Here is a 288,358-nt window from a genome sequence, read left to right on the forward strand (position 1 = left end):
GCTCACTTTCTAAAAGTGGCATTTCTAAAATAGTAATATTAAATCCAACTTCACCAGTCAGCAGGATTTTGTATCACCATTCTGGCCATATAAAATATGACCTTCCTACTCCTTTCAGATCAGCAGCTACCACTCAAAACAATGTATGAGGGCAGCCCCAATGTTAGCCTATGAAGTGAGCAGGCCTCACAGTAGTGTAAAAATGAATTGTAGGAGTTTTACACTACCAGGACATGTAAACTACACGGGTACATGTCCTGCCTTTTACCCACACAGCACCCTGCCCTAGGGGTTACCTAGGGCACACCTTAGGGGTGACTTACATGTAGAAAAAGGGGAGTTTTGGGCTTGGCAAGTACTTTTAAATGCCAAGTCGAATTGGCAGTGAAACTGCACACACAGGCCTTGCAATGGCAGGCCTGAGACAAGGTTAAGGGGCTACTTAAGTGGGTGGTACAACCAGTGCTGCAGGCCCACTTGAAGCATTTAATCAACAGGCCCTGGGTACATATAGTGCACACTACTAGGGACTTATAAGTAAATTAAATAGTCCAATTGGGTATGATCCAATGTTACCATGTTTAAAGGGAGAGAGCATATGCACTTTAGCACTGGTTAGCAGTGGTAAAGTGCGCAGAGTCTAAAAACCAGCAAAAACAGTGTCCAAAAAGTGGAGGGAGGCAGGCAAAATGTTAGGGGTGACCACCCTAAGGCTGTCAGATCTAACACAATTATATCTGCAAGCACTAATTCAATGGAATTTCCAGATACTGTGCCAGGCTTAAAATCAGCTTTCTCATTTGGCTTAATAACATTTAAGTTCAGTAAATAAACATAATTTCTGTATTCGCCCCACAAGAAGTGAAAATGGGAAGAAACTAACAATATGCACTTCATGCAAGCCCAGGCTTTTAAGTCGCACAATTGGGCAAGCAGTGGCGGCTTGTAACCTTTGAAAGTGGTGGGGCGAGTTAAATGCCCCACCACTTTGCAAAAATAAAAAAACAAATAAAACACCCCCTCCCTCCAAAAACCCAAAGTAAACCACCCCTCCCTCTAAAAGTCCAAATAACACCATAAAACCAATTATAAAACAAACACAACCACTACACTTACCTGCATTACACACTTACCTGTATTACACATACATGCATTAAATATTTAAAATTTAGAAAAAACGCATTTTACCACTGGCTGCTAGTCCTCCTCTGTGTTTTTCTGCTCATAAATACAGGAAGAGCTCCCCTACCCAATCCAGATGCTGCTCTCATGCTTTTAACCAGCTTGAGAGAAGTGCCTGGACTGGATGGAGAAGCTGCTTGGATGCTCCTTCAGTCCTTAGAGGCCTGTGCTTGGTCTCCGCCCATCTGTCTTAAGACAGCTGAGTGGAGAGCTTCAAAGTGTGCAAGTCACTTTGGCCAGCGCTAACAGCCAGCCTAGGAGACATTGGGCATTTTGGAGCATCCAGTCAAGGCACTGCTCCAGTTCTCTGCTGCAGGTGGCCGAGGACACGGCGAGCATTTTTTTGCACAGGTAAAAAAAAAAAAATGGCAACAAAATCTTTTCATTGCCATTTGGTATTTTCCTGTGCAGCTCACAGCAGGAGGGGGCATGACTCTCCCCTGCCATCCAGAAGAAATTGCCCCTGAGGGCCAGACACTGTAGGGGTTCCACAGAGGTACCCTTGAGAGGAGCAAGAGGTAAGAAAATGTAAAATTGCCTTAATATGTATATTTTTCCCCTGCATACATATTGTGCAATGAGAATGTTAAATACAGGGTCCACTGCACTTTCAGTGTGCTTACGCAATGGTATGGACACTTAGCAGAAATGTGCCAATATACCTAAAGCTACATAGAGTGTGTGTTGTGCAGGTTGCATTTCATATGTAAATAGAGGCCCATAGTTATGGCTTTTTGGTGCAGGGCAGCGCAGCAAGTCACCTTATCCAATATGGTGCATTCCTGTCCTTCCCACCTGCACTGGCACCGTTTTAGCAGCCTAGTGCCAACTCATGCACCCTTGCACGATGGTGCAAAGGTGCCTGTGTTGCATGTAGGATTGTTTTTTTGCAGGAAGGGACATCTTCCTGCACAAAACAATCCTCTGAAACGTTTTCCTATTTTCATGTGAGCTGCAGAATGCCACACACATAATTAGAGTCTAATGTGATAGAGAGACTGGGCTTTTACATCTACAATAAATGTGATGCTTGCAGCAAGAATGTGTTTGAATATTATACCCTACTTAATTCTGTGAGAACCATTTGAAATACCTTTCATGCAATACAGTTCATGTTCTATACATCCTCAATTGTCTATGCAACAAAGAATACATTGGTAGTGCTATTCATCCTTTGAAAAAAATGTGTGCTTGAATAAATTTAGAGCACAATATATCAATTGGTAATAGTAGGACTGTTTAATGAAATTGTGATACTCTTGTGACATGCATTAAACTTAACTCACATGGGCTTAGTATCTTATTCAGATTCAACCAGTAGATTAATGTGGGTGGACGTGTTCATATCTTTATCGATTGTGCATTACCCATTTACCTTATTAGTATCATTATATTATCTTTCAGTGATCCGAGTCCTGATGTCATACTGTTATGGGTCATGCACTGTCTTAATTTGCTAATAATATATAAGTAACGTGCTTCCTTGGAGATATGTACTTTACAACTTTGTCTGATGTATTAGTTTTTGCACTATTGGGGTTCTAATTACGTATTTTTTTATTTCAGATGTATTCCATTTTATTTGTAAAAAAAGATTGCATATAATAATTTACTATATATGAATGTGCTGGACATATATTAATTTTGCGTGCACAGTAGTAATTGTTCACTGTATGAATGTGGGACATTGAACAAACAATTTTAACATGAGTGCCACAAGCCTGTGCATACTAACTATTATTATTTAACATGTGAATAGTTTTAAATGTTTCAGTTTTTGCTGGACAATATTTCAAGATGGTGCTTACTTCTTGTAGAACGCAATGTACCACTCTGGGGTCTGTCTTTTATGTTGTTTGCATCACTATCCGAAGTGTATTTCTACGGCCTACTCTTAAGTTTGTCAGGACTGGAGAGCCTGATTATGCTTTTCTTTCTTTACTGTGAAAAATATAGCAGCCAATCAAAACACATTTTCACCACTAAACTTAATTTTCCAGGGGTTTTAATAGCCTGTTACGTCACACCAAACCACAATCACATAGTAGTCTGCCTTATAAATACAGTGATCGCCATTTTGTTTTCCTCTTTCTTCGCTGCTGTGCATGAGATAAGTACTACTATTTCCTTTCCTTACATGTTAGGAATTACATTAGAATTTGCACTATTAGCGAGTATTGTGATTTGTTCATTCTCCTGGGTTAGTGGCTGAGGTGCACCATCCTTGGAGATCTTGGGAGGCAGAGTGAGGAGATTCTCTGCGTCCAGCAGTGCTCAGCAGAAGCTGCAGGTGCATTCAACATCTCGGGCCACAAGCCCATGTAGCGTGTGGGTGCGGCTGGTGGGGCTGTCTTCATGTAGTTTATGCTTTGCTGTGTGGAGCAGAAGATTGGATTTGGGTTAGGGAGTTTTTCATTGCCCGCTTGTCCATGCAGTAGTACTACAAGCAGGAGAATGCACATGCGTGAGTCTCAGCTCCGTGCATCTCGGGGTTGTAGTTTGAGAGCGCAGACAGAGGAGGCAAACCTCTGCTTCTGAAAGTGTTCCCTGGTACAGGGAGCCTGTATTCTCTAGTCCATCTTATGTCTATACTTTCGGAAGAATAAGGGTTGGCTAATTTAATTAGAGTCTATGGCCCTCATTACAACATTGGCGGTAAAAGCCGCTTACCGCCGTGCAGAAGACAGCCAACACGCGGCCGTGGAATTCCGCCACAGCTATTATGACCCACATTTCGGAATCTGCCAAAATTCAGACACCCACACAAATCCGCCACACCAAAGGTCAGTGATAAACTGGCGATAACAAAACCTCCACCGTCACGCCAACAGAAAAAGGCCCACACTATCACGACACATGAATCCACACAGCGGTCTTTCAACCGCGGTATTCCTTTGGCCTTACACACCGCCGTGCTCAAATTACACACACTTTTACAAAACACAGCCACATTGGACAATTCGAAATACACACACCTGATACACATACACACACCACTCCCACACACCCATTACAATATAAAACACACACCCACATCACCCACAAACCCCTACGACCAAAAATTCCGAAAGAAGGCCAGAGAGAGACAGCACCAGCAAGAACAACAGCATCCACAGGCACACAACACCATCACCCACAGAACTTCCACGCACCTCACACAACCCCCCACTACATATCAGCACACTTATCACCACACACTCCACCCCACACATCACCTACACCACCCCATGGCATGGCAAAGACACCCCAGGTTCTCGGAGGAGGAGCTCGGGGTCATGGTGGAGGAAATCGTCCGGGTAGAGCCACAGCTATTCGGATCACAGGTGCAGCACACCTCAATTGCAAGGAAGATGGAGCTATGGCGAAGAATAGTGGACAGGGTCAACGCAGTGGGACAGCACCCAAGAAATCGGAGGACATCAGGAAGAGGTGGAACGACCTACGGGGGAAGGTGCGTTCAGTGGTCTCAATACACCACCTGGCGGTTCAGCTGACTGGCGGCAGACCCCCACCTCCTCACCCACAACTAACAACATGGGAGGAGCAGGTCTTGGCGATTCTGCACCCTGAGGGCCTTGCAGGAGTAGGTGGAGGAATGGACTCTGGTAAGACAAATCTTAACTATTACATCCCCCACCCTACCTGCATGCCATCACATACCCCCACCCTCACCCCCAGCACTTCAACTACTCACATATGTCCCAACATCACAAACCACCCATCCCAACACCAAGCCCTGCATGCAACAACAAAGCATGGACACCCATCACTAAAGCATGCCCACTGCACATACCCATACAACCCCCTAAACCATCATCACACAAGGTCCCACACAGGAATGCAAGCACTGGGGTACATGGTCACCTACCCATTGCACACCATGCCACACACAGATGCAATAACCATACTTTCATACCCCTGCAGGACCCCTACCCAACATCACCGGACAGGAGGGTCCACACATGTCCACACCACCAACAGAAGAGGCCCACAGTGATGACAGCACCTTTGTCCAACTGGATCTAGATGACCAGCCCGGCCCATCAGGGACCTCAGGACAGTTGGTTCCCCTCACCCAGTCACAGGCCACCACAGACCTTCCCCCTCTGGAAACACCAGCACAGCACACACCCAGCGGGCCCATACCTCCGTCCCCAGGACACGTCAATCAGCTGTGTGTCCACCAATACAGGGAACCCAGGCTAACCCACCACCCCAACAACAACAGGGACCTGGGGGCAGTGGGCACACGGAACACAGGGGAACTGGGAGGGCTGCTGTGTGACAGGGGGCGGACAGGCCAAGGGAACCCACTCTCCACGAGGCCCTCTCCTCCATCATGGGAGCCTACCACCACTTCCAGGAGACACTGGCAATGGTACTGGCCAAGTTTCAGGAGACCCAGCGCCTGCAGGAGGAACAGTATATGGGCTTCAGGGAGGAACTCAGAACCATCAGCTCCACTCCGGGCACCATCGTAGGGGTGCTGAAGGAACTTGTGAACACCAGGAGGGACACTGTGGCACTACAAGGGGCCCCTGACACTAGCATGAACGATGAACTGCCCACCACCTCCGCCGGCGCTAGTGGACAGGACGCCCCGCAGCAGGACCACCACACCAGCATCCCACCCCCTGCAGAGGGAGAAACACCCCGCAAACGGTCCCTGAGATCCAGGAACAAGACAGAGCATGATGCCAAGACCCCTGCCAAGAAATTAGACCACCCTGATTGTCATCCTACTGTCCCACTTTGTCACCCTGTCCATACTTAAACTGCCCCAGCTCCACTTCCTATGCCCAGATGGGCAATGCACCTGTGAGACTAATAGACTGGACTCTGCCATGGACATTCCTCCGCCATCACCCCTCACCATTTCACTACCCCCTCCAATATTGAGCACTTAAATAAACACACTGAAAGCACAAAATAATCTGGAGTCTGTCTGTGATTTCGAAATAGTGTATTAGCAATTACAGTGACAAAATGCTCTTTCAATTGTAATGTCAACGTACCTATGTCACACAGCTCTAGTCCATGAGGAATGTAAGCAGATGTCACACAGTGGGACCCACATCTGTGAAATCGTAAGGGAAAGTGACAACTCAGTGACCATACACTGGGTGAAAACGACAGACAGTAGAGAGGGAGTAGTGTTAAAGTACGTGTAGTAGGCAGGTCTGTACTCTCACCTGTGTCTCACTGGAAATATTGCTGGATCACTGAGTCACTGTTGTTCATGTCTTCTTCCTCTTCTTCCTCGTCTTCCCTGTCCTCAGGCTCCACAGCTGCCACAACACCACCATCTGGACCATCCTCCTGCAGAAAAGGCACCTGTCGTCGCAAAGCCAAGTTGTGAAGCATACAGTAGGCCACGATGATCTGGCACACCTTCTTTGGTGAGTAGAATAGGGATCCACCTGTCATTGGGAGGCACCGGAACCTGGCCTTCAGGAGGCCGAAGGTCCGCTCGATCACCCTCCTAGTGCGCCCATGGGCCTCATTGTAGCATTCCTCTGCCCTTGTCCTTTGATTTCTCACTGGGGTCAGTAGCCATGACAGGTTGGGGTAACCAAAGTCACCTGCAAATGGCGAGGGACAACTGTTAGACATGCACTAACCTGGAGGGATATCCCCAGACCCAGACAACCATTCCCACTGTCTTGCTTCCAGGTGCTCACCTAATAGCCACACACGGTGCCTCTGGAGTTGCCCCATCACATAAGGGATGCTGCTATTCCGCAGGATGTAGGCGTCATGCACTGAGCCAGGGAACATGGCATTCACATGGGAGATGTACTGGTCTGCCAAACATACCATCTGTATATTCATCGAATGATAACTCTTCTGGTTTCTGTACACCTGTTCACTCCTGTGGGGGGGGGGGTACCAAAGCCACATGTGCCCCATCAATGGCACCTATGATGTTGGGGATGTGTCCCAGGGCATAGAAATCACCTTTCACTGTAGGCAAATCCTCCACCTGAGGAAAAACGATGTAGCTCCGCATGTGTTTCAGAAGGGCAGACAACACTCTGGACAATACGTTGGAAAACATAGGCTGGGACATCCCTAATGCTATGGCCACTGTTGTTTGAAAAGACTCACTTGGAAGGAAATGGAGCACTGACAGCACCTGCACTTGAGGGGGGATTCCTGTGGGATGGCGGATTGCTGACATCAGGTCTGGCTCCAACTGGGTACACAGTTCCTGGATTGTGGCACGGTCAAGCTTGTATGTGATAATCACATGTCGCTCCTCCATTGTCGACAGGTCCACCAACGGTCGGTACACTGGAGGATGCCGCCATCTCCTCACATGTCCCAGCGGACGGTGCCTATGAAGGACAACAGCGAGCACAGAGTCAAACAACTCAGAGGTATGTGCCCACAGTTTACACAGAACACCCTTCATACACAAAAGGTGGCCTGTACGTGTGTTGACTCTAGGCCTAGGTATGTGTGACTCATTTGAAAATGAAGCCATGTAGGCCCCTGAAATGGCGGCTGCCTGACCTCTAAAGTGGGACAATGGGATGTGAGGTAACTGCGATGTGTTGTACATTGTCGCGGTAGGCGGTCGAAGACCGCAGCGCAATGCTGCAACGGTTAACATTGGACCATATGGGTCCCAGGAGCCAATGACGATGTACGCCGGCGGTGACGGTCCGCACCACCGCGGACGTGACTGCCATTTTCTATATGTTCAATCACTCGATACCTGATCTTCGACAGGAGAGGACCTACCCTGCAAGTGCTGCTGTGACCTCGGTCTGGAAGAGACAATGGCTCGAGTGTCTGGGGAAAGGGCCCCTGCCTTCACATCGGAGGAGTTGGAGAAACTCGGGGATGGGGTCCTCCCCCAGTACACGCTACTCTACGGTCCTCCAGACAAACAGGTAAGTACATAGGGAGCATGTTGTATGGGCTATGCCTGTGTGGAGAGGGCTGGATGTAAGAAGGAAGGGGGGAGAGTGCTGCGTGCATGAAAGACGGTGGATGCATCTGCCACATGGCAAGGGTAGGGATTGGGGGCAATCAGTTTGACGGTGCAGTTGGTAATTACTTACTCTTCCCCCAGTACATTTCATCTAGGTCAGCGCCCACCAGAAAAAACTTATTTGGCGTGCCATCACCAAGGACGTCCAGACCCTGGGGGTCTACCACAGACGGAGCACCCACTGCCGGAAAAGATGGGAGGACATTCGCCGCTGGAGCAAGAAGATGGCAGAGGCTCAGCTGGGGATGGCCTCCCAATGTGGGAGGGGTGCCCGTCGCACCATGACCCCCCTGATGTTCAGGATCCTGGCGGTGGCCTACCCGGAGTTGGATGGGCCCTTGAGGGCATCACAGCAGCCACAAGGGGGTGAGTACACTCTCATTCTGCTGACTTTGCGCGCAGTGGAGGTGTCTGGGTGGGGGAGGTGGGCTGTGGGTTTCCCTAGGCCAGGGCGAGTTCCGTAGGCAAGGCCCCTCCATAAGGCAGGCCATGTGGCACCCCACCCCACCTCTGTAGAGTGCCACGTACACCTAGTCATGCCCCTGTGTAATCTATGTGTGCAGATTTCGTCCATAGCCTTGTAGGCCATTTCCCAGGAATTGAACAGTGCAGGGGGCTTCTGTGTCTGTCGTGTCCGCCAACGGTAGAGGTAATACATGCGCTCAACATGTCGTTCTTCTGTCATCCCCCCACTTTTTGTGGTCTCCCTGTTCTTGTGTGCATTAGTATCATCAGGCGGAGGAGCAGTGGCACCGGAGCACCAGGGGGCTGCATCCCACATGGCCATGGAGGGCCACACTACGGACTCGGACTTCACCAGTGGGACAGAGGGCGAGGGGAGCTCCACGGCGGGGACAGGTGCTGACACCAGTGACACAGACTCGTGCTCTGATGGGAGCTCCCTTGTGGTGGCGGCAACATCTGTGCCACCCCCATCTACAGGTGCAGCCGCCACCCCCCCTCCAGCACCGCCCTCCCAGCAGCCCCTCAGGCTTCGCCCTGTGCCCGCTCACCCGGGAGGGTGGGCATCACCTTCGCCCCAGGCACCTCAGGCCCTGCCCCAGTCACCCCTGCTGCCCTCAGTGAGGAGGCCATTGACCTCCTCAGGTCCCTCACTGGTGGGCAGTCTACAATTTTGAATGCCAACCAGGGTGTAGAAAGGCAGTTGCAACAAACCAATGCATTCCTGGAGGGCATTCATTCTGATCAGGCTGCCCTTCAGCGAGCTTTTCAGACTCTGGCCTCAGCACTGATGGCAGCCATTGTCCCTGTCTCTAGCCTCCCCCCTCCAACTTCCTCCACCCCGACCCAATCCCCTGTACCTCAGCCTATCCCAAGCACACCTACAGACCAGCATGCACACACGTCAACACACAAGGGAAGCTCAGGCAAAAATAAGCACCACACATCCCACAGGCACTAACACAAGCATCAGACACATGCAGACACACCAACATCCACTGCCTCCTCATCTCCCTCCTCCCTCCCAGTCTTGTCTACACTCACACCTGCATGCACTACCTCTACAGCCACTACGTCCCTCTCCAGCACACCCACCACCACACCCTGCTCACGTGCAGTCACCACCCCCACTACCATTCACACATCCCCTGTGTCCTCTCCCAGAGTGACACAAACGCAGGCACACACCCACCCAACAGCCATCCACCTCACGACAGCCTCCAGCGCATGCACCTTCACCCAAAGTCAGCAAATGTACACCTCCTACAACCACCAGCTCTTCCTCATCTCCCAAACCCCCTCCAGCTACCCGTCCCAGTGTGTCCAAATAACTTTTCCTGTCCAACCTTGACCTCTTTCCCACACCTCCCCCACCCCGTCCATCTCCTAGGTCCCGAACTAGCACCTCAGCCACAACATCTCCGGGACCAATGGTGCCTCTAGTCACCGGAATCTGGAGTGCACCGGCCACCAGGGCAGCCAGTGTGGCACTGAGCCACAGCACAGACAGTCCCCCACCTGTGAAGCATCAGAAGTTGGCCAGTGCCTGGCGGGAGAGGGGGAAGACTCCAGCCACCAAAGCCGCTCCCAGGGGTCCCGGTGGGAGTGTGGAGTCAGCTGTGACACCCTCCAAAGTGGGGAAGGGCCACAAGAAACCCAGCAAGCCTGGGAAGAGCAGCACGGCGGAGAAGACCGCCATCATCCCTGCTGCCCAGGAGGCCACCGCCAGCACAAGCCCAGCTGCCCAGGACAGGACCGCCAGCACAAGCCCCGCTGGGCCATGAAGGACCGCCAGCAAAAGCCCTGCTGGGCCATGAAGGACCGCCAGCAAAAGCCCCGCTGGGCCATGAAGGACTGTCAGCAGCTGAGTCCCTGCAATGGAGACCGCCGCCTCAAGCACCGCTGAACAGGGCACCGCCATCTCAAGCACTGCTGAACAGGGCACTGCCGTCTCAAGCACCGCTGAACAGGGCACCGCCGTCTCAAGCACCGCTGCACAGGGCACCGCCATCTCAAGTACCGCTGAACAGGGCACCGCCATCTCAAGCACCGCTGAACAGGGCACCGCCATCTCAAACACCGCTAAACAGGGCATCGCCCTCTCAAACACCGCTAAACAGGGCACCGCTGTCTCAAGCACCGCTGGCCCATGAACGGCAAGGGCACTGACGCAACTGAGTCCGTCACGGGGTGAATGATGCACTCTGGGCACAAAGCCCCCTCCAGAACCAGTGGTGACTGTCATCCACTACCTCTGTCCTTAGCAGGATGAAGCACTCTGGGCACCATGCCCCATCCAGAACCAGTGGAGACTGTCATCCACTACCTCTGTCCTTAGCAGGATGAAGCACTCTGGGCACCATGCCCCCTCCAGAACCAGTGGAGACTGTCATCCACTACCTCTATCCTTAGCAGGATGAAGCACTCTGGGCACCATGACCCCTCCAGAACCAGTGGAGACTGTTATCCACTTGAGAGACTGTGGCTTTGCACTCCCCAGGATATGGCAGTGGGCAAACCACCCACTGTAGAGACTTGAGCGACTGTGGCTTTGCACTCCCCAGGATTGAACAGTGGGCAACCCACCCACTGTAGAGACTTGTGAGACTGTTGCTTTGCACTCCCCAGGATTGAACAGTGGGCAAACCACCAACTGTAGAGACTTGAGAGACTGTGGCTTTGCACTCCCCAGGATTGAACAGTGGGCAACCCACCACTGTAGAGACTTGTGAGACTGTGGCTTTGCAAACCCCAGGATTGAAGATTGGGCAAACCACCCACTGTAGAGACTTGAGAGACTGTGGCTTTGCACTCCCCAGGATGGAACAGTGAGCATATGGCCCCCTCGTGGATTTGGTGTCGTGCACTCAAACGGCTGAGGTCCCCCCCCTTTCCCTCCCCCTGAGGTGCCTGTTTAGTTGTTCTCTGATGCCCCTGCAGTGTTCTCTCTGTCATGGTCGGGGATGTTGTGTGGGCCTCGCCCATACCGTGTGGTCCCAGTGTTCCACTGACTTTCTTAGAGCACTACCTGGACTACTATGCTTGGTATATATTTTGTACATGGTGTATATATATATTTCTGCCTACTTGCTTTTAATCTATTACAATGGTTACACTCATTTTCTATTGTCTTTGCATTCTTCCTGGGGTTTGGGGGGTGTAACTGTGATGTATTGATATTCATTAGTGTATGTGTTGTAGTGGGTGAGGGTGGGGGTGTTGCGTGTGTATGTCTCTGTTTTTTCCCTCCCCCCTCCCCTGTGTCGTAGGTGCAGTACTCACCGTGGTCTTCGCCGCCAGTGTTCGTGCTCCTGGTAGAGGAACAGGAAGACTATTGCAGCTAGAATTTGGAGTTCCGGATCCATGACATCCTCGTTCTTCGTGGGGTGTGTAGAGATGAGCTTTTTTCCTTCGGGGTTCCTGTTTCCGCCGTGTTTTTATCTGCAGTGAATCTGCCCCGGAAAAGGCGGCGGATTGGCCTGTCATAATAGTGTGGGCGGTACATTGTCTCCCGCCTGTCTGTTGGCGGTGACCGCCGCGCTGTTTGTTTGTACCGCCATGGCGGTCGGAGTGTTAAAGTGGCTGTCGGCGGCTGTCGGCGGCGAAGACCACGGTGAGTACTGCACCTACGACACAGGGGAGGGGGGAGGGAAAAAATAGGGACACACACACGCAACACCCCCACCCCCACCCTCACCCACTACAACACACACACTAATACATATCTATACATTATAGTTACACCCCACAACCCCCCCCCGGAAGAATGCAAAGAGAAAAGGAAATGAGTGTAACCATTGTAATATATCAAAATGCAGTACGCAAAAATATACATATATACACTATCAACAATATATACACCAAGAATAGTCCAGGTATTGCACCAATCATAGTCCGTGGACCACTGGGCCCAAAATGCATGGGCAAGGCCCACACACGATACCAGATCAAAACAGAAAGAACACTGCAGGGGCATCAGATAGAAATTCAACAGGCATCTCAGGGGGAAGGGAAGGGGGGGCACCTCAGCCGGATGAGTGCACAACGCCAGATCAACGAGGGGGCTCCATGCCCATTCATGTATCCTGGGGAGTGCAACGCCACAGTCTCTCAAGTCTCTACAGTGGGTGGGTTGCCCACTCTTCAATCCTGGGGAGTGCTAAGCCACAGTCTCTCAAGCCTCTACAGTGGGTGGTTTGCCCACTGTTCAATCCTGGGGAGTGCAAAGCCACAGACTCTCAAGTCTCTACAGTGGGTGGGTTGCCCACTCTTCAATCCTGGGGAGTGCTAAGCCACAGTCTCTCAAGACTTTACAGTGGGTGGTTTGCCCACTGTTCAATCCTGGGGAGTGCAAAGCCACAGACTCTCAAGTCTCTACAGTGGGTGGGTTGCCCACTGTTCAATCCTGGGGAGTGCAAAGCCACAGTCTCTCAAGTCTCTACAGTGGGTGGTTTGCCCACTCTTCAATCCTGGGGAGTGCAAAGCCACAGTCTCTCAAGTCTCTACAGTGGGTGGGTTGCCCACTGTTCAATCCTGGGGAGTGCAAAGCCACAGTCTCTCAAGTCTCTACAGTGGGTGGTTTGCCCACTCTCCAATCCTGGGGAGTGCAAAGCCACAGTCTCACAAGTGGATGACAGTCTCCACTGGTTCTAGAGGGGGCATTGTGCCCAGAGTGCATCATCATGTGAAGGCCAGAGGTAGTGGATGCATGTCTCCACTGGTTCTGGAGGGGGACTGGTGCCCAGAGTGCTTCATCCTGTGAAGGACAGACAGAGTGGATGCATGTCTCCACTGGTTCTGGAGGGGGACTGGTGCCCCTGAGTGCTTCATCCTGTGAAGGACAGACGGAGTGGATGCATGTCTCCACTGGTTCTGGAGGGGGACTGGTGCCCAGAGTGCTTCATCCTGTGAAGGACAGACGGAGTGGATGCATCTGTCCACTGGTTCTGGAGGGGGACTGGTGCCCAGAGTGCTTCATCCTGTGAAGGACAGACGGAGTGGATGCATGTCTCCACTGGTTCTGGAGGGGGACTGGTGCCCAGAGTGCATCACGCACCCCATCACGGTCCCAGTAGCATCAGTGCCCCTGTCGCTCATGGGTTAGCGGTGCTTGAGTTGGTGGTGCCTTGTTCAGCTGTGCTTGAGTTGGCGGTGCCCTGATCAGCGGTGCTTGAGTTGGCGGTGCCCTGTTCAACGGTGCTTGAGTTGGCGGTGCCCTGTTCAGCGGTGCTTGATTTGGCGGTGCCCTGTTCAGCGGTGCTCAAGTTGGCGGGGCCTTGTTTAGCGGTGCTTGAGTTGCCGGTGCCCTGTTCAGCAGTGCTTGAGTTGGCGGTGCCCTGTTCAGCAGTGCTTGATTTGGCGGTGCCCTGTACAGCGGTGCATGAGTTGGCGGTGCCCTGTTCAGCGGTGCTTGATTTGGCGGTGCCCTGTACAGCGGTGCTTGAGTTGGCGGTGCCTTGTTCAGCGGTGCTTGATTTGGCGGTGCCCTGTACAGCGGTGCTTGAGTTGGCGGTGCCTTGTTCAGCGGTGCTTAATTTGGCGGTGCCCTGTTCAGCGGTGCTTGATTTGGCGGTGCCCTGTACAGCGGTGCTTGAGTTGGCGGTGCCTTGTTCAGCGGTGCTTGATTTGGCAGTGCCCTGTTCAGCGGTGCTTGATTTGGCGGTGCCCTGTACAGCGGTGCTTGAGTTGTCGGTCCTTCATTGCCCAGCTGGGCTGGGGCTGGCGGTCCTTCATTGGGCAGCTGGGCTGTGGCTGGCGGGGCTCTCCTGGGCAGCTGGGCTGTGGCTGGTGGGGCCCTCCTGGGCAGTGAGGATGGGGCTGGCGGTGGCCTCCTGTGCAGCGAGGATGGGGCTGGCTTGGCCCTCCTGGGCAGCGAGGATGGGTCTGGCTGTGGCCTCCTGTGCAGCGAGGATGGGGCTGGCGGTGGCCTCCTGTGCAGCGAGGATGGGGCTGGCGGGGCCCTCCTGTGCAGCGAGGATGGGGCTGGCGGTGGCCTCCTGAGCAGCGAGGATGGGGCTGGTGGTGGCCTCCTGTGCAGCGAGGATGGGGCTGGCGTGGCCCTCCTGAGCAGCCGGGATGATGGCGGGCCATCCTGTGCAGGGAGGATGGGGCTGGCGGTGGCCTCCTGTGCAGCGAGGATGGGGCTGGCGGTGACCTTCTGTGCATCGAGGATGGGGCTGGCGGTGGCCTCCTATGCAGCGAGGATGGGGCTGGCAGTGGCCTCCTGTGCAGCGAGGATGGGGCTGGCGGTGGCCTCCTGTGCAGCGAGGATGGGGCTGGCGGTGACCTCCTGTGCAGTGAGGATGGGGCTGGTGGTGGCCTCCTGTGCAGCGAGGATGGGGTTGGCGGGGCCCTCCTGTGCAGCGAGGATGGGGCTGGCGGTGGCCTCCTGTGCAGTGAGGATGGGGCTAGCGGTGGCCTCCTGGGCAGCGAGGATGGGGCTGGCGGTGGCCTCCTGTGCAGAGAGGATGGGGCTGGCGGGGCCCTCCTGGGCAGCGGGGATGATGGCGGGCTTCTCCGCCGTGCTGCTCCTCCCAGACTTGCCGGGTTTCTTGTGCCCCTTCCCCACCTTGGGAGGAGTCACAGCTGAGTCCACACTCCCACCGGGACCCCTGGGAGCGGCTTGGGTGGCTGGAGTCTTCCCCCTCTCCTGCCGGGCACTGGCCAACTTCTGGTGCTTCACAGGGGGGGGACTGGCTGTGCTGTGGGTCCGTGCCACACTGGCTATCCTGGTGGCCTGTGCACTCCACATACCTGTGACAACAGGCACCACTGGTCCCGGAGATGTTGTGGCTGAGGTGCTACTTCGGGACCTATGAGTTGGATGGGGGGTGGGAAATAGGTCAAGGCTGGACAGGAAAAGTTTTTTGGACACACTGGGACGGGTAGCTGGAGGGGGTTTGGGAGTGGAGGAAGAGGTGGTGGTTGAAGGAGGTGTATGTTTAGTGGCTTTGGGTGCAGGTGCATGCGCTGAAGGCTGTCGTGAGGTGGATGGCTGTTGGGTGGGTGTGTGCCTGCATTTCTGTATCTTGGGAGGGGCCGTCACAAACACACTGGGAGAGGACACAGGGGACGTGTGTATGGTAGTGAGGGTGGTGACTGCACGTGTGTGGGGTGTGCTGGTGAGGGACGTAGTGGCTGTAGAGGTAGTGCATGCAGGTGTGAGTGTAGACGAGACTGGGAGGGACGAGGGAGACGAGGAGGAGAGGGACACAGTGGAGGCAGTGGATGTTGGTGTGTCTGTATGTGTGTGATGCTTGCGTGAGTGCCTGTGGGATGTGTGGTGCTTAAGTTTGCCTGAGCTTCCCTTATGTGGTGAGGTATGTGCCGGCTGGTCTGATGGTGTGCTTGGGATAGGCAGAGGTAGAGGGGATTGGGTCTGGGTGGAGGAAGTTGGAGGGGGGAGGCTAGACATAGGGACAATGGCTGCCATCAGTGCTGAGGCCAGAGTTTGAAAGGCTCGGTGAAGGGCCGCCTGACCAGAATGAATGCCCTCCAGGAATGCATTGGTGTGTTGCAACTGCCTTTCTACACCCTGGATGGCATTCAAAATGGTAGACTGCTCAACAGTGAGGGACCCGAGGAGGTCAATGGCCTCTTCACTGAGGGCAGCAGGGGTGACTGGGGCAGGGCCTGAGGTGCCTGGGGCGAAGGTGATGCCCACTCTCCTGGGTGAGCGGGCACGGGGCGAAGGCTGAGGGGCTGCTTGGAGGGCGGTGCTGGTAGGGGGGGTGGCGGCTGTACCTGTAGATGCGGGGGGCACAGATGTTGCCGCCACCACAAGGGAGCTCCTATCAGAGGACGAGTCCTGTCCCCGCCGTGGAGCTCCCCTCGCCCTCCGTCCCATTGGTGACTTCTGAGTCCGTAGTGTGGCCCTCCATGGCCATGTGGGAAGCAGCTCCCTCGTGCTCCGGTGCCACTGCTCCTCCGCCTGATGATGCTAATGCACTCAAGAACAGGGAGACCACAAAAAAGGGGGGGAACATAAGAAAGACATGTTGAGTGCATGGATTACCGCTACCGTTGGCGGACAAGACAGACACAGAAGCCACCTGCACTACGTTGCGCTCTTGGGCTCTACAATGCAATTCATGGGAAATGGCCTACAAGGCTATGTACAACATCTGCACACATAGATGACACGTGCATGACTAGGTGTACTTGGCACCCTACAGAGGTGGGGTGGGGGGCCACATGGCATGCCTTACGGAGGGGCCTAGCCTACGGAACTCGCCCTGGCCTAGGAAAATCCAATGCCCTCCTCAGTCAGCAGAATGAGAGTGTACTCACCCCCTTGTGTCTGCTGTGATGCCCTCAAGCGCCCATCCAACTCCAGGTAGGCCACCGGCAAGATCCTGAACATCAGGGGGGTCATGGTTCGACGGGTACCCCTCCCACATTGGGAGGCCATCCCCAGCTGAGCCTCCGCCGTCTTCTTGCTCCAGCGGCGAATGTCCTCCCATCTTTTCTGGCAGTGGGTGCTCCGTCTCTGGTGGACCCCCAGGGTCTGGACGTCCTTGGCGATGGCACGCCAAATATCCTTCTTCTGGTGGGTGCTGACCTACAGGAAATGTACAGGGTAAGAAGAGAAGTAATTACCAACTGCGCCTTTAAAGTGAGTGGCCCCCATCCCTACCATTGCCATGTGGCACATGCACCCACCGTCTTTCATGCACGCAGAACTCTGCACCCTTACTACTTACAACCAGCCCTCTCCACACAGGCATAGCCCATACAACATGCTCCCTGTGTACTTACCTGTTGGTCTGGATGACCGTAGAGTAGCGTGTACTGGGGGAGGACCCCATCGACGAGCTTCTCCAACTCCTCCGATGTGAAGGCAGGGGCCCTTTCCCCAGACGCACGAGCCATTGTCTCTCCCAGACCGAGGTCACAGCAGCACTTGTAGTGTAGGTCCTCTCCTGTCGAAGATCAGGTATCGAGTGATTATACAGATAGAAAATGGCGGTCACGTCCGCGGCGGTCACGTCCGCGGCAGTGTGTACCATCACCACCGGCGTACATCGTCATTGGCTCCTGGGACCCATAGGGTCCAATGTTAACCAATGCAGTATTGCGCCGCGGTCTTCGACCGCCTACCACAACGGTGTACAACGCCAGTGCAGTTACCTCACATCCCATTGTCCTACTTTAGAGGTCAGGCAGCTGCCATGTCAGGGGCCCACATAGCCTAATTTCCAACTGCGTCACACATACCTAGGCCTAATCTCAACACACATACAGGCCACATTTTGTGTATGATTGGTGTTCTGTGTAGACTGTGGGTACATACCTCTGAGTAGTTTGACTCTGTGGTCGCTGTTGTCCTTCATAGGCACCGTACGCTGGGACATGTGAGGAGATGGCGGAATCCTCCGGTGTACCGACCGCTGGTGGACCTGTCGACAATGGAGGAAAGAAATTTGATTATCACCTACAGGTTTGACCGTGCCACAATCCAGGAACTGTGTACACAGTTGGAGCCTGACCTGATGTCAGCAATCCACCATCCCACAGGAATCCCCCCTCAAGTGCAGGTGCTGTCAGTGCTCCATTTCCTTGCAAGTGGGTCTTTTCAAACAATCGTGGCCATGGCATCAGGGATGTCCCAGCCTATGTTTTCCAACGTGTTGTCCAGAGTGTTGTCTGCCCTGCTGAAACACATGCGGAGCTACATTGTTTTCCTTCAGGTGGAGGATTTGCCTACAGTGAAAGGTGACTTCTATGCCCTTGGACATATCCCCAACATCATAGGTGCCATTGATGGGACACATGTGGCTTTGGTCCCCCCCCCCCACAGGAGTGAACAGGTGTACAGAAACCGGAAGAGTTATCATTCGATGAATGTACAGATGGTATGTTTGGCAGACCAGTACATCTCCCATATGAATGCCATGTTCCCTGGCTCAGTGCATGACGCCTACATCCTGTGGAATAGCAGCATCCTTTATGTGATGTGTCAACTCCAGAGGCAGTGTGTGGCTATTAGGTGACTCTGGTTACCCCAACCGGTCATGGCTACTGACCCCAGTGAGGAATCCCAGGACAAGGGCAGAGGAACGCTACAATGAGGCCCATGGGCAAACTAGGAGGGTGATCGAGCGGACCTTCGGCCTCCTGTGGACTTTTATACAAGCATGGATTCAAAGTTCCCACCAAATGCTTTTGGAGCTCGCGCTGGGATCTGACCCATAATGACGCCTTCCTACGCTTACAAAGATGAATGTTTTTGAAGAATTTTGGTGGGTCTTGCTCGCAGGTCAGGTTAATTCTTGTAACCGCTAGCGGGTCTCGCTCGCAGGTCAGGTTAATTCTTGTGACCGCTATAGAGGTACCGCTTCCTATGTCCTGATGAGGTCCATAGATGGAGGGCCAAAACACGTCGACCAACAACCCGAAGAGTGCTATGAATTGATGAACTGAAAGACTAAGATAGAGTATTACACCGCACTTACTCAATACAAATAATTTTCTAATAGTGAAGTTATAGATCATCACTCCCTCCAATAGAGGACTGTCCTTGAAAAGTGTTTGCCAGCCCATTTTTAAGAATAGCGTTGGAAGTTTTTGAGTGCAAATGCACTCAGTACCTTTTGTATGGAAATTGTGATGTATATATTTTTGTGATGTAATGTGTATATATATGTTTTAGTGTCGTGCATTGTGTCAACACTATATATTATATGTGTTTTCTTAGGAGGAGGAGCGAGACAAGTGAAAATTTGTGCACACAAAGTGAGAGTGCTACAATAAAAAAAATGTTTTTCCAGTGATCAATTAATGTCTTCACTGTGAGGTTTAATACATGGGTATCTTTCCCTACTCTATACCACTTTTATATCAGTACCATAGTGCAAGGCTGTCTGCATTGAAGGGATAGATTGTTTATGTGCAGGAAGAGACACCTTCCTGCACATAAACAATCATCCATGGCATTTTGCTTCTTCTATGTGTGCTGCATAATGCAGCACACATAGAAAAAGCAAAAATCAAGGAGGAATAAAAGCATTCCTCCTCGTTTTGCCATGCTAACGCCACCCCTGGAGTGGCGTTAGTTTTTGGCGCTGCCACAGATTTTCAATTTCTTGTAAATCTGTGACAGTGACAAAAGCAATGGGTGTTACAGCGGAACGCCCACAGCAACACCCATTGCACACCCCTCTGACGCAGAAAACTGTGACAGAGGAGCCATATTTGCTAGGAGTTTTAACACCACAAAAAGTGGCATTACGCCTACTTGTAAATATGGAGCAGAGGTTATCGCCACTTGAGCGTCACGTAAAGAGATGCTCCAGTGGCGCTAGGGGCTCTTAAATATATCCCTTGAAAAAGGGCAGCTGTGCTGCTGAAAGGGCTGCCACTCTGCTGGATTGCTGCTCTGAAGGAACTGCCGCCCTGCTGTGCTGATCTGCTGCCCTCATGTCTGGGTGAGAAGGACCTGCCTCTATTGATCCCAGAATCCAGAGTGACTCTAAGCGCTAGTTTGCTGGCCTCCTGACCTGAAGCCTAGGAACACAACAGGTTTCCAACCCTCTTGTACCTGCACCTGGACTCTGCCATCGGTGAGTCTACCCTGCCAAGTGGTACAACCTCACTCTTGGGCCCTTGGAAGTGGGCTTAAGGTAATCTGGCAGCCTTTGTGGATCCAGCAGAGTTGACACTTCTCCTCTGTTGGATGGTGCAACCTCAAGCAGGAACAACTCACTCCCTGCTGCATGAATTGGATCTGTTGCAAAGATCTGCATCACTGCCACAACCAACTGGAACTACCACTGCATGACACATCCCTGGCACAGGCTCTCGCACCCCTCATCGCCAGTAGCCTCAACTACTCCAGATCCCGTATGATGCAGGCCCTCGCATCACAACCTCTCCGCTTCTCAGAACTGACACATCACCTGAGCTTAATGATGCATCTTCTATGCAGATCCTTGCCATGCTCGGCAGACCAGGATTTAAAGTATTTTCTTCAGGAGCCTAACTGGGTCACTGTAGCCAGCCCACACTTCATTGTGGTCAGCCTAAATCTGTGACTTAGTCCCAGTCATGTGCTAACAGATATCCACAGTTGGTGCTGTGTGCGTTCTTCCAATAGTTTTTTACCCACATCTTTAAAATTTAATATCTCTGGTTCTACTGACTGGATTTTTGTTGTTTTGGTCTCGGCCAGAATAACATAAGTAAGCCCCTTGGGCTGCCTTGCATTACTCTAGATTTACCAAGCCATGCATGGCACCCAAGGTGGCCTTGTGTGGTTTGTTAATTCTTATTTTAGATTTTACACCACACTGTGCCCCCTTGCATGAAGCAAGGGCAACACAAACCCCTTGATAAATATGCCCTCAAGTACATGCCTTCAAACAACTTTTGATATCTTTGAAACATCTCTGACCAGCTTCAGACACTCCTCCAGATCTGAGAGATACTCACTATACTCTCAAAGAATTTAAAACTTAGCCAGACTTCAGATACCCTTATCTGGTCATTAGTTACCTTGCCCTGTCCATGGTCCATCTTAAAAAAAAACCAACATGTTAATATATTCCACCAAGTTTTCATTCAGACATTCATGGGCTATCTTCAGACATTACATGCAGGTCTGTGGAGACCCTTATCTAGCCCCTAAGAACTCTGCTGCTCCATTAAGCCACACTAAAACCACTTTAAAAAATCATCTGCCTGCCTTCAGAGACACCATCAGGATACTATTCTATTGCTTAGACATCTCAATTTGGCCCATAGCCAATCATGACTTTCTCTGAGCCTGCCTTCAGACACCAATGGCCAGATTTACAAGGCCCTATCGCCACTTGAGTATCACCTTTAGTGACGCACCGGTGGCGATAGGCACTGCCCATATTTCAAGGTGGCGGCTTAACACCACCTTATAAATACGACCCCTACACATGCAGCACTTTGCATGAAAGTGGCGTGTAATGGGTGTTGCTGGGGCATGCCACAACAACGCCCATTGCATTTTGACACTGCCCCAGATTTACACGTTTTCGTACATCTGTGGCAGTGCCAAAATCTAATGCCACCCCAGGGGGGGCTGGAGCATGGCACAACGAGGAATTTATTTTTCATTTCTCCTTGTTTTTTTGCTGTTTCTCTGTGCTGCATTCCGCAGCACACATAGAAAGAGCAAATCCCCATTGAAGATTGTTTTTGTGCAGGAAGATGTACCTTACTGCACAAAAACAATTTCCCCCTTAACGCAGCCATCCTCATGGGAAACATCCTGAACAACTAGGTCTAAACCACTACTTGCCTGAACCACTACTGCTAAACAACTAAAAAGTCGCTACAACTAAGTACTGAACAACTACTGTCTAAACAACAATTGTGCCTGAATAACAATTGCCTGAACAACTAATTTTAAGGTAAGGATTTATTTTTGGTTTTTATGGTTTGTTAGTTGTTTAGAATACATATATGTATATTAGTTGTTCAGGCAATTGTTATTACAGTGTGATGTTGGGACTGCCTCAGTATTTCCATGTCACCTACATGGGAGTCAACATCATCATGCTATGTGTCTCATGGTGTTTGTCCTGCAGCAACACACACTGCACACCCCTTCCACAGTACTTATTGCTTGGGAGGGTGTGGGATTGGCTATGTGGCCTAATGTAATAGTAAATGTTTCATCTTCCAAATTGTTCTTCCAGTGCAGGCCATGTCATTGTGTGCTTTGACATTGGTCCCTTGTAGCTCTAGAGCGTCATCTATTTTCATTGGCAGCCGTCGTTTATCCATAGGTGTGTATCCCATTGCGTCAGGGTGTACAACATAACTACCTGTGTCACACCTCAGTATCTTCCTGCCCACGTGTCAATGTAGTGGTGTCTGTTTTGTGTGCCCTACATGGTTGCTGTGCCATGTGTATATTGCTAGGTTTATGGATGTACCGACAAGAAGGCCATTGCCATATTGCCCGTCCTGGAAGTGCTTATTGATGGTGCTGTGGCGAAAGATGAAAGAATCATGTACACACATACTTGGCCAAGATGTTGGTAAACAATCCCTGGTGGTAAACTATGGCATGCATATTTATGGAGTGGGTTTGCTTTCTGTTCCGGTATAGATGCTCTGTTGCAGCAGGTGGTACAATCTGGACATAGGTGCAGTCAATTGCACCAAGCACCTGCGGGAAGCCATGTATTTGGTAAAATCCCTGTTTGATCTCCTGCTTCTGCTGCTGTGTGTTGGGGAAGCTGATGTGGCGGGGTGTGAGGGTGATGGCATCTAGGCCCTTGGGAAGGAAGGCGGAGAATGAGGGCTGTGATACCCCAGCAACCAAGGCACCTATTGTTTGGAAGGAGCCACTTGCCAACATGTGGAAGACAGCTAGCAGCTTGGTCACCGGTGGTATATTGTGTGGTATCTGCAGGCTGTCTGTTATTTGTGGCTCAATTTGGCGCAGCAGCTACTGCATGGCTTGCCAGTTGAGTCTGTACCTCTTGATGATATCCTGTTCCCTGAGGCCCTGGAGGGTTGTCCTGGTCCTGAAGACCCTCTCCTGTCTTCGTCGTTGCCTTTGGGAGCCACGTTGGGTTGGTAGTAGCTGCTGCTGTTGTTCCTGTGCTCTGTGTCGTCTGGCATGCTGCATCAGTAGCACCTCCATGTTGTCCTTCTTGAGCAATGATGTTGCTTGTGTGTGCTTCCTTAAGTAGTGGTGTGTTTGCCCAATTTTAACGGCCGCCCTGACCAGGCATTAAAATTTGACGCAAATCGGGCTTTGAGTCATTTTTCAAGTCTGCATCCCAACCGTGCGTCATTTGTGCCCTGTTGGATAAATATGGTGTTAGGGTGTTTGAGTCATTTTTTGGACGGGTACGCCTACCTTGCATCTCAGTGACGCAAGGCGGTTTCACGTATCCTTGAAATGATGCAAACTTAAATATTTTGACGCTAGACGGTCTAGTGTCAAAATATAAATATGGAGATAAGTTTGCGCCGGATGTGCGTAACAAATGATGCAAATCCAGTGCAAACAGAGTATAAATATGCCCCTTATTTATATCTGTCCTCATTGAAAAAGCAGACAGCAAAGTTCCTTTGGCAAGAGCAGTCACTTTCTTCTGACATTCGTTGACAGCAGCATCAGGACAGTTCAGAACATGAGCTGCACATTGGACAAGTCAGCAGTTCAGAATTAGTTGGGTATATTAGTATTGAACAGCATAAACAAATGGGGCAAATAAGTATGCCTTTATTCATTAATAGATAACTGAGGGATAAAGGGATTCAGGAAACAGAAAGCAGCTGGGAATCATCAGCACATTCCAGAATGGCTCTAGCAGAGGGATCGGACTAGAAGCAGGAGTGCCTTACCTCTGATTTTCAAAGTTCTTCACTAATTAAAATATCCATGATCCTCTTGTTTGGTCCTTCAGGGGGACTCAATTCAGGCATCAGATTCAGTGACCAATGGTTGTCAATGGCAGCACCAAGTTTGAAACTAATCCAGATTTTCTCAGCAAAAGTGCATTGTCATTTCAATGATTTCATACAGATCTGCCAAAATATTACATTCTCTAGGTATTTGTAACATCAGGATCCTCTCTCACGATACACCAAATAAATTAATACATTTTACAAGGGAATCATAAGTTTCCCATCTTTTTCAACAATTAGAACAAATAATGCAACATTGTTAGTAACAAACATGTTCCTTGCCTTCAATACAATAGGAAATTCAGCATCACATCAGCAAGCTAGGAAAAATAATTCTGGTAAGAGGGAACAGAATAAACAAGTGATGTTCCACTAATGCTACAAAATGAACCTTTCAGGCCTAGTCAACCTAAGGAAGCCTAAATGCACATGTATACAATTAATGCTTTCTGTTAAATGGACCCCCTGGCCTGCCTATGTGGCTCAAATTAACCACTGTGTGTTTGCCTACATTCATTTGTTGGCATGTAACACTTCTGTGACAGACCACTTCTGCAATCAATTTAAATCTGGAGTTTTACCATGCCTGTTTGAATGTGAGATAAACCTAACCATGATAATACCTCACCAACAAGTTCAACAAACAATCTGGCAACACAAGTTTCCCTTCATTTGAAATCCAGACATCATCTTCCAATCTTTGAACACAACCTGCTTATATCCAACCTCTGTGTTATTCATCTGTTGCCTTTTCTTGCAAACTTTTGATTTCATCCCATCTATCAACCACTGACATCAAGAAATTTAGATTTGTCTCACCGGTGTCACTTCCACTACCTCACTCTTCATGGAAGGTGACACAATGGAGTGCACATTATCTGGTAATTTGGTCAGCATAAGCATTACCAAATGATACATTGTCATTCGATTTCTGGAGGGTGATACATTTTACAACCACAATCTTTTGAGGAAACTGTAAAGCATTTAACAGATTATTAATTCTATCACCATTTCGAATGGGTGACCCTGGTGAGGTTGTAAAACCTCTCTGGTGCGATAACTGCCCGAAGCCATGCACAACACCAAATCCATATTGACTATCTGTGAATATTGTCACTTTGAGCTGCTCTGATATGCAGCATGTTCTTGAAAGAGCAACCACGTTGGTAGATGGCCAGAAATTAATCCTTGAAGCCGTGAAGCTTTGACAATTCCTTAGAGGGTGCAGACTGCATAACTAGCTCTCAGAGTACCTTCACTGTCTCTTAAACAGAAGCCATCAACAAATACAACTTGATTGTTTCACATCACAATCCCATCACATTGACCTATACTCACACCAGTGGTAGCCTCAGCTTTTAAACAGCCAGGCAAAGCAGCAGCTACAGGATCTAAAGTATAGAAAAAATATGCCACAGGACTTTTCATTTCTCCATGTAACTGTGTCAAAACAGAAAGAGCACAACCATCACGTTTGTTGGAAATGGGGTTTGTGGTTGGCTAGGGTAAGCACCTAAGCCAGGCAGAACCCACCCACTCTAGTAAGGGTGAGGGAGTTACAAACCAAAGATAACCCCTGCTCACCCCCTTGGTATCTTGGCACGAGAAGTCAGGCTTATCCCAGAGGCAATGTGTAAAGTGTTTGCACAACACACATGATGCACTATCCCCACCACAAAGGAAACACAACACCAAGTTATATAAAAATAAACTGTATTGTACACAACATAATTAGACCAAACACAACATGTCAGTAATACCCTTCTACCCAAGCAGTTGTCAGTACGTCAGAACGTTACACAGTACTGTTACCCTGCAGAAATCAGAAAAGTCACATATAACACACAGGTTACTCTTTATTCTGCAACATAAGCAGTAGTCAGGAGAACATTACTATAGAAATGCACTTGTTGTGAGATCCTCATAAATGCCCATACCAGGAACACTAGAAAACATATGGCAAGTCATGAAAACATATTAGCATAGCTGTCCATAACAGGAGCATTCAGCAAGCATATGGTACACCATAAAAAGAAACAGACCTCATATTGCCCAAAACAGCATGTTGCCAATAAAATTGTACCTGTCTTTGTATATTGAGGGCACCTCAAGTGCCACGATGGAGAAAAGGGGGCCCCCGCTGCTCCTCTGTGCCAAAATGGGGGCCGGCTTATGGTGAGGGGGGGAGCATGCACCTCCTCCATTTCTTATATCAGGACCCCTCCTGGGGCCCCTGCCCTAACTGGGTGCCCGCAATCTCTGTTGTCCCTCCCAGGCTATGATTGGCAATCCCGGGGTGGGGGCAAAGGGCCGAAAACACTATGGGAGAAATCACGCTCCTAACACAGTGACCGGGTGAGGGGGCTCAACCTAGCCCCTTGTCTTGCTTGTCCGGTTTCAGTCATCCTTGAGGCGGCTGCCCTCATCTAACAGTCTCCGGCCCCTCTCCTTTCCGGAAATGCAGCCATGTGGACACCAGGCACCAGAAGTGGATGCCTGCTTGTGCCCTGGGGGTACCTCTTGATGGCCTTCCATGCCCCTGGGGCACCACGGAGGTGCTACTACTCCCACCTTCCTATCTCTCGTGCCCCAGGGGCACTTCAAGGAGCGAGCATTTGATACGCTCCAATTTCCAAAAAGCCCAGGTCGCAGCAGTGATTCCTTTGCAGTGGCAACTCCTTTAAGCGCTCTCCCGGTGCTAGAGTTAATAAAGCAAAACTCTTCCACAGCGCAGGGGCCCTTCAAAATACTGCACTCTCCTGGCACCCAGGCAGCTAGTACAGTGCTTCCCCTGGTGCTATATTCATAAATGAAAGTGAGTCTCAAGGCTCTATACAATGAAAAGTGGAGCTTCCTCATGCGCTATAGCAGGCGATTGCAAGGGTTTGGGGCCCAGCCCCTGGGGACACACAAGATGGAGCACAGAGCAGCAGGGACCAGCAGCAGGCCAGCACAAAGGGGATGCAGATAGTGGCAGTTCCTTCCAAGTGACCAAGCAGGTCACAGGTCAGCAAAGCCGCAGCAGTCCAAGGCAGTTCCTGGTAAGTCCCTCCAGCAGCATTCTGTGTCCAGTTACAAGCATGTTAAAGTCCAAAGTGTCTCAAGTGTCTCCAAATTGTGGGGAAATATCCCCTGTACTTATACTAAGTTTTGCAAAGGTTTAATAAAGAGGGGGAGAGAAGGATCCAACCAGTTACAACTGGTTTTGGGAGTGTCCCCTCTCTCCTCTAGCACAGGCTTCAAACATCAGTTGATGGTAAACAAGACCTTTATGTGAGGCCAGGGCACAGCCTTTACAGATGGAAGAGTGCCCCGTTTCTCCTTTTCTCTGTCCAGGAAGACCATTCAAAATGCAAATGCACCTCAGTGACACCTCCACCCTCCTTGTGTACAGGCTGCACAAAGCCCAACTGTCACACTGCTCAGACGTGAATTGGCATCCAGCTGCAAAACACCAGAGTCATAAGCACAGAGAAATGCTCACTTTCTAGAAGTGGCATTTCTGTAATGATAGTAAAAAATCCACCTACACCAGTGAGCAGCATTTTTCACCATCATTACAACCATACCAAACATGCCTACGCTGCCCCTCATAAATAGGACAGTACCCCGTAGACATAAGACCGGGCATTTCCAATGCAATCCTATGAGAAGGCAGCACTCACGGCAGTGAGAAACCAAATGGGCTGTTTGTCATTACCAGGACAGGCCACGCAACCAGGCATATATCCTGCCTCCTGCATACATAGCACCCTGCACATAGGGATAGCTAGGGCCTACTGTAGTGGTGACATAAGTGTAGTAGAAGGTTATTTCTGGGCCTGGCAAGTAAATTTAGATGTCTAGTCCCTGTGGCAGGAAACTTTGCATGCAGACCCTGTGCTAGCAGGCCAGAGACAGATTTGAAAGGCTTCTTCAATGAGTGGTGATAGCAGCATTGCAGGCCCACTAGTGGCATTTAATTTACAGGCCCTGGGTATAGAGATACCACTGTACAAGGGACTTACAGGTAAATTAAATATGTCAATTAGGTAAAGCCAATCATACCAACTTTAAAAGGGAGAGCACCTGATCAGCAGTGATAAAGTGCTCAGAGTCATATAGCCAACAGCAGGTCAGAACAAATAGGAGGAAGGAGGCAAAAAGTCTTGAGATGAACCCACAAAAAGAACCAGGTCCATCAACGTTCACTACAACACAATGAAAAACCTTTTGTGTCATCAGGCAAACGAAAGTTCTGCACAAACTCGCTCTCAATTTAGTGAAAGCTTTCATGCACTCTTCTTTGAAGGGACCTGGGTCTGTAACTTCTTTCTCAATGTCTGCAACGGCTTGGAATTTACCGGAAAATTTGAGATCCATTGGCGGCAGTAGCTCACCATGCCTAACATCTCTCTACGTAACTGGGGATTCTTTTGCATAATTGCTGCAACTTTCTCGGGGTGCTTTCCTTGCACCTTTTGCAATTTGATGACCCAAATACTTTACTTCCTTTTGACAATACTGTAACTAGGCAGGGGAAACCTTCTGTCCGTTTTCACCCAAATTATTCAATAACGCTATAATATCATGTCTGCAAGCTTCACATGTATTGGATGCAACCACCAAGTCATCAAAGTACTGCACTAAAGCCGGTAGCTTCAAGTGTATTGGATGCAACCACCAAGTCATCAATGTACTGCACTAAAGCAGACTGAAATGGCATGTTCAAAGACTCTACATTCTTTTTTAGACTCTCTTTGAAAATGGGCACTTTCTATGAAAACCCCTTTGGAGTGCGACACAATGAATACACACGGTTGCCAATTCTGAATGAAAAAAGTAATTGATTATTCTCATGCAAAGGCACTGAGAAATATGCCTGTGACAAACCAGTAACTGAAAACCATTCTGCTTCACATGAAACCTGAAACAAAATCACTGCTGCGTTTGGCACTACTGGACAACAGGATGCCACAATTTCATTCACGTTTTTCAAGTCCTGCACTATGTGATAGTTCACACTTGGCTTTCACAGTCCCATAATTGGAGAATTAAATGGGATGTCCATCACTTTTTTCAGTACTCCCTGCTCAACAAAATCTGAAATTATTGGGGTAATACCTTTAATCTCTTCTGGGGTCATGTTATAATGTGGCGTTCTGGGGAAAACTGCATTTGGCTTTATCAACACTTTTACAGGTTCAACACCTCGAATAAGTCCAATATCCTTTACAGAGAGATCCCAAACTCTCAGCATTACTGTGTCTTGTAACCCATCAGGCAGGGATAGACCATCATAGCAGGAAACCGTGTAATTAGAGGATACATCACATCAGTTTGACCGGAATCAATATTGGACTGAATTGCTATCCCTTCATGTGTACAAGTGATGGAACATTTTAATTTGCACAGTAAGTCTTTTTCTAACAGACTCACAGGACTTGAATCGCAAACTACGCATTGGTGCAAACCCTCAAAGGTTCCTATGTTTACTGGAATGGGCTCTGTAATGGGATTTACCAAATGCTGGTTTGTTACACCTAAAACCTGAACTGTTCTTCCAGAAAGGAGTACATTAGGGACTTCTGCTGATCTGGCAGTGGAACGAGTTGCTTCAGTGTCGACCAGGAATAAAGCATTGTGACCCATGACACTGGCATTTACATAAGGACCACACTGATCTACCTCTAGTGAGGCAGCCAACACACATTCTTCCTCTTTTGAACTCTCACTTATGTATCAATCAAAAAAATAATAATTTATAGAGCGCGTTACTCACCCGTGAGGGTCTCAAGGCACTTGTGGGGGGTGATGAGGGGGGGTTACTGTTCGAACAACCATGTCTTGAGGTTTTTTCTGAAGAGTAGGAGGTCTTTGGTTTTGCGGAGGTTGGTGGGGAGGGAGTTCCAGGTTGTGGGGGCGAGATAAGAGAAGGCCCTGCCTCCTGTGGTGGTTCGTTGGATGCGGGGGACTGTAGCTAGTGCAGGGTCGGCTGATCGGAGGTTGCAGGTGGGAGTGTGGAAGGTCACTCTTTCATTGAGGTAGGTCAGGCTGGTGTTGTAGAGGGATTTGTGTGCGTGGATGAGGATCTTGAAAGTGATTCTGTTGTCTATGGGGAGCCAGTGAAGGGATTTGAGGTGTGGTGAGATTCGTTCATGGCGGGGGAGGCCAAGGACGAATCGTGCAGCTGTGTTCTGGATTCTCTGGAGTTTGCGTTTGAGTTTGAGTGTGGTGCTGGCGTAGAGGGCGTTACCGTAGTCTAGTAGGCTGCTGATGAGTGCATGGGTGACTGTCTTCCTGGTCTCTTGGGGAATCCATTTGAAGGAGTTTTTTATAGTGCGGAGTGTGTGGAAGCAGGAGGAGGTTAGTGCATTGATTTGCTGTGTCATGGAGAGGGAGGGGTCCAGGATGACCGAGGTTGCGTGCGTGGTTTGCGGGGGTGGGTGCGGGGCCTAGGGCGGTGGGCCACCAGGAGTCATCCTGTATGGTTTTGTTGGGGCCGAAGATGATGATCTCGGTTTTGTTGGAGTTAAGCTTGAGGTGGTTAGTTGTCATCCAGTTGGCTGTGCCGAGGACAGAAGCGTGTAGGTTGGTTTTGACGGTGGTGGGGTTGCGGGTGAGGGAGAGGATGAGTTGGGTGTCGTCTGCGTAGGAGAGAATAGTGATTCCGTGTGGTCAGAGGATGTTGGCTAGGGGGATCATGTAAATGTTGAAGAGTGTGGGGCTGAGGGAGGACCCTTGGGGGATGATCTTGGTAGCGGTGGAGTGGACAGGTGGAAGGCGGTCTCTTTGGGTCTGGTCGGTGAGGAAGGAGGTGAGCCAAGGTGGCGAATTCCTGTGTTGTGGAGGCGTGTGCGGAGTGTGTGGTGGCAGACAGTGTCAAAGGCTGCGGAGAGGTCTAGGAGGATGAGTGCGACGGTCTTGCCTTTGTCGACTTTGGTCCTGATGTCGTCAGTGCATGCGATGAGGGCAGTTTCCGTGCTGTGGTTTTTGTGGAACCCAGATTGCGAGGGGTCAAGAGTGTTGTTTTCTTCGAGAAAGTGGGTTAGGCGGGCTTTGACTAGTTTCTCGGCAATCTTGGCGGGGAAAGGGAGGAGGGAGATGGGGCGATAGTTGGAAAGGACGTCCGGGTCGGCCTTGTTTTTTTTAAGGAGAGCAGTGATTTCTGCATGCTTCCAGGGGTCTGGGTAGGTGGCAGAGTCGAAAGAGAAGTTGATTATGTTGCTGAGTATGGGGGCGATGGTTGGGCTGGCTTTGTTGTAGATGAGATGGGGACAGGGGTCGGAGGGCGATCCGGAGAGGATGGAGTTCATGTTTTTTTTGGTTTCTTCGTGTGTGGTGGGGGCCCAGGTGGTGAGTGTGGTGGGGGGGGGGTCATTAGTGGGGGTTGAGTTGGTTGAGTGAGGGGTGTGTGTGTGGTATGAAGCTGTTGTGGATGTCCAGGATTTTGTGGTGGAAGTGGTTGGAGAGAGCGTCACATAGGGGCTGTGTGTGTGTGGGGTCTATGTTGCTGGCTTTGCTTTTGGCTAGCTCTTTAATGATGGTGAAGAGTTCCTTGCTGTTTTGGGGGTTGTTCTCAAGGCGTGTCTTGTAGTGATCTCTTTTGGTGGTGCGTATGAGTTGGTGATGGGTGCGAATGGTAGTTTTGAGGGTGGAGAAGTTTGTTGTAGAGGGTTATTGTCGCCATATTTTCTCCGCTTGGCGGCATTTGCGCTTGGAGTTCAGGGGTGAACCATGGGGTGTTCTTGATGTTGTGGGTGGTGATGTGTTTTTTGAGGGGGGCTAGTGTGTCTGCGCAGGTAGTGATCCATTTAGAGAGGTTGTGTGTTCCTGCGTTGGGGTCGTTGGTGTGGGGGGGAGGTTGTGAGCCAGTTGGGAGTTCAGGCGTTCTGTAGGGATCTTGTCCCAAATGCGGTAGGGTGTGGTGTGTTGATGGTGGTGTGTGGGGGTTTTGGTGAAGGAGAAGTGGACGCAGTGGTGGTCAGTTCAGTGGAGTTCAGTGGTGTGGGTGTAGGCTATGTGTTGGCTTGAGGTGAAAATTGCGTTGAGCATGTGTCCTGCTGAGTGGGTGGGTGCGGTGACCAGTTGTTTGAGTCCGAGGTTGGTGAGGTTCTCTATGAGGGAGGTTGAGTTGTGGTCTTGAAGGTTTTCCAAGTGAAAGTTGAAATCACCGAGGAGGATGTAGTCTGTGGAGGTGAGGGCGTGCGAGCTGATGGTGTCAGCGATGGTGTTGCAGAAGGCGGTGCGTGGTGGTCTGTAGATTAGTGTACCTCTGAGGGTGGAGTTGTTGTTAGTGTGGATTAGGAAGTGCATGTGTTCTGTGTTGTCAATAGTGTCTTGGGAGCTGGTGGTGACTTTGATGGTGTCCCTGTGTAGGATGGCAATGCCACCACCTGGCCTGTTGAGGAGGTCTTTGCGTTGGAGTTTGTATCCCTTGGGGGTGGCGATGGCTATGTCGGGTTCCGAGGAGGGGTTGGTCCAGTTTTCCGAAAGGAAGGCGATGTCAGGTGAGTGTGATGTGATGAGGTCCCAGAGTTCTATGACATGTTTGTGAAGAGAGCGGGTGTTGAGGAGCAGGCAGTTGAGGTGGTTGTGGTGGGTGGTGTTGGTGTGGTACTTGAGGGTGTTGTTGCGGGGTGTGTTTTGGTTGTGGGGTGGTGTGCAGCGGGGCTGGTTGGTGGGGGTGGGGGCAGAGCAGGTGAGTATTGCATTGGGGGTGTTGTGGTTGTTGTTGGGGGGGTTGCTATGGTTGGTGTGTGGTGTGAGGCATGAGGAGAAGGAGAAATGACAGGTGTAGCATGTGAAGGGGCCATGAGTGTGTGTGAGGCTAGAAAGGGTGCAGGTGGGGTGAGGGCCTGGGTTGAGTGAGTGGAGGGTGAGGGGGGAGTAGGTTTGTCTGAGGGAGACTGGCACTGGGCGCGGTCTTGGCGTGGACGGGCGCAGAGGGGCTTGATTTGGCGCGCCAGTGGCGCGTCCGCGCCTGCCATAAATGGGGAGGAGGGAGGGAGTGGCAGCTGGGAGGAGGGAGGGCTGGGTGAATGGGAAGGCTGGGGGGGTGGGGCTGCAGGGATTAGCAGCGGCGGGAAAACCGGATAGAGAGGAGGTGGAGGGAGGGGGAAGGGGCCGCGGGGACGCAGCGGCAGGGGTTTAAAAAAAGAAAACGGATGGGGAGGAGGTGGGGGAGGGGCCGCAGGGCCGCAGCGGCAGGGTTTTTAAAAAACAAAACGGACAGAGAGGGAGTGGGGGGAGGGGCCACGGGGATGCAGCGGCAGGGGGTTTTAGAAAAGAAAAAGATGCAACCAGCAAAGTGTAGGCGGCGCGGGGAGGGGGCGCGAGGAGCGACCTGCCTGCTGGAAGCAGGGTCAAGGGTTGCTCCTGTTACCGCGCCGCGGCTGCCATAAATGGGGAGGAGGGAGGGAGTGGCAGCTGGGAGGAGGGAGGGCTGGGCAAATGGGAAGGCTGGGGGGGTGGGGCTGCAGGGATTAGCAGCTGCGGGAAAACCGGACGGAGAGGAGGTGGGGGAGGGGCCACGGGGATGCAGTGGCAGGGGTTTTAAAAAAGAAAATGGACATAGAGGAGGTGGGGGGAGGGGCTGCGGGGACGCAGCGGCAGGGGTTTTAAAAAAGAAAACGGACGGAGAGGAGGTGGGGGGAGGGGGTGGGACCGCGGGGACGCAGAGGCAGGGGGTTTTAGAACAGAAAAAGATGCAACTGGCAAAGTGGATGCGGCACAGGGCGGCGGCGCGAGGAGCGACCAGCCTGCTGTATTCTTCATTCATTTCATCATCACTGAAATCAATCACTAGATATTGTGTGATTAACTGATTTACATTTGGATTTGTTTTTGGTTTGCATTCTGTTGAGGGAGGAACTAATATCTGTTGCTGTGCCATCGGAGCTTGTGGAATCTGTAAGTACTGTGGGGCTTAAATTTGCTGCTGGAAAAAGTGCACTTGTTTCAGGGGAACTTGCATTTGGACTGCTCCAGTAAGGACATTTATACTTTGGTTTTGGGGCCTTTGAACTCTTATTTTGAAATCGACTGTTGTCAACAATCTGTGCAACACCACCACCTTGCGCAAAATTATTTACATTACTATAGGGACGCTCCCATTTCCAATGTCCGACATTGCCGCTTCATGACAAGGAAGCATTTTTTCACATTTTGAACATCAGCCACATTTACATTTGGATCTACTCGAATTCCATGACCTCTACCTCTGAATTGAGGCACCATACTACCCTGTTGTGTTCCCTGCATTTCTCCTGCGCTCATCATTCTCTGCGATCCCTGCATACCTGCTGCTTGGGCAGACTTGATTTGTATCACCATTGCCTTTTCTCTTAATCTCTTCTGCTTCAATTCAATTTCACAACTACAGTATTTTGCCCAATGTATTACTTCATCAATTGACTTTCCTTGCCAGCAAATCAAATGATTCCGAATCATTACTAAATTCAGGTTTCAATCCTTGAACAAATCTGAACACAAAATGAATCAAATATTTTGGTTCAATAATTTCTGTACCACTGTATTGCTTGAAATCTTGCAATAATCTCTCATAATAGGCATGAACCTTAGTTTCCTGAAATGTCCTGTCAATTCTTTGCCAATTAATATCTTTAGGGTAAACCCTTGTTTTAAAAAATTAAATTACCTTGTAATAGCTTTTCATCACATCTTCAGATGGCGCACCTGTCACTGCATCCCTTGGCTGCTTGCCTGTTGGCCAATCAACCTTTCCGTTTGCTGGTATCATTTCACTGGTTTTTCCCTCAACTTTCGGTAATCATTTGTAAATGACGTATGTCTCTTCTGCTCCAAGGAGATATGAACCAAATTCCCTCAGCCTGCAGTACATAATTTAAAGATGCAGTCAGCTTCTTCTTCTGATCTCTTTTCTTTGCACCTCTGCCTTCCAATTTATCTACTACGCTCCATGTTTGAATACTCTGAATTAACTCCTTAATGTGAATTCTCATTCCAGGTGATCCCATGTTTGCAATGTCTCTTGAAACAAATTCTAACCTGCAACTCCTTTTCAATTGTTTGGATTTATTCATCTCTATTTCAAATTTCTCAGCCAAATTAGTTATTTTCTCATAAACCTGTCCTTCTTGAAGAGTAACGTACTTGCACATGAAACGCAATTCATTTTCATTGTGGGAATCTTATCTGTCTAATTCAAGGGTTCCCTCAATCATTTCATTTTAATCTAGTCATGTTCAATGTCTTTTCTCCCTCTGCCGTGTTCCCTGAAAATTGTGTTTCGCTCAAATTATCTAGCCACTCGGTCAGTTGCTGGGCTGTCAATCCCTGTAAACTAATGTTATTTCCTTTGTCTCGGGGGATGAACTGTGGAATATTGCATGAGCTTGTTCTTGTGTCATCACAGATGATCCCACTGAGCATGTGGGACATGTCACATCAATAAATGGACCCACTATATTATGTGTCTGGTTAGAACTAAAAGAATTTATAGTTGTCATGACTGGCGCCGTAGTGCTCAGTCTCTCCATTTCTGCATTAGTTCTGAAAGGTAAATTTGTTGCTGAAACTGGATTTAGAATCTGGCAACTACTCTTGTTACTACCCTGAACATATAGCGGGACTACGGGACCTATTGTCACAAGAATTGTCAGTAAATCAGGTCCTGACAAATTAGCTTGACTTGACGGGAACATTAATCCTTTACCAGGGCCAGTAAATACTGTACAAAGAGGCTGATTTGAGTGATTTAGGGCAGAATTCTGCAATGTTTATACTGGGAAATACCTGGGCATTATCTTTCTCTTGTTCACAAATTGTGCAGGTGTCTGTGCTTTAGGTGTGGACCCAATTTCGAACAGTATTAACATTTGGAACTGTCGGATAATCCACTGGCACCTGTGTAACATTAGCAGTTGGCTCATTTGGAGGCATATTTAAGAGCCCCTAGTGCCTAGTGACACTCCAGAATCTATGCACTGCACAGCATTTACAAGGTGGTATTAAGCCACTTTTTGTGGCTTAACACCACCTTGTAAATACAGCCTCTTCACACACAGCACTTTGCGTGGAAGGGGTTGGCAATGCGTGTTGCTGTGGGTGTGCCACATCAACACCAATTGCATTTTGATGCTGCCTCAGATTTACTAGTTTTTGTAAACCTGAGGCAGTACCAAAATCTAAGCCACCCCAGGGGTGGCGTTAGCATGACGTAACAAGGAGAAATGCTTTAATTTCTCCTAGTTTTTTCTCTTTCTTTGTGTGCTGTCACCATTTAAGATTGTTTTTGTGCAGGAAGGTGTTCCTTCCTGCACAAAAACAATCTCCCCATCAACTCAGCCATCCTTGCACCATGGTGCAAGGGTGGTTGTATTGGTGCTCCACAGCAAATTCATTGCAGATGCAGGGGAAAACACATGGGTGGAATGACTCTAGCTGAGTGACTGGACTCAAAGCAGGAGTGCACTAACTCTGATTTACAAAGTCCTTCACTAATTTAAATATCCATGAGCTTCTTGATTAGTCCCTCAAGTGGGCTCACGTCAGGTGTCAGATTCAGTGTCCAGTGGTTGTCAAAGGTACCTCCAAGCTTGCAAATATTTCCAATTTTCTCAGCAAAAGTGCACTGTCATTTCAATTATTTCATACATTTCCACCAAAATATTACATTCTCTAGTTATTTGCAACATCAGGATACACTGAATTAACTAATTAATTTTACATGAGAATCATAAGTTTCCTGTCTTGTTCAACAACTAGCAAAAATAATGCAAAATTGTTAGTAACAAACATGTTCTTTGCCTTCAATACAATAGAATATTCAATATCACATCAGCAACCTAGAAAAAAAGAATTCAGGACAGAGGGAACAGAATAAAAAAGTTATTTTCCACTAAGGCTGTAAAATGAACCTTTCAGGCCTAGTCAAGCTAAGAAAGCCTAAAAGCACATTAATGCAATTATTAAATTAATAAACATATTGCTTACCTTACAACTCAATTCAAATAGGCAAAGCACATTCATTATTGCAAACATTAATGACATGCTAGAACAGTTTTTAATGTGCATTTATTTTTGTGCACACATGTAACTCACATTAATAAAATTCATTTAACCAATATAAATATGTGTAATTCTTATTTATGTAATATTTCAATTCTAATATTCACCAGATAAAATACTCTTTGCACTATTTCAAGTCATTAATTCACTCAAATATAAATGCACAATGTCTTTGTGTGAAACATGATGTCAAAATAGGAATGGCAGCCACAATTTCCACTATAATTTAAACCTTCACGTTTTACATTTCCACATTGATTTCTCAGTTAGACTTTTAAATGAAGGTTAATTAGTCACCATATGCTACCTTCCATGCCACTAAGTATGAAAAATCTAGAGCAACAGAAACTACTTTATGTAAAACATGAACAAGAAGTGATCTACGACAGGTAGAGACACTTTATCAAAACTAAATACTAATGTCTAAATGGAAGAAAGGCTGCAGCAAAAGATCCAGCCCAAAGTTGCTTGTTTTTGCATTTTCTTCGCATCTCTGAATCAAAATAGAGAAATTATCCAGATGGATGGTGAAAATGGCACATTTACAAAAATATTTGAAGAGGAGAGAAAAGAAGTGATTTGTTTTTATCTTAACTTGTCTTCGTAATGCAAAAATGTAACACAGTGCGTGAGTAATAGAGAGCAGGATGAAGATCTCGATATAAACCTGAATAATAGCGCGTCAAAATATGCAGGATTGATTTTTGGTGTTATTTCCCAGCGGAGTCTGCACTTACCTAATCCATCATCGCATGGCTCGAAAAACTGCACACTGGCAGGCAAGAAAACATGCAAAGCGAGACATGTAAATTCGAGTTTGTAATACTATTTGGAACTGAGTAATGCTCATTCAATCCTTTCTGTTTGTTTCTACTCTGCCCTGTAAAGGGGCCTCAGATCCATTCGCACCAATGCACTCTCTTTTTCTCCACGCATTGATTTTGCTTGTCCCCGTCTTGTTTCTGTGCAGCTCTTTGTCTTATTTTATTTTCCTTTTTTGCTTTTTCTAATATTCGTGATCTCTGTATTACTTTCGAATTCTCTAATTTAATTTGTCGTTCTCTCTGGTTCCTTTGACAACTATTTCTTATTCCTCTCCAACCCGTTCGGTGGGGACATTTCAAAGGCTAAGGTGCTACAGAAGGCAGTGCAGCTTTACTGTTAGGTTAGGAGTTAGGACAGAGGATCTTCTTAATTTTAAGCTTTTTTACTGAAAGACTACCCCAAAAAATAAAACAGAATACATGAGTAACCAGATTATTCAGGGCATCAATCCCATTACCCAATTCTGAAAAGGGACGGCAGTAAGGGCCTTCAGATGCTCTATGCCACAACGCTAGGACCTATGATTTAAATAAAAAAAAAACGTAAATCATTGTTTTAACCTGTACTTCCTTTCCCCGAAGCTTACTGGTGATTTTAGATTTGTATCTTTGTATTGATTTGCACACACTGCTACCCTATTTTTAATGTTTTCGGCCACGCCGGTCCGTGTTCAGTGACCGACATTGCCGTTTTTTATGCCACCATTTCTCCTTTCTATTTGGAGCCCATTTCAATGCCGCCATCTTGGGAAACCGGCATTCTAGTAGCCGACATCTCAGCTATTTTTGGCGCGCGATGCAGCAGACGCGCGCAGTGAGTGCGCCGTGGGCACGCACTAGGCAAGCCCATCTGTGCCCGTCCATGCCAGACCGGGCCGAGGGGCCAGCATTTATGCCTGATCGGGCCCCACGAGAATAGTGTATGATGGCAAGTTCCTTCATGCATGTAGGCCCGCCGCCTCCGAGACAGGACTGTATTCTCTGGAAGATACCGATACGGTACCCCTGCCCACAGACAGCCACACATCTCCTCGGAAAATCTCTGAGAGTAGGAGTGATATATCCCTAACTCAAGATAAATTTGTAAGCACTCTCTTTTTGGCTAATTGCAGATCTTTGGGGGCGCACAAATTAAATATTAACTTGCTCCTGAGTACACAGAGACCCTTTGCCCCATTCTTAACAGAGACTTGGCTCCATGAGGGGTCAGGGCCTGACTTAGCACTGGCCCTGCCCAGTAACTACTTAATTTCAAGATTGGACAGAGCCTCGGGGAAAGGAGGGGGAATTGCCATTATTTTTAAGGACACAGTGACAGTGTCCACCCACTCTCTTTCGCTCCCCGATTGTGAAAGTCTGCTTTTCTCTATTTATCTTAACCCTCAGTACACCCTGACAGGCGCATTATATATTGCCCCCCTGCTCCAGCACAATGGTTCCTCGACGCCCTTCCTGAGAAGGTCGCAGAGCTGATATGCACCAGACCCAATTTCACAATTCCTGGGGATTTTAATATTCACCGGGAAACCTTGAACAATGCCATTAGAAGCCTCTTGGACGATATTCAAGCTCTAGATCTTTTTCAATTGATTAGAGGTCCCACCCACAATAAAGTGCATACCATCGACTTGGTTTTCAGTAATTCCCCTGAGTTACCTGCCCTCCCCCCTGTTCCCCTTGCACGGTCAGATCATATGTTATTTCCGTTGACTCTTACTAAAAAAAAAACATGTGAAGACTGTTCATACCAGACACCATCCTCATAGACGGTGGCACTCGTTGAATGCCAATGAATGGATGGACTTCCTAAAGAACTCGATGCCTATTTTTAAAGGAAATATGGCGGACTCTTCATCCGCCTTTAACAAGTGGATAACCAACAGCCTTGATGCCACTCTTCCATTGACATCAAGGACAGCTTGCAGGCGAAACAAAAAAGGGGCCCCTTGGTTTACCTCCCAGCTTCAAGTGCTAAAAAGATATTGTAGGTGCCTCGAAAGAAAGTGGAGGAAATCCTATGACAATTCTGTTAAGAAAGAGTATAGGGATGCTATTAGGCGATTTCATGTTGAAATCGAAGCAGATCAGAGTAAATACTATGCGACAAAGATAGAACAAACAGCTAACTACCCCAAAGAAATCTTTCGCATTCTTAAAGAAATAGTATGTCCTCATGTTCAAACTGAGGACATAGAAGCCTCTGTTGAACACAGCAATAAGCTGGGCTCTTTTTTTTCCCCAAAAAAATTGCAGACATAAATTCAGCTTTCCCCAAACAGTCCTATAGCCCCCAGGAAGGGATCAGACAAGGAGCTACAAACAAAACCAGCCTAACCAGGATGCCGGCTCTTTCCATGGAAGCAACTATGAACCTTTTAAGTACTCTCAAATCTGGATCCCCTTTAGACCCTGCCCCCCCTTCAGTCCTAGTTCAGGGTGTGTCAACGATAGTTCCTATCCTGGCAGACATATTAAATCTATCTTTAACCTGCAGTTCCCTGCCTTCTCAGTGGAAGCACGCAATTGTAAAACCGTTGTTAAAAAAATCTCATCTAGATCCCTCAGTGTTAAACAACTACAGACCAATTTCTATGTTACCTACTGCTGCAAACATTTTGGAGAAACATGTGAATACTCATCTTTTGAAGTTTTTGGAGGATAAACAGATCCTTCACCCTTCTCAGATGGGTTTCAGACCCTCCCATAGTACAGAGTCAGCCCTGTTAGCAATGACTGAAGAAGTTAAAAAACGAATGGACCATGGCAAAGCTTCTGCAATTGTGCTCCTTGACCTTAGTGCAGCTTTTGATTCCGTTGATCATGGTATCTTACTACACAGATTGAGGGAAAGTAGAATCACTGGAAATGCTCTTAAATAGTTCACAGAATTTTTAGACGGTAGAACTTTTCAGATTCTAGATCGCTCTCTTCTTTCGGACAGTTTCAAGTGATTTTGGGTAGTGCTGCAGGGCTCTTCATTAAGCCCTACGCTTTTTAATGTCTATATGATCCCCTTGGTGAAAATAGTTGAACCTTTTGGTCTCTCAGTGGTTTCCTATGCTGATGATACTCAGCTTGTAGTTTCATTTTCCTCCCCTCAGGATTCCTTAGAATCTCAGCTTGACCCTTGCCTAAGGGCGGTCTCCAACTGGATGGCGGAGTGTAAGCTCAAGTTGAATGGAGACAAAACAGAGGTATTGATTATGGGCTATCCTTCATCACCCTCTCAATTAATCCCTTTCCTAGACCCTTTAGGCGATCGTCCACCGCCTAAGGACCATATTAAGAGCTTGGGTGTATGGTTAAATCCAGGGCTCACTATGGACTATCAGGCAATGAAAGTATCGTCTACCTGTGTCGGGATACTCAGGCTCACCAAAATATGTTTAAAAAAAGCTGCAGGTGCTCCAGAACACGGCAGCGCGCCTTCTGTTTAACTTGCCAGGACATCACTCGGCCAACCTGCCCTCACGGCCCTGCACTGGCTTCCCATCGAACAACGACTGCAGTTCAAGACTCTCTGCTGTATTCATAGAGTTCTTCACGCTAAGGGCCCCCTGCTCCTACAGGCCTTAGCTACTTTTTATGAACCTAAGAGACATCTTAGGTCTTACTCAGCAGCACTGGCAGTGATACCACCTATAAAAAAAGCCAGATGGGGCGGAAAATCGATTGCTTGTCAGTCTTGGGCAGGGTAAAAATGCAATGGGTGTTGCTGTGGAACGCTGACAGCAAAACCCATTGAACGTCCCTTCCACGCAAAATGCTGCGTGTAAGGGGCCATATTTACAAGGTGGGAACAAGCCACAAAAAGTGGCTTAATGCTGCATTGTAAATACGGTGCAGTGCACATCATCACTAAAGCATCACAAAAAGTGATGCTCTGGTTGTGCTAGAGGCTTATAAATATGCCCTTTAGCATTCAATTTCTGATACCATATGATCCCCCTCTACAGTTATACATGATACCAGTAAAAAAACAAGTCAAGCACATCTGGTGTATCTCTCTAGAGAATGGGGTACAGTACCTGTATGACAATGATGATGTCATCTGTGAGATCATGTGTGAGGTCATAAGTAGTGCATTGGGGTAAAGTTAGTCTTTGCTCAGTGTTGTGTGTAATAAACCATGAAATGCAAGGTCTTCATAAAAACATTTAGGGGCATATTTAAGAGCCCCTAGCGCCTTTTTTGCACAATATTAGCGTATTTATTTTTATGCTGAGGTGGCCCAAAAAGCCCAAAATCACCACACCAAATTTACAAAGTGGGGCAATGCATGCATGTCCCCACTTTGTATCCCTTTGCGCTACATTATGTCTGCGCCGGGCATAATGTATGCAAAAGGGCCGTTTCTCCGAAAAGGGGGGCCAAAAAAAAGACGAAAAAAAACCTAAGAGATTTCTTTGCGTCATTTTTTGGCACTTTTAATGCCTGCTCAGAGCAGGCATTAAAAGAAGGCACACCATCATTTACAATGGGCCTCAATAGGCTTTTCAGGATTAGCATAACATTTTTTGACTCTAATCCTGCAAAGCTCCGAACTGGCCTAAAAAATTATGGCTCTAGTTCCCTAACAAGTGCCATTGTGCGCCGTATCTTAGATTCAGCGCACACATGGTGGCATTACGGGGGTGCTGTGGCGTGCAAGAAAAGTGGTGATGTACTGGGTGAAGCGCCACTTTTCTTAAATCTGGCCCTTATTGTTTTATTAAAGGTGAAGCAGCTCCACACAGCCTCATCTAGCTCTGGCTAAACGGTCAATGTCAGCTGGGACTCCACTCCATCAAACGTGGACGATAATGCTGTCACTCGCTAAACACTATAGCAACATAAGCACACACAAAACATCTCCCTTCTAACAATGTAAAGAATTCTATATAAATAATAGGAAAAGCATAAACAAGAAACGAAAAATACAAATGAATGCAAAGTAAAGAATGGTGGAAGCTAATGTATACAACCATTCTAAGGCATCTCATAATAGAAATAATAATTCTCTATCCAACAATGGGGTCTTCTGTTGCGTTTAGCCTCCTCACATTGTACCGTCCCAGTTGGCAATTGAATGTCGGATGCTGGCACCATTTCATCACTACAATCATTCGGAAAAACTACACAATGTTCAAATGAATGCCAGTTGCAGGTACCACCTCATCACAAAAAAATTAGGAAACAAATTATCAGTTGGATCATTTTCCTCCCCACTAGAATAAGGATGAGCCATTTCCCCTTCTCCAATAAAGATTTTGCCTCACAAACCACTTTTCTCTGATCTGTAGCAAAGTTACAATTCTCTTCAGAACTCCCAGATACATTTATATTCATTGAAATGTGCTTAACAATGTCGTCTAAAGCATCGTCCATACATTTTGTCATTTTTCCAGAAACAGACACTTTCTCCAAAACAGGTGCACAATATATTACAAGCCTTTTTAAGATTCCATACTTTACCATTGGTTAAACGCATAGTATTCTGCAAAACTTCTATTACTTCCGTAAGTTCATAAAACTGACTTGCACCTTTTCAAACACTACGTGCTTCTGGATGCAAACTCAATTACCAAAAGTGACATATGTACTTTTGGTATTGTATTTCTTGTCAAATTGTGATTTGTGTTTTAACTGAGTGCACTAATTTTATTATATACCCTCATCCACAAGCCAGTGGTGGACACAGGGACTAAGCATCCACCAGGGTCATACTTCTTCCTGGGATTTCTACCATGCATCTGCCCAAAATGTGAAACCTCAGGCCCTGATTTATACTTTTTGGGGCAAAACTGCACTAGCGCAGTTGTGCACCAAAAAGTTTAGCACAGGCTTGCACCATTTCTGAGCACCAGTCGGCCACCATATTTATGGACTGATGCAAGCCGGTGCAAAGGGTAGGCTAGCGTAAAAAAAAAAAACGATGTTAGCCAGCTGGGGCTGGCGGTATGGAAGAAGTGGGTTTTGCACCAAAATATTACGTTAGGCAGGTTAGAGTAAAAAAAAAAATGACTCTCACCAGCCTAGTGAATTTTTCTGACACAAAACCATCCATACCACATGACTCCTGTCTTAGAAAAAAAAGGAGTTATGCCCACCACCCCAATGGCCAGCACAGGGGACCAGGTCCCCTGGGCATGGCAATTGCACCCCGTGCCATGTAGGGGGGCCCACTTGAGGGCCCCCAATTGCACTTAAAAAATAAAACTTAACTGTACTTACCTATACTTACCTGGGATGAGGTCCCCCATCCTCCGCTGTCCCTCTGGTGTGGGTGGGGATGTCCCTGGGACCTGGGGTGGGCACCTGTGGGCTTATTCCATGGTGTTCCACCATGGAAATAGCCCCACAGGTCCCATAACGTCTGTCCTGATACAGACATTAAATATTGGTGCAAAGAAAGCTTTGTGCCATTATTTGACCCCTCCTCCCTACCGTGCGAGATTTTAGCATGTGGGATAAATATGGCGCTAAGGACATAGAGTCATTTTTTGCACAGGAACACCTACTTTGCATCTCACTGATGCAAAATAGGTTTCCACGTCCCAAAAATTACTTTGATCCATAAATTTGACGCTATATGGGTCTAGCGCCAAAGTACAAATATGGAGTTAGTTTAGCACCGAATGTGTGTCAAAAATAGACACAAATACGGCGCAAAACAGGTATAACTATGCTCCTCAGTGTCTCATTCATAGAAACATGGTAGGCCCAAACAGATTTTTCTAACTAAAACTCCCTCTTTTGATTGCCATCAATAGCCAACTGGATTGCGTTTTTAAGAACTTTATTGAAGCATTCAATAATTCAGTATTCCCTAGGATTATACAGCAAAGTGGTTCTGCATACAATGCCTATGCTACTAAAGAAATCTTTAGGAGTGTTGGACCAAAACTGTGCACCATTATCACTAAATAAAGTTGCAGGAATACCCTCAATAGCGGACACCTAATCTAGAAAATGTAGAACAGTTTCAGTATCTGCTCTAGCAACAACTTTATTATTCGGCCAACAAGGAAACAAATCAATTAAGGCTATTACATGGTTCTTTGTCTCCAGTGGGACCCGTAATATCAATGGTCACTGACTCCCAAGGATTTTAGGAACTGGGAAAGCATATATTGGAGGCCCTAATTTCTTCAATGATTTATCAGCTGCTAAAGTAAAAAGGCATGTTCATACCTTTAAATTTCAAGATTCATACCCAGCCACTAACATTAAAATGTTTACTTAAGTACATCTTGAAATTACTCTCACTCCTCTCAGTATGGTATCCTCATGCATACTCAATTCAGAGCTTATTTCCCAAAAAGATTTAAATGAAATGTGTAACAAATGAGTTGGCCAACCATTTTTGTACATAGTTCACATAGCTTTGCTGCATTCCTATATCCAGCATCCTTACTAATAGCTGGGGCATGACTATTGTGGACATATGCAATTTGAAATTCATTCCATATTTTATCTTCACACACCTCTATTTGCTTGGACATTCTAGATAGAAATTCTGCAATAACATTGTCCGTTCCAGAAACATAAAATGGCCCTCATCACAACTTCAGTGGTATTTTCTAAAGACCGCCAAAGCTGCGGACGCAGAAATACCGCCTTAATGCAACTGATCTCTGACTTCTGCCTGAAATCGGGTGGAATTCTGAGACCAGTCATGCTGGTGGTCGGTAGGGGCAGAGGAGGTACCAGAACTGGTACTGCCACACCAAAAAGAGACTGCCCACCGTATTGCTGGCAGTGTAAGCTTCAGGACCCGTTCCCTCCTAGACAACCTCCTTGACGGATGAGATAACACACAGGGGTGTGTGTGTGTACGCATGTGAGTGTGTGAGTACGTGTGTGAATGTCGTGTGTGAATGTAGTGAATGCGGGGAGGGGTGTTGTTTGTGAGTGCGTGTCTGCGTGTGTGAGTGTTTGTGGATGGGGTGAGGGGGGTGAGTGATCGTTTGTGGATGTGGTGACGGGGTCAGTGAGTGTTTGTGGATGAGTTAGGGGGTGAGTACATGAGTGCGTGTGTGAGGGTGTAAGCTATTGAGTGTGTGAGTACAATTGAGCAGATGGAAGGGGTTAGTGCAGGTATGCATGCGCATGTGTATGTAAGTGGACAGGGGAGGAGGGTGCATGTTTGTGTGAGTGAATGGGGAGGGGGTGCGTTTGTATGAGTGAACAGGGAGAGCAGGTGCATGTGTGTCAGTGGACGGGGAGAGCGGTGAGTGTGGGTATGTTGTGCGGGGGTGTGAATGTATGTATGCGCTGGTGGGAGGGGGAGTGAATGCGTGCATGAGTATAGTGTTCATCTGTGTGAATGGGTGTGTATGTTGCGTTTGCGTGGGTGAGTGGGGGTGTGATTGTGTATATAAGTGTGTGAGTGCATGTGTGCGGGTATGTGAACGTGTGTGCGAGTTTATCCTTGTGACAAGAATGCTTATTCCTATCACCAGGCTGCAAGGCCGCCAGCTTTTTCTGGCGGTACGACCACTAGAAAAATGCTGGCGGTCTCCCTCCTCGGTGTACTATTAGCGATATCACGCCATCTGCCATGCTGGACGTGCTCCCCTCCAGCCCAGCGAAACAATGTAATGTGATGTGACAGGTGGAGGTTCAGTGGTTTGGCTTTGGCCAAACCGCCAAACTCCTAATTTGGTGATATTCACCACCAGCCCATTGGCGGTGACATGGCCACAGCTATCCACGCGGTCTTCAGACCGCCTGGGTCATTATAAGGGCCAATATCTTGTCAATTTAATCCTGTAACCTAACGCATAATCTTGCAATTCTGGCAGAAGCATTGACAATGCTTCCAGCTGTACGTATTTTAACTAAACATTTATGTTCACCTTTTATGTTGAAAGGTTTACCCAGCAAAAAAAGCTATAAAAGGTCATTTGCCCATGTGCAAGCTAATGTTTAACTTTCATTGATGTAGTATTTCACTTTAGTGGAGGATAACGACACAGGAACATAAGCAATCACACACTGACTGCCATCATCCCTCAATAATGTCAAAACTGCACCTGATCCTTTACTATTAGCCTTGGTAGTAGTGTTGTGTGATTCCTATTCTAGTAATAACACTGCATGTCTCGGGCAGCAGCACTACTGAGTGTGGGTGACTGAGTCGGTCCCACACCATCTGAAAGCTGTCAGTTTAACTGCTGGCTAGCCCAGGGTGCTTCACCCAACCCTAAAAAGGAAAGGTGATTTGTAGCAAACTAAACCTGACACTCATGGAAGTAGTTGTGAACAGATCAAACCCCTTTCACTCAGTTACTCAGATACTCACACATGCCAAGGCGGAAAGAGAGATGCCAAATGGATTTCAATGCATTTTCTGAAGCAATTGCAAACCTATTATAAAAAGAATAAGCTGTGATAATTAGGCAGATGAAACATAATACCATGATCATTGTTACCATCAGTGTGGAGAACATAAACAACCCTGCCATCTTTATACGATCCTAAAAGCCAAAAGATTCCTACCTACAACATATGTCTAAAATCTGAGAGCATAGCAGTGGTAGACCCTCTGCCTGTCCCAGTCTATGGGAAGGACCCCAAACCCATACCTGAAGAGTTTGGCAAGGGTCTGCCTGTTGTCTGGATGGCAATCCTATCAGGCAGCTGATTAGTCAGTGTCAGGATCAGCAAAGCTGTCAATGGAATGAAATGCATCCCAGGATGGACATGACTGGTATGCTCTCTGCCTCCTTTAGTCCTATGTGGTGTTTACATAATAATTTCAGCAGTGTTCTAATAATAGGCCTGGCTTACTAATGTGTCTAGGAATTGGGGACTGATCCCTGAGGTCCTAGACCGGCAATACACATTAGAATATCATGTACCAAACATGACAGCCTTAAGCAGGGCACACAGTGTAATATGTACAAAGTGCTGATAAAATGTGCAGAGCGAACAACTATGCCTTCTCAGAATGAAACTGATGATTAAAATATAAAACAACAAGCCAAAGGCTGGCTGTGCTAAAAATATAAATGGAATAAAAATGTGTCTACATACAAAACACACAGGCTAGGGACCTAAAAGGTGTCCAACCCAGCACCAAGGAGAACCCACAACAGTAGGTGCAAAGAGAATTGGGATCAAATTATTTGAAAGAAGCTGCATTAGTAATAGACTCATTCATACATTTAAAATTGAAATAACACTCTACAGTTACATCAAATTTGTTTTGCCATTTTTACGATTGATGAATATAAAATGTTTTCAAGGCAAAATTATGCTAACCCAGAAAAATATATAACTTCACCTTTTTTATTGGGGGAGAAGCATTCTGAATTGCATCAACTAAGGAAGATTTAGGTTTAACACTTTCAACACTAATTTAATTTACGAAATACATGACATCATATACAGCAAATGAACAATTAAAACATTCAAAAGTCAAACATGTAGTTTCCAAAATGCTCAAGATGTTTTCTAGCCTACTGTCATGTTCATATTTAGTTTTGCCAAAAACCAATATGCCATCTTGAAAAAATGTACCTACATTTTCTTTCCCAAAAAGTTGTAATATTTAATGTTGATAGCTTACTATGGCAGGATGCAGACTAAAAGACATATGTTTGTAATGAAAGCAACCAAATGTAGTTATAAAGGCAGTTAAATCTTTACTCCCTAATGATAATGGAATTTGAGTAGCCAAACAGAAATGTCAAACAGTGTTCAAAAAAACAAAAGACATAGCATGTCTTGTTACAAAATATCTAAGTACCAGGTTATGAACCTAAGCACAGTGAAAGAAGTGCACAGCAATGAGAGAGTGGAAGGGCTCTCTGCAATGAGCTCAAGTGCACAGAGCAATGAAGAAAACAAGTGGTAAGGCAAGGTAAAATAACTGTGTGATAACTTCTTATATATACCCTGTGTATCTTTACAGACAATGTGGCACGCCAACTACTGCTAATCTCCCAGAGCTGATTACTTATTCGATTATCTGACCATTTATGTTGTTGTAACAACTGCCAGTCATGAATTGAATTACATTGATAATCAACTGAAATTCCCTCCTTCAAAGAAGACTAGCTTGTCTCCCATTGTTGTGTATAATTAGTCACAAAACATAGGTTCTTCATGAGGAAGTTTATTTCACAATGAAGGAGCAACAGCTCCAATACCCTCATCTAGCTCTGGTCACTCTGTCAATGTTAGCTAGAGCTCCACTATATCACCTGTGGATCAACATGCTGTCACTGGCCAACTGCCACAGCAACCTAAGCAGACACACAGTCAACTAAGCTAAACTGACCAATTTCAGTGACTCTTATGCTGTTTATGTTCAACGTATATTAAAATGCTTGTGAACAATGGAAACAATAACCTAACCACAACAAAGTTTTTCCAACCTTTTTGTGCTATTATACTACATCTACCTGACATATTTCTATATTTCACTATTTTAACTTGGAAGTCATCTTAACTTTACAAGGCCTTCATCCTTCCTGAGAGCATTACCTTAGGTCCTACCCTGACATACTGGGTGGCCAACCCTTGCTAAGCACGCCCTTTCACTGTATGCAATGAGCTCTGGGGTGGATTTGAAGAGTGTGTCTACAGTTATTACATTTTAAAGGCAAGCCAGGCTATTTGCTGACATTTTCATTATGTAGTGACTTAGAAGATGAGACACGGTCTAGGTTTAACACTAGATTTGACGCAAATGTTTGATTTTCCAGAGAATTCCCAAACAAGTCTAAAAGCTGTATTATCAAACTGCCCTAGGAGTGCAACAGACATATGCACCCACTTCTTCTTCCACTAGGGTGCTTTTCTATTGCAGAAGGGACCGCAGCTACAGGTGTTGACATTTCTGTATTAAAGATTATTCTGCTGCTATATGAGCACCAGATCAACCAAAAGCGAGCTGTCCCCCATTTGTGAAAATTACACAGAAAGTTGCTTACAAAATTATTCTAAATCTAAAAAAATTATGCTCTATATATATCAGAGGCTAAAAATAGAGCATATACAAAACTAAGGCTTCATAGTAGATCTAACATCACTTAAAATCATTGATCCTAAGTGCTGTCTTCTAAGTAACAATAGTGAAGGGCACACAGCTAACATTACTGAGATCTTGGATCCCACTATTACAGACAGACATATGGCGTTCTCTTGACATATTCCATACCACCTTAAAATATTGCACTTCAAAGTTAAACCATACAGTCGTAAATTAAAACAACTGGTCAACAAGCTACTGGTGATCTTCAAGAAATCAAAACAGGACTACATATTGTTAGTTGCCACATTTATACATACAATAGCTTTCCATATCATTTTCTTATAAACATTATACCAGAAAAACTTTATTAATTACTGCCATTTTTAGCATTGCACAAAGGTGGCTGTAGAAAAAGTATTTAATTTCTGTCATGCAAATAATCTAAATTTATAGAATGTGAAGGTCAAGTTCCTCATTGTAATAAAATCCTAATGACATATTAATAGTTGTTTATTAATCTCATAGGTTAAGTATTAGTTTCTGCCTTAAAAATCTCATAAACCATCTGACTATGGCACCATCATTTTCACATTCTAAACAAGTTTGCTCCAATTCATGGAGAATTGTTTGAATTGCAATGTTTTCTCCTGTGCTCAATAAAGACTTTAAGCCTTTAAAACAGAAAAACAAAGAAAGTAGGTTTTCTTTTGAGTGACTGACAACGCTATGGGTCATTAATGACATGCTCATGTTATGAGTGCAGATTGACAATATACAAAATTGATGACATGAAAAACAGATGAGATTTCTTAAACAGCATGTTTCTACTGCAAGAAAAAGGTTTTCATATAAGTACTTGTTGCATTATATATAGTGTTGTGCAATGCTAAAACCCAAAGTATATGTGTTGTAAGTTATCGCTTACATTTACAACAACATCATTTTGTCAGTGATAGGCTGTTAAGGGTAGATATGCCCCTTATTAATTTCCTCATTAATGATTTTCCACACCCTGCCAGTCCTATCATTATGTTGGTGCATTCCACTGAAAAATGACATGTGGTATCCTGAGGTGAGGTGACTTCTGAATGAGAGCGCACTTAAGTGGGTTGTATTCTGTATTGGGAATGGTGAAAAATATATTAATTTAACTCATTGAGAGTCACTTCTTCTTTATAACACTAGTGACAAAGACAGGATGACAGCTGCAGACAACTAGTGACACAGCTGCTCCTGCTACAAACATAACCCATTCTCAATTTCAAGGCTGGTCGGACAATCAGATTGCAGACAAGGACAAGACGCAAAGGGGCTGCATCGAAGATTGCTCCAGTGTGAATGAGAGATTGGGTTGTCCTTATGTGTGATGTGAATCAGATGGACAGAGATCTTTGTGATCAGTCTGGTCATTGTCGGACACATTGACTTCTAGTGGGGGAAACAGTTAGTGGGCATTGAGGAAAGGCTTGAGCTGGAGGCTTGATTGGAGTTCTCTATACACATCTGCCATGTGAAACTGATTGCTTATTTCCACCATGCGCTGCCAAGGCGCTGGTTAATTCTGCTAGTACTTGGTGTGCTGAGGGCACAGTGAGCTTTACTGTCTGAAAGGCACCAGAATGTGTCCCTTTTTGTGACAAGGTTCAGCCATCCTATGTTGTTCGTTGCTCTTCTTTTGTTCTGGCAGCTATGATCTTTCCATTGTAGGCAATGTACACATTGCAGAGAGCCTAATTTGTTGGGATGGAGACACCAAAAAGTGCTACAGGTAAAGTTAGATCCTAGAAATGTTGAACAAGTTCGCCTAGTGGAAAAGTCAGTCACAGGAATAGAAATGTGTGAGGAAATCCCTGAATTATCTGAAGATAGACTGGGTCTACTAGCAGAGTTCCAGCACAAAATAAAACTGAAAAAAAATGTGCAATACCAGTGGTACACTAGATAAGACTTATTCCCCATCTGATGAAAGAGTCATTGAAGGAAGAAAGCAATAAGTTAGAAGCGCAAAGAGTAATCAAACCCCTTGAAAACTCTGAATGACTCACTCCCATAGTGGTGACTAATAAAGCTGGAGTCTGTGGGTGACCTAAGAGATCTTAATGCATTTATATAGGTTGACAGGTTTCTCCTTCCCCGAAATGACTATAATGCTAAGCCTTATGGGGAGTGCCAAATATTTCAGCATTTTCGATCTATCATCTGCCTATCACCAGATGCAACTTCATTCTGGCTCCAGGATCCTTTTGTCCTTTATAACCCTATTTGTTGCTTACCAAAATTGCAGGATGCCTTTCAGCATAGCGTCCACTGCTACTGTGTTGCAGAGAAACATGCAGCAAATGTTGGGCAATCTAAGTAAAGTGTTGTGTCTCCAAGAAACAAATTTAGTTTATGGGATGTCTGAGTATGAGTACAATGACATATTTAGGAAAGTGTTCCCAGTCATTAAACCATTAAATTGGAAAAATGTCAAATTTGGATGTTTCATTGATCACTTTGGCCATACCACACCATTGCCAGGGATGGTGTCAAAACCAAGATTGACTAGATTGAAGCAGTTAGAGAAGCTCCACCACCAACTTCCAAGGAAGAACTCAAATGTTTTCTCAGGATGGCTGAGTACATGTCCAAATTCATAAAGAACTTTGCAGATCCAGTATCTCTGCTGATGAACCTTTTAAAGAAAGGTATTCAGTTTAATTGGAATCCAGAATATCAAAGCACATTTTTTAAAAATCAACCAGTCCATAATAGCAGCCCCTACCTTAGGACATTTTGAAGTCAACCATAAGATCATTTTTACCACAGATGCCATCGCCAGAGGGTTAGGGACCACTCTTACAGAAAAAGTGTAAACTAAAGAGATAATTGTGTCATTTGATTCCTGCTACCTCAAGGACTCTGAATGTAATTATTTCACTGTTGACAGGAGACCCTGGCCTGTTACTGGGCCATACTTCACTTTAGGCCTTTCCTATGGTAAATTTTATTTTAAGTACATACCACAAATCACTCTCTTTCAAATTTTCATCTAAAGGGATGGAATGCACCACACCTTGCAATGCTGAAGAAACAATAATATCAGTTACTTTTCCTGGTACACAAAAGATCAATGGGAGAGACATGCTAGAAATGAAGAGATGTTGACCCTTGTCAAGGAGACAATTGTTTATGGTTGACCAGCTAAATATAATGATGTGCAAGGTGAGATCAGAGACTTTTGAGAAGTGAGACATGAATTGAGTGTAGAAGACAGCATGGTAAGAAACGGGAGCTGAGAGCACTGTTGCATGTCCCGGGCAAGACATCGAACTCCCTCGAAGGTGAGGGGAGGGGCTCAATACCCTATCCTAAACCCTGCAGCAAAGCAAAGTCAGGGGATGCCATTGCGTCTCCCACGAAGATGAAGAGAGGGGCCCTAGAACCCATCCTGGGGAACTGCAGTGAAGCAAAGTCAGAGGACACTGTTGCGCCCCCGTAAAGGTGAAGAGGGGTGACCCGGACCCCATCCCCGGGCCCCCGATGGCCAGAGAAGGAAGGGGAGTGCTGCTGCACTTCCCCATGTGGCCAGCTCGACCGCAGCACCACACGCATTTGCCTGCAGGAGCGGGCAGACTCCAAGTAAAGAGGCAGCTCACGCAGTAGCCCATGAATGTGCAGTCCAGGCAGGGAGCCGGTGAGAGCAGCCAGGGGTGGACTCCCCGAGCTGCTCTCCAACACTGTTGAGGGCCACAGGGTGTCAAATGTCCCCACCCTCAGTTTCAGGGGACTTGGAAATGATAACCTCTCAAGGGTTTCAATGTGTTTTGAATCCCAGCTGGAACTTTTGGTTTAGGTGGTAGAGTTGCGTCCTCTATGGGTGAAGATCATGCTACAGTCCTTGTGGCCTGAATTATGATAACAACAGATTGTTAAAATGGTGAACACTCTCTAGAAGTAAAAGGTTGTATTACAGCCATTCATCCAGAAATTGAGTTCTTTAGGGACTATGGTTAAAATAGTAGCGTTTTAAGCTAAATGTGATTCAAAATGTGTGGCGGCAGGGTTGTGTCATTGATATGACTTGTGTAGGGCCAAAAAAAGGCACCCTCTAGGGGTGAAACATGGTATTACATAAGATTAACAACCAACTGATATCCTTTAGGGACTGTGTCAATTGCACATTATTTTTTTGTGGAATGTTTCAATGGGGAATATAAGAAACCTTGGCTCACAGCCTTTAGGGTTGTGGGTAGACTGTGCAGATCATGCTAAGAGTAATCCTAACAGCACAAACCACTACAACCTCCCCAGACATGTTCCTTGTTGATGTTTATTTGAGTAATGGGACTGACAGCCACTAATGATGAAGTAGATGTACTTTATTGCCAGTATAAGGTGCTCTCACCTCAAGTTACAGTCAAATATTGCATTAGAGTTCAAGTGAATGTTTTGCCATGTTGGTTGTTGGTTTATATTTCCCTTTGAGAGAGACAAGAATGATTACACAATGTCATCCAAAGGAAATTCCATCAGCTTTTGTATATTTGTAAATTGTTTCATAGTACTGAGTAGTGTGTGTGTGTGTGTGTGTGCGTGTGTGTAATAAAACTACTTTTACTCTATTAAAAGAAAAAGCACAGACTGGACAATCATTTATTAAGTGTTATTCTTGTGTGCTTGTGAATGGTGATTACTATCCCACACCACCTCCCTTGAGTAAGCCTTGGACTGCTCTGCAAAACTATGCTATGAGAGTCAAGCGGTTAGAAAGGAGTGTTTGGGTCCCAGTGATAGTCGAGTGCAGACCCATTACTTGTGCAGGGAACACAACTAATGACCCACCCTCCAACAGATACGCAGCACAACAGAGGAGGCAAGCTGCAAATTTGGAATGATTATGCCATTGATTTTCATAGAGAAATGTCACCTGAATAAAGCCCTTGCAGTTCCCCTTAAAGACCTCCGATTTTCCAGCCTAGTGCTTAGTGCTCGGGAACACAGGCTCTGCATGTCAGCGATAGGATTTTTCAGATGTTCCAAGCAGCCTGTTCACAATAACAGCTCCTTCAGAGGAGCCTGTGAGATGAAGGTGCGATACGATCGTTTAATCAGAGCTGCCCTTCAGAAGGCGGCGCGAACATCTAACGCGTGCCTGCGGGGGACAGGAGGCACCTCTTAGTACTCAAAGGGCTGCTTTGAAGAGTTCTTGGTACAGGTGCTATGAAGGTCCACGGGCTGGCATTGTCTAGACAAAAGACTGACTTTAGAGCTGCTTATCAGAAAAAATTCATGAAGAATTTGCAAGAATGCACAGAAAGGTCCCTGGTGTATGCAGATATTATCTAAGGAAGCACCTAGGGCGTCTCTGTCAAATATTATAAAAAGTGACACAAAAGAATATTGCTATGGTTTGGAGGAGAGAGGAGTATTCCACTGACGAGCAGCTATAGTTAACCGTTTTGACATGAAATGTGAAACATCCGCCTTTTGCGTGCCGCAGTCCAGACAACTGACCACCCTACACATGCAGATGTTATGGAGAGAGCTTTATGCTTAGCATTTTCAGGTCTTTCGGCGACTTATAAGAGCTGAGTTGAGACTGTTATTTTGTCAATGTCTGCACCACTTTCTCGTCATTGTTTTGTTGGTTTATATTTTTCTGTGACTGCTGGTAGGTGTTTTTTTTTATTCTTCATTCTCTATTCTTCATTATCTCAAAATTTGTTATCCTTATCTTCTCTAAGCAAGTTTTTCTCACGTTTTTATTTTATTTAGATATTGATTCAAGTAAAAAATACAGAAGCCAGATCAGCTCCATCACCCACTTAACTGAAACACATTCCCTTTCTGATTTCGCTTTACACTGATGGGATTTTTCTTTTCCTTTCTTTGAATGTCGCTGCCTTTGTGAATGCCCTGCTGATCTGTTAAAGAGTAAAGACAATACACTGTCTAAGCAATTGAATGGATGTCGTACAATGGGAAGCCAAATAAGCAATAGTGACTACTTTGCACTTATACAGTAGTACGTATTTGTAGTAATAGAATGCCATTTGTAGAATATTGCTCCACTTGTGGTACACATGAAAATAGGTTTTCATGTAGGGCGGCTGTACGCGGTAGAGATAATCTGACCCTAAATCATGAGTTGAGGATATCTTGTACCTTGAAAAAACTATTGTTAACCAGAGGGTAATCAGTATCTCTGTGTGAACTGTACAGCACACAAGGTAAATTATATGTTACATTTTGTGGCAGAATTATTATCATTCAGTTGAACTGGAAACTACATTTTTGTGAAATACTTAACTATGCATGTTTTATGTCAATTTACATGTGAATGCTGTCAACCGATAATTATGTGTTAAATGGTACAGCCGGAAGACTCTTATAAATGCGCTGTGCCTTACTATTGCCTGTTGCTTTATCATTAATGTGTTCATGAAAGGGGAGCCTAACAATTTACTTCCAATCTGTGCCCATTGTTAGCTGCACTTTGAAGAAAACAGTATTTTTCAAGCTGAGTAACCAAAAATGAACATGTAATATAAAATATACACAACAAGTAGCATGTGTAATGTGTTCCTATATACATTGTCATTTCGGGGTTCTGGTGATATTTACAAATGCTTTAGTCTGCGGTTTCATGGATTATGATGTCATAGGAATCCCAGATAACTGTGCCATATTACACTGTTAGACATTATGTAGGGGTAGGAGTATCTCAGTTATTTCAGTGTAACAAAATCACGTGGCATTGCAGGAAAGGTAAGTCTGCATTTTGTGCTATTTCCTAGCACACAAATGTCCCCCATGCACCTAAAGTAGGTGCTAGGATGCATATTACACTACAAAATAGTGCTAAATGCAACAGAACAAAAAGAGCAAGTGCAAATAGTCCCATGCTGAATGTGCTCTTAGGGTAGGCATTTAGCACTATTTTCTTATTGTGAAATGCATCCTTATGTCCCAAAGGGATGAAAGGGTGAATTTTGTGCTAAGGATTAGGGTTAAGTGCAGCAGAACATGAATAGGGATCATGAGCAGCTGCTTGCCATTGCTAAATGCGCTCTCGCAGTAGGATTTTGTTTCCCTCTTAACTATGCAATCAGGACTTATTATTGGTCATTCTGTATCAAAGAGTTACACAGAATTAGCTAAATTACCCCACCTGCAGTGTGATCAAAATTCAGCCCAAGCCTACAGTTATGTACCCACTTTATATGTATAGTGCAATGTTATGATTCTTGCAATGTAATTATATAAATTTACTCCTGAGTTTTTATTCAGTACTGGATACCAAATGTAGTAACTCCTGTTGAGGTGACTACTATTGTGTTACATCAACAAAAGATATTCTTTGTGCTTGTACTTTTGCAAAGGAATGTCTTTTCTTCCATGTATTTTTGTGTCTCAGTCAGGTCTCCCAAAATGTGAGTCAAGTACTGGGCTAGCTCAATATGGTGCTCCAGCCTCTCACAACTCTCCACAGATCTGAAGAAGGTAGTGAAATAATGTTGGCACTCACTCTTGTGCTGTCAATCTAATTTCTGCTGTTAACTTGGGACTTCACAACCACAGATCCACAGCCTGAAAGTAGGCCTGGGAATACTTCCAATTATGCAGGAGTAATCACAGTAATGGCAGTAATTCTAATTTACTCTTTGATGCTAGAAATACTGACAGTTAGAGGATTACTCCTGCTTGCATAATTTAAGGTGAAAAATCCTATCGCTCGCTATTTGTGTTCTGCTACATTTAGTAGTATTTCTTAGTGCTAAATGCAGCCTATTGTTCATTTTGGATCCAAGGGTACATTTTGTGCTGAGAAAATAGCACTAAATGCCAGAAGTATGTAGGTGGGGGGGCGGGAAATCCTACTGCAAGTATACATTTCGCAAGCATGAGTGGCTGCTCACTAAATATGAGCATTTTTGCTCTAAATTGTGGCACTAAATGCACTAATACTCTTCTGGCATAAAGGTGGGTAGTCTTGTGGATTTCTCGAGTGATTCCGCATGATTATGCTCCACAGGTTTACGCTAGTTACACCCACACATAGTTACAAAATCATGTCATAGCTCAAGTGCACTGATGCTTATTCCACTATCTCTAATCAATAGCAGAGTATGGCAGTCAGATGGGGAGGGCTGGTGCAGAGACTAGAGCATCAGGGAGGGTATCAGAAGTGAGCTGCAATGCATGCCAAGTTTTGGATTTTAAAAAACGTTGAATGGTAAAAAGAGATCACCGAGAGAAGAAACAGGCAACTTTAAAGCCAGATATGATTAGTTTTAAAGTGTTGGACAGGAAGTGAGAAAGAAGGAGAGAATATCTGCATTACTCCTCGGTTACAGCACAGTCTCCTGATTTGATTTGTGAGGTGCACATTTTGCGACTTTTGGAGATACCTTTATTGTGATAATAGTGAAAATGCATGAAGGTAAGGGAGGAGAGACATCATTTGGTGGTATTTGTAGGTCAGGGAATTCTTGTGGGGCTATAGATTGTGACAGCATTGGTTACTGAAAGTATATATTTGTTTGATTGTTAATTTGTACATGTGCTTTAATTGGTAAATACTACTAATCAGTGTCTTCTTTTTCTTTCCCTCTCTCAGGACAACCTAAGAAGAGCAGGGGAAAGGGCAAGACAAAGGCCAGCATTGCCATATCTGCCACGTTCCCAGCTAAAGGCCTGTGTGCTAGTGGTAAGTAATGGTTATTTATGCCTTATTTATCTTGCAATAATCAGTCTCACATCTTTTTCTTCACCTGTCACTTCCTGCATTAGTTGTTTCTTTTCCTTTTCTCACTGGTTTCCTTACAGTATCAAAGACAGGGTGGAGAGTAAGTGACTGCTAGGATGAGTAGTAAAGTCAAGTTCATTCATGAATTACATCTGCTGCATTTCTTAAGCTTAACAACGCATTCCCTCCTTGCCCCTTAGGCAAGTACCCAAACCTTTTAATCACCATGTTATGTTTGTATATTTGTCTCTCAGCTAATTAATGAGAGGAAGAGGGTGCTGCCCACCTATAACTTCCTTCTTTCTTCATGGCTTATCCATGCTATTCCCACACCTTCTTCCCAAATGGTGGAAATGGGGTCTTTGGTTGGCAGTCAGGTTACCCCTGTCGAAGCAAGGACCCTCACTCTAGTCAGGGTAAGTCACAAACAATCCAAAATATCCTGTGCCCACCCTCAGATAGCTTGGCACTGACAAGTCAGGCTTAACTTAGAAGGCAATGTGTAAAGTATTTGTGCAATAAATCATGCAATAACAGTGCAAACACCACAAAAATACACCACACAGGTTTAGAAAAAAAATATAAAATATTTTCCTGAGTAGATTAAGGTCAAAATGATCAAGATTTGATAAATACAATTTGAAATACCACGTTTGTAAAGATAAGATGAGGTTTAAGTTCTTAAAAGCAACAATGGTCTTGTTCAAGCACAAAGTACCTGACTTGCATCTAAATTATCTGCACAGGACCGCAGAGGAGAAGATGCGTGGAAAACGGGTAGGTGTGCGTCGGTTTCTCTGGGTGCACACAGATGATGAGTCAATGCTTTTCCATGCAGAAGGGGCCTTTTGTCGATTTCTGGCACACAGGCTTGGATCCTCCTCGGGTTGCGGGGTATTTAGACACCCCTGAGACGATGCAGAGAAATCCTGGGTGTGCAGGATGAAGTCACAGGAGCTGCGTCGATCCGGTGGGCGATGCAGGGAAATTTCTGTTGGTCAGCAGGAAGTCGGCCTGCGTCGTTCCGGCTCAGCGATGCGTCGATCCGGTGGGGCATGCATTGAAGTTTCGGTCACAACGTGGGCGCTGCGTCGATATCCACTTGGGGAGCCCGGCTGCGTCGTTTCGGTTCAGCAATGCGGTCGGTGATTTCTCAATGCAGGACAGGCTGTGCATCGATTCCGGCAGGCTGTGCACCGTTTTTCCCACACAGGGAGTTCTTTGTAGAGATGAAGTCTTTTTGGTCCGGAGACTTCAGCAAACTGGAGGCAAGCTCAATCCAATCCCCTTGGAGAGCACTTCTCAGCAAAGCCAGAGGGCAAGAGGGCAGCAAGGCAGCAAGGCAGCAGGACAACAGCAAGGCAGCAGTCTTTTTCAGCAAAGCAGTCAGGTGAGTCCTCTGGGCAGCCAGGCAGCTTCTCTTAGCAGGTTGCAGGTTCTGGTGCACAGTTAGTTTTCCCAGGAAGTGACTTGTCAAGAAGTGTCTGAGTTGGTAGGGTCAAAGACCCAGTTTATATACCTAAATGTGCCTTTGAAGTTGGGGTAGACTTCAAAGAGTGGCTTAGAAGTGCACAAGGTCCCTTTTCAGTACAATCCTGTCTTCCAGGGTCCCAGTAGGGGGTTTGGCAGCCCATTGTGTGAGGGCAGGCCACTGTTCTTTGTAATGTAAGTGTCAGGCCCTCCACTTTTCCAGCCCAGGAAGACTCATTCAGTATGCAGATGTGTGCAGGTGTCACTGAGCATCCTGTGTTTGTGGTTGTCTGGGTGAAATGCACAAGGGAGCTGTCAACCAACCCAGCCCAGTCGTGGATTGTAAGACACAGAAGGATTTAAGTGCAGAGAAATGCTCACTTTCTAAAAGTGGCATTTCTGAAACAGTAACATAAAATCTAACTTCACCAGTCAGCAGGATTTTGCATTACCATTCTGGCCATACTAAATAAGGCCTGTTTACCCCTTTCTAATTAGAATCTACCACTCAAACAGCTTATGAGGGTAGCCTTAATGTTAGCCTATGAAAGGAGCAGGCCTCACAGCAGTGGAAAATTAATTTAGGAGTTTTCCACTACCAGGACATATAACACATGCAGGCACGCGTGTGTCCTGCCTTTTACCCACACAGCATCCTGCCCTCTGGGTTACATAGGCACACCTTAGGGGTGACTTATATGTAGAAAAAGGGGAGTTTAAGGCTTGGCAAGTACTTTTAAATGCCATGGTCGAAGTGTTGGTGAAACTGCACACAAAGGCCTTGCAATGTCAGGCCTGAGACATGATTAAGCGGCTACTTGTATGGGTGGCACAAACAGTGCTGCAGGCCCACTAGTAGCATTCAATCTACAGGCCCTGGGCACATGGAGTGCACTTTACTAGGGACTTACCAGTCGATCAAGTCTGCCAATTGGATATAAACCAATGTTACCATGATTTAAGGGAGAGGGCATATGTACTTTAATACTGGTTAGCAGTGGTAAAGTGCGCAGAGTTCCATAAACAGCAAAAACGGTGTCAAAAAGTGGAGGCAGGTAGGCAAAAAGTTGGGGGTGACTACCCTAAGGCTGTCAAGTCTAACAGATTCTAATTGTACCTTACTGTACACTGGCCTATCTTCTACCTTCCACTAACCAAACATGTCCAAAGTAAACCTAAATTGAGCCTAAGCTTCAGAATAAAAGATCATTTGTCATAGTGATAAAGAAGTGAGGTGTTTGTGCTGTGGGACAGTTAGGTAGTGCAAGGGCAGGGCAACTGGAAGTATTATTATGTGCAATATGTGAGTAATAGTCCTAAATTCATGCAGCCAGCTTAGCTCAATTCATATTGATACAAGTAGTCACACTGAGACTCACAATTGAAAGTGCTGAGGCCACCAAAAACATTATGGGTGGATTGGTTGAATAAATCTCCGCCACTGATAATTACTGGGTCTGCAGTCCAGTCCATCTTTTTTTGCCCACCAAGCCCCCTCAAACAGGAACAAACTATATACAAATCATCATTGCTCCTGCTACAATGTGAGCATTGCAGCCCAAACTGCCAGGCACAACCATCATCCTTAGGGAACCACACTGAGGACAAAAAAAGTGATAAGTGGATTGATTGAAAAAATCTTAGCTATTGGTAATTAGTCTGGGCCACAATTTAGTTCATTATGTTTTTGCCCACCATGGCACCTCAGGCAGAAAATGAAGGTAGCAGATTTTTCTAGGGCATTACAACTTTACAGTTTAGTCATTATTTAAACACACATTAATGTTGTCTGGTAAAATTTCCCCATCAATAATCATTTGTTTAAAACGTTCTCATATGTTTTAGCTGAAACTTTTTTTAATTATGCAGGTGTCAGTGAGTTAGTTCACTGCTACGATTAGTAATTGTGGGTAACAAAAAGAAGAACTCACAACACTGTGAGATTAGCTATACAAAAATGTGCTTGCAGTAGATACTAACATTCATATCTTTTTCTTCTCCTCAACAGTCTGCTTTTGATGCTGTAGACCAGAAGTCAGACAGATGGCATAAGGCCCAGGGAACATAGTAGTCCATAAAACTCAAGGCTTGCTGGGGACATTGAGGAGGGAGAGGAGGCAGCAAAATCAATCACCTAGCAGCTTTCTGATGAATACCTCAGCAAAAACATGTAGCCAAGCTACACCACTTCCCCCACAGCAGCCAGCTATATCCCTCTGCGCCTACACCCACCAACGTCTGCCTGCATGAGGTCATGTAGATCAGGAGACACTGAGTAAAGGCCAGAAGAACATTGCAAATAACTTGAGGAATGTCCTGCTGTGCTGCAACCTAACTTTCTGCTCAGCTCTCATCTCAGGAAGATTAGGAATAGCAGACCGTTGTTCCTATTAAGTTCTCAGGAATAATTTAATTTCCTGGGACAATTTGTGAGTCAAAGATCTCTACCTTGACACCACTGACTACAGCACTACTGGAAATCTGCTTTGGTTGTTGTAGAGGAAGTACCATTGTTGATCCATCAGTGATATTGATGTCTTCTTGCACTGATGAGGGTGCATCAGGAACAATGCATTGCTTACCTTGGTGGAAAAAGGAAGATCATTTGATGCTAGTGTTCTTTCCATATGTGGTGCCTGACTTAATCTTCTCACTGGCAGCTTTCATGGCAGGAGATTGCTCCTTGAGTCATTGGTTAGAGGTAGCACCTAATGGAGAAGTCCCTGGACTCCAATGTTAGGTAATTCACAGGTGTGTGTCCATTTCAGTCTGGTCCAACTGCAGCCAGTGGAAGATAATGAAGAAGACACTCAAACTTGTCCATTCTGTTAAATGAAACATAATTCATCGTCCACATGCTCATGCATAAACTAATTATTAGACCAGGTACTAGTTAGAGTCAAATAATGAAAATCTACAGAAATATTTGCAATTATTTTTTCAGTACTAAAATTGCATTTCTTGTGCCCCTCAAAGGCTACTGGGACACCTATATAATGAACTTAGTTAAAAATAAGAAGAAGAAACTAAAGAACACACCGAGCCCACAAACTCAATATCAGGAAATTCAAATGAAAAAAGAAAAATTTACAAAAATATCTGCAGTCTCCTAAATGTCTGCCTATCAGACATCTACTGATGTCACAAAATGGTGTACAAGCAGACTTCTTGGCAAAGAATAATACAAGAAAAACAAAGACATAATGCTAGTCAATCATTAACACAGTGGTTTTATAAAATACTTGATGAGCACATGGCTCAGAAGGAAAAAGAAATGGAAAATAAGAATCATGATCCATGGCTTACCTCAACAATCTAGGTGCATATGAATGAATATTTTAGATCACTCATGACAAAGAAAGAAAAGGCTGGGGCTAAAGAAAGAAAATGGGCACTGTTTGGTGAAAGGCTTTGTGTCTTTAGAGGATGCACTAAACAACAGCACTGAGCACAAACTACATTGCTCATGCTTCATAAACTCGTCTGTCTTTGGTGAATAAAAAGATCCTTTACTTAGTATAAGTTTCCTTGTGGTCCATAATATGCTTGCTATTCAGTCAAGATGTTTATTTGCTTCAGCTTAGACCTTGCTATCAGAAACCCAGGATAAACCTGTGGACTGTTGTTTCCACAGGTACCTTGCACCCTGGAATGTGACAATATGTTAATAATATAACTCTAAGAATGCTACTGTATTAAAGAATTGAATTTAAACAATCCTATCTGGAGACTATTCCTTTTGATAAGTCATGAACTAGAGTTGAAAAACTGGCTACAATTGTATGAACTATTGTTTCTCTGTCCCTTTAGATCCATATTACACAAAGTAAATGGATATGATCCCTAAGACACAGATACTTTATATGATTGCGTTTAACGTATACATAATGTAGGAGTAATTACTGTAATCAGTAAGGTAACAAAATACTGATTTGTAATGCATATATCTCTTCACAGAGGTCTTAACCAGAAATTCATGTTATATTGTTGAAGAGTTATAGGTGTAGCCATAGTCAAAGGTAGCCATTGGTATATTGGAACTGATAAAATACAGACTACAATATTTGAGGAACATCACACTCTTATCTATATTTCCAGTTTTTTTTAAATATCAGAGGTTCCACTTTACAAGAATCACACATTTAAAGGCAATATTTTTGCCTCTATAGATCTAAAAGTAACCATATTTCATGGACAGTAATAGTGTTATGTATTTTAGATAGCCCCCATGAAAGTCCATGCCAGCTGGACAGACTTACCAGAGTTGCAAACTATAGTGTCCCTGTTTTTAGTTTCTTATTGGATCTCCTTACCCTAGGTCTACATCTAAGATATAGAAACTATGTTGGGGTGGTACTGCGTACTGTAAATCAGCCTATATTGCTTTAGTTAGAGCCTGATTACAAGGTTAGTGCTTTCTCACACAAAGACAAAATTGTTTCTTACCATGCAGCCAACCCCCTAATCTCTCTACAACCAACAAACACATGCAGCAGTGTTGGAAAAGGATTGTACAAATACATACCAAAAATATGTCAATGCCCATCCACAGGGTCATACACTACCAGTATAGCAATATACATAATGTAGAAAAATAAATTAAGAAAAAAAATAAACAACAACTTAAAGTCACACATACACACACACAAAATTGTGGGCAAACATCTGTGAAAGAAGGTAGCTACGAATAAAGGGTAATTGCTCACCACCAGGGTCTAGCTCCTCAACCACCAACTGATATATGCAAGCACAAAATCCCCTTAATAGAGATTCAAAAATGCCTGCAGCATAGCACAGTAACAATGAGAAAAAGGAGAAAATGACAATGGGAAAAATCCATTAAGATAATAGAAAAAAATAGAATAACAGAAATATATATCAATCTTCTAACAGACTGGGCAAAAAAACACAGTATAATCAGGAAACTGGACAAAAACGTAGGAACATGGGAACTAGATACCAAGGCCTTTACTACTACAAAACACCCATTGCCCTTACATTCTTATTAATTAATCCCCACATTGGCTCCACATTGGCTTCTCTTCATTCCCTGGTCTACACACAAGCCATCCAGCAAAACCAAAAGAAAAATAACAAGAAAAAGAAGATTAAAGTCGTTGGTGCTTGTTTACTCTTAAACATCATGGGACATATTTATCATGGTTTTGCATTGCCCTTGATCCCCCCCATTGTCACCTTGCAGAGCCCAGCATCACTTGGTATATGTGGGCTAACACAAGGCAGCACAAGTTGCTACCTTGCATTACTCTGCCCCAGAGATTATTCTATTGTTTACTATTAGTGGTAGACCTGAAAATGCATCAAAATGCTACACCTCCCCACTCTTTCTACGTGTGCTACATTTTGCAGCACACATAGAAAGAGGAAAAAGCCTCCGCTGATTGTTTTTGTGCTGGAGGATATCAGTAGGCAACAGTTTTTGCATCAGCTCAGGCAGAGAGCAGGAATGCCACATAATGTTAATTGTGACACGCTCCTTCCCTCTCCCTTTCAGGCAAAGCAGCAAGGTGGCTTTCTTTTAGTGTTGTGCAAATATTTGATAAATATTCCCTCAAATATATTTCTAATTACTCAACTGAACTTACTTGATTTTCCCCAAAACATATTTTAAAATCCAAGAGTATATGATGCAGCAAAGAGTTCAGAAAAATAATGAGATACAGGGCTATATGTACGAACACATTTTCCCATTGACACAGAATGGGAAAAACCCTTTGATACATCTGGCCCATAGTTTTCTAACAGAATTCAGCTTGACCATGGACAGAACAAAACTCCAGGAGGGGTCTTCATGGAGGAAAGAGGAAATTTATTCTGTGTGCCCAGCAGCCTCATTCTCTGAATCACTTCTTTAAAAAACAGATTTTAGGCCAAACGGAATTTCACTCATTAATTGATGCCCCCTGACAAATCTTTGTGCGTACACTACGTTCGCATTTTGGTAAGACCTTCAACTGTTGTTTCTGTCATAAGTATTTTTATCCGAACGAAATATAATTATGAGACATGTTGTTATACATCACATAAATAGAAGGACTTACCTAAAATTAAGTAAGATTATACTAGGGTAAAAAAAATTGCTCAGCATAGTAATATTATGATTTGTGCATTGGAATTTTAGTACTGTTTCAGATAGTAGAGCCTGTATTTTGTAGAGATATTAGTCCCAACAAACAGTACACCAACTCAATGATGAAAATTTGGCATTTTTACAATGGTCATGATAACGCGTCCTTCTATGTTAATTTATACACATTAGGACTCGTTTTAGGCCGATGAATCTTTGGACCCAGTGGTGAGACACCGTAAGACGAGGTAACTGATCAATATATCAAGCAATATATCAATAATATTGTCAACATATATCACCAAAATATATTTCAATTTAGACATTTGTTAAACCTTCGGCGCAACCATGACCTTTCAGTCATGAATAACCACACCTTATTGAAGTTTTGTGAATTTTATTCCCTATTGATTACAATCTAATAGCAGATATATTAATCTCAAACCCAAGAAGCAAAGAGCATAGTCACAAGGCGGCAACTATGTTAAAGTTTCAACAATGCAAAGGTCACGAACATAAGATAGTAATATGAAGGTAGACAATCAAAATACATAGAACCTCATATATGTCTCAGTTCAGCATAGCACCACGTCAATCACGTCAGTTACGTCAGTCAAGGTGAATGCCTCATCTAGCCACTAATTGGCATCAGCATGTTGGGCTTCATGCAAAACAATTTAGAACATCAATTTGGAAAACATCTAACTAAGGTCTCTAATCAAAAATACACAGCAGTTGGTACCTAGAAAGAAAAGGCAAATAGATGAATTTCAATAACAGTAGCATAATTACCCTTCTCGGAATAGGTCAGCATACAGGATCAGTCTTCGTCTTCAGGACATCAGTTAGATCGCCGTCAGTCTATCTAGTCTAAGGGCAGGGACACTTCCCTCATAAGGAGGAAAATGCAATGGGGCAGTCTATGGGTGAGGATGGTTTTGTCTAAGTCTCCAGTCACCAAATAGAGTGACAGAGTTTCTGGATGCAATCAATATCATTCCCTACCTAGTGCTCTCGAGTCTCCTGTGTAATGGGTTTTTATCCCTTTTTCATAATACATTCCCCCAAAATTCTATTGGATAGTCACTACACCCCACTATCTGTAACCTATCAAATTATACATTAAGTAATGCATTTGTCATTTTACGATAAATTATAACATTTTGATTGGTCTTCATAATTGACGCTTTTCGTAGGTGGCACATCTGGGGTTACTTCATTTTCTGGCACGTTCTTCGGGTCAAGAGTTCTCTTTTCCGTGGTTCAATGTCCTTGAAAGTGTCCATATTTTGTTGCAAAGCGTACAACTTTATACTAAAGCAGCTAGCATGCGGATGGGAATATAACTGTCAATGATACAATAAGCGGAGAAAAGAACAAATGCTGGGTCATGGCCTTTTGCAAGTCAGCACACTGAAGAAACAGAAAAATATGCTTTAATATGAAAGTTACACAGCTAGTTTTGACTCACGCTAACTTAAGGCTTATGGATTCTAATAAATGCAATCTTCGTACGTTTTAACATATTCAAATAATCATAATACAAGCAATTATTTCTTACAGTCGACATTAGTTTATGCATGTGATAATTCTCCACGTTTAAAATACGTTTCAATGAATAATATTATTAATGCAGCATTGTTAAACATAAGCATTTCACATCTAGATGTATAATATTTAAACTACGCTCTCTCAGTCCCTCCTCTGATGACGCTCGTCATCACACAATTTTCTCTTTGGTCTAATTTTTCACCCTGCGCATAATACGCATTTCAACATCTTGTCCTTTATGTGAGCTTTCCCATATTTCATTGAACATTTTCTCTCTTTCACTTTCTTCATTTCGTCGGGCTCTTTTAGTCCAATTTCTTTTTACTTTGTCATTGATTTTACATGCCCCCCATAATCCTAATAGACAAACCAAAACAATTAATAGACCCATCATAATTTTTGCAAGTACCCCATTCCAAATGTTGGTAAACCAGCATCCTTCAAGTCTGTACTATCTCTAGTAAGGTTAGTAAGCATGCTTCTAATTTTCTTACTGTTATCTGGTATGAATGAGCAACAATGACGCTCATTAAGCATTTTGCAGACACCTCTACTCTTTGCTAAAAGAATGTCTAAGGCAAGCCGATTTTGAAGAGTCATAGCTCTTTCTGCAGCAAGTTCAGTATCCATCAGGAGTATGGCTCCTGTAAAATTTGTTAACATGTTATCCACTATAGTAGACAACTTTTGAATTTTCATAGAATTCAAGATAACCCCTACTGATGGGATTATAGCTCCAAATATATCACCAATGACAGCCGCCACTGATTCTCATTTTTGTCTAGAATGTTGCAATTCGGACGTTTTAGGTATTTGTTTTAAGTCATCAATCTGGTATATCTTTGGGAATACTATTCCCAAATAACATGTCCCATACCATCCCTTAGGGAGACGGTAATATGCATTTAGTCCACAGATATAATAGATTCCAGGGATCGCTGGATCTTGTCCATTTAACATAAAGGTCCATTTACTCTGAAACAAAATCACATGTCTGCATTCACTCATACCCACAAACAAATTGTCTTGATCAGATTTTGGCCTATATACACAGAGCCTACCTACGTGTAATGCATCTATAGCTAATTTGCCTTGTGTTTTGATTGCAGTGTAAGCATAATCATTTGCATATGTACGTTTTTCTAGTCCTTTTTCTAACCTTTCTTTCAACGCCTTGCGTCTATCATCTGTGTGATCTAAAAAGCTCTTTTCTACCGGTGACAGCAAGCAAGTCAAATTGTTGCGATGTGCATAAGCAGTTCCAAATGTAAGTGTTGGCTCAAAGAATCCTCTAACTATTTTTATATCATGCTCTTTAGCTAATTTATTTAGGAATTCAATCACAGGCACAAAAGAAAACACAACATCCAAGTTTGAATAAAAGTATTGCACATGCTCTTGATTATAGAATCTTGTTAATAGCAAGCTGCAACTAATTCCATAAGTAAGAGGGAGGCTATGATAAGTAACTCCCTCCTGCACAGATGAAGGAATTTTAGTACAAACATAACAATCTTTCGCATCCATAGTTTCCACATACTCATTTAATAAGACATTAGTAGAAGGTTCCCCTTTTGCATTAGTTCCCTCATGCATATGTCTTGCATCTTGCTCAAATTTCTCCCACAGTGATAGTTTAGTAGTGGTAGTTTTAGGTTTAGAAGTTGCATTAATAGTTTCTTTCTCTCTCCATGGCATTCCCACAATCACTCCCACAATCATTACTGCACACACAACACCTATTATAAGACCTAACCAACCACACACCTTACTTCCTTTGCTACTGTAAGCCATGTTTGTATAGAATCAGAATAGTAGATCAACAATCAACCCGAGGAAAAACTTATTTGCGTATATTACAGCATCTTCACTCACTCCAGGACCCTTTTCGTCAATTCAGGTTAGCAGCTTGTCGTAATCAGGTTTCTTTAAAAGTCAAGTCCGGTTTAGTGTCACTTCCAGTAGTTTTCTAGAGTCTTTTTCTCTTTTCAGCTTTCCCGAATTCAATTTTTAGCCGAGTTTCCCTTTGAATATCTTCAGGTACCGTAGTATTGGCCTGGTACTTCTCGATCAAAACAAAATGCTAAGAATTCTTGTTGCCATTCAGAGGTTGTAGCATATGCCCATTCAGGACCTGTATATATTCTGTTCGCTATTCTTTTTAGCCTTTGTTCACCTTGTTGTTCTCCTTCACTCAATCATCAGCTTGTGAAGTATCACTTTCTTCTCTTATTGTGTCATTCGATACCTCTCTTATTTTAGGATGTGACTTGTCTGGCCAATTATCGCCTCTATGTGTCTTGGTTCGATGTTTTCCTTCAGGACGTTGGACAGCACCCTCCTCTTGTGATATGGTGCTTCCTCTTGACGGACCTGCAACTGGTTCGGGAGACTCTGACACATTTCGATTTGTATCTACAGTTTCTCCTTCTCTTTCGTCTTCTGGTTCTATGTTGAGTTCGGACTCTAACCCGTACTCGTCTACTTCTGGGAGAACCTCTCTTTGGCTTAGTTCTCCTGCTGTCTCGACTGAGATAGGCACTCTGCCACCTCTCTCGAACTCATTGACAGTTTGAGGGACAAGGCTGTTCTCAGTGGGCTCTTCAGTAGTCTCAGTTCCTTCTTGACTGATCTCTGACTCTGAGACTTCTCTTCCTGAAGTTGCTGTACCGGAAACTTCAAGTTCCTCTTCAACAGGACACGTTACCCTTTTCGTGTGACTGGCATATTTCCAGTTGGGAACCCCGGCACACTTCACAGCAGTGGTGGTCGTCAATATTACTTGATACGGCCCCTTCCAACGCGGCTCAAGACACGATTTTCTCACGTGCTTCTTGACAACCACCCAATTTCCAGCTTGCAGAGAGTGACCTGGTTCGTCAATTGGTGGCAACGTGTTAGCTTCCACCTGGTGAGAAAAAGAGCGAATCACGTCAGCCAAACCTTTGCAGTAATCCAACACCATATCATCTGTAATATTCACTAGTGCATTTGCAGGTACCGCTGGTAATCTCATTGCTCTGCTCATGAGGATTTCATGGGGGGACAGTCCTGTTTTCTTATCTGGGGTATTTCTCATAGACATCAGTACTAGAGTTAAGGCATCTGGCCTTTTCATGTTTGTAGCTGCACACATTTTTGCCATTCTTGATTTTAAAGTACCACTCATCTGTTCGACTAGTCCTGATGCTTCAGGGCGATAGCTACAATGCAGCTTTTGTTCAATGTTGAGTGCGGCACACAGAAGTTTAATCACCTCATTGTCGAATTGTCTCCCCCTATCTGATTCTATAGAAACCGGAAACCGGAATCTTGGTATCAGCTCCCTCAGTAGTAGTTTTGCAACTGTAAGACTGTCATTTCTACGTGTGGGATATGCCTCAATCCAATGACTGAAAACACACACAATCACCAACACGTACTTCAATCCTCCACAAACAGGCATTTCGATAAAATCCATTTGCATTTTGTTGAATGGACCTCCAGCTCTCCCAATATGGCTCAAAGTTACCACAGTTCCTTTTCCAGCATTCATCTGTTGACAGATGACGCACCTGTGGCAAGTGATTTCTGCGGCATGTCTGAATTTTGGATTGAAACAATCAATCTTAAAGGACCTGATCATGGCATCTCTTCCCAGATGTGCCTGGCCATGATAGAGCCGGGCAAACTGAGACAAAAGACTATTTGGCAGAACCAATTTTCCCTCTTCTGAAACCCATAGATCATCTGATCTTTGTACACATTGCATTCTCTGCCATGAACGTTTTTCTTCTTTGCTAGCACGACTTTGTAATGTTTTCAGTTCGTCTAAGGTATCAACCACTCGTAATGCTAAACTTAAACTTGTGTCATTTTCAGTTTGTGGTAACAATTCCCACTGCTCTTTAAACGATATACAGTTCAATGCAAAAAATCTTGCGACTTGATCTGCATAGCTGTTTCCCATAGAAACAAAATCTTGTGATCTGGTGTGAGCACTGCACTTCACCACGGCAACTTCGAGAGGTAACTGAATCGCATGTAACAAATCTCTTATTTGTTCACCGTTTTTCACAGGAGAACCAGAGGAGGTCATGAAACCCCTCTGTGACCAGAGTTGGCCAAAATCATGCACAAATCCATATCTGCTGTCAGTATAGATAGTGACTTTCAAATTTACAGCTGCGTGGCAGGCCTTAGTAAGAGCTATTAATTCTGCCACTTGTGCAGAAAACACTTTCTCAAGCCAGGAGGCTTCGACAATGCCAGTTATGGTACATACTGCGTAACCGGCTCTCAATGTTCCTGCTGCATCTCTTAGACAGGACCCATCAACAAACATAATGCAATCGTTTTCTTTTAACTGGGTATCCTGTATGTCTGGGCGAGGTTTGGTTCAGAGTTCAGTCACCTCAAGACAATCATGTTCAAATTCTTCCCCATCTTTGATTTCAGTATTTTCATTGGGAAGTAAGGTTGCCGGGTTCAGCACAGTGCATCTCTTTAGTGTGACATTTGGTGACCCCAGCATAATCCTCTCATATCTAGTGAGTCGTGCATTTGTCATGTGTTGTGTCTTAGTTCGTGTCAACAGAATTTCAACTCAATGTGGAACCATTACTGTCAGAGGGTATCCCATGACTATGCCTTCACACTGTGAAAGGCTTTGACCAACTGCTGCAACTGCCCGCAAACAACCCGGTAAGGCTGCTGCGACAGGGTCCAATGTAGCTGAAAAATATGCTACAGGGCGATTTGCATCTCCGTGGACCTGTGTTAAAACAGACAAAGAACAAGCATCACGTTCATGACAAAACAACAGAAAAGGTTTCTCATAGTCAGGCATTCCCAATGCTGGTGCCCTGCACATGCATTCTTTTAATTCTACAAATGATTCAAGCTCCTCTTTTGTCAAGGTTATTGTGTATGGCTCATCCTTGACTTCTTTTCCTGTCAATTTTATTAAAGGCTTTGAGATGATTGAGAAGTTGGGTATCCACTGACGACAGTAGCCCACCATTCCCCAAAACATCCTGACATCTCTTTTTGTTGTTGGTGGATTCATCTGCAAAACAGCGGTTATTCTTTCCTTTGATATTCTTCAAGACCCTTTCTCAATCAAATGTCCCAAGTACTTCACCTCTTTTTGACAGTATTGTAACTTTCTGGGTGACACCTTGTGTCCATTCTTTCCCAAATGATTCAATAATGCAATGGTATCATATTTACAACTGTCTCTGGTTTTGGATGCAATTAGCAAATCATCAATGTACTGCACAAGAGTTGAATTAAAAGGCAGCACAAGAGATTCCAAATCCTTTTTCAATATATGATTGAAGATGGATGGTGACTCTGAGAACCCTTGAGGAATTCTGCACCAACTGTACACCTTATCCAGGAATTTGAAACTGAACAAAAATTGGCTGTCCTCATGAAGAGGTATCGAAAAGAATGCTTGTGATAGGTCTACCACAGTAAACCATTCAGCATCACAAGGAACCTGGAACATTATTACCGCTGGGTTAGGTACCACAGGGCAGCATTTTATCACAATTTTGTTTATTTTTCTCAAATCCTGCACAATTCGAACTTTCCCACAGGGCTTCTTTAAACCCATTATGGGAGAGTTACACGGACTGCTCTAGACTTCTTTCAGGACTCCCTGTCTGAGAAAATCTGCAATTATTTGTGACACTTCAATGAGGACGTCTTGGTCATGTGTTATTGTGACACTTGTGGGAACACTGCATTCGGCTTTATCTGAATCTTGACTGGTTCTACTCCTTTTATCAATCCTACTTCTTTCCCAGTCAAATCCCACACTTTCTCTGTCACGGTCCCTTGTAGTTCAACAGGTAGGTCAATCAAAGTATGCATTGGGAATAAAGTAATCAAAGGGTAGTCTTCATTTGTTCTGCTTCTTCCTCTACAAATTGACTCTCATCTCCCTCATCGTCACTGTTTATCTGCACTTCTATTCCATCGTTGGAATAGGTAATTGAACATTTTGTTTTACACAGTAAGTCCCTTCCTAGTAAGGATACTGGACTTGAATCGCATACAACAAATCTATGCAGGCCTTGAAAGTTGCCAATTTCAACCTGCACCGGGTCAGTGATTGGATTAGTCAGGTACTGACTTGCCACACCAACCACTCGTATAGTATGCCCTGAGAGAGGTAATCTCGGGACTTCTGCACTTCGAACTGTAGAGCGTGTAGCTCCTGTGTCGACCAAAAATGAAACCTTATAGCCCATTACTTTTCCCTCTACGTATGGGCCTCTGTGATCCACCTCTAGAGATGCTGCAAGCCTGCTCTCTTCACTGTCTGAGCTGTCATCAGACCAATCCTCATTCATGCCATTTTCACCTCGTAATGGGAATTGTTGCACAGTGTTATTTTGATTGGTTACCTGGCCTGTGACCTGCTGAGGAAGCATCACCTGTTGCTGTCCGATCGGAGCCATTGGTAATTGCATTTGCTGTCTAGGCACCATAGGAATCTGCTGCTGTACTGGTTGCATTTGTACTGACTGAAAACGCGGCATTTGCATCTGCTACATGGGCTGTACTCCTTGCATTTGTACCAAATTATTCTAAAAATTCGGGTTTTGATGTCTCACTTTTGGACCTCGTGAATTTTGTAATGTACCAACATTAATGCTCTGCTGAACTGCACCATCCTGCACCATATTCGGACACTCCCGTTTCCAATGTCCCACGCCCCTGCACATGTGACATGGTGACATCTTTTTCACTCCTTGACCATCATTTTGAATAACAACATTATTCATGTCCGAACCATGGTTCACAAACCCTCGACCTCTGCCTCTCGGCTGTGCCTGAAACACACCATTCATTTGCGGTTGTTGCTGTATCATTTGCTGAACTCCATTTCCCTGTATTCCTGCCTGTGCAGCCCTTATCTGCATCACCATCACTTTCTCTTTCAACTTTTTCTGCTTCAACTCGATCTCATCAATACAGTATTTCGCATACTGCAACACCTCATCAATCGGTTTAGCTTGCCAACAAATCAAATGATTCTTAATCATCTGGCTGACTTCTGGTCTCAGCCCTTCAACGAATCTAAACACAAGATGATTCATGTCCTTCGGTTCGATAGTCTCAGTACCACTGTAATGTTTGAACGCTTTCAATAATCTCTCATAATAAGCATGTATTGACTCCTTAACCTCTTGAGAGGTCCGGTCGATTTTCTGTCAATCAGTCACCTTCGGCGACACGTTTTGTTTCAAGAACTCAATTACTTTATGATAATATTTCATCACCTCTTCTAAAGGTGCTCCAGTCACCTTATCTCTTGCCGGCTCCTTTGTCGGCCAATCTACCCCTCTCTTGCACTCGAGCCACAAATCCGGCGGAACAATGATCTCAAACAAAGTATTCAGATCTTCCCAGAGACACTTTGCAAGCTTCACAAACCTATCGGTTTGTTGATACCACTCAATCGGCTTCTCTCTTAATCTAGGATAATCGTTCGTAAAGGATAAAATGTCTCCTCTAGTCCATGGCACATGTACCAGAACACCGCCAGCTGTTTCTCTTATAGGTAGTATTTTTACCGACCCCAGGTCAGGTGACGTCCTAACTTCATTGGACCCTGGACTATCTCCCTTTCCCTTATCTCTTTTCTTTGCCCATCGGCCTTCCCATTTCTCCAATGCACCCCAAATTTGTACACTTTGCAGCAGTTCTCTCAGATGTGCCTTCATACCTGCAGATCTCATGTGTTCAAAATCTTTGGAGTCAAAATCTAATCTGTAACTTCTTTTCAAATGCTTAGTTTTTCCGATATCAATATTATATTTATCTGCCAAATTCACTAATCTCTGATGTACTTTGCCTACCTCTTTGGTAATCTTGGGGCATAAGTACCTCAATTCTGCCTCAGTGTATGATTCCAACCTATTTACTCCCATTGTTCTTTCCACTAACTCAGCAGCTTCTGCCCCTAGTCGTACAAAATTCAAGTATTCATCTTGTTTTTCTTTCTCAGGTTCAACTGTGGTCACTGTAGTCTTTTGTGAGGTACAAGTTTTCTCTAACCACTCATTTAAGTGTTGTACTGTAAAATCCTGCAGTGAAATGTTCCCTGCATGTATCATTGGAGAGTGTGAGGTATTTGTACTCATGGTTTGGGGAGTTAAAACTCCCAACCCTGCTTGACGCATCGCTTCAAGAGGTGCCCCTACTGGACTAAGGTCCATTAAGGGTCTCGGTGGCTCATTTACTTGTTCTCCTGGGGCCATTATCTGGGGTGTTCTCATAGGCCCTCCTCTTATCGCTTCCTGAGTCATCACTCCCTGATCACACATCCCTGATTTACCTTGTGCATACAATGGTACGGGGGGACCAACAGTAATGGGTAACGATATGGCGGCATGTGCCTGACCTGGACCCAGACCTCTTGGAGCCTCAACACCATAGGTCTGCTCCAGTGTACCCGGTACAGGTACTAACGGTGGTCCTGCTACAGGGTTATACCCTGGTATCAACTGTGGCGGTTGAGACATTAGCTTCGGAGTCGATTCAATCTGTATTAACTTTGGCTTTGTGTATATCGAGTCTGGCTGCACTATCAAGTTTGTAGTAGTTTAGGAATTTGGGAATGAAAAGTGAAAAAACAAACTGCCAAGACTATTGTCCAAGCTATGAAAATTAAAAAAACTAAAGGTGCTCATCTCATCCCAAAAAAAAAATCTATCCTCCCTTAATGCCACAAAATCTAATATTATTCAGTATTAGTGTGATGAAAATGAATTCAAATTATCTGGAATATGGCCTTCCCTAGTAGCTGAAGTAGGTACAAATTTCTTTTAAATGTATGTTGTGTGCGTGCTTTCAGGTGGGAGTGTGTTCATATGAGAGAGACTGCGTGAATGTGGAAGCACGTGAATGAAAAGGAAGCTCAAAGGGCATGTGATGTCATTTTCTGCTACCCCTGGCATTTTGGTGAGTTTATGTCAAAAGAGCTACCTAAGTCGATCAAAAATCTAAAACCACCAAACCAGTTACGTGACCCAATTTCAGATGAAATAATTTATTAATCTTCAAAGACATGTGATGCAAGCTGATAAACACATATTTTTAACGAGGTATCTTTCCGTCACGACCTCCCATCATAAACTTTTTAATCATGGCCTAACCTTCATTTCGAAAGTCTGACCAGTTTCTAAAATACCATAGCTCACAAAGCAATATAGAAAGCAGCTGCAAATAAACTTAATACTGCTAAGAGACGATGAACTTTTCCTCACTATTACGCACCTTTGCTTACTTAACATTAAAAGAAGCAACAATGAAGGTACTAGATGATGTGCACCTTATACATGAAAATTGTGATGGTTCATACTGAATCATTCAATTAAATGTTTGCGTGGCATTTGATAAACCTAACAAGAAAAGACTTCTTCACATACTTGGATTCTAGAGAACGTCCTCCTTCTCACACCCCAGGCATCCACATTGCTCTTCCCCTCAATCAATATCATAACAGAGATGATTCTCAATCAATCAATCATATTTATACAGCGCGCTACTCACCCGTGAGGGTCTCAAGGCGCTGGGGGGGGTCACTGCTGCTCGAAGAGCCAGGTCTTGAGCTGCCTCCGGAAGGCGAGGTGGTCCTGCGTGGTCCTGAGGTGGGCAGGGAGGGAATTCCACATCTTGGCTGCCAGGTAGGAGAAGGATTTTCCACCTGCAGTGGTTCGGCGGATGCGAGAGACGGCGGCGAGAGCAAGGCTGGTGGATCGAAGTTGACGGGTGGGCGTGTAGAAGGTGAGGCGACGGTTGAGGTATTCGGGGCCCTTGTTGTGGAGGGCTTTGTGTGCCTGGGTGAGGAGCCTGAAGGGGATCCATTTGTTGACGGGTAGCCAGTGTAGGTGTCTGAGGTGGGCGGAGATGTGGCTGTGGCGGGGTACATCGAGGATGAGGCGTGCCGAGGTGTTTTGTATTTGCTGAAGACGTTTCTGAAGTTTTGCGGTGATTCCTGTGTATAGGGTGTTTCCGTAGTCCAGGCGGCTTGTGACGAGGGCGTGGGTCACAGTTTTTCTGGTGTCTGCGGGGATCCAGAGGAAGATCTTTCGGGGCATGCGGAGTGTGAGGAAGCAAGAGGACGAGACGGCGTTGACTTGCTTGGTCATGGTGAGAAGGGGGTCCAGGATGAATCCGAGGTTGCGTGGTCTGAGGGGGTAGGTGCGGTGCCCAGGGCCGTGGGCCACCAGGAGTCGTCCCAGGCAAACAGGGAGTTTCCGAGGATGAGGACTTCCGTCTTGTCTGAGTTCAGCTTCAGGCGGCTGAGTTTCATCCATTCTGCGACATCTTTCATTCCATCCAGCAGGTTGGTTTTGGCAGTGGCTGGGTCTTTGGTGAGGGAGAGTATCAGCTGGGTGTCGTTGGCGTAGGAGATGATGTTGATTTTGTGTTTGCGTGCGATGTCGGCGACAGGGCTCATGTAGACATTGAAGAGAGTAGGGCTGAGCGAGGAGCCTTGAGGGACGCCGCAGATGATCTCGGTGGGATCCGAGCGGAAAGGCGGGAGGTAGACTCTTTGGGAGCGGTCAGAGAGAAAAGAGGCGATCCAGTCCAGGGCCTGTCCTTAGATACCGGTGGAGCAGAGGCGGGTTATTAGGGTGCGGTGGCAGACGGTGTCGAAGGCAGCCGAGAGGTCCAGGAGGATGAGGGCGGCTGTTTCTCCGTTGTCCAGCAGGGTTCGGATGTCGTCGGTGACTGCGATGAGGGCGGTTTCCATGCTCTGGTTGGCCCGAAATCCGGATTGGGAGGGGTCGAGCAGGTTGTTGTCTTCGAGGAAGTTAGTCAGTTGTTTGTTGACGGCCTTCTCGATGACTTTGGCCGGGAAGGGGAGGAGCGAGATGGGGCGGAAGTTCTTCAGGTCGCTGGGGTCCGCCGTGGGTTTCTTCAGGAGAGCGTTGACTTCCGCGTGTTTCCAGCTCTCGGGAAAGGTGGCAGATGCAAACAAGCTGTTGATGATGGTCTGGAGATAGGGGGTGATGCTGGCGTTGGCTTTGTTGAAGATGTAATGTGGGCAAGGGTCCGAGGGGGCACCGGAGTGAATGGTGTTCATGGTAGTTTTGGTCTCTTCGGAGCTGATGGGTGTCCAGGTGTTGAGGGTGACGGCTGGGGCTGTGGGTTCTGTGGTGGTCGGCGGGATCTGTGGTCCGAAGCTGTTGTGTAGGTCAGTGATCTTTCGATGGAAGTAGGTAGCAAGGGAGTTGCAGAGTTCTTGTGAGGGCGTGATGGAATTGGAGCTGGCGTTGGGATTGGAGAGCTCTTTGACGATGTTGAAGAGTTCTTTGCTGTTGTGGGTGTTCTTGTCCAGTCTCTCTTTGAAGGATGCTCTTTTGGTGGCGCGGATCAGCTGGTGGTGTTCGCGGGTGGCGGTTTTGAGGGCTGACATGTTTTCTGCGGTGTGATCTTAGCCCCAGGTTTTCTCAAGGGTACGGCAGGTTTTCTTGGATTCTTTGAGGGCGTCTGTGAACCATTGAGGTTTCCTGGTGTTGGTCTGTCTTGGGAGGCTTCTGGGGGGGGCGAGGTTGCCAGCGCAGTTGGTGATCCACTGTGTGAGGTTGAGGGCTGCGTTGTTGGTGTCGGAGGTGGTGGTAGGTTGGTTGTGGTTGAGAGTGGAGAGTAGCTGTTCTGTGGAGATTTTGTTCCAAGGTCTGCGTGAGATAGGTTGTGTGCGAAGGAGGAGAGTCTTGCGTCTGAAGGTGTAGTGAACACATCTGTGGTCGGTCCAGTGTATTTCGGAGGAGTGGCTGAAGGATACGTGGTTGCTGGCGTAGAAGATGGGGTCGAGCGTGTGTCCAGCGATGTTGGTGGGGGTGTTCACCAGTTGCTTGAGGCCGAGGTTGGCGAGGTTGTCGAGCAGGGTGGTGGTGTTGGTGTCGTTGTTCTGCTCCAGGTGGAAGTTCAGGTCTCCGAGGAGGATGTAGTCTGGCAAGGCTAGGGCGTGGTGGGAGATGAAGTCTGTGATGGATTCGCTGAAAAGGGTGCGTGGTCCAGGGGGCCTGTAGACGAGAGTTCCTCTGAGGGTGGTCCTGGGGTCGGTGTGGATCTGGAAGTGCATGTGTTCGGCGGCGAGGGAAGTGTCTTCGGTGGAGGTAGTGACGTTGATGGAGCTCTTGTATATGATGGCGATTCCTCCTCCGACTTGGTTGGTGTGGTCTTTCCTGGCGATCTTGTAGCCGTCGGCGATGGCTATGGCGATGTCGGGGGCCGATGAGGCGTTCATCCAGGTCTCAGTGAGGAAGGCGACGTCTGGTGCAGAGGTGTCCAGGAGGTCCCATAGTTCAATGGCGTGTTTGTGGACGGAGCGTGCGTTGATGAGGATGCACTTGAGGTGGTTGTTGTTGGCGCGTGGGCTGGTGGACGGGGTGCAGTCGCGGTGGAAGGTATACTTGCAGGTTTGACATGCGAAGGGTCCATGAGTGCATTTTGGGCTGGCTTGGTAGCAGGTTGTGGTATGTCCCGGGTTGAGTGCGTGGAGGGAGGCGGCGTCGTAGCAGTGCTGCAGGTTTTGGGAGCGCTGGGGGCCAGGGGTTCTGGCGCAGGGCGCAGTCCAGGTGCGGACGGGTGCAGACGGGCTTGCCTTTGGCACGCCTTCGGCTCCCCAGCGGCGCGGCCGCGCAGCGGACACCATTAGAGGGAGGTGGGGGGAAGGAGGGGTCAGCTGGGGGCGGAGGCGGGAGGGAGGGCGGCGAATGGGAGCAGGGGGGCGGGCCGCACGGGTGGCAGCGGTGGGAAAGCAGAGGGCGGGGGCGGGAGGCCGAAAAAGAAGAGTAGTAGGAGAAAAAGGGGAAATTCACAGGAGATAGAAGAAAAAACGGGCAGCTAGGACAAAGATAGAGAGTAGAGGAAAAACGAGGGAGTTTGGACACAGAGAGCAGAGCAGAAGAAAAACGAAGGAGTTTGGACACCGAGAGCAGAGCAGAGCAGAATTAAAACGAAGGAGTTTGGACACTGAGAGCAGAGCAGAAGAAAAACGAAGGAGTTTGGACACAGAGAGCAGAGCAGAAAAACGAAGGAGTTTGGACACAGAGAGAGAGCACAGAAGACAGAAGAGAAAAACGAGGGGCTGGACAGGGGGGAGCGCAATGGAGCACTTACGGTCTGCTGGAGGTGGCAGGGGCCTGGGCAGGTGGAGCTGCAGCGGCGGGGGGAGCAACCTACTCTAGGGTCAAGGGTAAACACCTGGACTCTTGAAAGCTGGAAAGATTTGCCGATACCTTAAAATCGTTATCAAAATCCCTTGATTTCGTACTTAAATTCGCTTTCAATTGTGTCCCCCATGTTAAAAAGGTGATTTAAGCTCCTAAATTACATCTCCATAAACCAAAAAAACTATTTGGCACTTTAGTCTCTCTGTTATACTTATGACAGATCTCCGTTTGCTAGTCATTTCAAGACATGATGTTGCATTATTGGCAGGCGTTTAACAATAATCTTTAACCTTCCTGAACCACTACTTCACTTGGTGGCGCGATTGGTTTACTAAAGATGTACATATTACAATATTGTCTCTATTTTTCGTGATCTTCATTAGTTGCCCCTTTCAGCCTGAATCAAACTTCAAATCTGCTGCCTTTCCCACGAAGTAATCAATTTAAAATATTCCACCATATCTTAATGATCCTCTTGCCATTTTGAAACTCCCAAATTCAGCACTGCAAGAGCACAAAGGCATTCTCCGCAGCCTGAAACTCATTATTCCCGAACTCAGAACTCTGACATCACTCGGGACCTTTCGAAAAAAATTAAAAGGCCCATCTCTTTAAGCAACGCCTGAAGTCTTATAGTGATTCTATGACCTGAACCATTAGACATTCAATCATTATTGTTGCTGCACTGTTTCTTGTTCAAATGCTCTACTCTCTTTCCCATCTTAATGTAGTCCTCTTTTCCTTTTGGGAATGTTCCAAAGGAAAGAACCTTCACTCTGATGACGTTCATGTGCACTACATACATTCTAAAATTAATAATAATAATAATAATAATAATAATAATAATAATAATAATAATAACACTCGTTCAACAACTGTTGTGGACAATAGGGATTTTAATCAGTCCATGACAAATGAATTCATGTCAAATTGTTTAATTTATGTAATGTCCTTATTTTCTGTTTAATGTTCTTTCTCAATTTTATTAAAGGGAGGGGTTTAGTTGCTCTCCAACAGTCTATTTTGCCTACAATAGAGAGAAAAACACTTTTGCTCACAAAACCTTGAATATAACTAAAAGTTTGAAGCTCCAAACGAGACAGGTAGCACATGGCCACTTTGAGTTTTAACTACGAATTACTGCGAATCCTTGTACTTGAAGGTGCTGAAAAGCATTCCAACTCTTTTCTAGAAACTGATGAATGATCATAATATTTGTGCTATTCTGGCTCTTCTCAACAGTAAGTACGCAAAGCTCCCCATGACGTTATAAGCCACCAATAATAACTACTCAGAGAACAGTTTTGGACAGCAATTGTTAAACAAATGTGTAACCATTGTCTAGTATTTTACTGATTATGCAGGTTATGTAATGGACTCTTCCCAAGTAATAATAGAAGTGCTGTCTTTATTGAGATGTTAGGCTTTACCATGATACAAAAAAGTCTAAAACCTACCACAGAAAGTCTGATGTATTTCTGACAAATGTCTTCCGGTTAAACAAATGAGTGCGCACTGGAAAGGTAATTATTGTATTCAAGCTTAATATTTGAGGCATAGCAGTGTGGACTAGAAATAAAATCTGCATGTGTAGGCTGCAACCTTCCTAATGTGTAGTTTTGATCTGTTTTTGACAATTGTTGCTGTGATCAAAAGGCCTCGTGGAGCCAGACGGGATTCCCAAGTTCTATGAGGTCTTTGCTTTATTTATTAGAACCTTCTACCCTCTAGTGGCGCTGGTGCGCACCTTTAATGACTGGTATATAGGTCCTTATTTTATACATTTCCTACTGTGCACTTCTGTCAAGAATAAACGGACTATGCTGTTTTGCAAAAGTTGCATCTTCAAGCAGACCCATAACTGTTTGCACATTCTTGTAAGCGCAGTTTATTATACTGCTCTGAATCAATTCTGCTGCCTAATCACCCCCCTGCATTTAGCAGAAATGACATGACCCCCTTCTTTAATATGATGGTATGAAACATTTGAAAACATAAAAATCATGACCTGGTTCAACCTGTTTCTGTCTATTAATTTAAAAAAAAGTTATTTTCACCAATGTCCTCCGGATGTATTGGGCCCAGAAATGTGGCACCATAATTACTTTGAAGTTAGTAGGCACATAAAATTCACAGATAATGATGAGAGGAAGCTTCTTCCAGTTATCATCTTTCTATCACTTTCAATGAAGAGGACGTACTGACAGCTAAACAGGTGTCACATGTTTCCAACTGATAACTGTTTGAAATGGCGCACTAATGGTGCTACTTTCTCAGTTGTAGGACTCTCTTGTTCGCTTAATGATACATAATTCTGAATCAAATATGTGTATTCTGGGAGAAAATGGCCTCCTTATCAGAGCTCTGCAGGGACACTTTTCAGCCATATGAGCAGCTGATCTGCATTCTCCCATGCCACATTTTTTTATACTGTGCACGAAAATCAATTAGTCAGGTAGTGAAATGTGAAGTCCTTGTCTTGCTATGTCCTGTTTCCTTCATGTGTTTGGCAAAAGTAATTGCATGATGGCTTAGGCAACCTTTTGAAATGTTAAAGTTTCTGAAGAGAAACCTGCAAAGCAGATATATTCCATTGGAAAATAACACAGTGTCTATGATGTACTAAGAGCGTTCTATCTGTCCCAGGCCTCAGTGAAATACTAAGCAGAGTGGTCCTTGGGATGAGAAAACCCTGTTCAACTTAGTGTAAAACGGAACTTAAGGTGACATGCCAGTTTACAGACCTGTATCAGTGAGACTCCTTAAAGTAGAGCTTATGCTGTTCCACTGTGAGGAGAACCACAATTTTCCAACTTCTAGCTGAGATTGCCTGAGATGCAGAATATATGGCATTTTCCCATTTTTGGTGGATGTCCTGTTACCACCCACCTGTGAGATACCCCAAAAAGTCCTGTGCATTATACTGTTAATACACATTTTTGTTAGGAAATTCCGTTTTTGGTATCAATCTACCAGTGTTTTTTCACTCTGGTATCCAGCACAGTTCTCGATTCCTGCTGCTCTGCTGTTTCTTCTCCACAGATGCACTTCTTGCCCTTTGCCCTTTATCTCTTTGGGACTCCAAGAGTTCTAGCCAACCCTTAAGTAGCATGTTTTTGGGTTAATGGTATAGAGATTAATGTTTAGTGCCTTGGGTTATAGAGTATGGGTGCAAGGGCTAACTGATTAAGTGCTGGGGATGTAGTATTGAGCGTGTAGAGTATGAGACACATAGGTTAGGTGTATGAGGATAAGGGTTGGAGTTCAGTGAATTAGGTTAAGGGCTTGGGGTATAGAGTTAAGTGTTTTTCTTGATTAAACTCCCCCCCAAATATTTTGATGGGAAAATCTTTAGCAAAACATTTAGACATGACTGCCTTGGTGTAATTTTCCCCAAAGTTGTTGCCTTCTCTCCTCCTGGTTATTGAAATTAGTTTTCTGATGGTGTTCGAACTCTGTGCACTTTACACTGCTAACCAGTGCTAAAGTGCTTGTGATCTCTCCTTTAGAGATGATAAAATTGGCTTACACTCAATTGACTCATATGATATTATCACTTTCTCAGCTCAAATAAGCCTTTTAGAGCGATAGTCGTGCTCCTCTAAGGCAGATAATGCTCATATTTGAATCTGGATTAAAGTGAATGAAAACAGCGTTTAAATGCCGCGGGGAGTGTTTTAAACATCATTTGGCGTACTTTAGCATACAAGCGAGCAAGTGATATTTATGTTGAAAATTAATGGTTAATGAGCTAGGAAATGCTTCAGAACAGTATGAAATGTGCTGTTATCAACTTTTCCATCATTGCCATACTTCATAGTTGTTTATATGCATTATCACTTTCTCAGCTCAAATAAGCCTTTTAGAGCGATAGTCGTGCTCCCCTAAGGCAGATAATGCTCATTTTGAATCTGGATTGAAGTGAATGAAAACAGCGTTTAAATGCCTGCGGGGAGTGTTTTAAACATCATTTGGCGTACTTTAGCATACAAGCGAGCAAGTGATATTTATGTTGAAAATTAATGGTTAATGAGCTAGGAAATGCTTCAGAACAGCAGGAAATGTGCTGTTATCAACTTTTCCATCATTGTCATACTTCATAGTTGTTTATATGCATTATCACTTTCTCAGATCAAATAAGCCTTTTAGAGCCATAGTCGTGCTCTCCTATTTCAGAAAATGCTCATATTTGAATCTGGATTGAACTCAATGAAAACAGCGTTTAAAGGCCGCAATGTTCCTCTGTTTTCTCTAACTGGGGTGTAGGTGGCACTTAACAGGTCATGACCTTGGGGTTTGCAACCAGGTCACAAAACTGCCTTGATGCCCTATTACATGGAGCAATGATATCCCTTTTTTGCTTAAGTGGTATGGAGAGGCTAATGCCAAAGATCTTGGCTAGTTATGCGCTGCGCGCGCGTGAATGGTCAATTTCTTGACGCACGTATCCTTGGCTGCAGCGCACAGGGACCGCACACTGCCGCACACAGTGGAAAAAAATTTGATTGAACATTGCTCATATCATTTACTTATAAGTCCTTAGTAAAGTGGTACTACATGTACACAGGGCCTGTAAACTAACTGCTGCTAGTGGACTTGCAAAACTTACAGTGCCACACACTTTAGTAACATGTCTCATGCCTGTCACTGCGGCCTGCGTGCTGATTTAAACTGCTAATTTGACCTGACAAAATACACCTTTTTCCAGGTCCAAACCTCATTCATTTTTCACTACTGTGAGGCCTACCTCTCCCTTAGGATAACATTGGGCTGCCATATTACTTTTAATAAGTACTAACATTTTATTGGGAACAGGTGGAAATGTCATGTTTGGAATCAAATGAATTGTAATTTAAACTCATCTTTAATAGTAAAGTCAGACTATAGATTACAATTTTGAAAATGCCACTTTAACAAGTTGCTGCTTTCCTGTCCTAAACATCCTGAGGCCTTCTAGAGTTTCTAGCTGCCTATGCGTGTTAATTGCTACCACATCAGGAATGCTAATTGTGGCCTGACAGTAAACAATAGTACCTGAGTGCAGCTGGAAGAGAGCTATCCAACTAGGATGGGAAGGAAGGAGCAGTTCGCTCTCCACAAAGGTCCGCCTCCAGCACACTCACAAATGAACTTGACACCTGCCTTTTTTCGCCCTTTACTAATTGGAGCCTCAGGAGTGGAAGAAAGAGGATGGAAGGAACTTTCCAGATCCAGATGTAGGGATATACTAGAAGTTTTGCCTCACTTTAAAGTCTGGCACCAGCTATAAATATTGGACCTCATGAGCCATTCAACAGTTCACTCTTGAACCTACAGAGGACACTCAGAAGGAATAATGTGTTCTTCAGAGGACTGGCTTGCTGCTTGATGTCTGGTCTGTGCCTCAGAGGATTGCCCCAGTGCTACCAGAGAACTGTCCTGCTGGTTCAAGCCTGCCTTATACACTCAGAGGACTGTCTTGCCACTTGAGGCCTGCGCTGTTACCTGATCAGTGGACTATTAGAGTAATTCCAAGGGTCAGTTGGCTAACCTTCTGTTCCGAGATACAGGGACACAACAAGGTCCAGAGGCCCACTGCAACTGGTCCTACCTGCACCTGCAACTGGAAATGTCTGAACCCTGTTGGTCTGTGCTGGAGTGAGGTCCTGACCTCCAAGAGTTGCCTCTCCATGTCCTGTTCCCTTGGCTGACATCAGTTAGCTCCTCCTGGGAAATTCTAAAGTTTTGAACTCTGCGCACCACCCTTTCAACAGGTAACTTTTTCAGCAGGACTAACCTGGTCCCTGTACCTGGCCAGCATTCCATAGCGGTCAGTTTGAACTTGTGACTAGTTTAACGCTTCCTGATTCTTAGGCCCTATTTTCACGAAACGTTTACAATTAGATATCTCTGGTTATCCTAATGAGATTTTTGTTGCTTTGGTGTAATTTGAGTTATTCACCTTTACTCTATATTCTAAAGTGGTGTGTGATAACTCTTGTTTAGCGTTTATTACTGTTTGTGTGCTGCATAACTACTTAAAACAGTGCCTCTAAGTTAAGGCTGACTGCTTTTGTGCAAAGCTGCCAGTGGATTACCCACTCGTCACTTTGTGCTTCACCTTGACAAGAATTGTGATTGTATGCTTGGGAAGAGTTTTCACTCCCTCATTCAAAAACCCAATCATTTATTTTTATTTTTTTTAAACCACATGTGTATGTAGTACTAGTGGCAAATTTGGCCTACACAGTTTGTTCTGCAGCTTTTGAACTGAAGGTTGAAAACGTTACACTGATGCCAGTCTCCCCTTAAACATGAGGAGCAAATAAAGGAACCTGTGTTATGCATTTGTTTTGTGTACATATTGTGCAGAGAGGCCAGTGAAATTAAAATGGCTCATCAAAAAATTATATCAATGCTTGACACCAATTGTGGCAGCTTAATGTTGCAAATATAAAGTTGAGTACTTCCACATATTTTGATAAGGGTCAGCAGATTGTAGAATATGTATTTAGCGTTCAGAGAGTATTCAGCAAAAACATTTTATTTATAGCTCTTTTGCTAAATGGTTGCCATTGTGGGTTAATGGACCTGCGAATATGGAAAGACTGTCATGTTAGTGTGAAGTAATGGTATTACTATAACCTCTTTTACATTTTGAAAGTCTAAATACATATACTAATCCTCATTTCCAGACAAGAACATGGATGTTGATGAAGAAGAAGAGAAAAACTTTAAGATGTGAAGCCACTTTAGAAACGGAGAGTTGTGCTATATTTAGAGGAATATGGCTCTCTCCCGGCACTGAATTAAGCTGCCTAGCGCCAACGCTGGCATCCTTGCACCATAGTGTAATGGTGTCTGCTTTGAGGGGATAGATTGTTTATGTGCAGGAAGGTGTCCCTTCCTGCACATGACCAATCTATAATGGGGATTTGACACTTCTATGCGTTTTGTAGCACAAATAGAATTGCCAAATCACCATTATACAAGTACCAAAGCGTCACTTTGAATGATTGTTTATGAGCGGGAAGTGACACCTTCTTGCACATAAACAATCATCCATGGCATTTTGTGTCCTCTATGTGTGCTGCCACCACAAAACCCATTGTATGCCCCTCTGAGGCAGAAAACTGTGTTGGAGGGGTTCATGTTTACAAGGAGGTGTAACACCACTAAAAAGTGGCGTTACCCCTCCTTGTAAATATGGAGCAGTGCTTAGCGCCCACAGAGCGTCACAAAATGTGATGCCCCAGTGGTGCCAGGGGCTCTTAAATATGCCCCTTAGGCCCTGATTTGGAATTTGATAGATGGTGTCCAGTCTGCCCTATTACAAGTGCCATTGACATAATGCACTTTTAATAAGGTGGGAAGAACATATGTCACATTTATGACAGAGTAGCCCACCTGCCTAACTCTAAATTAGGCCCCCAGACAGGTAAATTTAGAAGACGCTGTGAAAGCAGATAACATGACTGGATATTTCACGCTGAGGAATATTGATAAAAATACGCTCACCGATTCTGTCATTTCCAAATTAATTCATTATATACATAAACCTAGTGGTGGTCGACAGTAGGTAGTTATAGTTAGCAGACCATGTTTCCATAGAAGAAAAACACTTTTTGACTTGCTTATATCTCTGGCGTCATTTGACGAATCTTCATGGACATTTCCCATAAAAGTGTGCTGGTGATTCTTATTGCGCATGGAAGGTTTCGGAGTGATCTGCCAAGCGAGAGCCAAGAAAAAGTGTGTGGGTCAAAAAACGTGTGTTTCTCATTTAAATTCCTATAGAAGTTTTGAACACGACTATAGCCTGAACCACTGGACGTAATTACACCTAATTTGGCAGAAAGGTAGCTTCGGGGACACAGATTACGCTTTTGAATATTTGGTGTAAATCTGTTCAGTAGTTTATGAAAATTTAAGGAAAATCCAAATTTGTATTCCTCAGCCCGTGAAAAAAATCCAAAATATTTGTGAATTTTTGTGGATGTGCGTGAATAGAAGTGCTGTAATTGGTTGGCCACAGCCTAACTAGAAAGTTGTGGCCACCATTTTATGTTATGGGAGAGGGTTCAAGGAGATGAAAATAGAAGTGGTGTAAGGGATCAGGGTGAAGGTACCTTGACTCCAGGGGTGTGATATACGGGTGTTTGAGGGTCACATTATGGGTTTAAAATGATTTTTCTTCACAATGTGCGTTAATCATATGCAAAGGTATTCGAGGATATGAAACAATTTTTTAAAAAAAACATTTAAACTCATTCATTCACTAATTCATTCACTCATACATGCACATAGAGACTCACGCCCCCACTCAGACACCCACTCCGACACTCACACACCCACTCAGACCCACTTACAGAGACAGGCCCTGTGGCCAGCCGCCGCTGTGTACCGCAAAAGGCTATGCGTGGCATTGGGTTGTTATAAGGACTTGGCTGCAGGGTTTGGCCACAGGTCAGGCCCTGTCAGCAACTCCCACCATGCACGATCTAAGCAGCGGGGCTGAATTAAATTTGTATTGTTGGACTTTTTTGCTTATGCGGGATCATCCCCAATCTTTTTGCCTCCTGTCTCCTATTTTTTCTGACCTGTTGCTGTTGGCTTTTGAACTTTGAGCACTTTACCACTGCTAATCAGTGCTAAGGTGCACATGCTCTCTGTATAAATTGTATGTAATTGATTGTCCATGATTGGCATATTTGATTTACTAGTAAGTCCCTAGTAAAGTGCACTAGCGGTGTCAGGGCCTGTAAATCAAATGCTACTAGTGGGCCTGCAGCAATGGTTGTGCCACAGCTCTGTAATCATGTATCACACCTGTCACTGCACTGTCTGTGTGTGCAGTTGTAGCTGTAAAATCGACTTGGCTAGTGTACCCACTTGCCAGGCCTAAACCTTCCCTTTTCTTACATGTCAGACACCCCTAAGGTAGGCCCTAGGTAGCCCCAAGGGCAGGGTGCAGTGTATGGTTAAGGTAGGACTTATAGTAATGTGTTTTATTTGCCCTCACAGTGAAATATTGCTAAATCTGTTTTTCACTGTTGCAAGGCCTGTCCCTCTCATAGGTTAACATGGCCGCTACCTTTTAATCTGATTAAAGTGTAGGTTCCCTTTGGGAGTGGATGGACATGTGGAGTTTGGGGTCTCTGAGCTCACAATTTAAAACTACATCTTTTAGTAAAGTGTTGTGTGTTTGAAAATGCCACTTTTAGAAAGTGGGAATTTTCTTGCTTATACCATTTCTGTGACTATGCCTGTTTGTGGATTCCCTGTCTGGGTCAGTTTGACAGTTTGGCTGGTTGCACCTCACACTAGTCAGTGACACAAAGGTATCTCGGGTGTAGTCTGCATTTCGTGATGAGCCATCAGTGTTAGGAGGGAGGGGAGGAGTGGTCACTCACACCTGAAAGGGCTGTGCCTGCCCTCACACAATGCAGTCTCCAACCCCCTGATGAGTGTCTGGGGCCTGGCCTGGAGAAGGCAGGATTTCACATTCAAAAGAAACTTTACTTTGAAGGAAGCCTCCTTCAAAGGAGAAATTGGGTTTGAGAAGGGCACCCAAAACCACAGACTTTAGAAACCCTTCTGGAAGCAAGAGGAATCTCTGCCTGCAGAAGAGCTGAAGAGCTGAGGAAGAAGAGATGCCCTGCCTGTGACTGTGCTTTGTGAGCTATCCTGCAGTTGCTGCTTCTGCCAGAGTAAGAGCACAAAAACTGGACTTTGTGTGCCTTCTATCTTGAGAAGAACTCTCCAAGGCCTTGATTTAGAGCTTGCCTCCTGTTGTTTGAAGTCTCAGGGACAGCAAAGATTTCTCTCTGCCAGCACCTGGAGTCTCTGGAGAGGCTCCTACTCTGCCTTGTGATGCCCATCCAGTTCCTGGGACCCTGAAAGGAGAAGCTGGCAGCCTAAAAGGAGGAAATCCATGCACAGAGCACCATTCAGGGAAAAGATCAACGCAACTCCGATCTACAGCTGAAGAAACAACGCACTGCCGGCTCCACGGCTGAAAATCGACGCTCGCCGGAAACACGACCGAAGAATTGACACACAGAGCAGGAGAAACAACGCGCGCAGCATCGCTGATGGAGACTTGGAGATCGAAACCCGCACTGCGTGTTTTTTGAATCATCGTGCAGCTGGATTTCCAACGCAAGTACCGCTGGGCATGTAAAAACAACGCAAGGCCTGCCTGGAGCCGAGAGTGCTGACAGGCTCGATGCATCGCTCTACTGCGGAGAGAAGGAACGGCGCACCCTGACACGACGAAAGGAGAAACAACGCAAGGTCCAGCTCGTGAGTGGAAACGACGCATCGCATGCCCTATTTAACACACACTCGCCCGTGCTGGGTTATTTTTGAAGCACCCAAGGTACATTTTCACGCTAACAGTGTTAGTGTGTGTTTAAAGCTACTTAAAGACTCTTTTTGATTTTTAATTGATAAACTTGACTTGTGGATTGTGGATTTTTGTTGTTTTGTTTAGATAAATATTTCCTATTTTTCTAAACCTGTGTTGTGTCATTTTTTAGTGATTTCATTAAGTTACTGTGTGAGTTGGTACAAATACTTTACACCTAGCACTCTGAAGTTAAGCCTACTGCTCTGCCAAGCTACCAGGGGGGTAAGCAGAGGTTAGCTGAGGGTGATTCTCTTTTACCCTGACTAGAATGAGGGTCCTTGCTTGAACAGGGAGTAACCTGACTGTCAACCAAAGACCCCATTTCTAAAATATAGTAATAAAAATTACTTTACATTAAAAAAATAGAAATTCACTGAAAAACACGGGTTACAGGGACCCAAATGTTACAATGATATTTTCAATGATGTTATAAAAGATGTCATGAGTGCTGTAATATCTGGGGTAATTAGAAGTGCATGCTGAGGACCAGAGTTATAGTTACATAAGGGAATGAATTATAGTTACTTGAAATACCTCTAACTATAACTGGTGAATTTCTACGGTTTCGCACAAGTAAATTCAGAAGCGAACTATAGCATCCCTGTAACCTTTGTTTTTTTAAGTGAATTTATATGGTTTTATTAATTCTATTCCTTAAGTGCAACATCCCTGTAACCTTTTTTTCAGAGAATTGTAATGTTTTTTTTAAACGCAAAGTAATTTTCACTACTATACGTAAATCCAACCACTGCCCACACAGCCTTTGCCCGTGCACAGCGGGTGTTAGTGGCAGGGCCTGGCCTGCTATCTGGTGCTGCAGCAAACCCCCTATAACCACCCAACCATGCGCCTCGCACAGCCTTCAGCCATGCATGGTGAGGTTTGGCTACAGGCCCTGGCCATGCACAGTAGGAGTTGGCCACTGGTCTGTGTGCCCCCCTCACCCAGCTGATTTCCTTCCCAGGGACCCTATTCCCCAAGGCCCGGCCTTTTAAAATGTATTTTTTGAGGGGCAGGGGGCCCACGTAGCCACTCCCCAGACCAGTCGATTTCAGCCCCTGGAACCCAGGGAAATGACCACAGACACACATACATTTGAACCCTCAACCTTCAGTGTACTGGTCTGAGTCATTAACCACTAGCTCTTTGATCGTGCACAGCAGAAGTTTTCTGTGGCCTCTCTGGGTGTCAGAATAGGTGTGAAAGGGTGTATGTAGGGAGAGAGTGGCTGTCACAGTGTCTGCCTGGGTGTGAGAGTCCTTACATCAGTGTTTTAGTGGGTGTGTCAGTGTGTGCACAGGTTTCTAAGTGGGTGCATGAGGCTGTCAGTGGGTCTGTGAGTGAGTGCGTAACTGGCTGAGTGGGTCTGTGAGTAGGCGCATGACGACCTGACTGGGGCTGTATGCAAGAGGGACTCAGTGAGTCTGTGAGTGGGTGTGTGATTGTCTGAGTGGGTCTGTCAGTGGATGCATAAAGGTCTGAGTGTATGTCTGAGTGGGAGAAAAAGATTGAAAGAGAGAGAGAGAAAAAGGGTGAGCGGGAATGAGATAAAGTTTTTTGGGGTTTTGATGTATGATTTACTTAGAATGAGATATTTCTATACAATTTATCAAGTCCACCTGGACTCGAACCCTGACAGCTCAATGTGAATATCAACCTTCACACTGAGTTGTTGCTTTTTATTATTTATTTATTTATTTTTTAGTCCTTTATGGGCTTTTTGGAACTGCAAGGGAGCCTTCAAGGTCTCCTCGCGGTCCCTATAAATTTATTTATATATTTTTCTATTAGTTTTTAAATCAATTTGTTTTTAAATAAAAACCCCTACAGGCTACCTGGAACTGTGGGGAAAGCCGTAGGTCTTCCCTGCCAGTGGTATTGCTTCAGCAAGCAAAGAGTTGCTTTAAGCAGCACCTCAGGTTTGCTGAAGCATTTAATTTCTGTCGCCTGCACACGTGCATGTGACAGAGATAAAAGCTTTGGATTTTGACAGCAGTTCCTGCTGTCAAAACCTGAAGTATTTGCTGTGGCTTGGCTGCAGAGCATCAGCCAAGCCACAGCAAACAGCTATGTCCCAGGGGTGAAAACCCCAGGGCATAGAAGGAGCCAGACCTGCGGTGTGGTGGTCCAACAAGGACATAAACCGAGGGGTGGTCATCCCCTTAGCTTGGGGGCCCCAAATGGACCCCCTTTCATTTTTGAAATATTTGTCCTGGGGGTGGTGGCCCCGCAAATCAATAACATTTCACCCCCGGGGAGGTGGTGGTCCCTGGGGCAGCAGAACGGGGCAAGGAGGGCCCCTTCCGCATATTAAAACACAGCCCTGGAGCGGTGGTGGTTCCCAATGCAGCGGGGGGCATACAGCCCCCTACATACCGATTACTAGCCCCGGGGGGGTGGCACCCCTCGGGGCAGCGGGAAGGGCCAAATAGGAAGAAAAAGTCACAAAAAAGCCTTTTCTATGGCAACATGGTCCTAGCTATAACTACCTACTGACAACCAGCAGTGGGGAATATATATTGATATCATATATATTATAGATAACTTACAAATGTGCACCACTGAAGTGCAAATTATCCAGACCTAAACCCCTCTAAGCCCTGCTTCACTAAAGAGCTTTATGAAGAATCTAAGCTTATCAGAAAATACGAGAAAGGATGGAGAAAAGCACTATCCTTTCTGAGTATGACTAAGCTGCGCATAATGAGAAAACAATACAAAGACCAAAATCTTAGAGCTACATCCTCCCATATCAGAGCCCTCGGAAATTCTGCAAAGAATAGATCTAAGCGCCTGTTTGAAATTATTGCCCAATCCACTAACCCCACTACCAAGCCTTCTTTGTCCTGTTGCAATGACTTTGTGGATTACTTTGATAAAAAAGTTAGAGACATCCATATTTTGCTTCCCATCAATGACTCCCTTGAAATGTTTGAATCTCTACTGTGCAAATCAATACAACCAAGGTCATCTTTTTCTCCAATCTCAGAGCAGGACCTACTATGAACTATCTCCAAAGTAAAGCCCTCTAACAATCATCAGGACACTAAGGGGGTTATTCTAACTTTGGAGGAGTGTTAATCCGTCCCAAAAGTGACGGTAAAGTGACGGATATACCACCAGCCGTATTACGAGTTCCATAGGATATAATGGACTCGTAATACGGCTGGTGGTAAATCCGTCACTTTTCCGTCACTTTTGGGACGGATTAACACCTCCTCCAAAGTTAGAATAACCCCCTAAATCATTCCGCTCTTAAAAAAACAGCCTCTTGATTGATAGAAAATGAACAACTACCGCCCAGACTCCACACTCCCATTTTTATGCAAAGTCATCGAAAGCTGATTAGTGTCCTAACTAGCCTCACACATCCAAACAAACAACAGCCTAGACACTCTCCAATCAGGTTTCTGCCAGGGTCACAGTACAGGAACTGCAATCCTCCAAATAGTTGATGATTCCTGTAGAGTCCTTTATTCAGGCAAATCCTGCCTTCTGGTCCTCCTTGATTTATCTGCTGCAGTCAGCACTGTCAACCATCATGACCTTCTTTCACATTCTTGAACTACGCATGGGATGTGGAGGGACGGTCCTCAACTGGTTTTCTGCTTACCCATCCAACCCTTCTAAAATTGTGAAAATGGGGAGACCGATCAGCGTCTCCGAAAGTTCCATCCTCTCCCCATCCCTCTTCAACCTCCACCTAGAACCACTATGTGCGATTCTCAGAAACTCTGGGATTCTCTTCCACCTTTATGCCCACGATACCCAAAGATGCTTGAAAATCTCATCCTCAGAGGGTGTTGCTTTGCTTTCAAATACACTCTCAACAGTTCAAAAGTGGATGCCTAACCACCATTTAAAACTCAACCCAACTAAAACAGAATTACTTTTGATCTCTCCTCTGAAAGCAAAAACGCATGTACAAGAATGGATGACCAACATTTCTACCTTCGTAAGACGCCCGCCATTGTCACAAGTGGCAGATTACTTATAATGACCCTGGAAAATCAACTTAATCTCCACCGCCACATAGCAACTATGACAAACTGCAGACAGCACCATTTTTGGCAGCTTTGGAGTATCAGACAAATTATTCCAGAACAAGACCTCAAAACAGTGGTTCAGTCTCTCGTTTTCTCTAGACTAGACTGTGGAATTGCCCTTCTCTCAGGCATTAGCAAGAGAAACACTACATGCTGCAGCATGCTTCGTCATAGGTCTCAAGAAATTTGTCCACATTTGCCCTGCTTGGCTAACCCTCTATTGGCTTCCCATTGAACCGCAGGACCAATTCTAATTTGCTTGCATCAAACACAGAACGCTGCACTCCTCCTCACCCTCCTATCTAAATGAGAAACTGAAAATCCCAGGAGCAAAAAGGGGTTCCAGAAATTCCCAGGGGCCAAATCTCCCTTGAAATATCTAATTGAAGTACTGAGTATTTTAGCCTGGGTACTTTCCTGTTCCAAACACAATGTCTAGAAAAGTAAATCCAAATCCCAGAAATAGCTCTTGCTAACTTAAATAGGAACATTAGACAAAACAAAAGTAGAATGCACATTTTAATAAGGTCTACCCAGCAAACTAATGTCAGAGGAAGAAGTCTCCATCTTTCAAGTAACCCTTTAATTTTCTTCAACATTACAAAATAATTCAATTGAAAGAACTGGGAGTAATTATACATCACAAATACTCCCAAATAATATATTGGGCTTTTGGAGCGAACTTGCTGCTGCAGGGAACGGGAAGATTACTAGCTGAAGTATTGAAAAGAAGAAGCTCTGTTGTAACCCCTTCTGTGCCCAGGACGTAATGGTTACGTCCTGAGGCACAGTGCTCGTGTGCCCAGGACGTAACCATTACGTCCGCTCCCTCTGTGGGGTTAGGCACGGATGGAAGGGGAAGCCCTTCCTCTTCCACCCCGACCCCCCCGTGACTTCAGCGTGCGATCGCGCGCTGATTGTCACAAGGCCTCCTCCCATCGCGCTGGAAGCTCAGCTTCCAGCGCGATCGGAAGAGAAATGCAAAAGCATTTCTCTTCTGATCACGTGGAGGAGGCCAAGAGACTTCAAAGGAAAGGAAAGTTATTTCCTTCCCTTTGAAGTCTCTGTCAGCGTTTTAGCAGCCGGATTGCAAGCAATCCCCCCTGCTAAAATGCCCACTAGACAACAGGGATTTTTTTTTTTAATGAAATTGGCATGAGGGAGCAACCCCTTGGGCAAGGGTCGCTCCGGGGGGGGAGGCATTTTTTTAAAAGGCCTTTTCTGCCCCCCTGGGGGCAGATCGGCCTATAATTAGGCCTCTCTGCCCCCGGAGGGGCAGAAACCTCTAGATACCAGGGAGCATTTTTTTTCTTTTTTTTTTCACATTTTTAAGGTGGGGAGCAACCCCTTAGGCAAGGGTCGCTCCCCTAGGGGGCAAATTATATTTAGGCCATTTCTGCCCCCTTTGGGGGCAGATTGGCCTATTTTTATGAGGCCAATCTGCCCCCAAGGGGGACAGAAACCACTAGACACCAGGGAGTTTTTTTTTTTTGTGTGTGAATTTCACACAAGGGGAGCGACCCCCTGGGCAAGGGTCACTCCCAGGGGGGGGGCATTTTTTTTAAAGGCCTTTTCTGCCCCCCCGGGCCTATTTTTAAGAGGCCAATCTGCCCCCAAGGGGGACAGAAACCACTAGACACCAGGGAGTTTTTTTTCTGCGAATTTCACGCAAGGGGAGTGACCCCTTTGGCAAGGGTCGTTCCCCTGGGGGGGGGAATTTATTTTAGGCCATTTCTGCCCCCCTGGGGGGCAGATCAGCCTATTTTAATTAGGCCGATTGGGGACAGAAACCACTAGGCACCGGGGATTTTTTGTTGTTGTTGTTGTTTTACAAATGGGGAGCGACCCATTAGGCAAGGGTCGTGCCCCTGGGGGGCAACTTTTATTTAGACCATTTCTGTCCCCCTTGGGGGCAGATCGGCAGATTTTGGGTCAATCTGCCTCCAAGGGGGACAAAAACCACTAGGGACCAGGGATTTATTTTTTGCATCAACGTCACGCAAGGGGAGCGAACCCGTAGGCAAGGGTCGCTGCCCAGGAGGGTGGCGGGCAAATTTATTTTAGGCCATTTCCTATTGTTATTAGGCCGATCTGCCCCCGGGGGGGGGGCAGAAAACTCTAGGTGGCAGGGCAAAAACAAATGTGTATTTTTTTAGAGATGAGGAGTGACCAATTAGGCAAGGGTTGCTCCCCTTGGGGGCAAATTGTATTTAGACCATTTCTGCCCCTCTTGGGGGAAAATCGGACGATTTTAGGTCAATCTGCCCCGAGGGGGGCAGAAACAACTAGGCACCGGGGATCTTTTTTTTTGCGCCAATGTAACGCAGGGGGAGTGACCCCGTAGGCAAGGGTCGCTCCCCATGGGGGTTGAGGGGGCAAATTTATTTTAGGCCATTTCTGCCCCCCCTGGGGCCGGCTGAGCTAGAGGGGCCATTTCCTTTTGTGGGCGCTAGGCCTACCCACACAAGTGAAGTACCATTTTTATCGGGAGACTTGGGGGAACGCTGGGTGGAAGGAAATTTGTGGCTCCTCTCAGATTCCAGAACTTTCTGTCACCGAAATGAGAGGAAAATGTGTTTTTTGGCAACATTTTTTGAGGTTTGCAAAGGATTCTGGGTAACAGAACCTGGTCAGAGCCCCATAAGTCACCCCATCTTGGATTCCCCTAGGTGACTAGTTTTCAAAAATGCACTGGTTTGCTAGGTTTCCCCTGGTGCCGGCTGAGCTAGAGGCCAAAATCCACAGGTAGGTATTTTGCAAAAAACACCTCTGTTTTCTGTGAAAAAATGTTATGTGTCCACGTTGTGTTTTGAGCCATTTCCTTTCGTGGGCGCTAGGCCTCCCCACACAAGTGAGGTACCATTTTTATCGAGAGACTTTGGGGAACACACAATAGCAAAACAAGTGTTATTGCCCCTTGTCTTTCTCTACATTTTTACCTTCCAAATGTAAGGCAGTGTGTAAAAAAGACGTCTATTTGAGAAATGCCCTGTAATTCACATGCTAGTATGGGCATCCCGGAATTCAGAGATGTGCAAATAAACAATGCTTCTCAACACCTTATCTTGTGGCCATTTTGGAAATACAAAGGTTTTCTTGATACCTATTTTTCACTTTTTTTATTTCAGCAAATGAATTGCTGTATACCCAGTATAGAATAAAAACCCATTGCAAAGTGCAGCTCATTTATTAGCTTTGGGTACCTAGAGTTCTTGATGAACCTACAAGCCCTCTATATCCCCACAACCAGAATAGTCCAGCTGACGTAACGGTATATTGCTTTCAAAAATCTGACATCGCAGGAAAAAGTTACAGAGTAAAACGGGGAGTAAAAAGCTGTTTTTTTCACCTCAATTTCAATATTTTTTTATTTCAGCTGTCATTTTCTATAGGAAACACTTGTAGGATGTACACAAATGACCCCTTGCTCAATTCAGAATTTTGTCTAATTTTCGGAAATGTTTAGCTTTCTGGGATCCAGCATTGGTTTCTCACCCATTTTGGTCACTAACTGGAAGGAGGCTGAAAGCACAAAAAATAGTAAAAATGGGGTATATCCCAGTAAAATGTCAAAATTATATTGAAAAATTGGGTTTTCCTATTCAAGTCTGCCAGTTCCTGAAAGCTGGGAAGATGGTGATCTTTCCACCGCAAACTCTTTGTTGATGCCATTTTCAGGGAAAAAACCACGAGCTGCCTTCTGAAGCCCTTTTTTCCCATTTTTAAAAAACAAAACAAAGTTTTCACTGTATTTTGCCTAATTTCTTGGTCTCCTTCAGTGTAACCCACAAAGTCTGGGTACCTCTAGAATCCCTAGGATGTTTGAAAAAAAGGAGGCAAATTTGGCGTAGGTAGCTTATGTGAACAAAAATGTATGAAGGCCTAAGCGCAAACTGCCCCAAATAGCCAAAAAAAGGCGCGGCACAGGAGGGGGAAAAGGCCTGGCAGCGAAGGGGTTATTTTTATTAATTTTAGAGCCCTCAAAGCTTTTAAACTGCTCACACTCTTCTAGTACCCTCTGGACATTCTCATTATCAGGCTTCACATATAAGATAATGTCATCAGCAAGCATTTTTAATTTGGCCACCAAAAACACAGGAGCCTCAATCTCCTTATTACCCTGAATCCTTACTTCTAGAGGATTTTGGGGACAGAGAACAGCCCTAATGAGTTCCCCTCTTGATAGTCACGATCCCGCGAGATTAGAGTTGACAAATATCTTTCCTTGTGATCCTTGGTATAGATTCCCCATTATTAGGATGAATTGAGCAGGAAACCCAAACTTCTGAAGTCCATAAAACAGATCCAAATGCTTTCTCAGAATCGACCATCATGACTGCTGCTCTGGTCTGGTTAACTGAGAAATAATCCAGTGCATGTATCAGAAAACCGTATTCTTAAAGGACTAGCCATAAAGCCCATCTAATCTACAAGAAATAGAGTTTGGGCAGGCGGAGTGATGTGAATTGCCCATATTTTCATTAAGAGATTTGTAGACTGCATTCAATAAGCTGATGGGTCTATATGAATTGACATCACTAGGATTCTTATCTTGCTTCAAAAAACTGATGATTGTAGATTCCCTAAAGGATGATGGAACTTCCCCACCCTCCCTAACAAGTTAAACAACTCAGTCAAGAAAGGTACATGTTTGGTTGCAATCGTTTTATAAAACTCAGCCGGGAAGCCATCCTTACCATGTGCCTTTCCACTAGGTATTGTGGCAAGACTTTCCTGTACCTATGCCACTGAAATGGGAGAAATATTTTTTTCAGCCCAAGAATGTGATGGTGGGGTAACCTAATAGACTGATAGTATTCAGATATGCTTGACTGCGGGATTGAATAACTGGCTTTGTCGATAGTTCTGTAGTGCTGCCAAAAAGCTTGAGACACTTCAGTATTCTCTGAAAATAATTCTCCTGTAACAGGGCTCTATAACTTCTGTACAAACGTGGCTTCCCACTTGACCTGTGTAAACCAACCCAGGAGTTTCCCAATCTGCTGGCTCTCTTTGTATAGTCGTTGCTAGAATGCCCTACTGCTACAATTTATTTCTGTAGTGAAAAAGAAGTCCATCTAGTTAGCCTTTTCAAAAAAGCTATCTAGGGGTATATGTAATTCTTGACGACTATTCTTGGTCTCAAGGGCTTCATTTGCTACTAATTGCAACTGTGCTATTTGATCTGCAAGGACTGTTTGTTGCTGAGCCTTATAAGCAATTATCTACCCCTGAACTGTAAACTTAAAGGCTTCCCATATTGAAAACAAAGATGTTGTACCCCTACGTAACTGGAAAAAATCCTGAATACATTTCTGCATTTCTGTTAGCCACTCTTGATTATAGAGAAGAGTCTGATTCAGCTGCCACCTAGGCCTATCCCCCAACTGCCGCAAGTTTAATCACAATGGTGGCCAGCGAATGGTTGGAAAAAGAATTAGACCAAATATCTAATTTGAATATACGTGAGGCAGTATGAAATCTCTAAAAAGAGCAAGTGTATTGTGAAATACCTGGCAAAGCCATGGATCAATAAATTGGAAATCCTGCTTGAGCGTATCAATCACTCTTTTAGTTTGGGACTTCAATTGCTTTTTGGCTTTATTCGATGCATCCAGTTCTAACTCTTGGATATACTTAAAATCACCCCCAAAAATTATTGGCCCCACTGGTCCCATAGGAATATTATAAATCTGTGTTAATGATTCAACCTCATCAGAAAATGGGGCATGATAGCTGACCAAATTGAGAGGGGTCCCATTAGAAAGAACTTTAAGTCATAGTCATCTTCTGTGAGGATCTCTATATACATCACTGACCAGCCAGTAAAGTCCCCTACCTAGCCCGGCCAAAGTAAAATAAGCGTACAGGTGCTGCTTCAGAATAAACACATCAGAGCAGTTATTATCAAGATGGGTCTCCTGTAAGAATGACAGTTGTGGGGCAAAAGAAACTAACCATCTAATCAGCCCTCCATATTTCTGCTTGTTTGCCATGCCGTTGATACTAGACAAGATAGATCAAACTTCATGACCTATTACTTTGGTACCCCTTCCTAACTAATAGTGCTCTTATGTCACTAATAATCAGTATTGTAGACACTTTGGCCCGTATTTATACTCCGTTTGCGCCGAATTAGCGTCGTTTTTTTCGACGCAAATTCGGTGCAAAACTAACGCCATATTTATACTTTGGCGTTAGACGCGTCTAGCGCCAAAGTATGGGCAAATAGCGTCATTTTTTTGCGTGAACGCCTTCCTTGCGTTAATGAGATGCAAGGAAGGCGTTCCCGTCTAAAAAAATGACGGCGACGCAAATGCGTCGTATTTATACTCCCGGGCAAAAATCACGCCCGGGAGGTGGCGGGTCAAAAAAACCCGCATTTGCGCCACTATTTAACTCCTGGGTCAGGGTAGGCGTTAAGGGGCCTGTGGGCTCAAAATGAGCCCACAGGTGCCCTCCCCTGCCCCCATGGACCCCCCCTGCCACCCCTGCCCACCCCAGGAGGACACCCAAGGATGGAGGGACCCACCCCAGGGACATTCAGGTAAGTTCAGGTAAGTATAATTTTTTATATTTTTTAATTTTTTTTGGGTGGCATAGGGGGGCCTTATTTGTGCCCCCCTACATGCTACTATGCCCAATGACCATGCCCAGGGGACATAAGTCCCCTGGGCATGGCCATTGGGCAAGGGGGCATGACTCCTGTCTTTACTAAGACAGGAGTCATTTAAATGGCGTCTGGGCGTCGAAAATAATGGCGCAAATCGGGTTGAGGCGATTTTTTTGCCTCAACCTGACTTGCCCCATTTTAAGACGCCCTAACGCCATTTCCCCCCTACGCCGGCGCTGCCTGGTCTACGTGGTTTTTTTCCACGCACACCAGGCAGCGCCGGTCTGCTAGCGCCGGCTAACGCCATTCCATAAATACGGCGCCCGCATGGCGCTTCAGAATGGCGTTAGACGGCGCTAAATTTTTTGACGCTAAACTGCGTTAGCGCAGTTTAGCGTCAAAAAGTATAAATATGGGCCTTTAAATCCTGTTTTGATTCTGTTCCTCACTCCTTTTGTTTATGCATATATTAGCATGCCCCTAGGACCTGGCCCACCTTGGGGCTTTGTAGAAAACAGGCACGATCTATCCTTTTTTTTGCAGTCCTTGATTTATTTTGATAAGAAGACCTAGGCCCTCATTATGAACATGGTGGTAAACACCACACCGCCGGCTGTGGCGGTAACTACCGCCAACAGGCTGGCGAGTCGGACCGTCAAATAATGAAAGACATGAGAAACAGGCAGCGGGCTATCCACCCACTGGCATCTTTGTAGTCCCGATGAGGATGAAGGAGGCTGCCCACAGGCCGGCGGAAAGGCTCTACCAGCCCACCAAATAATGAAACACCTGACTGCCAGCAGTTCTGGGGCAGGAACCACCGCCAGGCAAAGTTTGACGGAAACAAACAATATAAGAGGAAACACTCACAGGAGGCACACAGAAAACGCCGATGCAGACATGGAGCGAGAATTGGAAATAATGCCAGTGCTGTTCCTTACCATATTCCTCCAGGACCGTGACTGACGATGAAAGTGACAATGGTAAGTGCCCCTGCCTAGTACACATGGGAAGGAAGGGCAAAGTTAATCAGCCACCCCCTGCAACGCACTCCCAACCCCTCCCACATCCCAAGACAAACATGCTAAAACAACATGTACTTTCCAGACACACGCCAACAAAGACCTGCACCAAAAAACACACGTGCACTCCACAACCGTACAGTGAAACGCGAACCACATAACTATATTGTGCCAACAGCACTACTGGGCACTGAAATTTATTTCACAATTCAAAACTAATGTCCAAATAAGGCCATTGGCCAGTCCATCGGTAAGTCCCTGATGGGCCAAAATATAGCTCGAACTTGACTCCCACGTGTGCAAAGGGTACTCCACTGGAAAGGTGCATCAATGGGGCAGATAGGCACCTCAGGGAACATGGGCAAGGGTTGGCGGGGGTGGGGACTTACGCCTGGAAGGGGGGGGGGGGCTTGGGCTTAGGTTTTGGAGGTGGAGAGGGTTTGGGCTTCCCCTTGGAAGGAGGGGGAGTAGGCTTGGACTGAGGGTTTGACAGAGGGACCTGGGGCAACATAGGGCTTCTTCCTCCCTGGTGAAGGGGCTTGGGAATGGGCAGATCGAACTGGGGCAGAATTGGATGAGCAAGGAGTGGACTGGGCAAGGACATTGGTATTTAGGGACAAGACGGGGTGGGTCAGGGGGTTCAAACAGGTCAACACGGGAGAGGAAAAGCTTCTTAGGTGCAGTTGGAGTGGATTTGAAGGTAGGTCTGGGAGTGATGGTTGAGGGAGAGCTCGCATCAGGTGTAGGTGTACCGGACGTGGATGCAGGTGCCAGTAAGGTATGCTTATGTGTGGTGGATGTGTGTGTTGTGGATGTCTGCGAATGTCTGAGTGTTTTGGGAGAAGGGGGAGTGGACACAGTGGGACAAGACAGGCTGCCAGTGTACATGGATGTTGTCTTGGTGCCTGCAGGTCTGGTGAATGTGCTGCAAGTGTTTCTCAATGTAGTCACGGCGAGTGCAGGCGTGGTGTCTGGGTTGGATGTCTGGCTGTCAGATGTGGTGACTGCATGAATAGGGCCAGCAGCATTGACTGAGGGTACAGTGCGTATGTGTATGCTTGGTGGGGTGACAGACAGGGTGGTGGGTGGTCGCCACTCTGGGGGAAGTGGATGTTGTGTGTGCATTTGTATGTTGGGTGTGTGCCTGCCTGTGGTGGGAAGTTTGGTGCTTGTGTTTGTCTGTGTACTTCTTGTGTGTTGATCTGTGTGCATGGCTGTCTTTATGTGTGCTTGGGATGGGTGAAAGTAGTGGGGTGCTGGAAGGGGTAGAGGTGGTGGGAGGGGGCACAGAAAGACCAGGGGCACGGGTTGCCATCAAAGAGGAGGCCAGAGCCTGAAAAGATCTCTGTGGCCAGACATGGCACTGTGAATGTACTCCAGGTACACATTGAATTGCTGCATCTGGGATGCTAGCCCCTGGATGGCATTCACAATGGTTGTCTGCCCTATAGAGATGGTCCTAAGGAGGTCAATAGCCTCCTCCATGAGGGCAGCAGGGCTAACTGGGCAAGGGATGAGGTGCCTGGGGCAAAGGAGAAACCCACCCTCCTGGGTGAGCGGCACAGGCAACTCGGTGGGGAGCAACTGAGAGGGCGCTGATGGTGTGGCGGGTGGCGTGAGATGGCAAAGAATGGGTGGGCCAAGTAGTAGGGTCCGCCCCACCAGGGGCCATTGGAGGAGGTATCAGAACCACTACCTCCAGTGGTAGTTGCCTCCCCCATGGTACTCCCTTCGCCCTCCAACCCACTGGTCCCCTTGACGCCGTTTGACTCTGCCTCCTTGGAACTGTGGGCTGCTGCATCCCCACTTGCCGGTGCCTCAGATTGCTCGCCAGATGATGCAAATGTACACAGGGACACAAGAACACAGAGGTGGGGAAACAAAACAAGGGAGAACATTCTCAAATCCTTAATATATGTACATTTTGGCTCACACACACTCCCATTCAGGTCCCGCACGTACACTCAGCACAGACAAAATACGTAATGACTGTGCCTCTCACTAGTGGACATGACCACAAAATACACCAGATAACCCTCATGGAACACAAACCTGATACACTGTGTGGAGTAGACCATGCCCAGCCAATGCACTTACAAGTCCATGAGGCCACAATGAATACCAGATGCCAGTAGAGAACCTCTCATAGGCCTATAGACTGCCCAAACTAGCCCTTATACAAACCAAACGACTTTGAGGGGGCAAGAATGCAGGAACACACTTGTCCAAGTGCCTGGCACTACAATGCATACATACTACAGCACTAACATACATCCATCAAAGCGGTATCACAACAGTATTGGTACTCACTCCATTGTGGCTGCTGTGCTGCCTTCAAGCGCCCATCCAGATCTGGATAGGCCACCGTCAGAATGCAGGCCATTAGGGGGGTCAGGGTCCAAAAGACACCCCTTCCTCGTTGGGAGTCCTTCCCCAGCTGGGCCTCTCCGGTCTTCCTGGCCCAGCACCTCAGGCTCTCCCACCGCTTCAGACAGTGAGTGCTACACCGGTTGTAGACCCTCAGGGTCTTCACCTCCTTGGTGATGGTTTGCCACAGGCCTTTCTTTTGATGGGTGCTGACCTGCATGGGACACACAGAGCAAATAAACTGATGTCAGAAGGTGTGCACCAAATACAATTACCATGTCATTCCATATGGAACAACCATTGTTGACAGGCATGATTTCTACTCACAGGGAGGAAGTGCCAGACAGTCTACGGCAGGCCAGTCACACATCGGTCACACATGAATACAGGCATCTGCCACAATCACACACATCTACGCATGTCAGATGCTAACTCACCTGCTCCTCTGGTCACCCGTACAACTTCGCGTGCACGGGTAGGACCCTGTCCACCAGCTTCTCCAGCTCCTCTGTGGTGAAGGCCAGGACCCATTCCCCAGTAACTCACACCATCTCAGGGACCAGAGTCAGGACACAGCAGCACACACAGTGGAGTACTACCCTTTCATGGGAATCAGGAGTCAAGTGTCAAGGGTCTGACAAAATGGCGTAGGTACCGCAGCGGTGTGCTCTGTCAGTGCCGGCGGCCATCAGGATTAGCCCAGGTTCCCCATTGACAGCCATGTAATCCAATGATTCCTTGCATGGCGGTGAACACCGCCTTCCATCATAACGGCTAACACCAGCGGAATGAAGTTACTTCCACTCTATCATACTTGGATGGCAGGAGGCTGCCACTGTGCTACCACCACGTCACCATAGCCTGGCCAGTGCCCTCATCCAGGGACCCAATCTCCCCCCCCCTTCGTCGCTTGCTGACATCAATCTACAATCCACACATGTACCCATCTTTGGAAGTGTGTCAACACTGTGATGCCATTATGACAGAGTTAACCTAGCTCTCATTTGCCTGACAGTTACCTTGTACTTTCCATTTGAGTGTGTTACCTACGTGTCGCACAATTTAAAATACAGAGACATCTTGGGATGCAAGTGTAAGTTAACACTCAGAATGTGTTTCTTTACTCCCCGGTAGGTACAGACTCATGTGGCGACGGAGGACCCCACCTGTATACAGACCCCTGGCAGATCTGGAAGCTATGGAGGAATGTCACATCATTATTACCTACAGACTCAATAGAGCTACAATCCATGACCTCTGAAGCCAGCCATTTGTAATCAGCATGCAATCACTGTAGGAGGCTGGACTGGCTTGTAGTGAGTACTTAGGGGTACTTGCACCTTGCACCAGGCCCAGTTATCCCTTATCAGTGTATAGGGTGTCTAGCAGCTTAGGCTGATAGACAATGGTAGCTTAGCAGAGCAGCTTAGGCTGAACTAGGAGACGTGTGAAGCTAATACAGTACCACTTAGTGTCATATGCACAATATCATAAGAAAACACAATACACAGTTATACTAAAAATAAAGGTACTTTATTTTTATGACAATATGCCAAAGTATCTCAGAGTGTACCCTCCGTGAGAGGATAGGAAATATACACAAGATATATATACACAATACCAGAAATATGCAGTATAGTCTTAGAAAACAGTGCAAACAATGTATAGTTACAATAGGATGCAATGGGGACACATAGGGATAGGGGCAACACAAACCATATACTCCAAAAGTGGAATGCGAACCACGAATGGACCCCAAACCTATGTGACCTTGTAGAGGGTCGCTGGGACTATTAGAAAATAGTGAGGGTTAGAAAAATAGCCCACCCCAAGACCCTGAAAAGTGAGTGCAAAGTGCACTAAAGTTCCCCTAAGGACAAATAAGTTGTGTTAGAGGAATAATGCAGGAAAGACACAAACCAACAATGCAACAACACTGGATTTCCAATCTGGGGTACTTGTGGAACAAGGGGACCAAGTCCAAAAGTCACAAGCAAGTCGGAGATGGGCAGATGCCCAGGAAATGCCAGCTGCGGGTGCAAAGAAGCTTCTACTGGACAGAAGAAGCTGCGGTTTCTGCAGGAACGCAAAGGGCTAGAGACTTCTCTTTTGGAGAACGGATCCCTCTCGCCTTGTAGAGTCGTGCAGAAGTGTTTTCCCACCGAAAGAACGCCAACAAGCCTTGCTAGCTGCAAATCGTGTGGTTAGCATTTTTGGACGCTGCTGTGGCCCAGGAGGGACCAGGAGGTCGCAAATTGGACCAGGAGGTAGAAGGGACGTCGAGCAAGACAGGAAGCCCTCTTAACAGCAGGTAGCACCCGGAGAAGTGCCAGAAACAGGCACTACAAGGATGCGTGAAATGGTGCTCACCCGAAGTCGCACAAAGGAGTCCCACGTCGCTGGAGACCAACTTAGAAAGTCGTGCAATGCAGGTTAGAGTGCCGTGGACCCAGGCTTGGCTGTGCACGAAGGATTTCTGCCGGAAGTGCACAGGGGCCGGAGTAGCTGCAAAAGTCGCAGTTCCCAGCAATGCAGTCTAGCGAGGTGAAGCAAGGACTTACCTCCACCAAACTTGGACTGAAGAGTCACTGAACTGTGGGAGTCACTTGGACAGAGTTGCTGGATTCGAGGGACCTCGCTCGTCGTGCTGAGAGGAGACCCAAGGGACCGGTAATGCAGCTTTTTGGTGCCTGCGGTTGCAGGGGGAAGATTCCGTCGACCCACGGGAGATTTCTTCAGAGCTTCTAGTGCAGAGAGGAGGCAGACTACCCTCACAGCATGCACCACCAGGAAAACAGTCGAGAAGGCGGCAGGATCAGCGTTACAGAGTTGCAGTTGTCGTCTTAGCTACTATGTTGCAGTTTTGCAGGCTTCCAGCGCGGTCAGCAGTCGATTCCTTGGCAGAAGGTGAAGAGAGAGATGCAGAGGAACTCGGATGAGCTCTTGCATTCGTTATCTAAGGAATCCCAAGAGGCAGAGACCCTAAATAGCCAGAAAAGAGGGTTTGGCTACCTAGGAGAGAGGATAGGCTAGCAACACCTGAAGGAGCCTATCACAAGGAGTCTCTGACGTCACCTGTTGGCACTGGCCACTCAGAGCAGTCCAGTGTGCCAGCAGCACCTCTGTTTCCAAGATGGCAGAGGTCTGGAGCACACTGGAGGAGCTCTGGACACCTCCCAGGGGAGGTGCAGGTCAGGGGAGTGGTCACTCCCCTTTCCTTTGTCCAGTTTCGCGCCAGAGCAGGGCTAAGGGGTCCCCTGAACCGGTGTAGACTGGCTTATGCAGAATTGGGCACATCTGTGCCCAAGAAAGCATTTCCAGAGGCTGGGGGAGGCTACTCCTCCCCTGCCTTCACACCATTTTCCAAAGGGAGAGGGTGTAACACCCTCTCTCAGAGGAAGTCCTTTGTTCTGCCATCCTGGGCCAGGCCTGGCTGGACCCCAGGAGGGCAGATGCCTGTCTGAGGGGTTGGCAGCAGCAGCAGCTGCAGTGAAACCCCGGGAAAGGCAGTTTGGCAGTACCAGGGTCTGTGCTACAGACCACTGGGATCATGGGATTGTGCCAACTATGCCTGGATGTATAGAGGGGGCAATTCCATGATCATAGACATATTACATGGCCATATTCGGAGTTACCATTGTGAAGCTACATATAGGTAGTGACCTATATGTAGTGCACGCGTGCAATGGTGTCCCCTCACTCACAAAGTCCGGGGAATTGGCCCTGAACAATGTGGGGGCACCTTGGCTAGTGCCAGGGTACCCACACACTAAGTAACTTAGCACCCAACCTTTACTAGGTAAAGGTTAGACATATAGGTGACTTATAAGTTACTTAAGTGCAGTGAAAAATGGCTGTGAAATAACGTGGACGTTATTTCACTCAGGCTGCAGTGGCAGGCCTGTGTAAGATTTGTCAGAGCTCCCTATGGGTGGCAAAAGAAATGCTGCAGCCCATAGGGATCTCCTGGAACCCCAATACCCTGGGTACCTCAGTACCATATACTAGGGAATTATAAGGGTGTTCCAGCAAGCCAATGTAAATTGGTAAAATTGGTCACTAGCCTGTCAGTGACAATTTGAAAGAAATGAGAGAGCATAACCACTGAGGTTCTGATTAGCAGAGCCTCAGTGAGACAGTTAGTCACTACACAGGTAACACATTCAGGCCCACTTATGAGCACTGGGGCCCTGGAGAACAGGGTCCCAGTGACACATACAACTAAAACAACATATATAAAGTGAAAAATGGGGGTAACATGCCAGGCAAGATGGTACTTTCCTACAATCACTACAACTGTGCAAGTGCTATCTGTGTTCCATTTTTTGGCTACGGGCTCATTTTGGGTGACAGTGGGCATGGGTGCTGGGATCTCACAGCCAATGTTTAGCCTCATCCTGTCCAAATTCCTGGATGCATTTGTTCAACACTTGCAAATATATGTCCAGTTTAAAGAGGGATGTACTTCCCCCATCAAATCTGTTTTTTTTGCCTTCGCTAATATGCCCCATGTGATAGGTGCCATTGATGAAACCAACATAGCTCTCATAACCCCAAGAGTGAATGAACAGGTATATCGGAATCGTAGGAACTATCACTCCATGAATGTACAATTGGTGTGTACTGCTGATCAGTACGTTTCACATGTGAATGCCAGGTTCCCAGGATCAGTCCATGATTCATTTGTCCTAAGAAACAGCAGTGTGCCACACATGATGGAACAACTACAAGGGGACAAAGGATGGCTCATAGGTGAGTGTGTATGACACTGGATCAGTACATAGCTGACAGCCAGGCTGTATGCAAGTAAAGGCAGTTTGTTCAAGTCCTCTTTCGCCCACTTTTGCAGGTGATTCTGGCTTCCCCAACTTGCAATAGCTCCTGACACCTGTGAGGAATCCCAGGACAGATGCAGAGAGGAATTATAATGAGTCCCATGGATGTACTAGGGGGGTGATTGAGCGCCCTATAGGTCTCCTGAAGGCAAGATTTTGTTGCCTCCGTCTCTATGGGGGATCCCGGTGCTAGGTCCCTGACAAGGTGTGTAAGATAGTGATGGCCTGATGCATGCTGCACAACTTGGCTGTGAGGAAAGCAATACCCCTTCTGAAAGAGGAGGGTGGTGTCCAACCAGCCCTGCAACCTCAGAGAGGGGATGAGAGTGATGGTCCGGGAGAAGATGGGGAAGATCTCAACTCCAGGACCCAGCTAATCTGCCTATACTTCCAGTGACTCTAAGGTACTGTTCAATGATGCTGATGTCTTCACTGCATAGTTTCAGTCTGACTCATGTCATAAGTACTGTGGTATCTATTGTCAGTTACAATGCTAAATCATGACTGAAGTGGCAGTTGCCAAGGGAACGCAATTTTATGTACAGTGTGACATAGTTCAGACACTACAGCGTGTTAGATCCCCTCCTGCAATACATGTGGGATTATGATGGTAACTGGCTAATACATTCACATTCACAATTCATCTCTCATATTGATTCCAGACATATAATTTGAGTGAACAGGTGTTTTATTCAATGGCAATATATACATAGGTGTTGGGACAGTGAACGGGAGTGGGCACATGGTGAACAGCATACTCAGGTACATATGCTCAGCTGTTGGTTGCACTGGGGTGTAGTCCTAGGGGCCATTGGAGGATGGTGTGCTGGTTGTGGCACGTCAACAAGGTAGCTCAGAGGCACACATGGGAGACAGCTCAGGGCAGAGTCACTTCCTGGCGCTGGGTTTGGTCTTGGCTGGTGTTTCACTGGCATATCTAGGTCTGAGGTCACATTTGTGAAGCTGCAGCTGAGATGCATGGGTAGGAGTGCTGATGTCCTGTGAGTCCTCTGGCAGTGCCACTAGTCCAGTGGATGCTGCAGATGTAGATGGTAGGGCAGTGTCCTGGCTAGTGGTAGGGTCCTGCAGGTGGGTGTAAGACTCAGCCTGGCTGTGGTACTGGCGCTGCAGCACCCCTGCAATGGAGGCCATGGTGGCATTGAGCTGTTTCCATTGCTCCATGGCCTCCTGGTGGTGTGATACCTGAAACCTCTGGTTCTGTTCCAAGGTGGCCAGGATCTGGCCCATCTTGTCCTGGGTATGGTGGTATGCTCCCAGGACCTCAGATATCACCTCCTGGGCTGCTGCATCTATCCTTTGGCCACCCCCTGGGCCACTGATGCCTTTCCACTGGGCCTAGCCCCATGTGCCTGTGTCCCCTGCACAGGTCTGGCAGTCCCACTTGTACTGCCTTTCACCTACACCCTGTTGGTGTGTGGGGACTCTGGCCTCTGTACATGTGGGCTGCCAGTCCGTGGTGGGGATACACTGGTGTGGGGTCATTTGGCTAGAACTGATGATGGTGGCTGGGTGGTAGGGGTGTCAGTGGTATCCTGGGTGGGGCTGCTGGAGGGTGACAGTCCAGGACTGTGTGATGGACCAAGGAGTTCTTCTATTTCACAGCATCCCTCTGCACTCTCCTGAGTGGGGTGGTGGCACTCGTTGACGTCTCCATCCGGGTGGCATGGGTGGTGGTGCTTGGGGGAATAGACAGGTGGGTGTCAGGTACTTTATCAGCAATTGCAGCACTGCTCTGCACTATTTGATGGTTATATTCCCCTGTCTTGGCATGCAAGGTCCTTTGTGTAAATTTGGTTGCATTTTATGTGGGGGGTGGAGGTGCATTGTGGGTGCTGTAGTGCCAATGGGAATCTATGTAGGGGTAGGTTACTATGCCCAGGGGGATAGCTGGTGTTCTGTTTGTGGGACTGTGGGCATGCAGGGAAGTTGGATGTGGGTTCTGTGGACTGGGTAGGGGATGGGGTCTTGGTGGTAGTGAGGGGAATAGGGTGATACATGCATTACTGGTGTGGTGACTATTAAGGTATTGTATTTGACTTACCTGAGTCCAGTCCCCCAGTGAGTCCGATGAGGCCCTCCGGGTGCAGGATAGCCAGGACCTTCCCCTCCCATGCGGTGTATTCGGGGGGTGTAGGTGAGGGACCACCACCAGTCTTTTTTACTGCAATGTTGTGCCTGTATGCCATTGACCAGACCCCCCCGCACAGGTCGTTCCATCTCTTCCAAATGTCGTCCCTTGTGTGTGGATGGTTTCCCACTGCATTGACCTTGTTGACAATCGTCTGCCATAGCTCCATCTGCCTGGCCATGGGTGTCTGCTGCACCTGTGCCCTGAATAGTTGTGGCTTTACTCTGAGTATTAGGTCCACCATGGTCCTTAGCTTCCTGTCTGTGAAGCGGAGGAGCTTAGGGGGTGCCATGATGTGTGTTGTGGGTGGTGTATTATAGGTGTATTGGTGAGGGTGCTGTTGTGTGGTTGGGTGTGTGGCTTGTGATGGTGTTTGGGTTATGTATGTGTTTTGGTGGTGTGTTTGTGTATGTGACTTGTGTGATGGTTAGTTCAGTGTATGAGTGTTATGTTGTCAATATCTGTCTTTCTATTGTGATGCAAAGGATTGTGGTGTGTGTATGTGAGTGTTTTATAGTGTTGTGGATATGTGTCTGGTGTGTGAGATTCAAACTTGCCAATGTATGCATTTGTTGTTGGTGGGTCCCATTGCTTGCCGTGGCGGTCTGTACCGCCAGTGCTCGTTCGGCATTCACTATCTGCCAAGCTGATTTGTGCATCATTATTTGGTGGGCAGAGGATTTGTCTGCATGGCGGTGGTGGGGTGTACTGCCTTTTTGCCATCATAGGCCCTGGCAATGGGTGGAGGTTGCAGGACTTTTGGAGGTTCAACTTTTTGCCATCATTATTCGGCAGTGTGCAGTCTACCGCCACTGGCGGTCTTCTGTTCGTAGTTGCCACGGCAGTCAGAGGTGTTTACCATCATGATCATAATGACCACACAGGAGTTTATAGTCTATATAAGGCATTGACGTCACTTGATTAGGAACCGGGTCTTGAATATTCTAATTTTAGTTTGTTTCTCACCAGTTTCTCTAATAGTGATCTAATATGGCCTCTTAAGTAATCAGTTACACAAAGGAGAACAGATCACTCATTTGAATTTACAATGCTACCGTAAATGGGAGTCTAAAATGCTGAAAGAAACCTCTTAGTTAGGTTTGCATGTAAAAATTTAGAATTGTGATTGACTGTATGCTTTTTATGAACAAACCAATTCATATCCTTTGGAATTCAAATCATGTGACTATGCCACACAATCAGAGTCATTATCTGATAGGTCTTAGGTATTAGAAATTGGGTTTCTGGTTGGTAGGGACATGCACCTTGATCAAGCAGGAACAACAATCCTACGCAAGGTATCAAACACACCATAAATCAACCTGTGCTCACCCTCTAGTAGTGTGGCACAGAGCAGTCAGGCTTAACTTAGAAGGCAATGTGTAAAGTATTTTTGCAACACTTCAAGCAGTGAAGCAGTGAAAACACAACACAAAAAGAATCCACACCAGGTTAGAAAAATAGAACTGAATTTAATAAATAGCATAAACCCAAAATAACAATCACCCAATAAGTAGAATTTAAAATATTAGTTTTTAAAGAATAAACTTTAAAATAGCTCTTAGAAACAAGAAGCAGGGATATCTGGTCATGCTGGACCGGGACGAAGTTAAAAGTTCTGGCCCACCACAGTAACATGGGTCAGCTACAGGGACCCTGATGGGCCCGCTGAACAAAGGTACTTTAATCCTGTTGTGTCAATGTCGAAGATGCAGGGAGCATGCTGAAGCTCACTCAAGGGACCCAACATGCCCCTTCTGATCCACGCAGCAGGGATGATGCACCAGTTCCGATTTGAGCAGCAGTGATGACGTTTTGTTTCAGCGCAGCAAGCACCTTAAGCCAACTTCAAAGAGTATAGGACTGGGGTGGCACCACTTTGTAGGGTGTACTCATAGATGGGAAAGATCAGGTGTAGATCTAGGTTGGTTGGAAGTCTTTTATGTCCCTTCAATCAGGAGGCCAGTCAGCCGGCAATTGGAGACACTCTAGGTTCTGGGATTTAGAGATACATGCTCACTCCTTCTCACTCCCAGGCAAGAGGTCAGCAGGCAGCAGGACAGCACAGAAAAACAGGATTCCAGAGGTGTGGCAGTCCTTGTAGCAGCACAGTAGTACTTCTTCCTAGCAGAGAATCCACAGGTCCAGAATTGTACTATCTTGGTAGTATCAGAGGTCCAGCACCTATACCCGGTTTGGCCATTAAAGTGGGGGAGCCTTCAAAACCAGGCCTTCTGTTGGACCTGGCCCTTATGGCAGGTTCATCCCCTGGCTTTTTGTCTAATTCCTCCTATTTTTTCTGACCCCTCGCTGTTGGCTCTAGGACTCTGAGCACCTTCTCACTGCTGATCAGTGCTAAAGTGCAGGCGCTCTCCGTTCTAAAATTGGTATGATTGGCTTATACCTAATTGGCATATTTAATTTACCTATTAGTCCCGTTGTACAGCGGTATCTCTATACCCAGTGCCTGTAAATTAAATGCCACTAATGGGCTTGCAGCGCTGATTGTGCCACCCACTGAAGTAGCCTTTCAAACCTGTCTCAGGCCTGCTAGTGTAGGGCCTGCATGAATAGTTCTCTGCTACAGGGACCTGGCATCTAAATTTACTTGCCAGGCCCAGAACTCCCCCTTTACTACATGTAAGTCACACCTAAGGTAGGCCCCAGCTAGCCCTATTGGCAGGGTGCTATGTATGTAGAAGGCAGGACATGTGCCAGGTAGCGTGGCTTGTCCTGGTGGGGACAAACAGACTATTTGGTTTCTCACTGCTGTGCGTGCTGTCTTCTCAAAAGATTGCATTGGAAATGCTCTGCCTTATGTGTAGGGGGTATTGTCTGATTTATAAGGGGTAGCGTAGGCATGTTTGGTATGGTTGTAATGGTGATGAGAAATGCTGGTGTAATTGGATTTTTATTACTATTACAGAAATGCCACTTCTAGAAAATGAGCATTTTCTGTGCTTATGACTCTGGTGTTTTGCAGCTTGACTCCAATCCACATCTAGTCAGAGTGACAGTTGGGCTTTGTGCATACCTTTCAGACAGGCTGTAGACAGGGAGGTTGGAGGTGTCACAGAGGTGCATGTGCATGCTGGATAGTCTTCCTAGGCTGAGAGAAGGGAGAGGCACACCTGTATTTGTAAAGGCTGTGCCCTGGCCTCCCACAATAGGGTTGTTTACCCCCAACTGATGGTTGTTGCCTGTGCTGGAGGAGAGAGGGGGCACTCCCAGAAGCGGTTGTAACAGGTTGGAACCTCCTCTCCCCTTCCTTTGTAACACACTGCAAAATGAAGTATAAGTACAGGGAAATTTGGAGACATTTTGGAACTTACCTGGAACTGGACACAGGCTGCTGGAGGGACTCCTCAGGAACCGCCATGGACTGCTGCTGCTGTGCTGACCTATGACCTCCTGGGTCACTAGGAGAGACTGCCATCTGCCTGCATCCCCTTTGTACTGGCCTGCTGCTGGGCCCTGCCACCTGTGATCCTTTGTCCTGGACTGTTGTCCCCCAGAGGCAGGGTGATGTAGCCCCTGACCCCTGCAACTGCATAAAGCCCATTAGGAGCACTTTTTCTCCATGAACCTAGCGCCTGGAGGAGCGCTCATCTATTGATTGTGAAAGCTCTCTCAAAGAGCATTCTGTTGGCTCAGAAAACTGCCTCTAGCGCCTGAAGGCGCTTGTTGCCGCAAAAGAATCACCACCACGACCTGGGCATTGCATTTGGCCAAGCGCGTGTTTAGTTGTCTTTAAACTTCACCTGCCGCAGCCCGGGCTGCTTTGTGGAAGCGCCAGTGACGCGCTGTGCCGGGGACCCCCTGTGCACCATAAAGTGGGAAAAAGGAGCAAGTGTGCCCCTACTGTGCCCCCGGGGTGAAGCGCGATTTGAGGAGCACCCCCTGGGCACAAGCAGGCACCCACTATGGGTGCCTGTTGCTTGTTACAGCCTGGGTGGCCCGCAACCTCCATTTGGAAGCCAGGCAGGGAAGGAAGCCTCATAGGAGGTTCCTGGTCCCCTCAAGCCCTTCTTGTGTTGGCAGAGACTGGGGATGGGGCGGAAGCCTCGCAGGAGGCTACCAGTCCCCCTTTGTGGTCTCCCCAGTGATCGCGGGCCCCAGGGGGAGCCCGATACAGATATGTTGGCAGCGGGTGGGGTGGAAGCCTCATTGGAGGCTCCCCGTGCCACCGGGGCACCTATTGTTGTTTTGGGGCATTGTTTGTCCCCCCTGGTTGGAGGGCCACTGGAGGCCTGGGGGGCACCCAGAGATTGCGGGCCTGAGGAGGGGCCTGTTATAAACCCTGAGGGTGTGTGTGTGTGTCACCCCCTCCTCCCCTAATTACCAGAGGGCCCCTGTTTTGCTCAGTGGAGCGCTAGGGGTCCCGTTTGTTTGCTTCTGGGCACTGGAAGTGCCTTTCTTCAAGGAAGCAGGTACTGTCTACAAGCATCCCTATTTCTTATGTTCCTAATATGGTCTTTATGCATTTATATACTAACCTGTTTTTGTGCTACATCTATGTTCTGCTAATGTTCCTTTTATGGACATGCTCTGCTAATATTTTTCCCTGACTTGCCACATGTTTTCTAATGTTCCTGATATGGGTGTTTATGATATTCCTATGACAAGTGCATTTGTGTAGTAATGTGATTCCTGACTACTGCTTATGTTGCAGAATACTAAGTAACCTGTGTGTTATATGTGACTACTGCTAGTTCAGCAGAGTAACTAATGTGTAACGTTCTGACAACTGCTAAGGTAGCAGTATATTACTGGCATGGTGTTTTGGGTCTAATAATTGCGCTGTGTACAATTGAGTATATTTTCATATAACTTGGTTTTGTGTTTCCTTTGTGGTGGGGATAGTGCGTCACATGTGTTGTGTGTGTTGTGCAAATGCTTTCCACATTGCCTCTGGGATAGACCTGACTGCTCGTGCCAAGCTACCAAGGGGGTGAGCAGGGGCTATCTTGGACATGTAACTCCCCTACCCTCACTAGAGTGGGTGGGTTCTGCCTGGCTTAGGTGCATACCCTAGCCAACCAGAAACCCCATTTATAACACCTTCAAAGTGCACAGAGGTCCTGCCCTTCTAGCCCTGGCTCCAGACTGACTACAGGGGGTGATGCAGCCCTTTGTGTGGGGAGAAGACACAGCCTATTCAGGTGTAAATGTGAGACTGTGCTCAGCTCTTCCCTCCCATCCTGCCCAGGATGTTCCATCAGGATGTGCTTGGCACACCTCAGATCCTATTGTGTATGGCTATCTACGGGGAATATACAAAGTCCAGCTGACACACACCCCAGACAAGTGAGGCACCAAATGGCTAGATTAATAAAAAGCCTACTGTTAGACCTGACAACCTTAGGAAGATCATCCCCCAACTGTTTGCCTGTCTCCCTCCATTTTTCTATCACTGTTTTTGATGGTTTTAGGACTCTGCACACTTTATCACTGCTAAAGTGCATATACTCTCTCCCCTAAACATGATAACATTGGTTCCTACCCAATTGGCATATTTAATTTACATGTAAGTCCATAGCAAAGTGTACTACATGTGCCTAGGGCCTGTCACTTAAATGCTACTAGTGGGCCCGCAGCACTGACTGTGCCACCCACATAAGTAGCACCTTAACCATGTCTCAGGCCTGCCATTGCAAGGCCTGTCTGTGCAGTTTCACTGCAACTTCGACTTGGCATTTAAAACTACTTGCCAAGCCTCAGCATATGAGTCAACACTAAGGTAGGCCCGAAGTAACCCATAGGGCAGGGCATGTACTTATGTGTTTTATATGCCCTGGTTGTGAAAAACACATAAATTAATTTTCCACTACTGTGAGACCTGCTCCTCTTATAGACTAGCATGAGAATTGCCCTCATATACTCTTAAGAGGTAGATTCTGATCTGGAAGGAGTAGATATGTCTTGTTTAATATTGCCAGTCTGGTAACTAAAAATCCTGCTTACTGGTGAAGTTGGATTTAATATTGCTATTGTAGAAATGCCACTTTTAGAAAGTGGGTATGTCTCTGCACTTACTGCCATCTGTGACTTACAGTCTGTCTCCAATCCACATCTGGTTTGTGCTGGTTGATAGCTCCCCTTGTGCATTCTACCCAGACAACCATAAACACAGGACACTTAGGCCCTCATTCCGAGCCTGGCGGGCGGCGGAGGCCGCCCGCCAGGCTTCCCCCCTCCGAAATACCGCTCCGCGGTCGTAAGACCGCGGAGGGTATTCCGAGTTTTCCCCTGGGCTGGCGGGCGGTCTTCACAAGACCGCCCGCCAGCCCAGGGGAAAACTCCCTTCCCACGATGACGCCGGCTCGTAATAGAGCCGGCGGAGTGGGAAGGTGCGACGGGTGCAGTTGCACCCGTCGCGTATTTCAGTGTCTGCTTTGCCCCGCGACTCCCCCTCCCGCCATCCGGTTCCCGGCAGGAGAACCGCCAGGAACTGGATGGCGGGAGGGGGAGTCGGAATCCCCATGCCGGCGCAGCATGCTGCGCCGGCTTGGAGGATTCCTTTGGGGCAGCGGGAAACCGGCGGGAGACCGCCGGTTTCCCTTCTCTGACCGCGGCTGAGCCGCCGCGGTCAGAATGCCCCGCGGGGCACCGCCGGCCTGTCGGCGGTGCCACCGCGTCCCACGGCCCTGGCGGACTTGTTCCGCCAGGGTCGTAATGACCCCCTTAGTCACATCTGAATTCATCTTCATACTGAATGGGAATTCCTGGGCAGGAATGGTGGAAGGGCTCACCCTTACATGGAAAGGCCAGTGGCCTGCCCTCACACAAAGGACTAATAACCCCCCTCAGGAATCCTGGCAGACAGGACTTTGCTGAAAAGAGAACTTCTGCACTTAAAAACCACTGTTTGAATTTTCCCCCACATCAAAGGCATCTTTGGGTATATAAACTGCGTCTTTGACCCGACCAAATCAGACACTTCTAGAACTACAACTGAACTCAGTCAAAGGACCTGCCTGGCTGCCCAAAGGACTCATCTGGACTGCTTTGTTGAGAAGGACTGCTGTCCTGCTTGATACCCTGCTGCCCTGCTGGTCTCTGACTTTGCTGTAAGGACTCTGCCTTCCCTGAAAGTGTAGTCCAAGGGCTTGGATTGAGCTTGCCTCCTGTTCTGAAGACTCAGGGACAGCAAAGACTACACCAATTAGCTTTTGGCTAGTTTTCTGATTTCAGCGATGCCAGGAACGACTTCAGCAACACCAGCACTGATGCCGCAGCCTGCTCCATGGACATCGCTACACGCAACGATTGTGGCCTGAAATGTGAGTCCAATTTTGTCACAGCTCTGCTGACATTACGCAGAGTCCTCGCAATGCTGCAAAGTCAACACAATTTGTTTTGACCGACTGGATCCATCGACCCGCCGAGTCAGAAGGAACCGATGCTTTGCCACTGATGCACCACCAGCTCCCCCTGCAACTAGACGGAATTGAAGCCTTGCGTCCCCTACCTCGCAGTTCCGAACCAACAACTCATCCCCCCAGATGTCAATGGGGCATGGGCCACGGTGACGTCTATCCCCCCGACTCCATGCAACATCTTTGTTTCTTTGGTTTCAAAAGGTACTGTACCTGGGGTCTGTGCAACTCCGTGACTGGCGCCTGTGGCATCGGATTATCGGGAACGACTCCGTCAATAATGCCTTGATAGCCCCAGTTGGAGCTATTGTGTTTCCAAGTGCTTTAGTCGGATTTAATCTCTAAAAAATTCATAACTTTGCTTGTGTACATTGGATTTTCATAATTTTTTATTTTTGTGGGGTTCTCACTGTGTTACTATATGAGGTATTGCACAAATATTTCACACAGTGCCGTCTAAGTTAAGCCTGAATGGTCAGTGCCAAACTACCAGAGGGTGGGCACAGGATAATTTGGATTGTGTTGTGAATTACCCTGACTAGGATTGTGGTTGTTATTTGGACAGGGGTGTAGACCTCTGCCAACTAGAGAGCCCATGTCTAGTACCTACTTTCCAAACATAGCATTTACAGAAATACAATTAAAAATTGTAACTTGTACAATTGTAAAAATTGACTTTACTATAAGTTGTGATTTTCATTTGTGATTAAATTGTGATTTCAGAGACACCAAGGTTGAAAATGTTATCTTTTAGAGATTGTGAATTACAATGAGATGTAATAAGTCACTCCAACGTTATCCTATGGGAGGGCTAGACCTTGATCTAGTGAAAAATGACTTTGGGAGCTTTTCATTACCAGGGCACGTAAAACATAAAAGCATATGTCCTGCCTTTTAAATACAGTGCACACTGCCCTCTAGGTTGCCCAGGGCCCACCCTAGGTCTGACTTGTATGTATGAAAATGGAATATGTGGACATGTTAATGTAAACTGCACATACAGGCTCTGCAATTGCAGGCCAGAGTTATGGTTAGGGGGCTACTTCAGTGGGTGGCATATTCAGTGTTGTAGGCCCACAAGTAGCATTTTTAATAGGTTTTGGCCACAAGTAGTGTGCTGTACTAGGGGCTTATAGGTAAATTAAATATGCCAGCTAGGGATAAGCCAATATTACCATGTTTAGGCGACAGGGCACAAGCACTTTAGCACTGGTTAGCAGGGGCAAATTGCACAGAGTCCTAACTCCAGCACATTCAAGGTCAGAAAGGTGGAGAAGAAAGGCAGAAAGTTAGGAGGAAGGCCACCCTAAGGCTGCCAGGTCTACCAATAGGAGGTTTTGTTGTGATGTATTTTTTTGGATGGGGCATCTACTTTTGTGTTAGAGGGTTGAAATTCAGGTTGCCAACCTGTTTTGTTAGAAGCATTTAAACCTTCCTCGTTTGTACTGACAGAGTCAGCAGTCTTGTCTTTGTCTTGGAACCTGCAGAATCAAAATAGATGGGTTTGCTAGCTCTTTTAAAAGGAGGTATTTGCATTGTCATGGTGTTTATGGGAAATTTGACAAAATAAGATTTGTCTTCCTCTTCTTGTAGCCTGTAGACACAGGAAAACCTACTACCACTTCCATAATGGGTCTGAGCTTGTACAATAGCCTTGACAATTTTCCCAATATTTTAACCCCTGTTAAAGCCTTCTGAGCCATTTGTACAGTCATTAATTAAACAATGTAAATGACCTCAAAAACCTCTTCAAATACATTCTATCCTTTTCCAATGCATTCACAGCAGTTACCATATCACAATGATGTGTGAATTAGTGAAAAAAATGATCATTTATCAGGGCTCTGTTCATTTAAATGGATTGTTTCCCACAGGCGTATACTTACAGCTATTTTCCTTTAATGTAAAAAACAAATAGGGGCGTGGTAGCTTCACCCTGCATCCTCCACATACCACGAAGACAACAGAATGCAGCTCCTAAGTCAAGCTGGAAGGTATAACACTATACAAAGAGAAATGAAAGGGCTTCTCTCCTACCTATGATGGTGGAAACTGAGTACTAGGAGAGGTGATGGCTGGTAACTACAGAGAGCAGAGGGGCAGGCAAATGGGTGGTGGATGGTACCATGCATGTGTGCTACATGTAAGACGCCTATATTATATATGCACACTACATGTCAGGCTGCAGTGCCTGTTCTATGTATTATGAATTAAATAAATTATAGAGTAAATAGTCACTTACCTTGTTTGTTGTTGCTGTATGACATGTCCTCGCTCTAGTGCCAGACGGTGTTCTTCTTCTCTCATTCAGGTTCCAGCTTGGGAGGCAGCCAACTCCCCCAACCAAACCTGCCACTGCTCTCATGCTGGTAAATAGCATGACAGAAGCATCAGGATTGGATGGGGTGGGCTCTTGCAGTGCTCCCAAGGGCACTAGAGGCATATGTTTCTATCAAACCAGTTGTCTGAGGCAGCTGAGTTAGAGAGGCTTAAAGTGAGCATGTCTGCCTGGCCTTCGCAAGACAGTTCCCCAAAGTGACATGTACACTTTATAACATAAGGTCCCAGCCCTCCACTCCTTCCTGCTGCTGGTACTCAGCAGGAATGGCCCCACCCCGTCCTGACACTCGGTTCGGACAGGGTTAGTGAAAAATAAAATAGTATTAAATGTACTACCATTTTATTTTTATCCCAGGGGAAAACCCCATGCACTTAACTAACTACAAGGGGTTGGCAGGAAAGAGGAATAAATAAAACTCTCAACCGTTCTATATCCTCTGAATAGAATCCTCAAATACCATGCTGTATTTATACATTGACAGCTAATAGCATTAGTATATCATTTATTTTACCATTTCACATGCAATGTCTATGCGTTTTTTGTCAACTTTGAGAATAAAGCAAGAAAGTAACACACAGTATGGCCATCCGGTCTTTTCATAAAAGTCCCTGACATTAGTCCAGGGTGACCCCCTCTTAAGTCATCCAGGTTTTTCCAGAGGGAGTCTCCTTCTTTCATTGTGTGTCCCCAAGAGAATTCAAATTGGTAATTTCATATCCTGAATCATAGACTGATTTCATTACTGGAAAAGAGACAGGCTCACTTTGGAAATCTCTTTCCAAGCACAAGACACACTTTGTTAGGCTCTGGAATGTGGTTTCTACAATTATAGCATGACCGTGTATTAGAACAACACAAACGTTACAATATAGAGACTCAGTCCGTATATATGATCAGTAAGTGTTGTATCTCTGCTAGTTCACAGTACTGCATCTAACCCCTAAACAGACCAAGGAAAGATGTTGCTGGCAACCTCAAACCTGGCACTCTGATTCCCAAGGAACCCATGGAAACAGACCTAGATATTTTGTTAGTCACTCTTAAACGCCCAAAGTAAACACAAGAAAGAAAGGAAAAGCATTTTCAAATCATTTATTAAAATGACTGTATTCTTGTATAAGAGGCATGTGCTGTGATTATTAGTGAGATGGGACACTCTACCGTTATAAGCACTGTTAGAATGGTATACAATATAAACAATTAAACCATGGTAATTGTTGGTAATGTTTACGTACTCCTATCTGGATCAATTCTATACTAAAATGAACTAAGCAGGAGTATCCTCTGTGAGGTCAGTTAGGATAGCCCAACCCTACCCTGGAGAATACTACTGTACATTTTATTGAGTACACAAGAAACTAACGTCTACATTTATTGGTGTCCTACTGTATGTGCAGCACTCACACTTAGAGCCTCACAGAAGTTATGCCTATTCCTGATGGTTTTCTTGTGGCTCTGACATAGCTTCTAACAAGCCTTTGAATACAATATTACTTTATAGTCATCTCTCTACTTTGTTGTCTCTTGCATCCCTAGAGACAATAACCTCCTGACTAATCGTACAAGTTCTTTGAACAAGATCTAAGGAAAGGGCAGTCTATTTGCAGCCCTCATACAAGATTGTTTCTCTTTTATGGCACATCAGGGTCAGCACAGAAGGACCAATATCTAATCTCGCCTGAGGTATTCTTTGTGTCCAAAAACAGGACACCTACAAGACCCACTCCCACTGATTCTCCTCCAGCATGTCTTAACTCTTCCCTTTCACTCTCCATGATGTCAGCAACTTGCCTTAAGTAACCTTTACGTGAACATGAGTAAAATGATAGATTAGAGGGTCTGTAGCAAACATATTGGAGGACCACCTCCCTGGTCCTAGACCCATCTGTGGACCCATTCAATACTGGAGTTGCCACAGCACCCCAGAATGTGTTATATGTATGTGTGCTTTTTGAACTGGTCCATCTACCTTAAAATTGAAAAGTTCTCAATAAGGCTGGCAGAGAGGGCATTCATATTTGAGATGTTATTCCTCATTTAGACAAATAAAATAAAGTACAGCAGATCATGCAATTTCTACTCTTTCTTCTTAATTGCCTGGTTGTTTGCTGAAAGAACTGCCTTGAGACTCCTGGGCAGATCTACCAACATTCTACGCTGGGCTTCCATCATGAATGTGACACAAACCAGTACAAAATGTTTTTTCTACTATTTACTTTTTAGCGCAAAACTTGCTTTGCACTGGAAAATTACTATAAGTAATGCAAAGTAGCGCGAGGCACTGCTTTGCATTACTTTGTGTCAAGGGGGCGTTACATGGGTGTTCCCACGGAACCACCCACCATTTTGACCCCAAACCATATTTACCAAAAAATGTGAGACAGGGTTTTACATAAAAAATTAACACTTTTTAATATGAGGTGTTAAAGGAAGAAACGTAATTTATACTTTCTTTTCCTTCTTTAAATGTGCAGGAGTGCTGGGGCCCCAGAGAAGAATTGCTTTTCCCTGGTTCCAGTTTCAGCAACCACCAGCGCTCGGGTGGGAAAGCATCATTATCCTCACCTATAGAGGTCAACTAAATCTTTGGGCTTGGCAAGGAGTGTAGTAGACAGAATAATTCAATCACTTATCATAAATTATCTTGCAAACAATACTAAACAGCATAAACAATTTAAACACTAAATCAAACTCCAAACTGAATAAAGTTTCAAAGTTTATTACAGTCCCTATATCAATGTCACATATATGGTGCACAAGACTAAATTACAAACATACATGAAAACCACAGACTGACCAAAATGCCTGAAAAATTTTTGCCTACTAAACATCAATACTGTTAGACATTACAAAAGGATATTGTAGATTAGCAACAATACGATATGCACATTTGTTAGACCTGTCAGCCTTAGGGTAGTCACTCCTAACCTTTTGCCTGTTTCCCTCCACTTTTTAGAATCTGTTTTTGCTGGTTTTAAGAGTCTGCGAACTTTACCACTGCTAACCACTGCTAAAGTGCATATGATCTCTGCCTTTAAACATGGTAACATTGGATCATACCCAATTGGACTATTTAATTTACTTTTAAGTCCCTAGTAGAGTGCACTATATGTGCCCAGGGCTTGTAGATTAAATGCTACTAGTGGGCCTTCAGCACTGATGGTGCCACCCACATAAGTAACCCCTGAACCTTGTCGCAGGCCTGCCATTGCAAGGCCTGTGTGTGCAGTTTTACTGCCAATTTGACTTGGCATTTAAAGGTACTTACCAAGCCTAAAACTCCCCTTTTTCTACATATAAGACACTCCTAAGGTGTGCCCTAGGTAAACCATAGGGACCGGTGCCCTGTAGGCAAAAGGTAGGACATGAACCTGTGTAAGTTACCTGTCCTGGTAGTGTAAAACTCCTAAATTCATTTTTATACTGCTGTGAGGCCTGCTCCCTTCATAGGCTAACATTGGGGCTGCCCTCATACATTGTTTGAGTGGTAGCTGCTGATCTGAAAAGAGTAGGAAGGTCATATTTAGTATGGCCAGAATGGTGATACAAAATCCTCCTGACTGGTGAAATTGGATTTAATATTACTATTTTAGAAATGCCACTTTTAGAAAGTGAGCATTTCTCTGCACTTAAATCTTTCTGTGCCTTACAATCCACGTCTGGCTGGGTTTAGTTGACAGCTCCTTGTGCATTCACTCAGACACACCCCAAACACAGGATACTCAGCCTCAATTGCATACATTTGCATTTTGAATGGGTCTTCCTGGGCTCGGAGGGTGGATGGCCTGCCCTCACACAAAGGACTGCTACACCCCCTACTTGGACCCTGGCAGACAGGATCCATGACCGAGCTCCGGAAAGTGACGCACAGCCGTTCTTGCATGAAAACGAAACTACCCATCGCCATGTGTAGCCTGAGAAATCGACGCACACCCCTTTGTTTCCACGCATCTCCTCCTATTCGGTTCTTTGTGGAGATTTTGCAAGCGAACCAGGCACTTTGTGCTTGAAAGAGACTTTATTTGCTTTTAAAAGACTGAAGACACTTTATATCACTTTTACAGTGATATCTGAACATATACTTATTGCATTTTAATTGTTTTGACCTGCATCTTACCAGATAAATATTATATATTTTTTAAACACTGTTTGCTGTATGTTTGTGGTGCTATATGGTGTAATTGTATGATTTATTGCACAAATCCTTTACATGTTGCCTTCTAAGTTAAGCCTGACTGCTCAGTGCCAATATACCAGAGGGTGGGCACAGGATAATTTGGACTGTGTGTGACTTACCCTCACTAGAGTGAGGGTCCTTGCTTGACAGGGGGTTACCTGACTGCCAACCAAAGACCCCATTTCTGACAACATTATTGTTAGAATTCAAAGCAGATAATGGTGACATCAGTAAATCATCAAAATACATTTTAACATTCAATTTCAGATTTCAGAGCTGGGCCATTCCTATCACTAACACGAATTTAGACTTGCCTGTGTGGGAACAGGCAAACACGTCTAAAAAAGCAAAAATAAACAAAATCATCTGGAAAATGTCTAACTAGAGCAACTCACTTAAAAAATACACTGGTGTAAGTACCTAACTGAAATGGAAACACAAAACCACATTTAGTTAAATCTCTCCTTATGGGACAGCAGACTTTGGTAGTTTGTCAGGCAGGACAGTCACTATCTTCCTGTATCATTCGACAGCAACATTAGGACAGTGCAGAACACGGGCTGCACATAAGACAGATCAGTTGTTCACAATTAGTTACCCTTATTAATACTGAACCACATAACAGAATTGGGTAATTAAGACTATGATGCGGAAACTCATCAGGGAACTTAGAAAATAGGAGAATGACCGCAGATATAAACATCGCTCTGGACAGCTTTGGGGCAGGAGAAGAACTAACTCAAGACTTTCTCAAGGCAGACTGAGATCAGTTTCAAAGTTCCTCATTAAATAGAAGTATGCACAATCCTTTCATTGGTTCTTCAGGTAGACTCATTTCGGACGTCAGTTCCAGCAACCAATCACTGTAGATGGTACCACCAATTCTATTGCTTTTAAAAATCTTCTCAGCAAAAGTGCATTGTCATTGAATGATTTCACACATTTCTGAAAAATATTACATTCTCTAGTTATTTGTTGCTTGAGATCCTTCCTCACAGCACACAATAAACTAAACCAATACTTTTCACATGAGAATTACAAGTTTCCTGTCCTGTTCCACAGCTAGAACAAATAGTGTTTCATTGGTATTTCTAAAACATGTCTCTTGCCTACAATACAATTGGACATTCAACATTCACATTAAGTGATTTTTCTTTAGTGCTGCAAAATGAATCCTTACAGGCCTAGTCAAGCTAAAAGCCCTAATACACATTAATATATTTAATACATTAATAAACTTATTGCACACCTTCCAATTCACATGTGCAAAGCACATTTTATAATTGCATAATTGATTCAAAACATATTAGAACTAATTTGAACATGCATTTATTTTTCTGCACACAAGTAACTCATAATAATAAAATTCATTTAATTCAATGTAAGTATGATTAATTCAAATTCATTTCATGCTTTCAATAACAGTCTTAATATTAATTCACATTAGTATCTCATTTAATATAAATGCAAAACTGTCATATTAAAACGTGGTGCTTAATATGAATGGTGGCCATGTGGTTCACCATAATTCAAAGGTGCACATTTTACAACTCATGTTATTATTTTTCTGTTTGCCAATATCACAAAATAAAATGATGGACAGTGTTGAAACTTTTCAAACACTCACCCCAGTCAGAGATCTGAGTTGAATCCATTGTTATTTTGCTTGCCACGTCACCCGAGTTCGGACCCCGCTATATGCAAATCAGTCTTGACCATGCTCCCAATGGGAGCAGCCCAGCCTGAACTGCCAAGCCAGGTCCTCCCTGAACAGGATTCAAGCATACTGGGACCGGTCTCAGGGTATCACCCTTCATCAGCCAGGCTAGCTTGAATCCAGTGGCAGAGCAAGCAAGGGACCCAAGTCTGCGCATACCCTAGCCACTTAGGAAGCACAAGGCAATATCACAAAATAAAATGATGGACGGAGACTGGGGGTGAGAATTTGCATTGTTCAGCACTCCGCCCATCATCTTTTTGTGTTGCTAAAGTTTCCCTCAGTGGGAAGACTATGCCCAGACGTGGGTCCCATGCTCACTGTGCCACTGGATTCAAGCTAGCCTGGCTGATGAAGGGTGATACCCTAAAAACCTCCCAGGATGCTTGTTTCCGGTCCAGGGAGGACCTGGTTTAGCAGTTTGGGCTGGACTGCTCCCATGAGGAACAGGCTCAAGACTGATTTGCATATGGCTGGATCCAAACTGAGGTGGCATGGTGAGCAAAAGAACAATAGATTACGCCCAGATCTGCGACTGGGGGTGAGTATTTGCATTGTTCAGCACTCCATCCATCATCCCTTGCTGCTAAAAAAATTCTGTTAGTCCTTTAAATGTAGGTTAACTCATCACCATATACTAACTTCTCTGCCACTGATATTTTATTAAAACTTGATCTCTCTCACATGCATGCTGCACTGTGCAGCAAACATACAAAGTAGGAAATGTTTTAGAAGTTGTCTACGCCTAGTATTTTGCACTGGAAGGGTACTCTTCCAGTACAAAACCTATGCTAGACTCTCGCACAAACCCTTGCACTAAGGCACAAAGGTGTGTGTGTGGCATAAAGCAGTTGGAATCAGCTCCGGTGCTAGGGAAAGGGGAGGAGAGAGCGATATCTCTGCCGATATACAGCTCTCCCACTCCCTCCTTCTCGCGCAATGCAGCACAGATTGTTTGGCTGCTGCGTTGCGTTGCAAGGAAGGGTGGAAGATCTGGCCATAAATTTGAAAAATGTCAAGATTATGTGCACACTTTGTAAATTTCTATTTTCCTGTCGGACTCAAGGGTATGTTATTTTTCCTGTGGAGTAGAAAAAGTAGAAAGGTTTCACACAGCTAATCGGGATTATATTGGTACTAGTGAACATACAGTGAACAGGATAAATACCCCAGGCATGTGTTTATTATATAGATGTTTCAGTTCTTTCTCTGCTTAAAATGCAGTATTATAAAAACTGATATTTCAGAGGGATTACCAACAATCTCTGATTTTTCTAGCCTGCAATGTTTTTTTCAGAAACAAAAGTCATGTGTTTTATCTAAAACCCTGTGTTCTTATGTTAACGCGTCCTTTTATGTTAATTTATTACACATTAGAACTTGTTTTAGGCCAATGAATCTTTTTACCATATAGCTGATCAATATGTCAATCAATATATCAATAATGTCATCAATGTTTATCACCACAATATATTTCGCTTTGGTCAAAGACATTAATCAAATTGACGACGCAACCATGACCTTTCAGCCATGAATAACCACACCTTTAATAGAATTTTTATGATGATTATTCCCTATTAGTTACAGTCTAAAAGTAAGTGCGTCAATCTCAAAGCCAAGAAACATAACAGCATAGTTACGATATGGCAACTTTGGTAAGATTGCAATAAGGCAAGAATCATAAACATCAGAATATAACACGGCGCAAACATAGATCGGAATACAGCAAAGTGTCAAATACATGTCAGTTCAACATAGCATAATGTCAGTCTGTCTATTTGCGTCAATTTGATGATCACCTGTCCTAACCACTAATTAGCATCGGCATGTTGGGCTTCATGCAAAACAATTTAGAACACCAATTTGAAAAACATCTAACTATGGTCTCTATCAAAATTAAGCAGTTGGTACCTAGAAAGAAAACAGACAAATTAAAAATTGCATTGTCATAATTACCCTCCAAGGATTAGGTCAGCACACAGGATCAGTCTTCGTCTTCAGGACATCAGTCAAATTGCCATCAGTCTAAACTCAACTAAAGGGGATGGGGCCACTTCCCTCGTAAGGAGGAAAAGTGTAAATGGGCAGTCTCTGGGTGAGGATGGTTTTAATAAGTCTAAAAGTCACCAAACAAAGTCACAGAGTTTCTGGATAAAATCGATAGCATTCCCTACCTAGTTCTAATTACCCTTCTGTGACATGGGTTTTTATCCCTTTTTCGTAGTACATTCCCTAAAAATTCTATTGGACATTTCCTATACCCCACTATCTTGAACCTATCAAATTGAGCATTAGGTAATCCCCATTGTCACCCCACATTAATTCATAGCACTTTGATTGGTCTTCATAATTGACGTCTTCGGAGGTGGCACGTCCGGTGTTACTTCACTCTTTGGCACATCTTTGGGTCAGCAGATCCATTGTCCATTGGTCTAAGTGACCTTGTACATTTAATTTATCTACATTTGTTTCAATTTGCACATAACCTTTTAAACCAAGGCACCAAATATGCGCTTGGGAATGGAATCAACATAGATACATTTGTCTTCCAAGTTGAAGAAAATTTAGGCCCTGATTCTAAGCTTGGCGGGCGTCATGAGCCGTCCGCCAAGCGGGAACCGCCAGAAGACCGTACCGCGGTCAAAAGACCGCGGCGGTCATTCTGGGTTTCCCACTGGGCTGGCGGACGACCGCCAAAAGGCCGCCCGCCAGCCCAGCGGGAAACACCCTTCCCACGAGGAAGCCGGCTCAGAATGGAGCCGGCGGAGTGGGAAGGTGCGACGGGTGCAGTAGCACCCGTCGCGAATTTCAGTGTCTGCTAAGCAGACACTGAAATTCTTTGTGGGGCCCTCTTACGGGGGCCCCTGCAGTGCCCATGCCATTGGCATGGGCACTGCAGGGGCCCCCAGGGGCCCCACGACACCCCATACCGCCATCCTGTTCCTGGCGGGTGAACCGCCAGGAACAGGATGGCGGTATGGGCTGTCAGAATCCCCATGGGCAGCGGAAAGTCGGCGGTACACCGCCGGCTTTCCGCTTCTGGCCGCGGCTGTACCGCCACGGTCAGAATGCCCGGCGGAGCACCGCCAGCCTGTTGGCGGTGCTACCGCCGACCCCGGCCCTGGCGGTATTTACCGCCAGGGTCAGAATGACCCCCTTAGTTTTTTCCAAAAATATGGGAAAAAAGGGCTGCCGAAGAAGGCTTCTGTTTTTTTCCCTGAAAATGCCATCAACAAAGGGTTTCTGGTGCTGAAATCACCATCTTCCCTCCTTTCAGGAACGGGCAGACTTGAATCAGAAAACCACATTTTTCAACACAAATTTGGCATTTTACTGGGACATACCCCATTTTTACTATTTTTGGTGCTTTCAGCTTCCTTCCAGTTAGTGACATGAATGGGTGTAAAACCGATGCTGGAGCCCGGAAAGCTAACCATTTCTGAGAACTAGACAAAATTCTGAATTCAGCAAGGGGTCATTTGTGTAGATCCTACAAGGTTTTCCTACAGAAAATAACAGCTGAAATAAAAAAATATTTAAATTGAGCTGAAAAAAACAGCCATTTTTCTTTATGTTTTACTCTGTAACTTTTTCCTGCGCTGTCAGATTTTTGAAAGCAACATATCGTTATGTCTGCTGGACGCTTCTGGTTGCAGGGATATAAAGGACTTGTAGGTTCATCAAGAACCCTAGGTATCCAGAGCCAATAAATGAGCTGCACCCTGCAGTTGGTTTTAATTCTATACTGGGTATACAGCAATTAATTTGCTGAAATATGAAGAGTGAAAAATAGGTATCAAGAAAACCTTTGCATTTCCAAAATGGGCTCAAGATAAGGTTTTGAGGAGTCATGGTTATTTGCACATCTCTGAATTCCGGGGTGCCCATATTAGCATGTGAATTGCAGGGCATTTCTCAAATAGACGTCTTTTTACACACTCTCTTATATTTGGAGGGAAAAAATGTAGAGAAAGATAAGGGGCAATAACACTTGTTTTGCTATTCTATGTTCCCCCAAGTCTCCCGATAAAAATGATACCTCACTTGTGTGGGTAGGCCTAGCGCCCGCAACAGGAAATGCTCCAAAACACAACGTGGACACATCCCATTTTTTTGACAGAAAACAGAGCTGTTTTTTGCAAAGTGCCTAGCTGTGGATTTTGGCCTCTAGCTCAGCCGGCACCTAGGGAAACCTACCAACCCTGTGAATTTTTTAAAACTAGAGACCTAGGGAAATCCAAGATGGGGTGATTTGTGGGGCTCTGACCAGGTTCTGTTACCCAGAATCCTTTGCAAACCTCAAAATGTGGCTAAAAAAACACGTTTTCCTCTCATTTCGGTGACAGAAAGTTCTTGAATCTGAGAGGAGCCACAAATTTCCTTCCACCCAGCGTTCCTCCAATTCTCCCGATAAAAATTATACCTCACTTGTGTGGGTAGGCCTAGCGCCCGCGACAGGAAATGCCCCAAAACACAACGTGGACTCATCCCATTTTTTGACAGAAAACAGAGCTGTTTTGTGCAAAGTGCCTACCTGTAGATTGTGGCCTCTAGCTCAGCCGGCACATAGGGAAACCTACCAAACCTGTGCATTTTTTAAAACTAGAGACCTAGGGGAATCCAAGATGGGGTGACTTGTGGGACTCTGACCAGGTTCTGTTACCCAGAATCCTTTGCAAACCTCAAAACGTGGCTAAAAAACAAGTTTTCCTCACATTTCGGTGACAGAAAGTTCTGGAATCTGAGAGGAGCCACAAATTTCCTTCCACCCAGCGTTCCCCCAAGTCTTCCGATACAAATGATACCTCACTTGTGTGGGTAGGCCTAGCGCCCACGACAGGAAATGCCCCAAAACACAACATGGACACATCACATTTTTTCATAGAAAACAGTGCCTACCTGTGGATTTTGGCCTCTAGCTCAGCCGGCACCTGGAGAAACCTAGCAAACCAGCGCATTTTTTAAAACTAGAAACCCAAGGGAATCCAAGATGGGGTGACTTGTGGGGCCTTGACCAGGTTCTGTTACCCAGAAACCTTTGCAAACATCAAAATGTGGCCAAAAAAACACTTTTTCCTCTCATTTCAGTGACAGAAAGTTCTGGAATCTGAGAGGAGCCACAAATTTCCTTCCACTCAGCATTCCCCCAAGTCTTCCGATAAAAATGGTACCTCACTTGTGTGGGTAGGCCTGGTGCGACAGGAATAGATCACACAACGGTCAATGTTGGTCCTTACACGAGGCAGCTGTTGACCCTGGGGTGATCCATTCCTGACGCAGGCACTAGGTGTAGGCATTCAAGTGGGGTAGTGTTTTTATCAGGACAGGTGAGGAATCACTGGGTGGTAGGAATTTTGTGGATCCCAGCATATTCCTGTAGTTTGTGTGACAGAAATGCGAGAAAAATTGAGTTTTTATTCAACATTTCAGCTTTGCAGGGTATTCTGGGTAAGAAAAGCTTGGGGAATCCACACAAGTCACACCTCTTTGGACTCCCCCGAATGTCTAGTTTCCAGAAATGTTTGGGTTTAGTGTGTTTCTCTTTATGGCCGCCGAACACAGGACCAAAAACACAGGTGCCTGCCTTACAAAACCAGTTTGTTTTGCGATAGATCATTTTGATGTCTCCACAATACGATTTGGGAGGTGGAATTTGGGGCTGAACTAAACTGGGGAGCTCCCAAGAGAGCACTCTCTCTCTCTCTGCTTGCCGCCGCATTCACCTGCTCTCTGGGTTGGGCTAACCCACTATTATCCAGTTGCACAGACTGCTTGCGAAGGGCCAGCAGAACTGTCCTCATCACCTCCCTCATAATGTACTGGAAGATGAGTTATCTAATGGGACTCCTCCGACTGAAAAATCACTCCCAGAGTCTGCGCCATTGTCCTATCCCTCAGATGCTGTCTCAGTATCTGATGTCTCAGTCTCTTATCCTATGTCAGAGCTGTCCTCTATAACCCGAGTGCCGGCAGCAGTCATCCATTAAGATGCCATCTCTGCTATTGGCTAAACTGTTGCTCTAAAACACTAGCCTACGTAGACAGTCACAAAATCGATGGTGTGTGTGAGATACGTGCAACAGTAGAGGCCACCTTACCTGCGCTTCTTCCCTCAATCAGCACGTTCTTTCAAGACACTCAAAAAACACCTTGTCACATACCATTCGTCACAGTCTTTAGCACCTCCTGCGCCCATTCCAACAATCATTATTGGTGCTCCCACTCCCTCCTCCTCAGATTCCCTCATTACCACCCAGCAAAAGTGCCTTCATCTCTCCATAGCCGCCCTGCACATACATTTAATTTGTATTATAGCGCAGGTAATGGCTGACTTTACTAATGTACTCAGCTATTGACATAAAATACAGATTTGCTCTTTGCAGTAGGCATATAAACCTTCTGCGCTTCTTTATGGCACTAAAACTGCCACTAGACAAAAGTCTGATCCTTTCGTAGCAGAAACATAATCACAATACTTACTTGACTTTTTTATTGCTGCCTAAAAGCTACAGGGGAAATGCGTCAGTTGAAGTATGTGCATTGCTTTGAAGACGCAAGCTGCAACTGCAAGACAACTGGTGGCAAATCTATATATAATTTTATATGTGGGTCTGGTTTTCCTGGGGGCCGATCGCAGCCCCCAGGGAAACCACACACATATTGACAAAAGTGATATATATACATATATATACATGTATATATATATATATATATATATATATATATCTACATAGATATATCTATAAATAGATCTCTATATATATCTATAGAACTATCTATAGATATATCCATGTACATAGACATATCTACATATATAGATCTATATATATATATATATATATATATATATATATATATATATATATTATTTTTTTTTGTTGTTATATGGTTTCCTTGGGGGCCAAAATGGCCCCCAGGGAAACCCTACAACAACAACAACAACAAAAATTGCCCCCACAGGGGGTCGCCCTGCCCACGGGCGACCCCCTGTCCATTTATTTATTTGTGTATTTTTTTTGGAAGAAAAAAAAATTGCCCCTAGGGGGGGCTCGATCGCGCCCCCCAGGGGGCACCTTCCTTTAAAAAAAATATATATATAAGCCCACGGGTGGGGCGGCCCGTTTTCCGAGGGGGCCGACCCCCCCAAGTGAAATCCCTGGCGTCTAGTGGTGTGATCGGGGGCCAGGAAACACTTATAGAAGGAAGACTCTCCACTTTCTTACAAGGCCTTCCCGAACGTGGGGAAGGCCGTTTTCCCCATCAGAGCAGGAAGCGCCTGCAAGGCTGCTTCCTGCTCCGATGGGGAAATCAACTTTGTTACGTCAGCGCGCCGTGCAGCGCACTGACGTCACAAAGGGGTGGATGGGGGGCGGAGGGAGACACAGAAGAGATTCCGTGTCTCCCTGGGGTAAAAAAATTAATAAATAAATCCTGAGGTGCGATTTATTAACCCCCTCCCAGGTGTCGGCCACTGGTCGTGACCCACACCAGGGAGGTAGTGCGGGCGTCGGCCAGTCGCCGACGCCCGCATTGAAGGGGTTAATATAAGCTTATTTAAACATAACATAAACGTTTTATTCACCATTATTAGTTTGTGTATACATTGGTGGTCATTTACCGTGATCACAATTCAGGCGCACGTTTAAGCGAAACCGCTATTATTATTGTTTTCTACGCAGCATCATTACACATTGATATAAGCATTTTATTTTAATATAGGGTATGTACGCTACGCCCTCTCAGTCTCTCCTCTGATGATGCTCGTCATCACACAAACCTTTCCCTTTAACCCTTTATTTTAATTTTTCACTTTACGCATAATGCACATTTCAACATCTTGTCCCTTATGTGAACTCTCCCAAATTTAATTGAACATTTTCTCTCTTTCACTTTCTTCATTTCTCCTGGTTCTTTTGGTCCAATTTCTCTTAATTTTATCATTAATTTTGCATGCCCCCCATAATCCTAATAGACAAGCCAGAACAATCAATAGACCCATTAATATTTTTGCAAGTACCCCATTCCAAATGTTGGTAAACCAGCTCCCTACTCTGGCAATTCCTTTTCCAAATTTCTCCCAAACTCCAGGTTCTTTCAGATCCTTCAAATCTGCACTATCTCTAGTTAGGTTAGTAAGCATACCTCTAATCTTTTTACTATTGTCCGGAATGAACGAGCAACAATGGCGCTCGTTGAGCATCTTGCAGACCCCTCCACTCTTTGCTAAAAGAATGTCTAAAGCAAGCCGATTTTGAAGAGTCATAGCTCTTTCTGCAGCAAGTTCAGTATCCATCAGGAGTATAGCCCCTGTAAAATTTGTCAGCATGTTATCCACAATAGTAGACAACTTGTGAATCTTCATAGAATTCAAGATAACCCCTACTGAAGGGATTATAGCTCCAAATATGTCACCAATGACAGCAGCCACTGATTCTCGTTTTTGTCTAGCATGTTGTAATTGAGGCGTTTTAGGTATTTGTTTTAAGTCATCAATCTGGTTATTCTTTGGGAAGACTATTCCCGAATAACATGTCCCATACCATCCCTTAGGGAGACGGTAATAAGCATTAAGTCCACAGATGTAATAGATCCCAGGGATCGCTGGATCCTGTCCATTCAACATAAATGTCCACTTGCTCTGAAACAAAAACACATGCCTGCATTCACTCGTTCCCACAAACAAATTGTCTTGCTCAGATTTTGGCCTATATATACAAAGCATACCTACATGTAATGCATCTATAGCTAGTTTGCCTTGTGTTTTGATCCCTGTGTAAGCATAATCATTTGCATATGTGCGTTTCTCAAACCCTTTTTCTAATCTGTCTTTCAATGCTTTGCGTCTATCATCAGTGTGATCTAAAAAGCTTTTCTCTACAGGTGACAATAAGCAGGTCAGATTATTGCGATGTGCATAAGCAGTTCTAGATATAAGTGTCGGCTCAAAGTATCCTCTAACTATTTTTATATCATGTTCCTTAGCCAGCTTGTTCAGGAATTCAGTCACAGGCACAAACGAAAACACAACATCCAGATTTGAATAAAAGTATTGCACATGCTCTTGATTATAGAATCTGGTTAGCAGCAAACTACAGCTAATCCCGTACTTTAGGGCGAGGCTATGATAGGTAACCCCTTCTTGCACAGACGAAGAAATGTTGGTACACACATAACAGTCTTTCGCATCCATGGTCTCTACATAGTCATTCAGTAAGCGATGGAAGACATTAGTAGAAAGTTCCCCTTTTGAATTAGTTCCCTCATGCAAGTGTCTTGCATCCTGCTCAGATTTCTCCCACGGTGTTAGTGTTGTAGTTTCAGGTTTTGAAGTAGCATTAATAGTCTTTTTCTCCAACCATGGCATTCCCACAATCACTCCCACAATTATTATTGCACACACAATAGCTATTATAAGGCTTAACCAACCACACACCTTACTTCCCTTGTTACTACCTCTATTATAAGCCATGTCTGTATAGAATCAGATATCAGAATAACAATCAACTAGAGGATGATTTAGAACTCTTTTCTCTCTTGCTCTCTGCGTGTATTTACAGCGTTTTCACTCGCTCCAGGACCCCTTTGTCAAATCAGGCTAGCAGTTTGTCGTAATCAGGTTTCTCAAAGTCGAATCCGGTTCTAATGTCACATCCGGTAATTTATAAGTCTCTTTCTTAGTTTTCAATTTCGATTTTTTTTAACAAAGTCTTTCTTTGAATTAGTTCATGTACTGTAGTATTGGCCTGGTACTTCTCGATCAAAACAGAATGCTAGGAACTCTTGTTGCCACTCAGATGTTGTAGCATAGGCCCATTCAGGACCTGTATATCTTCTAATTGCGACTCTCTTTCTCTTCAACCGGCGTGCACCTTGCAGTTCCCCTTTACTTAGATCTTCCACTCGGGATGTATCAGTTTCCTCTATTATTGTTTAATCCGGTATGCTTCTTATCCTTAAAAGTGGTTTCTCTGGCCAGTTATCACCTTTGTGCGTTTTCTTCTGATATGTCTTTTCAGGACGTTGGACAGCACCCTCCTCTTATGATATGGTGTCTTCACTTGATGGACCTGCAACTGGTTCAGGGTATGCCGGTACACCCTGATCTCTTTCTATTATTTCTCCTTCTTCTCCTTCTTCTTCTTCTTGATCTGTAACAGGTTCAAGTTCTAACCCGTATCCGTCTACTTCTGGGAGAACCTCTCCTTGACTTAGTTCTCCTGCCGCCTCTACTGAGATAGGCACTCTGGCCCTCATTCTGACCTTGGCGGGCGGCGGAGGCCGCCCGCCAAAGTCCCGCCGTCAGGTTACCGTTCCGCGGTCGAAAGACCGCGGCGGTAATTCTGACTTTCCCGCTGGGCTGGCGGGCGGTCTCGTTCAGACCGCCAGCCAGCCCAGCGGGAAAGACGCTTCCACGATGAAGCCGGCTCGGAATCGAGCCGGCGGAGTGGAAGCTGTGCGACGGGTGCAGTTGCACCCGTCGCGTATTTCACTGTCTGCGCAGCAGACAGTGAAATACATGTAGGGGCCCTCTTACGGGGGCCCCTGCAATGCCCATGCCAGTGGCATGGGCACTGCAGGGGCCCCCAGGGGCCCCGCGACCCCCCCTACCGCCATCCGGATCTCGGCGGTCCGACCGCCGGGATCTGGATGGCGGTAGGGGGGGTCAGAATCCCCGCGGCGGTGCAGCAAGCTGCGCCGCCGCGGAGGATTCAATGGGGCCGCGGTACACTGGCGGGACCCCGCCAGTGGTGCCGGTCCGACCGCGGCTTTACCGCCGCGGTCGGAATCCCCATTGAAGCACCGCCGGCTTGTCGGCGGTGCTCCCGCGGTCCTCCGCCCTGGCGGTCAAAGACCGCCAGGGTCAGAATGAGGGCCTCTGTCACCTCTCTCAAACTCATTCACTGGTTGAGGGACAAGGCTGTTCTCAGTGGGCTCTCCTTCAGTCTCAGTTCCTCCTTGGATGTTTTCTGGCCCTGAGACTTCTCTTCCTGGAACTGTTGTGGCGGAAACTTCAAGTTCCTCATCAGTTGGACACGTTACCTTCTTTATGTGACTGGCATGTATCCAATTTGGAACGCCTGCACATTTCACGGCAGTAGTTGTGGTCAAGATTACTTGATACAGCCCTTTCCAGCGTGGCTCCAAACACGACTTTCTTACGTGCTTTTTGACAACCACCAAGTCACCGGCTTGTAGAGTATGACCTGGATCTCCAACCAGTGGCAATGTGTTAGCCTCTACCTGGTGAGAGAAAGAGCGAATCACATCAGCCAAACATTTGCAGTAGTCCAACACCATATCATTTGTGATATTTACTAGAGCATTTGCAGGTACTGCTGGCAACCTCATAGCTCTACCCATGAGGATCTCCTGGGGGGACAGTCCTGTTTTCTTGTCATATTGGTAGCTGCGCACATCTTTGCCATTCTTGATTTCAGAGTACCATTCATTTGCTCTACTAGTCCTGGGCGATAGCTACAATGCAGCTTTTGTTCGATGTCTAGTGTGGCACACAGGAGTTTAATCACCTCATTGTCGAAGTGTCTGCCCCTATCTGACTCTATAGAGACCAGAAACCCGAACCTTGGTATTAGTTCCCTAAGCAACAGCTTTGCAACTGTGAGACTGTCATTTCCACGTGTGGGATAGGCTTCAATCCAGTGACTGAAAACACACACAATCACCAACACGTACTTCAGTCCTCCACAAACAGGCATCTCAATGAAGTCCATTTGCATATTGCTGAAAGGACCACCAGCTCTCCCAATGTGGCTCAAAGTTACCACAGTCCCTTTTCCAGCATTCATCTGTTGACAGATGATGCACCTATGACAGGTTACCTCTGCGGCATGTCTGAACTTTGGGTTGAACCAACCGATTTTAAATGACCTGATCATTGCATCTCTCCCAAGGTGAGCCTGTCCATGGTATAGCTTGGCAAACTGGGACAGAAGGCTGTTTGGCAAGACTAATTTCCCTTCTTCTGATACCCACAAATCATCAGCTCTCTGTACATATTGCATTATTTGCCAGGATTGTTTTTCCTCTTTGCTAGCACGGCCCTGTAATGTTTTGAACTCATCTAGGGTATCGACCGCCCTTAATGCAAGGTTCAAGCATGTGTCATTTTCAGTTTGCGGTAACAATTCCCACTGTTCCTTGAACGATATACAGTTCAATGCACAAAACCTTGCGACTTGATCTGCATAACCGTTTCCCATGGACACAAAATCTTGTGACTTAACGTGAGCATTGCATTCCACCACAGCAATCTCAAGAGGTAACTAAATTGCATGTAACAGATCCTTTATTTGTTCACCATTTTTCACAGGAGACCCAGAAGAGGTCATGAAACCTCTCTGCGACCACAGTTGCCCGAAATCATGTACAATTCCAAATCCATATCTGCTATCAGTGTAGATAGTAACTCTCAGATTCACAGCTGCGTAGCATGCCTTGGTAAGGGCAATTAATTCTGCCACTTTTGCAGAAAACACTTTCTCAAGCCAGGAAGCGTCAATGATACCAGCTATGGTACATACAGCGTAACCAGCCCTTAGTGTTCCGATGGAATCTCTTAAACAGGACCCATCAACAAACATGATACAATAATTTTCTTTCAGCTGTTTGTCTTGAATATCTGGTTGTGGTTTGGTACATAATTCCGTTACCTCAAGACAGTCATGTTCAAATTCTTCCTCATTGTTAATTTCAGTATTTTCAGCAGGAAGTAAAGTTGCTGGGTTCAATACAGTACATCGTTTCAGCGAAACATTTGTTGACCCCAGTATGATTGTCTCATATTTAGTAAGACGGGCATTTGTCATGTGCTGAGTTTTAGTTTGAGTCAACAAAATTTCAACTGAATGCGGAACCATTACTGTTAGGGGGTATCCCATGACTATGCCTTCACACTGCGTAAGGCTCTGACCAACTGCTGCAACTGCGCGCAAACAACCCGATAAGGCTGCTGCGACAGGGTCCAAGGTAGCTGAAAAATATGCTACAGGGCGATTTGCACTTCCATGGACCTGTGTCAGGACAGACAAAGAACAAGCATCACGTTCATGACAAAACAGTAGAAAAGGCTTCGTATAATCAGGCATACCTAGCGCTGGTGGCCTGCACATGCACTCTCTCAATTCCATGAATGACTCAAGCCCTTCTTTGGACAAAGCTATGGTATATGGCTCATCCTTGATCTCTTTGCCTGTCAGTCTTATTAAAGGTTTTGAGATGATCGAGAAGTTGGGTATTCAATGGCGACAGTAGCCCACCACTCCCAGAAACATCCTGACATCCCTTTTTGTCATTGGAGGTTTCATTTGCAAAACGGCTGTTATTCTTTCTTTCGATATTCTCCTGGACCCTCTTTCAATTAGATGCCGTAGGTATTTCACTTCTTTCTGACAGTATTGCAGCTTCTTGTGTCCGTTTTTCCCCAAATGATTCAGTAAGGCAATTGTATCATATTTACAGTTATCCCTTGTTTTGGATGCAATCAATAAGTCATCAATGTACTGCACTAAAGTCGAGTAAAAGGCAGTACTAAGGATTCCAAATCCTTTTTCAATATCTGATTGAAGATGGACGGTGATTCAGAAAACCCTTGAGGAATTCTGCACCAACTGTACACCTTATCCAGGAATTTGAAACTGAACAAAAATTGACTGTCCTCGTGAAGAGGTATCGAAAAGAATGCTTGTGACAAATCTATAACGGTGAACCATTCAGCATCACACGGAACCTGAAACATGATCACTGCCGGATTGGGCACTATGGGGCAACATTTTACCACAATCTCATTTATTTTCCTCAAATCCTGCACAATTCGGACTTTCCCACAGGGCTTTTTCAGACCCATTATTGGAGAATTACATGGACTGCTCAAAACTTCTTTCAGGACTCCCTGTTTCAGAAAATCTGCAATTATTTGTGACACTTCGATAAGAACGTCTTGTGCCATATGATATTGTGGCACCTGGGGAAACACTGCATTTGGCTTTACTTGAACTTTAACTGGTTCCACGCCTTTTATTAGTCCCACTTCCTTTCCTGTCAAATCCCACACTCTCTCTGTCACTGTTCCCTGTAACTCGACAGGTAGATCAATCATTGTAAGCATTGGAAACAAGGTAATTAAAGGATAATCCTCATTTGCTGTTCCTGTCTCTTTCTCTGAGAACTGACCTTCGTCTCCTTCATCATCACTATTTGTCTGTACTTCGATTCCATCATTGGAACAGGTAATTGAACATTTTGTCTTGCACAGTAAGTTCCTTCCCAGTAGGGATACTGGACTTGAATCACAGACTACAAATCTATGCAGTCCCTGGAAGTTGCCGATCTTAACTTGTACTGGATCTGTAATCGGGTTTGTCAGGTACTGGTTTGCTACTCCAACTACCCTTATGGTACACCCCGAAAGTGGTAATTTCGGAACGTCTGCACTCCTGACTGTAGAGCGTGTAGCTCCAGTGTCAACCAAAAATGAGACTTTGTAACCCATTACCTTTCCTTCCACATAGGGACCCCTTTGATTCACCTCTAAGGATGCTGCAAGCCTGCACTCTTCACTATCTGAGCTATCATCCGACCATTCTTCATTCATGCCATCTTCACCTCGTAATGGGAATTGCTGTACTGTATTATTTTGACTCATTACCTGACCTGTGACCTGTTGAGGAAGATGACCTGCTGTTGTCCCATTGGAGCCATTGGTAATTGCATTTGCTGTCTAGGTACCAAGGGAATCTGCTTTTGTACTTGCTGCATCTGCGCTGGCTGAAAACGCGGCATTTGCATTTGCTGCATGGGCTGTACCCCTTGCATCTGTACCAGGTTATTTTTAAAATTTGGATTTTGATGTCTCAGCTTTGGACCTCTCACATTTTGCAATGTACTGACAATAGTGCTTTGCCGAACAACACCATCCTGCACCACATTCGGGCACTCCCGTTTCCAGTGGCCCACGCCCCAGCACGCGTGACATGGTGACATATTTTTCACCCCTTGTACGTCATTTTGAACCACAACTGTATTCAAGTCTGGACCGCGATTCACGAACCCTCGGCCTCGACCTCTCGGTTGCGCCTGACACACACCATTCATTTGCAGTTGTTGCTGTATCATCTGTTGACCTCCATTTCCCTGTATTCCTGCCTGTGCAGCCCTTATCTGCATCACCATCACTTTCTCTTTCAACTTTTTCTGTTTCAACTCAATTTCGTCGCTACAGTATTTCGCGTACTGCAACACTTCATCAATCGTCTTCGCTTTCCAACAAATCAAGTGATTCTTAATCATCTGGCTAACTTCTGGTCTCAGCCCTTCAACGAATCTGAACACAAGATGGTTCATGTCCTTCGGCTCAATTGTTTCAGTACCATTGTAGTGTTTGAATGCCTTTAGCAACCTCTCATAGTAAGCATGTATTGATTCCTTAACCTCTTGTGAGGTCCGGTCAATCTTCTGCCAATCTGTCACCTTCGGCGACACCTTTTGTTTAAAAAACTCAATCACCTTATGATAATACTTCATCACCTCTTCAGATGGTGCTCCGGACACCTTATCCCTTGCTGGTTCCTTCGTCGGCCAATCTACCCCCTCTTACACTCGAGCCACAAATCAGGTGGAACAATGATCTCAAACAGGGTATTCAAGTCTTCCCAGGGACACTTCGCAAGCTTCACAAACCTATCTGTTTGCTGATACCACTCAATTGGTTTCTCCCTCAATCTGGGATAATCATTAGTAAGGGATAGGATGTGTCCTCTGGACCACGGTACATGTACTAAAACACCACCAGCTGTTTCTCTCATCGGTTGTATTTTTAATGATTCTGTATCGGGTGAGGTTTTGGCTTGACTTGACCCTGGAGTGTCACCCTTTTCCTTATCTCTTTTCTTTGCCCATCTGCCTTCCCATTTTTCCAATGCACCCCAAATTTGCGCACTTTGCAATAATTCTTTTAAACGTGCCTTCATTCCCACAGACCTCATGTGCTCAAAATCCTTCGAATCAAAGTCTAATCTGTAGCTTCTTTTCAAATGTTTAGTGTTTTCAATGCCAATATTATATTTGTCTGCCAGGTTTGCTAATCTCTGATGTACCTTTCCCACTTCTTTGGTAATCTTGGGGCACAGGAATCTCAGTTCTGCTTCAGTGTATGACTCCAATCTATTTACCCCCATCGTACCTTCCACCAATTCAGCAGCTTCCACTCCCAGTCTTACAAGATTTAGGTAGTCATCTTGCCCTGCCTTTTCTGATTCCACTGCAGTCGCTGTGGTCTTTTGTGAAGTATAAGTTTTTTCCAGCCATTCATTCAGCTGTTGTACTGTAAAACCCTGCAGTGAAATATTCTCTGCATGTATCATTGGCGACTGTGAAGTATTCGTACTCATTGTTTGTGGAGTTAAAACCCCTAACTCCTCAGATTTGTAGTAGTCTCAAGTACTGGAACGTCTGGGTAGATTCTCTGTATCTGCGGTGGAGGTTGCAACTGTATCTGCATGTCTGGTGCAGTGGGTACACTGACACCATTCTGTGTCGAAGTCGTATCACTGGTCTGTACCGTATCAGTAACTCCCTTCTCCTGCGTCTGGTTCCCAGGATCCACGCTAGTGTTTGGGGCACTGTCGCTCACCGCATAAGGTGGCGGGCGATCATGTAATAATCTGTCCATGAATTCCTCATCGTCTGAATCATCTTCTTCTTCCCAGGGTCTCTTATTCTCTTTAGACTTACTAGAGTCCTTATCTGTTTTACAAGAGGCTTTCTTTCCCTGTGACTCTTCTCCCTGAGCTATTGCTGGGAACAATTTTAATCCGTCAACAATTCCCCGTCTCCACATTTTGTTCTCGTTATCCCACCTAGCTTCTGCATAGGATTTTTCTGCCCTTTTTAGTCTTCACTGAAACCTTTCTTGTCTATGTTTAAGAGCCATCATATCCCAAATCACTAAAGCCTCATATTGAGATGGCCTTGGAGGTGGTTTTTGTGTACTTAACATCCACCTTAAGTTCTCTAGCACCTTCGGATTGAATGTCCCATGTTCTGGGAACGCTAAACATCCCTCCTTCTCTGTTAATTTGCGCCACTGTTTCATCCATAAGCAAGGCGCGACACCCTTCTCTTCCATAACCATGTAAGCTGGAGTACCCTCGGGCGGTGTAGGCTCCCCATCAGTTGCCATGATATACGGGTCTCCTTTCAGAGCGCTCTTAAAAGCCTTGACAAAATTCATTTTGCGATTTTCTCTTACTTGTATTTTAATCAGGAAGTGACTTAGTTCCCAGGACACTCTTCACTCACCATTCTCAACCTATTGCCTCTCACGGATGGCAGCCAATCCGTGCGCGACCCCTCTCGACAAGTGACCTATCTCAGCGCGGCACCACTGACGTCACACTCACACACTGCAGCTGACAAAGTCTTGCGGATCGTCCGCCCCTCACTGAATTCACACAAACTAATGCAAAATTGTTGCGAGCACCTTAAATGACAACACAAATCTGCCGGTTTACTACAGGAAGGGTAACACATTCGCTTCAGAACTTTACAGAGATTTCACTTGAAGCCTCGGCTGCTACTCTCTCCTTCTCAGGTCCTGCATACGCAAGCAGAATTCGACCCGCAAACTCTACTCTCAACTTGTCAATGGCTCGTCCTAGTGCACTTTAGAACTTGCCAAATCTCCATCGAAGGTTTCACACATACGTTTTCAACTCAAACTTGACTTGTCAACCACGCCCGATTGACCTATTAAACTGCATAGATTACAACATAAACTCAAGTGTCTCCTACACTTGTCAATACACTCCTGAGTCTTAGACCACGACGGGTCCGTACATAAACCACCAACCACGTGGATAATTTGGAGCACAAAGCACCACACTCACATGAAGTACACCGACTTCCCTACTCTCATACTGCAGAGTACGCCCACTCCTACTAAATCAACTTTTACCTTACCCAGATACACGCATATTTCACAATCACCTGCAAAACGGCATTAGCTGAGCAAGCGCAAACCCTATATCACACGCACTATGACACCGAGAACATTCCCAACTCACTTAGGCGGGCTCCGAGATCCCGGGAAAGTCATGGTGAACTTAGAAACCCATCATACCTCCAATTTGCATTATCACAGAAAAACAGTTTTAAACAGTGATTCTCCGTCCTAGGGCCCCAAAGGGCCAAACCGTCGCTCTACTACCAGAACTGTTAAAGCGTCCTTTTATGTTAATTTATTACACATTAGGACTCGTTTTAAGCCAATGAATCTTTTGACCCAGTTGAGAGACACCGTAGGACGAGATAGCTGATCATTATGTCAATCAATATATCAATAATGTTATCAATGTTTATCACCACAATACGCTTTGCTTTGGTCAAAGACATTAATCAAATTGACGACGCAACCAGGACCTTTCAGCCATGAATAACCACACCTTTAATAGAATTTTTATGAAGTTTATTCCCTATTAGTTACAGTCTAAAAGTAAGTGCGTCAATCTCAAAGCCAAGAAACATAACAGCATAGTTACGATATGGCAACTTTGGTAAGATTTCAATAAGGCAAGAATCATAAATATCAGAATATAACACGGCGCAAACATAGATCGGAATACTGTACAGCAAAGTGTCAAATACCTGTCAGTTCAACATAGCATAATGTCAGTCATTTGTCTATTTGCGTCAATTTGATGATCACCTGTCCTAACCACTAATTAGCATAACCACTAATTAGCATCAGCATGTTGGGCTTCATGCAAAACAATTTAGAACACCAATTTGAAAAACATCTAACTATGGTCTCTATCAAAATTAAGCTATTGGTACCTAGAAAGAAAAAGCAAACAGACAAATTACAAATTGCATTGTCATAATTACCCTCCAAGGATTAGGTCAACACACAGGATCAGTCTTCGTCTTCAGGACATCAGTCAAATTGCCATCAGTCTAAACTCAACTAAAGGGGATAGGGGCCACTTCCCTCATAAGGAGGAAAAGTGTAAATGGGCAGTCTATGGGTGAGGATGGTTTTAATAAGTCTCAAAGTCACCAAACAAAGTGACAGAGTTTCTGGATAAAATCGATAGCATTCCCTACCTAGTTCTAATGACCCTTCTGTGACATGGGTTTTTATCCCTTTTTCGTAGTACATTCCCCCAAAATTCTTTTGGACATTTCCTATACCCCACTATCTTGAACCTATCAAATTTAGCATTAGGTAATCCCCATTGTCACCCCACATTAATTCATAGCACTTTGATTGGCCTTCATAATTGACGTCTTCGGAGGTGGCACGTCCGGTGTTACTTCACTCTTTGGCACATCTTTGGGTCAGCAGATCCATTGTCCATTGGTCTAGGTGACCTTGTACATTTTATTTATCTACATTTGTTTCAATTTGCACATAACCTTTTAAACCAAGGCACCAAATATGCGCTTGGGAATGGAATCAACATAGATACATTTGTCTTCCAAGTTGAAGAAAAAGAACATTTGCAGGGTCATGGCCCTTTGCGAGTCAGCTCACTGGAAAAACAGAAAAATGCATTTAATATGAGAGGTGGGCAGCTAAATCCCGCAGCTCACGCTAACTTAAGGCCTATAAAGATTTTCAATACAAATGCAATAACATAAATGTTAATATAAGCTTAATTAAACATAACATAAATGTTTTATTCATCATTATTAGTTTGTGAATACATTGGTGGTCATTTACCGTGATCACAATTCAGGTGCACGTTTAAGCAAAACCGCTATTATTATTGTTTTCTACTCAGCATCATTACACATTGATATAAGCATTTTATTTTAATATAGGTTATGTAAGCTACGCTCTCTCACTTATTTACACAACTGAATACTCTTCTCTTCTTAATTCTACATGAAAATCAAAGAGTGCTGGCAATGTCCAGATGATCTAAGAATAGGCCTAGGCAAAAGTGCTAGTACACCTGCAAAATTTCACCAAATGTATGCATTTAGTTTTTTTCAAATTATTGCCTTTACGCTCTCACGGTATTTCATGCTATTTTTGTTCACGGGTTTGTTCAAGCAAAAATGTCCTGTGTGAACATTAAAATAGTTGTCAGAAACATGCATTTCACAAGTATGGTATGTGTGGTATGCTCTCACTTTCATTATTTCAAAAGATATTCCTTCGAAGTACAGTTTGTTCAATAAACTGGTCTTCTGTAATACATTTGCTATTTGAGACTTGCAGTTTAAACACGTAGACCTCTGCGAGTGAAATTTACTTGCTGACTTAAACTTTATGAATATGGAGTAACATGTTATTGCTGCAAACATTTTCTATGACTATTCGGCAAAGTGACTAGTAAGCGTCTTATAAAATGAAATTATATTTCTCACCTTTGATGAAGAAAAAACACAGGAGCCTGAATTATAACAGAGTTCAAAGATTGTATATTCTGATAAAGTGGTATTAAAATATGTCTTAAATACCTCCACCATGATAAATGTCCTCTGCCTCGATCGAGTGTACATGATTAGCGTAATTCAACAAACCCACCGGGGATAAGTAAAAAGGAAAGGAGCAAGGAGGTACCGGAGATCTGTTAGCCAGAATGAGGGGTGACTCAATGTTCATGCAAAGCCTTTGTGCTTTGAACACTCTTCCTTTTGCGTAGGCGGAATCCTGTTTTAACTGTGACTAAAAACCATAAATATGGATGACTTTTAATGGACGTTAGTCCAACACAACCTTACTTCTCAACACAGGAATATCAAACATGGTCAAACATAGTCTGCTGCAGGTCCCAGCCTCAGCACCACAAAAGAGCACATATTTCCAGTGGCAGCTGACAACTATAACTAGTGGAGGGGCGGGCAAATGGATGGTGGGTGGGTACCATAAAAGAATACTTAAAGAAAAGTAAAATAAAAGAAAAGATACTTACTGTGTTTCCGCGGACACGTCCTCCTTGCTCTGGTCCTATTCTTCTCTTCCACAAGTCATTTCCAGGTCCCCATCTCACTCGCTTAACCAGTCGTGATGCTGCTCTCATGATGTTAACGAGAATGGGAGAAGCACCAGGATTGGAACGAGTGGCCTCTCTCGCGCTCTCGAGGACAATGAAGCCCTATGCTTTCACTTAAACCAGCTGTTCTTAGACAACTGGGTTGAAAGGTTAAAGTACGCACATCAGGCTGACCGTCGCAAGATGGCCTGCCAAAGTGAGATGTGCACTTCTAAATTAGTGGCAGGCAGCCCACCACTGCTGCCACCAAGGAGGCCCTGCCCCATCTTGGCACTCAGTTCAGGATGGGTTGACAAAAAATAAAATGGTAATAAATTCACTTTATTACCATTTTATTTTTCATCTCTGGGGTATTTCTGTGGACATTTGAGCAGGGCCTCCATTAAGTGCAGGAGTGGGAACTGCATAGTTCTCTCCTCCTTTGAAACATTTAAAAGCAATTAGTTGCATGAAGCACCTGCGCATGGGACTTCTCCATGCACTCATCACTTAGGGCCATACATATCACCCTAGTTGCATTGTGCTTGCACACCCACACCGTTGAGCATGTGTGCCTCAACTCGTAAGACAGATTTATGAAGCCACAAAAGGCCACCTTAAAGTGGCCTTGTGTGGCTTCATAAATCTGGAGTAACGCAACACAGCCAAAATAACTGTGATGAGCCAGTCTGCCCTGGGAAGGCATTCAATGGGTGTAACGTGAGTGTTCAATTGAGTTTTACGCATTCCCAAATGGAATTCCCAAATGGAATGTGCCAAAATGCTATGCCTTCCCAGGGGATGCATAACAAGGAGAATGCATTCTGCAGCACACATAGAAAGAGGAAGATGCCTCAGGGGATAGTTTTTGTGCAGAAAGATGACCCTATGTCCCTTAGTGAGGGGTATTTCCTTGAAACTAGCCCTACTACTGCAAGTTGTTCCTTTTGTACACTTCCTTAGCGAGAGGGGACTCTGTACATCCGTCACCTGTTCTGGTGAATGCACATGGAATCTAATACTTTCTAAGCATGACTCCTAGCTTTGATTAAGTACAAACTTTTCATTTGATCTTTTACAATTTAAAAGCACCTGATGATGGCAAACTTATACTTGTACGATTTCAGATTCACAGATCTTCTGTATAGCCTATCATTAAGAAACAGCATCTGATTGGTCAGAAGCTCAACATTATACATTACAGAAGCAGATTCTTGAATATTTGTCTTGCACGTATTCAAGGGCCGGATGTAGCAAGCAGTTTTGCCCATTCTGTGTCTATGGGAAAATGTGTTCGTACATATGGCCCTAAATCCTTTATCAGCCTGTACCATAGGAGTAAAATATAATTATTTATCCAGGTGTTAGAGGAAAGAGTACTGGATTTCTGTTCCAGCCCATACTGGTTGAAGGTGGATGAGGAGCAGGGAAGGACGCTGGGTCCTGAACCAGCACCCTGAAGTACCACCAGGGACATGGGGCGGCAACAAGGGCCACGGGGTTGGGACTTCCCTGTGGCCCTCAATTTGGTCAAAATCACATGCCTGACTGAGGCCAGGCATCCAAAAGCATTTTGTTATTGCGCAGCGCAGCAGTTTTTAAAAATCTCTCAAGGAAAATGCATATCCCAAAAGGCACTGTGGCTGCTTAAATTGAATATTGAGCACATAGTACCCAGAAAGCTCTAATATGAAGTGCTGAGAAGGCATCCTAGACACCGGTGGGCCCCAATAATTGCAAGAGCCTCATATTTGATATTTTAATATACCACCCTAAGTCTCCCAGGTGCACAGAATAGTGACCTGGGAAAACCTTCGTCACTTTTCAAGTATTTTTAATAGCTGAGGATTTAGGTTGCTGGTTCTAGAGTTCATTAACCCACTTTTTGTGAGTCCAAAGCATGTCTTCCAGTAAGTATTAAGGCTCATGGTCAGTTGGTTGAAAACTGAAATGTTGTAAAAATACACATTTATATGTATATATGTATATTTATCCACATATATGTATATATATATACATATATAGGTAGGTAATTATAAGTAGAACGTGGTTTCCATAGACATATTGTTTTTTGACTTGCCTATATTCTTTGCTCAGTTTGACGAATCTTCACAAAATTTTCAAAAAAAGTGTGCCCAAGAATCTTAGGGAATTTTAGACACAACTACAGACTGAACTGCTTGACGGGATTACACCAAATTGGGCAGAAAGTTAGCTCTTGATCCAGAAAGAGTGCCTTTTGTTATCTGGAGTAAATCCATACAGTAGTTTTTGAAATATTAAATGAAAATTAAATTTGTATACCTGGAAGAACGAAGACTTTGCAAGTACTCCTGATCTGATTGGATGTGGGCACTTCAACCAGGCAGCCATTTTGAGACTTGACTTCAGCCGAGTCCACAACAACATTAAAGGAAAGGGGGTAAGGTACTGTTACTCTACCCCTCTAGCCTTCTTGCAAGGGTCCCCCAGGAACCTCCCCCCCCAGGCTTCAAAGTATTTGTTTTTAAATCACAGCAAAAATCACAGTAAATGTCAGAATTTTGCTGTGATTTAAAAAAAAAGCAAGCATGGTCTCCCACTGCTTGTTTTTTTTTTGTTTGCCCTGGGTGGGGAAGGTCCCATGGGCATAGCACACAAATAGGAGGAGGATGCATTGGGCCCCTCTACTAGGGCTTATGAAAGCCCCCCTGCTTTTTAGTTATGAGTATAGCTAAATGCGAGCCTTACTTTACTGGAAAAACACTATAGAAATTCACTGACTAAATCAAAGCTTACAAGGACATTATACTTAGGTTCTAAGATCACTCACACAAAACCATAGAGATTCAGCAGTTAGAGTTATTTCAAATAACTATAACTCGTTTCCTAAGAGAAATATAACTTACGCCCTAGCCATCCGCGGCTAATTACCCTGGCTATTACAGCACTTATGCCGACTGTGCTGAAACGTTCTTGGGTATGTGACCCTGTTGGACCTCCAACTATGCTGGGGAGTGCATTTTCCTTCGCCCACAGTGCCAGAAGACTCACTTGCAGTGTGTCGAGTCTAGGGGGTGGGGCCTTCCCCACCAGCTGAGAAGTGCTTGCACAATCTTGCTGTCTGGGTGACTGTGCTGAAAAGTTCTGGGGTATCAGGACATGTTGGCCCTCCATCTATGTTGGGGACTGTATTTTCCTTTGCCCAGAGTAACAGAGGTCTCACCTGCAGCATGTCAAGGCGGGTTGTCTCCTCCACCCTCTGAAAAGTCCCTGTTCAATCTCTCTGTCTAGGTGACTGTGCTGAAAAGTTCTGGGGTATCTGACCCTGTTAGACTTCCATCTACACTGGGGACTGCATTCCCTTCAACCACTGCACCAGTGGACTCAACTGCAGCATGATGAGCTGATGGGGTGGGACCTCCTCCAGCGCCTGAAATGTGCCTGTGTAATCTCACTGTTTGGGTGACTGTGCTGAAAATATCTGCTGTAGTTGACGCTGTTAAATCTCCATCTACTCTGGGGACTTCATTTCCCTTTGCCCACAGTGCCAGGGGACTCACCTGCAGTGTGTTGAGCCTATTTGGGCTCACCGCCTGACCTCCTAGGGTGCATGTTGTATTGTTACTTGGTGGGTAGGGTTGAATATTTCCCTGGTGTTTGGGAGATAACCTGAGGGACCCATTGGTTTGTATCCTGGTTGGCTGTAAGGGGGGGCAGTGACCAACTAATTACATTTGCTCTACTCAGGACATTTTTATAGGGGCCTGCACTAAATTATTGTTATACTTGTTATTCCTGCCAGTTTAGAGAGGTCTAGTTTGTACTCCAGGGTAATTGGGGGAGAGGGAACATATTATTGCCGGGTCTGATCAGTTTTGGTTTACTTAACGCAAGGGTCCTTGGAAAGTTCTGTGTTGTTCAGGGGGACTGTTTTTAGGTAGGGTTGCGCTGTTTTGATAGCTAACTCATGGGGAAGCAGAAATCTCCTGTGGCTATGGCATCTTTGCCGCACCCCATATCGTGTGTTGCCAACACTGAAGATTTTTTAACTCAGGCAGTTATCAGTGGTGTCAAAAAAGATTGAAATAGTGGAAAGGAGATTATCAATATCTAGGGGCAGCCCAACTCAGTCCCCATTTGGGCATTCTTCACCCTTAGAGATTACCTTGAGGGAGGTATGGATTGGTATTATAAAGGTTGGAGGCTTGGAGAGGGAGATAGATAGGGCTCGGGGGTCCCTGGAAACTAGAAGGTTGTCAATGTGGGGGCATCACGGCTCCAGTCTTTGACTCAATGTCACCAGGTCCCATTAGCCTGAGCTGTAAACGAAGGAAAAGGGGGCATTTGTGGAGTTACAGTGACCCTGGTCCCATGTAGCCTCCCTGTCCAACTCTAATTTACATTGTCTGGGTGGGGACCTACTTGATAAGGATCTAATCTCTGAGTTTACAGGGCTCTTAAATGCCAAATTTGAACTGATCATGTTGAGGTAAATGCCATCGAGACTAAAGTGGCTGAAATTCTGGCTCAGCTTAATGAAAGGAGGGACAAGCAGACAAACAACCCCAATTCCCTGGAGCAAGCTGTCTCAACGGCCCAGGTTGTGGTGGGTAGTAATGCATCTTCTCTTGGTGCTACAGGTAACACAGCTTGTTCCCTTAGGCCTAAGAGGGATTCCAGGGATACCCTCAGGCCCTCCTCAACCCAAGTAGCTACTGCAATAGCTAGCCCCCATATAGCTATAGCCTTACCTAATTTATTGAGGGATATACTTAATTTGTCCCCGGATGCTACTCCATATGTTGTGGTCTTAGGGAATGTCCCACCTCAAAATAATTTGTTACCTGAGTCCTTCCATGAGTTACAAAACAAGGTGGAGCATTGGTTTCGCCAGCACATCCACATTGGTACAGGAATCGCTGACTCTATTGTTATGATTCACAGAGTTGGTTCGGTGGGTATCCAGCATAAATGTTGGGCAGGGGATTGCGTGGTGGTATACTTCAATAGACCCTTGAGTGTGGCTCATGTTCTGGTGACTCTATCCTTCTTTAAGCCTCCTGATCTGCATGTTATTGTTGCCCTCTCCTTAGGGTTCTTCTACAAACCAGAGAAGGTTTGCCACATGTATGTACATCAAGATTGGCCTATACAGGGCCATCATCGTAGCACCCACAAGCATATTAGACACCCACGCACCTTAGCCTTTAGTAGCCTTGAGATGTGCAACTGACTGGGAGCTATTGATCCATCTCCCTTACCCCCCCCCCAGTTGTGTAAAGCTATCATCAGTTGTCTGTCAGATTGCCAAACCCCATCCATCCCCACCCCAGATCCCTTAAGCCCACCATTTCACCTCTGGTTGCCCAGGCTGTACACCCAAAGGGCTTAAAGGTATTGTCTTGGAACATTGTGGGGCTTTCCAAAAATTCACAGACTCTAAGTGAGTGGAATTTGTTATTTTTTTCGGATTATTTGCTTGTAGGACACGAGGGAGGTGAAGAATGTCTTTTTTTGGGAGGTTATAAAACATATTTTACACCAGCAGTGCACTTAGTGGCAGGGATGGTGAGGGAGGGTTTGATCATGTTTTTGGCAGTGGAGTTGAGCTGCCTTGTAGTTTTTTTGTTGTTGTTTTTTTGTCCTCATCTCGCTAATCCGTGCCAATAAAGGAAGGGTCCACTACTCATTAACCCCCAGGTGTATAGCCCCACAATATCAACGGGCCACTCCACCTGCCACTCTCTTCCGTGGATCCCTCACGTCCTTGGCAAATCCTTCCCAACTATCCGTCTGGTGCCACAGCTGGGCAATACACAGAGACACACGGAAAGGGGGATCAGGTATAATCGGACTTCATAACCAATACTAAGCACCACCAATCAAGTAAACATTTGACAAACATTTTCCCATCCCAGCCAAAAAATATCTCTTTTGCTAATAGGCCCGGCTCTGTCCAACTTACATAATCGATCTACCGAGCTCTGCCACTCCTGCACTGTGGGAGGTGATGAGCATACCCATTTATAGCAGATTTGCCGCCGGGCAATAAGCATAAAAACAAACAGAAGACATTGCTGTGTTTGGGCTTTCAAATCACCAACCCCAAATAAAACCAAAAGAGGATTCAATGTTATTCCTTCACCAAATATCTTGTTTAAGACTTTCTGCACGGCTTCCCAGAAATTTCCCAGCCTGGAGCAATTCCAAAACATATGAATATCATCCGCATTTTGGTCATCACATCGTGGACAGTTTTTCTGAATTTTCCCAATGCGGGACAGCCTTGCTGGAGTCCAATACACTCTATGCAAAGTAAACAGATGGTTCCTCCTCATCGCCGCTGATTTAACAGCGAGCCAAAGATTTGAACGTGACTTTTGCCACAACGATATTATATCAATGGTTGGAAACACCTCACCCCACTTCTGGAGTGGGAGGGGGGGATCCTCCTCAGCTGCCTCCAACAAGGCTTGATACCAAAACGCGATTTCCTTAAGTAAAGGTCTCTGAGTTAATTTTTCCTCCCATCTGGATCTACCAATTTCCCCTACTTGTAATGTTTAATCCAGCTAGCCAACTGATAGCAATTAAATTTAGAGACAGACCCCCGCTCACTCCAAAAATGTGGTCCAAGGAATCAACTCCACATCCTCTATGATCTGTCCCCACCATGGTACCCCACTCACTTTCAGCGGGATTGATAGCTTATCAAGAAGACATACCGGAGTACCTGGTGAATCCCAAATTGGGGCTAATCTGGAATAGTAAACTATCCCTAGTATGTTATGAATCTGTACCCAGACCTTGCAGGCCTGCCGTGGAATCTTAAGTCTGACTTTTTTTGAAACCTTGGATGACCGAATTTATACAAAAAGAACTCGGCCCCTTCCTCCGCATGTGCTGTCAAAGCTTCCCACATTGGAGTGTACTCAGACTTTTTACTTAAAATAATTCAACTATTCTTAAATTGAAAAGCCAAATAATACTTATAGAAAGCTGGTGCTGCTATCCCCCCCCCACTCCTTCTTCTTACACAGCTTCTTCTAAGATATCCTTATTCCCTTATGTGCCCAGACAAACGAAGACAAATCTCCCTGCAGTTTTGTAAACCACTTAACCTTGAATTCCAAAGGGATAGTATTAAAGAAAAACGTACATTTTTGCAAAATTGTCATCTTCAAAATGAGAGAGGGAGAGCCACCCATGCTCTAAGGAGTGGGATGGGAGTGGGATGGGAGCTGATAGTGTTGGGGGGATTTCCGTGCCCTTAGCCAACCCAGGGGGGCAAGAGCCAAAATGGTTTGATGGGACCTGCTCCAAGTGTCTCCAGTAATTCAAGACAACCTTGAAGCAGGTCCCTAGAGATAGGAGCCTTGTGGCATCCCAAAGGCAGGCCTACGAGTAGGCAATATTTATTCATAAATATACCCTGCTAGAACTAGCCTGGGAGGAGGTAATCCAGGCCAGTGACATGAGAGCTAGTGCTCTTGTCTGGAGGGTAGTGAATAGGCCTTGTTTTTCCGAAGGTACAGTGCCTGTCATGTGTTCTCACATTTCTGAACAACAGTGGGTAGCTAGATCATTTTGCAGGGGTTTATAACTATGGGGTGATGGTAGAGGGTGAGGTCAAGGAGTGAGAAAGAGGGGGCAGAATCCTGTGGTTTTTACCTTGGAGGAAGTAATCAAGGGCCTCAACATGCTAATCAGGAACAAGGCCCTGAGGAATCTTGAAGAATCTATTGAGGATGAATGATGAGCTCCGGGACTCCCTCTTGGCGCAGATCTTGAATGCAGCGGGGTACCTGCCTCTTGGTCGATGGCGATGATCATACCTGTGCTCAAGATCGGTGATAAAGATAACCCCGAGTGCTGCCGCCCGATCTCAATGATTGATGCTGTAATGAAGATTGATAGAAGGGTTATACTTCATATGTTGATCGGTTGGTCAGAAGTGAATAATATTCTTAGGGAAGTCCAATATGGCTTTCGGGCTGGGAGGTCAACGTCCAATGATGAAACTTTAATTTAACTGTAAATAAGTACACAGTAGCACACTCTGAATACCTCTATTTGGCTTTTATGGAACTCACCTCTTCATTTGACAGGGTAAACCATGCTAAACTGTGGGCCCTGGTGCTTGAATTAGGGGTGGAGGCTAACTTGGTGGCTTGCTGGCAGATTTGCACTCTAACACTTCTGTGCACTTTTCTCACAGTGCTGCGTACACTCGGCCTTTTCCAATGAGTAGGAGGGTGTGGCGGGGTGCATCCGTGCTCCATTTCTGTTCACCTTATATGTTAATGGGTTTGAGCAAGCCCTTCTGTCGGCTCAGGCTGATTGTCCAAGGGTAGGTTTGAGGTCACTTCCAGTGTTTTTTTTACACCAATGATGCAGTCCTGATGGCCTGGACCACCCGGGGTCTGCAGCTTCTATGGGACAAATTTGTTTCTTTCATGGGTAGCCTGGATCTGGCTGTAAACGTCACTAAATCGTATGTCACGGTAGTGGGTCCACATTCTATTAACACCAAGACCTTTATAGTGGGCACCATACCCTGTGGAAAGTCTCAGCCTTTCCCTATTTAAGCATGTTGTTTGATGCCACGATCAATTGCCAGTCTCTGTTGGAGGGGAAGACTGCTGAGCTAATTTAACTAGAGTCTGTGGCTAGCTTTGCATGCAGGTTAGGTTTGTGGTCACCACAAGTCGCCACAAGTCCTGCTTAATAATGCTGAGTGTGATGCCCTGACTGAGTATGGTAGTGAGGTGTGGGGTATCCGAAGACCAACAAAATCCAAGCTGCTGAAAACAAATTTTTAACGCGACTCGTCCAAATTCCGCAATGTACCTCTGCTTTTTCAGTGCATGCTGAACTCGGAACTAGGTTCCTTGCCGACATAGTCGCTCTTAGTTCACTTCTCTAGTAAAGGTTTGGACCAGGGAGGATCTTAAGCATAACAGATTGAACCTCGCTGACTGCTTGTCCCTGATGGTGCACTTAGAATTCCCTAGTTAGCCTATGTGAAGGCTGCATTTGCCTCACCTACGAGGTTGGATCCCTTTTTGACTCTCCATATTTTGGTGGCCCAGGACCTGATTTTCTTAAAAGAGCTCCCTATGAGCAGTCATCATCCCTCAGAAAAGCAGGTAAATTGTTGAAACCCTTGGTGAGGGGATACTGGCTCCTTAAGTCTGCTCACTTAAAAAAACCAAAAGTCATAGGGATGTTATAGTTAGGCTCACATTTTAAACGTACGAAAACATAGAAATTCACCAGTTATAGTTACCTCAAGTAACTATAACTTGTGCCCTTAAGGTAACTATCACTCACGCCCCTCGAAATATCTTTATTTCTACTTTTTTCCTCTTTCCATATGTACTGCATTCTATGGCACACATAAAAAGAGGAAACAGCCTCCCTAGATTGTTTTTGTTAAGGAAGGTGACCTTTCCTGCACAAAAACATTGCCAACCGCGAAGACACCTTTGTACCATGGTGCAAGGGTGCCTGCATTGGCGATAGGCAGCAAATTTTGTGCCAGCGCTGGCTAAAGGACTGGAATGCACAGTATATCGTAATTACAGTGCATTCCTGCCCTTTTGAATTGGTGTAGGGCAGTGCAGAAAAAAGAGCTGGGGTGCTGCCCTAGGCCAGTTCATTGAATATATCCCACAATGACTTAAGTCAACTTTCAAGCTTGCCTGTATGTGATTCAGCTTCAAAAATCCCAGGTTCTTTTCCATTTCAGGGGCATGGTCTTCTCATGTAGTTCTTCATAGATGGTGCACTCACTTTTTCCCCACAGAAAACACTTTGGCCCAGATTTATGGTGGCCTAGCGCCATAATAATGCCACAATAGCGTCATTTTTTTTTACGCTAATGTGTTGGAAGGGCAAAAACACTGCACTATATTTACAAAGTGGCACAATGCTTGCATTGCGCCACTTTGTAACCCCTCGTGCCACATTATGCATGCGCCAGGCATAATGAATGCAAGGAGGCATTTCAGTGCTAGGGGGCTGTAAAAATGGCACAATGGAATCTATGAGATTCCTTTCCGACATTTTTATCGACATTGTTTAATGCCTTGGTTACAATGGGCCTCTGGGTGCTTTGCAGGATTAGCGTCATCATTTTTTATGCTAAGCCTGCAAAGCACCAGACTAGCATAAAAATTCTGACACTAGTCCCCCTGACTACCGCCATGGTGCGCCATATTTTAAATACAGCGCACACATGGTGGCATTATGGGGGCAATAGGGGGAACAAGAAAAGTGACGCTGCACTAGGTGCAGTGCCACTTTTCATAAATCTGCCCCTTTATTTTTTACAACTATTTTATGCTTCATGCTCTGATATACTGTATACTCTTGCTATGCACTTCACGCCCTATCAGGTAACTCTGATCTTAACTGAGAATCTCTATAGTTTATATGATATGTTTAACATGTATACACCACACAAACATTCTGAAATATCTCCAAGTGCTCAAATATAAACTGGTACTATTCCCAGCCTTATACTACTCATTTTATGGAGCTAAAAGCTAGAAGTACAGAGTTTAATTACTTGTGCAAAATCTCATTATCAATATATTTCGTTTTACACTATTTTCTCAGAAATGTTCTTGCCTTTACATAGTCATGCAATGTTGTATAATATTTGCTCCTGAGAGACTGGTTCAAGAGGATATGGCTTATAGGAAAGTAAAACTGTGGCTGAGAGCCATTTTCTGTTCTTATCAAATTCCTAAATGTTTTAAAAAATGTTAAAATAGATGATGTGACCTTGCGTTCAATTTTCACAAGGTAGAGCAACTAAGGGCCATATTTATGACCCGGTTTGCGTCCCTCTTGCATCACGTTGCGTGGTGCAAGAGCGACACAAACCTATAGTCAGATTTTTTAAGCAACCCAAAGCCATTTTGCATGGCTTTGAGTGGCTTAAAAAATATGGAGCAATGCAACGCAGAGCAAATCACTGCGTTACATTACTCTGAACCAGGGTGGCGTTTCATGGGCACTGCTTTGGTGTCCCACGCAACACCCATGGTTTTTGCTGCATTTCCAGATTTACCAAACCTGATAAACCTGGGAATGTACCCAAAAGAAATCCCTCCCCAAGAGAGGTGTAACAAGGAGAAGTATTGTTATTTCTCCTCACTTTTTCCTTTTACTATTTCTGCTGCAGAATAGGTGTGCTACATTTTGCAACACACACAGAAAGAGGAATACTCCTCTCAGGGTTGTTTTTGGGCAGGAAGGTGCCCTTGCCTGCACAAAACAATCTTGCCTACAACACAGGCACTCTTTCACCGTGGTGCAAGAGTGCCTGTGTTTGAGCTAGGCAGCCCATTGTGTGCCAGTTCAAGGGAAAAGGACAGCAATGTGCCGTATTGGATAGATTCAGCGCATTCCTGTCCCTTTTCATGTGACATAGGGCAGCGCAGCAAGGTGACTTGTTGAGCTGCCCTGCGCCTCAGTACATTTTGCATATTAAATTTTATTTGGCATCGTTTGAGAAATTTGCAAGTATTTTGTGGAAATAAATTACCAATGTTGGCTATCTGTAGGTGGAAGTCGCAATATACGCACAGAAATCACATTAACGAGTGTCACACTTACTGAAAAACTTTACTTGCTATCTTAATCATTTTATCAATAGAGAAGAAAGTTTTATTGCGTCAAAGAGTTTCTAAGACTGTTTGGAACGGTGCCTAGCATGGGGTGCCTTATAAAATAAAATTAAATCTCTCTCCTTAGGCAGGTGAATAATTCATAACCGAGTCCAGTGTGTTCGTATTCTGCTAGAATGATATTAATAACTTGCCACAGATATCTTCTTCATGATATATGCCCTTAGTCTAGACGGAGAGTACAGTACTGATGCAATTCATCAACTCTTTTTTTAGTCAAAATGAGGGGCCTTTAATATGGTCATGCGAATGTTTCGTACATTTAACACTCTTCATATTTTATATGGGAATTTTATTTTAAATGATGCTAGAAGAAAAGACATGGACTAGCGATAGGTGACCTTAGTACTACCTATCCCTGCTTCTCAATGCTTCTGAAGAGCAAACGTGGACTACTGCTGGTCTTGACTTTGCACAAGAAAGTAGCCCCCCCATTCCTACTGCTTGTTTGTTCCGTTGAGAGAGCGTAGTTTAAATATTACATATATTAGATGTGAAATGCTTATACCTAACAATGCTGCATATAAAAACAATCATAAAATATTATTTGCTTAAATGTATTCTTAACATGATTATAAGTGTAAAGTTACTATTGTGGACATAAACTAATGTCGACTGTAAGAAATAATTGCTTGCATTATGATTAATTGAATGTTAACACCTACGAAGATTGCATTAGAACCCATAGGGCTTAAATTAGCGTGAGTTGAAGTTTTAGCCTTGTAGCTCTCATATTAAAGCATATTTTTCTGTTTTCCAGTGTACTGACTTGTAAAAGGCCATGACCCAGCATGTGTTCTTTTCCTTTGTTTTATGTTGCAAAATATGCCCTGTTCCCATCCGCATGCTAGCTGCCTTAGTATAAGTTTTATACGTTTTGCAACAAATGTAGAAACATTCAAGGACGTTTTACCATGGAAAAGAGAACTTTTGACCCAAGAAACGTGCCAAGGAGATGACATCCTCCGGATGTGCCACCTACGAAGACGTCAATTATGAAGACCAATCAAAATGTTATAAATTATCGTGGGGTGACAATTTGGATTACCTAATGTATAATTTGATAGGCTAAAGATAGTGGGGTATAGCAATTATCCAATAGAATTTTAGGGGAATGTATTGTGAAAAAGGGATAAAAACTCATGACACAGAACAGTCGGGGAAATTAGGTAGGGAATGATATTGATTGCATCCAGAAACTCTGTCACTCTGTTTGGTGATTTGAGACTTAGACAAAACCATCCACATCCATAGACTGCCCTATCACACTTTTCCTCCTTATGAGGGAAGTGTCCCCTGTCCCTTAGATGAAATGAACTGTTGGCGATCTAACTGATGTCCTGAAGACGAAGACTGATCCTGTATGCTGACTTATTCCGAGGAGGGTAATTATGACAATGCTAATGTAATTTGTCAGTTTGCTTTTCCTTTCTAGGGACCAACTGCTGTATTTTTGGATAGAGACCTTAGTCAGATGTTTTCCAAATTTGTGTTCAAAATTATTTTGCATGAAGCCCAACATGCTGATGCTAATTAGTGGTTAGGCTAGGTAATCACTTTGACTGACGCAAATAGACGTGACTGACATTGTGCTGTGCTGAACTGAGACGTATATCATATTCTATGCACTCTGATCTATGCAAATGTTATGTTGGCGCTCTTATGTTTGTGATCTTTGCATTATTGAAGTCTTATCATAGCTGTCGTGTTGTGACTTTGCTCATATGCTTCTTGGTTTTGAGATTGACACTTCTATTATTAGATTGTGATCAATAGGGAATAAAATTCACAAAACTTCAATAAAGGTGTGGTTATTCATGGCTGAAAGGTCATGGTTGCGCCGACAGTTTAATAAATGTCTTTATCCAAAGTAAAGTATATTGTGGTGATATATGTTGATAACGTCATTGACATATTGCTTGACATATTGATCAGTTATCTCGTTCTACGGTGTCTCACCACTGGGTCAAAAGATTCATCGGCCTAAAACGAGTCCTAATGTGTATAAAATTGACATAAAGGGACGCGTTAACAGTTTGGTAGCAGAGCGACGGTTTGGCCCTTGGGGGCCCTAGGACGGAGATTCATTGTTTAATTTGTTTTTCTGTGATAATGCAAATTGGAGGTATGATGGGTTTCTAAGTTCACCATGACTTTCCTGGGATCTCGGAGCCTGCCTGAATAAGTTGGGAATGTTCTCGGCGCCATAGTATATGTGGTTAGGGTCTCTGCGCTTGCCTAAGCTTACGCATTTTGCAGGTGATTGTGAAAATGTGTGTGTATTTAGGCCAAACTAAGTGTTGTTTAGTAGGAGTAGGCGTACTCCACAGTATGAGAGTAGGGAAGTCAGCGTACTTCATGTGAATGTAGCAATTGGTGCTCAAAAATTATCCACGTGGTTGGTCGTTGTGTACGGACCTGTTGAGGTCTAAGACTCCGGAGTATGAAGACAAATGTGGTTTATGTTGTAATCTGTGTGGTTTAATAGGTCAATCGGGCGTGGTTGACAAGTCAAGTTTGAGTCATAATGTGTGTATGAAATATTCGATGGAGATTTGACAAATTCTAAAGTGCACTAGAAAGAGTCATTGACAAGTCGAGAGTAAAATTTGTGGGTCAAATTCTGCTTGCGTATGCGGGAACTGATAAGGAGAAAGTAGCGGCAGAGGCTTCAAGTGAAATCTCTGTAAAGTTCTGAAGCAAATGTGTTACCCTTCCTGTAGTAAACCGGCAGATTTGTGTTGTCATTTTAAAGTGCTCCCAATAATCGCATTAGTTTAGGTGAGATTGTATAGGTTCAGTGAGGAGCGGATGAACCGCAAGACTTTGTCAGCTGCAGTGTGTGTGAGTGTGACATCAGTGGTGCCGCGCTGAGATAGGTCGCTTGTCGAGAGGGGTCGCGCACGGATTGGCTGCCGTCCGTGAGAGGCAATAGATTGAGAAAGGCGGTTGAGGAGTGTCCTGGGAACTAAGTCACTTCTGATTAAATACAAAATAAGAGAATCACAAAAATAAATTTTGTTAAAGCATTTAAGAGCGCTCTGAAAGGAGATATATATATTTTGTTGCAACTGATGGAGAGCCTACACCACCCGAGGGTACTCCAGCTTATATAGTCATGGAAGAGAAGGGTGTCGCACCTTGTTTATGGCTGAAACAATGGCGCAAATTAACAGGAAAAAGAGGGATGTTTAGCGTTTCCAGAACATAGGACGTTTAATCCAAAGGTACTGGAAAATTTGAGGTGGATGTTAAGTACACAGAAACCACCTCCAAGACCAGCTCAGTATGAGGCTTTGGCAATTTGGGACTTGATGGCTCTTAAACTTAAACATAGACAAGAAAGGTTTCAGAGAAGACTGAGAAGGGCAGAGAAATCCTATGCAGAAGCTAGGTTGGATAATGAGAACAAAATGTGGAGACAGGGAATTGTAGATGGATTTAAATTATTGCCAGCAATAACACAGGGAGAAGAGACGCAGGGAAAGAAAGCCTCTTGTAAAACAGATAAAGACTCAAACAAATCTAAAGAGAATAAAAGATCTTGGGAAGAGGAAGATGTTTCAAACGATGAGGAATTTATGGACAGATTATTACACGATCGCCCGCCACCATATGCGGTGAGCGACAATGCTCCAAGTACTAGCTTGGATCCTGGGAACCAGACGCAGGAAAAGGGAGTTACTGATACGGCACAGACTAGCGATACAGCTTCGATACAGAATGGTGTCAGTGTACCCACTGCACTAGACATACCGATACAGTTGCAGCCTCCACCGCAGATACAGAGAATCTATCCTGACGTCCCAGTGCTTGAGACAACTACGAATTTGATAGTGCCGCCAGACCCGATATACACGAAGCCAAAGCTAATACAGATTGAATCAACTCCGAAATTAATATCTCAACCACAACCACAGCTGATACCATGATACAACCCTGTAGCAGGTCCACCATTAGTGCCGGTTCCGGGTACATTGGAACAGGCCTATGGAGTTGCTGCTCCAAGAAGTCTGGGTCCGGGTCAGACACCTGCCGCTATATCGTTACCCATTACTGTCGGTCCACCAGTGCCATTGTATGCACAGGGTAAAACGGGAGTGTGTGATCAGGGAGTGATGACTCAGGAGGCGATAAGAGGAGGGTCCATAGGAACTCCACAGATAATGGCCCCTGGGGAACAAGTCATTGAACAGCCTAGGCCCTTAGTAGGAGCACCTCTCGAAGCAATGCGTCAAGCAGGATTGGGAGTTCTAACTCCACAAACCATGAGTACGAATACCTCACATTCCCCAGTGATGCATGCAGGGAACATTTCACTGCAAGGTTTTACAGTTCAACAGTTAAATGAATGGTTAGAAAAAACGTATACTTCACAGAAAACCGCAGTGGTTACAGTTGAACCAGAGAAAGAAAAACAAGATGAATACTTGAACTTTGTACGATTAGGGGCAGAAGCTGCCGAGTTGGTAGAAGGGACAATGGGAGTAAATAGATTGAAGTCCTACACAGAGGCAGAATTGAGATACTTATGCCCCAAGATTACCAAAGAGGTAGGCAAAGTACATCAGAGATTAGCGAATTTAGCAGACAAATACAATATCGATATCAGAAACACTAAGCATTTGAAAAGGAGTTACAGATTAGATTTTGATTCAAAAGACTTTGAGCATATGAGGTCTGCAGGAATGAAGGCACATTTGAGAGAACTGTTGCAAAGCGCACAAATGTGGGGTGCACTGGAAAAATGGGAAGGCAGACGGGCAAAGAAATGAGATAAGGGAAAAGGTGACAGCCAAGGGACTAATCAAGCCAAGACCTCACCTGATTTGGAATCAGTAAAAATATTACCTATGAGAGAAACAGCTGGTGGTGTTTTAGTTCATGTGCCTTGGACTAGAGGAGATATTCTATCCTTTACTAATGATTATCCCAGATTGAGGGAGAAGCCGATCGAGTGGTATCAACAAACAGATTTATGAAACTTGCAAAGTGTCTCTGGGAAGACTTGAACACCTTGTTTGAGATCATTGTTCCGCCTGATTTGTGGCTTGAGTGCAAGAGAGGCGTTGATTGGCCGACAAAAGAACCAGCAAGGGATAAGGTGACTGGAGCACCATCTGAAGAGGTGATGAAGTATTATCATAAAGTGATTGAGTTTTTGAAACAAAAGTTTTCGCCGAAAGTGACTGATTGGCAGAAAATCGACCGGACCTCTCAAGAGGTTAAAGAGTCTATACATGCTTATTACGAGAGATTGTTAAAAACGTTTAAGCATTACAGTGGTACTGAGACTATTGAACCAAAGGACATGAACAACCTCGTGTTCAGATTCGTCGAAGGACTGAGACCAGAAGTTAGCCAAATGATTAAGAATCATTTGATTTGTTGGCAAGCTAAACCGATTGATGAGGTGTTGCAGTATGCAAAGTACTGTAGTGATGAGATTGAGTTAAAGCAGAAAAAGTTGAAGGAAAAGGTGATGGTGATGCAGATAAGGGCTGCACAGGCAGGAATACAGGGAAATGGAGTTCAACAGATGATACAGCAGCAACCGCAAATGAATGGTGTGTTTCAGACCCAACCGAGGGGTCGAGGTCGAGGGTTTGTGAACCGTGGTTCAGACATGAATACTGTTGTAATTCAAAATGACACTCAAGGGGTAAAGAAGATGTCACCATGTCACGCGTGCGGGGGCGTGGGGCACTGGAAATGGGAGTGCCCGAATATGGTACAGGATGGTGCAGTTCAGCAGAGCACTAATGTTGGTGCATTAAAAAATTCACGAGCCCAAAAATAAGACATCAGAACCCAAATTTTCAGAACAACTTGATAGAAATGCAAGGAGAACAGCCCATGCAACAGATGCAAATGCTGCGTTTTCAGTCAATACAAATGCAACCAGTGCAGCAGCAGATTCCTATGGTGCCTAGACAGCAAATGCAAATACCAATGGCTCCGATGGGTCAGCAACAGGTGATGCTTCCTCAGCAGGTCACAGGCCAGGTAACAAATCAAAACAATACTGTACAACAGTTCCCATTGCGAGGTGAAAATGGCAAGAATGAAGATTGGTCAGATGACAGCTCAGACAGTGAAGAGTGCAGGCTTGCAGCATCCTTAGAGGTAGATCAGAGAGGCCCATACGTTGAGGGAAAGGTGATGGGGTATAAGGTTTCATTTCTGGTTGACACAGGAGCCACACGCTCTACAGTCAGAAGTGCGGAAGTTCCGAGATTGCCACTGTCAGGGCGTACCATACGAGTGGTTGGGGTAGCAAATCAGTATCTGACCAACCCGGTTACAGATCCAGTACAGGTTGAGATTAGCAACTTCCAGGGACTACACAGGTTTGTAGTATGTGATTCAAGTCCGGTATCCCTACTGGAAGAGACTTACTGTGCAAGACAAAATGCTCAATTACCTGTTCCAATGATGGAATTGAGGTACAGACAAATAGTGACGATGAAGGAGATGAAAGTCAAGTTTTTGAGGAAGAAGCAGGAACAAATGAGGACTATCCTCTGATTACTTTATTCCCAATGCATACCTTGATCGACTTACCTGTCGAACTACAAGGAACAGTAACAGAAAAGGTGTGGGACTTAACCGGGAAAGAAGTAGGATTGATAAAAGGAGTAGAACCAGTTAAAGTTCAGATAAAACCAAATGCAGAGTTCCCACAAGTGCCACAATACCACATGACCCAAGATGTTCTTATCGAAGTGTCACAAATAATTGCAGACTTTCTCAGACAGGGAGTTCTGAAAGAGGTTTTGAGCAGTCCATGTAACTCTCCCATAATGGGGTTAAAGAAGCCTTGTGGAAAAGTTAGAATTGTGCAGGGTCTGAGAAAAATAAATGAAATTGTGATAAAGTGTTGCCCTGTGATGCCCAACCCAGCAGTAATCATGTTTCAGGTCCCCTGTGATGCTGAATGGTTTACCGTAGTAGACCTGTCACAGGCTTTCTTTTCAATACCTCTTCATGAGAACAGTCAATTTTTGTTCAGTTTCAAATTCCTGGATAAGGTGTACAGTTGGTGCAGAATTCCTCAATGGTTTTCTGAGTCACCATCCATCTTCAATCAAATATTGAAGAAGGATTTGGAGCCACTGGTGCTGTCTTTTAATTCAACTCTTGTGCAGTACATTGATGATTTGCTAATCGCGTCCAAAACAAGAGACAGTTGCAAGTATGATACCATTGCATTACTGAATCATCTGGGAAAGAACGGACATAAGGTGTCACCCAGAAAACTACAATACTGTCAGAAGGAGGTGAAATATTTGGGACATTTGATTGAGAAGGGTTCCAGGAGAATATCAAAAGAAAGAATAACAGCTGTCTTGCAAATGAACCCTCCAACAACAAAAAGAGATGTCAGGATGTTTTTGGGAATGGTGGGCTACTGTCGCCAGTGGATACCCAACTTCTCAATCATTTCAAAGCCATTAATAAAACTAACAGGAAAGGAAATCAAGGATGAGCCATATACTATAACCTTGTCAAAAGAAGAGCTCGTATCATTCATGGAATTGAGAGAATGCATGTGCAGGGCACCAGCATTAGGAATGCCAGACTACGAGAAACCATTTCTGTTGTTTTGTCATGAACGTGATGCTTGTTCTTTGTCTGTCTTAACACAGGTCCACGGAGATGCAAATCGCCCTGTAGCATATTTTTCAGCTACCTTGGACCCTGTCGCAGCAGCCTTACCGGGTTGTTTGCGTGCAGTTGCAGCAGTTGGTCAGAGCCTTTTACAATGTGAAGGCATAGTCATGGGATACCCTCTAACAGTAATGGTTCCACATTCAGTTGAAATTCTGTTAACTCGAACTAAGACTCAGCACATGACAAATGCACGTCTTACTAGGTATGAGACGATCATACTGGGGTCACCGAATGTCACGCTTAGGAGATGCACTGTACTGAATCCGGCAACTTCACTTCCAAATGAAAATACTGAAATCAAAGACGTGGAAGAATTTGAACATGATTGTTTGGAGGTGACTGACTTGTTCACCAAACCTCGTCCAGATATTCAGGACACTCAATTGAAAGAAAATGACTGCTCATCATCATCATGTTTGTTGATGGGTCTTGTCTTAGAGACTCTGCCGGAACACTGAGAGCTGGTTATGCGGTACTATAACTGGCATCGTCAAAGCCTCCTGGCTCGAAAGAGTGTTTTCCGCACAAGTGGCAGAACTAATCGCCCTTACTAAGGCGTGCCATGCAGCTGTAAATTTGAAAGTCACTATTTATACTGACAGCAGATACGGATTCGGAATCGTACATGATTTTGGCCAACTTTGGTCACAGAGGGGTTTTATGACCTCATCTGGTTCTCCTGTGAAAAATGGTGAACAAATAAAGGATTTGTTGCATGTGATTCAGTTACCTCTTGAAATTGCCGTGGTGAAATGCAATGCTCACATTAGATCACAAAACTTTGTGTCCATGGGAAATGGCTATGCAGATCAAGTCGCAAGATTCTGTGCATTGAACTGTATATCGTTCAAGGAGCAATGGGAATTGTTACCACAAACTGAGAATGACACATGTTTAAATCTAGCATTGCGGGTAGTTGACACATTGGATGAACTAAAAACATTACAAAGCCGTGCAAGTAAGGAAGAAAAACGCTCTTGGCAAAGAATGCAATGTGTGCAGAGAGCTGATGATTTATGGGTTTCAGAGGAAGGAAAATTAGTTTTGCCAAACAGCCTTCTATCCCAATTTGCCAGGCTCTACCATGGGCAGGCACACCTGGGAAGAGTCTATGATCAGGTCATTTAAAATGGATTAGTTTATCCCAAAATTCAGACATGCCGCAGAAATTACTTGTCACAGATGCATTATCTGTCAACAGATGAATGCAGGAAAGGGAACTGTGGTAACTGTGAGCCATATTGGAAGAGCTGGAGGTCCATTTAACAAAATGCAAATGGATTTCATTGAAATGCCTGTTTGTGGAGGACTGAAGTATGTGTTGATGATTGTGTGTGTTTTCAGTCATCGGATTGAGGCATATCCCACACGTAGAAATTACAGCCTTACAGTAGCCAAACTACTACTCAGGGAACTGATACCAAGGTTCGGGTTTCCGGTTTCTATAGAATCAGATAGGGGTAGACACTTCGACAATGAGGTGATTAAACTCCTGTGTGCTGCACTCAACATTGAACAAAAGCTGCATTGTAGCTATCGCCCCGAAGCATCAGGACTAGTAGAACAAATGAACGGTACTTTTAAATCGAGAATGGCAAAAATGTGTGCAGCAACTAACATGAAGTGGCCAAATGCCTTGCCTCTAGTGCTGATGTAAATGAGAAATACCCCAGAGAAGAAAACAGGACTATCCCCCCATGAAATCCTCATGGGCAGAGCTATGAGATTACCAGCAGTACCTACAAATGCACTAGTGAATATTACAGATGATATGGTGTTGAATTACTGCAAAGGTTTGGCTGATGTGATTCGCTCTTTCTCTCACCAGGTGGAAGCTAACACGTTGCCACCGATCAGAGATCCAGGCCACTCTCTTCAAGCCGGTGACTGGGTGGTTGTCAAGAAGCACGTGAGAAAATCGTGTCTAGAACCACGTTGGAAAGGGCCGTATCAAGTAATATTGATGACTACTACTGCCGTAAAGTGTGCCGGGGTTCCCAACTGGATACATGCCAGTCATACAAAAAGGGTAACGTGTCCTGTTGATGAGGAACTTGAAGTTTCCGGCACAACAACTCTAGAAAGAGTAGTCTCAGAGCCAGAGAACAGTCAAGAAGAAACTGAGACTACCGGAGAGCCCACTGAGAACAGCCTTGTCCCTCAAACAGTTAATGAGTTCGAGAGAGGTGACAGAGTGCCTATCTCAGAAGAAGCGACAGGAGAACTAAGTCAAGGAGAGGTTCTCCCAGAAGCAGACGGATACGGGTTAGGGTTCGAACCCGGCACAAAACCAGAAGAAGAAGAAGAAGGAGAAATTGTAGAGAGGAATCAGAATGAATCAGAACCTCCTGAACCAGTTGCAGGTCCATCAAGAGAAAACACCATATCACAAGAGGAGGGTACTGTCCAATGTCCTGAAAGGACACATCGAGAAAAGACCCATAGAGGCGACAATTGACCAGATAAGCCACTCTTCAAGATAAGAGATGTATCTAATGACACAATAACTGAAGAGAACAATACATCTAGAGTGGATGATCCGAGTGAAGGAGAACAACAGGGTGAGCGAAGGTTAAAGAGAAAAAGAATCGCAAACAGAAAATATACGGGTCCTGAATGGGCATATGCTAAAACTTCTGAATGGCAACAAGAATTTCTAGCATTCTGCTTTGATCGAGAAGTACCAGGCCAATACTATGGTACCTGAATGAATCAGAGGGAAGCTTGGTTAAAATTCTGGAAAATTTTTAAACTGAAAAGAGATATTATAAACTACCGGAAGTGACACTAAAAACTGGATTGACTTTAAACCTGACTACGACAAGCTGCTAACTGAATTTGTCAAGAGGTCCTGGAGTGAGTGAAGACGCTGTGTATAAACAAAGAAAGCTAGAAGAAAAAAAAAAAATTGAACTATCCACTAGTTGATTGTTGCTCTACTGTCTGATTCTATATAAACATGGCTTACAATAGAAATAGTAGCAAGGGAGGCAAGGTGTGTGGTTGGATAGGTCTTATAATAGGTGTTGTGTGTGCAGTAATAATTGTGGGAGTGATTGTAGGAATGCCCTGGATAGAGAAAGAAACTATTAACGCTACTTCAAAACCTGAAACTACCACACTAACACCATGGGAGAGATTTGAACAAGACGCAAGACACATGCATGAGGGAACTAATGCAAAAGGGGAACTTTCTACTAATGTCTTCTATCGCTTACTAAACGAGTATGTGGAAACTATGGATGCGAAAAATTGTTATGTATGTACTAAAATTCCTTCATCCGTGCAGGAGGGAGTTACTTATCATAGCCTCCCTTTAACCTATGGGATTAGTTGTAGCTTGCTATTAACAAGATTCTATAATCAAGAGCATGTGCAATATTTTTATTCAAATTTGGATGTTGTGTTTTCTTTTTTGCCTGTGATTGAATTTTTGAACAAGTTAGCTAAGGAACATGATATAAAAATAGTTAGGGGATTCTTTGAGCCGACGCTTACATTTGGAACTGCCTATGCACACCGCAATAATTTGACTTGCTTATTATCGCCTGTAGAGAAAAGCTTCTTAGATCACACAGATGATAGACGCAAAGCATTAAAAGAAAGATTAGAAAAAGGATTAGAGAAATGCACATACGCAAATGATTATGCTTACACTGCAATCAAGACACAAGGCAAATTAGCTATAGATGCATTACATGTAGGTAGGCTTTGTATATATAGGCCAAAATCTGAACAGGATAATTTGTTTGTGGGAACGAGTGAATGCAGGCATGTGTTTTTTGTTTCAGAGTAAATGGACCTTTATGCTAAATGGACAAGATCCAGCGATTCCTGGAATCTATTACATCTGTGGGCTAAATGCTTATTACAGTGTTCCTAAGGGATGGTATGAGACATGTTATTTGGGGATAGTATTCCCAAAGATTTACCAAATTGATGACCTAAAGCAAATACCTAAGACGTCTGAATTACAACATTCCAGACAGAAACGAGAATCAGTGGCGGCTGTCATTGGTGATATATTTGGAGCTATAATCCCATCAGTAGGGGTTATCTTGAATTCTATGAAGATTCAAAAGTTGTCTACTATAGTGGATAACATGCGGACAAATTTTACAGGGGCTATACTCCTGATGGATACTGAACTTGCTGCAGAAAGGGCTATGACTCTTCAAAATCGGCTTGCTTTAGACATTCTTTTAGCTAAGAGTGGAGGTTGTCTGCAAGATGCTCAATGAGCGTCATTGTTGTTCATTCATACCAGATAACAGTAAGAAGATTAGAAGTGTGCTTACTAACCTTACTAGAGATAGTATAGATTTGAAGGATTTGAAAGAACTCGGTGTTTGGGAGAAATTTGGAAGGGGAATTGCCAGAGTGGGGAGCTGGTTTACTAACATTTGGAATGGGGTACTTGCAAAAATATTGATGGGTCTATTAATTGTCCTGGTCTGTCTATTAGGATTATGGGGTGCATGCAAAATCAATGAAAAAATAAAGAGAAATTGGACCAAAAGAACAAGGAGAAATGAAGAAAGTGAAAGAGAGAAAATGTTTAATGAAATTTGGGAAAGCTCACATAAAGGCCTGGATGTTGAAAAGGGCATTATGCGCAATGTGAAAAATTGAAAAGAAAAGTCAAAAGAAAGATTTGTGTGATGACGAGCGTCACCAGAGGAGGGACTGAGAGAGCGTAGTTTGAATATTACATATATTAGATGTGAAATGCTTATACCTAACAATGCTGCATATAAAAACGATCATAAAATATTATTTACTTAAATGTATTCTTAACATGATTATAAGTGTAAAGTTACTATTGTGCACATAAACTAATGTCGACTGTAAGAAATAATTGCTTGCATTATGATTAATTGAATGTTAACACCTACGAAGATTACATTAGAACCCATAGGCCTTAAATTAGCGTGAGTTGAAGTTTTAGCCGTGTAGCTCTCATATTAAAGCATATTTTTCTGTTTTCCAGTGTACTGACTCGTAAAAGGCCATGACCCGCATGTGTTCTTTTCCTTTGTTTTATGTTGCAAGATATTCCCTGTTCCCATCCGCTGCTAGCTGCCTTAGTATAAGTTTTATACGTTTTGCAACAAATGTAGAAACATTCAAGGACGTTTAACCATGGAAAAGAGAACTTTTGACCCAAGAAAAGTGCCAAGGAGATGACTTCCTCCGGATGTGCCACCTACGAAGACGTCAATTATGAAGACCAATCAAAACGTTATAAATGATCGTGGGGTGACAATTTGGATTACCTAATGTATAATTTGATAGGCTAAAGATAGTGGGGTATAGCGGTTATCCAATAGAATTTTGGGGGAATGTATTGTGAAAAAGGGATAAAAACTCATGACACAGAACAGTCAGGGAAATTACGTAGGGAATGATATTGATTGCATCCAGAAACTCTGTCACTCTGTTTGGTGATTTGAGACTTAGACAAAACCATCCACATCCATAGACTGCCCTTTCACACTTTTCCTCCTTATGAGGGAAGTGTCCCCTGTCCCTTAGATGAAATAAACTGTTGGCAATCTAACTGATGTCCTGAAGACGAAGACTGATCCTGTATGCTGACTTATTCCGAGGAGGGTAATTATGACAATGCTAATGTAATTTGTCTGTTTGCTTTTCCTTTCTAGGTACCAACTGCTGTATTTTTGGATAGAGACCTTAGTCAGATGTTTTCCAAATTTGTGTTCAAAATTATTTTGCATGAAGCCCAACATGCTGATGCTAATTAGTGGTTAGGCTAGGTGATCACTTTGACTGACGCAAATAGACGTGACTGACATTGTGCTATGCTGAACTGAGACGTATATGATATTCTATGCACTCTGATCTATGCAAATTTTATGTTGGCGCTCTTATGTTTGTGATCTTTGCATTATTGAAGTCTTATCATAGCTGTCGTGTTGTGACTTTGCTCATATGCTTCTTGGTTTTGAGATTGACACTTCTATTATTAGATTGTAATCAATAGGGAATAAAATTCACAAAACTTCAATAAAGGTGTGGTTATTCATGGCTGAAAGGTCATGGTTGTGCCGACAGTTTAATAAATGTCTTTATCCAAAGTAAAGTATATTGTGGTGATATATGTTGATAACGTCATTGACATATTGCTTTACATATTGATCAGTTATCTCGTTCTACGGTGTCTCACCACTGGGTCAAAAGATTCATCGGCCTAAAACGAGTCCTAATGTGAATAAAATTGACATAAAGGGATGTGTTAACACCGTCATTCACTGCTTCAGCTAGGGGTGTTTCCTGTATTTATCAGGTCAGCTTAGAGCGTTTCTGTTATGTCATCTCTGCGTGGATTTGTCCACGAATCCACCACCTTCTAAGAATGGCCTTTATTTGCACTTACTACTTCTGCTGTGGTCTGTTCCATGCATGCTCTCTGGAGGAAATGGGATTACTAGGTTAGAGAGGTGAAACCCTACTCGAGCAGAAACCACAATTCTCTTTAGGATGAAAAAAAGCAAACCTTAACTTAACCTGTGCCTGACACTCAAGTAGCTTGGCACACAATCAGTCCAGCTTAACTTAGAGGCAATGCTTAACCCCTTCGCTGCCAGGCCTTTTCCCCCTCCTTTGCCAAGCCTTTTTTTGGCTATTTGGGGCAGTTCGCGCTTAGGCCCTCATAACCTTTTGTTCTCAAAAGCTACCCACGCCAAATTTGCGTCCTTTTTTCCAACATCCTAGGGATTCTAGCGGTACCCATACTTTGTGGGTTCCCCAGAAGGAAGCCAAGAAATTAGCCAAAATACAGTGAAAATGTTGTGTTTTTTTTTTTTTAAATGGGAAAAAGGGGCTGCAGAAGAAGGCTTGTGGTTTTTTCCCTGAATATGGCATCAACAAAGGGTTTGCGGTGCTAAAATCACCAGCTTCCTAGCTTTCAGGAACAGGCAGACTTGAATCAGAAAACCTAATTTTTCAACACATTTTTGACATTTTACTGGGACATACCCATTTTTACGATTTTTTGTGCTTTCAGCCTCCTTCCAGTCAGTGACAGAAATGGGCATGAAACCAATGCTGGATCCCAGAAACCGAAACATTTCAAAAAAGTAGACAAAATTCTGAATTCAGCAAGGGGTAATTTGTGTAGATCCTACAAGGGTTTCCTACAGAAAATAACAACTGATTTTTTTTTATTGAAATTGAGGTGAAAAAATCTGCAATTTTTCTCTAGGTTTTACTCTGTAACTTGTTCCTGCAATGTCAGATTTTTTAAAGCAATATACTGTTAAGTCTTCTGGACTCTTCTGGTTGCGGGGAAATATGGGGCTTGTAGGTTCATCAAGAACTCTAGGTACCCAGAGCCAATAAATGACCTGCACCCTGCCTTGGGTTTTCATTCTATACCGGGTATACAGCAATTCATTTGCTGAAATATAAAGAGTAAAAAATAGCTATCAAGAAAACCTTTGTATTTCCAAAATGGGCACAAGATAAGGTGTTGAGGAGCAGTGGTTATTTGCACATCTCTGAATTCCGGGGTGCCCATACTAGCAAGTGAACTACAGGGCATTTCTCAAATAGACGTCTTTTTTACACACTCTCTTATATTTGGAAGGAAAAAATGTAGAGAAAGACAAGGGGCAATAGCACTTGTTTTGCTATTCTATGTTCCCCCAAGTCTCCCCATAAAAATGATACCTCACTTGTGTGGGTAGCCCTAGCGCCCGCGACAGGAAATGCCCCAAAACACAACGTGGACACATCCCATTTTTTTACAGAAAACAGAGGTGTTATTTGCAAAGTGCCTACCTGTAGATTTTGGCTCCTAGCTCAGCCAGCACCTAGGGAAACCTACCAAACCAGCACATTTTTGAAAACTAGAGACCTAGGGGAATCCAAGATAAGGTGACTTGTGGGGCTCTGACCAGGTTCTGTTACCCAGAATCCTTTGCAAACCAACAAAATTTGGCTAAAAAAACACATTTTCCTCACATTTCGGTGACAGAAAGTTCTGGAATCTGAGAGGAGCCACAAATTTCCTTCCACCCAGCGTTCCCCGAAGTCTCCCGATAAAAATGGTACCTCACTTGTGGGGGTAGGCCTAGCGCCCACGAAAAGAAATGGCCAAAAACAGAACGTGGACACATCCCAATTTGTTTACAGAAAACAGAGGTGTTTTTTGCAAAGTGCCTACCTGTAGATTTTGGCCCCTATCTCAGCCGGCACCTAGGGAAACCTACCAAACCAGCATATTTTTGAAAACTAGAGACCTAGGGGAATACAAGATGGGGTGACTTGTGGGGCTCTGACCAGGTTCTGTTACCCAGAATCCTTTGCAAACCTCAAAATTTGGCTAAAAAAAAACATTTCATTCCCACATTTCGGTGACAGAAAGTTCTGTTATCTGAGAGGAGACACAAATTTCGTTTTAACCCAGGGTTCCCCCAAGTATCCCGATAAAAATGGTACCTCACTTGTGTGGGTAGGCCTGGCGCCCACGAAAGGAAATGGCCCAAAACACAACATGGACACATCCCATTTTTTTTTACAGAAAACAGAGGTGTTTTTTTGCAAAGTGCCTACCTGTAGATTTTGGCCCCTAGCTCAGCTGGCACCTAGGGAAACCTACCAAACCAGCACATTTTTGAAAACTAGAGACGTAGGGGAATACAAGATGGGGTGACTTGTGGGGCTCTTACCAGGTTCTGTTACCCAGAATCCTTTGCAAACCTCAAAATTTGGCTAAAAAAACACATTTTCCTCACATTTCGGTGACAGAAAGTTCTGGAATCTGAGAGGAGACACAAATTTCCTTCCACCCAGCGTTACCCCAAGTCTCCCGATAAAAATGGTACCTCACTTGTGTGGGTAGGCCTAGCGCCCACGAAAGGAAATGGCCCAAAACACAACATGGATACATTACATTTTTTCACAGAAAACAGTGCCTACCTGTGGTTTTTGACCTCTAGCTCAGCCGGCACCTGGGGAAACCTCGCAATCCAGCACATTTCTGAAACCTAGATACCTAGGGGAATCCAAGATGGGGTGACTTGTGGGGCTCTGACCAGGTTCTGTTACCCAGAATCCTTTGCAAACCTCAAAATTTGGCTAAAAAAACACATTTTCCTCACATTTCGGTGACAGAAAGTTCTGGAATCTGAGAGGAGCCACAAATTTCCTTCTACCCAGCGTTCCCCCAAGTCTCCCGATAAAAATGGTACCTCACTTGTGTGGGTGGGCCTAGCGCCCACGAAAGGAAGTGGCCCAAAACACAACATGGACATATCACATTTTTTTCACAGAAAATAGAGGTGTTTTTTGCAAAGTGCCTACCTGTGGATTTTGGCCTCCAGCTCAGCCGGCCCCAGGGAGGGCAGAAATTGCCTAAAATAAATGTGCCCCCCCACACCCCCGGGGAGCGACCTTTGCCTACGGGGTCGCTCCCCTTGCGTGACGGCGCAAAAAAAAAATGTGCCTAGTGGTTTCTGCCCCCTTGGGGGCAGATTCACCTAAAATCAGCCGATTTGCCCCCAAGGGGGGCAGAAATGGTCTAAATACAATTTGCCCCTCCAGGGGAGCGACCCTTGCCTAAGGGGTCACTCCCCATCTCCAAAAAAACAAACAAACCAAAAAAAAAACACACCAAAAATGTTGCCCAGGCGCTTAGAGGTTTCTGCCCCCCCTGGGGCAGATCGCCTAATAACAATAGGCCGACCTGCTCCCAGGGTGGGCAGAAATGGCCTAAAATAAATTCCCCCCCCCCCCACCCCCTCAAGGGAGCGACCCTTGCCTACAAGGTCGCTCCCCTCACGTGACGCCGCAGAAAAAAAGATCCCTGGTGCCTAGTGGTTTCTGTCCCCCTTGGGGGCAGATTGACCTAAAATCGGCCGATCTGCCCCCAAAGCAGGCAGAAATGGCCTAAATACAATTTGCCCCTCCAGGGGAGCGACCCTTGCCTAAGGGGTCGCTCCTCATCTCTAAAAAAACAACAACAAAAAAGAAAATTGCCCTGGCACCTTGAGGTTTCCGGCCTAATACCAATAGGCCAATCTGCCCCCAGGGGGGCAGAAATGGCCTAAAATAAATTTGCCCCCCACACCCCCGGGGAGCGACCTTTGCCTACAAGGTCGGTCCCCTTGCATGACGGCGCAAAAAAAAGATCCCTGGTGTCTAGTGGTTTCTGCCCCCTTTGGGGCAGATTGACCTAAAATCGGCTGATCTGCCCCCAAGGGGGGCAGAAATTGTCTAAATACAATTTGCCCCCCAAGGGGAGCGACCCTTGCCTAAGGGGTCGCTCCCCATCTCTAAAAAAACAAACAAACAAACAAAAAAAAAACTCACAAAAAAATCCTCCCTGGCGCCTAGAGGTTTCTGCCCCCCCTGGGGGCTGATCGGCCCAATACCAATAGGCCAATCTGCCCCCAGGGGGGGGAAGAAATGGCCTAAAATAAATTTGCCCCCCCCATCCCCCCCGGGGAGCGACCCTTGCGTGACCGCGCAAAAAACATTATCCCTGGTGCCTAGTGGTTTCTGCCCCCCTTGGGGGCAGATTGACCTAAAATCGGCCGATCTGCCCCCAAAGCGGGCAGAAATGGCCTAAATACAATTTGCCCCTCCAGGGGAGCGACCCTTGCCTAAGGGGTCGCTCCCCATCTCTAAAAAAACAAACAAACAAACAAAAAAAAAACTCACAAAAAAATCCTCCCTGGCGCCTAGAGGTTTCTGCCCCCCCTGGGGGCTGATCGGCCCAATACCAATAGGCCAATCTGCCCCCAGGGGGGGGAAGAAATGGCCTAAAATAAATTTGCCCCCCACGTCTCCCAGGGAGCGACCCTTGCCTACAAGGTCGCTCCCCTTGCGTGACGGCGCAAAAAAAAAAGATCCCTGGTGCCTAGTGGTTTCTGCCCCCCTTGGGGGCAGATTGACCTAAAATCGACCGATGTGCCCCCAAAGCAGGCAGAAATGGCCTAAGTAGAATTTGCCCCTCCAGGGGAGCGACCCTTGCCTAAGGGGTCGCTCCCCATCTCTAAAACAACAACAACAAAAATCCCCGGTGCCTAGTGGTTTATCGGCCTAATTAAAATAGGCTGATCTGCCCCCCTGGGGGGCAGAAATGGCCTAAAATAAATTTGCCCCCCAGGGGAACGACCCTTGCCTAAGGGGTCGCTCCCCTTATGTGAAATTCACGAACAAAAAAAAAACTCCCTTTTAAATATCCCTGGTGTCTAGTGGGCATTTTGACAGCCGGATTGCTTTCAATCCGGCTGCCAAAACGCAGAGAGAGACTTCAAAGGGAAGGAAATACATTTCCTTCCCTTTGAAGTCTCTCTCGGCCTCCCCCACGTGATCGGAAGAGAAATGCAAAGCATTTCTCTTCCGATCGTGCTGGAAGCTGAGCTTCCAGGACGATGGGGGAGGCTCTGTGACAAACAGCGCACGCTCGCGTGCTGATATCACAGGGGGGTGGGGGGGGTCGGGGGTGGAAGGAAGTGACAGGAAGTGCCCCAAAACACAACGTGGACACATCCCATTTTTTGACAGAAAACAGAGGTGTTTTTTGCCTACCTGTAGATTTTGTCCTCTAGCTCAGCGGGCACCTAGGGAAACCTACCAAACCTGTGCATTTTTGAAAACTAGAGACCTAGGGGAATCCAAGATAGGGTGACTTGTGGGGCTCTGACCAGGTTCTGTTACCCAGAATCCTTTGCAAACCTCAAAATTTGGCTAAAAAAACACTTTTTCCTCACATTTCGGTGATAGAAAGTTCTGGAATCTGAGAGGAGCCACAAATTTCCTTTCACCCAGCGTTCTCCCAAGTCTCCCGATAAAAATGGTACCTCACTTGTGTGGGTAGGCCTGGTGCCTGCGACAGGAATAGATCACGCAACGGTCAATGTTGGTCCTTACATGAGGCAGCTGTTGACCCTGGGGGTGATCCATTCCTGACGCAGGCACTAGGTGTAGGCACTCAATTGGGGTAGTGTTTTTATCAGGACAGGTGAGGAATCACTGGGTGGTAGGAATTTTGTCGATCCCAGCATATTCCTGTATTTTGTGTGACAGAAATGCGAGAAAAATTGAGTTTTTATTCAACATTTCAGCTTTGCAGGATATTCTGGGTAAGAAAACTTTGGGGAATCCACACAAGTCACACCTCTGTGGACTCCCCCGAATGTCTAGTGTCCAGAAATGTTTGTGTTTGGTGTGTTTCTCTATATGGCTGCCGAACCCAGGACCAAAAACACAGGTGCATGCCTTACAAAACCAGTTTGTTTTGTGATAGATAATTTTGATGTCTCCACAATACTATTTGGGCGGTGGAAATTGGGGCTGAACTAAATTGGGGAGCTCCCAAGAGAGCACTCTCTCTCTCTCTGCTTGCCGCCGCATTCACCTGCTCTCTGGGTTGGGCTAACCCACTATTACCCCGTTGCACAGACTGTGCTTGCGAAGGGACAGCAGGACTGTCCTCATCACCTCCCTCATAATTTACTGGAAGAGGAGTTATCGAGTGGGACTCCTCCGACTGAAAAATCACTCCCAGAGACTGCGCCATTGTCCTATCCCTCAGATGCTATCTTAGAATCTGATGTCTCAGTCTCTGATCCTATGTCAGAGCTGTCCTCTATAACCCGAGTGACAGCAGCAGTCATCCATCAAGATGCCATCTCTGCTATTGGCTAAACTGTTGCTCTAAAACACTAGCCTACGCAGACAGTCACAAAATCGATGGTGTGTGTGAGATACGTGCAACAGTAGAGGCCACCTTACCTGAGCTTCTTCCCTCAATCAGCACGTTCTTTCAAGACACTCAAATAACACCTTGTCACATACCATTCGTCATAGCACCTCCTGCGCCCAGTCCAACAATCATTATTGGTGCTCCCACTCCCTCCTCCTCGGATTCCCTCATTACCACCCAGCAAAAGTGCCCTTCATCTCTCCATAGCCGCCCTCCACCCCGCACATACATTTCATTTGTATTATAGCGCAGGTAATGGCTGACTTCACTAATGTACTCAGCTATTTACATAAAATACAGATTTGCTCTATGCAGTAGGCATATAAACCTTCTGCGCTTCTTTATGGCACTAAAACTGCCACTAGACAAGTCTGACCCTTTTGTAGCAGAAACATAATCACAATACATATTTGACTTTTTAATTGATGCCTAAAAGCTACAGTTGAAATGCGTCAGTTGAAGTATGTGCATTGCTTTGAAGACGCAAGCTGCAACTGTAAGACAACTGGTGGCAAATATATATATATATATATATATATATATATATATAGATCACTTTTATATGTGGGTCTGGTTTTCCTGGGGGCCGATCGCAGCCCCCAGGGAAACCACACATGTACTGACAAAAGTGATTTATATATATATATATATATATATCTATCTACATAGATATATCTATAGATAGATCTATATATATATATATATATATATCTATAGATATATCCATGTAGAGAGATATATCTACATAGATATATCTATATATATATATATATATATATATATGGATCTATATTTTTTAGTAGTTGTATGGTTTCCTTGGGGGCCAAAATGGCCCCCAGGGAAACCCTACAACAACTAAAAAAAATATTACCCCACAGGAGGTCGCCCTGCCCACGGGCGACCCCCTGCCCATTTCTTTTTATTTTTTTAAAAATAAAATTTAGCCCCCAGGGGACACCTACCTTTAAAAAAAATATATATAAGCCCACGGGGGTGGGGCGGTGTCCCATTTTCCGAGGGGGCCACCCCCCCAAGTGAAATCCCTGGTGTCTAGTGGTGTTTCTTGGCCCCCGATCGCAGCTGTGCTGCGAACCGGAGCCAGGAAACACTTTCATGAAGGCCTCGTAAGAAAGGGGAGAGTCTCCCCTTTCTTACGAGGCCTTCCCGAACGTGGGAAAGGCTGTTTGTGGCTGTTTTCCCCATCGGAGCAGGAAGCGGGTGCAAGGCCGCTTCCTGCTCCGATGGGGAAATCCACAAAGTGACGTCAGCGTGCCTTGCAGCGTGCTGAAGTCACAAAGGGGCGGGTGGGGGGTGGGGAGAGGTGCGGAAAAGCTTCCATGTCTCCCGGGCTTAAAAAAAATCCTCGGGTGCGATGCACCGGAGGATTTATTAACCCCCTCCCTGGTGTCGGCCACTGGTCGTGACCCGCACCAGGGAGGGAGTGCGGGCGTCGGCCACTAGCCGACGCCTGCACCCAAAGGGTTAAAGAAAACTGACTTGTTATCAAACTGATTCTAATAACTTCTTGCAACAAATATCTAACTTCTTGCAACAAATATCTACCAGCTTTTTGATGTATTTAATTTTGCACTAGAGAGCCTTTTTTATTCTTCATGTCTGCAAGCATGCTCTCTCTTTTATATGAAAGCGCTAAGTGGCAAGGATTTAAATTGTTTGTGGGAAAGGTGATGATATGACCATGCATTGTTAGGGAAAAATTACCCCCTGCAGTGCATGATAAGGAAGCTGCAAGTTAGCTTGGTGTTCCATTACAATATAAATTAACTCTGCCTTCAGCTTTGTTCCTCTTATGGTTATGCAATGCCTCAGTGAGTTGTAATATCCTTATAAAGTACATCAAGTGGGACTTTATCCCATAATCAAGCACCTGGTCTTCTGTGGGTAGCCTGCTTGTCTCTCTTTCTTGGACTGTGAAAATTTGCCCTCATTTATAAAAAGCTGATTGGTCTACAGAACATTTGCTTTTTTCTGATGTAGTTGAATTTTCTTTCATTACCACCGCCATAAAAAGAGAAAAAGTGTTCTCAACTCTGAGCACCAAGACTTGAAACATTCTGTGACACAGATGTCAGAAGTAGAGAGACATCAACACAGCAATTACCTCTTTACAAACAGGATGTGTGCTAATTATTCCAAAATGGACAGATGGTGTAATCATCAAATGAGATTCACATGCACACAAAATCCCCTGATTTTCTAGTTACCGGCATTGGGACTGGAAACACAGCCTCTTAGCTAATTAGTTAGCATTTAATGAGTTTCTTCAACAAGCACTGTGATCAATACAAGCAATCACTTCTTGTAGGTACAAGCAATCATTTCTTGTAACCAGCTCCACCAAGAAACAAAGTAGAGAAAGGACTAGACCTTCCATCATGGCTACAGGGAGAAAGTCATGCAATTCTGTTTTAACTGAAGCCGATAACAAGAGTGGGAGATGCAGCTGTGACCTATGATAGAGATCAAATTTTACTAATATATTAGTGGCATAGACGTTAGCATGTGACAACTGACAAACCTCCATTTAAAAGCCTAACAGAGAAATTAGCACTCAATGAAAAATGTGCACATTTGCAATATGGTGGACAATGTGGCTTCCTTTCTTGTTTGACATAGCGTTTGTCACGAAAGATGTTGTGAACTTATTTTGAGTGAGTTACTGACATGAAATAAGTAAAGATGACAAGTATATTATGAGTATTAAATGAACACAAGTTAATCGTACTTATATTGATTTAAATGATTTGTTAACACAAGTTACTTAGGTGCAGAAAAATAAATGTGCGTTGTAATTGTGTTCTAATATTGTAAGTAATGTTTTCAACTAAATAATTTGCTTTGGATATTTGATTCAAATTTTAAGGTCCACGATGGGATTTATGTGAACTAATAGTATTAATGTGTATTTAACCTTCTTAGCTAGACTAAGCCTGAAGATCCATTTTGTAGAGGAAAATTACATGTTCCCCCTGACTCGAATTTATTCCTCTGTTCCTGACGTAATGGTGAATGTCCTATTGTATTAAAGAACAAGAACATATTTTGATGTTAAAAAGTGTAACAGTATTTGTTCTAGCCATCGAACAAGACAGGAAGCTTTATTAGTTTAAACTGTTCAACTCATCCTGTGTATTGTGGGAGAGGATCCTAAAGTTACAGTCAACAAATAAGTAATATATTTTGGTGGAACTGTATAAATGCATTGAGATGATTAGACATCTTTCCTGGGAAAATCTGGAATAGTTGCAAACTTAATGTCAGAGGTTACCATTGGTGTTGTTTATCGTACGCAAGATGAGACCACTTGGAGGACCAATCAGAAACTTCAGGACATTTCTAGTTAGGGAGAGACTTTTTAAATTTGTAGTCAGTCTGTCGGAGTCTGTTGGAGTCTGTTGCACTCTGTCAGAGTTCTTCTTGGGTATTTATGCTGTGAACTCCTGTCTCTCTTTAAGTCTTCTGCCATACTTAGGGGGTGAATCTAACCCTGGCGGTCGGTGATAAAGCGGCGGCCAACCCGCCAACAGGCCGGCGGTCCAAAAAATTGAATTCTGACCCTGGCGGGAACCGCTAACACAGCCCGCCACATTAACACTCCGACCGCCACGGCGGGACCGACAAACAGCGCGGCGGTCACCGCCAACAGACAGGCGGCAGACAATGTACCGCCCACACTATTATGACCGGCCAATCCGCCACCTTTTCCGGGGCGGGAGCACCGCCGATAAAAACACGGCGGAAACAGACTACGAACGGGAAAACGCGCACCTCTACGCACTCCACGAGGAAGGAGGACAGCATGGAACCCGAATTAAACATCCTACCTGCTCTCGTCTACCTGCTCATCTACCACGAGTACGAACGCCGGCGCAGACGACAACGGTGAGTACTGCACCTACGACACAGGGGAGGGGGGAGGACGAAAGGTTACGTGCACACACATACGCGATACACCCACCCCCCCAAACCATGTAAACACCAATGCAGAGCAACAAGTCACAGTGACACCACCCAAACCCCCGTAAAAAAAGCAACGACATAATTAAATTGCGACTCAAAATTTATGGGAAATAAAAACCACTGATAAGTCACGGTCAAATAGCAATAACAATTCAAAAAAAACAATTCAATATCCAGTGCATACGATAAACCGAGGCAAAAAGTCCTGCACATCTAACGATATTCCAAGTGTCCGTGGGCCAAAGTGTATCAACACAAGGGCAAAGCCCACACAGGAGACCTGAGTCCTTTGGAGAGAACACTGCAGGGGCATCTGATGAAAAAACTACAGGCACCTCAGGGGGAAGGGAAGGGGGGGGCACCACAGCCACATGAGTCCACGATGCCAGATCCACGAAGGGGCCACCATGCCCACTGTTCCATCCTGGGGAGTGCAAAGCCACAGTCTCTCAAGTCTCTACAGTGGGTGGCTTGCCCACTGTGCCATCCTGGGGAGTGCAAGGCCACAGTCTCTCAAGTCTCTACAGTGGGTGGCTTGCCCACTCGGCCATCCTGGGGAGTGCAAAGCCACAGTCTCTCAAGTCTCTACAGTGGGTGGCTTGCCCACTCGGCCATCCTGGGAAGTGCAAAGCCACAGTCCATCAGGTGGATAACAGTCTCCACCGGTCAAGGAGGAGGCATGGTGGGCACAGTGAACCGTGAACAGTAGCTCGAGACAGATCCGGCACTGTCATTGTGCCAGTGGTGCTTGAGACGGCGGGGCCCAGCGGAGCGGTGCTTGAGACGGCAGGGCCCAGCGGAGCGGTGCTTGAGACGGCGGGGCCCAGCGGAGCGGTGCTTGAGACGGCGGGGCCCAGCGGAGCGGTGCTTGAGACGGCGGGGCCCAGCGGAGCGGTGCTTGACAGGAAGGGCCCAGCGGAGCGGTGCTTGAGACGGCGGGGCCCAGCGGTGCAGTGCTTGACAGGAAGGGCCCAGCGGAGCGGTGCTTGAGACGGCGGGGCCCAGCGGAGCGGTGCTTTACAGGAAGGGCCCAGCGGAGCGGTGCTTGAGACGGCGGGGCCCAGCGGAGCGGTGCTTGAGACGGCGGGGCCCAGCGGAGCAGTGCTTGACAGGAAGGGCCCAGCGGAGCGGTGCTTGAGACGGCGGGGCCCAGCGGAGCGGTGCTTGACAGGAAGGGCCCAGCGGAGCGGTGCTTGAGACGGCGGGGCCCAGCGGATCGGTGCTTGACAGGAAGGGCCCAGCGGAGCGGTGCTTGAGACAGCGGGGCCCAGCGGAGCGGTGCTTGAGACGGCGGGGCCCAGCGGAGCGGTGCTTGACAGGAAGGGCCCAGCGGAGCGGTGCTTGAGACGGCAGGGCCCAGCGGAGCGGTACTTGAGACGGCGGGGCCCAGAGGAGCGGTGCTTGACAGGAAGGGCCCAGCGGAGTGGTGCTTAAGACGGCGGGGCCCAGCGGAGCGGTGCTTGACAGGAAGGGCCCAGCAGAGCGGTGCTTGAGACGGCGGGGCCCAGCGGAGCGGTGCTTGACAGGAAGGGCCCAGCGGAGCGGTGCTTGAGACGGCGGGGCCCAGCGGAGCGGTGCTTGAGACGGCGGGCCCAGCGGAGCGGTGCTTGAGACGGCGGGGCCCATCGGAGCGGTGCTTGACAGGAAGGGCCCAGCGGAGCGGTGCTTGACAGGAAGGGCCCAGCGGAGCGGTGCTTAAGACGGCGGGGCCCAGCGGAGCAGTGCTTGACAGGAAGGGCCCAGCGGAGCGGTGCTTGAGACGGCAGGGCCCAGCGGAGCGGTGCTTGAGACGGCGGGGCCCAGCGGAGCGGTGCTTGACAGGAAGGGCCCAGCGGAGCCGTGCTTGAGACGGCGGGGCCCAGCAGAGCGGTGCTTGACAGGAAGGGCCCAGCGGAGCGGTGCTTGAGACGGCAGGGCCCAGCGGTGCAGTGCTTGACAGGAAGGGCCCAGCGGAGCGGTGCTTGAGACGGCGGGGCCCAGCGGAGCGGTGCTTGACAGGAAGGGCCCAGTGGAGCGGTGCTTGAGACGGCGGGGCCCAGCGGAGCGGTGCTTGACAGGAAGGGCCCAGCGGAGCGGTGCTTGAGACGGCGGGGCCCAGCGGAGCGGTGCTTGAGACGGCGGGGCCCAGCGGAGCGGTGCTCCTCTGCACGGCGGGGCCCTCTTCAGCGGTGCTCTTCTGCACGGCGGGCCCTCTTCAGTGGTGCTCTTCTGCACGGCGGGGCCCTGTTCAGCGGTGCTCTTCTGCACGGCGGGGCCCTGTTCAGCGGTGCTCTTCTGCACGGCGGGGCCCTGTTCAGTGGTGCTCTTCTGCACGGCGGGGCCCTGTTCAGCGGTGCTCTTCTGCACGGCGGGGCCCTGTTCAGCGGTGCTCTTCTGCACGGCGGGGACCTGTTCAGCGGTGCTCTTCTGCACGGCGGGGCCCTGTTCAGCGGTGCTCTTCTGCACGGCGGGGCCCTGTTCAGCGGTGCTCTTCTGCACGGCGGGCCCTGTTCAACGGTGCTCTTCTGCACGGCGGGGCCCTGTTCAGCGGTGCTCTTCTGCACGGCGGGGCCCTGTTCAGCGGTGCTCGTCCAGTAGGTCAAGGGAGCCAGACCTGGCCTGGACTCCCTGCTCAGTCGCCCTCCGACCGTGCTGTTGCTGGACCCTTCGGTGACGGAGTCCTGGGCCCTTTGGTGTTCTTCCTAACACCCGGGATGGGGCTTGTGGGCCCCTCCTGCTCCGCGCTCCTGCTGGCTGACTTTTCCGCCCTGCTGCCCTTTCGCTCTTTAGATAGGGCTCTCGGGCCCTTGCCTCCCCTAGATGTTGTGGCTGGTGAAGTGGGCGAACTTTGCTCCTTGGGGGCAGCCGTGTCAGTCCTCTCACGGCGGCCCTTTAGCTTCCTGGTCCTCTTGCCTGGTGGGGGGCTGGCTGTCCCCTTGCTGCTGATTGAAGGGTCACTGCTGGCAAAGGGTGGGCTCCAGAACCCATGCACCACAGTGACACTCGAAGCTGGGCTGGTGGTGGCTGAGGTGCTCTTGGGACTCTTTGCAGATGGAGGGGGTGGGTCAGTGGAGGGAAAGAGGTCAAGATTAGCAAGGAAAACTTTCTTAGGACCAAGGTAAAAGGTAGGAGAAGTGGTGATGGGAGTGGAGGAAGAGGATGTGGTTGTAGGAGAGTCAGGTGTGCTGTCTTTGGGTGCAGGTGCTTGTGCTGGAGGCTGTCGTGAGGTGGATGGCTGTTGGGTGGGTGTCTGCCTGCGTTTGTGTGTCTTGGAAGAGGGGGTGACAGACACAGTGGGAGAGGACACAGGGGACGTGTAAATGGTAGTGGGGGTGGTGACTGCACGTGTGCGGACTGGACTGGAGGGTGTGCTGGTGATGGAAGCAATGGCTGATGGTGGTGTGCATGCAGGTGTGAGTGTAGATGTCACAGGGAGGGAGGAGGGAGACGAGGAGGAGGGGGACACAGAGGTGGTAGTGACTGTTGGAATGTCTGCATCTGGGTGTTGCTTGCGTGAATGCTTGTGGGTTCTGTGGTGCTTGTGTCTGGATGAGCTGCCCTTGGGTGTTGAGGTGTGTGCAGGCTGGTCTGATGGTGTGGATGGGATAGGCTGAGGAACAGGAGACAGAGACAGGCTGGAGGCAGTCAGAAGAGGGAGGCTGGAAACAGGGACAATGGCTGCCGTCAGTGCTGAGGCCAGAGCATTGATTCAACCCGAATGAATGCCCTCCAGGTAGGCATTGCTCCGATGCACCTCCCTTTCTACCCCCTGGATGGCATTCAAAAGGGTAGTCTGCCCAACAATGATGGTCTGAAGGAGGTCAATGACCTCCTCACTGAGGGCAGCAGGGGTAACAGGGGCAGGGGCTGAGGTGCCTGGGGCGAAGGAGACGCCCGCCTTCCTGGGCGAGCGGGCACGGAGCGTAGGCTGAGGGGCTGCTGGGAGGGCGGGGCTGGTGCGCTGCCCATCCGAGGACGTGTCGCTGTCGCTGGTGTCACCACCGGTCCCCGTTGTGGTGCTCCCCTCGCCCTCCGGATAACTGGTGCCCTCGGTGTCTGTTCCTGGTCCCACCGGGGCCTTGTGACTTGCAGCTCCCTCGTGCTCCGATGCCAATTCTCCTCCGCCTGATGATGCTAATGCACACATGCACAAGAAGATGAAGAAGAAGGGTGGGGGGAGAAAAACGAAGACCAGGTTGAGTGCATGCAATGCCAGCACCGTTGGCGGAGAGGACAGACACAGGAGCCTCATGCACTAAGCCGCGCATTCGGGGTACACCACTCAGTACTTCTGACTAGGACAACAGGTCTAGAGACGACAAAGGCGCACATGTGTGATGCTGGACCATTGATAGCTGTACTTGTCACCCTACAGAGGTGGGGGCCGGGAGCACAGGGCCATGCCTAAAGGAGAGGACTACACTACAGAAAGCGCCCTGGCCTAATGTCACCCACAACCCTCCTCCCCCACCCAAACGCCTCCACTGCGCAGAGAGATAGCAGAATGTGCTGATACTCACCCCCTTGTGTCTGCTGTGATGTCCTCAAGCGCCCATCCAAATCAGGGTAGGCCACCGCCAGGATCCGGGACATCAGGGGGGTCAGGGTACGACTGGCACCCCTCCTAGGTTGGGAGGCCATCCCCAGCAGTGACTCGGCGGTCTTGCTGGTCCCGCGGCGGATGTCCTCCCACCTCTTGCGGCAGTGGGTGCCCCGTCTGACGTGGACCCCCAGGGCCCGGACTTCCTTGGCGATGGCAGGCCAAATGTCCACTTTCTGATGGGCGCTGACCTATTTGACATGTACAGGGTGGGAAAGAAAAATCATAAATTTTCTGCATGTTAGATGCGATTGGCCCCCCCTCCCCAACCTTGCCATATGGCACATGCTCTCATCTGTCGTGCGTTGCACTCCTCATTCGCACCCCACCCCACCAACTTACATCCACCCCTCTCCACACAGGCATAGCCCATTCAATGTGCACCCAGTGTACTTACCTGTTGGTCTGGAGGACCGTAGAGTAACGCATACTGGGGGAGGACCCCATCCACAAGTTTCTCCAACTCCTCAGACGTGAAGGCAGGGGCCCTTTCCCCAGTCGCAGCAGCCATTGTCACTTCCAGACCGAGGTCACAGCAGCACTTGCAGTATAGGTCCTCTCCTGTGGATGATCAGGTCTCGAGTGATTAAGCAGATAGAAAATGGCGGTCACGCCCGCAGCGGTGCGTACCGCAGCGGTGCGTACCGCGACCGCCGGCGCACCTCGTCATTGGCTCCTGAAACCCATAGGCCTCAATGTTAGCCAATGCGGCTTCGTATAGCGGTCTTCGACCGCCTACCGCCACGGTGTGCCACACCAGCGCATTAACCTCACATCCCATTGTCCCACTTCACAGGTCAGGCAGCCGCCATTTCAAGGGCCCACATGGCATAATTTGTACTGCGTCACACAGGCCTAGGCCTTGCATTGCCACACATACACGCCTTTCAATACATAGATAATCGTGTGCTATGCATGCAGTGGTGAACGTACCTGTGATTTGCTTGACTCTGTGCGCCATGTTGTCCTTCCTAGGCACCGTCCGCTGGGACTTGCGAGGAGAAGGATGAATCCTCGCGTGTACCGACCGCTGGTGGACCTGTCGACAATGGAAGAACGCCATATCATACTACGATACCGACTTGACCGAGCCACTATACATGAACTGTGTGCCCAGCTGGAGCCAGCCCTGATGTCCCCCATCCGCCAACCCACAGGAATTCCCCCTCTAGTGCAGGTTCTGTCAGTCCTCCATTTTTTGGCAAGTGGCTCATTCCAGACAACAGTGGCCATGTCATCTGGAATGTCTCAGCCTATGTTTTCAAAAATCTTGTCTAGAGTGATGTCTGCCCTGACGAAACACATACAGCGCTACATTGTATTCCCTGAGGAGGTTGATTTGGCCACTGTGAAGGGTGATTTTTATGCCCTTGGACATATCCCCAACATAATTGGTGCCATTGATGGGACCCATGTGGCTTTAGTACCCCCAAAAGACGATGAGCAGGTGTACAGAAACAGGAAAAGTTACCATTCGATGAACGTCCAGGTGGTCTGTTTGGCTGACCAGTACATCTCCCATGTGAATGCCATGTTCCCTGGGTCAGTGCATGACGCGTATGTGATGCGAAATAGCAGCATCCCTTATGTCATGGAACAGCTACAGAGACAACGTGTGTGGCTAATTGGTGACTCTGGTTACCCCAACCTGCCTTGGCTATTGACCCCAGTGAGGAATCCCCGGACCAGGGCAGAGGAACGGTACAATGAGGCCCATGGGCGAACTAGGAGGATCATTGAAAGAACCTTTGGCCTCCTGAAGGCCAGGTTTAGGTGCCTGCATATGACAGGGGGATCCCTGATGTACTCACCAAAGAAGGTGTGCCAGATCATCGTAGCCTTCTGTATGCTTCACAATCTGGCATTGCGACGTCAGGTGCCTTTCCTGCAGGAGGATGGTCCAGATGGTGGTGTTGAAGCAGCTGTGGAGCCTGCGGAGAGTGAAGAGGAGGAAGACGAAGAGGACGATCCAGACAACAGGGACAGAGTTATCCAACAGTATTTTCAGTAGCACACAGGTAGGAATCACCCACGCCATTTAACATTTAATGAAAGCCCCCTGCATCTTTACTTTGTGTATTTCCCCCCAGTTCTTTTAAACTGATGTTTGATTTTCCCTTCCCTTTTCAGTGCTGTATGACCCACTGCGTGACTTCTGCTTGGTTAGCCCATGGACTAATGCTTATTGACATCGGTATGTTGTCATCACTTAAATAGCAGAACATTATTGATAAGCAATGTGTTATACATTTGTAAATAATACAGGCTGACTCCAGAATGATTTCAGTGCAATGAGTGATTTATTTTTAGTGCTAGATATTGGTACATGATATTAAAACGGTGATGGGTGAGGGTGGAGTTATGTCCATGGCAGAGTCCAGTTCTCGGTCGCACAGGTGCATTGTCCATATGCCTGTGGAAGGATGGAGCAGGGGCAGTTCAAGGTTGGACAGGGTGACACTGTGGGACAGTGGAATGACATCCGGGGGGATATTAGGCTGGCGGGGGTCTTGGCATCCTACTCTGTCTTCCTTTGTGATCTCAGGTTCCTCTTGCGGGGTGGTTGTTCTTCAGAAGGAGGTGGGGTTCTGGTGGCCCGTCGTTCTGTGGGGGCCTCCTGACCACTAGCGCCGGCGGAGGTGGTAGGCTGTTCCTGGCTAGTGACAGGGGCCCTTTGCGGTGCCACATGGTCCCGCAATGTGGTTTCTATCCGGTTGAGGGCCAGGACTATGGTCCCCATAGCGGTAGCGATGTTCCTGAGTTCATTGCTGAACCCCATGTACTGTTCCTCCTGCTGTGCCTGGATCTCGGTGAACCTGGCCAGTACCGTCGCCATCGTCTCCTGGGAGTGATGATATGCTCCCATGATGGTGGTGAGGGCCTCTTGGAGAGTCGGTTCCCTGGGCCTGTCCTCCCCCCCCTGTCGCACAGCAGCCCTCCCAGTTGCCCTGTTTCCCCGGGCCTCTGTCCCCTGGACGGTGTGCCCACTACCACTGCCCCCAGGTCCCTGTTGTTGTTGGGGTGTTGGGTCAGCCTGGGTGCCCTGTAGTGGTGGACACACCGCTGATTGACGCGTCCGCGAGACAGAGGCATGGGCCCGCTGGGTGGGAGCTGTGCTGGTGTTCCCAGAGGGGTTTGGATCTGCTGTGGCCTGTGTCTGTGTGTGGGGAACCGACTGTCCAGAGGTCCCCGATGGTCCGGGCTGGTCGTCAGGTTCTAGGTCGACAGAGCTGCTGTCCTCGCTGGGGGCCTGTTCTGGGGGTGGGATGGACAAATCTTGACCCTCCGTGGCGGTGTGTTGGCGTTCGGGCCCTGCAGGGGTAAAGGAGTATGGTTATTGTTTCTGTGTGTGCCATGGCGTGCATTTTGAGTGCCCTTGTCCCCCAGTGCTGGCATTCCCTTGTGGGAGGTGTTGTGAGGGTTTGGGGGGGGGGTGTATGGGTATGTGCAATGGTCATGCTTTGGTGGTGGCTGTCTATGGTTTGTGTTGGCATTCAGGGGTTGGTGTTGTTTAGGGTGGGTTGTGCTGGTGAGACATTGGCAGGGAGGTTGTGTGCTGGGGGGTTGAGATTGGGGGTGAGGGGGGGGGGTTGGCATGCTGGTGGTTGGGGGGGGGTGAAGTAGTTGAGATTCGACTTACCAGAGTCCATTCCTCCGTGTACTCCAGCGAGGCCATCAGGATGCAGGATGTTTACCACCTCTTGCTCCCATGCTGTGAATTGGGGTGGAGTGGGTGGGGGTCCGCCGCCAGTCTTCTGCACAGCGATGTTGTGCCTGGAGATCATCGAGCGCACCTTCCCCCGTAGGTCGTTCCATCGCTTTCTGATATCTTCCCGATTTCTGGGATGCTGTCCCACAGCGTTGACCCTGTCTACGATCCTTTGCCATAGCTCAGCCTTCCTTGCTATGGTGGTGTGCTGCACCTGTGTGCTGAAGAGCTGGGGCTCAACCCTCATGATTTCCTCCACCATGACCCGGAGTTCTTGGTCCGAAAACCTTGGGTGTCTTTGGGGTGCCATGGGGTGGTGTGGATGAGGTGTGGGGTGGTGTTTGTGGTGATGTGCGTGGTGATATGTGGTGATGTGTGCGTAGATGTGGTGTGGGTGATGAAGTTGGGTTCCTGTGTGTGTTGGGGTTTTCTATTGCTGTGCTCGCTCTCTCTATCTCTATCCCTCTCGCTCTCGCCTTCGCTCCGATTTCCAACTAGTGGGGGTTTGTGGGTGATGTGGGTGTGTGTTTTATAGTTGATTGGATGTGTGGGAGTGTTGTTTGTATGTGTGTCAGGTGTGCGTATTTCAAATTGTCCAATGTGGCTGTGTTTTGGAGCTGTGTGTGTATTTTGAGCGCGGCGGTGTGTACCGCCAATGGAATACCGCGGTTGAAAGACCGCCGCGTGGATTCGTGGGTCAGAATGGCATGGGCGTGTTTGTGTTGGCGTGACGGTGGAGGTTTGGTCATCTCCAGTTTTCCGCGGCCCGCTGATGAGGCGGCCTTCCTTGGATGTTGGATTTTTGGCGGTTTCACAGTTGGTGGTCAGAATGACCATGGCGGTTTACCGCGGCCGCGGCGGTAGAATGGCAGACTTCTGACCGGCGGTAAGGACCTTTTACCGCCGAGGTCAGAATGACCCCCTTAGTCTTTATGTTATGAGTTTCCTTTAGTCTTATATGTCCCGCTACTAAGGCTGTTAAGTACTAATATGCCCAATAATTCTGAACTGCTGATGTGTCCTATGTGCAGTCTATGTTCTGCACTGTTCTGTTGCTGCTGTCTACTGATGCTGCGAAACTGTGAATGCTCTGTTTGATTTATCTTTCCTCTATGTTGTCCCGTGAGGAGAGATATAACTTTTTATGTTGTTTCTTGTTTCTGTTTCAGCTTAGATGATTACACCAGTGAGTTAACCTAGTTAGATGATTTTTCCAAATTATTTTTGTCTTTTCTTTTGTTTTGCCCACATGTGTTAGTCCATCCCCACACATTCAAGTCCAAATTCATATTAGTGATAAGGATAGTTGAGCCCTGAAACCCGAATTTAATTTTGATGATTTACTGATGTCACCATCTCTACTTTGAAATTTGAATTAATGTGCATATTATAATTTTGCTAATTTGTTTTATTCCTTTGGAGTGTTTAATAGCATTGATGTTTATTAGACTTAGGGCGTGATTACAAGTTTTCTGGTCCCGTGACTGCCATGTTGGTGGTGGCGATCCGACTGCCAGTGGTCTGGCAGAGCGGCGCGCTATATTACTAATTTGGTGGTCTAACAAACAGAAGACCGCCAATGTGACCGTGGCAGTCCAACCACCATGTACAAGCTGGAGGGAACAGACAGTATAAAGGAAGACACTCACCTATAGGCTGTACATGTCCGGGGCCCCCATGGAGCCATTCACAAACATTATGCCGCTGCTCATCGAAAGACAATTAAATCAACGTTGATGTGGATGCCTTCAATCTTAAGTACACACACTTACCTATATCATTAACCTTTAAGAACAGCTTCTAGCACCTGTAAACACATCATAGGCAGGGCACGCCATAGCCAGCAGGTGCACGTTTTATACAACACACACTCATTGACATACATCAACATGGACAAGTACACACACACAATAAGCACACGTTGGCCTGCACACTCATACTGCACTGCAACACCACACAAATACAGAGGTCACACAGCTCAGGCACAGGAACAGTGAGGGCTACACAGCATTGCATATACATCAACAACAGCACACCTACAGCACATATACAAATACAGCTCACACACTAACATTCCACTTTTGCCAGGGACTGTCCACACATAAAACACACATTTCTATCGATGTGGTATGAAACACAATCAACACCACCAGTAAACAGGTCTGAAATGGACACACACTGCACACATCACAGCACAATGAAAGCACAATGACATGCACAGAACACAGATAAATACACCAGGAACAACATAACAACCATACCTACACAATCTGGATGGGGCCATTTGGGACACACAGGGAAGGAGACTACACTGGGACATATAACACTTTGAACAGGCCCCTCAAACAACATGTCCACAGGAAATGGCCCACATGGGTGTCAGGGACAAACAATACCAAAATCAATTGTCATGCACATCTAAACAATGGGGAAACAAAAGTCAATAAAGAGCATACAAATCCTACTGCATGGGACATACCTTTAAAGGAACCATCTGCAAGGGACACACATCTAACTGGACAGATGCACAGGCAAATGCAAAGAGAGGTAGCACAATTCAATTCAACACACTTCATGTCTACACATACAAAACTCAAGTTGACCCACATCTCATGTATACATAATTGAGATAAAGGGGACAAGTCAAACCCCATACATGCTCACATTGGACATCACAAAAAGAAATACTTACCATACCAAACAATGCACAATGCCATGAGATCACCATTTCATTTACACAAATATACCTATACACAAAACATATACCCTTTTCTTGGGGGACAGCAGCACTGCACACAAATTCACATACTGCTAACAACAGCAACTGGAGCAGCAAGCAGGCTCAAACACACACAACTGGAGGAATACAAACAACAGAAAACTAGAAAAGGAATTGCAGGACTAAGGTATACCCAAAACAAAACAAGTGTTGGGTTTATTAAATTGAACAACTATGAATGTCCAAAGGCCATTGGCCAGTCCTTGAAAAAGTCCAATAATGGCTCACAGTTGTGCCCAAACTTGACTCCTACCTGCCATGTAACCTCCACGGGAAGGGGCATCAGGGGGGCAGTCAGGCACCTCAGGGATTTTCTGGGAGGGGGGATCGGATTTGGGAGTGGGAGTTTGGATTTGGGAGGGGTATTCATCTTCTTGGGAAGGGTGGCCTTCTTTTTGGGAGCGGTGGACTTCTTTGGGGCGAAGAATGGCTACTTGCGAGGGGCAGGGGAGGCCTTGGAGGTAAAAGAGATGGACTTGGAGCTGGGTGGAGTCCTTCTGGGTCTGGGATGGGGTGGGGGAAACAGGACAAAAGTTAAGGTCAAATAAGAAAAACTTTTTTTGATACACTAGGGCATTCATCAGAAGAGGGGTGGGATTTGGAGGTTGAGGGACTGGTTGTAGGCTGTGTAGGTGTGCATGCTTTTGTGTGGTGTGGTGTGTGTCTATTTGATGGGTGAAGAAGGGTGTTTATATGTCTTCGACTTAGGTGGGGTGGTGGTGCTGGGGGATGCCATGGTTGGGTGTCTGTTCTGGTGGTGACTGCAGGTATGGTGGATGTGGTGGATGTAGGTGTGTCTGTAGTTGTGATATCTGCAGGGGTGGTTCTTTGGGTGGTGCCTGCGGGTAGGATGGATGTGGTGACTGTGTCAGTGACTGTTTTGGTGTGTCTGTAGTTATGCTTGATGTTGTGTGTGTGATGCTGGGGCTGGTGGGGGTGTCATGGGAAGTTGAGAGAGTTTCTGTGTCTGTGGATGAATGTTGCATGCATGTGTGCCAGTGTGTCTTGTGGTGCTTGTGCTTGTATGAGCTATGTTTGTCTGTTGAGGTGGATGCATGAGGAACTGTTTGTGTGCTTTGGGTAGGTAGGAGAAGGGGAGATTTGGACTGGGAAGAGGGAAGTGGATGGGGGTCAGAAGGTGGGGGTGACTGGCTGCCGTTAGTGTGGAGGCCAGAGCCAGACATTGCACAATGAGTGCGTTCCAGGAATGCATTAGTCTGTTGGAGTTGACTTGCCAATCCCTGGATGGCCTTCACAATGGCTGTATGACCCACAGAGATACTTCTCAGGAGGTCATTAGCCTCCTCACTGAGGGCATCAGGGGTAACAGGGGCTGGGGCATAGGTGCCTGGGCAAAGGGGATTCCCACCCTCTTGGGTGAGTGGACACAGCCAACTAGGTGGGAAGCAACATGTAGGGTGGTGATAGTTGGGGGTCAGCGGGCAAGGATGGTACTGGGGGTGTCCCCGATGGGTCAGCAATGACAAGGGAGTGGCTACTGGAGGAGAAATCCAATGATGAGGATGTAGATCCTGTCTCCCCCGTGACACTTCTCTCGCCCTCCAGGTCATGGGGTCCCTCTGTGTCAGTGGTATCTTGACTCAAGGTCCCGTTACCAATTGCTTCTTCACTCAGCTGTCCTCCGACTCCTTCGCCAGCCAGTGCTGATGCTGTGAAAAGAATGAGAAATAGGGTCATAACATGTACATGATAATGCTTCAATCACAACTCTGATTGACAAACAATTCCATCATGTCAAGTAAGCTCCATCAAAAATGTTAACTTAAGTGACACATTCATTTGCCATAACATATTAATGCATGCCATCTGGAATTACCAAAGTTACCCACAGGCCAATCAGCATATCAGCCATCTACAATTGCATGGCTGAAGCCTTGCAACCACAATAACCATACAACAACTAGGTGACCTCTCCATCCTCACAGCTGTGCCACATGCAGCAGACCCAAGTTAACTTGTAGCCAACAATAACATTGCTTTGTAAAATATCTTCCCATATTTCACACCCTTACATTATGTACCAACAATTTGAGATTATGCCAATGAAATCCAGCTATCTCAGATACAAAAGTGCAATATCCTGGAGTAGTTGATATGGAAATACCCATGCCACAATGGAAACATTTCAACAATGTACAGCTCAAAAAGTAACACCTTTCCCAATAGAGTCAAGGAGGTAGTATCATTTTCACTCAGATAGGCCTCACATGTGTCATTGAAAAGAACAACATTGACGTTAGGTTCAATGTATCAGTGAGAGATGTCTCCAGAATACACACAACAATGAATGAGTTGCCCCCAGGATAGTCACCACTAATGTCTGACACCCATAACAATGACATCATCTGGGTGTGTCTGTAGTAAATATCTCTCCCTTGCATGCTGGAGGGACACAGAACTTGCAAAGACTAATAGAAGGACCCAATCCTGTTGTCCAAAGAGAAACAACATTACTATCCACATCTTAGACATGCCAACCCTGGTATCAGTCTGTGGATGAATGTCTGAACCCAAACACATGTTGTGTCAACATCACTGCAAATCACTCTATGATGCATGACAACAGTCAGGGAACAATTCTTAACCATTAACCATGTGCAGTGTACTTTTTCACATGATGCCACATCAAGGGGATAGATAAACACAAAGTGGTTCCGCAATCTGGGCCTACCTGTCATGTCCCTCATTGATACTGCAATTCTACATGCCAAATGACACATTATGATGAACAAAGGCATCTGTCAGACAATAAACAATGCGGATACACTCCTGTCTGTGGCAAAACATGAAATATACCACCATTATAAATGTACTATTCCAGTAAAGGTTTTCCATGCACATATATGTGAGGGAACACGGTCATCATCCCATCAACGTGGGTGGATCATGCATTTAATTGCAGATTAAGGATGTTTCCTAAAGAGAAAAGGACACATGCGGACATGTAGGGACATGGAATGTTAGCTACAGTCAAGGGGCATGATTCTGCTAAATGGACATTCCCCACTTACCAAGGCAAAGTAGTTTGTTGTATCTCCAGACCATTAGCCATGTAAGCCATTTCACATCTATGCTGGGCACAAACAAATCACAGACTGCAGTGAGGCACCTGCACCCATCATACACTGAAGATAACTTGCTCCTGGGTGGCAGATGTTTACATACACATATGTCCAGACACGTCAGCAGACGGTGATCCGTAGCCAACTTACCTTTTGTCTGTGTCTTTCAGAGGAATTCATCTGTTGGTCAGAAATTACACTCACAACAAAAAAAGGACATGAATGATCACTGTACACAGCCATTTGTGATACTTGCTGAGAAAGCTGGTTGATGATTCCCCCCAAGTTTGTACCAGGTCCCAGGTTCAGAAGGCAAGGTACACCAGTTTGCTACACATGACATGTCAACACAAGGAATCTCCCATCTACTGTGTGACACATGGCTCATTCAGAATTGTCAGGGGGAGCAGTCAGTACCCCACTCAATCACCTGGCGGCAATGAAACATTTGGGAAATTGCTGTCTACTCACCACATTGTGGCTGCTGTGCTTCCCTCAAATGCCCATCCAGCTCAGGGTAGGCCACAGCCATAATGTGGGCCATTAATGGGGTCATGGTCTGATGGGCACCCCACCCATGTTGGGAGGACAGCCCCAGGTAGGCCTCCGCGTTCTTCCATGCCCAGTGTCTCATGTTCTCCCACCTTTTTCTGCAGTGTGCACTCTGCCTGCTGTGGACCCCCAGGATTTGCACCTTCTTGGCCATACCTCTCCAAATCCCTTTGTTCTGATGGGTGTTGATCTGCATGGATACAAAATAAATCATGTCCACATGTCCCATCTAAAATGGCTGTCACATACATGTCAGAACACAAACTATGAACTTTCTTTTTTCGCCCAAAAAGCCCAAGTGTGCCACATATCAGTCACTGAGTACAAACACTTCCCAGTCTGCAGGCCAACCTACCACCCTCCTCAGGTCTTCCACTGACTAGGAAGAGCAACTGACATCTTGTGGGACATGCTCTAGCAATTTGACTGAAATCTGAAGAACTATGGGACATATCACAACTTTGTGGCTTCTTGAAGGTAGACTCCATAGACCTTAATGTATCAAATCACTCACACTCTGTGAGGATGGTTTTCTATCAACATTTACTACAGGCTACTGCCATGGCACAAAATCAGAAAAACACATTGGTATCAATAAAGGGACTGCCATGGTGGATACCGAAGGTGTCTCATCTGTTCATGTGTGGACATGTGGGCTAACAAATGCATACTCATGCCATTTCAGGGGGTGGGGTTCTGTATTATGTACCTGTGCCACAAAACATGCTTCTAGACATATGTGTCCATCCTTCAGAGATGGCATCCAACAAACAAAGGCATGCATTCCCAATTTTCTGCAATGTGACCAAATAAAATGAGTCACATATCATGGGGTCCCAGGATTTATCACACTGTGTGCACTGTGGGGATATCATTTATGCAATAAGCCTGTGCAGGACAAATTTGACCTGTGTGATGATGACAACAGGGCTGTGGGAGTAAGGGTGGTGTCAGGAGTCAGAGACACTCATTGACAGTGATGCCAAGTGCACATTAATCATAGATCATTGACTCTCTACTAAAACCATTTACATACTCATCAGGATAGGAACCTCAATAAGATGCATTTTAGCATAGAGCCTAGATTGGTTCACATAACAGGGTATACTGGGATACAGGGAGTGGGCACAGTGTCACAGTTGCATAGTCAAAATGACTCAACACCAGCCTAGACTTGGACCAATACTAGGAGATACAATTGAAAGGCCCTGGTCTCTGCATGCTGGGCAGACAGAACTTACATGAAACTCCATTCTCATCACTTCCATGCATGATAGTACATCAGTTAGCCAACACGAATTTGGCATGTGGTGTGTATGTGGCACCCTGAAGAGCGGAGTGAGTAGGATATGCCTTCAGAATAACCAGATGTAGGTTGAAAAGTCAGTGGCAAGATACACATAGCTCAACTTTACACACACCTGACACATACAACATGCATACAAAGCTCATGCTATCATGGAAATACATGTGATCTCACATTGAAAAAATCCATGTGTCAAGTGATGTATGGGGATGGCTGTGATATCACCTTGTGCATCCAACATAAGGTACAACAGGGTACACTCACAACACACACATACCAAAGTATAATGACTCAACATCTGGCATTGAACACAGTTACATGCATGTGTGATGTCACACTGACTCCACCTCCATGGCCTTGGCTTTATATAAAGCTGTTCTTAGGACCTCCTCCACTAGCCTCTCCAGCTCCTCTGGTGTGAGGGCAGGGGCCCTATCACCTGTTGGACTGGGCATGATTGCTCCCAGAGGTGGTACACAGCAGCTCAGTTAGTGGAGGTCTTGCTGGCAGCAGTTTCAGGAGTCAAGAAAGGGATTTTTTAGAACATGTTGTCATGTCCACCATGTACGCGACCATCACTGCCAGCAGACATAGCCATTGGTCTGCGACCGCCACTGCCAACAATGTTAGCCTGTGGCTGTGTCTGTCACGGTTGCAACCGCCTACCACCATGACAACTTCCTCTGGCAGTCATGGGCAGTTCCTAATGTCCAGTGAAGGTCAGGCCCACCATATTAGAGGCATAATGTGCACTATAAAGCTAAGAGAAATGTGTTACTACTTTGAAAATATTGTTTATACCAATGATAAGTGCTTGTCTTTTCCAGTCATGTAGGTCCTTTAACTTAGACACCATTTCTGTACATTGCTAGGCTCATATGCCAACTTGCTTTGTGGCACAGCCGCCCCGCTTCCAGCAAAGTCATTTTAAGTCTTGGCACATCAAGTCACAAGTCACAGTGGCAAGTTTCATGCAAAAATTGTTGTTGTCCAGATAGATGATGTGTACACATTTGTGGCAAAGAAAGGGAAGAACATGCTAATTCTGCGTAATTGACAGTGGTGATGTGTACTGTGTATCATGCCCTCAAATTATGACATGCCTTGTCACAGTTTATCATTAACATGCATCATGTATGTTGCAGGGACAAATTGAATGATGGCTATACTCATCACTTGTCCTACATAGGTACCCAAGGAGGGGAAGGATCAGGCATCCTCCTGTCTACGGTGCACTGCCAGACCTTCAGGCCATGGAAGAAAGTCACATTATCCAGATCTACTGTCTGAATTAGCAAACAATCGTCAATAGCTGGAACCAGAATCATGCCTGCCATTTGTCCTACAAATAGCATACCACCCAAGTCATGGCAGTGTTGCACTTCCTGGCCACAGGGTCCTTCCAAAATACAGTGGTCCTATCTGCTGGGATGTCCCAGCCTACGTTCAGTAATTTTTTGAAGGACGTACTCTCAGCAATGTTAAAACACCTGTACATCTACATCCAGGTTTCCTCAATGTGAGGATTTTGCCCTTGTGAATGCTGACTTCTAGGGTTTGGCACACATCCCACATGTTGTGGGAGCTATTGATAGTACACATGTTGCCTTGGCTCCACCGCATCGCAATTAATAAGTCTATCAGAACAGGAGGAACTTCATTTGCATCAATATCCAAGTTGTTTGTTTGGCAGACCTCGACATTTCAGAGGTCTGTGTCCATTGTCCGGGTTCAGTACATGATGCCTTCATCATGCAGAACAGTGCAATTCCACAACTGATGTCATGACTGTACTCAGAGAGAGCCTGGCTGGTTGGAAAGTCACACATGTCATGTTTGTTTTTATGCAATATCTCTGATGAGAGGGACTCATAGTTGCACATATGTCCCATTCCATAACAGGGGACTCTGCATACCCAAACTGTCTATGGTTGTTGACACCAGTGAGCAACCTAATTATGCCAGGGGAAATCTGCATCAACAATGCCCATGGAAGAACACAGTGTGTCGTGGAGCAGGTTTGGGGCTCCTGAAAGCCAGATTTAGATGTTTGGACTCACCCAAAAAAGTATGCAAGATTATTGTGGCCTGCTGCATGCTCCACAGCATTACCTGTAGGAGAGACATCTCAAATATTCCAGATGAGGAAGAGCTAGCAGTGTCACCTTGTGAGAATCCTTAAATGCCAAGTAAGATGGACAGTGTTGAAGACGAATGTGAAGTCCTGTGGGCAGATCTCATCAGTCACTACTGTAGGGGTCAGGATGTGTTGAGTAGGGTATTTGTTTTCCAATAGACAGGGGATCTCATGCTATGCAGTATACAGCAAGATTTTGCTAGCTAAGTCAGACTTGTATATGTTACTACTTTAATTATCTGCTTTTTCTATGTCAGTCTCATTGCAATGTGAGTGGATCTACTGAAGGTTTATGTTAGAAATGGGGTCTTTGGCTGGCAGTCAGGTTACCCCATGTCCAAGCAAGGACCCTCACTCTAGTCAGGGTGAAGGAGAATCCCTTCAGCTAACCCCCGCTTACCCCCTTGATAGCTTGGCACAAGCAGGCAGGCTTAACTTCAGAGTCTAGGTGTCAAGTATTTGTACCAACACAAACGGTAACTCAGTGAAAACACTACAAAATGACAAAACACAGGTTTCGAAAAAAAGGAAATATTTATCTAAACAAAACAGGACCAAAACATCAAAAATCCAACATACACAAGTCAAGTTATTAAATTTAAAAGCAAAAAGAGTCTTAAATCCTTTTGTAAACAGTAAAAACACTGTTAGTGTTGAAAAGTACCTAGGTAGCGTCAAAATAACACGCACAGGTGAGTGTGCGTTGAAAATGGGTTAGCGATGCGTTGATTTCTCACCAGCAAACAAGACCGTGTGTTGTTTCTGCTTCTCCGGTCAGGTCAGCGTGCTTAATTTTTCCTCTCTGCAGGAGAGCGATGCGTCGATCCAGGCCAGCACTCAGGTCTGGGCAGGCATTGCATCGTTTTTTCTCACCCAGCAAGGTTTGCATCAAAACTCCTGCCTCATGGTATCAGCAAAACCGCGCTGTCTGGGATGCGATGCTGCCAGCCTATGGTAGCGGTGTTGCTTGTCGTTTCTCCAGCCATGTGCGTCGATCTTCCAGTCTTGCTGCAGGTGGAGTGGCGATTTCAGCTGTGAAGCCGGCGGCTTGTCGTTTGTTCAGCCGCGTCTCAGAGGTTGCGTCGAAATTTCTCTGCACGGCGATCTGTGCGTGGATTTTCAATTTTGGTCTGCCAGCTTCACCTGTCAAGGACCCAGAAACTGGATAGGACACCAGTTGGCAGGGCAGGAGTCTCAGCAGAAAGTCCAGGTGCTGGCAGGGGAAGTCTTTGATGGCCCTGAGAATTCAAGAACAGGAGGCAAGCTCAGGACAAGCCCTTGGAGATTTCTTCACAAGTAGGAAGGAACAACAAAGTCCAGTCTTTGTCCCCTTTCACCAGGCAGAAGCAGCAACTGCAGGATAGCTCCACAAAGCACAGTCAGAGGCAGGGCAGCACTTCTTCTCAGCTCTTCAGCTCTTCTCCAGGCAGAGGTTCCTCTTGATGTCCAGAAGTGATCTAAAGTCTGTGGTTTTGGGTGTTCTTCTTATATTCATTTTGGCCTTTGAAGTAGGCTTACTTCAAAGGAAAGTCTCCCTTTTTTGTAAATCCTGCCTTGCCCAGGCCAGGCCCTACACACACACCAGGGGGTTGTAGTCTGCATTGTGTGAGGGCAGGCACAGCCCTTTTAGGTATGAATGACCACTCCTCCCCTCCCTCCTAGCACAGATGGCTCATCAGGATATGCAGGCTACACACCAGCTCCCTTTTTGTCACTGTCTATTGAGAGGTTCAAACAGCCCAACTGTCGAACAGACCCAGACAGGGAATCCACAAACAGGCACAGCCACAGAATGGGTTAAGCAAGAAAATGCCAACTTTCTAAAAGTGGCATTTTAAAACACACAGGGGGTCATTACAACATTAGCGGTAAAAGCCGCTTACCGCCGTGCAGAAGACCGCCAACACACCGCCGCGGCTGCGGAATTCTGCCACAGCTATTATGACCCACATCTCGAAATCCGACAAAATTCAGACACCCACACAAGTCTGCCACACCAAAAGTCAGTGATAAACGCTATCACGACCCACGAATCCACGCGGCGGTCTTTCAACCGCAGTATTCCATTGGCGGTACACACCGCCGCGCTCAAAATACACACACTTCTACAAAACACCGCCACATTGGACAATTCCAAATACACACACCTGATACACATACACACACCACACCCACACACCCAATACAATATAAAACACAGACCCACATCACCCACAAACCCCTACTATCATAAATTCCGAAAGAAGGCCAGAGAGAGACACCACCATCCACAAACTAGCAGCCACAGGCACTCAAAGCCATCACCCACACAACACCACACACCACTACATATCTACACACTTATCACCACACACACCACCCCACTCATCACCCACACCACCCCATGGCACGGCAAAGACACCCCAGGTTCTCGGAGGAGGAGCTCAGGGTCATGGTGGAGGAAATCGTCCGGGTAGAGCCACAGATATTCGGATCACAGGTGCAGCACACCTCCATAGCTAGGAAGATGGAGCTATGGCGAAGAATAGTCGACAGGGTCAACGCAGTGGGACAGCACCCAAGAAATCGGGACGACATCAGGAAAAGGTGGAACGACCTACGGGGGAAGGTGCGTTCCGTGGTCTCAAGACACCACCTGGCGGTACAGTGTACTGGCAGCGGACCCCCACCACCTCCCCCACAACTAACAACATGGGAGGAGCAGGTCTTGGCGATTCTGCATCCTGAGGGCCTTGCAGGAGTCGGTGGAGGAATCAACTCTGGTAAGTCAAACCTTCAACTATCATATCCCCACCCTACCTGCATGCTATCACAGACCCCCACCCTCGCCCCCTCCCCTATCACTCTAACTCCTCACAAATGTACTAATAACACAAACCACACATCCCAACACCAAGCCATGCATGACACAACAAAGCATGGACACCCATCACTAAAGCATGCCCACTGCACATACCCATAACACCCCCCTCAACCATCATCACACAAGCCCCCACACAGGAATGCTAGCACTGGGGTACACGGTCACCCACCCATTGCACACCATGACACACACAGATGCAATAATCATGCTTTTACACCCCTGCAGGACCACTACCCAACGTCACCAGACAGGAGGGTCCAGACATCTCCACCCCACCCACAGAAGACAGTCGGTTCCCCTTAACCCACAGGCAGAGCCCACCACAGACCTTCCACCCTCTGGTAACACCAGCACAGCACCCACCCAGCAGGCCCGTACCTCCGTGCACAGGACACGTCAATCAGCTGTGTGTCTACCACTACAGGGAACCCAGGATAACCCACCACCCCAACAACAACAGGGACCTGGGGGCAGTGGCAGTGGGCACACAGTCCAGGGGACGGAGGCACAGGAACACAGGGGAACTTGGAGGGCTTGTGTTCGACATGGGGCGGACAGGCCAAGGGAACCCACTCTACACGAGGCCCTCTCCTCCATCATGGGAGCCTGCCACCACTCCCAGGAGACGATGGCAACGGTCCTGGCCAAGTTTCAGGAGACCCAGCGCATGCAGGAGGAACAGTATTTGGGGTTCAGGGAGGAACTCAGAACCATCAGCTCCGCCCTGGGCACCATCGTAGGGGTGCTGAATGAAATACTTAACACCAGGAGGGACACTGTGGCACTACAAGGGGCCCCTGACACTAGCATGGATGATGAACTGCCTACCACCTCCGCCGGCGCTAGTGGACAGGAGGCAGTGCCACAGGACCACCACACCAGCACCCCACCACTGCAGACGGAGAACTACCCCGCAAGCGGTCCCTGAGATCCAGGAACAAGACAGAGCACGATGCCAAGACCCCCGCCAAGAAATGAGACCACCCTGATTGTCAAACCACTGTCCCACTTTGTAACCCTGTCTATAGTGGAACTGCCCCAGCTCCACTTACTATGCCCATATGGGCAATGCACCTGTGAGACTAATAGACTGGACTCTGCCATGGACATTCCTCCACCATCCCCCCTCACCATTTTACAACCCCTCCAATATTGAGCACTTCAATAAACACCCTTGAAGCACAAAACAATCTGGAGTCAGTCAGTGATTTCGAAATTGTGTATTAGCAATGACAGTGACAAAATGCTTTTTCTAATGTAATGTCAACATACCTATGTCACACAGCTCAAGTCCATGAGGAATCTAAGCAGATGACGCACATTGGAAACCACACCTGTGAAACCGTAAGGGAAAATGACAACTCAGTGACCATACACTGGTTGAAATCGACAGACAGGATAGAGGTAGAAGTGTTAAAGTACTTGTAGTAGGCAGGAATGTTTTCTCACCTGTGTGTCACTGGAAATATTGCTGGATGACTGAGTCCCTGTTGTCAATGTCTTCTTCCTCTGCTTCCTCCTCATCACTGTCCACAGGCTCCACAGCTGCCACAACACCGCCATCTGGACCATTCTTCTGCAGAAAAGGCACCTGTCGTCACAAAGCCAAGTTGTGAAGCTTACAGCAGGCCACGATGTTCTGGCACACCTTCTTTGGTGAGTAGAATAGGGAACCACCTGTCATATGGAGGCACCTGAACCTGGCCTTAGGGAGGCCGAAGGTGCGTTCGATCACCCTCATAGTCCGCCCATGGGCCTCATTGTAGCGTTCCTCTGCCCTGGTCCTGGGATTCCTCACTGGGGTCAGTAGCCATGACAGGTTGGGGTAACCAGAGTCCCCTAATAGCCACACCCGGTGCCTCTGGAGTTGCCCCATCACAAAAGGGATGCTGCTATTCCGCAGGATGTAGGCGTCATGCACAGAGCCAGGGAACATAGCATTTACCTGGGAGATGTACTGGTCTGTCAAACATACCATCTGTACATTCATGGAATGATAACTCTTCTGGTTCCTGTACACCTGTTCACTCCTGTGGGGGGGGACCAAAGCTACATGGGTCCCATCAATGGCACCTATGATGTTGGGGATATGTCCCATTGCATAGAAGTCACCTTTCACTGTAGGCAAGTCCTCCACCTGAGGGAAAACGATATAGCTCTGCATGTGTTCCAGAAGGGCAGACAACACTCTGGACAACACTTTGGAAAACATAGGCTGGGACATCCCTGATGCCATGGCCACTGTTGTTTGAAATGACCCACTTGCAAGGAAATGGAGCACTGATAGCACCTGCACTTGAGGGGGGATTCCTGTGGGATGGCGGATTGCTGACATCAGGTCAGGCTCCAACTGGGTACACAGTTCCTGGATTGTGGTACAGTCAAACCTGTAGGTGATGATCAAACTTCTTTCCTCCATTGTCGACAGGTCCACCAGCGGTCGGTACACCCGAGGATGCCGCCATCTCCTCACATGTCCCAGCGGACGGTGCCTAGGAAGGACAACAGCGACCACAGAGTCAAACAACTCAGAGGTATGTACCCACAGTCTACACAGAACACCATTCATACACAAAATGTGGCCTGTATTTGTGTTGTGAGACAAGGCCTAGGTATGTGTGACGCAGTTGGTAATTAGGCCATGTGGGCCCCTGAAATGGCAGATGCCTGACCTCTAAACTGGGACAATGGGATGTGAGGTAACTGCGCTGGCGTTGTACACCGTCGCGGTAGGCGGTCGAAGACCGCGGCACAATGCTGCATTGGTTAACATTGGACCCTATGAAGATGTACGCCGGCGGTGATGGTACTCACTGCCGCGGATGTGACTGCCGTGGACGTGACCGCCATTTTCTATCTGTTGAATCACTCTATACCTGATCTTCAACAGGAGAGGACCTACACTGCAAGTGCTGCTGTGACCTCGGTCTGGAAGAGACAATGGCTTATGCGTCTGGGGGATAGGGCCCCTGCCTTCACTGCAGAAGAGTTGGAGAAGCTTGTCGACGGGGTCCTCCCCCAGTACACGCTACTCTACGGTCCTCCAGGCCAACAGGTAAATACACAGGGAGCATGTTGTATGGGCTATGCCTGTGTGGAGAGGGCTGGTTGTAAGAAGGAAGGGGGCACAGTTCTGCATGCATGAAGGACTGTGAATGCATGTGCCACATGGCAAGGGTAGGGATGTGGGCCACTCACTTTGACGGTGCAGTTGGTAATGACTTCTCTTCTTCCCCTGTACATGTCATGTAGGTCAGCGCCCACCAGAAGAAGGATATTTGGCGTGCCATCGCCAAGGACGTCCGGACCCTGGGGGTTCACCACAGACGGAGCACCCACTGCCGTAAAAGATGGGAGGACATTCGCTGCTGGAGCAAGAAGACGGCAGAGGCTCAGCTGGGGATGGCCTCCCAACGTGGGAGGGGTGCCCGTCGAACCATGACCCCCCTGATGTTCAGGATCCTGGCGGTGGCCTACCCTGAGTTGGATGGGCACTTGAGGGCATCACAGCAGACACAAGGGGGTGAGTACACTATCATTCAGCAGACTTTGTGCCCAGTGAAGGTGTCTGGGTGGGGTAGGAGGGCTGTGGATTTCCCTAAGCCAGAGCGAGTTCCGTAGGCAAGGCCCCTCCGTAAGGCAGGCCATGTGGCACCCCACCCCACCTCTGTAGAGGGCCGAGTACAGGTATTCATGCCCCTGTGTCATCTATGTGTGCAGATGTCGTCCATAGCCTTGTAGGCCATTTTCCAGGAATTGCATCTGTAGAGCCCAACAGCGCGATGTAGTGCAGGGGGCTGCTGTGTCTGTATTGTCCGCCAACGGTAGCGGTAAGCCATGCACTCAACCTGTCTTTCTTCTGTCGTCGTCCCCCTTTTTGTGGTCTCCCTGTTCTTGTGTGCATTAGCATCATCAGGCGGAGGTACGGTGGCACCGGAGCACGAGGGAGCTGCATCCCACATGGCCATGGAGGGCCACACTACGGACTCAGAATACACGAGTGGGACGGAGGGCGAGGGGAGCACCACGGCGGTCACAGGATCTGCAACCAGCGACACAGACTCATCCTCCGATGGGAGCTCCCTTGTGGTGACGGCAACATCTGTGCCCCCCACTTCAACAGGTACAGCCGCCACCCCCCTACCAGCACCGCCCTCCCAGCAGCCCCTCAGCCTTCGCCCCGTGCCCGCTCACCCAGGAGGGTGGGCATCACCTTCGCCCCAGGCACCTCAGCCCCTGCCCCTGTCACCTCTGCTGCCCTCAGTGAGGAGGCCATTGACCTCCTCAGGTCCCTCACTGTTGGGCAGTCTACCATTTTGAATGCCATCCAGGGTGTAGAAACGGAGTTGCAACACACAAATGCATTCCTGGAGGGCATTCATTCTGGTCAGGCTGCCCTTCATCGAACCGTTTAGACTCTGGCCTCAGCACTGATGGCAGCCATTGTCCCTGTGTCTAGCCTCCCCCCTCCAACTTCCTCCACCCAGACTCAATCCCCTGTACCTCTGCCTATCCCAAGCACACCATCAGACCAGCCTGCACACACCTCAACACACAAGGGTAGCTCAGGCAAACATAAGCACCACACATCCCACAAGCACTCACGCAAGCATCACACACATACAGACACATCAACATCCACTGCCTCCACTGTGTCCCCCTCCTCGTCGTCTCTCTCCTCCCTCTCAGTCTCGTCTACACTCACACCTGCATGCACTACCACTACAGCCACTACGTCCCGCACCAGCACACCCACCACCACACCCCGCTCACGTGCACTCACCACCCCCACTACCATTTCCACGTCCCCTGTGTCCTCTCCCAGTCGTCCCAGTCTGTGACGCCCCCTCCGAAGATACACAAATGCAGGCACACACCCACCCAACAGCCATCCACCTCACGACAGCCTCCAGCCCATGCACCTGCACCCAAATCCACAAAAGTTACACCTCCTACTACCACCACCTCTTCCTCCACTCCCAAACCCCCTCCAGCTACCCATCCCAGTGTCTCAAAAAAACTTCTCCTGTCCACCCTTAACCTATTTCCCACCACCCCGTCCAACTCATAGGTCCCGTACTAGCACCTCAGCCAAAAAATCTCCGGGACCAGTGGTGCCTGTTGTTACAGGTATGTGGAGTGCACCGGCTACCAGGCCAGCCAGTGTGGCACGGAGCCACAGCACAGCCAGTCCCCCGTGAAGCACCAGAAGTTGGACAGTGCCCGCGGGAGAGGGGGAAGATTCCAGCCAGCCAAGCCGCTCACAGGGGTCCCGGGGGGAGTGTCAACTCAGCTGTGACTCCTCCCAAGGTGGGGAAGGGGCAGAAGAAATCTCCAAAGTCTATGAGGAGCAGCACGGTGGAGAAGACCGCCATCATCTCCGCTGCCCAGGAGGCCACCGCCAGCCCCATCATCACTGCCCAGGAGGCCACCGCCAGAGTCACTGCCCAGGAGGCCACCGCCAGAGTCACTGCCCAGGAGGCCACCGCCAGCCCCATCGTCACTGCCCAGGAGGCCACCGCCAGAGTCACTGCCCAGGAGGCCACCGCCAGCCACAGCCCAGCTGGCCAGGAGGCCACCGCCAGAGTCACTGCCCAGGAGCCCACCGCCAGCCCCATCGTCACTGCCCAGGAGGCCACCGCCAGAGTCACTGCCCAGGAGGCCACCGCCAGAGTCACTGCCCAAGAGGCCACTGCCAGCCCCATCGTCACTGCCCAGGAGGCCACCGCCAAAGTCACTGCCCAGGAGGCCACCGCCAGAGTCACTGCCCAGGAGGCCACCGCCAGCCCCATCGTCACTGCCCAGGAGGCCACCGCGAGCCACAGCCCAGCTGACCAGGAGGGCCCGCAAGCCACAGCCCAGCTGACCCATGAAGGACTGCCAGCCACAGCCCTGCTGGGCAATGAAGCACTTCCTTGGCAAGGACCACTGAACAGGGCAAAGACCGCCATGGCAAGGACCGCTGAACAGGGCAAAGACCGCCATGGAAAGCACCGCTGAACAGGTCTGACACTGGCAACTCAAACACCGCTGAACAGGCCAAGGACCGCTAAACAGGGCAAAGACCGCCATGGCAAGGACCGCTGAACAGGGCAAGGACAGCCATGGAAAGCACTGCTGAACAGGTCTGACACTGGCAACTCAAGCACCGCTGAACAGGCCAAGGACCGCTGAACAGGGCAAAGACCGCCATGGAAAGCACAGCTGAACAGGTCTGACACTGGCAACTCAAGCACCGCTGAACAGGCCAAGGACCGCTGAACAGCGCAAAGACCGCCATGTCAAGGACCGCTGAACAGGGAAAAGACCGCCATGGAAAGCACCGCTGAACAGGTCTGACACTGGCAAATCAAGCACCGCTGAACAGGCCAAGGACCACTGAACAGGGCAAAGACCACCATGAAAAGCACCGCTAGCCCATTTGCGGCAGGGGCAGTGATGCAACTGGGACCGTCACGGGGTGAGTGATGCACTCTGGGCACCAGTCTCCCTCCAGAACCAGTGGAGACATGCATCCACTCCGTCTGTCCTGCACAGGATGAAGCACTCTGGGCACCAGTCCCCCTCCAGAACCAGTGGAGAAATGCATCCACTCTGTCTGTCCTGCACAGGATGAAGCACTCTGGGCACCAGTCCCCCTCCAGAACCAGTGGAGACATGCATCCACTCCGTCTGTCCTGCACAGGATGACGCACTCTGGGCACCAGTCACCCTCCAGAACCAGTGGAGACATGCATCCACTCCGTCTGTCCTGCACAGGATGAAGCACTCTGGGCACCAGTCCCCCTCCAGAACCAGTGGAGACCTGCATCCACTTGAGAGACTGTGGCTTTGCACTCCCCAGGATGGAACAGTGGGCAACCCACCCACTTTAGAGACTTGAGAGACTGTGACTTTGCACTCCCCAGGATGGTACAGTGGGCAAGCCACCCACTGTAGAGACTTGAGAGACTGTGGCTTTGCACTCCCCAGGATGGTACAGTGGGCAAGCCACCCACTGTAGAGACTTGAGAGACTGTGGCTTTGCACTCCCCAGGATGGTACAGTGGGCAACCCACCCACTGTAGAGACTTGAGAGACTGTGGCTTTGCACTCCCCAGGATTGAACAGTGGGCAACCCACCCACTGTAGAGACTTGAGAGACTGTGGCTTTGCACTCCCCAGGATTGAACAGTGGGCAACCCACCCACTGTAGAGACTTGAGAGACTGTGGCTTTGCACTCCCCAGGATGGTACAGTGGGCAACCCACCCACTGTAGAGACTTGAGAGACTGTGGCTTTGCACTCCCCAGGACTAAACAGTGGGCAACCCACCCACTGTAGAGACTTGAGAGACTGTGGCTTTGCACTCCCCAGGATACATCAATGGGCATGGAGCCCCCTCGTGGATCTGGCGTGGTGCACTCATCCGGCTGAGGTGCCCCCCCTTCCCTTCCCCCTGAGGGGCCTGTTGTTTTTCTATCTGATGCCCCTGCAGTGTTCTCTCCGTTTGGATCGGGTATCTTGTGTTGGCCTCGCCCATCCATTTTGGGGCCAGTGGTCCACGGACTATGAATGGTGCAATACCTGCACTACTAATCATGGTTTTCATGTCGTTTATTGTGTGTATATATATATGTATATATTTGCTTACTGTATTTTGATATATTACAATGGTTCCACTCATTTCCTTTTGTCTTTGCCTTCTTCCGTGGGGGTTGGGGGGTGTTACTGTAATGTATAGATAAGCATTGGTGTGTGTGTTGTAGTGGGTGAGGGTCGGGGTGGGGGTTGGGGTGTTGAGTGTGTGTGTCCCTGTATTTTTGCCTCCCCTATGTCATAGGTGTAGTACTCACCGTGGTCTTCGCCGCCGGCGTTGATGATCCTCGTAGAGGAGCAGGAAGACTAGCGCTGGCAGAATATGAAGTTCCGGCTCCATGCTGCCCTCCTTCCTCGTGGAGTGTTTAGATGTGAGCATTTTCCCTTCGAAATGGCTGTTTCTGACGTGTTTTTATCCGCGGTGAATCCGCCCCAGAAAAGGTGGTGGATTGGTAGGTTGTGATACTGTGGGCGGTACATTCTCTTCCGCCTGTCTGTTGGCGGTGACCGCCGCGCTGTTTGTTTGTACCGCTGTGGCGGTCGGAGTGTTAAAGTGGCTGTCTTTTTTGGCGGTTTCCGCCACGGTCATAATTCCACATTTTTTACCGCCGCTTTAACACCGTCAGCCAGGGTTGTAATGACCACCACAGTCTTAAAACCAACGTTTCTAAAATATGTATTTTTAAATTGTGAGTTCAGAGACCCCAAACTCCACATGTCTATCAGCTCACAAAGGGAATCTACACTTTAATCATATTTAAAGGCAGTCCCCATGTTAACCTATGAAAGGGATAGGCCTTGCAACATTGAAAAACACATTTGGCAGTATTTCACTGTCAGGACATATAAAACACATTAGTATATGTCCTACCTTAACCATACACTGCACCCTGCCCTTGGGGCTACCTAGGGCCTAACTTAGGGGTGTCTTACATGTAAGAAAAGGGAAGATTAGGCTTGACGAGTGGGTACTCGTGCCAAGTCGAATTAGCAGTTTATAACTGCACACACAGACACTGCAGTGGCAGGACTGAGCCATGTTTACAGGGCTACTAATGTGGGTGGCACAACCAGTGCTGCAGGCCCACTAGTAGTATTTGATTTACAAGCCCTGGGCACCTCTAGTGCACTGTACTAGGGACTTACTAGTAAATCCAATATGCCAACAATGGATAAACCAATCAACAATACAATTTAAACTTAGAGCATGTGGACTTTAGCACTGGTTAGGCGTGGTAAAGAGCTCAGAGTTCAAAAACCAACAACAACAGGTCAGAAAAAATAGAAGGCAGGAGGCAAAACGATTGGGGATGACACTGCATAAGGAAAAAACTCCAACAGTTTATATGAGGCTTGGGTCATATGTATAATTTTGCAGCCTAAACACTTTGTATTGTGTTTTAGCCAGGTCTCTTCACCATGCCATCCTCATGTGTGCTTTTCAGAGTTGTGGCATTGCCAGGTAGCTGTTGCTGTTATGACTTATAAAGTGGACATGGATTGATCCAGGCAATGTTGATCACAGATATGGGGTGTATGAGTCTTGTGCTAAAGCAGCTTGGACAGTGGTGGATGGAATCCTGAAGTGCACAATACACTTGTTTGATATGGTGCGGTGGTCCAAATGTCTCATGTATGTGATCATGTGGCCTTGAAACATGCCATACAGTGCAATCAATGCATTCTTCTTTCCCATTGTGTTGACAATGATCCTGTGTATCCTTTGTGTAGGTGTCGATGTTTTTCCTCATTGCAAGCCACAGTGCCTGTGCCACAATACTGACACAGGTTTGTATCATGTCATCAGATGCTTGTCCATTGTAATAGTATAGAACTATGACCAGGGAGTGTTGTACTGCCCTCTGCCTGTGTCATGGCATATGTTAAGTTGGCAGACATGGTTTTGGTATGTGATAAGGGTCAAGCTAGTGACAATATCCACTAATCTGTTCTATCGGACAAGGTCTGACAAATCCCTTTCTTCTGTGGTCTGGGGGACGGCACCTTTGGGAAATCTCCTGACTCAATATGGTTCTGTCATTCTTGGCTATGACAAAGCAGACATTTTAACAAGCTATGTGCTGTACTTTGTAATAAAATGTTTGATGTGACCAGACACTTGTGTCATTGTGTTGCTTATTATTCTCAGAATTACACTACCTGAGACATATCCCTCCTTTCACTACATCTTATGCCTTAATCATGTGCATCACATGGGTTTGCAATTCAACATCTTAAAATCATGAAAATATTGTAGTAGGCAGTGTTTTATTTACATATGTACAAGAAATAATTGTAAGACTACAAAAAAAGTAAAGTGAAGGATCATTCATGGTGGAAGACATCAGATTACTAGAAGCCACACCATTTGAAGTACAAAGTCTAGTGTGCCTTCTACCATGGAAAATGAAAAATGGTTAGAGAACAGTCAACAGATTGAATCTGTGGCGCACAAAGGAGTTCCTTCAGGAAGAGGTCACTTGCTGGCAGTGGTTGATGTCTTGCCATCAGCACCTCCTGGATGCTTGGGTACATGTCCCCATTTGCGGGCAGATCTCCTGCTGTGGAGGCAGGGGTGTCGGAGGTGGGTCCTTCCACTGACAGGGCCTCCATTTGATTGTCTATCACAGGTGTTGAAGGGGTGGTGTTACTTGGCCAAAAGAAGGGGTTTTGTGCTGCTCACATTCCATGATCAGGGTACTACTGTTCTCTCTGAACAACCTTGTTAGGGAGCCCAAGATGGCATTGGAGGCCTCCTACTTTTCCATGGCTTCCCACTTTTGCAGCTGCTTCATCTCCCGGAGTTCGGTACCTGGCCCTTCACGCCTTGGGAGTGTTGGCTGATGGTATCCAGGCCAGGACCAACCCTAGCAGCCTCATGCCACAGGCCCATACTATCCCTCTCATGCACCCTAGTCCCACGTGTCTTCCCCCACCACTGGTTCCAGGGCCATCATTGTTGGAGTTTTTTATGGTGACTCCAGATCCTGGACTGGGGGGCACAAGATGTTTGAAACTGTCCTTGAATACAGGTTTGGGGGCAACTGTCTGCCTGAGATGTTGAAGGAACTGGACTGGGAGGAGTCAATATGGTCACATTGAGGGTCACTGGTGTTATGTGACCAAGTTGCCTGGATGGGTCAGAACTGTCCTCAATGGCCACACATCCAGGAGTTGTGTCCTCACTGAGAGCTTCATCTATGGGGGGCAGTCTCTTCAGAGGTCTCTGTATCCACAGTGGCAGCTAGACCTGTTGATGTGAGAGACACAATGTTAGAGGTTATATTGTGACATTATTCTCTAATAGTTAACAGTGACATTTGGCTAAGGCCATGTACATATTGGGCTTGCAGATATTCCTTATGTGACAGGTACACATGCTATCAGTTGCATTGACCTGACATTTCAGTGACATACCAATTCCATTTCAGTCAACCAGCTTCAAAATATCTGAGTTTATTAGCACTTGGAAGGATGCTCATAGACTTATTTATTGCCAACAGTGCAGGCTAGACAATGGCTTGGCAGGATTTGGTTTAGGTCATTTTAAGACCTTGTTGACTATACACACAAAAAACTTTATTCGGCTTTCAACCAGGCATAAAAGTATCAAATAATCACACATTTAGTAATAAATAAATATATGTAAAAGAGATAAATAATAAAAAAGGGGAAATACAAACACGTTCTAGGTTCATTCGATACTCTTATATAATCCCATAATGAATACACGACAATGGCAAGTCAAATGTCTTTACAATTTTTATTTTTCCCTTTTGTGTTTTCCATAAGGTAAAAAATTCCAAATAATCCGATGAAATTAGTCCAAAACTCCCATAGACTTCCTTGCGGTCAATACTGAGCATAAATAGTTTGCTAAAATTCCACACATTTCACTTGAGGATAAAAGCTGTAAGCTAAAATACGTGTCGCGCCACTGACGCAAATTGATCGACCTTAAAAAAGGCAATAAAAGCCGTTTTCTTTGTGAATTATAAAATTTACAAAAAAGGACCACATGCATTGTGGATTGGGAAGCCTTCGTATCACAGGGACAAACTCTTAAAATTGTACTCCAGTCATTCATGGTCGGGAAAGTCACTAACCGATGAAAAATGTCTAAGCGGAGTCTTGTAAGGACAAATCGATGTCAGGGGTTTACCACACTTACTAGGTAAGGCTGGATGGAATCTGTGGACAGAATTAGTTGGTTAAACATTACAGTGGATTTTTTTGATTCCTCTTCCCATCTCTGTTCTTCCAAATGCTTCAATGACAAGGCCCTCCTGGTTATTTTTTCCAGTGATCGTGGATTTAAGTAATAATCCTTGCGACCCATTTTCCCAAAAAAGGTCATGATATAGTTCAACCAGGGGACTCTGAGCGAGTATGTTAGCCTTGTACAGTCCGATAGAATAGCCTTGTTTAGTCCAGTATATTCAGTGGTCCACACCTTGTGCCATAATAATAATGGCTGGATTTTTATCAAGTCAGTCACGAAGTGGACACCCAGTTCTGCATGGCTAATATATGATGATGTGCTGTTTGGTATCATTAGCAAATGTCTGAGGAAATCATTTTCCACTGTCTGAATCGCATTACAGTTAGTATACCCCCAAATACATGCTCCGTAAGTGGCCGCCGGGATGCACTTGGCCTTGTAGATGTTCACCATATTTGTCGGGGTGATCCCCCCTATCTTTTTGGAAAAGATTTTCAAGGCCGCCGTTGTTTTAATAAGCTGATCTTTTTTTAGCTTCTCACAATGTGCCCAAGTGGCCTGTTTATCAAACATTATGCCCAGATATGAGAAGGTAGGAGCTATCTTCACCTTATCCTCGTGAATAGTAAAATCATAGGACTTACTCTGTTTCCTGCCACAGTTCATTATAAAAGTTTTTGAACGATTAACTGTGAGTCCCAAGTCTGTCATATAGTTTATGCAAGTAGTTAAAAGTTTCTGGAGGGCTAGCGGTGTCCTGGCCATAAGTACTGCATCATCTGCGTAAAGAAGTGTAGGGACGGGACGGTTACCTATTTGAGGAAGGTCTTTGCATCTGCCTGTCAGTTCTCTTTCTAAATTATTTATATATAATGAGAATAGAAGTGGAGCAAGAACGCAACCTTGACGCACCCCTCTGTCTATTCCAAAGGACCTGGTACATTCCCCTCTCGTCCCGTACCTTACTCTTGCTCTACAGCCTGTATACAGATCCCTTATATAATGAACTATTGTTGGTTCGACCCCTATTCTTGTTAGAATGTCCCATAACTTCTCGTGCAGGACGCAGTCAAATGCTGACGATAGATCTATAAAGGCCAGGTACAAATTACCCTCTCTGATCTTTGTATACTTCCCCACTAAGATGGTTAAATTCAGAGCCTGTTCGACAGTGCCTAGTCCTATACGGAATCCATACTGCACTGGGGATAAAATATTATTTTCTTCCGCCCATGTTTGGAGTCTATTTAAGATTATTCTCCCCGCTAATTTAGCTGATGTATCAAGAAGAGAAATAGGCCTATAGCAGGCTGGGTTAAGGCGATCGCCTTTTTTATATATAGGCACAATGATGGAATCGCGCCAGGTCGGTGGGAGGCCTTGTGAACAGAAAGCCCTCAGTACCTGCGTCAATAAAGGGCCCCATAACTGAATGTTAGCTTTGTATAAATTGATTCGGACACCATCAGGGCCCGGCGCTTTCCCAGCTTTGCTTAGTCTTATGGCTTCCGCTACTTCCTCTAAGGTAAACTGAGGTAATACTTCTCGGTGTAGGGCTCCCTGGGAGTCTAAAACCATTAAAGGATCCAAGGCTCTATCGTTCGATTGGCGGTATATCTTTGAAAAATACGTGATCCAGTCCTCCTCTGAAATTGCAATTTCCATCCTAGGAGTATCACTGTTACCTAGAGCAGGTGTGTTTATTATTTTCCAAAAGAGGACATTGTCTTTCATAAGACTAGCTCTATGTAGGTTATCCCATGACTCCCCTCCCAAAACAAGTTTCCTTTTTTTTAAGGCTGTTTTATATGCCTGTCTACAGGTTCGTATTTCAATCGAACATCTTATAGGGGCGCTTAGGGCTTTTTTAAGTCTAGTGTGGGCTTTTGTGCAGTGATGATCAAACCAGCCAGTTTCCTTTTTTCTCCCCCCTGCCCCCCCCGTCCTGATCAAAAGAGTTTCTTTCACGGCTTGCGTTATCTGTAGGAAAGCACTTATGCATTTTCCCGGGGCCGTATCTTCACCGAGGCAATCAATGAACGCTTGATTATGTTCACTTAATATATGTTTCAATAATACCTGTGGTTCGGTCCGAGACCATCTTAAAGTGTAGCCATTGCCCGGGGTTAGTTCAATATCATTTGCCATCATGACCTTTCCAACTTTAGCCTCTGGGGCAGGAGTTAGTAGCAGTTCCACGCTTTGGGGAAAATTATCACTTATTGCAATATCGTGAATTGTATAATTAATAAAATAATGTGCAAAATGGGTTGACATTAAGATATAATCAATCACTGTATTAGCACCCCTTCCATTGAATGTTGGTTTAAACTATGGCTCTTTTGAAAGTAAATCATTTACAAAAGACAGGTTGTATTTTTGGGCCACTAGGTTCATTGCATCTCCTTGAGTGGTGTGTGAGAAGTGCGGCCCTATGCCAGTGTCTTCGGTGTCCCAGCCACACACCCTTCCCGTGAATTCCTTGCAAAGGTGTACGTTAAAATCACCCTCCCATATGATAAGAGTCTCACGTCTATTGCTCGCACAAATTCTCTCTAGGTCCTCGCTCATCTCTGTTAAAATTTTAGAAGCATCCCTTAGCAATGCGTTGTTATAAAAATTAATGAGTACCAAGTGAGTATTCTGATCGAAGTTAGACTCTATCATATGATAACAGGGTTTTATGATTTGCATTTTTGGGTTGTGTAACCGCGCCTTATTCAAAATATATGTACACAAGCCTCCTTTTGGCCTGCCATGGTTGGTCTGCACAGCAGAAGTGTGAAAGTGTGAAGTGTCTTATAGCCATTTATATGGGCAGGATTTAATGTCCAGGTCTCCTGGAGACATATACAGGGAAAGTCCTCAATAAAATTCACCCAGAGCTCGTTGTTAATCTTGTTGATTAAGCCTGCCACATTCCAGTAAAGTATGGCTGATTTCCTATGTTGGAGGGGTTGGGGGCACTCCTTCTCTATACTTGATGTGGATGATCCTTCGTCTAGAGTGTGGATTATTGGACGGGGAAGGTTTCCCAGGTTCGAATGGATGTCTATAAAATTCCTATCAGGTTCCGTGTCGCAGAGTACGTCTCCCCTATTCTTGGTAGGCTTTTCTATTTTTGGAATCAGAGCCTCCTCGTATGGGGAACCTCTCATAGTCCTAGTTAGTCAGTCCAGATCTTCTAGTGTGTTAAGTGGTTGAAATCTGTTACTAAGGGGAATAGGGTCTGAAGCATTTAATCCGTGATCGTTTACGGTTTGCAAGTTCCTTGAGACGCCCTCATAGGATCTTGGGTAAAAGAACCCCAGGGGTAGTAAAGAGATTCCTTGACGGATGGCTTGCCTGACGCCTAGTTTATGGATAATGCTGTGCACCAGATCAGGGGTCTTGAATGAAAGGACCACACAGTCTCCTTCCACTGCTTTCTCCCTATTTCCTATCCCCTTGACTCTTTTGGCCATTTTTATGTCATCAAAAAGGACCCCCCACCATCCCGGGACCCAAGCGTGTTCCTATCCAATTCAGGGTCTTGTTCCTCAATGCCGGCCATGTTTCCCGATGTTGATCACCTATGGGGGGAACATTTGCCAAGACCACTACATATGGGGTTGCCTCCGGAGGAAGGTGTAGAAGATCGCTTGGTAAATATATAGACTTCGGAGGTCTTATTCCATTACAATGGGTCCTCCCTTTAGCTGTCTGGGGATGTTTTGTCCTGATTGGTGATGATATGTTCGATAATGTTGTAGCTGAGTCATGATTGATAGTTGATGCATGTGGGAATGGTTGTGCTCTGGTCAGAGACTTATGGGTCGGGTGTGTATAACTAGTGCTTAGAGATATAGGTAGTACCTGTGGATTAATCAAGATCTTTGGGATCGAGGGTAAATCCTCAACCCTATCCAGAAGGAGGGTTTCAGGATTACGCTCTGAAGTTAGGATCGACTGTGTTACCCTAAGATCTTGTTTAGTATATTGTAAAGTCTCTATGTTTAGAGACTTTGTAATTCCCAAGCCCGCATCAACTTTGCACTCTACCGCTTTTAAGCGTTCCGATAAGGAGTCTAATGTGACCCCAATTGCTGATTTCATGCTATTTATCAGGTCATGGAGGTTTACGAGGAGGGTTCGAGTTGTGTCAACTGGGTTGATTGAAAGTTTTTTTCGAGATGTTTTCTTTGGGGGCTTTCGGTCAAGTGTGAGTACCAGATCGTTCTTGGGAGATTTTTTTTTGGAGATATTATCTGCCTTCTCTAGGGGCAGCTTTCTTCGGTGTTTAGGTGCTGGTGAAAGATCGTCCAATGTGAATATTGAGTCTGAAGTCTTTTGGATGCAACCATTTTTATAAGTAGCGTCTTTGTTCAGGGCTTCATTATTACATTGAGTGTGGTCATCAATTATCACCACGTCCGTTGGTGATTGTACAGTATGATCTTTTGATGTCAGAATTTTCCCCTCTACATTGGCGATTTGTTTGTCTATCATCCCCATGGCCCCAGAGATATACTTTAGTATGGATGTACTATCTTTTAAATTTGAGGGATGGCTCAATGTTGAGTGCTTCCTTTTCCCCATATTTAGTCTGGTGTTGCTCTGGGATGTTACTCTTAAGTACAATATGGGGAAGTGAGGATGTATAGAGATAAAAATATACCAGTTGATTATATTACCTGCGCCGGGATAGCGCTACCCCAACTAATTTGAAAAAAATGGCTGGCCAAAGTGCAATAGAGAGAAAAGGCACTTTGCCTACAAGTGACAGACTGCTTGAATGTAAGGTCAGGATATGCAAGAAGAGGAATAAGAGAATGAGAAGAAAACAAGAGTAGAAGAGGAGATTGTCCGGCCCGAAATAGCTGATGATTATTTGGACTTTGTCAAATAAAATAGGGTTTCTCTTCTCCTTAAAGGCCGGGGATTCCTTAATGATAGATGAAAGAGGGGGGGCCCAGCCCAGCCTCCTCCGGTCTCCAACGGGCACAGGACGGGCCCGCCCTTGGTCCGGGCTTCGCCCGGGCGCGCCAGCGCGCGTCCCGCGAGCAGGAGCGCTATTCAGTTTTTAAAGGGCTCCTGCCCTTTCTGCAGTGCTGGTCCTCCCTGTCCCCAGGTGAGAGGAATCATGGAAAATGCGGGGAGCACTATTCAGTTTTTAAGGGGCTCCTGCGCTTTCTGCGGTGCTGGTCCTCTCTGGCCCCAGGTGAGAGGAATCACGGAAAATGCGCCCCGCGAGCCCACGAGCGGGAGCGCTATTCAGTTTTTAAAGGGCTCCTGCCCTTTCTGCGGTGCTGGTCCTCCGTGGCCCCAGGTGAGAGGAATCACGGAAAATGCGCCCCGCGAGCCAGCGAGCGGGAGCGCTATTCAGTTTTTAAAGGGCTCCTGCCCTTTCTGCGGTGCTGGTCCTCCCTGGCCCCAGGTGAGAGGAATCACGGAAAATGCGCCCCGCGAGCCCGCAAGTGTGAGCGCTATTCAGTTTTTAAAGGGCTCCTGCCCTTTCTGCAGTGCTGGTCCTCCCTGGCCCAAGGTGATAGGAATCACGGAAAATGCGCCCCGGTTCAGGTTCAGGCAGACCCAGAACTTTGTTGTATATGTGATAGTTGTCATCATGTGGTCAGTTCACTGTGAATGCGTCTGCTGCCAATGCCATTCATATGATGCATCTTGGGGCCTTTGATCTGTCTCAAAATCTTTTTGCACACAGGTTGAGCTGTCCTTCCTGTTCACAATATTTTCATCTTGGATGGATCTACGTGGTAACCACATTAAAGAGTGTACCATGATCTGTATGGTCCCTCCCAGGTGGGTAAACTTCATTTGTGAGTTCACAGACAGATACATAATGTCATATGGACACTGGTGGGTACAGTTCAATGGTTGAGTAAAGAGAGAAGGGACTTTGTACCAGAGGACAATATTGTGGTTGAGGGGAGTGACAGTGCCTCCTGGCCTTAGCATTCCTGTCAGTGCCTATCCCGCCCACACAATGTACAGATGTCATCCTCTCAGGCGGGTGCAGTCAATGGCTGAGTAGAGGGAGAAGGGTCACTGTAACAGAGGACACTGCTGTGGCTAAGTGGACTGACAGTACCTGTGCCTCCTGGCCATAGCAGTCCTGTCAGTGCCTGCCCAGACTATACATATGTCATCCTCTCAGGTGTGTATATTCCAATGGGGAGTTGACAAACAATGTGATTCTGAGTAGGATACACTGTTCTGGCTTTTGTAATTGTGGAACAGTGCCTGCTGGGAATTGTAGTGTTGTCAATCCCTGTACTACACAGACTATACAGGGATATTATTCCCCAGGTGAGTCTAGTTTACATGATGGAGGCCAGACAGGGGTCTATGGACAGGTGGACACTGGACTGTTGAGCAGGGTGACAGTGAAGTTGGCAAAAGGTGAGCAGTGAGCATGCATGAAAATATATTTTGGTGATAATTTTGTGATGTGACTTACCAGACTCCACTCCCACAGGATGCAGGATGACCATAACCTTATCCTCCCATGATGTGAGTTGTAAGGGAGGAGGTGGGGGACCACCACCAGCCTTCTTGACATGTAGCTCGTGCCTGGATGCTATGGAACAGTCCTTCTCCCTGAGGTCATTCCATCTCCTCTTTATGTCGTCCCTTGTGCACGGGTTAGGGCCTACAGCATTCACTCTGTCAACTCTCCTTTGCCACATTTCCATTTTCCTGGTGATAGTAGTGTGCTGGACTAATGTTCCAAATAGATGTGACTCTACTCTAATGATTTCATCCACCATGACTCTTAACTCATCATCAGTGAAACATGGATTTATTTTGGGTGACATGTGGTCATAATCCAAAACTTGATAGCTGTTGGGAAATGTAGAGATGATGGGGAGTAAATGGAGTAGACAAGTGCAAAAGGATGTGATAAGAATGTGTTGAGGGTGTGACATACGTGCTTAGTGAAAGTTGGAAGGGTGCCTAATCTATGTTTTTCTATTTTTTGATAATGCGCTCTGGCTACATTGTGTTGCGTTCTAGTTGCAAAGGATTGTAGTGTGAGAAGGAATGTGTTTTATAGTGTGCTTTGCAGTTGTGTTGGTTGTGGCAATGTGTGTCAGCTGTGTTGTTTTCAAATCCATCCAATGTGGTGTTGTGTATTACATTGTTGTCCGTAAACCGCCATGCTTCGGATGACCATTGGCGGACCGCCATGGCTGACCCTCATTGCGATTTTGTACCTGTACTACGTTCGGTGGTTGGTTGACAGGCTGTTGGTGGCGGGGTTGGACCGCCTATTTCCTGTCCTCCAAAGTACTGGTGGTGTAGTTTTTTTGTCTTGCTTTTGGCGTCCTGCCTGTGCACAATACAGCGGACAGTATAATAGGCAACATGGCGGTCTTTAGGCGGGTGCCACTATGGCGGTCCGACTGCCAAACTTGAATGAGTCCCTTAATCTTTTTAGACTTTTTGGGCAGCCAATGATTTTCATGTAAGTTTATGACGTAGTTTTGTGCACCACAGACGTTACATTGATTTTGGGATTGTAATAAAGCTTTGAAACTTTATTCAATTTGGAGTATGATTTGTGTTTAAATTGGTCATGGTGTCTAGAATTGTTGTGCTTTTTATGTTATTGATTTGTGTTGAATGAATCTGATTACCTCACTCCTCACTGAGTTCAAAGATCCAGTCGGCTTCTAGTAGGTGGGATAAGGTATGGTGTTTCACCAGAGCACTTGTGGTTTCTGAACCTGAGGAAGGAAGAAAACCTCAGTGGGTGGTCCAGCACCTAGGAGTGCAGTACAAAGAAGGCTGTTTTCAAACCACTCTTCTCTCACAAGATGCCTTCACTCTGTCTTGGGCCGAGATCATCACTGAAGGACCTGTGTCATAGTACTTGTATAGAAAGTGGCGTAACGGCATGACACCAAATACCAGTTGAAAGACCATGACACAGACTGATTCAGATTCACACATGCAGCTCTTTACACCACAAGTCTAACTCCAAAGCTCTATGGGTAACCAAGGATGCAATCACAATAAGATTTTTGACTGTTGCTATTTAATGTCTTTGGTGCTAAGTTAAACCAGAGAATATTGCAAACACTTTTTTCCACCATATTATGAAAGCATGTTTCTGGAGGTGGCAAGTGTGTCAAGATTGTCACGTTTGTGTATATTTGGAGTGTGCTGGTTTGTTTTAGTATTGATGTATGTATGTATGTATAGTATATTTGTAAAGCGCATTCCGGCCCGAGGGCATCGAAGTGCTGACTGAGGTGAGGCTGTGCAATCTCAGCAAGAAAAGAAGAATCAGGGTCCAGATTTATCGTGGGAAAAGCCAGGTCTTAACTTGTTTCCTAAAAGTAAGGTAGTTGTGCTCTCTGCTAAGTTCCAACGGGAGTGAGTTCCACATCTTTGCAGGCGCGATAGTGAAAGCTTTGTCACCCCACTTCACCTTCTTGGTGCGGGGAACATGAATTTGATGGGTACTAGCAGAACGCAACAGTCTTTTAGGTATGCACCACTGTAATTTGTCCGTCAAGTACTTAGGTCCGATCCCGTGGGCGGCTTTATGAGTAATACAAAGGGTTTTAAAAGAAATCCGTTGGGCTACCGGAAGCCAATGTAAACATTTAAGGCTCTCCTTAGCAGAAGCCGATCGTGGAAGGTTCAATAACATTCTAGCAGCTGTGTTCTGCATTAGCTGCAGTTTATTAAGAGAACCTTTGTCCAGATTGAGCAAAAGGGTGTTACCGTAATCCAATCTGGACAGGACAAGAGCCAGAGTAGCTGTAATTCTCCACTGTTTTAGAATATAGGGATTTTTTTTTTCCAGTTTCTTCAAACTCCACATGCAGGTTTTAATGGTCTGATTGACCTGGGGTTTGAAAGATAAATTGTCGTCAAAAAGTAGTCCTAGATTCCTTGAGGTGGAGCCCAGAGGAGGAGGGGTGCCACACTCTTTAGGCCACTAGCTAGAGGACCACTGTTCCCTGCTTATCCCAAAGCAGAGAATCTCAGTTTTTCCACAATTCAATTTTAGCCAGTTGGCCTTCATCCAGCTATTGACAGCTAGCATACAGGCGTTAAAACGAGCCGCAACTTCCACCATGTCTTTATTGATAGAAATGATAAGTTGTGTATCATCTGCGTAAGAGGTCGGAATGAAGCCAAACGAGCGTATTAATTCTGCCAAAGATGTGTTCTATTCTTTTTTTGTGTTGCTGTGATATTGAAATATGATATTGCGTTGAACTAAGGGACACAGTGGGGCCAGGACTTAAAGGCCTGGGGTACACTGTGCTGCGAAGGAGAAGATGCCAGAAGGTGGGGCTATTTGGTGAAATTTACGACCCTACAGCACAGGATGTGCCCGGGAGAAGACATCCCGAATGGTCCCATCTGCACCCATCAGCAGCCATAAGAGGCATTGTTGGGCCACCCCTTTCCTCGCCAAGGACAGGGAAATACTGAGCTCCACTAACACTATTGGGACAATTACCTCTTTTCTTGGACAAGCAGAGTGTTCTAACCAAATAAATTGAACTTGAAGAAAGATGCTTGTCAATAGACTGTTACAACTTTTCTAGCTGCCCCCACTTCCACACAATTTAATTCTTCTTTTATCAGTATATGTGCAGCACTAGATGAAATGTGAGTGCAAGCATTTACTGTTTCTAGCAAAACTCCTGCTTCACAAATTGAACCAGTGGTAAAATACAAAAAAGAGGCCTATGCCCACCACAACATGCACATATAACCACTAATACCATCCCAAGTGGGCCAGTAATGGGCATCACTTGGATACAAATGTATTAATATTATACCCAACGCCTTCTTGATTGCATAGAATCTCTATAATCACGGTTGAATAAGGCTTCCAGCCTTTTTACTAATCAAACTGCCTCATCTGACTCAACTAATCTTCCTCCTTTCTTTGTCTCCAGAACATTTACCATACCTGCTCCCATATAATTTCGCCCGCACCTATCACCACTTCCAACGTGCAATGGTTCAGTAGGTGATGACCCCTATGTCAGTTAACTCCAGCATTCATTTTGAAACCATTTATTTATCTTTTTCTTCTGGCAAGCAGAAAAGTCTAATCTCCACTCCAGATCACTCACAAGAACCACAGCATTGGTTACATAGAAGAAATAGCCCACTGCCCACTCTGTGCTTGCTGCCCGACACCTGGCCGGATAGTTTGATCTTCACTGTTGTTCCACTGCTTCACCCTGATACCTGTGAGGATGGTTATCAGCTGAAAAACAAAATGGTTCATTAGCTCGCCCGACAAAAATATTTAGGGCCATATATATGGTCTGCTTTGTGCTCCTCTTGCACCATGCAATGTGGTGCAAGAGTGACCCAAACCTTAAGTGAGATTTATGAAACCACTCAAGGACACCTTGCGTGGCCCTGCGTAGATCATAGATCTCGAGTAATGTAACACAACACAATTACTCTCACCAGGAAGACATTTACATGGATGTTGCATTGGAGTTTCCACACAACATCAACACATTTTTACTCTTTCCCAGATTTATGAGAACTTGTAAAGCTGGGAATGTGCGAAAAAGATATGCCTCACCAGGAGAGGCGTAATGAGGAGAAATAAGTTTATTTGCCCTTGTTTCTCCTCTTTCTATTTGTGCTGCAGAAGACTCTCAGGGTTGTTTTAGTGTGGGAAGATGTCCCTTGCTGCACAAAAACAATGGTGCAAGGGTGTCTGCATTGGTGCTAGGTTGGCAAAAGGGTGTCAGTGCATGGGGAAAGGACAGGAAAGTGCTGTATTGTATATATATACTGTATGCTGCATTCCTGCCCTTTCCCTGTGACACAGGGCAGTGCAGCAAGGCTGCCCACACCACAAAGCCCATAAATATGGGCCTTAGCTTTTAGTATTTTTAGTTTTGATCAAATGACAGTTGCTTGTATTGGTCATTCTCCCAAAATCTTTGAGGAAGACTATACTGTTTTCAATTGCAGGAAACCTATTTTTGTCAGTAATCTATTTCTTCGGTTTAAAGGGGGCCATTTAAGAACAGGCCTTCCCCTTAGCTGCCCTAGCCAGCTGGCCAAACACACATGCGCTCTGAGGGGGAGTGCCGAGCACTCCCCCTCAGTGCGCGTCACCTCCGTGGCCCCTCACCTTCCCCCCAAAAACTATCATAAACATAGTTTATGATCTTTTTTGGGCGGAAAAAGGTTTGCAGCTGTCACTGCTGGCGGAGGGGGGGATGTCCTCTGCCTTTATGGAGGAGCCGCCCCTGGTTAGGACTTTATAACCCTAATAGCTCTAAGTTAAATGCGAGACCCATTGCATTGCAAATGCTTGTTTAAAGTCTGATACCGCCCATTTCTTTGTAACTTTTATAACCTTATTGACTTTTTGACTCCTTTTCCCAAGTCCTCTCTTGATTCATGGATGAATCACGATGGACAATTCACAATCGGTGGTGAAGTCACTGAGCTGCAATGCAGCCCATCAACAAAGCAAAGATTGTCTCTGTAGACCATCTTCACTGCCTGACCTCCGCCCTATCCTCTGAAGGGGCTTGTTGTGAAGGTTACCTTTACTACTGCTTAATCACACTTTATTTTTTATTTTTTCAGTGAAATGCATGCCTCATTCATTTTTTTTTATGTGGATGACTCGATTCTCAATATTTCACAATCTTTTTCTGATTCTATTTTTTTTAATGTTTTAATACAAGAGTCCCTCTTTGCTCCAACTTCAAGACTTCTTTTTCAGTATTATTACTGATGGGTGTCAATGCTCCGAGGAGGAGCCCATAAATAAATGAATTTGGAGCATTCAGTGGTGTTTTAATTGCTGCCCAAGCTCACTGCATATTCATTGAGGGCTGTATGTAAGAACATGTGTGTCGTATGGCTCTGCAGAACAGACAAACTGAACAGAAAAATAACTTGAAATTAATATGGAGGCATTTTCAATGGGTCTTCTGAAAATGCAGTTGTCTCTTTAGTTCTTCACAGTTCTAAACCTAGAGAATAACAACAAAGAACATCCATTTCTTCTCTTCCTGAACCTGCATGGATTTATTCAGGGAGCAAGAGTAAACGGATCACTGTAAAAGATAGGATAATTTCTAGTGGATGCATGCTCGACCCAGCCAGCTGTAGGTGTGATGAGCAATAAACCGGAGCTTCAAAATGGACATTTCAACTGGCTATTATTTCAGAGGAGGCCATAGGCTCTCTTGATATGCAAAGCAACTAGTCAGATATGCCTCGGGACTGAAATGTTTTTTATATGATTTACAAAGTCCTGCCTTGCTCAAAATCAGAAATAGAAATGTTAGGCAAAGCAAGTGCTTCTTAGGTCTAAAATAGCGGAGTTTGGCCACTACTTGGACAATGACCTGAATACTGATTCTGAATAGAAGATGAAGTTGCATGTCATGCATGGTTTACCACTTTATCCTCAAACATCCTAGACATCCTTCTTTTCAGAGGCTACAGCATCCATAATGTGGATCCAGCACATGAATAGGTAGGAGGTCTCACTGTCAACCACAGGTTCTCCTGTTGTATAGCTATTTTACCCATGTTTTTAGTCATGTTATTTTAACAAGTAACCCTGCCGTTGTGCTCTTTAGCCCAGTTATTCAGCTTAATTTTATTTTTCTAGCATACACCACATTTGTTGTGTTGTGCTATATTCTTTTCTTTATCTAGTTGTTCTTTTGCCTAGGAAAGCATTATGTGCCTAGCAGGACATTCTTTTCACTTTGTGCTTTCCTCAAGGCTGCAGCCAGATAGAGTTGCCTGCCCAGTGTTACTCTGAGTCTCCAACATTCACAGAAACATGCACATCTTTACGTAGGGACATTTTCTCAGCACGTCAGCTGTTTTATTATAAAAACACTTCTGTGTCCCATACACATTACAGGGAGATTCCAGCCAGATGACCACGACTGCATGCTGATTGATGATTGCCTTTGCAACAGCTGGTTGCTTAGACTTCCGGATCCCTGGCCTACATTGTGATGGTGCCTTTCCAGACAACAGGCTTCCTTGCTCAGGTAGTGGGGATGATGTCTTCCCAGGGGAGAAACCTGAAGGGTGGATTAGGGCTCACCATGCTGTGCTCTAGCATAACGTAGGTAGGAACCACATAAATTACGCATAGTAACAGTATGGTGGGACTGTTCTTGTGTTTCACTCTTCTTGTCACCATTTTGCTTCTAGTGTGTTTTATCATCCTAGTTTTATCAATTCATGCCATTTTATCTAAGATGCAGTTAATTCAATAAACCTTATTGAACCATTCTTTGCCTCTGTTTGTCTTTGCACATGTGAGACTAATGTAACTGAGAGAAAAGGATGAGATCTGATGGACCACTATTCCCCTGAGGAGTAATTTCTGTCATGCACCCAGTTGCCACAATCATCTTTGCTCTTGGTCAGACATGAGGTGCTGCTAGTTAGCGGGAAAACCCAGATTAGGCTGACAGTTGTCACACTGTGTGAAAAAGGACTCAGTTCCCCACAATTCAGGTGATTCTGCCACCCAAATCCAGTAACCTCAATAGGATAATGAGAGCCTACATGACATGGCACCACCAATGCTTGGTCAGGCACTCATTTTCCGATCCTCTGTGTATCTCTGTCTCACTATCTGCTAAAGGCACATCAATACTATATATGGTGACGTCCGTGGTATTGAGGATTTCCTCCTCAGCTAGGTAGGTAGCACTTATCCAACGCTGTAGGTTGTTCAAGCATGAACCTTAAAAGGATCAATCCCCATTAGTTGTCCTTATCTCTGACCAAATACATTCACCATTACCATGGCAAATCCACAACAAGTAGCAATTGCAGTAAACATGCAACAACCCTTCACTGCTCATCTATTAGCAAATGGCCTTACAGGCCAGGGGGTCTAGTACCATTTGTAGTCGAGGCTCATCCAGCCTACAAAACAGAAATATTTTATTCTTGGGTCACTTTTCCAGCAGTTGATGGGAACACTAACACAATTCATCACTACACACCTGATAACATACCTGCACAATACAGAGCAAATGCATACTTAGAGATACCCCTAACTTATCAAGACCATAATAACTGGCTTGATGATGCCCTACCACATACAATATTAAACGTTAGGTTAGGTCCTCTGAGCAATGATGATCCTACCTGGCCTTTACTGGCCACATATGCACCGCATCCTGATGTAGCAACCTTGTCGGTACCTGAGGTTCACCACTTATACGCTAAGCTTATGGCAATATACAGACCGTTAGTACAGTTTGTAATGCAGACATTAAATACTAACCCAGCTTGTGCTGCACCAGCGCCACCACATGCAGTCAAACTAGGTATTAAGTCTGTGACTGTACATTCGATCTTGGGTAAGGTACCTGCCAAACGGGAGGAGATTCCTTTTTGGTTAGCTCAAAAAATAAATGCGCTGGAAGCAGGTTTTCCCCATACCGGACCTCAGGATAAACATAGAATTCTCACTGTGTTTGCCATTTGGGATTGTTCCCACAGTAGATAACTGCAATACTTTGGACACGGTATTTGCCACGCTCCATACTATCACACATGGTACACCAACACTTGCCAATCTTGCGGAAATTAACTATTTTATTCTTCCATGGATCTATCTGTGGCTCATATTAGCTGTACTAGCCTTCCCCCTTTGGACTGGGTTTGCATTGTTTTTTTCTTACTAGTACATGGCCATTACCTTCCTGAACTCTACAGTCAAACTGGGGGATGAGGTCCTAAAATCACATTTGTCCTCCCATAAGGTCTGCAGAGATTTGTCCCTAGTGAACATTTAAGCTATACAAATTCCTGATGGGATTGTTTGGGTTAAAGCATCATTTGATATATACGGCACGACAGAGGTCATCCAAATTTCATATGTGATTACATTTTCCATGAATGATGTAATAACACCCAGAGTTGTTTCTGATGACTGCGATGTGAAAACAGTTGATTGTATGATGTCTGATCTGCAATATTTCAATGTATTTGAAAAAGAGGATGTTTATCAATCAAGAGAAAATTATGGAGCTATGTTCTGTTTTAATTATAATGGACATCATTTCATTCACACAGCAAGTATCCCAAAGACTATTTTTAATTATACAAATGGGAACACTGTCCGACTCCGCCCGTGGGGAATTCCAAAACGGATTCTTAAAAGTTTGCATATTTTTCTGGGCACAATGTGAAAAATGCTGAATCGTATTATTTAAATTGCCAGTGATGGAAAGTCAACATATTTTATTAACTGACACAAAATTGATTTATTCTGATTCCTCTGTTTTTCCAGTTGGCTATAGAAGGGTATGAATATTGTCTGAAGTTGATTGAATTAAAAAGTGTGTGGGGAACTAAAAATTGGCAAATAAGGGGAAAGGAAGCTTTATTTAGACCATGCCTGATAACTGTTCAAATGATATTTTAAAATGAAACTGTACAGCAGAAAAATTGTTTAGACTTGTCAAAAATTAAGGATTTGAATGCCTCCTTGTGCCACACTAGCATATTTTTTTTATACTAATATGGCATTAAGGAGGCCAGTTCCCTGCGCTATATTTACAAGGTGGTACAATGCATGGATTGTGCCACTTTCTAACCCCTTGCGCCACAATGCCTGTGCTAGGCATAATGTATGCAAGTGGGTTTTCCCATGCAAGGATGCATATAAAAATGGTGCAGTGAAATTTACAAGCTTTCAGTTCACTATTTTAAGTGTCATTTTGAAAGTCTGCCTGAAGCAGGCATTAAAGTGACACTGCCATTGATTTCACTGGGCCTCCCTTGACTTTACAGGATTAGCATCATCATTTTTGGCACTAATCCTGCAAAGCGCAATAATAGCATCAACATTTTTGACACTGCTGTCCTAATGTGCGTCATGGCGTACCATATTGTAAATACGGGCGCACACATGGTGTCATTAGGGGGGCACAGGTAAATGCAAGAAAAGTGGGGGATCAGGACTGATGTGCCACTTTCTTGAAAATATTCCCCATAGTTCTTTGTCAGAATACTGACACAAAGTGCGTTCTTTGCAGGTGCACAGCCTCTGTCCAGACAGCATTGTGGTTCACTTGTGAGGCACCACATGCACACCAATTTGGATCGACAGGAGAAATGCAGGAGGGAGATACGATGGAGATGTGAAACTCAAAAGTACGACCCGGAGGCCGCATGCAGCCCTCCTGACCTTTACATGTAGTCCTCCCAGTCAAAAGCAGCACTGGGCTGCTGTTTACTTGACTCAGCACAAGCACTGAAACTATGTTAAATAAATAGGGAAGTCTTTATTCAAATGTTGATAAAAGTTAAATAAAGGAAGTAACTAGGGGGTTCTGCACAGCCTAACTTTAGCAACACCTTCATTTTTAAAGACATCTTGCAGTAAAAGTGTAAAAATATTATAGTCTGTTCAAAATTTGAATTGTGTATTATTATATTTACATGCAGAACCATGTCACCATAGCACATCACATTATATCTGTGCACTGAGAAGTATTTTTTAAAGTGATTGTTTTAAAACATAAATTCAGAAAAATTAATTCGCCCCACCCTCACAACAATGGCAGTAGTGTACTAAGTGGCACTCCTGTGCACTCCTTGTGTGTCCTGGGTTTCTGTTATACATGGATAGCGTTATAGTTTAAAAAACAAATAAACACAGGACGAGGTTGTGTGAAGCCCTATATGTAATAATGAAGAAAAGAAGAGGGAACGTGAAATAAAAAAAAAATCCTAGGATCACACAATTTGATTGAATGGAGAGTTATTGAGAGGGAGGCATTTAATCCTAAGTGTTTGATTTCAAATTGTGTAATTCAGATAGTACATGTATGTGCTCTGCTTCTCTTACACCCACCCTGCCACCAACCCCTTCCACACCCCAAATGCCACCATGCTGGTACTTGATGCGGCCCTCGGTCACATCACAGACCAAACTTTGTGACCCCCTTGGAAAATGTTTGCGAGAACCTATGCAATGAAGGAAGTAATAGTTTTCCCCACAATAGTCAAAGAGACAGGTGACAAAAAGAAGTCTAATGAGGAAGAAAAACAGAATAATGATTCAAATTCAAATTAGGACAACTTTTTAAATGATCTTTTGAATTCCAAACCTCCCCATATGCAGGAAGGGCAAGGGACGGGGAACTGGTCCTGCTCTTAGTGGAGTACAAGATATGGGGGCAGCAGGAGATAGTGCAGCGGTTCAGACACATGATTCAGTTACAACTGTGGTTATAAGTAAAATAGCATATGAGATTGAAAAAAAAAGAAATTCCAAAGTCCAGCAGAAACATCCCAGCTGTTTCTCAAGTTCAAATTAACCCACCTGTTAATACAGTTGGGGTCGAGGAACTTCCTAATGAGATAGTTATTAATGTTCAGCAGATTGTTGGCATACAATGTTGATGAAATTAGATATTTGATCAAAGAACTAGCCAGATCTGTGAACAAAGCACACCATCATTTGGAAGAATTGGCTGATAAATGTGAGGTTCACATGAGCAAAATTAAAATTGTGAAAAAGAATTTCAAAATTGATTTGACCCATGATGATAAAAAGGTATTGGGTTTAATTACTTTGAGAGATCACAATGAGGATTTAGTTGAGAAGATGCAGGTTTAGAAGCACTTGAAAAATACAGAGAAAGACAAAAGAGAAGAACAGCAAGGAAAATAAAGAAATAAACAAAGAGAGAACTGCAACAGGGTTAGTTAGTTATTTTGATGCAGGAACAATTTTAGAATTTCTATTGAGAGAAGTAAATGGAGGGAATTTGGTGCATGTGCCTTGAACAAGGACTGATCTTTCTGTCTTTACTACAAATTTTCTGAAATTTTCTGAGAAGCCTGAAAGGTGTTACAAAGAGGTTCACAGACTGAATAGCATTTCCAAATGTTAAGGAAGCATTTGAATTCCTTGTTTAAAATTGAGTTTCTAATAATTTGTGGTCTAAATGCAAGGGGACTGTTGCTTTGCCAACTGAAGAACCCTCTAGAGTTACATCTAGTAATGCTCCTTCTGAGGAGGTAGCTAATAAATTCAGACAAGTGTTTGAACATCTGAAAAAGGAGGTGCCTGAAAAGGATATTACTTGGTCAAAAATGTTGAGAACTTCACAAGAGCTGGAAGTGTAATTGCATGCTTATTATGAGAGGCTTAGGCAGATTTTCAAGAAGCACAGTGGAGTCAAAGATTCCAAAAAAGATGGATGTAGTGGTTTCATCTCCACTTTCATTATGGGTTTACATCCAGAGCTTAGTAATCACATGCAGCAAAGTGAAATGTGCTGGGAGGCAAGGAGTATAGACAATATTTTGGAGGTTACCAAAAATATTATTGATTGGTTTGGCACAAAGCAGAAGAAAATCAAGGATAGGGTTATTGTTGCTGCGATCAAACCATTTGAGAGGAGTGCCCGGACTCAGTTGATTTGGGTTAAGTGCAATATGGAAATCAACAATTTTGACACTAAGCCTGCAAAGCACCTGAGGCCCATTGAAAACAATGGGAGCCTCCCTTTAACACCTGCACTAAGCAGGCATTTAAAATGCAGATAAAAATGATGCAAAGAAATCTCTTAGATTTTTTTTGCACCATTGTTTCGGACCCCGTAGCACCAGAACATCCCCCTTGCACACATTATGGCGGTCATTCTGACCCTGGCGGTCAAAGACCGCCAGGGCGGAGGACCGCGGGAGCACCGCCGACAGGCCGGCGGTGCTCCAATGGGGATTCCGACCGCGGCGGTAAAGCCGCGGTCGGACCGGCAACACTGGCGGTCTCCCGCCAGTGTACCGCCGCCCCATTGAATCCTCCAAGGCGGCGCAGCTTGCTGCGCCGCCGAGGGGATTCCGACCCCCCCTACCGCCATCCAGATCCCGGCGGTCCGACCGCCGGGAACCGGATGGCGGTAGGGGGGGTCGCGGGGCCCCTGGGGGCCCCTGCAGTGCCCATGCCACTGGCATGGGCATTGCAGGGGCCCCCGTAAGAGGGCCCCTACAAGTATTTCACTGTCTGCTTGGCAGACAGTGAAATACGCGACGGGTGCAACTGCACCCGTCGCACAGCTTCCACTACGCCGGCTCGATTCCGAGCCGGCTTCATCGTGGAAGCCTCTTTCCCGCTGGGCTGGCGGGCGGCCTGAAGGCGGCCGCCCGCCAGCCCAGCGGGAATGTCAGAATTACCGCCGCGGTCTTTCGACCGCGGAACGGTAACCTGACGGCGGGACTTTGGCGGGCGGCCTCCGCCGCCCGCCAAGGTCAGAATGAGGGCCTATGTCTGGCACTCGCATAATGTGGCACAAGGGGTTACAAAGTGGCACAATGCAAGCATTGCGCCACTTTGTAAATCTGGCGCAGCATTTTTGGCCTTCCAATGCCACATTAGTGTCAAAAAATTATGTTAATGTGGCATTGGAATTGTGCTAGGCCCTCTTAAATCTGGGCCTCAGTGTTTTAAATGAAATCAAAGGATTGACAAGTTAAATTTTTTTAAACCTTGACTAAAGATGACCCACCTCTAGATCTATGACATGCTGTCAAATAAGAGACATGGGATTTCTCTGGTACTATATGTGACTGACAAACAAGTGCATATCCCGTGAAAGTAAGAGTGAGACATAATGCTGGATTTAAACAGTATAAACTTTCAAAAGAGACAGAAGAAGGAATGAAACCTCTCACTGAGAACATGATTGAATATGGATCCTTAAGGATGTGCCAGGTAGCCCTTTCAACTCTTCAGTGATAAGGATAAAGAAACTGTGTGGGAAATGAAGAATTGTGCATAATTTAAGAAAAATCAATAACATTGTTATAATGTTTTCAGTGGAAACATATTTAGCAGTAATTCTGTTGTGAATTCCATAAGATGCAGAATAGTATACCGTCATTGACTTATGCAAAGCATTCCTTTCTGTTCCTCTCCACAAAGGGAATCAATTACTTTTTGATTTTCAATTCCATAATAAAGCTTTTGTTTAATGTAAAATTCAATTGGGGTATACTTAAAATCCTTCAGTTTTTAATCAAATCCTAAGCAGAGATCTAGAAAATTTGAGGTTGCCTTGTAGTTCAGTCTTAGGGCCGAACTTAAGAAGAGTGGTGCTGCATCCAATGCTGAGCCACTTTTCTTGCGCCACCTTTCGCACCCCTAACGCCACTATGTGTGCACCATATTTATGATACAGCTCACCAGGGCGGTAGTTATAATAGACAGTACTGTTATCAAAAATGTTGATGCTAGTGTAGCAAAGTGCAAGGAGGTCCATTAATTCAAACAGGTAAGTCATTTTAACACCTGCTCTGAGCAGGCATTAAAAATGATGGAAAAAATGACGCAGAAAAATCTTTTAAATTTTGCTGTGCCATTTTAATGGGGGAACGCCCCTCTTGCATGCATTATGCCTGGCACAGTCATAATGTGGCGCAATGGTTTACAAAGTGGTGCAATGCATGCATTGCGCCACTTTGTAAATATGGTGCGGGAAAAGGCCAAAATTAGCACAGCCTTGGCATAAACAAAATGACGCTAAGGCAATGCTAAAGTGGTGCAAGGGTCTCTTAAATCTGTGCCTTAGTGTGGTATATTGATGACTTACTGGTCCCATCAATTACAAAAGAAGATTTTTAACTTAACACAATTGTGTTGCTGACTCATTTGGCTGACAGTGATCAGAAGGTTTCTCCAACAAAAACGGAGTATTGTAAAAAGGAAGCAATTTAACTTGCATTCCAAACTATTTCTTGGTTGCACAGCCTTTAATAGGTTTGACCCAAAGTGACATAAATGACCTGGGGCCAGATGTACGAAAGGATTTTACCCATTCTGTGTCTATGGGAAAAAGCTTTCGTACATATGGCCCCGGGTGCCATGTTGCAAAGAATGCTCAGAAGCATCTTGGCTATTGAGAGAAAGTTTATGTAATGAATCCACCTTTGGAGTGCCTGATTATAATTTGACTTTCTTTTTTACTGTTACAAAAAAAGGTGGGTGTCCATTATCAATCCTTGCTCAGAATCATGGTGGGGCAAAGAGACCAGTAACCTTTCAAATGTATTGGTCGAGTAGCTGCGAGTCTTCCTGGTTGTTTGAAATCAGTTGCAGGTGTTTGTATTGCAAATAAACAAAGAGAAGAAATAGTGATGGGCTATACTTCACTTCTATATGTCCCACACTCAGTTGAGATCTTGTTGACATTTACACAAACCCCAGTGTATGACAAACAGTTGATTGACCAGATATGGGCCCCTATCTGCCAAAATCGGAGGCTATGCTTTTCTCAATGGGGAAGCTGCTGCTTATTCATTTAGGCCTGTTGGGCTGGGACCTGAACTTACATCATTATAGTTGAGAGAGCAACTGCTTCTGTTGCTGCTGCCACTGGGGGCTACAAGACCCACCATCCCATGCTGGTCTAACACCTATTGCCCAACTGACTTGTGCTACTTATGCCCTCGGCAGACCCGCTGCTTTGGGGCCCCATCTGCCAGAACCAGAGTCTACTCTTTTCTCAACAAGGAAGTTGCTACTTATTCATTTAGGCCAGTTGGGCTGGGACCTGCACTTACATCATTATTGTTGGGAGAGTCTCTGCTGCTGTTGCTGCCACTGCTGGGGACTATGAGGCACACAATCCCATGCTGGTCTAACACCTGTTGCCCAACTGACTCGTGCTATTTAAGCACGCGGCAGTGCATGCTTGGGCTGCACCCAGCTCAAGACCAGGCCAAGGGCAGGCCTGCCCACACTAGTCGGATCCCAGACAAGGCTGAGATGGGTCACCCCTCTGACATTTACTTTCTCTTTCCTAAGGTGCTGTTGTCTGTTGAAATCTTAGAAACGTCCAACTGTAAATAGTCTTTACAAGCTGCAAGAGTGGGTTTGTTTTGTAAATCAGCTGCTTTTGTATCCAGCATCCTGTTTTATAAGGAATTCCCATTTCCTGTCTACCTAATCATACAAGCACCACCACTCTGGGCCTACTGCTACTACCCAAGATTTGCTGGTGGGAATTGTGTGCTAGATAGAATTGATAATTTGATGAGTAATTGTGAGGATTTACTAGCTCCAGCTCCTGATGCTTTGCTCCCCCCTTCTTTTAGCCCATCACCTTTGGCTCAATCAAGTAAGCAGAAATTAATAACAGGGATGTTTAGAAACAAACTAATTGTGTCCTGGAGCCAATTCATGTGCATAAAACTACCACACTAATAAGAGCTGTACCAGTGCATTCCGTACCTGTTCAATTATCACAGGCTCCACAGGAGGACATTTTGCCTTGCAATATTCAGTTTGCCCATCTGTCTGACATGACAAATGACCAGGTCAACTATAGTAGTTTTGTTTTCTTACCCAGTGCACCCAATGCTTCTATTTTTACTCCTCCTGGCCAGGCTCATTACATTGTTCTAATCTTGGATCAGAAAACTGGAGTGGGGGGTTTAAAATCTATGGTTTCATTGTTAATCAACACTTTGAATAAGTTTTTAGCCTCTAGGAGAGAAAATGTGGTTAGAGGGCAAAGTACGTCAGTTTCAATCACTCCTAGTTTATCTGCCAACTTACATAATCAAATGGGGACTCCTGGGAACATGGGTTCTTCATGTCCAAAGGGTTGCACATCCACTGTTAATTGAGATCATTGCTTTACTACACATGTGGTTTTTCTGACTTTTGACCAAAATAGGGCAACTTCTGTTACTTTCAGCACTCAATACCTTGTCACTAATGCTGAGCAAATCGCTCCGGCTGGATCCTTTCTGCCTTCCTTCCCCTCTGGGACTTCAATCGGTCATACATCTAATATCTCTTTGTGCTATTTTAAGAGTAAATTCTCTGGCCCTTCTATCATGATGACTAATGTCTCTTAGTTGTCCACAAAGGGTAGCTATGAAGGGGAGGAATCCATAAAGAACAAGGTGCCCTACTGGATACGCCATGTTAGGGGCTGTTGTTCACTTATTTACAATGCTATCATCAGTGCCAAAAAGATAGCTGGGTTTAATTCAAACTTTGATATGATAGAAGTGACCCTTAGGACAAAGACTATGGTCGATAATCTAGTGACCCTAAATGTTAGGACATGTCTTCTCACTCAATCTAGAATCCAGTTTATGTATCTCAGGTCTGTCCAACATTTGGAACCAGATACTTCGTATGGCGCCTGTTAATTCCATCTCACATCTCAGTGATAATGATTGATATAGGCGGGTGACTGTTCCACTCCCTGTTTTAAATCCTTGATGTCACCAAGTTCCACACAGTCCTGTACCCCTTTGGATGATAGGGTGTCTAACCATTTAACCTATTTCCACCTATCAGTGGATGTGATTCTGTCCAATTCTACCTTCGATATTCTATCTATTAGTGAACCCACCCCTGATGGTCCCACTGACTATGTTACTCCACTGGTTCTCAACAATAGGATCTTGTCTGGGATGCTTTATAATAGTGTTTCAGCAAGAGGCCTGCAATCTCTAAGCCTAGTGAGTGTCTCTAGTTTCATTGAACGTGGCTGGGCTTAGATCCAAAGTATCCTGATCTGAGTGGAATCAGTTAATGGACAATTATGACATCTGTCTATTACAAGAGACCTGGTCACTGGATTTGGTCCACAGACCAGGTTACCTAAATGGTTTTGTCCCTGCAGTACCCAGCAAGAAGGGCAGAGCAAAGCCTTTGGTGGATTAGTTATTTGGGTCAGGGACTCATTGAAATGTTAGATATTACAGCTTAATATTTATACACCAGACATTTTGGGCATTCAGTTGAATACTTGTAGTAACCATGGTATATCATCTTGAATATTTATGCTAAAGGGGTCAGGGGGGCTATGGTATTACAAACCTTACAGGACTTCGAGGGCTTTCTGGATTATTGGAATTATCAATATTAACTCATTGCACAGGTAATTTTAATTTAACATTTGAGCCTCTTAATAACAATGATACGTACCTAACCAGGGACGAGGATATGGAGTGGTCCATTCCTCTTTTAGATATTCTCTTCAACTCAAGGTGATAACACCTGATTTTGTGCTTAGGCCCCTTAAAGGTGGAACTAATTTCGATTTAAAAGGAGCACATACTTACAATAAGCCATATCAGACAAGTCGCATCCATTATATTAGTTGACCTAAGGTTGTGGATATCTGTTATTGATATGATCATCTTAGAAAGACAAGAGAGTGAAAATAAGCCCCTCTTCCTTGACCTCTCAGGCTTTTTGTGAGAGTATTCCTCCTTATCCTGGCTTGCCATCTTACACAAGAGATACTGTTTTGTCAGCTGATAAACATCGCTAAAAGTGCCATCAGATAGCTGCTCACCCTGATAATGTCTGCTTTTGACATGAACCTTAAAACAGTCCTTGATGAGGTTGAGGATGCCCCATTTAACAACTTAGACCAACTGATGGACATTCATAAGGCCTTTATTAAAGCTCATTTCAGGCCACTTCACTATTCCAGTTTCATTGCACAGGAAAGGTACTGGCAAGAACCATTCTTGGTTCAGTAAGGAATGTCATGAGCTCAATCGCTGCCTAGTCAAAACTATTAAATCTAAGGATTCAGCTACTATTCCCTTGATTAGGAAGTCTTATAAATGGCCATAGTGAATGCTAAAAGAGAGAGGGATGAACAGAGACGGAGGGCACTTTTGGAATCATGCTTTTATAGTGACTCTTCCAAATTTTGGTTCTTGATTGCATGTGGCGGCTCTCCAGCTGCGGTGGTAGCCTCAAATAATGTTGCCCCATCTGATTTGGCTGATTATTTCTAAAACTTATATTCTGGTGATTCCACTACAGCAAACTAGGTCACCACTATTTATTTTCTGTCTTTTAATTGTCCCATACCAATGTTTGACATCAATAACTTTGTCCAGGCGATGAATGCTGTCTCTTGTGGTTGGGCTGCAGGGCCCAATGGCATCCTGGGGAACATATTTTTATCAGATGTAGATTTTTGTTGCTGCAATGCCATTGCAGAAGGGGATCCCATTCCAATTTCTTAGAAGGATGCAATCATTTTAACCATTCCTAAAAAGGTGACTGATACTAAACAAGTAATTATAGGCCCATACAACCTTCATCCGATGTGTGTTGATAAAAATCCAGGATTGGGTTATGGAGAAAAACATTCTTTGTCTCCTTCAAACAGGCTTCTGTAAGAAGGTCTCAACCATTGATCAGGCCTTTCGTTATTTGTTGCTCTATTACAGAACTGTGGCGATCTGCAAGGGCAACCTATATGTTGTCTTTGTTGATCTAAACTCAGGGTTTGAACTGATGCCCTGGTCTGGACTTTGGAAAGCTCTTTTCTACCTGGGTATGCCACCACATATTTTATCATTATTAAAATGGTCACATAACGCAATGATAGCTATGCGGTTATTAGATGGGGAGAACAGGTACAAATGACCAATAGGGTGCCAGTTTCTAAAGGCATCCATCAGGGTTGCATTTTTGCCTGCACGCTTTTTTCATTATTTATTAACAGCATTGTTTATTTCTTGCCTCAGCATGAAGGAGATGCTCCCTTTCTTGTACAAACAAAAATTCTGATCCTCCTCTTTGCAGACAGCACTTTGCTGATCTCCAAAAGCCTGAGCAGGCTTCAGAAACTTTTAATTCATTTCAATGAGTTCTGCCATGCCCATGGTCTGGAGATCAACTCTTTTAAAACCAAAGTGATGGTGTTTAATCCGTATAAATTGCACAAGGGGAATATTGTCTTGGGTGGGGTTCCCCTTGAGAGGGTTGATACTTTCACTTACCTGGAAGTGACATTGTCAGGTCGTATGACATGGCACTCCCATCTTGACAAGGCAGCCACTAAATTCAACCAGATTTCTGGTGTCTTATTCAAGGAACATTTAACTTCTCACACCAATCCTATTACACCTGTGCTTAAAATCTGTGAGGCTAAAGCACTGAGCTCTGCTTCATATGGGGAAGAACAGTGGGGTTTCTCTAATCATGAAGAAGTATCTAAAATCAAAAATACATTTCGTAGGAACCTTGATTCTCTCCCCCTACGTTCCTGCTCCATCCTTAGATTAGGGCCAAAAAGGGTTGTTGGGCAAGATTCGCGTCCCTCCATTATTGTACTAGTGGGTTTTATGAACTAACCCCTAACTTGCCCACTATGTTGAAGGCGTTAAAGATGTTATGAGGGCAGACTGCTCTAATAGGGCCCCCTGGCTCTTGTGCACTAAGGAGGTGCTTTACTTATTGGGGTTGCCTGAGTTGTGGGAGCATCCAGAATCTGCTAGCTTCCTGACCAAGGGTCTTTTGAAAAAGCATTACGGGCAAATCTAACGGCTATTGAAGTTCACCAAGGACTTCACTGATTTTAAGCCCACTTTTGGGTTCAAGCTATTTTGGGACCAAGAGGCTGTTGCATTAGATAATGTATTTTCTGTTTTGAGTGAGGATCCTACCATTGAGGGCATTCAATTCTAACTTGACTAGTGGGGAATTTTCTGTATGCCCAGGTGGCAATTATTTTGAGAACATCCACACTGTCCTCTTTGTGTGTCCAGCTGAGGTTTCCCCTCATAGTTCCTGGTGAGCTCCCATTTTCAGGCTGTTAGGTGTACTCAGTCATTCTGCCGCCCTTCAAATTTGTAGGGCAGATTGTCCCCCGGCTGTTACCATCTCTGTTGCCAATTCTTTGGGAGCTATATGGGTGTTTAGAAAGAAGTCTCTTTCGTCCCCTGTTTTTATATTGTTTTGAATTGTTTTCAACTGACTCTTCATCTTCATCAAGTTCTTAAATTCTCAATTAATTATTACTGTTTGTTTTAACTTGTTTGTACGTTTATGACCCTGATGGCGAGATAAAGTTATTTGAACTGAACTGACCAGATATGAACAAGTCAAACTGTCAGCAGAAATTAACTTGATTAAGAGATTTAACTCATTGAATCTAGCAACATTGCTCCCAATTCCAAACAAAAGTTGTGAAGACAGGGACAAAGATGATGATGATGAACATGACATGACTGCACAGAAATTATGGAATTATATGCTAAGCCAAGACCAGGTATCAAAGAAACTTCTCTTGAAATGGTTGAGGTAAGTTATTTGGTGATGGTCGTCGTCTGAGAGACCAATATGGAGCTTTTAAGTTTGCCTGTGCAGTATGTACTATTTCTGAAATTCTTGAAGCATCCTTTTTGCCAAAAGTAACTACAGCACAAGTGGAGGGACTGGTTGCATTGACAAGAGTTTGTTGCTTATCAGAAAATGTATATGTGACAATTTATAACAACAGCCAGTATGGTTTTGATGTGGTAAATAATTTAGGTAAACTGTAGCCACAAAGAGGTCTTATGACATGTTCTGGACTTCCCATAAAACACAGACTCAATGTATAAAATCTGTTGAAGACAGTTCAGCAGCCATAGGAGATTGCTGTAGTTAAGTGCACTGCCCATAAGGCTGAAAATTATATGGTAACGCTTGGACATTTTTATGCAGATCAAGTAGCTGGATACTGCCCACTGGAGCAGTGGTTCAAGAAAATGAAAATGATGAATCAAGAATACATATCTTATTAAGTTCAAATCTAACTTCTGTAAGTGAGTTGGGAGACCTTCGGAAGGATGCCATAGAAAATGAGAAAAACATGAGAAAATGAAATGGGAAAAAAATAGGTTACAAGACAAATCGTCAGGATTTACATGTTACTCCTGAAAATAAGTATATACTAGCTGATGTGATATTATATCCCTTGGTTTTCTATTTCCAGTTCAATTCCTCTCAGGAAAGGATTCTATGATTAGAACATTTGAGAAATATTGGGAAAATGCACATTTTAGAAATGTTGCTGGGACTGTATGTGTCTGATGTTTAGTGTGTCAGAGAAACAGTCAGGTAAAAAGACTAGAACTATCATGAACACTGTTGGCAAATCAGAGGGCCTATTTACAAAACTTCCAGCAGATTTTGTGGAGAATTCAATTTGCAATGGCTTGAAATACATTCTTGTAATGGTCTTCTTATTTTATAAATGGGGCAAGACTTATCCCGTCTGGAGATCAAGCAGCCTAACAGTTGTCAAACTTTTGCTGAGAGAACTGATATTTTGTTTTGACCTCCCTACTTCTATTGAGGCAGATCATGGCTGCCATTTTAAGAATTCGATTTTGCACTTAGTTCATACTACTCTCCAAATTGATCTGAGGTTCCTTGTAGTTATCATCCTCAAACTTCCAAAGTGGTGGAGAGGATGAATGTAGCCCTGAAGAATAAACTGGCCAAATATGTGCTTCTACTGGTTTGAAGTGACCAGATGATGTTCTTCTTATCGTGATGAGCATTAGATGTGCCCCTGACAAAACAACTGGCCTTTCACCCCATGAAGTGATCATGGGCAGAGGAATGAGACTGGCTTGTATCTTATAGATGCCTGTATTTCAATTAATGATGACATCCTGCTAGATTACTGCAAAGGCCAGGCTAATATAGTTAAATCTGTTTCTAACCTGGTAAACTTGGAAACAGAAGCAACATAAGAAGAACAATGTAAGGATCTAAATCTAGGTGACTGAATAGTTGTCAGAATGTGAGGAAAAACTGCCTGTAGGAATTCTGTAATGGTCCATATTAATCGATACTGACAACTAACACTGCTGTATAATGTGTCAGAATTCCACAGTGAAAGAGTGAGGGCTGTGGATGAAGAAGTGGCCAAAATAATGTCTGATTTACAGAGTCAAGATTAACTTTACAGCCTCGGTCTGGGGGTCTCTGGTGAACATTTTGAAAGTGAAAATGGTGATGAGAACAAAGTCATTGTAGTCCAGGTTGGTGAAAGTGAAGATCCTGGTGAAGGAAGTAGTGCTGTTCAGTTACAAAACAACACTCAAGTTAAGAGCTGTTGCAATGTCAAAGTCAAAAGTATGGGTGACAGCAAGGAGAAGTGGTTTCTAATCCAAACAATGAAATACTGCTGTAAAATATTCAAGTCACAAGAACCCTTCAGAGGAAGAATGCAGTTCTGTTGGAAAATGGATTGTTGATAAGGGCTCAATAAGTCCAGTTAAGTCTCAATAAATGAATCCCAGCTCAACTAGTGTAGCTTTGCAACGAGAGACAAGGCTTAATTTAGGAGACAGGTGTGTAAAGTTAAAAAAAATCACAAAACAGTAAATAAGTAAAACACAAAACAGAGTAAAATTCCAACATTAATTTCTAACAATAGATGATATTTTTATGTTTAAAATGATACCAAAACAATTAAAATCGGATAAGGGGAACCGAAGAAATGAATTTTTAAGGAATTAGGGGGTTATTCTAACTTTGGAGGAGGTGTTAATCCGTCCCAAAAGTGACGGAAAAGTGACGGATTTACCACCAGCCGTATTACGAGTCCATTATATCCTATGGAACTCGTAATACGGCTGGTGGTATATCTGTCACTTTACCGTCACTTTTGGGACGGATTAACACTCCTCCAAAGTTAGAATAACCCCCTTAATGTGTTCTAGCTCATAGAAACTAAAAGTGCCAATCTGGTCATCTGGTCGCACTCGACCGGGGCAAAGTCAAAATTTGAGGATGACCGCAATGAAAACCTGCTCGGCTACAACAAGCGGGAGGCCTCGGTCAAAAGTTTACCTTCAGGCTTAGACTTTTTCCTGAAGATTTTTCTCACAAGGGCGGTCAACAATACGATTTGACCACCCTGGAGCCCTCTTAGGATACACGTCCTAGGTGACTTCGGTGAAGACTTCTATCTTCGGACTCAGACGATTTTTCAGGACGGAAATGTCCATCTGGCCTGAAGTTGAAATCGGATCAGACGTCCCTGGAGCCCTTCTCGGATACGCAGTGCAGGAAGTCCTGGTCAGCTTTTTCTTTCTGACGTGGGATGACCCTCCACAGCAAGCCGATTTTGAATCAACATTGTCGGATTGCCTTTCCAGGAGCCCCCGGTGAAATCCTAGAAGTCGGGGGCCCCAGAGCTTTTTAGACGGATAAACCTGCAAGTCAGGCTGGGTAGCAGTTGAGGTAAGCCGGCTTGTCTCACGACGTCGGGTCAGTCCCATTATGAAGCTTTTTTCCAAAAGTTCTCTGAACTTCTCCAAATTTCTGGATCTTCTTCCAGAGGGTCTTAAAAGGCCTTTTAGGAGTCCACAACTCACACCAAGGTTCCAGAAGCTCTGTGTTGCTCCTTGAGGCTTAGGACTCCAACTCACAGAATGCACCTGGTTCAAATCCCAAAATGACCACTAGCCCCTTGTCAGCTGGTCAGTTTCTTCAGGTTGTGATGCAGAGGATTCTGCTCAGCTATTTTCTACCTGTAGCCAACAGGGAGTCCCTTCTTGAACCAGTTGAAGACAGTCAAAGTCCATTTTGTGGTGAAGCCCAAGTGTTCAGCTGGTGCAGTCCTTCAGAGTGCAATGTCCAGGTTAGGGGTCCAGCAGGGAAGTCCTTCTTCTGTCATTGTTCCGTGTGGGGATCTGAGATTTGGGTGCAGCTCCGCCATATTTATCCTTGCTTCTGGGGTGGAAAGCAGGGGGCAACTATCCAATCACAGGCAGGCCACCACCCTCTTGAGCTGAAGTTGCCAACTTTCAGGCAGAGTTTTAAATATTTTTCCCTGATTGAATTCAACAATGGCAAATTGTTAGATTTATTATAGCAATCAATTTGATACCAAACCTGAAATATATAGCTCCTCTTTTATAAGGTCCCTGCTTATATTGATACTGCACTCAACCCTGGGGGCACCTGGGCACACCTTAGGCGTGACATACGTAAAAATAATTCCAAAGTCAAATTTCAAGTAAATTTAATTTAAAAGCAGGAAGCAAGGCAGGCCTGCCTTTAAAATGACACTGGGCACCTCAGCAGAGCACCTATGGGTGCATTACCTATGCTGGGGCCCCTTAACCTACATGCCCTACCGTATACTAGAAACTTACAGGTAGGTTGATACTGCCAATTCTAATTAGCCTAATTTGCATAATCATTTTAATCAGATCACAGGCTCTGGGACTGTTTAGCAGTACCAAGGGCACCATCCGTGTCAAGGAAACTCTAGCAAAAAAGTGAAAAATGGGGGCAACAAAGTTAAGAAGCTTCTGCAACCAGCCCAGTTTTCTCACAAGTTCACAATGAATCATGCAGTTGAAACTGATCAGTGAATGTAGAACCAAATAATGATGAGTCTAAAGTAATTGAATTAGGCTCAGAAACAGTGAATCACCAGTTGCCAAAAGACTAGCAAGGAAGAGAACTCTAAACAGAAAATATATATCACAAGAATCGGTATATCTAGCAACAGTGCCTGAGGAAGAAGAAGAGTCAGAACCAGAGATCTGCAGTCCGATAAAACTTTGTCAATACACCATTTTGAGAGTTAACTTGAAAGTGAATCAGAAGAAGAACAACAACCATCTTGAAAAGCTAAAATAATGTTAAAGATGAAGGTAAAAATGAAAATACACAACAAATTCTAAAACAAGTAACATTTTTGAGTGCATTAAATGAAATGAAGTTAAGAAAAAATGATTGTTTGAAGTTTTTTTTTATTACTCTTTTCAAAGAAATAGGAAGAAAAAGAAGGAAAATCTATTTTTGTTTTAAAGAAAAAAGGAGAATTTAAAGGTTAAATCTACATCCTTGATTGAGATTGGAATATGAGAGGAAAGATTAGCAGCCTCATTATGAGGCTGGTGGTCCTATGACCTGCCTAAAGACCATTGTCCCCGCCAGGAACATCGTTGCAGATATGGTGACGACTGTTGGGGTTGTACTCAGCCAGGACGGCGCTGAACTCAGAGCAGCCTGGCTGATTGCAACCCCACTCTCTGCCAGCCTTTTCATGGTGGGTGCCTCTTAAGGGAGCCAAGTCCTATATTCTAGCACTGTTCCTGACAGACTGACCGCCGGGAGCACATATTGCAATGTTTCTGCCGGTCAGCCTGGTGGGAACATTATAATGCCCTCTGGGGGGGAGGGATGTCACAGCCTTGTTGGTGGCCTCCTCCGCATGAGTTTGGCTCCAAACTCATAACAAGACCCTAAATGTACATGGTGTGTCATGAACCTTTTGAAAGATAAAAAGGCTAAATATGTGGGAGGCAGTGAATGTGAAAGAAGTTATATTGTAAGTGGTGGTGATTTTCTAACTGATGTAGAGCCAAACAAACGTTCTGGGAGGAATTGATTATGTGTGTGGTAGGACTGCTTATTTCAATCTGGGGTGGATCATGTTATCATGCTTTGGTGTTTTTTAGTCTATTATATAGGTGGAATTGATGATCCAGTGGGTTTGAGGAGAGTGAAACATGGATTTGGACAAATAGTATAAGATATATTAGGTGCTATTTTTCCCCCTAGTGGTGTGGCTATAAATAATGTGAAAATTAGACAGTTGTCTACATTGGTGCACAGATTTGTTTTAACTAACACTGGTGCTCTAAACCAAATGAATTCTGAATTAATTGCTATTAAAGCAATGGTAAAACAAAAATAAACCTTATTGCTAGATATCGTTCTTGTGAAGTAAGAGGGTGTTTGTAAGTTACTTAAGGGCCTGCACCATCAGACCTGATAATCTAATGTAATATCTCTCAAGCACCTCAATTTTTAGAAGAACATGGCATGTGGGAGACTGTAAGTTCTTAGGTTAGTGAGATAGAGAACGGGTTTCACAAGGTTGGTGAATGGACAAGATTTAGGCCAGGAACCACTCTGCACGACAATCAGCTCCACCAGACTGCCCTCGTGCTCCCAACCCCACCCTCACTGCTGCCACGAGTTCGAGTCCCTCCATCACCCGCAGACACCCGCCTGCGCGTCCTCCCTGGTGCCAAGTGGTAGGCGTGAGTATCGTTGCTCTTGCCTTGTTATATATTTTCTGTAACTGATGTGCTGTTTATTTTCAACTCATGCCTTTTTGCTTGTGATTGTGCCTTGTTATTGTGCCTTCTTAATTTGCCTTTTATTGTGCCTTCTTAGTTTGCTTTTCCTGTGCCTTTCTCGGGCTTCCCTGCCTGTTTCCCGGTCCTGCCCGATTCACGCCGCTGTGTCTCCTGCGGCCCCGCCCGCTCACGTACCTATTTGTCACACCCTCCTGCCTCCCAGCTGCTCCTCCCTCCCACCTCCCCTTCTTAATGGCGGCTGCTGTAAGGCCGCGCCGCTGGCGCGCCAGAGGCGCCCCAGAGGCAAGCCTGTATGTGCCCGTCCGTGCCTGGACTGCGCCCAGCGCCCGTGGCCCTCACACCTCCCACGTCCCTAAATGCCTCTACTCCACCGCAGAGGTCCACGCTCTCAACCCCGGCCGGCACACCGCCTGTGCCCAGACTGACCCGAGACATACCCAAGGACCTTTCGCATGTCACTCATGCCACTTCTCCTGCAATCAAGTCAACAAACACCACAACAACACCAGACACCCCAACCACTTCAGTTGCATACTCCTCAACACCTGCTCCATCCATAAGCACGCCATTGAGCTCTGGGACCTACTCACAACAGTTTCTCCCGACATCACCTTTCTCACGGAAACATGGATGAACCCCTCATCTGAGCCCGACATCGCTATAGCCATCCCAGAAGGATACAAAATCACCCAAAGAGACCGGATCAACAAACCAGGAGGAGGAATCACCATAGTACACAGAAGTTCCATCAGGATTTCCACCAATACCAGCAACACCCTGGACCCCGCAGAACACCTACACTTTCAGGTACACATCAACGCCAACACCACCTTGAGAGGAACCCTCGTCTACAGACCGCCAGGCCCCCCATTCTGTGATGCCATCGCCGATGCTATCAGCTCCCACGCCTTCGCCTCCCCGGACTACCTGCTCCTCGGCGACCTAAATTTCTACCTAGAGAACACCAACGACTGCAACTCCATTGCCCTGCTGGACAACCTCGCTAACCTCGGCCTCAATCAACTAGTCACCTCGTCCACCCACTCAGCCGGACACACGTTTGACACCATATTCTCCGCCAGCAGCCACAGCACCTTCACTCACACCACCGAACTCCATTGGACTGACCACCACTGCGTTCACTTCTCCTTCCTAAAGCCCACCACCCAGCACCAACACCCTATTCCTCACCGCAATTGGAGCAAGATCTCAAAGGAACAGCTGATCTCCAACCTCGCACAATCCACTCCGCCCATCTCCAACTACATCAACGCTGCCACCCTCAACCTCAAAAGATGGCTCGACGACTGCACAAACACCCTTGCTCCACTCAAAAAACCCAACAACACCCGCATCAACAAGACAGCTCCCTGGTTCACCGCAGAACTTCAGACCTCCAAACAAGAATGCTGAAAAACCGAGAAGGCCTGGTGCCAAGACCAATCAGCGAGCAACTTCTCTGCCCACAAATCAGCCATGCGCAAACACCATCCGCTCATCAGGAACACCAAGAGATCCTTCTACAAAGAGAGTATAGACAACAATGCACACAACAGCAAGGAATTATTCACCATCATCAAGGAACTCACCAACCCAAAATCCTGCGCCATCGACCCTCCGCACTCGCAAGACATCTGCATCTCCCTCTCTAGCTACTTCCACCGCAAGATTGCAGACATACATGAAAGCTTCATAACGCCGTCACCCATCATCACCACCACTGACACAGCCAACCCCACCGCACCCTACCACACCAACGTACTGAGCACCTGGACCCCCGCCAATGATGAAGAAACCAGGAAGACCATGAGCACCATCCACTTAGGCTCTCCAACAGACCCCTGCCACCACCACGTCTCCTACAAGGCCAGCCAAATCATCACTCCCCAGCTCCAGGCCGTCATCAACAGCTACTTTGAGACCGCCACCTTTCCAGATATTTGGAAATTCGCTGAAGTCAACGCCTTGTTCAAAAAACCCAAAGCAGACTCTGAAGACCTCACAAACTACTGTGTTATCTCTCTACTCCCCTACCCTGCGAAGGACATAGAGAAGATAGTCAACAAACAGCTGTCCTGCTGCCTGGAAGACAACAACATAATCGACGTCTCCCAATCTGGATTCCGCAAAAACCACAGCACCGAGTCCACCCTCATCGCCTGCACCGAAGACATCAGGACCAGACTTGGAAAATATTTTGATAGTGCACCACTAATTTGAAAATATTATGAAAGTCCAGACATCATATAACGTTACTTTGTTCCCTTTGTTATCTTCTTTTTATTCAACTTTTCTTTGAAACAAATTCATAAAAACATCAGCCAACGTGTTTCGCCCTCAACATAGGACTTCTTCAGGGCTGCAATGCAATAAGAATAATGTCCTCAATACAATAACATGTATATTAAATAAATACACAATGAAAAAAGTGTTCCTTTTTCTAAAAATATAAAGAGAAAGCCATCCTTAACGGTGCAAAAACAAACCACAACATAATCGCAAATAACAGTAAAAAGAAAGGAGAATGAGAAGACAAGGGACACTTGGATTCAATGTTAAGCACCAGAACAAACATATATACAAAACAAATCTATGGCAAGGGAAACAGTAATTGAAACTTCCCCTCACATCTAATTATAAATATATACATAGATATATACCAAAGGAAAAAGAAAGTATAAAAAACAAACAAAAAATATATACACTAACCATAACAAAAACATACAATATATATCCCTATGTATAACATCAAGCATATACAATACATTAAAAACTGACTCCATGCCAACCAAATTAAAAAGTTGGTTAACAAATTATCAATAATTGAGTATAGCAAAGACGCCAATATTTATTCCCATAAAAGTTTTTACCCTGCATGATGATGCTAATTGCATAATATTAGGTAACCCAAGGATAATATTACCCTAACCAAAGATATCAAAAATTCATACCTTGTATATGTATAGCTTTCATGCTTGTCATCAAAAATGAATGTCAGGGTAACTCACTATTTTCTGTAGCAGATGGTGAAATAATTGGTTGGTGTTTGGGAACTATGGTGATCTATTCTTTGGTGGTTCAATTTTGATATGGCAGATATTTGCATACACTGTTTCCCCTATTTGTACAGGATCGTTTATTTTTTTGTTTTAGTCTTTAAAGGTATTTGATGTTTTAAAACATGTTTTTGGCTGTTGGAATATTTCATTGTTTTGTGTACTATATGTATTCTTTTGGGTACAGCAGATATATCCTTTCCTAAATAAAAAAATGTATTATATTGTTTGTGTTTTTTTCTGGTGTTTACCCCTTACATTGATGGGTTGATTGATACACAAAAATAGTCAGTGTCACAGTTTCTTTATGTTGTAATGGTAAGTGCTATCCCTGTATTCAATTTACATCAGCCAGGTGTTTGTTCTTTGACATTACAAAATGGCCACCACTTTTGCTGTGTTTTTGCTCGCGTGTTCGTAAGCATTTTGGTTGCTAGAGTAACATGTTTACACGTTGCGCCTATTGGTGAGCCAGGCTCTGCTTATAACCGGGATATGGAGGTCGGCTCAGTTTCATTTGCCGTTACGGCATGTTACACTCGGTCGTGCATACCTGCAGACGTAGAGGTGCGGAGGTAAGCGGTTGCTACACAACTTTTGGGATTGCGACTTAGATATAGATACATGGGCGAAAGGACCGGTAATTTGTCTTCTACTGCCCTTAGCACTTACAATATACAAACCGCATACACTAGCGGTTTGCGATGATGGTGTTTACAATACTAGGAATTTTTTGCGATATACCATTCAGCATTAGATTTTGTGTGGTTGGTTGTGGTGCTACTTGTTTTGTTTTGTCATTTTTGTTAGGTCTGATTGGCATCTTGTTTTTATCTTGCCGATGTGGAATGCTACGTTGTGAGTCTTTGTGGATACAATATAACCTGCAGAGGTAAGCCGGAACAACACGGTATTTACAGTGGGATTATTATCATTAATCAATGTGGGCAAAGTGATTTGTTACTTTTATTTGTTTGATGACGGTGATTATTGTACGTTTGGTTATTATGTGGTGCTTTAGTTGCTATTATACAGTCTTGTTACTAGTTTTTATTTCCTTTTCAATTACTTTTTTGGCAGGTTGGCCCATACTTAGTCCATACCGTACAAACTATATTTACCCTGACATTCATTTTTGATGACAAGCATGAAAGCTATACATATGTATATATTTATAATTAGATGTGAGGGGAAGTTATAATTACTGTTTCCCTTGTCATAGATTTATTTTGTATATATGTTTGTTCTGGTGTTTAATATTGAATGCAAGTGTCCATTTTCTTCTCGTTCTCCTTTCTTATTACTGCTATTGGAGATTATTTTGTGGGGTTTTTTGCACGGTTAAGGATGGTTTTCTATTTATTTTTTTAGAAAAAGAGCACTTTTTTCATTGTGTATTTATTTAATATACATGTTATTGTATTGAGGACATTATTTTTATTGCATTGCAGCCCTGAAGAAGTCTTATGTTGAGGACAAGACACGTTGGCTGATGTTTTTATGAATTTGTTTCAAAGAAAAGTTGAATAAAAAGAAGATATCAAAGTGATCAGAGTGACATTATTGATGTCTGAACTTTCATGATATGTTCAAATTAGTGGTGCACTATCAAAATATTTTCCATTTATGATTGCCCCTGGGGTTGGTACCTTGGCGGCAGGTGCCGTGGTTAGTGCACATATGGAATGATAAAAAATACATTTTCAAAAATTGTTGCTCCACCTTCATGGTAATAGGTGATAGGGGTAGGTGCATTGCTCATTGAGACCCGCTGCCAAACAGTATATCAGTTTTGTCTATAAGGACCAGACTTGACAAGGGCGAAACCCTTCAACAAAAGGATCGTCTTCAAAATCCTAATCCACACACACAAAGCCCTCCACAAGTCCGGACCAGCCTACCTCAACCTACGACTTAACTTCCACATCCCGACTCGCAAACTTCATTCCGCCAACCTCGCCCTCGCAACAGTCTCTCGCATCCAACGCACCACATCCAGCGCAAATCCTTCTCCCACCTCGCTGCCAAGACCTTGAACTCCCACCCCACCACCTTACGAAAGACCCAGGACCTCCTAACCTTAAGAAAGCACCTCAAAACATGGCTCTTCCAGCAGTAGCACCCCCCCAGCGTCTTGAGACCCTACCAGGTGAGTAACGCGCGTAACAAATTATTGATTGATTGATTGACAAGATGTTTCTTGTCTGCATTTATTTTTTTAATCAGAAAAAAATTGAAAATTGTGCTTCCTGCGAGAGACTCACCACACTGTCTTTAATAATTTCAAGGAAAAAGCTGACCAGATAGACTTCATGGGAAGCAAAAATCAGATAGAGATTTCCTTAAATACAGGCATATACTAAATATATTGGTAGTTCAACATGCATATGTACCTCAGGGTATAGAATTTTGTTATATGGAGCTGCATAATTTGCTAAACATGACAGGCATCCACGCTTTGGTGCATGTGTATGTCGCGGCGCCGCGGCGGCGGCGGCCGCAGGCTCAGGCGGCCGCACCGCGGCATTCTACTGCGGTCTGCGTGCGGGCCGCGGGGAAAGCCGTGGCCGGCATGCGGACCGCAGGGGAAGCCGCGGCCTGCATGCAGGCCGCGAGGGAAGCCGCGGCTTGCGTGCGGGTCGTGGGGAAAGCCGCGAGTTCGTCCGGGGGTCGCGGCACTCGCCGCGCCCCCTTCTTTTGTCTTTCCAGGAAAGACAAAAGCGGCGGGAAAAAGACCTCGAGTTTGATCTAGATCCTGCCACGCACAGCGCATTAGTGCGCTTTACATTTTTGACAGCGTGTACTTTGGGCACTTACCAGCATGCACAGGCAAAAGCCGGATATTTGCACATGATGGTGCTTTTATGCAGACCTTTTCCCTTTCCCAGCATGCTACCCACTTCCTCTCTTCCCAGCATGCATTATTTTTCTTTGTTTGGACGCATGTACCTGATTCACTATTCTACTCTTTTTCCCAATTCAAGATGGTGGTGTTTCTACTTCCTGTTTCCTACTTCGTGTCTAGAGGTATATAAGGGGAAGTCAGCTGCTTGTTCATTGCGTTGCAACACTCCTTGGTGGTAGTCACGCTCTGACTGGTTTCTTTCTGTGAATCCAGTGTTTCCTGACCTGTCTTCGTTTTCCAGTCTTACTGCACTCCGGATCTTCAGCTCTAACGCCTTGGTGTCCTCCTTCCTTTTCAGGGAGTTCCTGTTGGAGGTTTTTTACCCTACTGGGGTTTTTCCTCTGGGACTCCTTCTGGAGGGCACGGACTGTAGTGGCTTGCTATTGTCAAACAGCACCGTGGCTACCGGAAGGGGTCGCCCCTACCTCGGCCAGAGCAGAACCTGCCAGAACCGGGGCCGCTCCCCAACTCTTCTCAACTTCGACGGTAAGCCCATTGAAAACCGTGACAGTCTAAGAGTTAGGTAAACGTGAAAATATACCATTTTACAACTCCATTTATTCTCAGAACACAAAATAAATATGGATTAATACCAAAATGTTGGCAAACACAATAAATAAGGATAAATACAGGTGCAGATGTTAAAAAAGTAAATACCTAAAATCAGGAGCCCTACTCCTAGTCTGAAATGTATCCTATATTGCTTTTTTTTAAACTTTGTATTAAAACCCTTCAACTTTTCATTGAGCTAGAACTCAGTTATTGATTGGGCTCATTCAATTCATGTACTTTTTTAATGAATAATATTTTAATTGATTATGATGTTCACAGAGGGGAGGTAACATGTGGGCACATTGCCTCATGAAATTGAGGTTTAGCACTGTCTTTGATCCAGTACATTTTTTAAGGCCCAAGGGCCTCATTTAAATCCTGGCAGAGGAAATACTCCATAACAAATGTGACTGGTATCCCATCCACCATAATATGATCCCTGTAGGGTATAATGGGATTGTAATATGGTGACTGAGTTACCCACTCCACCAGGACCTAACAAAGGCCATAAAGAACTGAATTTGCTCTTGGCAGAGGGAAAACTCTGTCACAAACGTGATTGATTTGTGACAGAGTATTTCCCTCCACCAGGACATAAATCAGGCCCTAAATGAGATATAGGGGCTCATTCTGAGCCCGGCGGGCGGCGGGAGCCGCCCGCCTGGAGGGAGCCGCCATATGGCCACTCCGCGGTCGAAAGACCGCGGAGGCAATTCTGGCTTTCCCGCTGGGCTGGCGGGAAACCACTCCCCACGAGGAAGCCGGCTCCGAATGGAGCCGGCGGAGTGGGTATGTGCGACGGGTGCAGTGGCACCCGTCGCGTATTTCAGTGTCTGCAAAGCAGACACTGAAATACAAAGTGGGGCCCTCTTACGAGAGCCCCTGCAGTGCCCATGCCATTGGCATGGGCACTGCAGGGGCCCCCAGGGGCCCCACGACACCCCTCACCGCCATCCTGTTCCTGGCGGTCAGAACCGCCAGGAACAGGATGGCGGTGAGGGGGTCGGAATCCCCCATGGCGGCGCAGCAAGCTGCGCCGCCATGCTGGGATTCCCAGGGCAGCGGAAAACCGGCGGGAGACCGCCGGTTTTCCTGGTCTGACCGCGGCCAAACCGCCGCGGTCAAAATGCCCTGCGGGGCACTGCCAGCCTGTTGGCGGTGCTCCCGCATCCCCGGCCCCGGCGGTCCTTGACCGCCGGGGTTGGAATGACCCCCATAGTCTGGGAGTCTAGATTTTGGGCCACCATTTTACTCCCACACAGGCAACAGTAAAGGCAACTGTTGTAACTGGAAGTATAACTTTCTAAAAAATCAGGAGCATCTCACACTAAGTAAAGCTTTTGAAATATTTCACATTCATCTTTGCATCACTCATTAAAAGGCCACCTGCAACCAATAAAAACAAAGGGCCAGATTTAAGGTTTGCGGATGGGTTACTCTGTCACTAACGTGACAGATATCTTGCCTGCTGTATTACGATCTCCATAGGCTATTATGAGATAGAATACAGTGGGCGGGATATGCATCACGTTTATAATAGCGTAACCTCTTTCGTCAAACTCTAGCTCAGGCCCTAAGATAAGAAGGTTAGGGCCCAAAGAAATGTGATTAAATAGTGGATTTATGCTATTGGTTTGAGCCAGATTTAATGCCAGCTAACAGTAATCTACACTTCATACCGCCTAGTGCTCAAGTCATGTCAGTATTGCACTTCTTAGCCACAGGGTCCTTCCAACATATAGTGGTCCAATCTGGTCGTATGTCCCAACCACTGTTCAGCCTGGTGTTGAGAGATTTCCTCTCAGCAATTTTGGAACAAATTGACAGCTAAATAGGGCTCCCCCAATGTAGGGTTTTAGCCAATGTTAAGGCTGACTTCTATGGTTTTGCCTGCATTCCACACATTGTTGGGGCTATTGATGGCACACATGTTAGCTTGGTGCCACTGCAGGCCACTGAACAAATCAATTGCAACAGAAGAAACTTCCATTGCATCAACCTGGAAGTTGTATATTTATCTGAACTCTACATCTCCAATGTGTGTGACCATTTTCCAGGATCAGCCCATGATTCCTTTATAATGCGAACAGCACCATACCCCAGCTGATGCTACAACTGTTACACTTATAACAGGAGACTCAGCATATCCAAACCGTCCTTGGTTATTGACACTATTGAGGAATCCAACTATACCAGAGAAAGTCTGCTTCAATGAGGCCCAAAGAAGAACACAGTGAGCAATGAAGCAGGTTTGGGGTTCCTGAAGGCCAAATTGTACTGTCTGAACAGGACTGGTGGAGTGCTTCTCTACTCATCCAGGAAAGTGTGTCAGATCATTGTAGCATGCTGTATGTTCCACAACATCGTTCTGAGGAGGAATATCCCATATATCCCAGAGGAGGGGGAGCCTGGGAACCTGCAGTGTAACTAGTTGAGAATCCTGAAATGCCAGTTGAAGATGACAGTGGTGAAGAGGAAGGAGCTGACTTGCTAGAAGATCTCATCCACAGTTACTTCTCCTTAGTGTAAATATGTCATCTGATGTCATGACTGTGACTGTGCAATGAACCATGTGTTTAGTGTAGTATTTTTGAAACAGTTAGGGGGCTGATACTCTGCAAAAATCAGCCAAAGGATGATTGATAAGATTGCTTTTGACACATCCCCACCTTGATGATGTTGCTTTGTTTGTGTCAGATTTATTGCAATATTTGTTTTCCAAATGCTTGCTATGTGACTTGTGTCATATAGATGGCATCCAGCATATACTCCTTGTTTGGTCCTTTGTACAGGTACCTTCACCATCTTCATGTGGGCATTTCAGAGTTGTGACATTGGCAGGTATGTGATGCTGTTCTGACATATGAACTGGACCTAAATTGTTCAAGGTAATATAGGTCACATAGTTTGGCTGTAGGGAATCAGAGCCAAGACAGCTTGCAGTGACATTAGATGGAAGTTCAGAAGTGCCCATTGGACTTGTTTTGTGTCCTGTGGTGGGCCTGATGTATCATGGGTGTCATAATATGTTCATAAAATATATAGTTCTAGGTCACGACCAAGCTGGTTTCACTTCACATTGTCTAAACACTCTTTTTGTATGACCTGTAAATACCTGTAGATGTGTTTCATCTTTGAATGCCACAATGCCTGTGCCAAAACACTGACATATGTTTGTGTAATAGCACCAGATGCATGAGCATTGGTTTATAATGGCCCTGTGACTATGAACTGCTGTACTGCCATCTCTCTGAATCTTGTATGATCTGATGCTGGATTACTTTGGTGTGGTATGTGAAAAGGCTCAAGCTAATTACATCAACCACTTCAATGTTTGCCTATTCTACAGAACAATGCCTTACAAATCCCTTGTTTCTGTTGTCTGAGGGTCTGTGCCTGTAAATATTTTCATTTACTCAGTGTGAGTCAATCATTCATGATTTCCAATGGTTCAGACTTATTGACAGCCTATGTACTGAAAACTGTATTAACATTTTTAGTTTGATCAGACACTAATATGTATGCGTTTGTGTGGGATAGTTGTAATCCTAAGATGGAAACTGTGCACATGCAACATATCCCATCTTGAACAAGTACGTTGGATCATCATTGAATGGTTCACATGGTCAGATATATCTACATGGCAAAATATGAAATCAAAACCAGCAGACAATTAGTCAGTGATAGGTGATTTTATTGTGAAGTTACTACAGAACAGAAAATATACATGACCTGAATCAACCTAAAAAAGGAATGTGGGGTCAGTCATGGTGAATGAATATGCATATCATTGACTGAAAAATAATAATTGAAATTGTGATGACTGTTAAATAGACGTGCAGCTCCTGGTTAATCTGAACTTATGTCCAAGGTCCATCAGCCTGTGACACAGGGATTTCTACCCTGATGAGTTGGTAAGCCTTCCTTCGTAAACCAATATTTAACTGCGGTCCCCACTCCACCTCATCCAAAGTAGATGTGATGACACATTTCATACTAAAATGCCAGTTTTGCATTTCATGTTATTACATGTAATCTTACTTAATTTTGCCAAAGGTTTGAGTAGTTACATGAAAGCAAATTATGCAAAATTCACACCACACAATGCAAATAAGGCAAAAAGAGCTATCAAGAGGTGCATTGACTGTGTTACAGAAAGATGGCCCACATTTAGAGAGCCACCTGAGTACATCCCTGTGGAGGGGCAGAGGGAGTCCCATGTACCCCAGACATTCCCATGCCGATGGACACAGGTGTGAAATGCCTCCTAGGAGCAGGCCATGGTCTTACCTGAATAGGCAGAGATGCCCCCTCTGAACTCTAAAAAATATGTATGGTGGGAACTGTGGGCATCATTTTTGACACTACATGGTCAAATCCTGCATAACAGGTATTTGAGCCACATGTTACTGAGCCTCATGTAACACTTGAGAGGGAGAGAACAGGATGGCAATGCAAATCTTGTATATTCATTGTGTAGTTGCTGGAGAAACTTGTTTTTGTTCTACCAGACTCTGGTTTTATTGTGGGCACAGTGCCTTCCTCAAACTGGATTTTAGTGTTAAATATGGGAGGAAACTAGGATTACTATAGTGCACCCCACACAAAACAGCCCTCAGAGCCCAACCTTAGTGTGGCTGAAGACTTTCACCACCTTGAAATGGCCTGACTGATGGAATTGTGGCCTGTTTGCAATAAGGCAAACTGGAACTGTGGGAATGGTTGGCCCCAGGCATGTTTATGCAATTGGTTAGATTGTGTCCATTATTAACCTCTTCCCAATAGCTAGGATGTCCTGTCAGTCACCTTAGAGGAGACCTTAAGGACTACACCTGCTCCCACTTACACCCAGGACAAAGATATGAACTTCATGTGTCAGTTGGCTGACCTCCTGCGTGGCTACAAGGAGACAATAAACTGCACAAGGTCTTTCCCTACAAGTATGCTTATGACTAGTATAAACTGGATCTGGACAGGACCCTGTTGCTAGCTTCTTCCTGGCACCCTGTAAGTTGCTAAACACCACTCCTGAAGTTTTAGGGTGCTTTAGAAATGTACTCATATGGTTGATTTGAACTTTAAAAAAAGGTTAAGTGCCAGATTAATAGTTTGGTGGAGAGGGTACTCTGTTTAAAGGCAACTGAGTACCCTCTCTGCCAAAGAGAAGGTCTGTCTGCCTCTTTTAGAGTCAGGGGGATGTCCAGTATGTCGAAGATGGAGACTACTTCATCTCCACTGCTGACATACACCACTGACACCTGACAGAGTAAGGGCCGTTGGAGATTTGACCATTTGTCCAGCCACCCTATTTAAAATTGGCAGACAAATGGGACGTTTTCACTGTCATGGTAGTAAGAGACAGTGACAAAACTAAACTGAGTCCCATACCATGGAAGAAAACGTACCTGGCAAGGGGGGAGCATATTTTGTTATTACTTTCAAAAAGAAAATTCTGCTTTCGGATTTCCTTTTTGTAAAAAAAAGTTGAAAGTTTGCTGCACAGCTCCATTCATCAAACTTTCAATGAATTTGCAGGAACCTTCATGACAGCGATTTTGGGAAATGCAAGAAATGTCCACTGTACCAGCCGACAAATTTGGTGGGCAGTTACTCACTCAGGGCATGAGATTACTTTATTGTGCTGACAACATAACTGCCCATCAACCAAACTCTAAATCAGGCCCTAAATCAGAATGTAAATCACTGACCAGGATGAACCTGGTTGATGTGTCCAGCCCGCAGTGCATTATGGCTAGCCTCAAATTGTGGCTGGGTCCTTTTCCCCCTCAACCATTGTCAATCATTGGCACTTTTGCTTAGTTGGTGCTATTTCTACTTAAAACTCTAAACATTCATATCTCTAGTCCCCTTTATTTTATTTTTGTCATTTTGGTGCTATTTTTTTTATTTTTACATTTTTCTCAACTTCATTTTGGAATTTCTTATTGTTTTGCATTTGACTTTTTCCAATTTTGCTAATGCACAATACTTTAGACATTGCCCTAAGTTAAGACTGTCTGCTCTACCCCTTGGTTACCAGGGAGGTGAATTCAGGTTAATTAAGTGACTGTAAGGATTCAAACTGATAAGGTTTGTAATTATTAGGCCAGTCGCCCACTTCATAATCCAGTTTCTTATACTGGCAAACAATCAAGACGGGGCAAAGACGCTGTGTCTATTGTGCGCTGGCGACACTTTATTATGATTGCAAACTGCCTCTGGATTATTTAGGCTCCTGGAGAAATTCCAGGGGTCTGGAGGGAGTATGGTTTACAAATAAACAGTACCAAAACCAAATATGTAGTTTTTGGTGACACAAAACACAAAGTGGAGAAAACAATATTGTTAGACAGTGAGATGCTTGAACGGGTCTCAGACTTTGACTACTTGGGAATCAGACTAGAGGATTCAAATAAATGGTCATCCCAATTGCTAAGTTGTACCATGTCCCTAAAATAAAAGGTAGGGGGTATCCTGAGATTTGCCGGCAGATCTCTCAGCGTCTCTATTATGCCAGCGATGGAAATATACAAATGTCAAGCCAGAGGAGCAGCCTTGTTTGGTGCAGATCTATGGGATAACCACAAACTACATGACCTAGAAAGAGCAGAGAATGTATTCTTAAAGGCCTTGTTAAAAATTCCCTCGAGCTCACCTACGCTGCCTATGCAAATGAACTTGAATATGCATTCTCTTGAAGATATAGCTGCTAGGTGGCCACTAAAGTATTGGATTAGGATCTGGTCCATAGATATTTTAGATCCATACAGGACATGACTAAGAGCACTCCTAAGCGCCCCACAAGTCGGAAAAATTGTGTGGTGTTCTTATGTAAAAAGCACCTTTTTTAAACTTGGGTTCGCTCCTATTGGTTAGACCCCTAGCGCCTTCCAAAGAATGCCCTACAGGGTTTGAAGGAAGCATACTGGATGAGTGTGCAAATGTCAGAGTTGGTATCAGTTCAATCAGATAGCATGACGGACAGCTTTTTATCATTTAAGTGTCATTATGAATTTGAGCATTACTTGGACATGATTTTACTACCTTTAGCACGTGCACCTTACATTAGATTTAGAATTGGATCCTTACCGCTATTTGATCTTATTTCCAAATGAAAGGAAAATGAAAGGGAACCAGACTCTTGCGCAGTGGGATGCAAGACCAAAGAAAATATTAGCCATGTCCTATTCCATTGTCCTGCGTACAACAAGCAGAGGGCTTGTTGGATTAGACCACTCTGCAAATCCCTCAGGATTTGCAGAACAAGCTCACATGGGACCGTGGTATGTGCTGTGGCTAAGTTTTTAACAGTGATTTGGCATATAAAAGCTAAATCCCTGAATACTAATATATAAACTTTGCTAGAGGAGCCTAATTGTGCTTTTGATTATTATTCTCCTCACATGTGCATATGCTTATATTTTATCAAGTTTTAAATTATCATGTACAGGAGGAGAATGCACGTCACCAGATTCTAAATTTTGATGATTTTTGTTTTAACCCCTATGGTGCCTTGGACGAGGTGACCTCGTCCAAGGCACCGGTTCCCTTCCCTCCATGTGCACAAAAGGCAGGGATGGAAGGGGAAGCCCTTCCCCCCTCCCCCCTCCCCCTGTGACGTCAACGCACGATCGCGCGCTGATTTGTCACAGGGCCTCCTCGCATCGCGCTGGAAGCTCAGCTTCTAGCGCGATCGGAAGAGAAATGCTTTGCATTTCTCTTCCGATCACGTGGGGGAGGCCGAGAGAGGCTTCAAAGGGAAGGAAAGTTATTTCCTTCCCTTTGAAGTCTCTCTCTGCGTTTTGGCAGCCGGATTGAAAGCAATCCAGCTGTCAAAACGCCCACTAGACACCAGGGATTTTTTTATTTTCTTATTTTTGAAACTGGCATAAGGGAGCGACCCCTTGGGCAAGTGTCGCTCCCAGGGGGGGCATTTTTTTGGAAGGCCTTTTCTGCCCCCCCTATTATTAGGCCGATCTGCCCCCGGGGGGGCAGAATCCTCTAGGCACCAGGGATCATTTTTTTTTTTTCCTTTTTGTGTGTTTTTGTATTTTTGGAGGTGGGGAGCGACCCCTTAGGCAAGGGTCGCTCCCCTAGGGGGCAAATTATATTTAGGCCATTTCTGCCCCCCTTGGGGGCAGATTGGCCTATTTTTATGAGGCCAATCTGCCCCCAAGGGGGACAGAAACCACTAGACACCAGGGAGTTTTTTCTTTTTACGTGAATTTCACGCAAGGGGAGCGACTCCTTAGGCAAGGGTCGTTTCCCTGGGGGGCAAATTTATTTTAGGCTATTGTTGCCCCCCTGGGGGGCAGATCAGCCTATTTTGATTAGGCCGATCTGCCCCCGAGGGGGGCAGAAACCACTAGGCACTGGGGATTATTATTTTTTTTTTTTACAGATGGGGAGCGACCCCTTGGACAAGGGTCGCTCCCCTGGAGGGGAAAATTGTATTTAGGCCCTTCTGCCCCCTTTGGGGGCAGATCGGCTGATTTTTGCTACGCCAATCTGCCCCCAAGGGGGGAAGAAACCACTAGGCACCTGGGATTTTTTTTTTGCGCCAATGTCACGCAGGGGTCGCTCCCAGGCGGGAGTTGGGGGTTTGGGGGGCAAATTTAGTTTAGGCCATTTCTGCCCCCCCTGGGGGTAGAAACCTCTAGGCGCCAAGGCAATTTTTATTTTGTGTTTTTCTTTTTGTTTGTTTGTTTTTTTAGAGATGGGGAGCGACCCATTAGGAAAGGGTCACTCCCCTGAGGGGCAAATTGTATTTAGACCATTTCTGCCCCCCTCGGGGGCAGATCAGCCGATTTTAGGTCAATCTGCCCCCAAGGGGGCAGAAACCACTAGGCAATGTCACGCAAGGAGAGCGACCCCATAGGCAAGGGTCACTCCCAGGGATGGGGTGAGAGGGGAAATTTATTTTAGGCCATTTCTGCCCCCCTGGGGCCGGCTGAGCTAGAGGCCAAAATCCACAGGTAGGCACTTTGCAAAAAACACCTCTGTTTTCTATGAAAAAATGTGATGTGTCCACGTTGTGTTTTGGGCCATTTCCTTTTGTGGGCGCTAGGCCTACCCACACAAGTGAAGTATCATTTTTATCGGGAGACTTGGGGGAACGCTGGGTGGAAGGAAATTTGTGGTTCCTCTCAGATTCCAGAACTTTCTGTCACCAAAATGTGTGGAAAACATGTTTTGTTTGCCAAATGTTGTGTTTGCAAACGATTCTGGGTAACAGAACCTGGTCAGAGCCATACAAGTCATCCCATCTTGGATTCCCCTATGTCTCTAGTTTTCAAAAATGCACAGGTTTGGTAGGTTCCCCTAGGTGCCGGCTGAGCTAGAGGCCAAAATCTACAGGTAGGCACTGTGCAAAATACACCTCTGTTTTCTTTAAAAAAATGTGATGTTCAATGTTGTGTTTTGGGGCATTTCCTGTCACGGGCGCTAGGCCTACCCACACAAGTGAGGTATAATTTTTATCGGGAGACTTGGGGGAACATAGAATAGCAAAACAAGTGTTATTGCCCCTTGTCTTTCTCTACATTTTTTCCTTCCAAATATAAAAGAGTGTGTAAAAAAGACGTTTATTTGAGAAATGTCCTGTAATTCACATGCTAGTATGGTCACCCCGGAATTCAGAGATGTGCAAATAACCACTGCTCTTCAACACCTTATCTGGTGCCCATTTTGGAAATACAAAGGGCCATATTTATACTTTTTGACGCAAAACTGCGCTAACGCAGTTTTGCGTAAAAAAAATTAGCGCCGGCTAACGCCATTCTGAAGCGCCATGGGGGCGCCGTATTTAATCAATGACGTTAGCCGGCGTTAGCCGCCGGCGCTGCCTGGTGTGCGTGGAAAAAAACGACGTACACCAGGCAGCGCCGGCGTAGGGGAATATGGAGCTTGGGCGCCAAAAAATGGGGCAAGTCAGGCTGAGGCAAATTTTTCGCCTCAACCAGATTTGCGCCATTTTTTACGACTCCCAACCCCCATAGAAATGACTCCTGTCTTAGCAAAGACAGGAGTCATGCCCCCTTGCCCAATGGCCATGCCCAGGGGACTTCTGTCCCCTGGGCATGGTCATTGGGCATAGTGGCATGTAGGGGGGCACAAATCAGGCCCCCCTATGCCACAAAACAAAATTTAAAAAATGACTTACCTGAACTTACCTTAATGTCCCTGGGATGGGTCCCTCCAGCCTTGGGTGTCCTCCTGGGGTGGGCAAGGGTGACAGGGGGTGTCCCTGGGGGCATGGGTGGGCACCTCTGGGCTCCTTCAGAGCCCACAGGTCCCTTAACGCCTGCCTTTTCCATGCGCTAAAAAACGGCTCAAAAGCGGCCGGACGTCATTTTTTTTGACCCGCCCACTCCCGGGCGTGAATTTTGCCCGGGAGTGTAAATACGGCGCACATGACTCGGAGTCAATTTTTTAGACGGGACCGCCTACCTTGCATATCATTAACGCAAAGTAGGTGTCCACGCTAAAAAATGACGCAAACTCCATGGACTTTGGCGCTAGACACGTCTAGCGCCAAAGTATAAATATGGAGTAAGTTTTGCGTCGGAATTGCGTAAAAAAAAATTACGCAATTCCGGCGCAAATGGAGTATAAATATGCCCCCAAAGGTTTTCTTGATAGCTATTTTTCACTCTTTATATTTCAGCAAATGAATTGCTGTATCCCCGGTATAGAATGAAAACGCACTGCAGGGTGCAGCTCATTTATTGGCTCTGGGTACCTAGGGTTCTTGATGAACCTACAAGCCCTATATATCAACCCGCAACCAGAAGAGTTCAGCAGACGTAACGGTATATTGCTTTCACAAATCTGACATTGCAGGAAAAAGTTACAGAGTAAAACGTAGAGAAAAATTGCTATTTTTTTCACCTCAATTTCAATATTTTTATTTTTCAGTTGTTATTTTCTGTAGGAAACTCTTGTAGGATCTACACAAATTACCCCTTGCTGAATTCAGAATTTTGTCTACTTTTCAGAAATGTTTAGGTTTTCTGGGATCCAGCATTGGTTTCACGCCCATTTCTGTCACTGACTGGAAGGAGGCTGAAAGCACAAAAAATCGTAAAAATGGGGTATGTCCCAGTAAAATGCCAAATTTGTGTTGAAAAATTAGGTTTTCTGATTCAAGTCTGCCTGTTCCTGAAAGCTGGGAAGCTGGTGATTTTAGCACCGCAAACCCTTTGTTGATGACATTTTCAGGGGGAAAAACACAAGCCTTCTTCTACAGCCACTTTTTCCAATTTTTTTGAAATAAAACGAAATTTTCACTGTATTTTGGCTAATTTCTTGGCCTCCTTCAAGGGAACCCACAAAGTCTGGGTACCTCTAGAATCACTAGGATGTTGGAAAAAAAGGACGCAAATTTGGCTTGGCTAGCTTATGTGGACAAAAAGGCCTGGCACAGGAGGGGGAAAAGGCCTGGCAGCGAAGGGGTTAAACTTATGCCTTCTGAATTGAAGTGAGATGATGATGTTGAAAACTTCATTTCCTCCTGAAAATAATTCAATGTTTTACCATATATTGAATTTTGTAAGTGAGCCACAACGCAGTTGGTAAGGTCCTCGCTGCTTTCTTTTCTATAGACTGTACTTGGCACAAATCTTCAAATCAAACTATTTTGTTTTGCACAAATTCAAACTTTTAACTAATATTTGTAGATCTATGTGTATGATGTGTGAGTTTATGTGCCTAAATCTTATGTTTTGAAAATTGGACAAGGCACACTTTATTATTCTAAGGATTTTACCATTGTTTCCTCTTTCTAAACTTTTTTCGTGACAAATTTAAGATTGTTTTGTACATGTCATATTTTTATGGTATTTTTACCGACATAAAGCTTTGAATTGAATTGACTCAAACTTATCAACATTTAGGTACTTGTTCTTCTATAATTGTGCTACCAATAAACTCAAACATCTTGGAAGAAACAACAGAATACTTTGCATTGCACCACAAAGATAAAAAACAAGCCCAAAGGCAAAGTTAAAAGTAATCAAAGAATCAATCAGCCTAGTTACCTTTGGAAAATATCTTGAATCTTAGTAAGAATAGAAACAACTTACTAACTGTAAAAGAGTACAGACTGGCCCACTTGGGACTACCCCCTAGATTTTTGGACTTTGAATCATATGCTTTACGAATGTCTGATGTCAGTGCACCTCAATGATTCTCAGTCACTGTCAGCATTAAACTTGGTCCTTTTTGCAGAGTAATCCACCCACCTTTTTGCTTTCACCCTTCTGTTTCGAGAAATGTTTTGTTTGGCTTTGAGGCCTCTGCCAACTTTACCACTGCTAACCAGTAATCGGCTTAGACTCAATTAACATATTTATCTTACTGTATGTCCCTACTAAAGTAGCACTACCTGTGCCCGGGCCTTTATGTTAAATGCTACTATTTGGCATGAAGCACTGACTGTGCCACACAATTAAATAGCCCTTTAAACAGGTCTCATGTCTGACATCTGTGTGTGCAGATTTAAACTGCCATTGCAATCTGGTAAAATAAACTTTTTGCCAGGCTCAAGCCCTCCTTTTTCACACACATAAGTCACCTCAGTGGTAGGCCCTGGACAGTCCTGAGGGCAGAGCTAAGGTGTATTTAAAAAAAATGGAAACATAGCTTTACATATCCTAGTAATGAAACACCATCAAGTTCAATTTTCCACTATTTCAAGGCCCAACTATCCAATGAGATATCATTGGAGTTATTGTATTATATTTAATAAGCTGTAACTTTCAAATAGGAATATGTAAGCAGTTCATGTTTGGTGTCCTTTCAATGGAAACCCCCTTTTATGGTAAAGCCAGGTGTTAAATTACAATTTAGAAAATTACACTTTTAGAAAGTTGGCATTTTCCTGCCTTGGCCATTTAGTGCCTGCAGGCTGTCACTAGGTCACATGACTGGGTGTAGTAAGGCAGTTGGGTTTTGTGTATTCCTTCTACACAGTCATACACAGTAGAGGGATTAGGTGTACCTGGATGAGCCACTTGAATATGCTGCGTCCTCCCTCTACACAAATGGCTGCATAGCCTCGATAGTTAGTCTGGAGCTGGGGCAAAGGATCAGGAATCCTGTGCACTTCAAAGGGAAACGTCTAGAATCTTCTACCACTTCAAAGGTGGCTCCTGGTTTAAATACTGGACCGTAGACACCAATTCTTCAGGATACGTCTGTACCTGTGGAAACTGCTAGGAAGAAGGACTGCTGTGTTGCTGAAAGGACCTCCTGCCCTCTTGCTTGGGTGAGAAGACCTGGACCTGCAACCTATACCCAGGGCCACCAGCTTGGCTTCAGAGACTAGTGTCTTGTAACCAGCACTGTGACTCTACCATCTGTAAGTGTAACCCTGCCAAATGGCGTCCACCAGGTCCTTGACCCTTGGAAGTGGGTCTGAAGGTCCACTGCCAGCCCATCTGTGGATCTAGCAGAACCAAAGCATCTCCCAAAGCTGACAGAGCAAGCCTGACCAGAACCGACACATCGCCTCTGCTGCAAAGAGTCCTCCAGTGCAAGGATTCTGCATCAACCTTGCATCCGCCACTGCAAAACACATACCCAACACGGGCCCTAGCATCAGAAATCTCGTGTTGACGGTAGTCTCAATAAAGAAATAGGTTCTTGTATTGTAGCCTTGCAGCCCCATAGAACTAGAACAGCGCCTCGGGTGTGCAGCGCATCCTCGATTCTGGACTTCTGATCACAAGCCCATCATCGATGGGATCCTTGATGGTGATGCAGGACTTCACATTGTAGCTTTGCAGCTCCTCAGCAACAATTCATCACCTTGCTTATGTGACGTGTCCTCGATGTGGGACCCCGTAAAAGCTCCCCAATCAGGATTTATGGTACTCTTGTTCAGCAGACTTAACTGAGTCACTGTAGCTGTCTCACCCTCAATCATTGGTGGCTTGAACTTTTGAGTTTGTCCTAGTCCAGTGCAACCAGATAGCCACAATTGGTGCTTTTCGATTTTTGAAATTATTTTCACTGGCATCTTTAAACCTACTTATGTCTTCTTTACCTAATTCAATTTTTGCTGATTTGGTCTTATTTGTTTACACCTGGTGCCTGCTTTGTTATTTTGGTCAAATCCTTCTTCCTATCAGAGTTTCGTGTTAAGGATGTGCTTGTAGTACCATCTAGGTACAGGGGAAGTTTTGGATTATCTTCAGTTTTCCTCACTTCTCAGAAACCTGACAAGAACAAGGATGCACCAACCACAGTACATTTCTTCTTGAAAATAGAGAGCAATTCAAAGGTTCAAAAACCATTATTTTGTCACATAGGGCTCAAATCCATTTACCCTTGCCTCAATAAACCATCCCAGTCCAATCCACGTTACCTTTCCCTTAACTTGCACTTGTTATTACTCTATCTGAGCTCCCACTGCATTCTCAATTGGTAATTTGATTGAGTTTAGTGCAGGTGTTTTAAACAACTGACAACGATAATGATAAATTACAATTTGTAAGGTATAAGCAAATACATCCAGAAGAAGTTTCCCAGCACCAATGACACAAGTGAATTTAACAAAGTGAAGGTGAAAAGCGTTTTTGATACATGAGGCCAAGCCAATTAAGAGGAGCTAATAAATAAATAGGTCTTGGGTTGTTTTCAATAGATACTAAACCTGATTGAGCCCAAAGAGACAAAGGCAAGATATTCCAGGCCTTAACGGTAATGACCACTCATTAATGGTCTCCCATTCTGGTTGACTTTCTTGCATTGTCAGGTGATTACCAGTATGGCATGTTTGGATCTTTGGTTGCACATTGATGGTTACCTGGCAAACAGGAAGGACAAGTATGTACTTGGACCTATCTTATGAATAGTCCTGTGACAGAGAAAATCATTTTTTTCAATCAGTAACCAGTGGAGCTCATGCAAATGGTTTGTGATGGAAGAACCTCTCTTCAATCCCAAAATGGTATGCCCTGCTGCATTTTCAAGTGTCTGCAAATTTTGCAGGAGATATTTCAGCAAACCCATCTTCAGAGAGTTACATAGTTTGAGGGTTTGCACTAGACCTTTCCTGGAAGAAGATGGCAAAAAGCAATGATTTTTCTGATAATTTTAAGCAAGTGGAAACAAATGTTGCAGATGGATTTCATGTATTCTTCAAAAGATAGTTTGGAGCCATATGACTCCCAAACTTTTGATCTGGTGAGAGGGTGAATGAAAAGCTACCCGGGTTTGAGGGGACCATTGATCAATCCATGCAGTGGGAGGACCCAAGATGATGACTTATGTTGTGTTGCTGCTAAGGGTCAGGGAGATTGAGTTGATCCACCTTTAGTCTTTGTTGAGGTAGGATCTTAGGGGCATATTTATACTCTGTTTGCGCTGAATTAGTATCATTCTTTTAATGTTAATACAGCACAAACTCAACCCCATATTTATATTTTGACACTAGATCTGTCTAGTGTCAAAATATTGGTGTTAATGTAATTTTTTAGATGCATGAAATCTCCTTGAGTCAATGAGATGCAAGGTAGGCATTCCCGTCCAAAAAATGACTCTAACCCCCTTGCGCCATATATATATCCACCCAGGCAAAAACAACGCACGGGTGAGAAGCGGACCCAAAAAATGATGTTAAAACCGATTTGTGTCAAAGTTTAACGCCTGGGTCAGGGTAGTCATTAACATGAGGCAAACCCATCACTACTTAAGGAGAACACACAGAAGCAACATTACCAACCCACAGGAGAAGATGGAGGTGATACTGATCCAGCTTGCCAGACAACACAGAGGACAGCAGCAACTACAGCAATCACCACCACTAGAACGCAGCCCACAAAGGCAACGCAGAAGGCAAGAGAGGGTCTTCTAAACCAGGACAACCCTCCTTGGCCTCAGGGACCAGGACATCATTAGGACCTTCAGACTGAACCGACAAGCCATACTACACCTGCTGCACCACATTGAACTACAAATCAGAACTAGCCTGCAGACCCCACACAACATACCACCTGTGTCAAAGCTGTAAGCTGTCCTGCACATGCTGGCAAGTGGCTCATTCCAAACAACGGGTGGCCTGGTTGCTGGTGTCTCACAGCCATCTTTCTCTGCATTCCTGCCAAAAGTGTTAGATGCTATTATCTCCCTGATACCCCGCCACATCTGCTTTCTCAACACCCAGCAAACGTAGCAGGAGAACAAAGAGGGGTTCTATCAAATCCATGGCTTCCCGCATGTGCTCGGTGCAATTGATTGCAGCAATGTTCGGCTCGTACCATCTGGAGCAACCGAGCACTTATACTGAAATCACAAGCACATGCATTCCATTAATGTGCAGGCCATAGTGGACCACCGGGGACTATTCATAAACATTTTGGCCAAGTATCCTGGGAGTCTCCATAATGCCTACATATTCCAGCACAGCAGGATCAATGAACAATTCCAGGATGGGCAATATAAAAATGGCCTATCTGTGGGTAAGTCAACAAACCAAGCAATATACACACAACACACCAAACCTGTAGGACACACAAGACATACACCACTATATTAACACATGGCCAGGGTACACAGATGTGCAGGTAACAACACATATGCACCATGCTGCAGTACAGAACAATCAGTGCACACCACAAACACATACTCCCACATTTACGTAACACACCCACAACTTGACAGGCACACCTCGCGAAGGACAGGTGCAGATATCTACCCTTTGCTAACAGAAGAACTAAACAAACCACTACAATTGCCCACAAGTTGCCTACTACGTACACTTCACACACAGTACTCCAAACAAAGAACAGCACAGCCATGTCAATGGCATACACTATGCCCATGTCATACAAGTTCCATATAGGCACAGATCCCTCAAGTCATGCCCTGCAAACCATTGCCAGAACAAACATCAAATACCAGAAATCTGCTGCCTATACCAACTACATCTCAACAACATATACCTGACTTACCTGTAGTGTGCAGAGATATCTGTCTGAGGCATTGGCTCTCACACACAGGAATACAAGATCAATGCCCATCACATACCTTGTGCCAGGTGTGTGATAAGTGGTACCACACCTACTGTTTTGCCACCTCACATGCAACATTTACTGACTCACAACACCATTGTGTCTGTACCAGATACAATAAATGGGCCACCGTGGGGCAAAGTCACTTTCAGACAGTGCAGATCATGGATGCCATAGTGGGACCCTGCAGGAGAACACAGGACATCACTGACCTCACATGAACTGTGCCAAGGGACACATTTGCAAAGTAGCTGAGCTCCATCTCATAGCCTGCACTCTGCATGTGTTGACAGTAAAAATGCTGATTCATGTGTTGGAAGATAGGAGAAACACTGGTATTTATGTTGATCATCCTGTAACAATGGGATAAACACCCATGAACACCTCATGGCTGCCACAAACATTAGCTGCCACTCTGGATCACCAAGGGACCTATGGGAAAGCCCACAGTGCCATTGTCAAGACCTACACAATATGTACAACTTGGCAGATGACCATTTCATAATGACTCAAAGCCACATTGTAAATTGGCCACCCTCCTATGCTGTATGTAGTGTGGAAGGGGTGTGCAATGTGTGTCGCTACAAGTCTGTCACCACAAGATACATAGCATGATGATGCTGACTCAGATGTAGGTGTCACCGAAAACCTGAGGCAGTGCCAACATCAAACACCACCCCATAGGTGCTGTTTGCAGGATGCAATAAGGAAGTAGACTGTGCTTTGAACTCAGATGATTGTGCCACCATTGCATGCTGCATACTGCTGTACATTTAGAAAGAGCAAATTGACCATCAAAACAGCATATGTATAGGACGGTGTCCCTTCCTTCACAGATACATGCACCTCCACAAGGCAGCTTGCCAAGTACCCTGGTTCAATGTAGGTAGTATAGGTGCATGGCTGCATATGAGCAACTGGTGCAGGATACAAAAAAGGGTTGCCTAGTAACATGTCACACATAGGGCTTTCTTGCATAGTCTAAATGTTGCAGGAGAGTGCAGCCAATTTTGGAGACGTGTTGTGCATTGTCACTTACCAATTTCAAATGTCGAAAGTGTTGCATATCATCTGCAATGACACATGTCAACATGGATGGGATGTCCAGGCTCTGCAGTGCAACCACATCTGACCCCATTGTGTTGTGAGGATGTTTCATGTCCCCTCTAGTGATAGCACACTGATACAAAGATGCACTACACAACGTATGGTACATACATTATGATCATCAGTTTGGAATTCAATTCATATGTCCCAGGTCCTTGAGCCAAATACAAGATTATCATGTCCAACAACCCAGTGCTGAGGAGACCTTACACAAAAATAGGAACTCACAGCATACCACAAACACATATGAGTCACAACCAACTAAAAATATCAACTGCTGTGCTACATGACAAACCTGTTGCAAGCCTTAACAATAACTTATTTATTTATTCTTTTGCAGTGGATCAGGGTTATGGCATACAAGCATGGATACTTACCCCATTTCCCAACACAAGCACAGCAGCAGAGCGTGCATATAATGAGGGACATCGGAGGGCACAGACTATTGTGGAGAGAACATTTGGCATCCTGAAGTCCAGATTCAGGTGCCTGGACATCACAGGAGGCAGCCTCCTATATATCTCACACATCATCTGCAAGATCATAATGACGTGCTATCCTGCACAACATATGTGTGAAGATGAATGTCCCCTTATATGAGCAAGTTGATGACCTGCCTGAGGAGGAGGAGGATGCTGATGAAGAAAATGAGGGGGGACAGCACAAAACAGCTGCTGGGATATGCTGCAGACTGCACATTGTTGAGAACTTCTTCACTTAATAATCATGTAACTCACCTTGAACATTTTGTCAATAAACACCTCACTTGTTTACACAATTTGACTTTGGTCTCTTCAATCTCCACAACATATACCTCGTATATGATACGTGAGTCTAACCTCAGGGAGCATTTTACAAAACTAATCTGAAGAGTACTGTAGCAACATCACATGTGATGCGTAAGATTGACCTGCTGCCATCACACACATCACAAATAGCCTCATCACTTGAATGTGACAACTGAAGGACACAATCTATAGACCAAAACATATTAATTATATCCACGTTGCCAACTTGTACAACAATAGCTCATCACACACAACTACAACATGTCCAAATAGGAGGTAAACAAGGGCCCCACACATTAGGCAGTGGATGTCAAAATATGGTAAGACTGTAATGTTTGAACAGACCACTAACAGAACTCAGTAAGAGAGATGCAGTGGCTGCATGGAGCATGTGTGACAAGGTGGGACATTATTGGTGACAATGGTCATCATGATTAGCCCAGGTATGACAAGCAATGGAAGAAGTTGGGCCTCCGCAGTACATCCATGGAAATCAGTACTGCCACTGCCATGGGGCCCAATCCTGACACACGGTACACATGACCTCATATTTTGCACGGACACATCTGTGGAATGCACATCAGAATGGATGGGAACATGTGCAGCTAGGGCTGCAGGTCCACCACAAAAAAACAAGAACCATTGCAAAATGTAATGAGTTTAATCTGACTTTTGTGTTCAAAACGTGACATGGGTGGAGTGTGTCAATCACATTATGTACCAAATATGGACAAAAGTCAGACATATGTGTAGTCTACACACAAGTCACCATAAACTCAAGATCAACATATGGAGCCAGTTGTCGGGTAACATTTCATCAGCCATCATCAACAATGCCCAAGCTGTGTATGTCATCTAAAAAATTATGCACTGTAAGACAACTACACACATCACATAAGTAAACACAATTCACAATCACATATCATAACTGTTGCATAGTACCGACTGCCATACATAAGTGGACACGCTGTTGTCACACATGCATACATACGCATGACGTGCAAAGATTTGCAAGCTGTTGATTCAGTAACACACACATTGGTGTAAGAGACCAATCACACCCAAATCACATTGTTACATGGACTACCACATGTGGCCATACACAAAATGTCACACTGCAGCCCAGCCCATTCCATGTGTATGTTGATACAGGGTGCATCCATAGACAATGTAAAAAAAAATCACACAATCAGGAATAGATTAAAAAAAATTGAGGCGAATGCATCGAAAACATCCGCAAACGCTAAGTACATGACCCATGGGCCCTTAGCATGAATTCCACCTTCGCACTCATCTCAATGTTGATTTTCTGTTAATTTGACACATAAAGGTAATGCGTCAAAATAAAAGATGCATGTAGGTCATGCTTCTGAAATAGTCCTGCAAATATCACATGCATCAAATAAATACACGCATACCAGAAAACATGTCGCAAGGGGACAGGAAGTGATGTAATAGGAAATCCTGTTTACAGGCATGGTACAGTGGCTGTACATTCCCTTTCCCTTTACAGCCTGTGCCTTGTTTGACTATGTGGTTGTGTTCTGCAGTTGATGGTGTGTTCTTGCTCTGTATCATATCTTGTGGTGTCCCTCCTGTTGTGTTTTTTGCATTTTTGATTGTTCTTTGTACCAGTGTTTGTAAATTTGTGTTTTTTTTGTATCTATCATTGTACTTCTACTGTGGGGTGTCTGCCCTGGATAGCTGTTAAATTGGGTTTGTTGGGATTATTTTTTTGGGCCTTAAGTTTCCTTAATTTTCATTTTGATTATATTTATTATTGTTGTCAACCTGTACCTGAGAGATATGCCTGGTAGGGGGAGGTTGTCAAGAATGGGGAGAGGAGCTGGGAGGCTTAATGTGGCTGGTAGCCCACTACCTGCCATTAATGTTGGAGATAGGTGGCCATGTGATCCAGGGCTACCGGACGGAGGCAAGGAGGCTGCGGTGGGGCACGGTGCTCCACCACCTGAAGAGGGTGTTCCTCAGCAGCCACAACGAGCACCAGCTGAAGCATCGCTGGGCAGATCTCATAGCCAGGGAGCAGGATCTGCTTGACCATCTTGGTGTGGTGATCGGTGGCCCCCTTGGTGAGCCTCCCACTGGCATACCATTTACTGTTCACCGCTCTTGAATGACAATAGCAGATGGGTTGGCATGCTGCATACAGTGATTGTGGACAGGTTGCATGCAACCAGAATGAAGAGTAACTGCACCTGTCTAGACATGGAGTTCACATGTCCTACCATTTTACCATTGCAGGTGAGATGTTTGGTGAGTCATGCACAACCATCACTAAGTCACACATTTCAGGGGCCATGGCAACACCTGTGCCCCAGCATAGTGTTATGAATGATAAGCCAAGACACCACCAGCATACCATATTTAACTTGATAGTGACAATAGTAGAGCAATCCATGTGTAGCACTACATTGTCATCATTTCACACACATGATCCCTGCCATTATGTTAGCAAAGGGGATATACCTGCCTTAGAGGGCACTGGCAATATGGCATTTGATACCATCAGACAACTTTGCCACATCAGTCATGGATTACTCAACTCATGATCATTGCAGACTAAAAATTGAGCCACATGTCCCTCACAAAGTGCCTCTCTGTGACTCGCAGGACAAGTCAGAATACCTGAGTCAGTTGTCTTGCAGAGCACCAGGGTAGTGTCATGTATTTGTCACCTAACTCCCCCTCATACCATGGAGTTCCATTTTATATAGATTGCCCACATATGGATGTTACAGGGTCGAGCACTATATGAGTCTCAGGTCTAGTGTAAGTGTGCAGATATGTGGCACTCACTCCCCTGAGTGTCAGTGTCATCGTGAGTTTGCATTGGTGTGTCTGTTGCACTGTCTTAAACCGGATAACTAGCTCACTCCCCTAAAATAGTAGACACTGTAATATGTTGTCTACTAGTAGTATCAGTGATAAGACACTAAGCATGGTTTTCCATCCATATCTTACAGGTGGACCTGCCCCCTAAACTATCAGTGAAGTGGCAAGATTTGAGGACCCAGATGTATCCAGTAAGTTTAATAATGTCTGTCCTGTCAAGTTATTGAGGCTTTTGTGTGAGTGAGTCGTGTGTGTTGCACACAATCCTAGAAGTGATGAGCTGTCAAAGTAGGCCTGGTAGGTGACATTGTGTCCCATTTAAGGGTTCCACATGTACGAGCAGAGCGTCATTTCTTGTGAGATTTGTGGTGCTCACTGGGCAGCATCGTGTTAGCAAGGTGATGACAATCCACATGTAGGCTCATATGTGACTAAGAACTGCACACTTGTGAGAATATTGGCACTGGGACACACCGTCATTCTCACAACACAGTGATGCACCAATTTGAACACAAATTGGTGCATCACTGTATTGTTATATGTTGGACTTTTTAGTTTATGCAGGGTCATCCCCAATCTTTTTACCTCCTGCCTCCTATTTTTTCTGACCTGTTTCTGTTGGCTTTTGAACTCTGAGCACTTTACCACTGCTAACCAGTGCTAAAGTGCATGTGCTCTCTGTGTAAATTGAATGGTTGATTGGTTTATCCATGATTGCCATATTTAATTTACCAGTAAGTCCCCAGTACAGTGCACTAGAGGTGTCCGGGTCCTGTAAATCAAATGCCACTAATGGGCCTGCAGCACTGGTTGTACCACCCAGATAAGTAGCTCTGTAATAATGTCTCAGACCTGCACTGCAGTGTCTGTGTGTGCAGTTTTAAACTGTAAATTCAACTTGGCAAGTCTACCCACTAGCTAGGCATAAACCTTCCCTTTTCTTACATGTAAGACACACCTTAGGTAGGCCCTAGATAGCCCCAAGGGCAGGGTGCAGTGTATGGTTAAGGTAGGACATATAGTAATATGTTTTATATGTCCTGACAGTGAAATATTGCTTAATTCATGTTTCACTGTTGCAAGGCCTGTTCCTCTCATAGGTTAACATGGGGGCTACCTTTAAATCTGATAAAAGGGTAGAATCCATTTGGGAGTGGATAGACATGTGGAGTTTGGGGTCTCTGAGCTCACAATTTAAAAATACATCTTTTAGTAAAGTTGATTTTAAGATTGTGTGTTTGAAAATGCCACTTTTATATGGTAAGCATTTTCTTGCTTAAACCATTTCTGTGACTCTACCTGTTTGTGGATTCCCTGTCTGGGTCACTTTGACAGTTTGGCTGGTTGCACCTCTCACTAGACTGTAACACAAAGGGAGGCGGGGTGTAGCCTGCATATAATGATGAGTGATCTGTGCTAGGAGGGAGGGGAGGAGTGGAAACTCACACCTGAAAGGACTGTACCTGCCCTCACACAATGCAGCCTCCAACCCCCTGGTGTGTGTCTGGGGCCTGGCTTGGGCAAGGCAGGATTTCACAATCAAGAGAGACTTTCCTTTGAAGTAGGCCTACTTCAAAGGGCAACATGGGTATAAGAAGGGCACCCAAAACCACAGACTTTAGAACTCTTCTGGAAGCCAAGAGGAACCTCTGCCTGGAGAAGAGCTGAACAGCTGAGGAAGAAGAGCTGCCCTGCCCGTGACTGTGCTTTGTGGTCTATCCTGCAGTTGCTGCTTCTGCCTGTGCTATAGGACAAAGACTGGACTTTGTGTTGCTTTCCTTCTTGTGAAGATCACCAAAGGGCTAGATTTAGAGCTTGCCTCCTGTTGTTTGAAGTCTCAGGGACAGCAAAGACTTCTCTCTGCCAGCAACTGGAGTCTCTGGAGAGACTCCTACTCTGCCAAGTGGTGCCCATCCAGTTCCTGGGACCCCAAAAGGAGACGCTGGCAGCCCAAGAGTGAGAAATGCACTCATAGAACGCCGTGCAGGGAAAAGATTGACGCAACTCCAATCTGCTGCTGAAAAATCGACATGCAACTGGCTTTGCGGCTGAAAATCGATGCTCGCCTGCAACGCGACCCAAAGATCGACGCCCGGGGCTGGAGAAATGACGCACAGCATCGCTGACGGAGGCTGATGAGATTGCAACCTGCACTGAGTGGTTTTCTGATCATCGTGCGGCTGCATTTCTGACGCAAAGCCTGCTGGGCATGTAAAAACGACTGTCCGAGAGGACTGACAGGATCGACGCATCACTCTCCTGCAGAGAGAAGAAACAATGCACGCCAACCCGACTAAAGGAAAAATGATGCAAGGTCTTGCTCGTGAGTGATATTGACGCATCACAAGCCCTTTTTGATGCACACTCACCCGTGCTGGGTTATTTTTAATGCACCCAAGGTACATTTTCATGATAACAGTGTTAGTGTGTGTTTAAAATTACATGAAGACTCTTTTTTCCATTTTTAGTGATAACTTGACTTGTGTATTGTGGATTTTTGTCGTTTTGGGTCTTGTTTTGTTTAGATAAATATTTTCAATTTTTGTGTCAGTTTGTAGTGTTTTCATTAAGTTACTCTGTGTGTTGGTACAAATACTTTACACCTAGCACTCTGAAGTTAATCCTACTGCTCGTGCCAAGCTACCAAGGGGGCAAGCAGGGGTTAGCTGAGGGTGATTCTCTTTTACCCTGACTAGAGTGAGGGTCCTTGCCTGCCAACCAAAGACCCCATTTCTAACATTATGTACATGTCGGACTGGGTGGGCAATTGTTCCCTAGCACGGTGCCCCTTATTTTTTACACCATTTACATACACATATGTGGAATGTAATAGGTGTGCATGCAGGTCAAGGCCAGACATGTGCTGGCATTGATATGGGTGTGTAAGGAATAGTATTGGCAGGTCAGGTATTGATAGGTGTCTACACCTGGACAGATGATTGTAGATGAGATCGACCTATGAATACCAGCTTTCTAGTTGGCAGCCCTCCTGACATATGGTGCACTGCCTGACTCCATGTATGAGTGGGAATGCCTGGACAGTTGAGATGATGGATTGCATGGTCATCTCCCTTGAGGCACAGAGGGAGAGGAACAACACATTTGTAGGTAGATGTGATGCTCACAGTGTAGGTGACAGTCATTTTGATCAAGCTTGCATGTGTACCTATCAACACTGACCCCCTATGGTTACCAATTGCATCCCATAGTCCCAATAACATATTCAAGTTACTGGCGATGTATGGTTGAAAATTGACACAGATGATGAGGAATAGTGGCCCTGATGTATGTGAAGTTGACCCTGCCTTTGCATTGTTACACATGGCACAAAATCAATGCACACCTCATTTGGTTTGGTTCATAATCTTGTTGTGTGTCACTTTGGTGTCAATGAAATGATGCTAAGGCAGCATAGCCGTTTTATTCATCAGGGTCATTGTTTCATCCGAAATGTGTGTTCGAGTTCATGTGCAATTAGATGTAGAGTGTAAGCGAACAATCTGTACATACTCCACACAATGCTGACAATGATGGTTGCCTGTCTCAATTTAACAGCTGCCAACATGAACAATGAGCAACTTCAGGCTTTTCAGAAGAGGGCAGTCCGCTATAGACACATCCTGGCAGTGGAATCTGGGTTCCAGAGGATGGCACGCAGCTATCGCAGGGAGCAATCCACCGAGGAATGGTTTGCATTCACCCAAGGGGGACTCACACTGGCCACACAGAGAGGACCAAGCACCACAGCTGTGCAGGGGGGCACATCTGCCACCATCACAACAGCCCCAGCTCTTACACCCTCAACATCTGTGCCACAGCCCACCCCACCTGCTGCCATAGACATGAATGCAATAAAGGACCTACAGAGGGATATGACACTGGTCCTCAAAAAGTTGGACAATCTTGAGGAGGAGGTGGAGCAGAACACCAGGAGACTGAGGTTGATCAAAAGGAAACTCAATAGGGCTAATCTGTAATTGGCTTAATGACTGTCACCCCCAGTTCAGTCCCTTCCCTCCTCATTTGTTTTATATTTTAATGTTTTATAGTGGGTTTAGGGGGTTAGTGTCATGTTAGATTAGGTTGGTAGATTAGTTAGGATAAATAGGTTTGGGGGTGGGTTTTCTACTTTTTACATGTTACTTTGTGGGTGGGTGGGTGGGTGGGGGTAATATTAGGGCATTTATTTGTTATAAATATATATATATATATATATATATATATATATATATAACAATTAAAAAAATACAAAAAATATATATATATTTGTTTAGATATAGGTAGTATATGTGTAGTTTAGTATATGTTGTCCTGCATGTGTCTTGTGATATAAGGAAGGTGGGGGGCCACTGTTTAGAGTGTGTTGTTAAAAGTGTTAGGTAATTTTAGCATAGGGTAGTTAGGGTCAGTTGTTGGTTATGTATGGTTAGGTTAGGTTAAGTTAGGTTAGAATAGGAGTTCTTCATTCTTTTTAGTTTAGTTTAATTTTTATTAAAAATCATTGGGTACTCCCTTACTTCATGTGTCATATGCTTGGTTCTCAGGGTCTTCCCATGAGTGTACAGTGAAAATTGTGTGTTGCCCTAGGGATTCAGTCCTGCCTCCAGATCCCTCTCTTAACATGTTCATCACCTTCTTGCAACTGAGCTGTCACATTGGTAGCTACTACACAACTACTTGTATATGCATCTGCCACTCAAGGTGACTATGTCAACCATGTATTGGACATGTAAGTGTGCTAATTCATCTGTCATTGTTTGGGTCCTGTGTCGGAATGTTGGGCACTCTGGGACATCTGACAACAGCCTACCTTTTACATCTATACTGCTAAACTGACCGATGGCAATTACAGATGAGGTTAAATACCTCTGTTTCACACCAATGTGTTCTACTAGTACTCCCAGCAGACAATATTGCCCATTAACTGTTTCACAGCCATTCCTGCCATATGTAGTGGGTGAAGCAGACATGTGTTTCATATTTTTGACATACTCAGTGAATTGCTTGTAGGGGATGAGACCTGCATTGACGTTCATCATGTAGGTACCTTGGGGGATATTTATACTTGTTTTGTGCCGAATTGGTTTGGGTTCAAATTCAGTGCAAAACTAACTCCATATTTATACTTTGGGTACTAGACCTGTTAAGCGCCAAATTTATGGAATTAAAGTTTTTGGGATGTGGAAACCTACTTTGCGTCAATGAGATGCAAAGTAGGCATTCCCGTAAAATAAATGACTCTATGGCCTTAGCGCCATATTTACCCCAATGCTAAAATCATGCTCGGAGGGCAGAAAGGGTCAAATAATGGTGCAAAGCTTGCTTTGCACCATTACTTAACACCTGGGTCAGGGCAGGCTTTAGTAGACCTGTGGGTCTATTTCCATGGTAGAACACCATGGAATAAGCACAAAGGTGCCCTCCCCAGGCCCGAGGGACACCCCCACCCACACCAGAGGGACAGCAGAGGATGGGAGACCCCATCCGAGGTAAGTATAGGTAAGTACAGGTAAGTATATATATATATATTTTTAAGTGCCATTTGGGACTCTGAAATGGGCCCTCCTACATTGCACTAGCCATTAGGGTGGTGGGTATGACTCCTGTCTTTTTAAAGACAGGAGTCATGTGGTATGGATGATTTTGCATCAGAAAATGATGCTAGGCTGATTAGAGTCATTTAATTTTTACTCTAACCTGCCTAACATAATTGTTTGGTGCAAAACTCCCTTCTTCCATACCACCAGCCCCACCCGGCTAACGCCATTTTGTTTTGTACGCTAGCCTACCCTTTGCACCAGCTTGAAGCTAGTTGGAGGTGATTACGCAGGTAATCACACTGGTCCCTCATTACAAGTGCATCAGTCCTATAGGCACCTGACTGCCATTGTCTATTTGACCACCCCCAACAGCACAGGTGGTAGAGGCAAATGTTTTCAAAGTGGAATGCCACATGGGCCAATGGCCTGGCACTGGTGGGTTTCCAGCAGCTTATGACCTGGCAGTGCCAGCTGTCCTGTGACACCAGACCAGTATAACATTCAACACTACCCTCCAGGTCTGTTTCTGCATTTCCACCAGCCTTTGCAGTCCGGTGAAACCCCCATGCAAAGGTTGTTGCTGATGTGGTGTGGTGTGGCCCTGGGTGCCCCTGCACAGTCCATGCACTTGGCCCTTTTCCCTTTCCACTGCCTGATTTGCAGGGCCAAGTGCAGCGTGTTTTGTCACTCCCAACACACCCCAAAACTTGAACTGAGTCTGTTTGATCCATCAAGAATGTTGTAGTAAGTGCCCCACAGAGCTACCATGAGCAGACAGATTTCCAGCCGCCATCCCAACGTGTGGCTCATACTGCCAACCGCAAAGGGTAAACTGCACTGGCTGTCGTACCAACACCGGACTTGCCCATGCACCATCCCCCGCCCGTCGATGTGGAATTATATGCCATTATGTTCACAGTCATACCCCATGTGTTGTATGTGTATATTTATTTGCTCATTCACATGTGTCTGACATGGTTGTGTCAGAGTAGTTGTAGGCTCAGCCTGTGACTATTGTGACCTACTGTTTGCTATCTGTGGTACATATTTTCTGTAGTGGCACATTTCAGTGCAGCATCAGGATGTGTGGTTCAACACTACTGCAGTTTAGTTGGTCTGGGTAGTGGCATGTTACCAATGATACAGGACCAGCCTGCCATTCCCCCAACGCCTGTTCAGTTCAGTGATCTCTGCACCCAGGGAGCACCCTGACTGCATGATGGAGTGGTGGCTGCCTCATGTGGATGTGTTGTCAATGCGCGGTGTGGTAGTGGTACCCGCACATGTCTGGGTACTGTTGGGACAGTTGCAATGACATGTGTGATGTGTGATGCAGCACACATGCATTTGGGCAATGAGGCAAGGCAGTTGCAAGGTGTTACTCAAAGGACACCACCATGACGTAACGCCAGGAATGGTATTGACTGACTACCTAGTCTCACAGGTCTTGGTCATGTTGGTAATGTTGATATGACTATGTGCAAGGGATGTTGTGATGACACAACCAGTGGCACAGTGATTATACATGCCATCCATCCCATCTGCTGCATATGTAAATGTAGGTATTTAGGCCTGGTGTTCAACATATGTCCAGGTTGTATATGTGTTATGGTGCATGGCACTACCAAGGCGTAGGTACATGTGTAGTTTATGTCAGCATGGTGCAACTTGCTTAATGTGCATTGTGTCCTTCTGGGATCCTTTGACATGCATTGTGTGAGTCCTTTGTGTCTCCCACTTCTTGCATTTGACATTTTAGCATACATTTCACCAATGCAACTTACCCTGCATTTGTCATGTTCCCTGGTAGTCTGCGCTGTCCTGTGATTCCTGTGACAATTTCCTTCGGGATGACCGCTATTTTGTCTTACGACAAGGCACAATGGTTAACATCGGGAAAAATTACTCTAACTTTTTTTAGCACCACCCAGTGTCATACTATAAATATGACGCCCGGGTGGCGTTAAAAAATGGCATTAGTCAGGGCTAAACTTTTTGACGCAAACTGCCTTAGCGCAGTTTTGCGTCAAACAGTATAAACCAGGGCCTACGTTTCCATGTAGCTCTGCTCAAATTCCCATCTAACATTACAATCAGTTGGGTATAGTCAGCATATGTGTCAAAAGAAATGTCATAGGAGTCAATAAGCTGCGCAAAAGGGGCCACATAACACTTTGTGCACTTAGCGGATGTCTTGCTGCAGCAGCTTGATCATAGAACAAACTCTATGTTAAGAAAGCACCCAATTTGGTACACCAACTCTGCCATTATTTTTGTTTTTTAATAACAAAATCCTAAAGTGAGAGTTTAATACTGAAAACCAAGAAATCAATGGCTCTGACGTGGTTGATGTTTTTTTCATCATCTGGGGTTATTTCTGCTTTTTCATGACAGCCAGGCTTTCCGTTTTGGTTCCAAACAGGAAGAAAGTTCAAAAGACCACTCCAAAAAAGACAGACAGTATGACATACAGGGCCTCATTACGAGTTTGGCGGACGAGATTGCTTCATTACAAACCTGATGAATAAACTTGTAACACAGCAGACAGGCTATCCATCATGTTTGTGATGGAGTAATACTCTCCTCCAAACTTGTCATAAGGCCCACTGTGACTGAAGGCCTTATGGTGGATAGAATCTCTCTCAAAGGTGACATGTGGAGGAGCCGTCTTAGGCTCTGTCAGTGGTTACATGGTGCTTTGCCTAACTCTACATGGGGAATCGTGGCACCTCTTCTTATGCAATGATGGAAGGTTCCCGTATTATTTACCCTTCTATGCGCGAAAGCTGATTTCTCTATTTCCCATAGATCACTGTCTTGCTTATCGTCTTGGCACCAGCAATATTATGAAGCAACTTCATGAAGAGGATAGGTGCCATTGGGCCTTTCTTTGAGAGTTACTATGCAATTTTATATCAGTGCTCTAAACAAGGTTCAAGAAATGCTGCTTTATTCCTGGTGTCCTGCATTTTCAGGTATTGACTAATTCCTGTGTATCCTCATGTAGAATGTATTAATTTGGTGGATTTTCCACAGGGGAATGCAATATGCATTCTATATAAAGAATCAACCAAACATTTCTAAAATAAAATTATCTCCTTGCATAACACTTTTCTTCTGATAAGGGCTAGCAACAAAATTGGAGGGCTCGGCCATAAGAGGTGTAGAAGTAATATCTGAAGAGGTAGAGCGTGGGGCAAGTTCAAAATATCAGACCTGAAGGCACATCAGAGTAGACACCACAAAGGAACCTAGTAGTGTATCAATGATACCAGGGGAAGGGCCGCTACAAGGCATGGACATTATGGGCAGCTGCCTGGTCCCCACACTCAGGTGGTCATTCCAACCCTGGCGGTCGGTGTTAAAGCGGCGGCCAAACCGCAAACAGGCTGGCGGGAAAAAAAATGGAACTCCGACCCTGGCGGAAACCACCAACAGCGACCGCCATATCAACACACCGCCCGCCACGGCGGTACAAACAAACAGCACGGCGGTCACCGCCAACAGACAGGCGGGAGACAATGTACCGCCCACTGTATCACAACCTACCAATCCGCCACCATTTCCGGGGCGGTAGCCCCGCCGATAAAAACACGGCGGAAACAGCCATTTCGAAGGGAAAACGCTCACCTCCATACAGCCCACGAGGAATCAGGACAGCATGGAACCCGAACTCCACATACTCCCAGCGATAGTGTACCTGCTCCTCTACCAGGAGCTCGAACGCCGGCGCAGAAGACAACGGTGAGTACTGCACCTACGACACAGGGGAGGGGGGAGGGGAGGGGAAATCATCACGGGTACACACATACTCGACACACCC

Source organism: Pleurodeles waltl, chromosome 3_1, assembly GCF_031143425.1.
Source record: "Pleurodeles waltl isolate 20211129_DDA chromosome 3_1, aPleWal1.hap1.20221129, whole genome shotgun sequence".
NCBI lineage: Eukaryota > Metazoa > Chordata > Amphibia > Caudata > Salamandridae > Pleurodeles > Pleurodeles waltl.